Raw genomic sequence first — 288,358 nt, forward strand, 5'->3', positions numbered from 1 at the left:
ATTAAAAATGAACAACTTGAATTACATCAATAAATATGAATCAATAGGACACCAAAAGGATTGATAAGAAACTGAATTATGATTAACACCTTGCAAAGACAATTGAGCACCTCTTCTTGTAAAAATAATCCAAGACCACCAAGCATGAACTGAAAGAGAAGTAGCATCTTTCCAACAAAAAGTGATTGATTTTAACGCAGCTGACACCAGGAAATTAAATAGCTTTGCTTCAGCATTATCGAGAGGGTGCGTTAAAATAATTGACTTACAAATTAACAATTTATAAGAAAGCACATCACTAATAGGTAACATTTTCAATATTATATCCCAAACTTCAGTCCAAAATTTCAGAATAACAGGGCAATCAAATAACATGTAACGTAGTATACCAGGAGATAGTTTACAGTGCCAACAGAGATCTGATGGAAGCAATTTAGCATGAAACAGTCTTGATGGAGTCCATAAGGAGTTGAACAAAATGTAAGCATTTGTTTGATAAAGAGACACTGGTAACCATCCAGAGACATTATTTGTCCAAACTGAGGACCAGGAGTCAACAGAGAGAGAAATGGAAAGTTCAGTATTCCAAAAGGTTGAAATTGCATCAATGTTAGTGCCTAATGAAGTGGTGAATTTTTTATAAAAGACAGAAACTGCTTTAGAGGATATAGAAACAACATTGAGGTAAATCATAAAATCAGTTGTTGTTATAGAAGGAATACCATTCGGAAAGGAATCTAAAATAGAGTTACATAAAAATTGGTACTTACGCAAATCAGACTCTGGTAAATTGAATTGCAATTGGAGCTGATCAAAGGGGATAAAGGCACCATCAGAAAATATATCTTTAAGATAGAAAGTGCCTTTCGTAAACCAGGAGGACCAGAAAGTGACATTCTTGTTTAATTTTAGGAGAGCACTGTGCCATAGGGATAAATGTACAGTAGAAAGTAAAGGAGTGGCAAAATTAGAATCCAAATCATTAAATAATAATCTGGATGATTTGATTATAGCTGAGCAATGTACAACCTTAGAGGAATGAGACATGGTTAATAGGGAGGGTAAAGGGAAAGGATTTACTAGTGATTGTTCAATATGAAACCAAATAGGAGGTTTAACAACATGAGAAGCAGTAAACCATATCGAACTCTGTTTTGATATGAATGCCTTATGGTACAGGTAAAAGTCAGGGAGGGCAAATCCTGCTTGACATTTAGGGATTTTCAATTTTTTGTAAGCAATACGAGGAGGTTTATTGTTCCAAAGAAATTTGGACAATATTCTATCAATATCTTTGTAAAATTTTAGCGGAAATTGAGTGGGGATCATAGCAAGGGAGTAGAAGATTTTCGGGGCAAGATTCATTTTTATAGAATCCATTCGCCCCCACCAGGAGAGATGAAGGTAAGACCATTTAGAAATTGTCTTTTTGACATACTCATATATAAAATCACAATTTAATTTTAACATTGCATGTAATGAAGATGAGAATAAAATGCCAAGGTATTTCAATTTTCTGTTTTGCCAAATAATATCAGGTGAAGGTAACATATCAGGGGTACAAAGCACATTTAAAGGGAAAAATTCCGTTTTAGTAACATTTAATTTATACCCAGAGACAGCAGAATATTTGGCAATAATATCTAATAAGGATGGAACAGAAGAAATCGGATTACTAAGAAACAATAAAACATCATCCGCATACGCTAAAGTTTTAACGGTAACATCTTTAATTGAGATACCCTGGATGTCTTTACAATGACGTATGTAATTAAGAAAAGGCTCTATTCCTAACAGGAATAGGAGAGGGGAAAGGGGACAGCCCTGTCGTGTACCTCTAAAAAGGGAGAATTGAGTAGAGATTTGACCATTAATAAACAATCGAGCAGTAGGAGCAAAATATAAGGCAGAAACCATACGAATAAAAGAGGGACCAAAATTGAATGACAATAAAGTTTTAAATAAAAACTGCCAATTAATTTTATCGAAGGCTTTTTCTGCTTCCAAAGCCATGACACCAGCAGGGACAATAAGGGTAGGGCTCTGTTCTATAACATGTAATAAAGTTCTAGTGTTGTTAGCAGAATATCTATTTTTCATAAAACCAGCTTGGTCTGGATGAATAACAGAATGAAGGACAGGAGCTAATCTAGTGGCGAGGATTTTAGCATAGAGTTTACAGTCTTGGTTTATTAGGGAAATGGGACGGTAATTAGAGACAAGGGTAGGATCTTTATCAGGCTTAGGGAGCACAATAATTAAAGCCTGAAATGGTTCCTGAGGACCCAAAATGTGAAAAAAGTTGGGATAAATAGGGTAAAAGATGAGGTTGGAATTCTTTATAAAATTCAGCAGGAATGCCATCAGGACCTGGAGATTTATTCTTTGGAAGTGATTTAATGGCATTCAGGATCTCATCATTAGTGATTGGTAAATCTAACCCAAGGCGGTCTGAAGGAGAAATGTGAGGTAAATCACAAGTGGTTAGAAAAGTATCAAGTAGGGAATCATCACAAAAATCTGGCTTGTTGTATAAGTTGGAGTAAAAATGTAAAAATTCTTGGACAATCTCATTATGGGAAAGTGCAACTTTACCATTATGACCATGAATGGAAGTTATTTGTGTTTTATCCCTCTTAATGCGCAAATATTTTGCGAGGAGTTTTCCAGACCTATTAGAGTTAAAGCGGAATTTAGCGTTGGATTTAGAGAGTTGAACCCCAGCCCTAGTACTAAGGATAGCATTAAATTCATATCTAAGTTTTTGTAGTTTAAGTTTATATTGAGGATCATTGGAAGGAATGAATAAACGCTCACATTTAGCTATTTGTTTCTCGAGGAGTTTAATAGTAGAGTTAAATTTCTTGTTCTCATGAGCCATAATAGAGATAGTAGTGCCTCTAATATAAGCCTTAAATGCGTCCCATCTGTTGACTACAGAAGTAGAATGTTCCGGATTAAATAAAAAATAATCTTGAATAGCTTGTAATAATTTAGGTTTGTGAGTATCTTTGAGGACAATGCCAGTGTTCATACGCCATCTAGTTTGTTTAGTAAAAGTGGAAGTAACATTTAAAACAAAGGATATTAAGGCATGGTGTGATACATCAATATTACCAATAACAGGGTTAGTGGCAAATTGAATAAGAGAAGGAGAAAGCAAAAAATAATCAATCCTGGAATGGGAATTATGAGGGTTGGAGAAAAAGGAAAAACATTTGTCAGTGGGAAAGTGTAACCTCCAAATATCAGCTAATTTGGTAGTATTAGTAAAAGCCTTAAAAGCATGGAAAACCTTGGGAGGTCGGAATCTGGTAGCAGATAACCTATCCAACAACGGGTCAGCAATAACATTAAAATCTCCCCCAACGATCATTGGAACATTACCCAACTTTAAACTTCAGTAGTAATAGTAGACCAAAATACTGGATCATCTGCCGTAGGGCCATAAATATTAAACAAAAAGAAAATAGAATCATGAAGTTTGATTTTGACTATAACCTATCTGCCTTCAGAATCAGAAACCTTACTGAGGATTTGACAATGTAATCTCTTCGCAAAGAAAATAGCGACCCCATTTTTCTTACCTTTAGCAGGTGAGTAAACAATAATATCAACCCATTTTTTATTCATATATTGTAGGACCTTATCTTCAACATGTGTTTCCTGTACAAAACAAATATCAGCCTTACAACTACCCAGGTAATCTAAAATTTTGGTGCGTTTAATTGGATGTCTCAAACCTTTCATGTTAAGAGAAACAATTTTGATATTATGAATATTAGCCATAAGAAATTAGAAGAAAGGAAAAGAAGGAATCAGAACAAGAAGAAGGAAGAAAGCTCCAAGTTAAGATAGTAACTCTATATATGATAGATGAAAAGGAAAAACAGAAAAGAGAGAAGAAGGAACAAACAAGAAACATAAATAAAGAAAAGGAAACGCACACCCGTACTACAAGCATGGCCAGAAACCGTTGAAGCCCGTGAATAAACGATCATGCAGATATGTGTCAACAGAAGTCAGTCAAGAAGAACTCAAGTATTAGGATCATGAGTGTCCATTGAAGGCGAGGCATGCTGATCAAGAAATAACCGTAGATCTTCAGGTCGCTGAAAAGATTTGGAAAAATTGTCTTTCCAGAGTTGCATCGTTGAAGGATCAAAAAGACCATATTTGAATCCAAGGCTCCTCAGCTGCGGGCGAAAGGTAGAAAACTCTTTACGGATAGCAACTGTTTCTTTAGCAAAGTCCTGATGAATAAATATTTTGGTACCATTCACTAATAATGATGGAATTTCCCTCGCAGCCTTCCTGATGAGTACCAGATGATGGTGACGCAGGACCTTGAATATCATTTGACTGGGTTTAGTATGTCGAGGATTTCGATGTGAGGGGACTCTATGTGCCTTATCCGCCTCAAATTTTTCTGGAAATTTGATGTTCAAAATACCAGGAAGTAGAGATTCCAGATACAAACGACAATTGGATCCCTCAACATCTTCAGGCAGATTAAAAATACGAAGGTTGTATTGCCTATTGCGATTTTCCATGTCCAACAGCTGAGTATGCATGGGGACTATTTTACAACAATAACACTACGGTAGGGTAGGACCCGGGGGAATATTTAAAGACCAAGCTCTGGGAACAGCCCCCACAGATTCAAAACAACAAAAGAGTACCAGAGGGTCTAGAGAAAGGGTAGATATACAGTGTGCGGAAAACAGGCAAACAACAAAAGACCCCTATGCTGACCTATAGAGCATCATATTCAATGACAACCCGATAGATGGTCAAAGATACCCATCAGTCACCACTCGGAACCGCCCTTCATCATTTGGGATTTTTTCAAAACCATCTATGCAGGTGTGTTTTCTTCAGACAGAAAGAGACTAAGATGTGAAAAAAAGTCTCTTTCGCTGAATAAACAAAATTATGGTTTACCACTCCTCGAGACTGGTGAGTGGTCAAGTGTAGTGTGACTGAGGGGGTGCAGTGCAGAAAAAGCTCACGTGTAAAAAAATGGCAAAAGAGTGTAGTTAAAATTGGATGAGGGAGCATAGAACAAACTTTATTCGGATGATGCTCAATCCGCCAATATTAAAAAAAATTTCAGACATTTTAAGAAATGCGCTGTCTAGAAGTGGAACTAGGCCGACATGTTTCAGCAATGAGTGGACACAATCGTCCTTGCTTTCTTCAGGACCTTACAACAAATAAACGCTACTGCATATAAAAAGGGAATATTATAAGTGACAACTAAAACACAAATTTCATAGACGAGTACAGAGATCACCTGCAGTCTCTAGGTGAGAAGTCTTGTCTTTTGCTTACAGCTTATGTCGTTCACTGAAAAGGTCAGAAACACAGGGTCAAATGTCAGACAGACTGACTACACACACAGTAAAAACTACACATAAAAGCTAGGCCTAATATAAGTAGGCCTTAGGCTGAGTCAAACTTATAGTACTGACTGAGGACACTCATATAAGTAGTGTGGTAGGTTAGCCATATCAGGATATATCAATTACATGCCATATATATGAAAGTACATCTTACCATAGCTTGTAAGAAGTGAAGACCTCACCCCACCTGGCAGTGGCTCAGGATTAAAGTGAAGCACCGCTCTATAGAACACGTAAAAAACAAAAACACGTTTTTCCAAAGTGTACAATAACCCACACAATAAAACCATCAATAGACCAAGTATATACAGAGACTATAAAAATACGGGATATAAGGGATCATCCGACCCATCTCTGCATCCGTATTGCAGGCCTCTCGAAGGAGGTTACAAATGTAGCGTTACAGAGTTACCCCTAGAAGTATGGTCCGTGTCTCAATAGCAAAATACACATTGGTAATAAGCCTGTGTATCAATACCAATGTACACACTGATAGTCAGACTGAAAAATATATCTTAATCACTCCCGCATGAGATAATAGCAGGCTTACCTAACCGTCGGTACTCCGTAGCCGGCGTCTGAACCGACTGGGGAGGCACTGACGGGTCGGTTCGTCTCTCGTTAAGAGTTGAAACCTGATTGGAGAAAGGAATCACGTGACCGACTCTTTGCGCTTTGTTATTGGCTGCCGAGCGAGGGTATTACAACGCTTCTCATTGGTGGTAATGCGTTACCCTGGTAACAGGCGATTGTATACCTGTTGTCTCGCCGATCACTTAGGATCAAACGCTCGCCTCTAAAACTGTAAACATGTATAAAAAGTGCCGCATGATTGCTGATTAAAGCACCTTTCGAGAAGAATAAAGTTTAAAAATTAAATCGTAATGCTCCTCATGGCCACGGTAACGGGAGCGAAATGGACCCACAGGTGTAAGAACCGCATCAGCACAAAAGCGGATCGGCATGTGTACAGCCGTAACACAATATCGAATAGTGAGCAGTGTTTGTGTAAAATACCACTATTATCATCGAAAAACAGGTGTTATTAATAATTAGATTATGGCGATGTATAGCCCACTCACAACCTCTTGCAAAGGCTAGAGTGACAAATAGGAATCATGGTAGTTGGTCTGCTTACAGAGTGGACCATGGAATTTCGTCGTTGAGCCCGTTGCGATGAGTATCAAGTTTTAGGACCCATTTTTTACAATAATAACACCTGTTTTTTGATGATAATAGTGGTATTTTACACAAACACTGCTCACTATTCGATATTGTGTTAAGGCTGTACACATGCCGATCCGCTTTTGTGCTGATGCGGCTCTTACACCTGTGGGTCAATTTCGCTCCTGTTACCGTGGCCATGAGGAGCATTACGATTTAATTTTTAATCTTTATTCTTCTCGAAAGGTGATTTAATCAGCAATCATGCGGCACTTTTTATACATGTTTACAGTTTTAGAGGCGAGCGTTTGATCCTAAGTGATCGGCGAGACAACAGGTATACAATCGCCTGTTACCAGAGTAACGCATTACCACCAATGAGAAGCGTTGTAATACCCTCGCTCGGCAGCCAATAACAAAGCGCAAAGAGTCGGTCACGTGATTCCTTTCTCCAATCAGGTTTCAACTCTTAACGAGAGACGAACCGACCCGTCGGTGCCTCCCCAGTCGGTTCAGACGCCGGCTACGGAGTACCGACGGTTAGGTAAGCCTGCTATTATCTCATGCGGGAGTGATTAAGATATATTTTTCAGGCTGACTATCAGTGTGCACATTGTTATTGATACACAGGCTTATTACCAATGTGTGTTTTGCTATTGAGACACGGACCATACTTCTAGGGGTAACTCTGTAACGCTACATTTGTAACCTCCTTCGAGAGGCCTGCAATACTGATGCAGAGTTAGGTCGGATGATCCCTTATATCCCGTATTTTTATAGTTTCTGTATATACTTGGTCTATTGATGGTTTTATTGTGTGGGTTATTGTACACTTTGGAAAAACGTGTTTTCGTTTTTTACGTGTTCTAACGAGCGGTGCTTCACTTTAATCCGGAGCCACTGCCAGGTGGGGTGAGGTCTTCACTTCTTACAAGCTATGGTAAGATGTACTTTCATATATGTGGCATGTAATTGATATATCCTGATATGGCTAACCTACCACACTACTTATATGAGTGTCCTCAGTCAGTACTATAAGTTTGACTCAGCCTAAGGCCTACTTATATTAGGCCTAGCTTTTATGTGTAGTTTTTACTGTGTGTGTAGTCAGTCTGTCTGACATTTGACCCTGTGTTTCTGACCTTTTCAGTGAACGACATAAGCTGTAAGCAAAAGACAAGACTTCTCACCTAGAGACTGCAGGTGATCTCTGTACTTGTCTATGAAATTTGTGTTTTAGTTGTCACTTATAATTTTCCCTTTTTATATGCAGTAGCGTTTATTTGTTGTAAGGTCCTGAAGAAAGCAAGGACGATTGTGTCCACTCATTGCTGAAACATGTCGGCCTAGTTCCACTTCTAGACAGCGCATTTCTTAAACTGTCTGAACACATTTTTAATATTGGCGGAGTGAGCATCATCCGAATAAAGTTTGTTCTATGCTCCCTCATCCAATTTTTAACTACACTATTTTGCCATTTTTTTACACGTGAGCTTTTTCTGCACTGCACCCCCTCAGTCACACTACACTTGACCACTCACCAGTCTCGAGGAGTGGTAAACCATAGTATTGTTTATTCAGCGAAAGAGACTTTTTTCACATCTTAGTCTCTTTCTGTCTGAAGAAAACACACCTGCATAGATGGTTTTGAAAAAATCCCAAATGATGAAGGGCGGTTCCGAGTGGTGACTGATGGGTATCTTTGACCATCTATCGGGTTGTCATTGAATATGATGCTCTATAGGTCAGCATAGGGGTCTTTTGTTGTTTGCCTGTTTTCCGCACACTGTATATCTACCCTTTCTCTAGACCCTCTGGTACTCTTTTGTTGTTTTGGGGACTATTTTAGCAATTAGAGGCGAGAAAGCGTCAATTTTGTTTTTGTTATCTTGGATTTTGATAGAGTTATCAGAGACCTTCATTGATATAGAGGCCATATCTTTACGAACATTTTTGACCTCTTAGGCAATAGTATCAGTATTTAGACGCAGTGCCTTAATTTCCTCCAAAATTAATGCAAGGGAAGGTTCCGAAGATTCTACCACTTTAGATTTGGTTGGAGGAGGAGAAACTTGCTGCTTCCTTTTGTTAGTAGTGAAATTCTTAGAATCCATTGTGAGGTGAAAAAATTCACAATTAAGTATGAATAATCAATAAAATCGAATGACAACCTCAAAATATGTCAAAAATTAGGTGAATACTGAAGAAATCACCAGAAATCTCTTTAAAACTACAGGTGCAGCAGCTATATTGTACTGGAGGCGTGGTTAGGCCCAAGCCAGGCCCTGTCATAAAAGTTACTCCGCCCCCTAAGCATTCAGAGTTGGCAGTACCTGTAGAGGAGACTGGGAGCAGGAACCATGGAGCCAGAGATGAAAAATTCGGCCGCACAAAATCGTCCCAAATTCACCACATAGGTAAGCAACAGCAACAGCAAGCAAGCGCTGCTATTTTCGCCGCATTATTGACACAAAATTCGTCGTCAAACGATGAAACAGGCTGAGGGGATCACGGAGCTCCGATGGTGGCGGCCATCTTGATTGACGCGCTCGCGCGTCTCCCCTGGGCCATATTTACAATGAAAGTGACTCAGGGCGCACCGCAAGCCATTTTGCTGCACCACACTGAGTCACTTTCAAAGCACAGGGATGCGACAAATTTACAACAATATAGGATGCGATGGCGCACAATCTGCTGCCATGGGCCGGCGCAGGCACCCTTGCGCCATGGTGCAATGATGCCTGCATCATGGGGTGATTGCTTTTGTGCACGAAGGGAAACTTCCCTGCACAAATACAATCAATTGAGGTGATTTCCTCTTTCCATGTGTTCTGTAGCATGCAGCACGCATTGAAAGAGGAAAATAACAAGGAGAAACGTAAACATTTCTCCTCATTGTGCCTTACCAAGCCCCCCCAACCCACTCCTGGGTGGTGTAGCATTCTGATGCATCTCCAGATTCACGGTTTCTCGTAAATCTGGAAATGCATCAGAATATATGGGTGTTGCGTGAGAATACCCACAGCAACATCCATGTCATGCCCCTTACACGCGAAGTGTTGCGTGAGAAGGGTTGATATTTACAAGCACACGTAAAGACACACAGGATGGCTTTACATGTCCTTGTAAATATCGGCAGCAGGTTGCGCTGCTGGTGCGTCATGCGTGGGGAGGGGGAGGGGCAGGGTGGGGGGTAGTAATGTATGGATTACAGACTTTAAAAGGTAAGTGAACCTAAAAATAAATAAAACGAATTTCGTTGCACACACTGCATCACCAATGCGATGCAGTGTGTGCAACGAAAATCGTTTTATTTATTTTTATGTTTACTTACCTTTTAAAGTCCGTAATCCATACATTACTACCCCCCACCCTGCCCCTCCCCATGTCACCGCCCGGCCGGTACTCCCACTACCGGCCGCGGCTGGAAATCGGGCACTGTGTTAGCTTCCACCTATCTATTCAAAGACAGCCGTGGTTAAATCTACCTACGATCACTGCTTGTGAAGTCCTCTGTGGCATGTAGGAGGCTGTGCTTTAAGTGGTAGTTGGATTTTTCTGTGACAGTGTGCGGATCTGTGAGACATTGTTTTGCTAATGGGGTTTGTTTAGTCTGTATTAGCTCCTGCACGATAGAAACAATATCAGTTCGGGAGGGTGACTGCTCCTTCACCCGTTTCTTTTTGTGTGTGCTTACTTCATTCTTCAATGTCTCTGGAGCTGCCTTCAATGCAAATCTCTTAGTCCCAGACACTATTGCCTATCTCTGGGATTTGAAGACATACCTTTGTTAATGGCCTTATCTTGCTCAATTACATTTTAACACATTATTCTGATTTATTTTCCATCTTTTTATTTTTTTTTATTTTATTTGAACTGTTATTTTCCCCTATTTATTTGTATGTATTAATGTAGTCAGTTGTTTTACTCTGTTTAAGTACATCACCCCATTCTCCTCAGGCTAGGGTAGGTTTAGTAAGTGTCTAAATAAAATAAATGACTGCTGCACTGTATTTGCCTTCTGGCATACAGTGCTCTTAAGGTTGATGCAGTAGACGTCCTCCATCACTTGATTCTTTACTTGTATATTTCGGTTTACTGATGTAATTAAGTATTTTACTTTGTTTTTCTATAGCACTCAATCACCCCAGGGCTCAGGTGTGCTGAGTACGTGTCTGTGTATATAAATGATAAAGTGTCTTTGCTTTCTTGCATACCGTTCTTATGGCTACTGCTGCAGGTGTCTTCCATTATGTGATCTTTCAACATTAGGGGTGTGGAATGTGCTGATTTACCTTAAGATCCGTTACTCCGAGCTAGATGCAGAATGACTGCAGGTGCATTCCTTATACCTCTGGTGTGTCCTTTTGATTTGTTTGTGGCTTGCAGCTGAAGATGTCGCTAGTACTGTAATTTTCTGAATGATGGATTGGTTTAATGCTGGAAATGGGCTCATGTGGCTTCCTCACTGTGCAATGGAAATCCACCCTTTCCATCTGCTGGTAGCTGTCATCTGTAAAAGGGTGGAGAGTTGCAGTCTGATGTAGAGATATCTGGGCCTATTGTACTAAGGTTTTGTGAGTCTCAAATGAGTTTGGGAGTGGATTGCGATCACAAAATCTGCCATTTATGAGAAACTGCACAGTATGCAGAATAGTGATTTTTTAAAACGTGACTGAGAATAAATTGCTATTGCCAGTCAATATTTTGCAATTACATTGTGCTAAACATTTGAGAATTGAGAAGTCACAAAAACTGGAAATTGCATGAGCAAATTACCTTTAAGTGTAACCGTGGAGTAACCAGGTGCAAACTACAAAAGGTCACCCACAATGCAGGAGAATCTTATGCAATGTCAGCACTGTATGTTAAAGCGATTAAGATATAAATCCAAGGAACAGAGCAGATGTGGTGGAGCAGAAAGGAGATAATCTTCAGACTGCGAGTGACACTGTTTGAGCAAACTGAGGATGAGAATTATACCAGGTATAATGTATGAACTGAGGATCTGCAGCCGGTTCTAGGCAGGCACACACGCTGCATCAAGGCAATCCCACACATACATCTGTTTTGTGTAGGCTCTACCTCCTCGTCTCTGGGGGTTACAGTTGAAGGGTGACTGTCACATTGTGCTGTAAAGTGCTTTCAAGAAGTTTCTGAATGTCATGGTGGGACGGATACATTCATGTGTAAATTTTACACTTGCTAAGCTGCAATTCTATGCTATTGTCCAATTCCCACACACCATTGGATGAGTGAATGGGGAAACCTTTTTGTCCTATGACTTCCCTCAATGAGCAAGTGCATCAATAGAAATATGAAGAGCCAGTACTCCCTGACATACAGATGCCACATGCCTCATTAGAGACCTACATACATGGTACCAGTGGAAACACAAAACTCCTAGAATTGTTGGCGCAACATGACCAACTAGTCTACATGTACTTACTATTTGCAATAAAATATATATCTCTTCTATTCTGTGCATCCTAGTTTTGTTTTACTAGTATCTTCGTTTTTATGAGCCCTGTATTCACAGACCAGGGAGGAGCCTTCAGAACAAGGGTTACATTTGCTTTTTCACTAGGAGACATATTAAATCTAACTGAGAGGAAGCGTGTTTGGGATTTGATTGGAATAACTGCTGATTTGACAAGACTGTCTGTGAAATATCGGCTGTTTTGTGAACCGCTCCTGTGATGTAAACAAGAATTTGGATGAATAGTGAAAGAAAACATTTTCATCACAATGTAGAGATAATGCTTTCCAGTCAGTTCGAACTGCAATTTGGCCTGTATGCAGAAGTCAACTGATGGAAGGAGACCTGTTAACTTTTAAAGTGTGTGCATGGTGTTTTAAATAGCCCCTGATTCACATCAGCTATAAACAAATGATGGGGCATATTATCAAGTGCTGGCGATAATTATCGCTGAGCGCGTGTAGCGTGCTTTTAATTATCGTTGGAATATATCGCCAAGCTAGCGCTGTATTATCAACGCTTAGCTCTATGGCGATAAATATTCCAGTGAAAGCGGTGTTTTCCATGGAACATCGCTGATTTTCCAGCGATGTTCCATGGAAAATGGCGATATCCTTGGGGCCTGCTGTCTTAGCCACACAATCCACCCCCCATGTTAGGTATGCCTTAGTCAGGAATTGAACAGACGTTAAATTCCTGCGTTAAGGGATACTTAACGCGATTTCAAATGGAGTTTTAGTAATTGCTTGGCTGCTACCCACAATTGCTTTAAATTAATATTTCCATTCAGGTTAGCAGAACCATAAGATATTTTTCTTCTCTAGCCAAAGCTTTGAGCTGACTGTCATGGCAGAAATACAGTTAATACTCCTTCAATATACAGCCATAGTTTTAAAGTTGTGCACAATTAATTAATCATCGCAAATCCACAAGGCACATTTTAGCTGCATGATCCAAACCTGTAATAATGTACAGGGTACAGGGTACATTTTAGGAAGTTTGGAAACTAGGTATGATTTGGAAGTTGTGATACTATGTGGGAATTGATATGGGCACTATGATGTTTCTTTGGGGTTTTAAATAAAATAGCACCGGGACAGACTGTACTACCTTTGTGGCAATTGTTGATACCTTGAAATACCAGCACGTGGTTCTTTGGGGTAAACCAGTGTACTAATTTGAGGACGGGCCAATGTAGGGTGTGGGACTTTGAGAAACTACTTTGTGATTGTTTGTAGAAGTGTGGCTTAGTGTGTAAACACTCAATCTTTGACATTCGTTTGGGGAATATTTTTGACTCCATACCACTTTTCTTGTTTGGTATTTTGTTGCAATATCATAAGGGATGTTATGAAACATTATGGCTCTTTGTGATAATTAGTGAAACTCTGCAGTATTTTGTGGTAGTGCTGGTTTTTGGGTATTTTTGAATTGTGGCACTTCTTTTTGATCAACTGTGTTATTTGTTGATCATTTAGCATTCTTCATGGCACTTCTTATGCGATTATGCAAATTTGTGTCATACCTTGTAGTACTTCTCGACATCACTCTGTAGTAATTTTAGTACTTTGCCACATTAGTGTGTTGTAGATTGATGTTGTTGGGTTAACGTTTGTACAAACACTTTTTGAAGTATGTTGTGGCGGTTTATTACGATTTGGAGCACTGTTTGGCATACATCGTGATACACTAATGTACATTTTTACACTTTTTAAATATGTTGTGAGAGATTGAGTTACAGACAGTATTTTACTACGTTGTGATACATTGTGGTATTTTTGGGGTCTTAGGAGTAGTTAGGAAAACTCAGATAGTATATTGAGATGAGAAAAACTATCATTCCCATGTATTCATTTGGTAAGTTATTGTTTATGTTTAATTTCAGGTAATGAAAATATCTTACAACTAGGGATGTTCGAAAATTATGTTTGAGCAAATGAGTGATATGTGTGTATTGTATCAGTCAACTGAATCGAAATATTTCTAGCCCAGCATTTAACAAAAGCAGAGATTTGTTCAAGTTAATTGATGCCCTTAGTCAGATGACGTATATGTGTAAATCAGAGATGGATTTGATCAGTATAGGCAGCTATAGATCTCTAATTAATATTAAACAAGAAAATCAACAACTGCCAGACCCTCTTCGGGGCATGGGGCAGGCATGGCTGCTGGGCCACTGCCTCTGATGTCCTGGGGTCTGTCCTGCTATAGCTCTGAAAAACTGGGCCAAGTACAAACCCTTAAGCACTTGACTCTCAGTTGTAACAATGGTGAGGAGTCGCAGGGTTCTCAGGGAAGTTAGTTCAGGGGTACAACTTGCTCAGCACTCAACACAATTCACAACAGCACAATAATGTGATTGTCCAGCCCAGGGTTTCTTACTTAGAGAAGTATGTTATTCAACTGTGAGGCACAATACTAAACAGAACACAAAAGTTATGCAATACTTGATGCTTGGATGTGAGTCCAATATGCTAGCAGGCTGACCTCCTTTGACTATACCTATCCCCCTTCTGGTAAGCTAGGGTCTCGTCTCATGGCATGGTAGCTGGTGCATGTGCAGTGCTTCCTCGCCATTATAATGCAGTTTTTTATGAGTTCAAGTGTCTAAAAAGTTTCATCGCTCCATCCATCATCTCCTTGTGTTTACTTTGTTCATCCTAAGTTGGCAGAGTATGCCCAGATGTGGATCCCTTGCTCACTTTGCCACTGGATACAAGCTAGCCTGGCTAATGAGGGGTGCTACCCCGAAACCGGTCCCAGGATGCTGGTTTCTGGTTCAGGGAAGACCTGGCTTGGCAGTTCGGGCTAGACTGTTCCTGTGAGACACAGGGTCAAGACTGATTTGCATATAGCTGGATCTGAACTGAAGTGGCGAAGTGAGCTAAAGAATGATGATGGATTCAACCCATATCTGTGACTGGGATGGAGTGTCTAAAAAGTTTCAGCGCTCCGTCCATCATCTGCTTGTGTTTATTTTTGCGATAAGGCCATCCATGCCATATATGAAGCAACCATGACATTATGCTGGCCCTGGTACAATAGGGATAATTGTTGACAGATAGGGGTAGCAAAATCGCATTTAAAAAAAACAAATGGTGTCCACTCCTGAGGAGGGGCCAGTTTCATTGGCTGACCATACTATAAAAGGACTTGAATAATTAAAGAGCGTCCTTTGAGATCCTGTGGTATTTGAGCAGACTTATGTAAAAAATTGTGTTTTACATGAATCGTATGACCCTGTTTTTTTATAAATGTTCTCGGGGTAGAACCCCCTTGAGCCTTACTAGAAGAAGTCTGGGTCACTGGCTTCACTCATTCCTACAAATCAAGGCAAGTATTACTCCCCACCATGTTCAAAGATTATGGTAGCTTTCCAATATATGTGGTATTTAAACCAGACCTTTTTCTGTATATTAATCAAGCACTTAATGTGGAACATTAGCAATGTCAATTATCGTGGTAGCATTAGGGCTAAGGTCATGCGTCATCTCTTTAGGGATAGGTTCATATGATGTCACTTCCTGTGATGTCATTAAGTTCTAAGGGTGTAGGATATCACTTCTGCTACCACTGGCATTTTAGGGAATCAACGCCCATGGTTGCTTTTGCCAGGTGGGCCTAAGCTCCATGTCCAGGCACCAGGTCAAAGTTTGGCAGAGGCTCAAAGGCAGCAGCATTTGGAAGTTTGACGGTTTCAACAGCAAGCGTCCCTTGCAGTTGCAGTGGGCTTGTTCCATCTAACCTGGTAAATCTTAATGGTAATCGCATTATGCCTGCCAGGAATGGAGCACTGATGCAGGCCTTATTCAAGATGTAGGGCTCCGGCTGCAGGTGAAGACTTTGAAGTGCTTGCGGCAAAGATGGCTATTTCTGATTGGGTGCTCAGAATTCCAGGGCAACAGAAGCCAATCATTGCTTTGGCACAGAGTCTCTTGAGGCAGCTGTTTTATCTTTGAATGGCACAATCTGCTCAACGCCCATTGGGGCAGTGCTGGGCTACCACTCAGGCAGTCAGTAGAGTATCCAGGGATCGACACCCCGGGTTTGCAGAATTTTTCTTCTTTGGCAACAGGCAATGCTTGGGCATGGGTTGGTTGTGCGACAGTCACAACAACCACAATCACGCAGGACACATCAATCCCTTCTTTGATCACGCAGGGTGATCAGGCACACTTAGGCAAGTGCCATTACTGTAACTACGGGATGGTGCTAGGAGCCACTTGTGCATGTTTCAGAAGAACTGCATTTCCCTCTATGAGTTCTTTGAGCAGCTCCCGGTCCCCAGCACCAGTCAAACTAGTTGTGAGTCTCTGGTGAACAGAACATAGAACCCACACCAGCAGTTAGTTCCTTCTGTAGTGTCAACTCCTTCCTTCCCTCTCACTCAGACAGGACTCCTCAGTGTCCCATGACATGGCAGGCAGTTCTTTCTTCGATTCAGACTCCAGATGATGCCCCCTCAACTCTGGGAAGCTGGTTGTCAGGCAGACATCAGCTTTGGCTATGCAGCAGTCCTCTGGGTATTCTGTAGACCATCCTTGCTCACCGAATAAATTTAATTGGAAGAACAAGTGGTCTGCATCTCTCATTTTTATACATCGATGACAGACAGGGGAAGTGGGATCACTTGGTGCATCACTCCAGATCCAGAACAAATTTAGGACCAGGCCTAGTCCTTTGCCTACATGCTAGGTTAGTGTAAGACTGGTGCTAGAAGCGCAAATAATGGGATACCAGATAGTCACTGCGTGGCGTGCAGGGTATGGGACGTCACTGAATCAATGCTTGATTTGCAAAAAGAAAATAAGTACCATGACCCTTGTTAGGGGGCCACTTCAGCTTGCCCCACCCATTGCACCTGCCAGTCCTGCCAATGACATTACAAGCATACCTACTAACCATCATACTCAGACTATTACAGGCCACCAAAGCTATTAGAATGACGGGTATTAGTTATTTTCAATGTACATTGAATTTATATACAACAGTTGTTGTGCTACTCTCTAAATAAGATAAACAGCACCACCATGTAATAGACTGCCACAGGTGCCTGTGCTAAATATTAAGTGCCGGTGCCAAGCACTGGAAACCACCAGCTCAAAATAAGCACTGGACTGAACACCATTCAGGGGACATTCCCTTCCTGACAACAGCCACTTGCAAGTCCTTAAAATATCATTATGAACCATGTACATTATACCATTCATCTGTACTACATGTAGTAGTGATGTAAATGCATTTTTAATGCATTTTATTACTGAAAGGAAGCATAGCAGCTCATGTTTGCTTTGGAAGCTGACTGAATTTTTCCTGAATTACCAATCACTTCTTTAGAAACAGTTTACTCCCAGTATGTGCAACTGGTCAGGTTGGCAACATGAGTCTTTTAACACCTTATAATGTTGTAAAAGATTGAAGTTGCTCCAAGATTATTACATTGTAAATCAGAGCTTTCAGTGATGTTGTGCTGTACAGCGCATCATGGATAATTGATCATCTTGCTAGCGGTCAGCATGATCATGTAAAGACCAAACACCACTCTATTGACGCCATTTACAGGTGGCTGTTACATAGACCACACAGGTGTAAAATGATAAACGCCTTTTATAATTCTAGCTAGTGAGTGTCCTGCTTCCAACTGTTTTTACTTTAAAGTTCACTCTTTTCATTCTAAAGAATAACTCAATGTCCAAAATCATCCATTGGTCCCAGAATCAATAAAAAAGCATAACAACTCTCAATCATTATCACAAAAGCAGGGCCCTCTCTAGGTGTCTCCGGGGATCTCCTAGGAGGCCTCCAGCCATTTTATTGCCTGCCAAGACAGATGAATGATATACTGGCCATAGATAAAGCAGCTTCCGCTCAGAAAGATTATAGATCTCCTGATCAATAAAAGGAACCCAATAGTGATGGTGAACCAGTTCAGATTTCTAGTAGGTTATCTCCTTTAGATGAATGTACAATGATTAACAAATCCACAACTCATTTAACTAACAAGACGAAATCAAATGCTACAATTAAATCAACATTCAGCCCATTGAGTATCTATGCAAAACAATCTGCTAACCCGCACACACCAGCATTAGCTTGTTCATGCAATCTACCGCTCATTCATGACAATGATAGAGAGCCTATACATTTTGTTGAAATCCCCAGGAAAAGACTTTCTCATAATTCAGGACTGATACCTGATTCTTTGATAAGTATCAAGAATGAAGAAGCTGAAGTGTTGTTAGTAACCACTGTTAATATTATGGGCCTCATTTATGAGGACCTTTGCGCCGTTGGAATATCACTTTTAGTGACACTCTGGTGGCTTTTTTGGATTGATGCTGCCTTGCAAATATTGTTCCCTTTAATGTAGTTTTCTGTGCTAAAGGGGCATGCAATGGATGTTGCTTCGGGCGTTTTCATCAACACCCATGGATTTTTGACACTGCCCCAGATTTACGAGAAAATGCCAATTTGATGGAGTGCCAAAAATGTATGCCTCCCCAGGGGAGGCGTAAGGGAGGTACAATGAGGAGAAATATCTTTATTTCTCTTCTATGTTTGCTGCTTTCTGCAGCACATATAGAAAGAGGAAAAATCCTCTTGTGGTTGTTTTTCTGGAGGAAGGTTTACCCCATGTCAATCCTATCCTATGGCAGTTATGTAAGAAATTTCGAAATAATAAAACCTGGATCCAAATAAAATTAGACCAGAAATGGATTTACACCTCTCTAGTAAAATGTATTCCAATAGGAGTTTCAAACAGGGATAAATCCTCCTCACAACTGTGTTATATAACCTATATACACCAGGTCTAGGTATTTTTTTATCGTTCAAGTAATGATTTCACCCTGCAGCATGATGGCCACCCTCTCTCTTGGTTACAGTATACAAATAATACTACATTATTTAGCCAAACTCCAATTTGTGTGCAATCTTCATCAGGTGTTCTGCATCACTATAAAAAAAGGAAGAGACTTGTAGTCAACAAAGCCAAATCTTCAGCAGTGATCTTCAGACATGGAATCTAAAAAAAATGAATGGAAAGTTGGTCAACTATCTAAAGAGAGGGCAACTAAATGTAAATAGTTTGGTGTGAGGAAAGAAGAAGTCTCAAAAGTTAACTACCTGAACTAGCAAATACATTTAATTCAAATGTGTATGCCCTAACACAATTGTATCACAATATAGAAGGTCCTACCATCCTGCCTGTCTTGCAGGCAGTCAATACAAAACTTAAACCTGCACTTTCTCTGGCATTCTGCTTTCCCAGGTAAAGTCTACTGTTGGTTCAATAAAATTCAGTTCAAGGCATTTTAAACATTTTCTCATCTGCCCAAATCCCTGCCACAGCAGCGAGTCAGGTTAAAATTCAATTTAGTGAACCAATCTATATAGCTGAGTTTTTATTTTGAATCCAATGTTTGAAACTATAATTGTCTGGGACAGGGTCTTTTAAATATTATATCTGGAAAAGTTAGCAAGCGTTCACCACAACGCAGTACTTTTTGGACATTCCTCTCAGACGTTTTGGAAATTTACTGTTACAACCCCCTCATGCACCCTCTCTGTAATGGGCCAAGCACACAGGGCTCATGTTGCTTTGCTCCTGTGGCATTTTATGACGCTATGATATCATGACTGATATTCCCTAAGACCCATAATTCCATTGCACTTGAATCCTTGAGAGCATCCCCTCAAACACATAATTTCATTGTGCTTGAATCCCTGCATGCCTCCCCCAGAACACATCAACCAATAGACTATCTGCACCCATATTACAATGGGCTTGGTGCAGTTTTCCATTGAATCCCTGCAAGCTTCCCCCAGAATCCCATGAGCCAATGACAAGCCTTGCTCCTGCTGGTGCTGGGGCATTGGTGTTGTTTTCCATTATGCATGTTTGAGTGAAAACAATACATTTGTTTCCTGTTATTTGGTTCTGATCATCAAGTTGCATCTGCCTATTCTGTAAGGTCAAAGTGAGTGTAGTAACACATGTTTTCTTCAAGTCTCAAGAACCTTCCAGACAGCCATGTACCCCACGTGCCACACGTAATCTAGCTACATCCGTTGAGCCTTCGAGAGGGTATATTAACCATGCCCGACCCCGAATCGTGGGTTGACCTTGTTCCCTGCAGAACAAGCTTCACCCGTCCCACTCACCTGAAGAATCCTGCCGGAACCGTGAAGAGCTCCAGTCTCCTTCAAGTCCATTTGCAACTATTGTTCCAGTGCCTCCAGCTCCCTTGATGTCTTTCTCCTTTCTCCCTCCCAAACAGCTACTCTGGAACCCCAAGACTCCCTGAGTCAAAGTCTCAAGTTCTTCTTTGAATTTCAGTCAAGTGGAAGAACTAGGCAAAGTATTTGATATCAGGTTAGTGTGCACACATCCTCCTGCTGTAGTAATCAGGACTGAGTATTCATGTCTTTATAGACTATAGACTTTTCCCCCATGCCCTCTTTGTGATTTACTCTAGCGGTTCTTGTGTGTTTATATGTTATTTTATGTTATGTTATGTTATGATGGGTTTTATAAAGCGCTCAGCTACTCAAGCAGAGTGTTCCGGCGCTATCAGACCTAGCAGGCACAGAGCACAAAAACTCGAAGAGATCATTGGCCGAACAGCCAAGTTTTGAGATCTTTCCTAAAAGGAAGCAGATTCTCTGTCTTCCTCAAAGACAAAGGCAGTGCATTCCAGAGTTGGGGCGCCAGACGTCTAAAAGAGCGACCCCCTATGCGGGCTCACCTAATTGACAGAACTGTGGCCAGCGCTAGCGACGCAGAACGTAATGCTCTAGCAGGGTGGTGGAAGCCGATTCTATTCCTAAGGTAGCGAGCACCCATACCATGGAGAGCTTTGAATGCCATGGTGAGAGTTTTAAAGGAAATACGTTTGCGTACAGGCAGCCAGTGAAGAGATTTCAGAAGTGCTGCAGTGTTGGATCTCCGGCTGAGGCCGAAAATCGCTCGTGCGGTGCAATTTTGTACCATTTGAAAGCGCGAAAGAAGATATTCGGGAAGACCCAAATGTAGCACATTTGCGTAATCCAGCCTGGAACCTATCAAGGCCTGAACCGTGGTCCTCCTGTGGGCAAGAGACAAAAGTGGGAGAAATGTCCTCAGCATTTAAAAAAAAAAAAAAACATTGTCCCACAAGGCCCAGAATCTTCGGTCCAAAAGTAAGACACTTATCCACATTTACTCCTAGATTCTTGGCCACAGAAGTGGCCACGGAGGGAGGAAACATCGCCGCCGGCCACCAGGACTTCCAGCAGGGATCCGGAGGACAACCGAAAAAGAGAACCTCCGATTTGTCTGAATTACATTTCAGATGCTTCAGTAGGAACCATGTGAAAATGGCCCCAAACAGCTCTTAATCCTCTCTCCATCGAAGTCAGTGTTCTTTTCACACCTGAAAAGAAGCTGTGTGTCGTCGGCATACGATACAATCTGGGCGCCATAGGACTCCCCCAGTGCCGCCAAAGGGGACATGTAGATATTGAAAAGAGTGGGGCTTAGGATAGACCCCTGAGGAACTCCCACCTCCAATGGCGGCACTAAGGCAGAGTACGAAGGGGCCCAGATTGTTTGTTGGCGGTCAGATAGAAAGGACTCAAACCAACTGAAAGCCGTCCTCCTTAAACCAATCTCATAGAGTCTTGAAAGGAGACGGTTGTGGGGGACGGTATCAAAAGCTGCCGAAAGATCTAACATCACCAGCATCGCCTTTCCTCCGAAATCCAAGACCTCCTTGATGGCTTCCATGACCTCCAACAGTGCTGTTTCTGTGCTCATGTTTGCACGGAACCTAGACTGGGTGTGGTGGAGGACATCATGTGTCTCTAAAAAGTCCGAAAGGGAGGACTGCACATGCTTTTCCACAACCTTGGCAAATGCTGGGAGAAGGGAAATAGGTCTATAGTTGGCATGAATGCCGGGATCAAGGTTTGGCTTTTTAGGAGAGGAAGGATAAGAGCATGTTTCCAGGCCTGAGGAACCACTCCAGTGTCAAGGGATTGATTTAAAATCGGGTTGATTATAGGGTAACGACTTGTGCTAATTTAGCAAGGAACTTAGCGGGACACGGATCCAGCGGGGAGCCCGATTTTAGTTTGGATAAGAGATCCAATGAGGCTTTTGGCAGGAGGGTCGGAAAGTTCGAAAGTAAAGGCCGCTCAGAGGCGGAACAAGGTGAGGGAAGAGTAGAATTGGAGGCCTTGACCAGGTCTGATGGTGAAAAAGACGATTGAATGATTTAAATTTTATTGGCAAAAAAACCTGCCAGTTAAATATCCCGTGGTTCAGAATGTGAACGTTTTGATGTTATGGATGAGGGCGACGTGAATTCCTTCACAATCGTAAAGATTTCCTTGCTGGTATTAGAGGCAGCATCAATTCTCCTGGCAAAATAAGACATTTTTCCACATTCATTTCATTATGATAGATCTTATACTCCAGACCCTTCCTGCAATCATGACAGCACAAGCATTGGAGACTTATCTCTTTCCAAAAGAAAGCACTTCATAGTCTTTGATATATGTAAGAACCTTTAACCCCAACCTGTGTTCCGAGTGTATCCTTGGGAGTGCAAAGAACTCCAAACTTTGTTCTGAGTTTATTCTTGAGAGTGCAAGTAATTCCAGCCTGTTTTCCGACTGTAACCTTGGGAGTGCACATAAATCAAACCTTTGTTCTGAGTTCATCCCTGGGAGTGCAATTTACTCCAATCGTTGTTCTGAGTTTATCCCTGCCAGTGACACACTCCAATCTGTGATTTTAGTTATTCTGCTCTCATGCCATGCTGCTGATGAAACCTGTAAGTGTGGCACTGACGTTAATGGATGTACATTGTATATCTAGACCTGTTAGTGCACTGATGTTCACTGCCTACTGTTATTATTCCCAATGCCTGGTGTCAATTCAAAACTAGAGGGTTTGAACCAGTGCACATCTACCTCACAAACATAGAAGGTCTCAGAAGTGATAATCCTGTTATGCATTGTTGCACAGCCTTTGATCCACTCCAATGCCACAAGTCTCTCTTTTCTTAATTTATTACAACCTTTTCCCCACAGAGGCCGTGTGTGTTCATAGGAGTTTTGTCCCTTGATCTTGGGCGGCTCTTATAAGGACAGGAGGTCCAGCATCAGCTCCAGTCTCATTTCTGCAGTACGAACTGGGTGAGTGGATGACACTTAGAAATCTAAAGATCAAAAGACAGGTGAAAGCTCAGTGATGTCTTTCGAGATAAAGCTTACGTTTAAGGTTAGGCAGCATTCTATAAACCCTGATATGTGTTCTTATATACAGGAGTGCTAAATATTCTTCATACAGATGTTGGGCGCGTGAAATTATTTAAGACTTACCCTCATGAGTAATTAGGGAAAATATTTTCGCATTCGATTCTACTTCTGAATGTGTATGATTTGAGAGCTTCTTGGAGTTTGACTTTGAATAATGAAAGGCCGAATCTATGCTGACTCAATGAGCAGAGGAATCAAACCTTGCACTTATTATGATTTGCCCGGGAAATGGGAATTAATTCCAGTCAACCTGCATGCAACTTGTCAGGTTATAACCTGAGAATCGTGGGGTGTTTTGTCAAGTTTGTGATTTTATGATAACATTTGTGAATTGAATTGTTGTTATTTTCTACAGTGTGATATTAGGGATTCTTTATTAACTTTGTTTTGTTATAGTAATGTTAGGCTACTCTACAGTTTTCAGTCTTGGTACATTCTATTTTGACGATAATTAATCAACCATAAAGATTTTATGAGTCATGGGTCACGCTAAAGGTAATTCCGCGCTGCTACAAGTAGGTTTCTGGAACCTATCACCATGATGGAAACTGCCATAGAAATAAGGGGGCATATTATCAAGGGGGTTTATCTCCGCTTTTTTGGCTTTAAAAGCCAAGAAAGCGGAGATAAAATTATCTCCCTATTACCTAGCTGTCGCTAACACCAGTTAGCGACAGCTAGTAGGAGATAGCGACCATCTTGGGCCCCACTTTGCATGTCAGTGATATTTATCACTAATGACATGCAAAGTGGGCGTGCCAAGATGTTAGCGACTGGAAACAGTCGCTAACATCACTATCCCCTATTACCAACTTTTGGAGATATTCGCGCTTAGCGCAAATATCTCTGAAAGCTAACACCTGCCCTGAGCAGTTCTTAGCCATGTTATCCAATGGGAGGTGGATAACATGGCTAAGAGCATTAGCTCGGTAATGCATGAATATCGCTGCGATATTCATGCATTGCGGCCGTTTTTTATCGCATTTGCGATAAACCTTGGTAATACCAAGGTTTATCTGCGATAAAAATCGCCGCAGCTCAGCGGTAACTTCTTGTCTCTAACCAAGCAATAGCGATAATTATCGCTATTGCTTGGTAATATGCCCCAAGATCTTTCAGTGGAGGCGATGTCATGGCTAAATGTTCTACCCAGTGTATTTCCCCTCCATTGATACACAGCACCTATATCCAGAAGCAGGAATTACCTTCAGCAGTGTGGTACCACTCAGCACATAACAAGGACCCAGATGTTTTTGAATGTCTGTAGCAACAGAGAGGTGCAAAATGATCAGAGTAGAGGGTATTCATACACGAATCCCAATGCAATCCAAAGAACAGATATTAACAGATATGAGGCAGGTTTCTTCCTCAGATATGTTATTCAAAATCTGAATGCCCTACAAAACTACCATAACGTTATATACAATCTGTAAGAGGTATGAACTAATGAGTATTTTCTGTGCTACAAATCACACCATTTATTATGCTCAACATGGACATTTTCTGTGCATAAAAGACAAACCATCTAAATATATGGATTTCAGTCATCAGAGATTGAGTCCATTTCCCCTTAAAACTTGATGATTGATTTTAGATAAAAATGTAGTCAAGATTAAGAACATGAGGAAACATGAGTATAAACCTATCTTTTCCAACCCCTCAGTTACCTTAGAGTCCTTCGTCAAAAAAAGTGTATTTAAAATCAGTGTTCAAACTGTGAGCTAACAATTATTCACTGAGAATCAATTTTGGCCTAAAACGGAACTAAACGAAAATGAAAATGAAATATCTTTTTTCCCACAAAAACCAAAAACAGCAATTTTGCATAATTTATCCTTCCATAATAAAGATGCAAACATTGAGGCAGGCAGTTGTTTATCCTGTTCCTGAAAGTAAATTCAAAAGGTGTGTGTAATCCTCTTTGATATTCTTATGTCTTTGGATCAGGTCTGCAAGTGTATTCAATCTAGCTGTATAGTAAGTCAGATGTGCATTGGATTCCATATCTAGAGGAACAGTGGGTCAGGTGTACTAAGCATTTTAATGGTCGCAAAGCTCCAATTCGATGCTTGCAACTGCTAATATGCATTCTCTTATTTAAAATCTGGTTTTAGGAATCGGAAAAAAAATTCCGTCTCCTAAAATGGGATTTCAAATTGATACCAATTCTGGATTTGGTTGCAGGCATCCCTTCTAAATACTGAATCAGTATCTAATGAATTAATCTTTTGTGACTGAAATTCAATTGGAAAACTATGATATTGCACTGACACTTCAAAGATGGTGGCAATGCATGAGCATGTGCAAAATGTAAGGGGGTCCCCCTGGGACCTGTTCCCCTTTGTGAATGTTACAAAAAACACATTTGTTAAGGAGTAGGCAGTGGTCTATGGCACAAAGAGAAAAAAAGTATTTTTCTTTTAAATGCCGTCCTGTTTCTTTTAAGAAAACAGACTTTATTTTTTTTGAAAGTTTACTTTATTTGAATGGCAATTATGGGCATGGTGGTCTGCTGGCTCCAGCAGTCCACCATCTCTTTCATGGCCTCCAATCATAGTTAGTCGCAATTTGCGATTTACCTCATTAATATCCATGTGGTAGGTCAGATTGCAGCCCAGTATGATTCAGATTTTTAGGAATTGACCTATTAGTACATAGGTCAATTAAAAAAAATCTTTATTGGCCTCAAAAATACTGGTTATCATTTGAAACTAGTATTTTGTGACCAGATATTCATACATCTTACCCATATTTCTAGATTCTGTTATATACAATATACATGGAACATATGTTTTGATTAGGAAGGTCAAACATTCATTCACATGAGATGCATCAGATCCTCATTATTCGGGTTTTTGGCACCCTGGAGTACATAAAGTGGTACTTCTGTAGCTCTCTTTTCATACTCTTTTATACCTTTATAACTTGACCATAAAACAGCTAAAACAGGAGAGAAATAGTAATATTCGCTGAATATTCATGTGCAATTAATGCACATAGAAAGAACTGTCACCTCATTCCACTTCTACTAATAAGGGGAGAGGCTGTGGCGTAATAGCAAGAGCTGCTGACTGTGAAACTGGCGAACCGGATTCAAGTCTCAGTGTCAGCTCAACATACGGTGGTTCTGGGCCAATAACTTAATCTTCCTGTGCCTACCAAAATTGAATGTATACTTGCGTAATGTAACTGGTGCTCATGTAAAGAGCTCCAATACCTTCGGTTTGAGTTTGCACTAAATGAAAACGGCAAAAAAAGGACTTGCATGTTTCTGGGCCGATTCACAAGTGGTATGTAAGAGTAACTAAAGAGTACTACACTACTGAGACTTTACATACTACCTGGCATCCTTAGTGTGTTTTCCACCTGACTTTTTGCTTCTGTTTTTGACTGTGTGCTGCATTTTGTTTTGTGGGTTTTTGAACTCTGGGCACTTTACCACTGCTGTTCAGTGCTAAAGTGCAATTGATGTATATGTAAATTGTGATTATGATTGGATCCATGATTGGCATATTTGATTTACTGCTAAGTCCCTAGTAAAGTGCACTGCATGTGCCCAGGGCCAATAAATCAAATGGTACTAATTGGCCTGCAGCACTGATTGTGCCACCCACATGAGTAACCCTGTCAACATGTCTCAGGTCTTTGAGTGCAGTTTTTAAACTGCCATGTCAACCTGGCAAGTGTACCCACTTTCCAGGCACAAACCTTCCCTTTTTCTACATGTGTGGCACCCCTAAGGTAGGCCTACGGTAGTCCCATGGGCAGGATGCAGTGTATGTGAAATGTAGGACATGTGCTTGTGTGTTTTACATGTCCTGATATTGAAATACTGTCAATTTCATGCTTCACTCTTGCAAGGACTGTCTCTCCCATAGGCTATCATTGGAGGTGCCTTGTAACATCTTACAAATGTAGCTTTCAATTGGGAAGAGATATGATTTTGAGTTTGGGTTCCGTGAACTCAGCATTTAAAATTACATATTTCTATGAAGTTGATTTTTAAATTGCGTGTTTGAAAATGCCACTTTTAGAGAGTGGGCATTTTCTTGCTTTACCATTCTGTGCCTCTTCCTGACTGTGGAAACCACATCTGGTTTAGACTGACAGTTGGGCTGTTTGTGGATTCACTCTAGACAGTCACATAAAGGGAGCTGAGGTGTGCCCTGCATATACTGCTGACCCATCTCCTGTCTGATGGGCCTTCCTGAGCTAGAGTAGTGGGAGCAGTTGTCACTGACCCCTGAAGAGGGCTGTGCCAGTCTTCCCACAAAGCTGTCTCCATTCCCCTGAAGTGTGCCTGGAGCCAGATCAGGGCAAGGCAGGATCTGTGCACTACAACAACTATGCTTTGAAGTATGCTTTCTTGAAAGGCAGAAAGGAGTATAATTATTGAAACTGTGACCCCTCATTTTTAGAACACTTCTGGACTAAGAGGAGATTCTGCCAAGAAGAAGACCTGGAGAAGCTGTAGGAGGGGAATTGCCAATCTGCTTGTTGCTGTGTTGGGCTGGCCTACTGCTTGATGTTCGTGTCCTGGAGAGTGAAAGGACTGGACTTTGTCTTCATCATCCTGCTTGCCAAAATTCTCCTAGGGCTTGTCTGTGCTTTCCTCCTGCTAAGAAGTCTCGGATCCTTCAAAGACTTCATCTGCAGGACCTGAACTCCTCTGACGGGAGTTCTGACCTGCCAAGTGGTGTCAATTACAGTTCTAGGCCGTTAGAAGTGGTTTCTGCTGCAGGAAGAGAAGAAAATCCACTCATCGACCTTCAGCACCTGTTTTTCCCACAGCAGTATTGCCATAGAGTTAAAAAACCAATGCATCACTGTGGTGCGGCAGAAGAATCGGTAAAGCGCCTGCCATGCGGCCAGAAGATTGCCGCACCCCATGTCCTGAGCACCGTATCTCTGAAAACTGATGCACCTGCTCCAACTCTGACGCAGGTCCTGCTCTGTGGCTGAAGTTTTGATGCATCACCTCTATCATGGCTGGGGTATCGATGCAGCACCTGTATCACCACCACCACGTCAACCGAGCATTACCGGATTTTCCACGCACCACACCTGTGTGCCAAATCTTCATCGACATTGCATAACAGTAAGGAACCAAGGATGCGTGTCTGAAACTGGATGCATCACCTAGCCTTACAGAAGGTAATCAATGTATTGCCTCCCCTGACAGCAAGGAATTGACGCATCACCTCCTCTGTGCCACAGCAAGGAACTGACTCATCGTCTCCTCTGGCAATAAGGAATCAACAAATCACCTCCCCTGAGCTTAAAGAAGTGACGCACTACTTTCTTTTCATCCCCTCATCTCCCTTGCGCCTCTTTTCATACTTGATTTTGACTCCTCCCGGGTAGTTTGCACTAAAAAGTGACGCATTCATAGTTTCCTATGAATGGAACTATCTGGAACCTTTTAAAAGTGATATCTTTGTATGTGTATGTTGGATTTTTGTCACTTTGGTCCATTTGTAGTGGTCTTACTGTGTTTATGTACAAATGCTTTACACATTGCCTCTGAGATAAGCCTGACTGCTCATGCCAAGCTACGAAGGGGGTGAGCAGGGGTTACCTTAGCTGTGTAATTCCCTTACCCTGACTAGAATAAGGGTCTCTACTTGGACAGGGTGCAAGCCACTGTCAACTGGAGACCACAATTTCTAACACCACGATATGTGTTTAACTCTAAATTTGACCACTATAATATGACGGTACAAGGAAATTTGCTGGGATTATTTTCTGCCCAGATGCATGACAATTTGTAGCACTTCATTTGCTAATTCTTCATGCCCAACTGCTGCTTAGCCAATTTTTATTTTGGTCAAATTTGTGGAAAAATTCCCACTTTTTCCTCCCTCTAATATCAGTCATGTACTCTAAGTTTGTGCTGCAGATTTCAGCAATATCATATCCACTTCCCATGTACTCCCCTTACTCATCTCTAAAACCTACATTCTGACATTTCTCTCCAATTTCTATTGCTATGGCTTTATTTGCAATCACCACCTGTCACATAGGATCCCCCATGATCTTTGCTCTCCCCACATCCTTGTACTGGCTAATGATTTGATAATTCTATATTTATATCACTTGTTCAATCTGTCTCTTACCTCAGCTTCTGTCACCGCTAAATGGAAGCAGGCAGGGTCGGACAGGCCGATAGGGCAATCTGGTGATGCTAGAAATGCTGAGATGAGAGGTCAGTGTATGGGATAATTGTTTGGCTACTTGTGGTCCTGTATTATTGTATAACTTGGTTGGTTTTTACTGTTGATTTCACTGATAGAACTCCAAAGATTGTCTACAGCAAAACAAATTAATGCAATCTTCCATACAATTCACAACACATTTTCAGCGTGTCTTTCCAAGTTCATACATTACCCAATTTGCAAATATTGACCTGTTTTACTGCATACCCTCTTGCTGTTTCTAATTACCAGCCTATCTCTTTCCTGACATCTGCAGCCAAATCTCCAGAAAGACTGGTGAGTTACCAACTTTCCAACATTCTATAAATCAATTCCCTCTTAGATGATTTTCTGTCAGATGTCAGACCACAGTATGTCACAGAATCAGCTCTTTAATTCAGCAAAGTGCAAATTCAGGCCTCATTGAATGCAGGGAGTTGGTTGTTCTTATCCTACTCAACCCCCTGCAGTCATTTTTATGGCCTCCCATTCCATCTTACTGTATAGCCTCCACAACCTGGGCTCCCTAACTCAGCCCTAAATTGGTTGACCTCTTTGGTGAAAAACAGAACCCAATCTATTCTGCTCTCTGTTTTTTTCAATCAGGCACATATCTGCTTAAATGCGGTGTCCCACAGGACTCACTAGTGACAATCATGCCACTAACCCGCTGAACTTCAAAGCATGCTTGTCAGAAGGTAGTTGGAGAAAGCACAAAGGCTATAAAAAATGGATAAAACCAAGCTACTTATCTTTGGCAAAGTCAATCTCATGGACAACTCAATTTGGTGGCCAATGGAACTTCGTCTTGCACACATCCAGATAAAACAGACAAGAGCATGGGCATGCAACTCGATCAGGATCTGTCTTTCAAATCTCAGATTAACAGAGTATTGGATACTTGCTTTGGACCTCTTAAATCCTACAGTAGACTTCCTTCAGTCTACTGTAGGAAAGACAATGGTGCACTCTCTTATCACATCTTGATTGGACAATGGGAATATCTTCTTCTTGGGCCTTTCCAAAAACTCTGAAAACCAGCTGCAGGCTGTTCAAAATGCTGCTGCTAGACTGGTCCTTAAAATTCCTAAATGTCTATTGGTCTTTTCACATCTTAAATCACGCCACTGGCTCCCTGTTCATGGCAGAATCAATTTCGAAGTGCACCTGTTCGCCTATTGGGTCCTAACAAAGAACAGCTCGCAAGTATGTCCAGAAACAGGTACAGTGATACATACATATCAGGGCACTTATATCAGAAAATCTGAATCTGCTAAGAGTTCAACATATTATTAGAGTAAAACTAGATTTATTTGCCAAACTCTGGAATTCTCTCCCATTTGACATTGAAAGTTCTCCGATAGATTTTCCCTTCCACAGACTGAAAACAAGGCATTTTGGGGCACATATATCAACATAAGGATTTGCGATTCCTTAATAGCGAATATTTAGGAATCTCTATTTAGGAATTGCAATTACTTATGCATGTAGGAATCGCAAAAAAATTGTGATTCTTACACATTCCCTATTAGCGAATCTCAAATTGTGATTCGCTATTAGAGAATGCCTTTCCTAAAGGCCCATAGGAACAAATGGGAAAACATTCACAATTTGCGATTACCAAAAGGTAATCGAAAATTGCACATGCAATTTCAAGCGTGCAAGGGGGCCAAAAGGCCACCCTGATGCACCCCCAAACTTGGCATGTGTGCACATGTGGCGCACACACATGCCCTAAGGGCATATGTGTGCCATATGGCACTTAGAAAGATGCAACTTTGTGAATTTTTCTAATCAATTGCAAATTACCTTTGACATGAAGTTGATGGTAATTTGCAATTCCTTAATGCAAAGTTGCATTCTGAGAATGCTTCTTGCATTGCATTTAGGGAATTGCAAATTGTGATTGTTAGATCTGGGGGTCTCTAGTTGGCACAGGAAGGTACTTGTGACAAATAGGGACCCTTGCCTCTAGTCAGGGTAAGGGGGTACACTCCTAAAATAACCCCTGCTCACCCCCTTGATAGCTTGGCACAAGCAGACAGGTTTATATCAGAGGCAGTGTGTAAAGCATTTGTGACCACATACAGTAACCCAGTGACAACACTACAATTGGACACCACACAAGGTTTATATCAAAAATATGTATTCTTTATATAGACTTAACACAAGACCACAAATGACAAACATCCACAATACTATACTTAGAAATGGTAGTTTTAGCTTAGTTCAGTTCAGTTCTTAAGCTGCAACACTTTGCCTCAATATACCTTACGATGCTTTGCGCTTCCACAGCAATCAGTGTTGCAGCGATGGAAATGCGACAAAGTTTCGGTGCAAAGGAATAAAGACGTGAAGATCTTCCAGATGTGGCACGCTTCGCCGATGTTGCGAGATGACTTGGCTCGATGCATCAACTGCAGCGGCAACACCCTTGTTCAGAGATGCGACAACAGCGGCTTTGGCGGCGACACTCTTCTCCCTCAACACGAGACGCTTCCGCTCGGTGCGGCAACTGTAGCGGCAACACCCTTGTTCAGAGATGCGACGACAGCGGCTCCGACTGCAGCACGCTTCTCCGTGGATGAGAGGCGCTTTTCTTGATGCGGTGCAATGCGTCAGCTACAGCGAAAACATCCTTGCTCAGAAATGCGATGGCAGCAGCTGCGACGGCGACATGCTTCTTCTTTGGTGCGAGGCGCTTCTCTCGATGCAGTGCAATGCGTCAGCTACAGCGGCGACATCCTTGTTCAGAAATGCGACAGCAGTGGCTGCGACAGCGACACGCTTCTTCCTCGGAGCAAGGCGCTTCTATCGATGCGGTGCAATGCATCAGCCACAGTGGTGACATCCTTGTTCAGAAATGCGACGGCAGCGGCTGCAACGGCGACATGTTTCTTCCTCTTGAGTTGAGCTTCCAGCTCCTTGCGACACGCAGTCTCTCAGAAGGCCCAAAACAGCAGCAGGCACTTCCAAAGAACTCTTGGGAAGCTGGTGGTTGAAGTCTATTGTCCCAGAGACTTAAGGAGGAGGCAAGCTCTGTTCCAAGCCCTTGGAGATTCTTACAAGTTGAAATAAAGTACACAAAGTTCCTTTCTCCTTCCTATGGCAGTCAGGCAACCACTGCAGGCCAATCCCCCAAGCAGCACTTCAGCTTAGGGATAGTCTCTCGTCAGTTTCTTCAGGTTCCTCTCCTCAGTAAAGGTTTCTTCTTGTTGTCCAAAAGTGATCTAATTTCTTGGGATCCAGGTCCTAATATTTATACCCCAAAGTCCTTTGTCCTCTGAGGGCAGAGGGGCCTTTGCCAAGTCCAAACCAGTTCTGGAGCACTCTGTTTACATGACTCCTTCTGACTCCTTCTTTCCTTTCACAGTGCAGGGCTGAAACATCAGTCGCCCCACAGGGTGGTCAGCATTAGGACGTTTTTAATTTCCACCTCTTGTGTGTGCAGAAGTCATGACTCATGACAAAGTTGTTTGTGGTTGTAACTGTAGCTTACACACCTAGATTGCCATTTTTATAAGTCCTAAGCCACACTCAACTGACTTATTTTTATAAGTCAGTTGAGTCTTGAATTACAGCAGCTAAATCAGGGGGCGGACGCCAGGCCCAATGGGTTGGTAAACTTGGCCCCTCTAAAACATGATTAGTTATTTATGGGCTTCTTCTTTTTGCAGGTCTGCAGACAAAAAATCTTTACATATTCTGGTACGGCAATCATAAGGGAAAAATGAGCCACTTACAAAAAAGGAAAACACAGAAATGAGGATAATGTGGAAAAAATGGCCAAGCGAGAGAGGGGTAAAAGAATGATTGGGCTGGAGAGAGAAAGATAAACAAGCATTTGCAAGCAATAGGTCTCGCATTAGGAAAGTGTGAGCTATTGGTATTGTAAATGACATTTTTTTAATATGTGTTGGCTTTGAAAATATATAAATAAATAGCATTGTTATTCACAAAGCCAATAGCTTACACTTTCCTAATGCGAGTCCTATTGGCTATGGCAATGCTTGTTGGTAGCAAGAAGGGACAGTGCTGGTGTGGTGCTGAGTGATGCTGTTGTGGTGCTGAATGATGATGTAGTTGGGCTGAGTGATGTGGTGGTGTATTAGAGTGATGTCATGGTGTCCCAGAGTGATGTGGTGGTCTCCCAGAGTGATGTGGTGGTGTCCCTGAGTGATGTGGTGGTGTTTCTGAGTGATGTGTTTGTGTTCCTGAGTGATGTGGTGGTGTCTGTGAGTGATGTGGTGGTGTCCCTGAGTGATGTGGTGGTGCCCCTGAGTGATGTGGTGGTGCCCTGAGTGATGTGGTGGTGCCCCTGAGTGATGTGGTGGTATCCCTGAGTGATGTGGTGGTGTCCCTGAGTGATGTGGTGGTGTACCTGAGTGATGTGGTGGTGTCCCTGAGTGATGTGGTGGTGTCCTAAAGTGATGTGGTGGTGTCCTAGTGTGATCTGGTGGTGTCCTAGTGTGATCTGGTGGTGTCCCTGAGTGATGTGGTAGTGTTGTGTGGCGTTCAGCAGTGTGAGGCATGCAGCAGTGTGAGGCGTGCAGCAGTGTGTGGCGTGCAACAGTGTGCAGCGTGCAGCAGTGGGAGGCGTGCAGCAGTGCGAGGCGTGCGGCAGTGTGAGGCATGCATCAGTGTGTCGTGCAGCAGTGTGCAGAATGCAGCAGTGTGAGGCATGCGGCAGTGTGAGGCGTGCAGCAGTGTGAGGTGTGCAGCAGTGTGAGGTGTGCAGCAGTGTGAGGTGTACAGTAGTGTGAGGCATACAGCAGTGTGCAGCGTGTAGCAGTGTGAGGCGTGCAGCAGTGTGAGGCATGCAGCAGTGTGAGGTGTGCAGCAGTGTGAGGCGTGCAGCAGTGTGTGATGTGCAGTAGTGTGTGGTGTGCAGCAGTGTGTGGCATGCAGCAGTGTGGCATTCAGCAGTCTGCAGCATGCAGCAGTGTGAGGCGTGCAGCAGTGTGAGGCGTGCGGCAGTGTGAGGCGTGCGGCAGTGTGAGGCATGCAGCAGTGTGTCGTGCAGCAGTGTGCAGCATGCAGCAGTGTGAGGCATGCGGCAGTGTGAGGCTTGCAGCAGTGTGAGGTGTGCAGCAGTGTGAGGTGTGCAGCAGTGTGAGGTGTGCAGCAGTGTGAGGCGTGCGTCAGTGTGAGGAGTGCGGCAGTGTGCAGCATGCAGCAGTGTGAGGCATGCAGCAGTGTGAGGCGTGCGGCAGTGTGAGGTGTGCAGCAGTGTGAGGCGTGCAGCAGTGTGTGGCGTGCAGCATTGTGTGGCGTGCAGCAGTGTCGTGCAGCAGTATGCAGCATGCGGCAGTGTGAGGCGTGCAGCAGTGTGAGGCGTGCATCAGTGTGTGGCGTACAGCAGTGTGTCATGCAGCAGTGTGCAGCATGCAGCAGTGTGAGGCGTGCAGCAGTGTGAGGCGTGTGGCAGTGTGCAGCATGCAGCAGTGTGAGTAATGCAGCCGTGAGCAGCAGTGTGAGTCTTGCAGCAGTGTGAGGCGTGCAGCAGTGTGAGGCGTGCAGCAGTGTGGTGTGCAGCAGTGTGAGGCGTGCTGCAGTGTAAGTCGTGCAGCAGTGTGAGGCGTGCAGCAGTGTGACGCGTGCAGCAGTGTAAGTCGTGCAGCAGTGTAAGTGCTTTGATACTACAGTATGCATGCTCTCGTATCAGTGCGCACACGCTCTGCTGCTACAGTGTGCGCGTTCCGTTCTCAGGGTGAGTGCATTTCGGGTTCTTAGTCACAAACAGTATGAATGAATGATGAAAACTAAGGTTTGCTTAGAACTTTCCGCAAGATGTGTGCTTGTGTTATTTTTTGTAAATCATATGTAATTGTTTACACCATTTGGCACCTGGTATTATTAAGAAATGTACCATAGCTCTATGCTCTTCTTTAATTTAGTTTTATTTTTCAAATGTATATAGCGCGGAGCTAGTTCTATGGGACAGTAGAGTTTTGTAGAGAACATTGAATATGCATGTGATCAAATTCTTGTTCCGTCTGCAATCTAGATATTAAAAATAGTGAGCATTGGCAGGTGTATAGTTTTATAATAATCAGACTACTTATACATTTATAACACATGGGATTCTGTAATTCCCTGTATATTCGTCCATCGCTAATTGTTTTATAATCAGCGACTAGAGACGCACCTAATAGTGTAGGTGGGCCCCAAAATATAAAACTCAGTAAGATTCAAGAACTAGGTTGCCATTATTTACAGGATTAAGCCCTATTTCCATGCTGGATTGTTCCTTCTTCCAGTGATGGACCTTTGAATATTGTATTATGAGTCAAAGAGCAACATCACAAATGTATGTTGCATTGAAAGTTTTTAATTCAGTTAATGATGAGAGTTGGAGTAGATCATAAAAACCTTCCTCCTCATTAAGAGATTAGTAAAGTTCTTTATGGTAATTTTTGTTTCAATTAGTCCACAAAGTCAAATAAGTTTACAGAAATCTCATCAACAAGAATGGTCCAATAGAAGGATCAAATAATGCATCACCCACGTTCCATAAAATGATAATTTCCCTATGCTAAAGCTCAGGGTCAGAGTATTACACTTGTGGAACACATGAAGAGTTTAAATTTAAAAGGAAACGAGTGAGATCAGAGGAGCATAAACCTCAAAGCCGAATCAAAGCAACAGAACTTCCTATGAAGAGTAGTTCATAAAACTCAGACGAGTCTCAAAAAATCCAAGTAAATCAACATACAGTTGCAGTAGCAATCTATATAATAAAGCCTCAAATAAAGTAAGGAATAAACAGAAGTAGCAAGAGCTACAGCTGTCAAGAGTCCAGCTAGGGAAAAGAGAAAAAAATTGCATCTACCTAGGAACACACACTAATATAAAAGTCAAAAAAACATGTTGAAAACATTGTATCGTGCTTCTTCATCCATGGACAATTATCAGTAGCGCCTCGTGAAGGGAGTGCTGTGGGGTGGTGGGGTGGGGCGGGGCAGGGGCAGGGTGGGGGGTAGTAAACTCTGACTCACGGCCGACCAGAGTCATGTAAATATATAAATAAGGAAAAGAATTTCATTGCGGCGCTCAAACCCCCCAATTAGCCCCCCCCCCTCCCCGCGTGGCACTCCCTCCACAAGCCGCCTACTGACAATTATAAGGCAGCATTCTTCCGTAAGCAGGTTCATATTCTCTGTTCCCGTGAACATATCTGCAGCTTGAAAAACTTTATCACATGGTTAGCTACAGACATTATCACATAGTTAGATTCTGGAAACATAAACCTTAGTTTCCAAAGGCATTTTAGCACAGGTTGACCGTCAATATCTCAATTTATTTCACTGCTAGAACAATGATCTACTAACTTAAGAAACCAAGTCACTGTTAGGTAATGCATTTCATTTAATAGGAACAAGAATTATTGTTTAAAATGCAGAAGTTATTCTATTCAAACATTATATGACACATGAGAAAAAAGAATGATCTTTTAATTTATGAATAAAAATATTCCCTGTCAAATGTAATGCATTTGTTAAACCAGAACATTCCACAGTTATGACGAGTATTGAGCATTTCTAAGCAAGTCACTTTAAGGTCAAGCTTCTAATTCATGTTGTGAATTTCAGCAATGTTAAGTTTGCTTCTAGTTAAAGGAACTTGCTCAAGAGTTTTTCTATGGACTATCCAGGTAACTATGATGGCCTACTGCAAAACAGTACATTTCAAATGCATGCATTTCAGCTTTTGCATTTTTACATATATCATTCCAAATTCGACTACTAAGCTAAGTCATTTTCGTGTAAATTAGTGGACTCTATCACTCCCAGCCACTGATTATTATTAAGATAAGACATCAGTTCTTGACTATTATAAGATATTAAAGTCGAGTTCCTACATCACAATGCCAGAGCCAGCAGCCAAGTTGAAAGGCAGGTCCGGTCATGGAGTAGAATTGAAGCAGCTGTTTAAAGCAAAACAACACATTGCTTTGCTTTCTTCTCCTCTATTTTGATAGATTTCAATAACAGAGAGAACATGTTTATTTAAGGCACACATTAGATAGAGAAACACGGGAGAAAAACTTGTTTCTACACATTCTGAGCTACAGCAACTTAAAAAAAACCTGACAAGTTGAACAGTTTCCAACAATGGGTTCTCTAGCTGGCAGGTTTGTACCCTGTCCAAGTACGAACCCTTCTGTTCGACCTGGCACTGTTGGGGTGGGTCTCCCTTCCAGTTTCTTTGCTGTTGCCTCATTTGTTTTTGCTGGTTTATATGCTTTGGGTACTGTGCCACTGCTATTCAGTGCCACAGTGCAAGTGCTCCCTATGGTAAATTGATGTACGGATTAGTGATTCCATGATTGGCTGGTTTGGTTTACTTGTCAGAACCTAGTACAGTGCACTGAGTGTGCCCAGGGTTTGTAAATTAAATGCTGCTGGTGGGCTTGCAGCACTGGTTGTGCCACCCACAGAAGCAGCCTGTAAAGTGTGTCTCAGGTCTGCCATTGCAGAGCATGTATGCAGTCTGGTACTGCCATGTTGGGCAAGTGCACCCACTTGCAAGTGCCTAAACCTTCCCTTTTCTGCATATTGGTCACCCCTATGTTAGGCCCAAGGGCAGGGTGCATTGTAGGTAAAATGGAGTCAAGCTATCCTGGCTGAAGACGGCTGATAGCCAGAAACCGGTCCTAGGATGCTTGATTCCGGTCCAGGAAAGACATGGCTTGGCAGTTCGGGCTGGACTGTTCCCATGAGGCACAAGGTCAAGGCTGATTTGCATATGGCCATGTCTGAACTGGGGTAGTGTGGAGTGCAAACAAACGATGGATTTAGGCCCAGATCTCTGTACTGGGGTGAATGTATGACATTGTTCTCCATTCTGTCCCTCAACTGTTGTTTTGCAAATGTAGGACATGCCCTGGTGTTTGTGGCATGTCCTAATAGTGAATTACAGCCATTTTCGTTTTTCACTATTGCAAGGCTACCTGTTCCCCATAGGCCTGAATGGGCAGTTTGATTATTACATCCTATAATCCTAACTGACTCAGGGAACTTGGTAGAAATTCAAGTTTAGTGTGCCTGAACTCAGAATGATAAAATACATCTTTTAGTGAAGGTGGTTTTTAACATTCTGTGTTTGAAAATACCACTTCTGAAAAGTAGGTATTTTCTTGCCTAACTGTCCTAGCTTGCCTCTGCTAGGTTGTGTAGTCCTTGTCTGGAGTTTTAGTGACAGGGGCTGGGGGATTGCAGGAGACAGGGTGAGTCAGCACAGTTTGAATAGAGCTATCTGCATGTAGATGGGTGGTAGGAGTGCACTTGGTACCTGAATAGGGCTGTGCCTGTCTTCCACAATGCTGCCTCCACCTCTTGTGGTACGTCTGATGTCTCTGGCCCACACTGCCAGAGGAAAGAAGGAGTCTTGTCATCAAAGTGCTCCAGAAAAGCACAGACTAGTTTTGACTGGGTAAATGACCCTTTGCCTTCAGAGGACAAAGGATTTGGCAGAATAAATATGGGGACCCAGACCCCAGAATTTTAGATCACTTTTGGGAAACGAGAAGAACCTTTGCTGAGGAGAGGAACCAGAGAAACTAAGGAGGAGACTATCCCTAAGCTGAGTGCTGTTGGGGGATTGGCCTGCAGTGGTTGCCTGACTACCAAATAAAGGAGAAAGGACTTTGTGCTACTTTCAATTCAACTTGTAAAGGATCTGCAAGGGCTTGAGATAGAGCTTGCCTCCTACTGAAGTCTAAGGGACAACAGACTTCACAAACCAGCTACCCTGGCTTCCTTTTCTGGGAATTGAAGTGTCTGCTGTTGAGCTGAGCCTTCTGAGAGACTGTGTGTCGCTGGGAGCACGACTCAAGACAAAGAAGAGTGTCGCCGCCGCAGCTGCTGTCATCGCATCACCGTATAAGAGTGTCGCCGTCGCATCACTGGAGAAGCGCACCGCCGCTGCCGCTGTCGCCATCGCATCACCCGAAGTGCCTCGCATCACCGGAGAAGAGTGTCGTCATCGCAGCAGATGCCATTGCATCACCCGAGAAGCTTGTTGCAGGACCTGTCACGGCTCAGAAGAATCGTTGAGTTGCCGCACCGCCTTCAGGCATGCACGCATCATTGTCGCATCAAGAAGAAGACGCCATTTTGTTTCATTGCACCGGATCTTCATCGCATCACGGCGCTGCTGGTCTCATCACCACAGAAGCACAATAAGAAACAGACGCATCACCTCCCAACACAGAGAAGAACCAATGCATCCCCTACGCAGCAGTAGGGACCCGACACATCACCGTTCTTGCGTGTAAGGAACCGAAGCATCACCTTGCCTGCAACGCTTTCGTTCTATAGCGTTACGCATACAAAGGTAAATTGAACTTAAAGTGTCGCATTTTACATCTAAAGAAAACTAAGCTATTTCTACCATTTTAAAGTACAGTATTGTGGATTTTTGTCGTTTGTCGTCTTGTGTTAAGTCTATATAAAAATATTTATTTTTATACTACAACTTGTGTGGTGTCCATCTGTAGTGTTGTCACTGGGTTACTGTATGTGTTCACAAATGCTCTACCTCTGAGATAAGCCTGTCTGCTTGTGCCAAGCTACCAAGGGGGTGAGCAGGGGTTGTTTTAGGAGTGAACCCCCTTACCCTGACTAGACACAAGGGTCCCTATTTGGTCAAAGGTACCTACCTCTGCCAACCAGAGACCCCCAAATCTAACACCTTCCTTCTAGTCAGAATAAGTGGATTACACACCCAAGGTAACCCCTGCTCACTCTCTTGGTAGCTTGGCACAAGCAGTCAGTCTTATCTCAGAGGCAATGTATAAAGTATGTGTACATAACTCATACAGTAACACAGTGGAAACACTATAAATCAACATCACAGCAGTTTAGAAAAATAAAGTGTCTTTATCAAAACCACAGAAGACCAATACAACAAAAATCCAACATACACAATATCACCTTTAGACGGTTTTAGGAATTCTGTCCATAGAATTCTATGTACACAGTGATTTTACACAAAGTACCTTCAGGTGCATCAAAATCCACAAAGAAAAACAGCCACAGAGGAGGGAAGCATCAGAAAACACAGTGATGAATCAGTTCCTGAGTCCCTGGGAAGGCATTGTGTCAATTCTGCTGCATGCAGGAGAAGTGTTGCATTGAATCTGGTCTGTAAGGGGAATCGATACGTTGAAATCCAAGATGGTTCTGTTCTACGGGTGATGCATTGGAAAACTTGTCGCACAAGCGTGATGCATCCAAATCCGAGCATTCTGAAGTTCAATGCAGGGGCCACAAACAGGTGCTATGTCGATTTCTTCAGCAGCTGCCCAACAATGCAACTATTCTTTCAGCTGCACCACGGGACATGCATCAGAGTCAATGCAGTAGTCCGGACTTTGGAGACTTGATGTGCTGAATTCGGGCTGCTTTGATATGTTCGGCCACACGGCGGCGGTAAATGGAAATTTCTCCTGCACATCGGAGCTACATTGGAAAAACAGGACAGGTGTTGGAAGGGCAGTGTGTCAATTCTAATGGTTTGAAGCAGCAAAAAAACCTTCAAGGGCACAAAACTGAAACTGGCACCACAAGGCAGAGTAATGGACAACCCAGAGTTAACCCAGAGTAATGGAGTACAGGGATGCTGCAGATGAAGTCTTTAATGGCCCTGAGACTTCTTAACAGGGCACAAGCACACACAAGCCCTTGGAAAAACTTTACAAGCAGGATACACATCAAAGTCCAGTCTTTTCCTCTCCAAAGCAGAATCAGCAACTGCAGGCCAACCCAGCAAAGCAACACACAGCAAAGGGGCAGCTCTCCTCCTCACAGCTCTTCGGTTCTTCTCCTTAGCAGATGTTCCCCATGATGCAAAAGTGCTTTAAAAATTTACGGTTTTAGGACCAATACTTAACTTATACCCCTTTTGTCCTTTAAAGTAGACATAATTCAAAGAAAAGTCTTTGTAGTCAACAAGTTCCTGCCTTGGCTCCAGACACACTCAAAGGGGTGGAGAAAGCTTTGTGAGAAGACAGACACAACCCTATTCAGGTGTTAGTGACAACTTCTCCGACCACTCTAGCTCAGGAACACCCATCAGCCTGGTGACGGGCCAACCGTATATGCAGGACACACCTCAGCACCCATTGTGTGACTGTCAAGAGTGAATGCACAAACAGACCCCTGTCAGCCTAAACCAGCATTGATTCCACAGGCAGGCAGAGGCACTGGATGTTTAAACAACAAAATGCCCACTTTCTAAAAGTGGCATTTTCAAACACACAATTTTAAAACCAACTTCACTAAAAGATGTATCTTTAAATTCCACACTCCAAATCTAGATCTCTTCCAAATTGAAAGTTTCACTTGTAAGATGTTACAAGGCAGCCCCAATTATAACCTAAGCGAGAGATAGCCTTTCAATAGTGTAAACGAAAGTGGCAGTATTTCACTATCTGGACATGTAAAACACAACAGCCCATGTCCTACCTTTCACATAAACTGCACCCTGCCCATGGCCTACCTTAGGAGTGCCTTATATGTAGTAAAAGGGAAGGTTAGGGCCTGGCAAGTGGATGCACTTTCCAGAGCAAAATGGCAGTTTAAAACTGCACTCAGAGACACTGCAATGACACTGGGACATGTTTATAGGGATACTCGTCAGTGGCACAATAAGTGCTGCAGGCCCACTGGTAGCATTTGATTTACAGGCCCTGCACACACACAGTGCACTTTATTGGGGACTTGTCAGTAAATCAAATATGCCAATGATGGATAACCAATCAGAACCCCAATTTACACAGGGGGCACTTGCACTTTAGCACTGATCAGCAGTGGTAAAGTGCCCAGAGAACATACACCAGCAAAAACGAATTTCAGCACACAGTAAAACAAGCATTAAAAATGCAACAGGTCTCGCCTTTTATTAAGTTAAAGCCATTTGCTTTGCTATACAATACCTTTAGCAAAGCAAATGACTTTAACTTAATCAAAGGCAAGACCTATTGCATTGTCAATGCTTGTTAGACAAGTAACCTCCGTTTCATTGTAGCTCCTTTTGCTCGAATTCTTTCTCTGCTCCCGTTTCTCACAAGCACTTTCTTTTTTTCACTCACACGGGCACACAAGATTGCTATGGTGTTTAAGGTACCTATTGCTAGTTAGAAGGGTGTATATTTTTTTTAAGGGAGATGTGGCATAATGGCCAGAGTTGCCAGCTCTGGCCTGGGAAAGCAGGTTTGAGTTCGATTTGGCCAGAATCGCTGGATGTTGAGTGAACACCAACCTACTCGTGCAAAACAAAAAAATAAACCCTAATTTATAAAGTAATCGGGCGCTGAGTCGAAGTGATCTATTGCTCTTGGGCCAAGTTTGTGTTAAAGAGATTTGGGGGGAGGGGGGACAATGTATTACACAGAAGTATATCAATTACCAATCGTCCGCGGAAAAGAAGCAAGCCACTCTGTAATTGTTTATATATTGAGATAGTTTTATTTATTGGCTAACAAACGATGACTTGTTTGGACTCCTCCAGGTCAGGATCACACAAAAACAAAAGAAAATGTAAAAAAAACAAAAAAACTATGTTCCACAGCCCCGGTTGTACAGGGGGGACCAGGCCCACCGAAGGACATTCAGAACTGAAAAACAAGCTTTTTTCACATTAATGTTTCTGCGGGCTCTCCCTTATTGTTTATTTTGATGATTAACCCCTTCGCTGCGGGGCGTTTTCACCTGCTGTGCGAGGAGGAGGGGGCCGCCACTGTGCTTGTGACGAGCCCGGCTCGTCATGAGGCACAGTGGAGCTGCACTCATGACGAGCGGAGCTCATCACGAGCACACCCGTTTTGGAACGTTCAGCACAGCGGGGAAATTATCCCCGCGTGTGAACATTCCAACGGCCATGACGAGCTGAGCTCGTCATGAGCACAGCTCAACCGTGCCTCATGACGAGCTGAGCTCGTCATGAGCATGGAAAGTGTTAACACCATTAACGTAGGATACTTTCAGGCCTGGGGGGGGGAGATATGTGAAGTCAGCAGAGTTTATTGGCTTCTGTGATGCAAATGACATGGATATCCTGAAAACTGAATTATTATTCTGGGTTCAATGCACTGTATTTTAAATCTTTAAAACCCGGTGGCAGTGGGTGGTCGCTAGCTGCGTGTATATGCTCCCTGCAACTTAGTATTTAAACTGTTATTTACATTTTTAAACTTTATCTGTGAAACTATTATGGTTCCTACCTTGCCCGCTTGCCTGCTCACCCCAGCCCCGGTCCGACACGGCGGTGTGCCGTTTGTTCGGAGGGCTCTCGGAGTTTCTCTACATTACCGGATCAGGTCAGCGCTCTAGACTCCCGCACTCCGACCTATTTAGTCCAGGGTTGTGCACATGTGCGGCCGACGCGACTAGCACCCGGTGGCAGTGGGTGGTCGCTAGATGCGTGTATATGCTCCCTGCAACTTTGCTTTTAAACTGTTATTTACATTTTTAAACTTTATCTGGGCAACTATTGTGGGTCCTACCTTCCCCGCTTGCCTGCTCACCCCAGCCCCGGTCCCATACGGCTGTGTGCCGTTTGTTCAGAGAGCTCTCGGGGTTTCTCTACATTACCGGATCAGGTCAGCACTCTAGACTCCCGCGCTCCGACCCATTTAACCCAGGGCCTATGCGCACGCGCAGCGGACGCACGCAGCGGGTGCGCCAAAGGCAAGCCTGTCTGCGCCGGTCCGCGACCGACTGGGGCCAGGGGCCTGTTACTATGCCCATTTACTAAACTACTCCTCCAAACAACTTCTGGCTTTCCAAGGCAATTGGCCTCTTAGTACCCGCACCCTTGTCCACATTGAGAATCTCGGCATATTACAGCCAAACCCTATTATACCCCCCTCCCAGGTGCCTGAACCGCGTAAGCCCCCTCCGCGACCTGTCACCCCGGAAGCCCTCCCCCAGCCCCCCTCTACCTCCAGCCCCCGCCTGTGGCAATAGGTTTTCTTCTCAACACCCGCTCAGCTGTTAAACACCAGCTAGAACTTTTTCACTTTCTGGACACAGTTAAGCCTGACATCTTGTTTCGTATTGAAACGTGGTTTTCAAGTGCCTCCCTGCCTGATGTCCTAGCGGCCCTTCCTGACCCATATTATGTTCTACGAGCTGACCGCCCGGAGGGCAAGGCTGGAGGAGGAGTGGCCTTGATAGCCCGTTCCAATCTTCAGTTTCAACCTCTCTCTTTTCCTTCTATTGCTGCTGTTGATTTTTTGGTTGTCCGCTCCGTTTCCTTGACGGTTCCACTTACATGTGTGCTATGCTATCGACCTCCCCAACCCATGTCCCACTTTATCCCGGCAGTGCAGGAATTGCTGGCCACTCTGGTGGTCAGCAATTCCTCCGTCCTGGTATTAGGTGATTTTAATTTTTGGCCTACTGACCCTCGTGAGGATCTTATGTCTAAAGACTTCACAGACTCACTCCGCAGCTTGAAACTTACCTCACTGATACACTCTCCCACCCATATACATGGCCACATCCTGGATCAGATCTGGGCAGTCAACCTATCCATCTCCTCCCCTATGGTCTCTCCTTGTACGTGGTCTGATCATTCTCCGATTTCTTTTTTCCTTGAACTGGGGGCTGATTCTAAGCCCCCCCCCCACCCAAAAAGGTTAGGGCGCGGAATTGGAATCGTGTCGATTTAGCCACACTCTGCTCTTCCCTTGAAGCTTCATCTCCTAGCCTGGCCAATCTTTCCCCCAATTCTCAGGTTACTGCCATTAATAGCTGGCTCTCTGCAAATTGCGATCTAGTGGCCCCTTTGCAATTAATTAGAACACGCCGCCCCCACGAGGCCAACAGATGGTTTACCATCGAGCTTAAAGCTAAAAAACTCAAACTCAGGCAGGCTGAACGCCATTGGAGGCGTGGATATTGTCCTGCATTAAAAACACAATATATGACTCGCCTTCGGGATTATAGGAAAGCCATCCTTTTAGCAAAATCAGAATACTTCTCTTCTAAGATTCTTCTTGTGGCAAATAAACCCAAGGAAATCTTTACTATTGTCCACGAGCTAGCAACTTCCGATAGAGCTACCCCCAAGCCCGTTCCCTCACAATTTCTTTGCGATTCCCTCAATGAATATTTCATTGAGAAAATTTCAACCATCAAGCGTAATATTCCTTTGCCTCCTCTTTCTTTCTTTTGTCTCCAGCCGCCACCTAAACCCTTCTTTTGAGACCAATTTCCCCTGATGTCCAAGGCAGTCTTCTTCACCCTGCTCAGGAGGGTCAAATCAGGGTCTCCATCTGACTGTTGCCCCGCTCACATTCTTAGAGAGATCTTCTTTGCTTGTCCTGAACCCCCTTTAACTCTCCTCAATAATTCCATTACTCAGGGATTGTCCCTGACTTGTTTAAAGCGGACAAAATTACTCCTATTTTGTAAAAAACAGGTGCCGATTTTACCTCTCTTTCCACTTTCCGCCCATTTCCCTACTCCCATTCCTGGGAAAGATTTTGGAGAGCCACGTCACCACCTGCCTCAGTGCCTTTATCGAGGAGAACCAACTTTTAGCCTCCCATCAGGCTGGCTTCCGTCCATCACACTCTACGGAGTCTGTTGTCCTCTCCGTTTTGGACAAACTTAGAAGAAGTGCTGACACCAACTCTTCGCAGGCTCTGGTCCTCCTCGACCTGTCCGCCGCCCCCGACACGGTCGAGAAGAATGGAATGGTCGACCGTGTCGGGGGCGCCGGCATTCGGGGGTCCGCTCTGGCCTGGCTCACCTCTTTTTAGGGAACCGCACTCAGGCCGTACAGCTGGAGGGCTTTCTTGCCCCCACCTGCTCTGTCCCCTGCGGGGTCCCCCATGGATCTTCTCTTTCCCCTCTTCTTTTCAATCTTTATATCCATCCTCTCATATCTGCTCTGCAAAAAATGGAGGTCACAGTATTTAATTATGCCGATGACCTCCAGCTCATCTTTAACCCCTCTTCTTCTCCCGACTCAGTTTTCAATTTCCAATCTATCCTGACGTTTATCAGTGATTGGATGAACTGTAATCATTTAAAGCTAAACCCTGACAAGACAGAGTTGGTCCTCACCGGCGGCTCCCTCAGCCTCTGGACTTCTGCCTTCTGGCCCTCCTCCCTCGGCCCCCCTCCCTTACCCTCTGACTCTGTGAAAACCCTAGGTATCAAAGTCAGTAAGGATCTTACTATGCACCCCCAGATCAGCTTAGTGGTCTCATCCTGTTTTTTGTCCCTCAGAATTATACGCAAAATTTCTCGTTTCTTTTCCTTTACAGCCCTTAAACTTATTCTTCTTGCCATGATCTTATCCCGCCTCGATTATGGCAATGGCCTGTACGTAGGTATCCCTGCCTACGAACTTTGGCACCTGCAATTAATTCAAAACCAGGCTGCTCGCCTAATCCATAGACTTCCTAAGTCTCATCATGTTACCTCCCTCCTAAAAACTCTCCACTGGCTTCCCATCTTGGAGTGTTCTTTATTCAAGATGGGCTGCTTGATCTTCTTGGCTCTGGCTGGTACTGCTCCAGCCTTTATCAACTCCAAGATCAGAGCTTACATCCCCAACAGAGATCTGCGTTCCTCCACACAGTTTCTACTAAGTGTTCCTCTCTTTAGGAAGAAAACATTTGGAGGTATGAGGTTTTTCACCCTTGCCCCATCCTTCTGGAATGCCCTCCCCTTCGCTATCAGGTCCATCCCTATCTACATGGATTTTCGCAAAGCTATTAAACCTCACCTCTTTTCCCAAGCATTCACACTGTAGTAGCTCTACCGCCCCCCTCTGTGCGTCCGTCTACAGCGCCAAGAAACCGCATGGTGATCGAGCGCTTTACAAAACCCTTTACTTCAACTTCAACTTCAACTTCAACTTAATGCTTTGCAAATAAAAAGCTACGAACGTTTTTTTAAGACATGAAAAGCTATAAAGTGGCTCTGTATGGCAGCAGAAACAGTCCTGCTGCCGCCGTCTTAAAGTTCTGCATCTTACAGATTTGACAAACAGCATCCCACCCCCTTCACAGAGCACATCAAAGAAAGCAGCTCTTTGTGTACAGATTGTGTTAAAAACGTCAAATGCATAGAGATGTCAATACCTCAAATATCAGATAGATTACATACTTTTTTTGGGCCAGTACCCAATATCTTCATGGCCCGCTGATGCTTGTTTATGGCCCTTCCAAAGAAAACAATTCTAGAGCCCTGCCTGAGTAGGACTCATACACTACAGATGGGAATTAATCACATTGGCCAGATAATTGCTAAAGTACATTTCCCAGAACGTTCCCATATCTTCCAAACCCAGCGATAAGAAGAGTATATGAAAAAAATGAAGAGATCGGTGCCATAGGTAGTGATGAAGTGTGGGTAAGTAAATCAAGATATGAACTGAGCTCTTAAATGTCCTACATGACCAGCACATCCAGGCCAGGTTATTTTTTGTCTTCCGGGGTTTGTAGTCCTGATCGTCCAATGACTGCAAGTCCTAGAATGCAAAGCAAAAACCTGGCCGGGATAAGCTAAGCCGGCAGGGACCATAAAACCTTGAGCACTCTACACAAAATTCTCGAGTTTTTCTTTTCAGTTAAAGCACATACAGTAATCTGTCGCAAAACTAAGCACACTCCTTCTAGAATGTGATGAGGGAGCCCTGAGACGCCTAATTAAATCAATTATACTAGCCCAGTGGGCCCTGAAGGGTACATCCACGCTGCGCCTCAGGGGCAGCGGGGACCTGCGTTACATCCCCATAAACTAGATCTTCACCAGGACCACAAAACGGTTTTACAGTAGATGTAACTCCTTCAACCACACTCGTACATGACAAACAAAACACACACAGACACCCCTTCTGTTGTACTGACTCCATTAACAGTCTGAACAATGCACGAAGATCCGCCCTGGCCTCTGTAACAAATAAACTCAACACAACACAGATTAAAAACAACTTTAACAACAAATACCTAGTGAACAGCAAAGCGATTTTTACTCACCTGACCCATTATAGAGAAAGGAAAAAAGAAAACCGCCACAGGGTCTTATACCTAACGTATTCTACCACCAGTGTAGCCCAAAAAATAACTACACAGGACATCAATACTGCGCTCTGTGTGAGAAGGAGATGCGGTGAAGAGCACGGGGGTGAGTGGAGGTGGGCAGGGGCACCGGGGCTGTTAGTGTGTGCACTTTGAGGGTGTGTGAGCTGTGCATGTTTTGTAGAGAAGCGTCACATGTATGACAACATTGTGTGGGATGTTAGTGAGCTGAGTTTGAGAAGCTTCTGTGAGAGAAACCTGAGTGAAAGCGACATGTATGCATGACCAGGGAGTATTGGTGAGTGAGCTTTGTAAGAGACTGAGTGAGAGTGCTGTGGAAATACACAGCCCTCGAGTGGTCCGCCTGTGAGAGAGAGGGGGGCAGGAGGTGAGCCTGCGAGTGGCACGCGCGCGCTTGGGAGAGCAGTCTGCTCATTTTCAAGCACTGCACTCGTGCTTGTGGCACCGCACTGCGTGCTCCCGCAAGGTGAATGCCGCCACAATCCCAAGTGCAGTGCTTGAAAATTAGCAGAGCGATGGCTAAAGGCCCTCCATGAAGCGCATGCGCGCAGTGTAGATGAGACCTAAAAATACAGGGGATAGAGGTAAAAAGACGGGGGAAACCACGCCAAGGATGGCGGGTTTAGCACATTTAATGTATTTAATAGGTTTTGGATGTATTTAATTTTTCACTAGAGCTTTTATTTGTGTTCCTCATGCTCGTAATCATGCTCACTCTTTCATGTGAAACAGCTATGCACCAAGGTTTGAGGTTTGAGCACCTGTCCCTTACTGTTCCAAACTCCTAATATAAGACAGAGTGAATGGTTGCGAAAATCCATAAAAATATATCATTTGGTCTGGCCTAGAGACAACTTTATCATACTTGCTAGTCTCATGCTTTAAAAAAACAAATCATGATTAAAACATAAACAAATATACATACAGTACTCTTCCTTGGGTAGTCTGTTCCACTGAAATTCACATTTGACTTCTTCTGACAAAAGCTTACAGCAAGGGTATTTGGGGTAATGGCTCAGCCAACTATGGCCATGTTATGTGTTCACTCTGATTGACATTTTACTTAGACACATCTGTCTACAAAATAGTAGATTTCTACATTTCAATGGCAGAGATGCCAGGCGAATGATTGCTTTTATTTCTGCCTTCATTTAATGTTTTTTATGGCTCTTTTTGTAATCTTTTTTGCAACCACATGCATGCCAACTTTAGGTAGTATAATTTTTACTTTCTTAAATACCTTATATATATGCTTGGGGGAAAAAGAAATGCATTAAAATAAAAAACATTGAAGACTTGTCGGGCTGTACCTACTGGCTTTGCTAATGCTTGCTTTTTGTAATTAAATGTCATTTTTTTTAACTTGCAAATGGGATGTTTTAAAATATCTATACACTGTTCAAATAATGGAACTCGTGGGTGGGGACTGCTCCTAGTTTCTTTGCATTTGACCTATGTCATTATTTATGTATTTGTAGGTTAGTTGAGGTTAGTTGAGGTCCTGACGTCACAGAAGTACCCCAGCTCACGTGTACTGATCTTCAGGGTAGCCATTAATGATGCTACTGAGTGCTCTGGAGCTTTCCGTTCCCTAGAGTTGTTTTTTACTATAGTGGAGTGACATTACTTTTTTTTTAAAACGCAACGTAGCCCAGACAGAAGTTTATAATTGGAAAAAACGGTTATTGCACGCGCCTACAAGATGGAATGTGATACAAACTAGCCCCTTGGTGCAAATTTGAATATGTGTAACCTGGATCCAAGTTATCCAAAGCTACGAGTAGAATTACAGAGACTTGCCGATGTCACTACTATTTAAGAGAAAAAAAACAGTAAGAATCTCTGGAAGCAGAATCTTATGTGAAAAACATATTGAAAACCTCCACAATGGTGGTCCGTTGGAGTGCAGAAGTTTCGCTGGGCAGCGTTCACGTTTCCTCGTTTTCTTACACCAAAGCATCTCCTCAAAGATGGAACAGCCCGAGTCTTGTCTATCAAGGAGTCCGGCTCACGCGCCCCGCTTGCCGCTGGCAGTTTTATACCGGGACAGATTGCTAAATCCATCACAGTCGAAATCCACTGTCTTCACACAGTCCGAACACATGGCTGTGCTGCTTCAGTGCTTCGGAGCGCCTGCTTATTGCATCTGCTCCTCAACTGTTAACTTAACCTTGATCAGCACATGGCATCTGCGAACTTAATTTCCACATTAAAAATAAAACCAGAGAGAAATAAATTATTAATACGAAGCACAGGTCATTCTCATTGGGATAACGACACGCAGATGGCCTGCCTGGGCTAACCAGTATATTGTCATTTTCCTTCTAAAGATCTTAACTGCAACAAGACATCTTTTTTTGTTAGAGCTATTTTGCATATTTCGCTTACATTGTTTGGTTTTCTTTTGTTCAAATCTGAAAATGGTCGATGCTCAAATCATAGGATTTCCAAATAACAAATATCTCGAAAAGTTGGACATGACAAACACACATCTCTGTGGTCTTTAGTGGGATTTTGTAAATGAGTGAAACTCCCTGATTAGAACATGAACGGATGTTTCAATAATTAAGTTAATATTAAAACCATGCAGCAATTTACTGCACTCAAGAACTACATTCCCTATTGGGACTAAATATTTAAACACCCAAAATGTTTGCATTTTGAATTTAACAAAGTTACCCCGGATTAAGCAGATTTGTAGACATCGAGAAAACCTATGAATATGCCGTATACGCTTTGTTCCATCAAGTTAATCGTATGTCATTTATTATGTGCGTAACACACCTCATACACTGAATTGAATCCTGACTTTCAACAGGCAAAAGTAGAGCATAAATACTCTAAAAGGCACGTACTTGAGAAATTGAATGAAAACAACATGGCTTGAGCTTTCTGAAGACGTGCTATAAGTCCAGTTTCTGAAGGAGCAGCAAAGGGAGTACAACATATTCGTACGTAGGGGTGAGCATAACCACAACATTTGTGGTAGCCTAATTCATTGAAATTACAGGAAAATTAGGTGATTTTATGAAGTATTACTGGAGGAGCGTCAAGCAGTATTTAGTGCTATTTTCTTAGCACTAAATGTATCCTTGCATCCGAAATGGATCCGAGGATGCCAGCGCTAACTGCAAAAACAACAATTGATGGACACAATGGCAAAACATTCACCCCCAGTCACAGATCTGGGTTTAATCCATCGTTATTTTTCTCACCACACCACCCCAGTTCAGACATGGCCATATGCAAATCAGTCTTGACCCTGTGCCTCATGGGAATAGTCCAGACCGAACTGCCAAGCCATGTCTTTCCTGTACCGGAATCAAGCATCCTAGGACCAGTTTCTGGCTATCAGCGGTCATCAACCAGGATAGCTTGATTCCAGTGGCATGGAGAGCACTGGACTCACATCTGAGCATACCCGTCCCACTCGGGGTGACAAAGGCAAAAACAACAATTGATGGACGGAATGTTGCTCAATGGCAAAAACATTCACCCCCAGTCACAGATCTGGGTTTAATCCATCGTTATTTTTCTCACCACACCACCCCAGTTCAGACATGGCCATATGCAAATCAGTCTTGACCCTGTGCCTCATGGGAACAGTCCAGCCCGAACTGCCAAGCCATGTCTTTCCTGGACCGGAATCAAGCATCCTAGGACCGGTTCCTGGCTAACAGCCGTCATCAGCCAGGATAGCTTGATTCCAGTGGCATGGAGAGCACGGGACTCACATCTGAGCATACCCGTCCCACTAGGGTTGACAAATGCAAAAATAACAATTGATGGACGGAATGGTGCACAATGGCAAAACATTCACCCCCAGTCACAGATCTGGGTTTAATCCATCGTTATTTTGCTCACCACACCACCCCAGTTCAGACATGGCCATATGCAAATCAGTCTTGACCCTGTGCCTCATGGGAACAGTCCAGCCCGAACTGCAAAGCAATGTCTTTCCTGGACCAGAATCAAGCATCCTAGGACTGGTTTCTGACTAACAGCCGTCATCAGCCAGGATAGCTTGATTCCAGTGGCATGGAGAGCATGGGACTCTCGTCTGAGCATACCCGTCCCACTGGGGGTGACAAATGCAAAAACAACAATTGATGGACGGAATGTTGCACAATGGCAAAACATTCACCCCCAGTCACAGATCTGGGTTTAATCCATCGTTATTTCGCTCACCACACCACCCCAGTTCAGACATGGCCATATGCAAATCAGTCTTGACCCTCGTGCCTCAAGGGAATAGTCCAGACCGAACTGCCAAGCCATGTCTTTCCTGTACCGGAATCAAGCATCCTAGGACCAGTTTCTGGCTATCAGCAGTCATCAGCCAGGATAGCTTGATTCCAGTGGCATGGAGAACACAGGACTCACGTCTGAGCATACCCGTCCCACTCGAGGTGACAAATGCAAAAACAACAATTGATGGACGGAATGTTGCACAATGGCAAAACATTCACCCCCAGTCACAGATCTGGGTTTAATCCATCATTATTTTGCTCACCACACCACCCCAGTTCAGACATGGCCATATGCAAATCAGTCTTGACCCTTTGCCTCATGGGAACAGTCCAGCCAGAACTGCAAAGCCATGGCTTTCCTGGACCGGAATGAAGCATCCTAGGACCGGTTTCTGACTTTCAGCCGTCATCAGCCAGGATAGCTTGATTCCAGTGGCATGGAGAGCACGGGACTCACGTCTGATCATTTGCGGTGGTAAATAACGAATCCTTAAATCAAAAATGCTTTACGCAAGAGTATATGTCTGACAACTGTGTTGGTGTGTACATGTGGGTATTTGTACTGGAGGTTGTACCTCTGGTACAAATCCGACACTAGACTCTGCAGGCTCACACTTGCACCATAGTGGAATTCTGAGTGTCATACTGAACAGCTATTTATAGTGGGAGCGTGTCCTTACTAAATTTGGAGCTGCACACTATTTTGTCCTTTGTGTGAAACATAGAGGTCCATTGCAATTAGGATAGTAAATGTAGGCCTCCATCTTTTAGGCATAGAGAAGGCAGGGCCTTAAGGTGCAGATATATAAGTACATTGATTTCTGGCTTAGAGTTAAACTAGCTATTGTTTTGACCACTAATTTGGTCCAGCCCCAAACATGTGCAAAGAACAATGTCCAGCCTGCAGGTGTGTAGCATGAGTTGTGTACACTCAGGGCAAATTACACAAGCACTCTTGCCCTCTGTCATTATGGATATTAGCAGTTGTGGCATTTTTTTGACTACTTTAGAACCACAAAGAAACCTCAGTTTGAAATATATCTTGCTCAAGCACCACAGACGTTTTATGAAAAGCTGGACCTTTAAACTCTCCCTTTTGTTTCATAGAGCCTTATCAGTTCTCCGTGAAACTAAGCACTAAATACTATTGATACATTCCGATCGTCACCGATATTACTTTTTTTATAAGTAAAAGAATCACAATTTAACAAATATATAAAACAATTATTATTTTTTTTAATTCAGCTCTGAAAAGTTGTATGTATATACATTTTCCAAGAAAAATGCAAAATGAAACATATTAGTGACACAAGTGAAATCTGCACTACACCAATAAAGGTCTTGGAAGGGGGCAAATAACAACCCCTGCATAAATGTGTAGACTTAAAACAATTACTGGCACGCATTCAATTCAGAACCTGCTGCAGTGCCTGCTTTGTTAATAAATCTTTAGGAATTAAACATTTTTGGAACATATTTCTTAAAGTTTTATCCTGGTATTTACCCGTGCATTTTTGTTAATTCTTGAAAAAGTTTGCTATTATTCCTGTGTCATTTTAACATCCAAATACGACTCAATTGAAACTTATTTAGCAATTTATTTACAAAAGGAGTGCAATTCAATCAGCTGATTATGTAAATTGGAATAACTCAGTAGTCAACATAATCACAATTTGTAGACAAGATAGAAATACACATTTTAGGCTTCTTCTCTTAGAGGGCTTTTGCCGAGGCATTTTTGTTACATTTGTATAGCAGGCTACATTTCTGCTTTAAGAGAAAAACATGTAAGCCCTGAGAAATTACTCTCAGTCTAACGAGTTCTTTTCCACTGACTACAGACATCATTAGGGGATGGCTATAGCCTCGGGCTGTGCATGAACTTTTTCTTCTAACCATACACCCTATGTATAATTTAGTTGTCTTGCCTAAATTATTCAAGCAAATAGTGAATGAAAATAATGGAGTTCACTGAAACCTTCCAGAGTATTAAAATAAAACAGTTTTTATGTTGATTTCAATGTTTTAGCTTTTCAGTCATGGATTTCAAATAGAATATGCATGTCTTTAGTTTCTCATAATGTGCCCGCTCCTGTGCCCTCTGCAGACCCTGTCAATATGAAAACAGGAGTCAAAAAACAGGAGCCAACACCTATCATTCATTGTTGATTAGTGAATACAAGTGAGGGCTATTTTAGGTTGCCTTTAGATGATTTTAAACAAAGCACGACTATTTAGAGGCTTTTCCTTGACAGGATGGATGACTGATTTCTGTTGTCTATGATGTTGCTGTGATTTCCTTGGGGCATGTATCATGATTTTTTTCCCTTCGTGTTTCTTTTATTTGCTAGATTTTTTCTAACTAAATGAGTCCCCGTAAGTTGAAGTTGTGCTCTTTCAGCATTGATGTGGCCTAGCAACTCGGGTTGAATTGATCCTTTTGGGATATAGGCAAAACTGATTTCCATAGGTGGTGCATTTTTAGATTTGCCCAAACTTGCTAATAAAATGTAGCGTGGAATGCTACACAGAACACTGTCCATGGCTGAAATTAATTGAAATATTTCCACCCGTGCTTTTTTCAAGTTGAAGTGGTAACCAGCATTGGAGATCTACGTTCTGAGTCTTAGCGCCGAGACGCCCACGGGCATTTGTTCGCGCTTAATAAATATACAAAATAAATAAATAAATAAATAGGCGTACAGATGGAACCAAGCTTGCTGGGGTGACAGACACAAGCTGCCCATTTCTAATATCAGTAAACAATGCCTAAGTGGGCCTCAGGTTGCTTAAGTCCCCTTTCAGGGGGTGCACAGCTAAGCGGTTACACTCCATTGGCTTTTATTGAGCCCCACCAAGATTGCTTTGGATATGGTGAGTCATAACTGTCATAAGGAAGTAGAGAGGACAGTAATTCTCTAAAAAAAATATATTACACTGTATTAGGCTTACCCACTACTGCTATTCTATGATACGTTCAAATATATTTTATGCAAGGCATCATTCCAACCCTAAAGAACCTTACTAATAAAATATATCCAATTTTTCCTGAATTTTACTTATTTAAAATAGGATGGTCCCTCCTCTGACCTCCAATTTTGGAGGATTAGAGAACGTTCAACTAAAGTGCAAATTGCAATATAAATTTCTTCTGAACTGGACAGGTCAGTTTTCTTTGTTGAGATGCCGAACAAGGCGATCTCGGCTTCGGATTCAATTACCTTGTTTATAGCCTGACTTATTGAGAAAAAGATCTTACGCCAAAAATCCTCCAATTTCGAGCATGTATAAATAATATGAAGCCAATCGCCCGCCTCGTGCAGCTGACATCTAAAGCATTTATTTTCTGCTCCCGAAAAATGTTTACTTAAAGCTTTGGGAGTAAGATAAGCCAGCCAATGGGATAAAAACGACATCCTCTTAAAATTGGCCGCTCTGAGAGCTTACTTCCTAACTGGGTGATTCCCTCCCACTCCTGCCTTGAGAAGGAGCAATTGGTTTCCTGAGAAATTTTAACCAGAATTTCATCAACTAAAGGAGATTATTCACCTTTTCTAAGAGAATTATACCAATTCCCCACTCCTGTTAATTTCACTTTATGCAGGGCAGTAGCCAGAGGCATTACACCTGCCGATAAATTATATTTATGTATAAAGTTATTGATCTGAAGAAATTCCCAAAATACCATTTTTAATTTATTATCAGACCTAACCAGAACCTCTTGCCAAGTAATAAGCTTCCGTGGTGTAAAAAAAGAAATTAAATCACCAAAACCTGAGTCTATCCATTTTTGAAGTTTACTCGTATGGATTTGAAGCCCCAAGATCTTACACTCCTCTAATTTCAAGTAGTACAAGCCACCACCCACTTCCTGTTTAAAAAATGACTGTAATCTATATGAAAAATCTCGAACAGTCTTATACCTAGTCTTCTTTGGTAATTTCACTGTTTAAAAAAAAATCGGAACTTGTGAACCTGCTTAAAGTAATATGTACGTATATTTGGTAAAGGTAGGCCCCCTTGTATAGTTCCCAGATGTAGTGTACTCAATTTCACCCTTGAAACTTTCTTGTTCCAGACAAAATCCCTGATCATAGACTCAATCTCTCTAAAATAACACAAATTAATCTTTAACGGTACATTTAAAAAAAGAAAATCCAGCAAAGGAAGGATCGACATTTTAATAAGTTCAACCCAACCAATCAAAGTTAATGGTAAAAGAGTCCATCTCTCCAGTAAAGTTTTAATTGTGTTTCGCTTTGTTAGATAATTCAAGCTAAATAATTGATCGAACAGATCGGAGACATAAATGCCGAGGTATCTGAGCAGTTCTTTTTTTAATGCTTGTGATCTTAAGTTTGGAGGTAAAAAGTTACAATCCGAATTCAGTACCAGTACCTCGGTTTTGTTCTGATTAATTTTGTATCCACCAATCCGTTCGAACTGACTAAATTCTTGTAGAGCTTTATCGAGATTTAATTCATCAGGATGAAGGTATAAAATAATATAATCGGCGAATAATTTAACATTTGACATTCCTGCTACAGGGGCTTGATTTCAGGATTTCCGCGTACTCTTATTGCTAGTGGCTCAATGAAGAAAGTAAACAGGATGGGGGACATCGGGCAGCCTTGCCTTGTACCACGATTGATGTTAATTGCCCCTACTGAATTGGCGTTGACTACCACCTTTGTCTGTGCATCCTGATAAATATTTTTCAACATACTAATTGTCTGAGCAGGAAGCCAAATTTTTGCATACCAATGAAAAGTGCATCCCAATTCACTAGGTCGAAAGCTTTTTCAGCATCAACCATTGAAATTAAAGTTGGAATTTTATTGCTAGAAACAAAATCTAAAGCCTGAATTAAAAACTCGGTATTTGAAGACATAGACCTTCCCGGGACAAAACCTGACTGATCAGAGTGAATTAACGCCTGAGCAATCGGGGAGAAATGATGGGCCCATATTTTCATTAAGATCTTAAAATCAGCGTTAAGAAGGTTGATCGGCCTGTATGAATTGACATGCTTCTCATTTTTCCCCTTTTTAACAAAACTAACAATGATGGACTCCTTAAAACTCAAAGGAACAAATCCTCCCAACCTGACAAAATTAAATAATTTAAGTAAGAAAGGACTCAATTCTTTAGCAAAAGTTTTATAAAATTCAATTGGGAGCCCATCTGCGCCACACGCTTTTGCCCCAGCAATTATTTTCACTATATCTAGAATTTCCAAAGCTGAAATTCCGCTCTCTAATTGATCAGATAATGGACCGGGTAAGACCGGAAGATGAACTTTAATGAAATATTTGTGAATGCGCTCTATCCCTACTTCATATGTCGTGGAATATAGCTGAGAGTAATGATCCAAGAATACTCGAGCTATATCATCTTTATCTCTAACAATATTTTGTGTTTTAGGATCAATGATCTCAACTATTATGGCTTTCTCCTGTTTGGTTTTAGTTTGCCCTGCTAGCATTTTTCCCACCATTTGGCTCTCCTCATAAACTCTTTGTTGATACGTTGTTGCCGAGACTCGAACCCGGTTCCCCAGCTTCGAGGTCGACCCCTCTAGCCATAAGGCTACATCCTCTCCCCTAGATCTGCGAGCATCCTCTCAAGTCAGGAGAATGAGGAATGGGTTATTCCTTTTTTTATGGCCTCTTTCCTTAAAAAAAGTCCTCAGCAACTGCAGAACAGCTGGCAATTTTTACTTTGTCGCACAGGCTTCATACCTGCAAAGGCCGCTCATCCTCAGATAGGGATACTTCTTACATTTCAAGAGAGGCATGAACTGCAGTAAAATTTACTATTTTCCTTCTGGACCTATGTTTATCATTTAATATGCGAGATACGCGATATGTCTGTAGTAAAAAATGTGACAGTAATCATAATTCATTTGTTTTCTCCCTGAGCGGTCCTCCAATTAGAGATTTGAAAGTCCCTAATAAAATGTATAGTAATACTACTTTCACTTTGTTAGTGAGATTAAATAATAAAAGTAGCTGACATGTCAGTGGCTACGGTGCAGTTTTCTTTCCCGCTGTCAGAGGAGGCACAGGGAGATTGGTTTGAATAATCCAATATTCTACAAAAATAATAGAAGATCAGTTAAATGGCTCTCCATTGTGGAGAAATCGTTGGCCCTTGCAACAATATATAGTTTGGTAGTCACTGCACTTGACCCTGATGAATCCAGCTTCTGAGGTTCCAATAAAAGATAGAGGAACTGATTTTACAAGGATATCCTGCAGGCCATCAAAATAAAAGGAAACACTTTGGTTCGATAAAAACTGCAAGAGAGCAAAAACAGAACTGAAAAAAAGCCATTAAGAAAAGTGACAAAGTAGCCACAGTGGAGTGCAGAAAGAAATATACGTGTATGCAAGATGCCAGTAAACGAAACTGGGATGCAACTTATTGGTGGATTTACTAGCTGCCTCTAGGATCAACAACAGTAGGTTATTCTTGCATATCTTAACACTTGGTACCACACTGATGGTCCAGAATGACGATCATTTCATGCAACCACATGTATAGTTTAAGCATTTTACAGAGCATTGTTCAGTATAGGGAGAGGAGAAATCAACTGAAACTGACAGTTTGAGAGAATTCCCAGCAACAACCATAAGCCAGCCCTCACAATTGATGCTACATTAGATGAAACATTACAAGTTATTGATTCAATAAAGTGGGACAACGCACCAGGGCCAGACAAAATTCCAGGGGACCTATATTGCTTGGAGTCTGAGGTTCGGGACATATATACATTTCTTGTCTAATGCATTTGCTAGAGGAGAAAATATTCCTGACTCATTTAAAGGGGCAGAAATCATGCAATATTCAAGGAAGGGGAAAGGAACATCCCAGGGAAACCTAGGCGAATCTGTCTGATAGATAATGTGCAGAAAACCTTTGTAGGCAAGAACTCGAGAGGGGTCCAGGAATGGCTGCAAGAGTCTTAGATGCTAACACACCTTCAGGGTGGTTTCAGGGATAGGACAAGTCCTCTAGACCATGTCTTTTGATTTGTCCAATTGATGTGGAAATTTGTCACCCTGAAAGGAGACCATCTGCACGTGGCACTTGTCAGTCTTAATGCAGCATTCCATCTTGTCCCACAAGCTAATCTATGGGAGATCTTGAGTACCATGAATATTCCTTTCAATCTATTCCAGGTGATCATTCATCTTTACAATGACAACTTTGCCCAAGTTTGATGGGAGGGATGGGGACATCTGACAGATCGGATAAAGGTAGAGAGAGGATTCTGCCAAGGTTGTGTGTTGTCCCCAACCTTGTTTACCCTTCATATTAACAAGGGTATTGAATCTTTATACTACTGCCACAATGATTCTCTTAAACGGTTGGGTGAATACATTCCTGCTCTACTCTTTCAGACAACACTTTGTTAATATAACAGATGCCAATTGGCCTACAAAGCCTTCTCAATTTGTTTGCAGCTTCATGAAACGACCTCGGTCTGGTGAAAAATGCAAACAAGACCACAGTTATGACATTCAATCCCCACAAGACATCAAGACGCAGGCTGAGATTAGGAGAGATTATTTTGGAAAGACTGTGTGACTTTGATTACCTGGGGGTCAGGCTACCCAGCTCACTTTCTTGATCTCAGCAGATTGCAGAGAGTCAGATGATTCTGCACCAAAGAGCTTCTTCCATTAAAAAAATGGCAGAAAACGTCATCCTTTCATCTGGTATCTTAGGCAGTAGAAATATATTGAGCTCAAGGATTGTGCGCTGCTTTATCTGGTACAGAATTGTGGGTGCATTGTAATTTATTAAGTCTGGTTAGAAAAAAAAAATAGATTGAAACAATTGCTATTAAATATGCTTAAAAGTCCTCCTCTGCCCTTAAGTTTAGATCTAGGGCTGAAGAATATAGCACGTGTTGCCAATTTGCACCCACTATTGTAATGGATGAGACTATAGACAAATAGTCAACTTGAGCCATGTAGGATGTCTTGCATAGAATTGAAGGCAGTGGACAGCAATTGTAAACTTCCTTTGATTACCTATGTAAAATCTTGGTTTTACCAACTGAATGTCCAGAAGTTTGGGAAATCTCTTAATTCTATTACTAAACTAAGATTTCAATAGCACTGGTGAAATAAAGATAATGGTTCTTTGTGCATGACAAAAGGATAATGGAGTTTTCAAAGGGTAATTTGGTAGTGACGTTTGAACCCTTCCTCAACAGAATCGAGGCTGCAAAGGCAAGAACCTTATATATAAAATTTAGGTTGGGGACCTTGCCTATAAACAGTGTTTGAAGCGGGAAACTCCTCCTAATGAATTGAGTGTGTGACCTACTTGCTATTCTCCTGCATAGCATATCATTTCATCAGGAGGAAGTGGCTTTTACAAATTTGCTGTAATCTGGCTATAAGGCCCACATGAAACAGTATTTCGAATTTTAAAAACAGATAATAATGGTTTGATTGCTTTTGCTGTGTTGAAATACCTGCATTCAGCATGGTGGTTAAGATACTTCCTACATAGTCAAATATGAGGGCAGCCTGTAGCATACTTCTCTAATAAACATAAAGATTTAACTTAATTGGTGTCATATGAAGTTTGCAGCATGACAAGGGTCTTGATTTAAAAATATTTTTAATGTCTTTTGATTTTATCATAAAGTTTTGATTTTAATGTGATGGAATATATGTATATTTATATTGTAATCTTTGTTTTTACTTGTAATAATGTATATATGGGATGATTTTTTGTTTATGTTTTTTTTTACATAGAAATAAACATTTACTACTACTACCACTACTTTATCACTGTCTCAGCAAGGACAGTTATGCAAATATATTTTTCGGAAAGTGCTGTGCTAGCAGTTAAACTGTTTAGTCAAGTTGTAGTAAGGTCCGGTTTTTGCTTTTATTTTGTGGGATCACATTCAACCCAACAACACAGAACTTTATCTGAACCTTATTAGACAATATGTTCATCTTGAATTTATAGTAACATGGCTTATGGGTTAATTATCTTATCCTTTATTCTGGGCAGATGTAAGCTCTCTAAATAGTAAGTATTAATCTAGGAAAGAGCAATTATAAAGCACTCTAAAGCCACTACAAAACAAACCATAAAGTTAATAGTTTTCTTTCTTTGTGCAAAATATCTTAATTACTTTTTAGATGGACAGAAGTGAATAATCAAAACAGAATACAACCACGATTTATACTTTGCAGACAAGTCCTAGGTGCTTGGCAGAAACACAGCTGCACCTACATTGTGGATAAACAACATAGTGCGAACAACTATCGCCTTTGCCAGACAGTACCTCTTCTCACTGGGAGCAAATGGGAGCATCGGTATCCTGCTGAAACGAGACAACAGTATACTGTTCCCTCAATAGACAATATCTTTCAGTTTCACCTGTCTTCCCACCCTCCAACCCTTCTTCTCTCCCCCCTATTGTTCAGTTGGCATCACCAGAGTATGCAACCTAATTCATAAACATTTCCATTGTTTATAGTAAAGAAAGTACCTGTGAACCATATAACAATTCTGAGAATGGAGGTTGGATCAGCATGCAGTATATCCTACTACACATGGCCTCCCTGTTTCTCACTCCAAGTTTCGAGCACTCGCTTTTAATTCCTGATCCAGCACCCATATAAGCAAAGATCTGTTAAGCAGTAGCCCCCAGGACGATAGCCATCGCCTCGTCTAGTTGCCTAATCCTCAAGGCCCCCCTAAGAATGTTCCCCAGATCGCCTGAAGGGTTAGCAGGTCGCATAATAGTGTTGCATCTGGTTGTTCATTTTATATATTATACGTCCACAGTCTGCTACTTTTGCCACTCCGCAAACCATGGGAAGGGATGGTTGCCACCATTATTGCAAGATATACACCTTAGCCATTGGCAGCATTTCCTATGTTTAGAGGGTAAAGCATTCCCGGACATGTCATGCAGAAAGGTGAGGTGCACGGACCGTCAAAGCCCAGCAACCTCTTGCCTGGCCAAAACAGACCACCCTTTCTCCCAGCACCCAGATAGCCAAGAGCAACCCGAGAAGTAATGCACAATATCTCAGCCAGCTTCCGTGCATCACCATCAAATATTATGAGGGAGTATTATTACCTTATGTAGCTTAGCCGGAGCCCAGTACTGGTTGTGCAACACTTTAAAGTATGTGAATTTCACTGAGTTGAGTATCACAGTCACCGATTAGCCATGCCCAGTCCTTTGTTGAATATGTATGTCCCACAGCTGTCTGCCAGTACAGCATAGTGCCATCAAGGATGTGTGAAGAGCAGACACCGTCCAGCAGCAATCTATACATCCCCACTAGCTTCCCGCTTGAGGTACCCCACTTTTCAATATATGTACGAATCAGTGAGGGTTCAAATGGTGATGAGCCCACTTTCAATTTGTCCTTGAGACAGTTTCACAGTTGGATATATTGCCATTTGTGAACATGCCCAAGAGAGTATTCCAAATACAGGTCCTCTAAAGCTATAATAGCATCCAATGATACTAACTGGTGTACCTTATGAATACCTCCGTGCCTTCAATCCAAGTCTGTTAATGGTCCTCCCACCCACCTGGATTCCCGCACTGAGCCATAAAGGGGAGACAAAAAGGGGCAGACGCATGGAGCCTTGGGTGGTTTTTTAATATGATATGTGGTTTCTTCCATATGTGTAACATGTATTTGACTATCAGGTTATCCGTGGACTGAAGTGAAGACTGTGGGGTATAGAGAACCATCAAAGTGTTCCCCAGCCCGCAATGTGTTTTTCTATCCTTATCCATAGCAGGGTTTTTTTACATCCTTAGACCAATAACCATCTGGGAGATGGCTAGATAATACTTTCCATATGGGCAAATGGTAACCTCCTACCTTGGTAAAGGCATTCAATTTTGACATGTGAAGGCTGTGTTTAACTCCACCCCAAACCAATCATTTGATCTCTGAATCAATTTCCCCAAGCAATGAGCGGTGGATAGGGAGAGGTAACATCCTGACTTTATAGTTGAATCGATGCCCTGTCACCATTTTCACTGATGGAACTCTACCCCAGAGCGAGAACTGCAAAGGTGCCCATTTGGCCAAGTCAAGATTAATCTTGTGCAACAAAGACTTAATATTATTCTCAACCATGAACTGCAGTTCTCTGTTCAATAGCACCCATAGCTATTTTGCCTCTCCTGAGACCAATGTCTAGCCCGTATCCTCGAGGCAGTCCCTCGTCATAACTCTAGGAATGGGCAATACCTAATTTCTTCCTCAATTTACCTTGTAGCCAGAGAAGTAAGACAAGCCATCCAATAAGGTAATCAATGCAGACATAGAGGTTCAAGGATATACCACTGTCAACAAGATGCTGTCTGCATAAAGAAAGGAGTTAAACAGACCCACATTTTTCTGGACCCTCTGAATAAGAGTTTGCAATCTAATGGCCCCAGCCAGAGGTTTAAGGGCTAGGGGGAAGAGTAATTGTAAAAGGAGACATCCCGGCTGAGTGCCTTTACAGATTTGTATAGGATGAGAGAGATGTCTCCTCTAGTTATTTTTGCTGTCAGGCTACGTATAGCCAACTCACCTTGCATATTAAGTCCGGGCCCAGTCCAAACTGGCACATGACCCCGAAGAGATAATGTCACTAAACCTGGTTGAAGGCCGTCTCCATGCCCAATGATATGGCAAGAGTTTCCACCTCTGCATTCCTGGGGTCCCATGGGACAAAATTTGAATATGATTCCCCAAGTAGCTGCCAGGTAGAAACCACATCTGGGAGTCATGGTACAGAGAAGGGATAACCTTACAAATCCTATTCACAAGGATCTTCACCAGGATCTTAAAGTCCACGTTTATCATTGAAATTGTGCAATAGTTCCCACATTCCAAAGGAACTCCCGGTTCTTTAGTTAAACCAGTTATCAAGGCCTCATTAAATATTGGGTCTAGAGAGCCTTTATCCTCTGCTTCTCTTGCAGGTCTTATAAATATCACCAGGGAAACCATCCACCACCATCGTCTTGCAAGTTGGTAGGCTGGAAATAGCTTCAGATATTTCATCTAAAGAGATTTCCTCCTCCAGCAGGGCCCTACCTGTATCAGTCAAACTCAGGAAGAGAATAGAGTCAAGGAACCTATCTGCTTCAGGCAGAGCTTCACCACCTGTGGGGCTATCTAAAACATCAAAGTAGGTAGCAAATATTTCCGATATGTCTCAAGGTGTGTAGCAACCCTCGTAGATGGTGATCATATCCTGGTATAGTCAGTTGTGCCTCCCTTTGTTGAAGCTGGAAGGATAACATGCACCCCTCTTTCTGCACGCTTGTAATACCACTTGTTATATTTAAGTTTCACTGCCTTTATACAGTGCCTACTATGGAGTATGCTATTTGCATTATATGCCTTCTCCAGGGTAGCTATAGAGTGCAAAAAGCTTTAAAAATTTTCCTTATATTGTTTTACCCTGAGCGTTGAATCTCACATTAAAAGACCCGATCAGGTTGCTCTCCCAGCTGCCCATACCATCTGCTGTGAAGCTATAGAGTGCTCATTCTCAGCTCTATAGGTTTCGACAAGTGCTGTCAGAACCCTTTTTTCCTTTGGCAGATGCCTGCCTCCATAAGCCTGTGGAGGTAAGTCTACAGCCTACACAGATGCTAGGTAGTATGGGAGAGTAGTCCCACAGCCCTACCGGAACTATGTTGTATCGATAAGAGAGGTGCTATATGGAATGGCATAGTAAATAGAAATCAATGCACAAAGAGGTATTGTGTACGGGAGACATAAAAGTGTAGTCCTAGTCTGTAGGGTGGATAAGGCTCTAAACAGTACCAAGTCATGATCCTCCATAATGTCCAGCAAATGTGCCCTGTCAGCTGCCATCTATCAGGTGGGGGAGTCCAGTGAGAGACCGAATCTGGGGTGCTCCAATGGCCCCGCACAACCAGTCTGGAATAAACACATTCAGTAATGATTCTATTAGGGTGCCCAGAGATCCTGGTCTTACTTCCATTTAGCACATAAATTGACCTCACAACCAAAAAGTGTTCCTCAATCATCAGCATTGCAAAGAAAATATGCCTTTCAGGTCTGTGCATGGGTGCTTTAGGCAGTAAGAAAGCGATATGCAGCTCAAGATGGCCACCCGCATTTCCTGATGAGTTCGAAGGCGGTGCAGAGCTGTGTATGCCTGTGAATGGGTCAGTCATGTAGCTGCTACCTACAACCATCCCAACTCAGTGCCTCTTTCAATATAGTGTTGGAAGGTTAATGCAATAGCAAGTGCTTCAGTACTGTTCTTTCTTTACATGATAGTCCTGCAGGCATTTTCCATTAGAGCGGAACATCCTACTCCAATGTTCTTCAAATAGAAGCTCAGTGAAACTTTCATCCAGTCAGGGGGATTTTCCTTTACTATTCTAATATTTGGCTACACATATAGCAACGTTTGCAACTGAATTCTTAATGGTCGGCCATTCTATGGTCTAAATCATCTATAATTTCTTGATCAGCTCCATCATAAATAACTTCTTCCATACTAATCACTCCCCTACTCTCCTTCATTCTTACTGACACTGAACCTTAAAGCATGACTGAATCTTAGGAACATAAAAAAGCATCAATACTGTTTGAACAAACAAATCAGTGATTTATTATAAGCTGGTCATGGACCTTTTGCCAAAAAATGATGAGACTTATGCTCACCTTTCCAGAATTCCAGCACCCTCCTATAAGGGCGGCAAAGGGGACCTTCCTGTTGGCATGACCTCCATGGCTTTCCAGTCAGTAATGTTACTTAGATGCTGTAGATGCCACCCAAAATGGTGCTGGGCCATTTTTCTGATTTAAGATTGCTAACCCACCACCACTATTAGTATCACCACCCCTGAAAGACCACTGTGTAAACTATGGAAAACCCATGAAGTGTACCAGCATTTCAGCAACACTTAATAATGGAGTAGGTTCAATATATGATATGTATGTTATGAGTGTATAAATGCATTTATCTAGGCATGCATTGTTTCTATATTGTAAACCTAGTCAAATGGTAACAGGGGTCTGTACAGGGCCAAAAGCAAGGATATCGTTAATGATTAATTTAAGAGGTGTCTGGTTTATGGGAGCAGCAGTATACTGGTACTGTATCATGATTCATCATGTAGTGTTTTTTAAAGAGGTGAATTTTCAACTCTTTCCAAAATTGGGGGCAGGTTTGGTGTGGTCATGATACATACTGGAATGTTATTCCAGATCCTGCATGCATAGACAGAAAATGCATGTTGCTTTGTTTTTTTAATTTTAGGTTTGGCAATTGAGAGGATCTTTAGCTGTCTCCCTGGACTATTGTTCTTCCAAATAAAATCATGATACACATACTGAGAGAGACCTTTGGTCAGTAAGCTTCACTCTTTGGTCTGTTAAATTGTCATTCAGATTTTGTGTCCTTCCCAGTTGCAGTATACTGCCTGGGCTGGTGGGAAAAGGCACTTTAACCACTGCCTCACTCTCTTTGAATGATAGCAAAACGCCCTTGCTCATTGTTCACATTCGCCTACAAATAGTTCCTTTATCTTCATTTTTTTGTTTGAATATATTTTATTGTTTTTTTGACATTTATAACCAATACGCAAGTATGCGATGCTTAATAGGAAATAACACACATATGTTGCATGGTAACATAGCGACAATACAGTACAATGATAACGCATAGCAAAGATAATCATTATGCATTACAGGTCAGTAGAATTGACAGTACAATATGGATAGTTATTGGGGCTGTAATGGGTGTGATGTCACTCTGTATCCAGAGTAATGCAGCCTGGAAATTTGTGAGGTGAGATTTGGCGGGTGGCGGCATGCCCCAGTAATTCCGCATCTACCCTGTGTCATTCCCAATAGGCAGTGTGTGGTGTGTCACCCGATGTGGTGTGTAATCAGGAGTACTGAGTGTCAGATGGAGACCATCAACCAATGCAATATATACAGTTTTACAACAGGCGTGTCAGTGGAGAGAACCACCGTAACATCTTAACGAAACCGTTAGGGGAGAAAACGGAACGGGACAAAATAGGGAGGAGGGATAGTGTCCACAACACTATGAAGTGATGAGGGGGAAGATTGAAAATAAAAGGAATGGTATGAGGAAAAACAGGATGAGTTAAGAGTTCTGTAGTGTTGTGAGGGGTGTCAATGTGCGGCCGTGAAGGCAAGTGTTCGGGTCCAAGATCAAGCCAATGGGTGTCAGGTGCTCCGCGGGGCGCATGCCCCGCTCAGGGGAGGGGGGGAGATCTGCCCAGTGGCATCCGGCAGGCACCAGGGTGTTAACGTTAGGAGTGCGTGGGTGTCAGGTAGGTGGCACAACTTGCCTCCGCAACGGTGTCACCCTGCATAGACACATGACGCTTCTAGTGTGTTATCCAGAGTGAAGCAGCGACAGGGCGGGAACGAGGCATTCCGTCGCGTCTGCCGTTCAGGGCTGGCTCAGAGGGGGCCACAGCTAGGTGACTCCCTGATCCAAACTTGCCTGTTGGAAAGATTGCAGGGTATCATCCCAGAGTTGCGCAATGGGGAACTTCCTCAAGCCCGCTGTTTCCTCCCGGTGTAATGTGATGCTTTCTGCTCTCGCCCAGTTAGTGAAGGAAGTGTACCAGTATTTAGTGTGGGGGGCTTCACTATTTATCCAGCGCTTGGTGAGCAGGCGCTTGGCCGTGATAAGTCCTAGGTCCCAGAACCTAGCTGGCACTTTATTCAATTTAGTCCTCTTATACAACCCTAGGATGCAGGCTTCCCACGTGTGGTAGACCCTCGCCAGCGCTTTGTGTCAGTAGGGTCGTTACTGTATTCCAGTATGTTAGGATAGCGGGGCATTCCCAGAGCAGATGTAAAAGGTCCGTGCCGACCAGGGAGCATCGGGGGCACCCAGCAGTGGTGGTCGAGAAATATTTATTGATCTTGTCTGGCGATGGATATGCGTGGTGTAAAAAATAAAATTGTATAATTTTGAAATGGGAGTTGCCTGGGATATGAACAGGGCTAGCCAACACCATCGCCCACTCCTTGTCCTTCAATTCCTTCCCCCGGGACATCGCCCACTTGTCTCGCAATGGCTGTGTGGAGCGTTGCGTGTGCATCAGGAGGGCCTGTGCTAGCCAGTGAATGACATGGGTGCTGTTACCCATGACATGGAGGTATTGTATGAGATGATGTGTTTGTAGCTCCTCAGATATGTCACCCTAGGGGTCCGTGAACGTGCGTAATATTGACGGGTGGAGGAGAAATTGTCCGGCCGGTAGGCCAGTGCCCTAAGCCAGCCCCCCAAAAGGAAGCAGGGCCCCATCCGCATAAAGATCTCCCATCGTTTCCACTCCGGCTTCCGTTCATCTCTCCAGCATAGCCGACGTCACCACTCCACCCATCCTGGGGGTGCCCAATAGGGGGTGCGCCGGAGCATAGGGTTTCACCTCTCGGGTTAGTTTCAGACCACGCAGGAAGCATCTGCGATCCACCTCCAAGTGTAATTGCAACAGGCATGGCACCTTGGTCAGGGGGTGGAACAAAGTGCAGATTTGTGTGTGGGTCCAAATGGTGGCATCTGTGGCAGTATCATCCAAGTTCTTCCCACTCAGCCAGCTCGACACCCACTGCAGCTGTGCTGCCAGATAATAGAGGGTCTTCCAGAAGGCTATCTGCACGTGCAGCGAAGAGATGGTGCGCATCAGGTTCCCCTCCATTATGTCAGGTGGATTCCTGTAAATGTGGATCCCGAGATATTTAAATGTAGTGGGGTACCAGGCGAGCCTCCCTCCATTGATACGGATGTCGCATTCTTGTGTGTCTGAGCTGAAGGAGTACGCACCTAACTTAGCCCAGTTGACTTTTAGCCCCGACATGTCTTCAAAGGTCCAAAATATATCTGATAGGGACTGTGACATACAGGTCAGGTCTCTTATGTATAGAAGTAGGTCGTCCGCATATAGTGAGACCACATGCAAGCCGTCCGCCAATGGGATCCCCCATTCCTCTCCCAGCGTTCTCAATAACGCCGCGAGAGGCTCTATGGCTAAGGAAAAAAGTAGCGGTGACAGGGGGCAGCCCTGTCTAGTCCCCCTTTGCACTCTAATTGCATCAGAGAGCAACTTGCCTATACGTACCCGCACAGTGGGCTTTTGATACAGCAAGCCAACCATGTCGATGTATTCATCCCCCAGGTCATATTTCTCTAGCACTGCCCTGAGTTATGGCCATTCCACGGAATCAAATGCCTTCTCAAGGTCCACAACAAGGCACCCCGACCTTGGCCATCGATGGACGGCATATTCCTGCACTCTGAAAAGTCGGCGGATATTATAAGAGGTGCTGCGCATGGGCACGAAACCATTCTGGTCAGGGTGGACGAGAGTGGAGACCAGGGGGGCCAGGCGTTGAGCTAGGGTGGTAGTAAATATTTTGTAATCAGTATTTAGCAGGGCAAGTGGCCAGTATGAGCCCATGCGCATGCCATCTCTGCCAGGCTTTAGGATGGAGATGACGTTGGCTTTGTTCAGTGTGGGAGGGAGTGAGGAGTCTTCAGCAGCAGCTATGTACATTTTTAGAAACTCAGGGACCAGGATATCAGAGCACGCTTTGAAAAATTCAGCAGACAGCCCATCCGGGCCAGGGGACTTGCCATTAGAGAGAGCAAAAATGGCAGTGCGCAGCTCCTCTGGTTTGAGCGGCGCCCCAAGGTCTCCCCGCTGTATGGCTGTGAGGTCCGGTAGCTGTATTTCTGAAAGATAGTCCGTGATAGCCGCAGCGGGGACTCTCAGTTGAGAGCGGTACAAGGCCTGGTAGTGGCTCACAAAAGCCAGGTGTATTTTACTCTGTGTGTATACCACCCCCTCCTCGGCAGTGTAGATTGCAGATACCGGCTCTGCGCGACCCTCCTGTTTAACAAGCCAGGCCAGCAGCTTCCCGGGTTTGTCACTAAGGTGGTGTGTGCACGCTGAGTGGGCCGCATAATTAATGTGACAGAGCCGTTCCAGCAACCGCGCATGCTTTGCGCGAGCCGTAAGCAGTGGTTCATCAGCCCCTTCCATCGCCTCCTGTTCTCGTCGGAGCAGGTCAGCCTCTATTTGTAGCAAGTCCCTTTCCAATTGTTTCTGCATGTGTCCCTGCATGCCCAGGCAGTGCCCTCTGATCACAACCTTGAAGGCGTCCCATTCGATTTGCGGGGAGGACGCCTTGCCAGAATTGTCTGCAAAGTATTGCACTATGCGTGCCAGTAAGGAATCCCGGAAAGGGGCATCTAGTAGTGAGGCGGGTTGTATCCGCCAAGTAGGGATGGGCGGGTGCGGGCACTCCCATGCTATATCCAGTACGTGTGGGTTATGGTCAGAGTGGGTGCGACCCATATAGTGCGTGTCTATAATAACGGGTAGAAGTTCTGAGGATACCATGTATCTGTCCAGCCGCACATGTAGGGTGTGTGCTCCAGAGTAATAGGAATACACTTTAGAAGTAGGATTGCGGGCGCGCCAGGCGTCATGGAGGTCCCATTGCGCCACCCAACCGATGAGCGCTTTCATAGCTCCGCATGTCGGTGCGCCGGCCTGGGGCGGGGAGGAGCGGTCCAGTGTCGCGTCAAGTATGCAATTATAATCTCCCCCTAGTATCCAAGGGACTCCGTGCCAGGGTGCTAGTCGCACCGATAGTTGTGCAAAACCCCCCCCCCGGTCTGTGTTTGGGGAGTATAAGGAGACCAGAACTACGGGCCGCCTATCCAGCCGGCCATGAACAATTTCAAATCTACCCTCCGGGTCAATATGGGAGTGTGTCACCGCAAAAGGAGTCCCAGGTCTCACCCACAGCAGTGTTCCGCGGGCATAGGAGGAGTATTCTGTGGCGTAGAGTTGTCCGCGCCATCTACGGCGTAGCGTTAGCACTTCCGTCTTATTTAAATGTGTCTCCTGTAAGAGTGCGATGTGGACCTGGTGGCGCTTAAGGTAGGAGTATATTTGATACCAGTGTGATGGCGTGTGCATGCCCCTGATGTTCCAGGTACAGATTTTAATCGCAGTCATTGTATTAATTTAGGCAACCCCCCCCTCCCTCACCGCACCAGCCCCCCCCCCCTGGACCCCCCCTGCACAGTCCCAGCGTCCATACCTAAAGACATCCTCACGACACTAGGATAAAATCCTCAAAAACTCTGAAGGAACTTAAGTTAAAAAACATAACTGACGAGAAGAGGCCAAACCAGTAAGGAATACCAAAAGGGCGGTTGACGAACATGCCACTGTCCAAACTCCCAATCGAGATAAGTAACCTTTCAGTTCTAGGAGGTGTTACATGCTAGGCACAGTCACAGCGTTATAACAATTTGGTCAGGTAAGGAGGCTTCATCCCTCCCTAGGCCTAACGGAGCAGGCGTTGCCTGGCTAGAGTCATACTGGGCTATCGTGTCCTGACCTGCTGTTCAAAAAAGCCCCAACATGGCGAGTCACTGAGAATTCACTCAGATAAGGCCACATGCCACGTGCCATGTGCGTGACCAGATACCAATAGTCAAAGCCCAGCAGGCAGGGGGCTGCAGGGAGGCCTCAGCAGTGCAGCGCTGTATCAGTGTTCGAGCTACAAGGGTAGTACTCACTGTGTCTCGTCCCCGCCGTCTCCCTGCGGGGTGGGGCCTCACCCCAAATGCCGCGAGGTCGCAGTCTCACAGTGGTGTGTGTCCGCGCTCTGACCAAGATGTCGCTGTCCAGTCATAACTTGATGTAACCCAACAGATTACTTCAGTGGAGCAAGTCCGCTGTCTGTGGTGTGACATCCGGTTGGTCCATGGACATCTGAGAATCCGGTAGCCCATAGATAGCTTCATCATCGCTTGGAAACGTCCAGGGGAAGGCGTCCTGGGCGGCGTTCGATGTTGGGGAACTGCTAATTTCTGTGACTATGGGGAGTGCGTCTTGTTGTTCCAGGATAACTAGGTCTGCGGGCTGGGAGTGGTCCATCGCTCCTTTCGACTGGTGGGCCAATGGCGACCTGTTTCTGCGGCGTCGCCGCGATCCGCGAGTGCGTGTCATCGCAGTGGAGCCTTGTGTCCGCTTGGGTGCGGTGTCGATACCGCTATCCAGCCAAGTCTCGGTTTCTTCGGGGCTGGTAAAAAAGTATGTTTTGTCCTGTGCCACCCCCCTCAGCTTGGCAGGGAATAGGAGGGAGTATTTGAGGCCCACGCTGCGGAGTCGCCGCTTTACCTCGAGGAAGGAGTGTCGCTGGCGCTGCACTTGGACCATGTAATCGGGGAAGAACATTATTTTGGCGTTGTCGATTTGAATCTCTCCAAGCTTTCTGGTTTCTTGCAGGATTGAGTCGCGGTCACGGTAATTCAAAATCCGGAGGAGCAGCGGTCTCGGGCTGGATCCCGTGGGGAGTGGCCTCGTCGGCACCCGGTGCGCACGTTCCACCACAAAGTGCGGTGACAACGCGCCCTCCGGCAGTATGGTACTCAGCCAGTCTTCCACGTGCTGGGTAGGATCTTTCCCCTCCCATCTTTCCGGCACTCCTACGATTCTGATGTTGTTTCTCCATGCCCGTCCTTCCGCATCCTCAGCACGGTTTTCTAAAAACTCAACTTTGTTCAGGAGGTCCTTTACCTGTTTATCTGTCTGACAGACTCGGGGTTCAAGGTCTGCCACTGTTCCCTCCAGAGACTTAGTGCGGTCCGCCAGTTTCTTGTGGTCGTCTCTCAGATGGGTGAGGTCAATTGCAACACTGTCTATTTTGGTTTCTAGAGAAGTGCGGGTTAGCTGGAGCGATTCTTCTAGGCACTCCATGGCTGCGAGCACAGAGTCCAGCTTTGTCGCCACGTGGTTGGCGTCCATTGGTTTCGGTCGCTTGTCGGTTTTCCCTTTCTGTGAGGTACCCCTAGTGCCAGAGCGCATTTTCACTCCTCCAGACATGGGCAGAGCGATGGGCTAAGGGGCATGCGGCGTCCGCGAGTGGCCACAGCAGCAGGGCACGCAAGCTCCAGGAGGTGTATTAGTCTCTGGGGTCACCAGGGCAGGCAGCGTTCTTGTTGTGGCCGTTGTGGCATCGCCTTAGTGTCAGGCAGCGGCAGGCACTGTGATTGAAGATATCAGGCGATTCCGTTCGCTATTCAGAAGCGTTCTTCCGCGAGATATAGCCTTTTGGCGTTGTGATAGATCTCGCAACCGGTGTGGTGGTGGCAGCTTTCGGCTGTGTTGCTTCGCATTGTGATATGCAGCTGTCGGCCCCCTCCACCGTCGGAGCCTCAGTAAAGATGGTTGTCGGCGAGGGGTCCCCAGCCTCATAGGTCCCAGAGAAGCTCCAGCAGATGTGAGGATAGTGGAGGGGGGGGCCCAGAGAGGAGCCGAGAGTGGGCCGTCCCAGCGTCGTGGTTCAGTGGTAGGCCGTGGGGATGAGACGTTCACACCGTGTGGTTGTCGGCAGAAGAGCTGGAGTTGTGGCCTGCTTTCACCAACGCGGGGCCCCGTCTCACCCACCAGCATAGGGGCCGTGTCCGCCAGGGGACGTACCTCCGGTAGCCGTGGCTCTCCGCTGGCGTCCGGTGGGAGTCTGTCCTCCAAGCTCCCCCCGGCTGATGGTTCGCAGGGGGTCCGGAGGGTCTGGGCGGCAGTGTTCTCCGAAGGTGCCCCGGGCTTCTAAGGCATGTGAGCGTGTGTTCCGCTCCGGACTCAAGTCCCCAAGAGGCCTCCGGTGTCACTCGGTACCGGCCATGTTGCCAAGTCCAGCTTTTTGGTGAGTGCACCAGCCGCTCGTGCCCCGCCCGTCAGCTAGGCAGCGTGCAGAGGCTCCGGGAGGTGGTGTGAAGGGTCTGGGGTGGCCTGGTGGGCCCCCTGAGCGCTAGGATGGGTGAGTAGGTTGGGGATCTCAGCCAAGCGTTCGACCCCCAGTTTTTAATGATGTGCGTAGCACGGGGCACTTCTCGTCATTGGCCCCGCTCAGGCGTCTACGCGGGTCAGGTACACTATCACGGAACTCCAGCCCTGTTGGTAGAGTAGGTACCCTCTCCGGGGGGGGGTCGTGTCGCCTCCAGCCGTGATTCCTGTCGGTTGTCCGGCAGGGCCTCTCGCCCCGGGCCTTCGCCGGAGCGCCACGCAGTTGGAAATGGGGGAGTCGTCAGCGCCAGCAGAGTCGATCCCCCAGCAGATCTCCGGGGGCACGGGTGCACACGTTCAGGCTCTGCCACGGGTGGTCGGGAGGTCTCCGGCACTTCGGTTAGTAGGCCGTTTGTTGAGACCTAATGTTCAGGCTGAGACCCGGCCTCGCGTAGCTGCGTCTGCCGGCCAGGCGGTGCGGGACGCCGCAGGGAGCTTCCGGAGAGTGTCGGAGCAGCCATGGTTGAGCTATCGGCATCTAATTCGGCTGATAGGTGGGTGATGTTGCCGCAGTGCTCCGCCTGTTCTTATAGCCGGTTGCAGGGACGTTTCACGGAGAATTGGCCTAGGGAAGGGGAGCTCAGATCGGAGCTCTACCCGAGTGCGTCTGCCACCATTGCGTGCCTAGCCACGCCCCCCATAGTTCCTTTATCTTCATGTGACAAACCTGGTTTGCCTTCACTTTGGTTGCCCAATAAGATGGTGATTTATTTTTCATCTCTTTTTTAAAACTGCTATAGTAAACGCTTTGACACTCTAACATTGTTGCTGACTGCAACTTGAATGCTTGGTTTAGTTGTGATACAATTTGTCTCCTACACTATTAATAATAAAGCAAATGCATTACACAACTGAAGGGCTTGGTATTAAAACAATCTGTAGTGCAGCAGCCACCTCAGTGAATGTTTTTTAAATTTTTTTATTTTGTTTTGTGAGCATATGACACCCATGTTTATCTGGCTGCATTTTGTATTCATTTTATTTTGTGGCCCATGTTTGCATTTAGGAAATTAATCATAACACTAGTGAAGGCTAGACCTATTGTGTTAACCAATGAATGTTTACACTTGTTTGTCCCCCTCCAAGTACCCACATAGGACATAGCAGCAAAAGCCACATCAGGATAAAAACACTGTGCCCTGGCAGTCATTCTTGAATTGTGTGCACCTTCTTTTGCCGATGAGGCACTCTGGTGGACTGAATATCAATCGACAAAAACTTAAATGAGGCCCATGGTTGTAAATCAACACATGAATAGTTGTGTTAACTAGTGTTCTTAAATGGCCACCAAGTATCATGTCAGTCAGTGTTCTACCAAAAGCCATGAAATAAATCAATAAATGAATAAAGAAAATTTAACTTATTTGCCTATGTATCTGTGAGGAAGATCCCGGGGTAGAACCCCCATAAAGCCTGACCCGATGTACAACCCTCATGGACCCCTTACCGGCTAAAGGACGAAGAGGCTGGTCCGGAAATAAACAAAAGTTTCTCCCTCCTACAGGACGTGTCCCGTAACCTGGAAGAGGATGTCCTGAGAGGAGGCGGACCGAACCCCTCCCTCAACCAATCCACGTTGGAGTCCAGAGGTCAGGAGGTGCAGAAAAGCGGGACAAGGAATGTCATCAATGTGTTAGGCTGGAAGGAGCAACCAGAAGCTGAAAACTTCAGGATGGATGCTGAGACGCAACCCAACACCGCGGGAACCAGCAACGGAGGAATCGCTGACAAGCAAGACTGCGAAGACCACGAGACCTGGACGAAGGACTGGTGGATCCCGGAGGACAAAAAGGCTGCCACAATTTGAGAGTTGTGGCTTTTAGCGGTACGTGACGGGGCAAGGGGAGGGAAGGGGGTTGGCCTTACGGGGAGAACCAAGGCACGGAAAACATATTATTTTGGTGAAGGACACCCCTGTGCAATTCCGCCCTACTCGTCGCCCCACTATAAAGTCTCTTGAGCACATGACTTGCTGCCTCTCCTTACTAAATATCCCTACTTCCTAATGCACTGTTGTTACATTCCAGACCAGAAAAGAGGTCGGCCCGTGACTGGTTAACTGGTCCCATAAGCTTGCTTTATTCATTATTCTTTTGCACAAGTGGTGTGGTGACGGTAAAATGCTTCTGAAAACACCCTGCTGACCGCTTCTTTTGTTATTTTTTCTCTTTTGAGCATTCCGGGATCCCATCCACGTCCCAAGGTACACCTGGACGCCGAATCCATTACCCGGAGAAGAACATCCACGAACTTTGTCCTGGACTGGTTATTACCTACTTCATCTGCCCAAGTTATACTTCCTGAACTCTTTCTTTAATAAAACATATTATTCACCCTATACGGCCTCCTCACTTCTATTTCCGACCATCCCTCCGACAGTATCCTAATTATTATCCCCAAGGAGAGATTGTATTAAATTTTGACAATAATATTTGTGTTGTATTTTAATGGAAGCAGCTTTCTACAAGATGGGCCTCCTAGGGTAACCCCTGCCTGCCTTTTCAATGACAAAAATGCCATTCTGCCTCTATCATAGGAGATCTTAATCAAGCCGAAACTTAATAAGGCCACCTTATTGGCAGAGGTGAACTGGAAACCAAAAGTAGTCCGGGTAAAAAAAAATCATTGAAACTAGCCCAGTTCCCTTCCTTCTCTCTCTATCTCTCTCTCTCTCCCTCTCTCTCTCTTTACTTCTATTCATCCGTTCTCTGCCTCTCTCCTTCTCTCTTTACCCTCTTTCTCAAATCTCACTCCATCCTCCTGCTGTTTCCTTCTGCTCTATTTCCCTCACTTCTGTCTTTGCTTATGCTCCTGCTGTGCTTGCTGTAATAAACTCTGGATATCTGGAGAAAACGACAGAATTGCGTACAGCAGCTGTGAGCTTTTGAAAACCAGTCTCCACTTGCTCCAACCCCGGAAAATGCCCAAAGAGATAACTGGCCAGTCCAGCCCCCAAAAATAGGTTCCTTCTTCAAAACTGGCTCCAACATGGCTAACACCAGCAAGATAGCAAGAGAGTGTAGCAATTCTGGCTAAGGTCTAAGTATAATCTGACAGTCACATTTTCAATTCCTGACACTGCAGAAATCATCATTTTTAAACAAGATTGCATACCAGTTCCAAACAAGACAGGTCTACCTCAGCCAAAAAGTGATCTTGAAATACTAAAGTGAGATTTGACTTTAAATCATCTAATCAAGAACATTCAAGGATTATCAGATCGGAGCAAGGAGCTTGGCAAAAGATGATTGCACGCATGGCAAATGCTGATAAAGTAGCTGTATGTGCCAAGGATAAGGATTTGATAACCAAAAAAACAAGGCAGTTGTGTTACACAACACACTAAGGCACTGGCGTCTCCCCGACCCAGGAACTCTGCAACAAACTCAGCTCCTACTTCCACCTGAAGATCAAGGCCCTCTACGACAATTTCAGCAAACCAACGATCAGCACCACCCCCTACCCTTCACCGCCGATAAGCCAACCATCATGTACTGGGAGTCCGCTTCCATAGAACTCCTCATAGCAGCCATGAAGAAAACCTACTCAGGAACCCCTACGGATCCCTGACCACTGCACATATTCCAACAAGCCGCCACTGTCATCGCACCCGAACTAGGATGCATCATCAAAGCCTCCCTCACTACAGGCATCTGCCCAGACGATTGGAAACGGGCAGAGGTAAAACCCCTCCTCAAAAAACCTTCGGCCGACCCAACGGACCTGAAAAACTACTGGCCCATCTCTCTCCTCCCCTTCGCAGCCAAAGTCACTGAGAGAGTCGTAAACACCCAGCTTCCTGCCTTCATAGAAGAACACTCTATCCAGGACGCCTCCCAGTCTGGATTCCGGAGCAACCACTGCACTGAGACCGCCCTCCTCGTCGCCACTGATGACATCCGCATGCTACTCGACCAGGGACACACCACGGCCCTCATCCTTCCAGACCTCTCCGCAGCCTTCGACACCATCTCTCACCGCACTTTTGCGGCTGGACTTCACCACGCAGGGATACAAGGAGCCTACCTCGACTGGATCTAATCCTTCCTCTCTGGCAGAACCCAGAGGGTTCGACTTCCTCCCTTCCTTTCCAAGCCCACATAAATCAACTGCGGAGTACCCCAGGGATCATCAATCAGCACCACGCTCTTCAACATCCACATGGCCCTCCTCGCCACCATCGACAGACAACATGGGCTCAGCATCACATCTTACGCTGACAACACCCAGCTCATCCTCTCACTCACTAAGAATCCCAAGGACACCAGACTATGTTTCCAGGAACTTATGAAGAATGTGGCAGGCCGGATCAAGGACAGCTGCCTGAAGCTAAACTCAGAAAACTCCGAGGTCCTCATCCTTGGACCCTGCACCTCCGCTGGAACAACACCTGGTGGCCCTCCACCCTTGGGAACCCACCCACCCCAACAGACCATGCCCAGAACCTCTGCATTATCTTCGACTCCTCCTTCTCCATGAACCGCCAGATCAACGCTGTCGCCTCCACTAGCTTCAACTGCCTGCGGACCCTCCATAAAACCTTCAAGTGGATCCCCCAGACTGCAAAAAGATCATCACCCGTGCACTCATCACCAGCAGACTGGACTACGGAAATGCCCTCTATGCCGGAATCAAAAAGTCTCTTCTGCACAGGCTCCAGACCATCCAGAACGCGCAGCCAGACTCGTCCTCGGGACACGTTGCCAGGAGCACATGACCCAACACCTACAAGGCCTGCACTGGCTCCCAATCGAGAAGAGGGTCACTTTCAAACTCCTCACCCATGCCTACAAATCCCTCCACAACATCGGACCCAAATACCTCAATGAGAGAGTATCCTTCCACGTACTCAAGAGGAACCTCGGCTGCGCCAAACTCACCCTGGCAGAGGTCCCTCGCATCCGCAGAAACAGAACAGGCGGGAGAGCCTTCTCCTACATCGCGGCCACTACCTGGAACGAGCTCCCGGTGAACATCAGGTGCTCCCCGCCCCTGCACATGTTCAGGAAGGACCACAAGCCCTGGCTCTTCAACTGATCCGGAGCCGCTCCCCCCCCCCAGCGCCCTGAGACCCTCACGGGTGAGTAGCACGCTTTACAAACCCCTGATTGATTGATGGTTTCAAACATAGGCCAAGAATAACAATCAGTAGTTTTTATTTATTTTTATTTAAGCAGTGTTCTATATTTAATACCAGACCCTGGTTTTAGAGATAGCAGTTTAATAGGATAATAGCAACCATGGGAGGCCACTACAATCAAAATTCACTTTGGCCGAGGCACGGTAAGGAAACAAAGGTAGGAACAAAAGTAAGTATACAAATATATTTCGGAGGGTGATTTCAGAAATTCTCATTGTTCGCCACAGACATAAAACCTTATATTGATAAGTCACATGATCACATGATATTGTTTGTTTCGTGATCCTATGGGCTCCCTGGAACATGGATCAGGGTGACTTCTTTTTGCGGTGTTGAAGTTTTAAGACAGATACAGCAGGATAGCAAGGTGCATCTTGTGTATTTATTTAGGCATTTTGAATATGCCTATTGCTTCTGTGGGAAGCCAGTGGAATGGTGGTGGATTTGTATGCCATTGGTGGGTTTGTAGATACACTATTTGCATACATATTGACAATGATAGCTTCATAGGGAGCTAGTCTCACCCAAGGCCACCTCCAGGCACCACGGCAGATGGTGTAACATGGTGAAACAAAAGTAAACATATCTGTGCATTGGTGGCTAATGATACCCACTCATGTCATGGTTGATGACTTCTTCTAACAACACCAGCCAGAGGATACAGAGTACGAGGCACATCCAGATGTGATTTACTCTTGGATGGGGAACTAAGGGGCATATTATCAAGGACAGGCGATACATTATCGCCGCTTTTATCGGCAGAAAAATGCCGATAAAGCGGCGATAATGGCCTTGATAATATGCTCTATGAATTCCAATCGAAGCCCATGTTAGATGTGTTCACATCTAACATGGGTTTCAATTGGAATTCATAGAGCATATTATCAAGGCCATTATCGCCGCTTTATCGGCAGTTTCCTGCCGATAAAAGCGGTGATAATGTATCGCCTGTCCTTGATAATATGCCCCTGACATCCTCATACCATGACTAAAATGCCTTTCTCCCAGAATAATTCGTTGCTAAGCGCTTCAGTAAAGGTAGAATACCACTCACTGATTCACCTGTGCAGTACATGGCATGTGGACATAAAACGTCTGATCAAAGAAGAACTTGTACATACCAGATTAGAGTAACACGTTCAAATGGAGACACTGTTCTGTAAAATAACCATAGAATTACACCTTCCTGGGCTAGGTAAGGAAAAACTAAAAGAAACATTAGCAACCAGAATGGATAGCTGAGACAACCACAGGTTTCTCCCATAATAGGACAAGTTGCGTATAATTTGCTCGAAATGTGATAGTTCTTTATTTTCAAATGAGCATACATGGAACCCTACTTATTTTCCAGTTATTTTCCTGGACTCTAAACGTATTATATTATCAGTAGTCTGGTACAGGCCTAGGGGAATGAGTTTTTTATTTTTTAAATATCTTTATTCAGTTTTTTTAACAACAATTTTCACCCTTCTTCCCACCCCCCAGTCAGACAAGTATGCATACAGTTACATGTATTAAATCATAACATTCGAAGCATTGCCATTCCTAACTTCAGCCTAAACTAAGAATACATTTAATTAGCCTTGAGACTGGCACCATTCTATTAGAGGAGTCCATATTTTTAACCCTCTTTTACGTCGCTTTCTGCCCTTCCGTGAGTTATGAAGAATCTGTTAACACAAAGTTATGAATACAACTGTGTGACCTTACATAGTGTAAAAAGGAATTTATTTGCACACTATTATGATTTACCCGCAAGAATGCAGTTCTTCTTGATCAAGTGTAAATTCTTTACTTCACTGGCGCTGTGAGTATACAGAACCTCAACCTACACTTAAAAAACAATACCTTTCTACATGACACACTCTTCACTCTCACTATGTTTAATCCTTGTTTTTGTTCCATGTGATTTTACTTTCATATGAAGGAAAATATGCCTTGTTTGCTTGGTATTACATTCAAATTATTTCCAATACGGGAATTTTCTTCAATCACAGATGGAGTTATGCCTAAGGGTTTGTGCGTTACTTTGCTTGTTTTGAACTGGTACTAATTCAGATTGTAGCAATATAGTGGAGGCACTCTCACACACTCTAATATAACATTACTAATTTTTTCAAAGTGGGAAAGAGATGAGTGGGGAATCAGTGTGAACTCAAGAGCTTCAGTGTCTTAGTTTCTGTGAGTCTGATTTAGAATGTGGCGGGCGGCAGTGCTTAATTTGAGCCAGTGGTTTCCGGTGCTCAGCACCTGCACTTAATCATCAACACCTGTGCTTTTCATGAGCTCCAGTTAAGGACACATTCACTTACGGGGAGATTAAGGGATTTGCCCAGAATCACAGGATATTGAGCCAACACTGAGACTCGAAACTCGTTCCCCACCTCTGAAGTCGCCAGCTTTGGGCATTACGCCACGTCCTCTCACAGCTTTTATGATTAGTAGTTGATTCGGTTTTAGTCTGCGCTAACAGTGGTAATGGACTGGTGCAAGCTGCCTCTTGACGAGAGCCCAGCACTCGTTTTTTTACAAATTACCTACTGGCGGACGGGTTACTCTGTCACAAACATGACAGTTATTATGTTCCCTGTATTACAAGTGCCCTAGGATATAATGAACTTATATTACAGCGGAACAGGATATCCGTAACATTTGTGATAGAGTAACGAGGTCCCCCGAACTATAAACCATGCACTATATTTTAAAATCAAAGGATTTCCCTTTGAGATCATCAGGGTCATAGTGGAAGTTTTCACCCTAAAAATCATCTTGTTAGCCCTACCTATACTCATACCAGAATCCTTTAACCATATTCTCTGAAGTCTATTCTTGAAAAACATTTGGAAAGGGGGAAGGTCAAGCATAATCTACAAGGCCCTATGTAGACCCATAGAAAAGGAGGGCCTAGCCCTTCCCGATATTCACATCTACTGCACAGAATCTCAGCTGACGGTCCTCGAGATTGAAGTGTGAGAGAGTCGGGGAAATCTAGGGGCCATGTGGACAGAGCCTTTGCTGGTTCATCTTTGTGGGATTGGTGTGGAAGCTCAGAGGCGAAAGACAACCTAATATCTACTTAACACGCCAACAACCACTACCTCAAAAGTATGGGATGACGTCAACAAGAAGTTAGGCCTGACTTAATGCTTCTCTCAAGACACTCCAATTCATTATAACCCCACTTCTATAAATGCTCTTGCTTCGGGTGCTTTTGACACTTGGCACAGAGGTGGCTGCCTAATGGTGAGAGATATGTATGGAGGGGACATCAATAAATCTTTAATTGACTTTAAAAAGGAATTTTGCTTGGAGGAGTCAGACAGACTGAGACACACGCATTTGTAACATTGAGTGACACACCCAAGGATAAAAGAATCTGCCTTCTGCACTATGACTCTGACAATGATGCAGATTAAGGACAGGCACCAGAGGGGTTATATCCCCTCCAATTTCTATAACAACACAAATAGTCCACTGTGCTTGTGGAAATGCCGAGGGGGTGGGTGACCCCCTCCATACTTGGTGCTCTTGTCACAAGATACACCCATCCTGTAGGGGGACACTCCCAGAGAGGTTGCATACGTACATGTTTGGGTATGAACACAAAAACTGCAATACCAATCGAGAAGCAACAAAATAATCACATGACATTTGAATTTGAATTTAAAAATATTTATACAGCGCGCGTACACCAAGCAGTTTCATGGCGCTAAGCAGTGCTACAGACCCAGAGGACAAAATGACGCGGGAGAAGTGGGAGCGTTAAGATGGGAAGGCCTGAGTGAATAGGAGGGTTTTAAGGGCTTTGCGAAAAGGGGAATACTGGGGGCAAGATCGCAAGTGAATCGGGAGAGAGTTCCAGAAGGCAGGACCCAAGGTCGAGAACTTGGAACCACCCCATTTTTTGCGTTTATAACAGGGGATCACGAGAAGTTGGTGAGTGGAAGAGCGCAGTTCTCTGGATGGGGTGTAGTCATGGATAGCTGAGCTGATGAAGGCCGGGGCCAGCCCACACCGAACTTTGAACATGATACAGCCCAACTTAAACAGTGCGCATTGTTGTACAGGGAGCCAGTGTAAAGATTTAAGAAGGGGAGTGACGTGGTGGAATTTGGGTAGATTAAAAATGAGGCGGGCCGCCTGGTTCTGAACCATCTGGAGGCGCCTCACGAGGTACTGCGGCATGCCACAATGACATTGCCCGGGAGCATCAAAGACTGCTATTGAGGCATCTTGGAAAAGAGAGACCCTAAAGATATCAACGAATGGTACTCACTGCTTTGGAATCTCCTGGCAATGGAAAACTAACATACAATAAGACAAATGACACTAAAGACAGTGCGTCCCTTTGGGAGCCTCTATTGAGCTACCCCTTGGAAGGGGCCTCTCCATGGATAAATCCACCAAGCCACAAGGCATTGAACTTATTTCAATAACTCTCCTTAATGAGATATAGACTTTAACAAGCTTCGTTCAGTGGTGTTGATCTGCCTACAGTGTCAACTCAGTGTCATTGTCTTAGATACTTCTGTTTTGTAACAACTGTAGCTTACTTGGAGCTATCAAACCCTATACATGGGCAGTGGGTTCAGGCTTACTTACTGTCTATAAAAAAGTTGTACTGCTATAGCAATCAGCTATAACAGGCCTCATCAATGTACAGAGAGTCATTCACAACTGAATTAGTGACTTGATATAAGTCCACCAAAATCATGATTCTGGTAACAATAAAAATGGTTTGGTGAAAAACAAATCTCTTCTGAGTATGACCCAAACAAATACTCCACTTATGTCACATAACAATCGCCAAGCATGATGATCTGCTGGTGCTTATGCATAGGGCTGAATAAATGTAACTTAACTGGGAAAAAGAAGATTCCCCCTCTCACCAAATCCTAGGTACTCTGGCAGCAACCAAAAAGAGCAATGCTTACATAGGTGACTACGCTTCACTGATATAACTCCGATGTCACAAATATCAATGTAAAAAACGTCGATGGAATAATATAGACTACAAAAATATCGACTCCCTATACTTAAACAGGTAAATACAAAAATATTGACTAAAAAATATCGATGTAAAAAATATAGGTGTACAAATACAAAATATATATGAATTTATTTTTACTCCGATCCTCCAAGAATCGAAGGTGGGGCACTCAGGGCTGATATCCAAGTGGATTTATTGTTCACACGTCACCAACAGGATAAACAGTCTCTCAGGACGCATTTCAACTTCTCGCCTTTATCAACTGTATATATATATATATATATATATATATATATATATATATATATATATATATTATGCTCCAAGATCGCCCAGCTGGCGAAGGTGCACTCCGGGCTCAACAATTCCTCAAGATCCCTTCTCCGCACGCAGACAGCAGCCTGACGCGTTTCGCCGTGATGGCTTTATCAAAGGCTGTATCCCTCAGTGTCACGGCAGCGTTCGCAGTACTTCATTAGTCAATATGCCGCCTTTTGATAGGTTAAGCTCGGAGGAGCCTCCCCCAGCATACTCCTACAGGATTGTGGTCAATGAAGTACAGCATATCTACCCTGGATGGGTGTCGTTAAACCAAGGTTACTGATGCACGCCCTGGATGGGCTCAGCGCGCTGAGAGGAATGAAATGCCGGCGCTGGTCCTTTTCTGCTACTTCCTTGCAGCGGTGCACCTTCCGTGGCAGGGCTTGCCACGTATAAATTATGCTCCAAGATCGCCCAGCTGGCGAAGGTGCACTCCGGGCTCAACAATTCCTCAAGATCCCTTCTCCGCACGCAGACAGCAGCCTGACGCGTTTCGCCGTGATGGCTTTATCAAAGGCTGTATCCCTCAGTGTCACGGCAGCGTTCGCAGTACTTCATTAGTCAATATGCCGCCTTTTGATAGGTTAAGCTCGGAGGAGCCTCCCCCAGCATACTCCTACACGATTGTGGTCAATGAAGTACAGCATATCTACCCTGGATGGGTGTCGTTAAACCAAGGTTACTGATGCACGCCCTGGATGGGCTCAGCGCGCTGAGAGGAATGAAATGCCGGCGCTGGTCCTTTTCTGCTACTTCCTTGCAGCGGTGCACCTTCCGTGGCAGGGCTTGCCTACGCACCTTCGCCAGCTGGGCGATCTTGGAGCATAATTTATACGTGGCAAGCCCTGCCACGGAAGGTGCACCGCTGCAAGGAAGTAGCAGAAAAGGACCAGCGCCGGCATTTCATTCCTCTCAGCGCGCTGAGCCCATCCAGGGCGTGCATCAGTAACCTTGGTTTAACGACACCCATCCAGGGTAGATATGCTGTACTTCATTGACCACAATCCTGTAGGAGTATGCTGGGGGAGGCTCCTCCGAGCTTAACCTATCAAAAGGCGGCATATTGACTAATGAAGTACTGCGAACGCTGCCGTGACACTGAGGGATACAGCCTTTGATAAAGCCATCATGGCGAAACGCGTCAGGCTGCTGTCTGCGTGCGGAGAAGGGATCTTGAGGAATTGTTGAGCCCGGAGTGCACCTTCGCCAGCTGGGCGATCTTGGAGCATAATTTATACGTGGCAAGCCCTGCCACGGAAGGTGCACCGCTGCAAGGAAGTAGCAGAAAAGGACCAGCGCCGGCATTTCATTCCTCTCAGCGCGCTGAGCCCATCCAGGGCGTGCATCAGTAACCTTGGTTTAACGACACCCATCCAGGGTAGATATGCTGTACTTCATTGACCACAATCCTGTAGGAGTATGCTGGGGGAGGCTCCTCCGAGCTTAACCTATCAAAAGGCGGCATATTGACTAATGAAGTACTGCGAACGCTGCCGTGACACTGAGGGATACAGCCTTTGATAAAGCCATCACGGCGAAACGCGTCAGGCTGCTGTCTGCGTGCGGAGAAGGGATCTTGAGGAACTGTTGAGCCCGGAGTGCACCTTCGCCAGCTGGGCGATCTTGGAGCATAATTTATACGTGGCAAGCCCTGCCACGGAAGGTGCACCGCTGCAAGGAAGTAGCAGAAAAGGACCAGCGCCGGCATTTCATTCCTCTCAGCGCGCTGAGCCCATCCAGGGCGTGCATCAGTAACCTTGGTTTAACGACACCCATCCAGGGTAGATATGCTGTACTTCATTGACCACAATCCTGTAGGAGTATGCTGTGGGAGGCTCCTCCGAGCTTAACCTATCAAAAGGCGGCATATTGACTAATGAAGTACTGCGAACGCTGCCGTGACACTGAGGGATACAGCCTTTGATAAAGCCATCACGGCGAAACGCGTCAGGCTGCTGTCTGCGTGCGGAGAAGGGATCTTGAGGAATTGTTGAGCCCGGAGTGCACCTTCGCCAGCTGGGCGATCTTGGAGCATAATATATATATATATATATATATATATATATATATATATATATAATATATATATATATATATATAAAATATATTAAAAATGAAAATTAATTTTAACAAAATTAAATTTATTTAATATACATTTTAAAAAACATTACAAATTAACTTAATTAAAGATAAGATAAACACGCAAGAATAACAGTTTATACATATATATATATTTTTGTACAATTAATAAACAATTATTTTTAATTCATTCTAAACGTTTAAAATCATATAAAATTCAAAAATGTATATATCAACATTTTAAAATAGAAGAACAAAATCATTATATATATAAATTAAAACATCAAACTATTAAAAAAGATTTAAACTTACATTTCCCAATACATTCGGTGCAACAGTCAAGAAAGTGTTGGATAGCGGAGAGGTAAAAAATATTATTCCCACTCCAATAAGTACAACAGTGGGGAAAGTTTTGGACAGGGAAAGGGCAAAAAATGCTAGTCCAACTCCATTGAGTGCAACAGTAGAGTAAGTGTTGGTTAGCGCAGGGTTAAGAATTACTATTCCCACTCCAATAAGTGCAACAGTAGGGAAAGTGTTGGATAGCGGAGGAGAAAATATTACTATTTCCACTCCAATGAGTACAACAATAGGGAAAGTGTTGGATAGCGGATGGATCCAATTTACTATTCCAATTCCAGTGAGTGCAACAGCTTGGAAAGTGTTGGATAGCAGAGGGGTAAAAATTACTATTCCCACTACAGTGAGTGTAACAGTAGGGAAAGTGTTGGATAGCAGAGGGATTAAAATTACTATTCCCACTCCACTAAATACAACAGTAGGGAAAGTGTTGGATAGCGGAGGGATAAAATGTATTATTCACACTCCAGTCAGTTATAAAATAAAAACAAAACAAATATTGAAAACAAAACAAAAAATATAAAAATAAATAAATATACAAACATGTTAAAAATTACAATACCAATATATTTAACATATAAAAAACATATTATAATATTAATTACATATAACAAATACCTACAAATATTATATAAAATAAAAAAATATATATTTTTTTAAACTAGCAAATATTTACAAACAAATACATTAATTATTACATACATGTATTTATTTTATTTCCTACCCTATAAGACTGTACTTCCACAATTAGCAATATTAATTATCAATAAAAAAAATATTAATAAGAAAAATACAACTAATAAAAATGAATTACTCCCCATATTTTAACACTATAATCCCCACAACACACACCTAAATTAAACTGTAAAATAATAAAACACAATTAATACTTATTTTAAAGTAAAATTTTATTACTATTAACAACTAATCATAAAGTAATTAAAATGTATTTAATACCCACCCTTTACCGCTTTAGGTTTAAATCTTTTTACTAGTATAAAACATGAATGCAACAAAACGTTACAATGCCCTCAGCGAAGAGCCAAGCAAGTCATACGAGTGCATAAGGCGAAAGACAAAAGCAAAACCAGAACTCCCCCCTTCCCATTTCCTCCCACCGCCCTCCGGAGACACCCCCAGAATCCCACTCCACTCCCAGCTTGTAATTCTCCCCTATACCAGTCCAAGCGGGAAACCGACAAGAAAGATCTGAGTTACCGAGATATTTGTCCTGTTGATAAGGGTTGGCCTGGATCTTGCAGCAGCGTGGGGAGGTGTAGAAGGCACAATTATCTGGAGCAGGTAAGCTCCCGCATTTCTGAACTCAGCAAGGCTAGGAATGGGTTCCACAGTTCCGCAAAGGATTCACTGTCCCCTTGGTGCTAAAGGGATATAGGTCCATGCCCAGTACATGCCATAGACTGTGCAACCACCCTAGAAGCATGGGTCTGTGCCCCAATGAGACAGTATGTTTTGCAGGGCCACGCCTAAAGCAATTCCCATTTGTCTGCCTCTCCGTGATCTGAGGGGAAATGTAAACGTGTTGGACAAATCCCAAAAAATCCATAGGCCGGGAAACGCGGTATTAGTGCTTATCTATTCCATTAAGGATCAGTTACCAGTAGGAAGTGAGTGCTGGGCAGTCCCGTAAAAAGTGTGTCAGCATGCAATCGGTCCTGCAATTTCTCCTGCAGCTTGAGATGTGGCTGGGGTTGCTCCTATGTTGTCTGGGAGGGGTGAGGTATCAATATGATACAATCTTGTTAGCTGTTTCTATGCTGGAGATGTTTTGGGCTGAATGCTGTGCCATATAGAAAATGTCCCCCTATTCCTTCTGTGACAGCGTGTGCCCAAGTTCCACTTCCCAACTCCTCTGCCCTGCAGATTTGGCCGACTGTTCCGGAAGCTGCAGGAAATTATAAAGCGCAGTGATAAGGTGCCTGCTTGACTGTTTAGTATGTAACCACTTCTCGTATTGGGTAAGTGGCCTTTGCGCCCCCTGGTATATTGAGGGATGCAGGACCCATGGCGTATCTGGTGAAAATGATAGCACTCGGTCTCTGGCATTGCGAGATCAGCATGGACGTCCTCGAAAGTCAAGAGACGCTCTGCCTCGAAGAGGTGGCCAATCGATCTGCACCCCTCTCCATCCCAGTGCCTGAAGACCACCAGATCAAGGCCAGTAGTGAAGTTGGGATTGTTGGTTACAGGGGTAATGGGCGATGGGAAGGAGGTAAGGTCGTAATGTACAGAGGTCATGTCCCAAGTCCTCAAGGTTGTCCGCGTGACTAGCGATTTGTAGAGCCCTGCAGGGCACAAAGATGTATGGAGAAAGGGAATTTTCCACAAGGACTGGCCAGCCAGGGGTCTTTCCATAAATAGCCAGTGCTTTTCGGTCTTGCTATGGGACCATTCCAGCAGTCTGTATCCAAAACTTGGATAGATGGACGCACTCCAAGGTAAATAATAAAAGTAAAAACGTTCAATACCATACATATATATGATCCCCAAGATTCACAAAAATACTACAAAACCACCATTCAGACCAATTGTATCAACTGTGAACTCAATACATAAACCAATAGGCAACTATCTGGACAAATATCTTCAGCTGCTTGTACAAAGCATGACGACCTACAGAAAAGATATCACCGACTTTCTGAACATACTGGAATCCATCAAATCTGAAGTAACGACGGATACTATTTGTGCACGAGCGATATCAAATCATTATATACTTCTATCCCGCACATTTTAGGAGTGTCTGTAGTCGAATAATTTCTTGTGAACTGTGGTAAGGATGAACAACTCAAAATAAATGATGAAACTATTACATTTCACGCTTTTCCACAGTTACTTCAGATGGCAAGAAGATTTCTACATTGAATGCTCCAGAACGTCTATGGGCAATTGTGCAGCGCCAACGTATGCCAACCTGTTCATCCACAGATTTGAACTACATTACATTCTGAACCAGGAAACGTGGTTGAAATATCTCAAGAGATATATTGATCATATATTTGTATTATGGAGGGGACCAAAAGCGGAGTTAGTGGAAGGCTTCAAGACCCTAAATAAGGTAAACAAATGAATAGTATTCACGTCCTCTATCAGTACTGAAGAAATACACTTTTTAGAGACATGTATCACTAACCACTATGGACAACCAACTACCAGGGTATACACAAAACCCACTGATCGAAATGATTTTCTACACTTTTACAGTTCTCATCAGACATCCCTAAAAAAACATCTTCCCTATTCACAGTTACTCCGGTTGAAAATGATTTCATCTAATGAGGAGTCATATGAAGACATTATGATGACATGTATTAAGAAATGTTAAGATCGTGGCTACCTCAACACCATACTACAAGGAGCAATCATCAAAGCAGAGCAAAGAACACCGTAAAAATTACTGGGAAGCACTAATCCTAAAGAAGATGCGAATAGATGTGTATTTGTATCCAAATTTTCCATTTCTAGTTATCAAATCAAAAAAACAGTATTGAAGTATTGGCCTATGCTAAGCACGGAAATTGATTTCAGAGGAATATTCGACTTACTACCCATATTTGCCTATTCAAGGACTAAAAACTTGAAACAGATAATAAACAAGCTCATAGAGTTGATGGATCACAATTTTAAAGGAACAGTACCCTGTTTATACTGTGGGAGCTGCAACTCGATGATTAAAGGCAATTCAATCAGATACCCCAACAGAGTGACCTTAATTTAACTGAGGGCGACAGCCACTTTTAACAGCCAAAACGTCATTTACATCTTAAAATGCCCATGTTGCTTAGTATACGTGGGCAACACGGAAAGCAAAACAAGAATACGTTTGAACGAACATAAGAGCAATATACGTGCAAGGAACTTAAAATCCACGTTCGCTGGACACTTCCATACCATGCATCACAACATCACCCAATTACAATTGCTGATTTTAGAACAAGTCCCTATACAACAGTCCCAATTTTTGGGACTCTGTCAACCCAAATGGGCTAAATGAACGTATGGATTTCAGCTGTTTTCATTACAATTTAATGTACTTATTATGTGTTTATTTTAAGGTGTGAATAACTGTGTGACAGTGATGGTATACTTTGGAATGGTAAATGTATTTAGTATAGTTTATTTCATATTAGTTAGTGGAATGTCATTGATATATAGACAGATCATTTTACACACTATATGCGTTTTTTGCATACTTAGTTCAGTCCCATGATAGTATGTCCTATTGAATTTTTATCACATTGAAGTCCAGAGTGGCATCAACTCGGCTTCTTTAATTTAGCATGTTTAGAATTTGTTCACAATATATTTTTTTGGGCACCCTTTGACACGGCACGTATATCATTGTGTATACACACATAATTCTCGCTTTATCACGGTACCTTAAAAGATACTAGGTTGGTTGACCATTTTTAACATTAATGCAGTTCGGGACTACTGGCTCTTCCGGTTTCTACAAACCAGATTCCGGCTTCCTTACCAGTATTTAGGTATAGTCTTCCACTTTACAAAAGTCCTTTCCGCTACCCATTTATTTGTACCCATTATATATTTTTCATAAATAATGGTTACACCCATCATTTCGAGACTTTGACAAGTCTGTTGTTCATTTCTATCACTATGGTAGTTCAAGATCACTGGCACTTCCGGCTTCACAAACGCATTTGTACCTCCCACGAATTCACCGGTCGGCACGCAAACCTGCAGGAGACATGCTGACACTTTTTAGAACAGTTAAGCTCCATTTAGCTGTCATTTATGGGTTTTTTTTGCAGAGTTTTATATAGCGCGAACTAGACCCGAACCGAATCAGGTATCAGAGCGCTTTACATATTTTTCCAGTTACGTTACATTTTACGTTTCCAGTTACTTTCATTTTAGGCACGGGGAGATTAAGTGATTTGCCCAGAATCACAGGAGGTTTTGGCGTTGAAATCATGATTTCAATTTAGTTGAGCATTTGCTTACAAGAAATATTTGTTGCGCATACAGAGATGTCTACAATGCTCAACATACCGTTGTAGAATCCAACTACGCTGCATTGAGTAAGTGCACCCGTAATTTAATGCATGCGTACCGGCACAGTAAGAGTATTTGCACTGCTTAGAGCTCTTGGTCACGAATTTCATGGAACCTTACATGTTTGAAACCTTCACTATGAGTGAGCAGTTTCCTTCATCTTTTTCTTCGTTTCCTCGTTTTGGTTTTTTCACCCAGTGTTTAATTTCCCACTTTCTTTCAACACAGCACGTTCATGATTCGGCTTGTTGCACAAAACTTCTTGTTTAGTGTTGTTTGCACTTGGTTTTCACCTTTACAATTTACATGCATCAGTGTTGGCATCTCAAACCTTGGCATTCTTTTATTGGATTTTAGGCTTGATCGCCGTTTCAGTACAGATCCGAAGTTTCCTCTATTTTCAGAAGTATGCCCCTGACGAAGGGCAAATTGCTTGAAATGCATTGGGCAGATGTAATTGTCAATTACACTATTTAATGAAGACTATTGTTATGAAGTAATAACGAATGAACACATTAAAGAACAATTTACCTTTTCAATAAAGTTTATTGAGACCAATCTATTTGAATGTGATCGAATTCATTACCTACTGATATTGGAGTGCAATGGGAAACACCCCTCGTGGAGTGAGGTCAGTGCTTTTTGGACCATTCCAGCAGGACCCGCAGCTGGGTAGCCCGGTAGGAGCGGTCAATATTGGAGATACAGAGGATGCCCTCCTCTGGGGGTCTGTAGCTCAGGTCCCTGTTCATCCTCCCTTTACCCCTTTCAAAGTAAAAACAACACACACAAAAATACACAATTTCCCAAACTAAATATCAAATAATTAACATTAATTAACAACTATATATTAATTAAACACAATTTGATTCTCACACTTTACCCCCCTAAACACACTCAACACACTCCTAAAATTAATTACTCAAGTGCTATAATACATTTTTAATGAAATGTATTAATATCAATTAACAAATAATCTATATATATAAAAACGAATGTCTGTCTCTCTGTCTGTTTGTCCTTTATGCATTACTATACTATTCATCCGATCGCCATGAAACTTTGGGAAGTTGTTGAGTACACTCCCGCAAAGGTTTCTGGCATAATGTTTGTTTAAATATCGGCCCCCCAGGGCCCTCATAATCTTTTGAATACTGATGTACCCACCAGACGGAAAAACAACAAATTGTGTATCCACAAGCACTCGAATAAATAAATAGAATTAAAACACCATTCATCCGATCGCCATGAAACTTTGGGACGTTTTTGAGTACACTCCCGCAAAGGTTTCTGGCATAAACTTTTTTAAAATATCGGCCCCCCAGGGCCTTCATAATCTTTCGAATACTGATGTACGCACAAGACGGAAACACAAAACATCGTGTATCCACAAGCACTCGAATAAATAAAGAGAATTAAAACAGCATTCATCCGATCGCCAGGAAACTTTGGGAAGTTGTTGAGTACACTCCTGTGAAGGTTTCTGGCATAATTTTTTTAAAATATCGGCCCCCCAGGCCCCTCATAATCTTTCGAATACTGATGTACGCACAAGACAGAAAAACAAAAAATCGTGTATCCACAAGCACCCGAATGAATAATAGAATTAAAACAGCATTCATTTGATCGCCAGGAAACTTTGGTAAGTTGTTGAGTACACTCCCGCGAAGGTTTCTGGCATACATTTTTTAAAATATCGGCCCCCCAGGGCCCTCATAATCTTTTGAATACTGATGTACGCACCAGACGGAAAAACAATAAATCGTGTATCCACAAGCACTCGAATAAATAAATAGAATTAAAACGACACTTTGAAATGTTTTCCGTATTAAAATGAATAAGTTTCAATAGAAATGACACAATGTAAATTGAATGTTATCATAAAGAGTTTCCTTGAATTTCCTTTCTTCGTAGATCGCAGCATCGCGCGACGAGTAAGTTAGTTATTAATAAAAAATAAATAAATTACTTGCCATCCTTTACCCCTCTAAACCCCAAAACCCACACCTAAAATTAATTACACAATTACCATAAGTAATTACCAATTAATTAATTAATATTAATTAACAACCAATTATGAATTATTAATAATAAATTACTTTACACATTTAACACTATAACATCTCAATTAAATAAATATTCATTAATAAAAAATAAAAAGTTAATTTAATATAATTAAATTACTTCCCACCCTATTCCCCTATAAACCTACAATTCGCAACGGAACTAAAAATGGCAAATTAAAATTTAATAACTACTAAATATTTAACAAATATATTAAAAATATAACCAATTCTTATACAAAAAATATACATAACATACATTTAAAATATATACTAAAATACATAACATTAATTACAAAATCAATATTTTAAACAACTATAATTTTGCAAACTACATTAAACACTTCAATAATTTTTAAAATCGATATTACTCACCTTACGTTGATATTCTTGACCACGATATTCTTGCTCTACATATTTCTGACTCACGATACTTATAAGTCAATATTAAAAACTCGATATTATGTCTGAACACCAGTGACTACATCGAAGATTGCTGTTACAGTGATCTACTGGGAAATGTATCTCTCTTGTTTCCATATTGATCTTCATAGTAGTCCATACAATGCATCATTAGAATAAAAAAAGATAGCACTTTTTCAAACTTAAGGTTAGCTTTACCCAATTTTGTTTACCAGGCAAACCGTTGAGCAATATCTATTTAACCATTTAATAATGTAACCTGTTTTATTCAGAAGATGAACATTTCCTCAAAGGTCTGTGAAATCCAGGGTAAAGTTCACACTTGGTTGCATTTCTGATACTTTTTTTAATTGTTCTTGATCTCATCTAAACAACAGTCAGGGTTTGACAGGACGTTCTACCGTCTGTAATACTGAATCATAAAAGAGGCAAGGTGTGTGAGAATATTGCACAAGTTTCCTAAAAGCTCATAACAGTTTGGTAACAGCATTTATCCACTCTGATACGTTAACTCCCACCTAACCTTTCAGTTGAGTTGAAATGGATGAAATCATGGCTATGAAAAATAAAGAACACACTTGTTGCACGTATCGCATTACAACCTCCAGCACGGGTGACATACAACGCGTTGGTTGGTCGGTAAACAGGGCAGAACATGTTTGTGTGGGCTTGAATAAACATAATGGGGCCAGATCACCAAGGCATTTATGAGTATGTGAATGAGTACTTCATGGGTACTTTTCTCGTACTTGTGAATGCTAAAATGAATTGGCCTGAAATATCAAAGTCCCTATTAGTAAAAGATCAAACAGGACACAGTCCTTTCTATTAGTGCTAATTGTCTAAGAATATTTCGTGAATGTTCACATTTGAAGTGTTTTGGGGACAACTCACAAAGACATTTAAGAATATGATAAGTAGTACTACATGAATGCCTCTGTGAATTGGCCTCAATGTGCATGTACGAATGTATGACGTTACAACGCATGCTTTTACCACGCATGCTGTTACAACGCAGGTTTTACTACGCATACCATTACAACGCATTACACTTGGGGGTGTTGGATAGTGAATAGTTTAATTTACTATTCCAACTCCAGTCCCCGTGGACACTAGGGAAGGTGTTGGATAGTAAATTAAACTTATTCCCTATCCTAGAGCGCCCCCCAGCGCAATGCGTTGTAATGGTATGCATAGTAAAACCTGCGTTGTAACAGCACTGCATGGTAAAAGTTGCGTTGTAAAGGATGTATACCGCATGTACTAAGCAACCAATAACTATTTGGGTCATCTCGTTGGTGAATAACAGATGTTTATTGTTACAAGGCTCAAAGATACTTATTGCATCAACATTAGAAAGGCAAAATGCTGAGTGGACCTGCGGGAATTCAAACTGGTGACCACGAGTCAAACAGATACCAGACATCAATGTATAGAGCTGCCTGATCCACTGTCTACAAGCATGAGTGCACAAAGAAGTGAGTGGGGATGCTGCCTGATAAGGGGAAATGCCACACGCACAAAGTCAAAGAGATGGATGATGCCTAGGGCAATTTAATGAGTGCTTCAGAGGAGAAGAGGAGCATATTTGCCTGTGTACATGCATAGAATATGACTAAGAAGGAGGCTGTAAGAGTTTCATCTACCTGTATGAAAAATAAGTAGGTTAGCCCCCTACACATGTGATGATGTGAACTCATACATTGGTCCCTCTTAGACACAAGACTAGGAAGCAAAATGTGTTGAGGCATCACTAGCTCTGGTGACGCTTTAGCCTTTTCTCTTTCAACACTGGTAGAGAGCTCCTTTGTAAATTCAGCATCACAGCCTTAATGTGTTAGTCAGCATATAGACGATGCTGTATCATAAAATTCTTTCTCGTAAGGCCTGTAGTGCCCTCACTTCACCTGCGTTCTCCCTATTGCAAGCTCAGTTTGTCTCCCTATTAATTGAGCCTGTTTTTTTCACGACCCACTTAAATTTGATATGAACCCTGGATAGCTCAAAGCAGAGTCACAAACAACTGTGCGACATAATAGCATAATAGTGTAGAGTGTTATCAGCAGAGGGGCAGCAAAACGTCAAACACTGAGGCATCGAAATAGAAATGGTTAAAAAGGAAAATAAAAAGTGGGACGTAAATTGAGTAAGAAGTAAATTAAGTTTAGTTACAGAAGAGAATGAAGATGGGTGATAAATAGCAAGTTAAAAGAACTATGGAAAGACCTGGAGAATAAAAGATAAATAATAGAAGTAATGGAACGAAATAAAGAGAAGGGAGAATGAAATTGAGAATAAACGGCAAAAGAGGGCCGGATAATAGATAAGAGGTAAATGAAGAGCAAGAGGGACAAAGAAAGAACAATCAACAATGATACATTAATGAGATGGAAATGAAACAAAAGAAAGCAAAATGGAAACCAATGAGAAGAGTTGAGGTATAATAATGGCAGAATGGTAGATGGGGGAGCATGAAAGAAAGAAGAAACATAAATGAGAGGAAGCAGAGAAAATGCATGTCAGAAAATAAGAGATGCAGGTAAGAGGAAAACAGCGGAAGGTCTGTTTTGGAAGGAGGGCTATAGATGAACGTGAGAGAAGAAGCTAGCGAACCTGAAGGTGCAAGAGAAACTGAGAGATCAAGATGAGAGAACGAATCACAAGAATACCGATATCTAAGCAATAAAAGTGACATAATGAAAAAGATACACGTCGAAGTGAGAGTAGAAGCAAGTATAGGAGCAAGTAATAGAGGTTAAGGGCATTGGGACTAAAAGAAACATGATGGTTAGGAAAGATGATAGGAACGAGGTGGTAATATGGAAAATGTGTGAGCTGGAGGTGGGATAATTAATGCTGTTGTGACAACTGAGGTGGATGGAGGTGAAACCTAGCTTGAAGTGCAAGTGAGGGGAAAACAGTAGCACAGAGGTAGTAGAGCTGAAAGAACTGTAGCAGTAGAGGTAATTAAATGAGAGATAAGATAACGGTACTAGGGGAGAAAGACGAATAGAGGCTACAAGGAGACTGGAAACAAAAAGATGAGAGGTAATGATGACTTCTTAAGGGTATTGGTATTTCAAAAATATTTTTGCACTATAAAAAGCGAGCACATTCAAGCAGTGCCGCCCCTGAACTGACATGTATTTCTTCACCATTGTATGTTTGTGTTCCAAACTTCCTAGAATACTAAGGCTGCCTCGACATCTGCGTGGTCAATTTCAATTTCACGCTTCCACAACTACCTAATTGTTGCAATTCAATAGTAAGTCATTCCAAAGGGAGCCCCCTTTTGTGATCCGAATGTTAGAGTTTTCGTGTGCGCACATTACTATTAGTGCTATGCCTGAGAGAAACAATGTTCCTGGAGTCCAAGATTCATCTGCCTTTCAGGATTTTCATTCTAGCTGTAGCACTCGGCCTGTTCCTATGATGTGTCCAACTGTTCTGAACTTCATTTAGTAGCTATATACTTCCTCTTGCAACACTGGAGGAGAAGTGTGGCTCAATGGTTAGAGCGGCAGACCCTGATGCAGAGGTCTGGCCCGGGACCAGGGTTCAAGTCCCGCCTTAGCGGCTCTTGGACTCAATTTCCCTGGACCTGATAATTCTCGCCTCGGTGCCTAGTCTAATCATGGGTCCCACTCTGTGACTCAGGGCAATAGCTTGCTTAATCTCCACAACGGCCCCAGCAGCGCTTGGATGCCTGGCTTCACCTTGGGGGTGCCCAGGAGTGGACATTTCACAGGAAAGCCAGGATGGGTTTCACAGCGGTATGAATACAGCACTACGAGGCCTCCGGGTAGAAGTGCGCTATATAAATACAATACATTTACATTTACACTGGAAGGGATCCGCCATTAACACCACAGTTAACTAAAAAATACCTAGCCTCTTTCATTAGCTCATTCCAATGAGAATGTATAGTGAATTAAACATCAGACGGAGGGCTTCGATTATTGTTTGGCAGAATGGGAACCCAATAAACAGGCGAGGCTAACACCACCCAAACAATAGGAGCTACAGGGGGAAAAAATGTGGACAGGCCGCCCCCCACTCAACGTATTACCAAACAACAATGGACCTGTTCACTAGTCAATCCACCCAACTTTTCCTGTATAGCCTGAAAGGGGATATCCTAAACTTTGTACCTCCCTCACGGACCTAACTGCGTCCTAGGCTGTGGTGTATACAAATTCTAAAATGTTCATACCATCATTCTCCACCCCCTGTGTAAGAAAAAGTGTGGAAAGGAAAGGAGGCACCTCACGGTCGTAACACCAAGGGGACTGCTAGCTGGTACTCGTCAGCAAGTCAACTTATCACCATTGGTTACCACCTTTCCTGTTAAAAGAAACGTGTGTGTCTGTTATTTAACAAAAAACCTTAACCCATGAAACCAAGGGAAAATTCAAAACCTACGTGTCATAACAAGCTAATATCATATATGCACAGTGGACCCCATGAGGATCTAAGCAGATAATCCTCACACTTAAAACTTGGTGAAGCTACCTAGCTACAACTGACTTTATTTGGTGCGGCTAGCTTCCCACATTAAAATGGTTCTAATAAAACCATAATCAATTATACTGCCGACATGCTTCATTGCCCATATAGAGTTTCAGGCAACTTCTTCAGGGCTATTGGGGTTCTAGATTAAACTTTCATGGTAGGTTCACTTCAAACCTATGATTATAAAAAGAAAAGGAAAAACCAAATGTGAAGACACTCTGCTTAACACTCACCCAAAATAAGCTCACTGTTAAGCTTTTAAAATCAACTACTACCCACCATCTGTTTGTGACCATTATGTATACCTGCAACCATCAGTGCCAGGGGCGGGGAGGACTGTTATGCGTCAATTGATCTTGCTGACGAGTACCAGCTAGCAGTCCCCTTGGTGTTATGACCGTGAGGTGCCTCCTTTCCTTTCCACACTTTTTCTTACACAGGGGGTGGAGAATGATGGTATGAACATTTTAGAATTTGTATGCACCACAGCCTAGGGACGCAGTTAGGTCCATGAGGGAGGTACAAAGTTTAGGATATGCCCTTTTAGGCTATACAGGAAAAGTGAGGCTAACACCAAGCCACCAAACTTATGATTGTTCCACCATATTTAAAGGTGCGTGGATTACCAGCTTTCGAGCGGCTGAGCCTTTTACGGGATTCTCATCGACTAAGCAGTCACCAGTGAATGTGAATGTATGTCTGAATGGCTTCCTGACCCATTTGGGTTGCTCTACTGACATACTTTTTCCTGGTCGGGCAGGATAAGCCTGGTAGTCTAGAAGAGGAAACGATGTAAATAATGCCAAATACTCATGGTCAAAAGTACCAGAGCATTAGGACAATTTATTTTTAGTTTTTTCAGAAAAATTAAATGTATGCAGGTCATTTCCAAAATCACACCATGCAAACTTCTCTGCCTTCTGTGCAACCATTACACCAGGATACACAGAGAACACAGTGCTCTCCTCACCAATGAAATCAGACTCTAAATATATTACAGGTGGTCTTTCCGCCAGGGAAATTAGAACCATGGACTCCACTGACGTGAGAATCTAAATGGTCTCACAGCAAGGCATAAATAGCCTCCTTAGTATATGATGGTAGTGAACTCTAATGACGTCATTAAGCATCCCACAACACGGTTTGGTCAATTACCTCTACCCATGGTGGATGGTATTACAGTATGGAAACACAGATCACAAATTGATAGAGAGGTACAGATGATAGTTCACCTGTGAACACACCAACATCAAATATCTGAGGCATACAATCACATAGACTTACAGAGAGTGCACCATTGAATCTTTTAGTGCTTTTTAACTGGTCCATTGGGATTGTGTAAGTATGTGCAGAATTCTCTACTAAAATGTGCCATGGTTTATTTCAGTGCTGTTCTGTTTCCCTCAACAGGGACAAATAAATTGGCTGGGTGTAGTTTTAGGTATTGCAATCTAACTTGGCCATCTCTCAGGAAATTCGTATTGCAAAAATGGTACGCAATGCCTAAAAATGTGCCATTATGCAGTCTCGCAAGAAGAGATGTCCATTCATAGAAATATCCTCTTGCATGGGTACGGAAACTATGGGGCATATTAGCAAGAACCTCATTAAAATTATCGCCTTTTTAGCGGCAGGAAACTGCCGCTAAAACTGCGATAATGGGCTTGCTAATATGCGTTATAGAATTACAATAGAAGCCCAGGTTAGATGTGCAGGACATCTAACCTGGTCTTCTATTGGAATTCTATAACGCATATTATCTTCACGCTGTGATGCATTTTATATTTTGGGGGCCTAGTCTGCTGTAGGCCATAGATGTATTTTTTTAAATGTATTTTATCACATTTGCACTGTTAGGTTTCTAGAAATATTTTTTCTAGGGGTTGTGGATGGGCTCTTATTCATGGCAAGTTTAGGTCTTTTTTGTCCACGTGTGCCTGCTGGTGCTAAACGGTTCTCGCTGCTTACATTTTGCTGTGCTGTTGAATTTATTGTAATGCTTAACTGGTGGTGTACTAGGCCCACAGATAGGTCCAGTCACATCTTGGGCATTTATTTCTGTATTCCGTTCCCTGCAATCATTCAAGTTTTTGTTAATGGAAAGGGTGGATAGAAATAATGCCACTGCCAGGTTTGTCGAATGCAAGTTATGTGGGAAGCAGCTTTCAAGGGGTGCTACGAAAAAGTACAATTAAGGCACATCGTCGATGTGGAAGCACATCAAAGGCAACCATGAACGCATATCTTAGTAAGCTGAAGGAGAAAGTAACTTGTTCAACTGATGGAGGACCGTCAACATCTACATGCAACCAACCTGCTGTGAATATCAACATTCAACCAACTTGCACAGAATTTAGGAATATGGTTGTGCATTGTTCTAAATGTCAAGAACTTGTTCTAAATGAAAATGAAGACATTAAAACCATCTTGGAAATGTGAAGGCACACCATTGTTGACTTTCTTTTGTTCATTCCCTTTTGTTCTAAAAGCAGAAGGACATGTGCTAATGTTACAGTTGTTCATTAGGTGTTCCTCAAGTGATGCAGAACCAGAAAGAAGTACAACCAGTCAACCATCTATAAAGTTTAAATAGTGGTTGTAGAAAGACGTCATTTCAAACTTTGAGGACATTATTTTCATTCTTTTTAGGTTGCAGAAAGAAGAGACTCTTCTTTGTTAATGTGTTTCCTTTTTTTCTTGTTTTAAAACAGCAGATGTTTTTAATATGAACATTTTTGCATATCATTTTACTTTTGGCACGTTTACTACAATAAATGCATTTATTTGCAAAAATAAAAATACAAACCAAACCACCACCTTTTCCATAAGGAGCTGTGTCAATGTTCTCATTGTTGTATGGCTGTATCACTTTTTTAATAACTACTTGTGAGAGTGTTAGTGTATGTCTTACTGTGTGTTTGAGTGTGTTAGTGTATTCATAAATATCTGAATCGGTATCCCAGTATATCTAACTGTGTCGCTACATGGAATAAATATATACAACAGTGTGTGCCTAGTTGTGTCACTGTATGAGTAAGTGTGTCCCCTGGTGTGTCAGTGTATCTGTATGTGTGTGACTGGGTATATCAGTGTTTAAATACGTGTGTGTAGATGTGTCAGTGTATGTCTTACTATGTGTGGATGCGTCAGTGCAGGAAAAAATGTGTATATGGGTGTGCTAGTCTATGGGTCAGTGTATGCATTAGTGTCTCAGTGTATGTGTCAGTGTGTGTTTGGGTGTCTCTCTGAATGAATAAGTGTGTCTTTGGGTGTGTTTGTTTATGTATCAGTGTCTGTTTGGGTGTGGGATGTGTACATGTGTGTGCCTGCCTTTGTCAGTCTATCAATAAGGGTATTCATAGGTGTGTCAGTCTATGTATGACTGTGTCACTGTTTGTATAGGTATGTACCTACTTGAATCAGTGTACGTGTAAGTATTCGCGTCTATGACTACAAAAAGGAGTATATGCCTGGATTTGTCATCAGTGTGCTTCTTACTGTCTCCATGGGTGTGTCAGTGTATGGGGTAGTAGTGTATGCATAATTTTTTACTGATTGCCCTATAGATTGCGACTGCATGGTGACATCTTACGCCACCTATGTGACATTGGATATCGAACCTACTCATCGGGACACTTGGACATACATGACTTATAGTTTCGCTGCCTTGAAAAAGTCTTTGTAAGACGAAACACGTGACGGCAAGCCGTGTGCTGGGAACTTTTAATGAAGTATTTTTGAATAAAAGAATATCAAGACCATCAATTTTGGTGATTGTCTCTAAATTCGGGTCTAATGTAGCTACATTGATTAATAACAGGCATTTGATATTATAACGAGAGGTGTGCTGTTCAAACCCCCATTTTCTGTGTCTATTCAAAGCACTTTAATTCATCGGGCCCTCCACGACCCAGCAAGTTCAGTGATTATTCAGCAAGTTAAAAGATATATTCACTAAAAAAAAACATAGGTGTCAGGGATATTATAGTTAGTTGGACATTTCACTCCTACAAAACCAGAGAAATTTCACCGTTATAGTTAGTTCAGCTAACTATAACTTGCGCGCCCGCAATGCACTGCTAATGACGTCACATATTACATCACTCATGACATGGTCAGTGGCATCACTCATGGCATCACTGATGACATCTCAAATGACATCACTGATGACATCACTGATGACATCATCCAGTGAATGTGTGTTTTTCTGAAAATTAAATATGTTTTATATATGTATATCTGAAGGTCGATGGAAGAATAATTGGGTATATAAGTGTCTAAATGGATGACTATTTTTGAAAAATTGATTGTATAACTGACTCATTAAGTGTATCTTAGTGAATACATGGGTTAGTGAATAATTATAAAATATAAAAATATCTGTATCAGTCTCTCACTTTGTGTATAAGTGGCTGCATGGGTTGGTGAGTAGCTACATGAGTGTCTATATAAGTTATTATTATTTTTTTAGTATTACTATGAGTGTCTGAGTGTCTGTATGGTTCAGTGGGGGATATTACGTAGTGCATAAATGCATGAATGAGTGACTCACTGTTTGTATGTGTTGAAGACAGCATGTGTGCAGGACTGCATGATTGGATGAGTGTGTGTATGGGTGTGTTAGTGAGTGAATGGCTGTCTCAATAGTGTCTTTAGGAGTAACTACATATGTTTTAAACTAGTATATGCGAGTATTGGTATATATAATTGAGTGTATGTGATAGTGAGAGATTGGAAGAGTTCCTGTATAAATTAGTATGTGTTTCTATAAGGGATTGCTTAAGAGAGTAAGTATATGTAAGTTTCTGTAGCAGTAAGTGTGGTGGTGTGTGCATGACTGTATATGCAATTTAATGGATGTTTGATACTTTGTTTGCATGTGTGACTATGTGTGTGAGTGACTCCATGGATGAGTTTGACCGTCCAACGGGATGTATAGGTGTATAAGTACATATGATGAGTGAGTACATGTATGAGTGACTGTATAGGACTCTTGGTGAATGAGTGGATGTGTGTGTAGATCTTGGAATTACTGAATATGTGTGTTGTAAGTGGTATTGGTATGTCCATTGTTTTGAAAAAGTTAGTTTCTATTTTTGAGTGTGTGTATCAAAGGTTATATTAGGGTGAGAGGAGGTCTGCCACTCTATCACAATGATGATGTCATCGGTGATGTCATCAGTGATATCATTTGAGATGTCATCAGTGATGTCATGAGTGATGTCACTGACCATGTCATGAGTGATGTAATATGTGACATCATCAGCAGTGCATTGCTGGCGCGCAAGTTTTAGTTAGCTGAACTAACTATAACAGGGGAATTTCGTACGAGTGAAATGTCCAACTAACTATAACGCCCCTGAAACCTATGGTTTTTTCAGTAAATTTCTAAGGTTTTTTAAAATGCTAATTCCTAACTATAACATGCCTGAAACCTATGGTTTTTTCAGTGAATTTCAATGTTTTTTTAATGCTAATTTGAAGCTATAACATGCCTGAAACCTATGTTTTTTTGGTTCATTTCTAATGTGTTTTAAATGCTAGTTTCTAAATATGCCTACAGATATAGGACATGTGAAGAAAGAAGAAAAAACACAGAAAGAAGAAAAAGAAATGCAGAAAGAAGCAACAGAAGTCCTCAAATATGAAGAAAAGTGCAGGAAGAAGGAAGACGTGCAGAAAGAACAAACAGAGGAGCAGAAAGAGGCCTTGTCGAAAAATCATCCTGTACCCTCAACTTTTTCAGATGGGTACTGGTGGTAACTGACTCTGACTAACCAGTCCTAGAGCCAGTGCTATGCTAAAAGACAATTAGAATACAGTCAAAACACCTACATACACAAGGGAACACTATGCGTTGGGGTACCCCTGTGATTACCATGGCCTCCTCTGTAAGACCCTAGTACATAATAGGGCAGGGGGATTAAAACTACCTTTTAAAATGCGCCACAGGACACATTTGCACACTGGTGAAGGGAGAGGGGGCTGAGTTGACATGTGCAAGCACACCCTGTGGCCGTTTTAATTTGGTGGATAAAGTCCCCTTGAATCCTGAGTGTCCCTTGGGTAAAACTAGCCCACCAGGTATCTCTAGTTAGTGCCACAGAGCTGCATTGCAGAGAGGTGTAAAAAGGGGCACGGCCTGGACCACCTGTACCACCTCTCTGCAACGCAGCGCAGTGGTGCTTACTGGAAGCACCTGGTGGGCTAGTTGGCCCCCAGGGGCCCTCAGGATTGAATGGGAATTATTTCTCCAACTTAAAATATGCCACAGGCGTGTTTGCACACGTCACCTCAGGCCCCCTTCCCTCCCTTCAACACTGTGTGAACGCGCCCTGTGGCCGTTTTAATTTGGGAGATTAAGTCCCCTTGAATCCTGAGGGTTCCTAGGGTCCAGCTCGTCCACTAGGTACCTCCAGTAAGCATCAAAGACTTGCGTTGCAGAGAGGCATAATAAGGGGTACGGCCTGGACCACTTCTCTGCAACGCAGCGCAGTGGCGCTTACTGGTAGCACCTGGTGGGCTAGTTAGCCCCCAGGGGCCCTCAGGATTGAAGGGGAATTATTTCCCCAACTTAAAATGTGCCACAGGGCATGTTTGCACATGTCACCTCAGGCCCCTTCCCCTCATTTCCCCACTGTGTAAACACACCCTGTGTCCATTTTGAGTTGGGAGATTAGGTCCCCTTAAACCCTGAAGGTCCCTAGGGTCAAACTAGCCCACCAGGTACCTCCAGTAAGCACCACAGAGCTGTGTTGCAGAGAGGTGTAAAAAGGGGCGTGGCCTCTGAACACCTCTCTGCAGCACAGCTCCCTGGCGCATAATGGGGGTACCTGGTGGGCTAGTTGGTCCTCAGGGACCCTCAGTTTTGAAGAGGAATTAATTCCCCAACTTACAACTCTACAGGGACACGTTTGCCACATGGTGAAGAAAGGGGCGGGGCCTGAGGTGAAATGTGTGCAAACACGCCCTGTGGCGCGTTTTAAGTTGAGGAACTTATTCCTCTTCAATCCTGATATTTTTCAATAGTGATCCTGCCTCCAGTCCAGTCCAGTCACTTGAATTCAGTCTGAGTGCCTTCTGAAATCACAGTCAGTGGTTGTTCTTGCAATCTCATTCAAGGGACCTCCATCTATCACATGCAGTCTTCTGACTATACCACACTGAGAGATCGATGAACTTCGAAATTACCTGCCCTCCCATGTGATCCCTCTTTTTTGGAAGCAATGCTCTCACCCACTTATCGTGGCATGCTTCATCACTGGGCATATTTCTACACCCCCTGTACTGTGATGTATAATGGTGGACCTCTGGGTGGAAAAAGGGATCCTGTGCATTTGAGATTAAAACTATCTAGTAGAATCCCAAATCATTGTATTTGATTCTGTAGGTTCCTCTGTCAGGATTAAAATAGTGGATTTGGATGGTCTCAGAGCAGTTATTGCCCTATCATCTCTCTACTTTCATCAACATGCTTCAGCTCATACTTATTCACCTACATGGTCGACAGACTTCACCGGGACTAATAGATCCCTATGTGTCTAGTCCTTTATAAATTCATGTACCTTGTCATCAAACCACAGAACATGTTAGTTATACATAATAATACAAAAAAGCTTTGCCTGCGCTCCTCATTGATGGATGATTTCTCCCTGGAGTGATAGGGTGTTCTATACCGGGGGTAGGAATTGGAGAGTCATCCTGTAGTCACACATTTCTCAAGGGTTCAACGCCATTATGTGACCGTCCTTTGGATAGTATGGAGTCAGAGGTCCTATATGTGGTTCACAATTTAAGATGAGATGACAATCAAGGTCTAACTATTGCCCGGGTCCTGCTAGAATTGATGCCCATCTTTGACATGGTCAACCATTTGATCCTTGTCAACTGTGCAAAAATGGCAGGCAATAAACCTTGCTCTAAGATGGTTAAACTCATTACTCTCCTAGGGAACTCAGGCCATACAACTAGCAGGTCTTACTGCAACAGCAGCTATATTGGAATGTGGAGTTCCCCAGCATTCAGCCTTATCCCCTCACCTGTTTGATCTTTACATCAACCCTCTGATCCACGAACTGAAGATGACTCTTAACTGTTAATTTGATTAGATGGAATATCGCTTTACACCTGCATCTCCAAAATCGAATGTAGGTTGATTCCATCTGGATGAGAGCAAATCAACTAAAATTAGACAGCAAGAAACTGAGCTAGTAATCCAGAAAACAAGATCACTCTATAGATTCAAGATAACGGGCCTCTGGAAACAGGACCCCTTCCAACGCCTAAACGCACAGCTAAATGTTTAAGGATGATTATCAACTGCAACCTCACTTTGAATCAGCAGATAAGCACAGTGATCTATAAATACATTTTCATGCTGAAACTACTGAAGGAATCCCCCATTCCTTTCACTTGAAGCTTGGCAAACTATCCTGATGGCATTAGTCATATCTATCAATTCAAGGTCGGGTCTAGGAGCTGATTATAAGGTCCAGCACCCACACTTCTCAACTAGTCAACGTTAAACACAGGAGGAATGCAGTTACTCCAGAAGAGATAGAAAAGAAAGAGAAAGTGAAGCTGTGGGAGAGACTGGGGAGATGATCAACTGGAAACAGGTATTCAAGTGATCAGAAGTGATTGCCCTCTCACACCCTGATGGGTATCATGCTTCATCATTGGACTGCTCCTCAATGGGCCGGAGCTGCAAAGCCTACTGGGCCCCTAGAGGCCTATAGAGTAGGGTCAGACTTCTGTAAATCACTGCGTTGGTCTACTTTGACTCCTCAGCTGGTGTAGTCATCTCCCCTACCTAAGGTGCCCAGTTAGTTCTCGAATAGGTTTGGATCTACAATGTACTGTACTGCAGCAGGTACAGTTAACATTTGTGATTAGGCACATTCACGTCATACACCTTTGCTCCCAATCATGTGTAGTGTAGACATCAACAACCTAGTCCTGAAGAAATGCCTAAGATCCTGTAGGAGCTACAGCAACAAATGGGGGACAGAATGCTGAATGAATTAACCATTCACACCCAGTCAAGAGATCTGGGTTAAATTCATCATTCTTTTGCTCACTACACCGCCCCAGTTTGGACCCAGCCATTTGCAAATCAGTCTTGACTCTGTTCCTCATGGGAACAGTCCAGCCCAAACTGTCAAGCTGTGTCCACCCTGGCGAGAAACAAGCATCCTGGGACAGGATTTGGGGTATCACACCTCATCAGCCAGGCTAACTTGAATCCAGTGGCATAGCGAGCAAGGGATGCACGTCTTGGCATACCCATCCCACTTAGGGTGAAAATTGATGCAGCAACAAATGCTGGACAGATTGCTGAATGAATCAAACCTTCACCCCCAGTCAAGAGATCTGCATTAACTCAATTTTCCTTTTGCTCACTACGCCACCACAGTTTGGACCCAGCCATATGCAAATCAGTCTTGACCCTCTTCCTCATGGGAACAGTCCAGTTCCAACTTCCGTGCCGGGTCTTCCATGGAACGGAAACAGGCATCCTGGCACTGGTTTCGGTGTAACACCCCTCAACAGCCAGACTAGCTTGAATTCAATGGCACAGTGAGCAAAGTACCCACAACAGGGCATACCCAATGCACTTAGGGTGAAAAGTGCTGCAGACAACAAATGATGGACAGAATGCCGCTTACCTTCACAAGCGCGAGCAGGGAAAAAACTCCACTGCACTACGCGGAGTGGAGTTTTCTGCACTCCGCAAGCTCCATGGAGCACTGAGTGCAGAAAATGCCACAAACTCCACGAACGGAGTGGAATTCACCACCCAGACCTACACTGTTCCTCATGTGAACAGTCCAGCCCAAACTGCAAAGCGGGGTCCTCCCTGGACCAGAAAAAAGCATCCTGGAACTAGTTTTGGACTAACGCCCTTCATCAGCCAATCTAGCTTGAATCCGGTGGCACAGCAAGCAAGGGACCCATGTCTGGGCATGCCTATCACACTTAGGGCAAAAAGTACTGCAGCAACAAATGATGGACAGAATGCTGAACGAATCAAACATTCACCACCAGTCAAGAGATTTGGGTTAAATTGCTCATTCTTTTGATCACTACACCACCCAGTTTTGACCCAGTCATAGGCAAATCAGTCTTTACCCTGCTCCTCATGGGAAGAGTCCAGCCCGAACTGCAAAGATGGGTCCTCCCTGGACAACAAAAAAGCATCCTGGGACTAGTTTCAGAATAACACCCCTCATAATCCAGTCCCGCTTGAATCTAGTGGCACAGCGAGCAAGGGACCCACGTCTGGGCATACCCATCCCACTTATCGCAAAAATTGCTTCAGCAACAAAAGATGGATGGAATGCTGAATGAATCAAACATTCACCCCTAGTCAAGAGATCTGGGTAAAATCCATTGTTCTTTTGCTCACTACGCCACCCCAGTTTGGACTCAGCCATATGCAAATCAGTCTTGACCCTGTGCCTCATGGTAAGAATCCAACCCGTACTGCCAAGCTGGGTTCTCCCTGGACTGGAAACAAGCATCCTGGTACTGGTTTTGGGGTAACACCCCTCATAAGCCGGGCTACCTTGAATTCAATGGCACAACAAGCACGGGACCCACATCTGAACATACCCTTTCCACTTAGGGTGAAAAGTGCTGCAGGAAACAAATGATGGAAGGAATGCTGAATGAATCAGTCATTCACCCCAATCAAGAGATCTGGGTTAAATTAATTGTTCTTTTTCTCACTACACTTCCCCAGTTTGGAGCAAGCTATATGCAAATCAGACTTGACTCTGTTACACATGGGAACATTCCAGCATGAAGGATTCCATGATTGATGCCAAGCTGGATTCTCCCTGGAGTGAAAACAAGCATCCTGGGACCAATGTTGGGGTAACACTCCTAATCATCCAGGCTTGCTTGAATCTGGTGGCACAGCGAGCAAAGGACCCATGTGTGGAAATACCTATCCCACCTAGGGTGAAAAGTGCTGTAGAAACAAATGATGGACGGAATGCTGAATGAATCAAACATTCACCTCCAGTTATGAGATCTGGGTTAAATCAATTGTTCTTTTGCTCACTACACCACCCCAGTTTGGACCAGCCATATGGAAATCAGGCTTGACCATGTTCTACATGGGAACAGCCCAGCCCGGACTGTCAAGCTGGATCCTCTCTGAACTGCAAACAAACATCTTGGGAACAGTTTTAGGGTGATCCCCATCATCAGCCAGGCAAGCATAAATCCAATGGCACAGCGAGCAAGGAACCCATGTCTGGGCATACACATCCTACGTAGGGCGAAAAGTGCTGCAGCAACAAATGATGGACACTTTTGTTAGAGCTGCCTAGGTACAGTGCCTCCTGTGACAGATCCTGCATTTTTACTCTTGTCAAGGGGATCACCTTATTAAAGCTGCTCCTGGTACCCCTTAGACTATTTTAAATCACCTACTACACCATCCAAAACTTACATCCTTACTTGCTTACATAATTAAAGCAAAATTCAGAAGATCTCTGACAAAAAGCTCCCTCGAGGGGCCAGTTGGACATTGCAGTGCCGGCCGAATGATTAGCAGCCCTATGAAGAAGCATGACACCCATCTGGACTTGTGACGGCAATAACGTCGGATCACTCGGATACCTTAATCCAGTTGATCAGCTCCCCAGTCCCAACCGACAGTCTTACTTTTCCGTTTTTTTACTGTCTCTCCAACAGGAACAGCATCCCTCTTGTGAATAACTATGATTAGTCATATCTACACTGGACGTTGCCAACTCTGTGTATCTAGGGCTTCCCAATATCAACATTCATTGACTGCAGGTTATCCAAAATGAGGTTGTGTTAAAAGCAACCACATATTTTTCAATCTGCGATGCAACCGATCTTTCCAGTACATAGATAAAAAGTTCAGGTATGCATGCTGCCTTGTAGAATGCACTTGCCACAGGGATATTGAGTAAACAGATTTCTGTGAAAGCACTTTGTGGATGAAAATATTTGCTGTGGGCTGCCTTACTAGAGATCACAACTGCACCCAGCCACAGTGGAGTATCATAGTGAACTTGTGCAGAAGTACCGGTCAATGCTCCTCACAGAAAGGTAGTCTCCAGCCTAGTGTGCCCACAACGGAGACACAAAGAGGGGTGAACCGCCTAATCTTGGCTAGGAACAGTCAGAAAGACAGTGATCAGGAAAGAGACAAAAGAGCTGGACCGTTCTCACTCTGAACAACAGACATGCAGTCCTCCTTACCTCCACAATCTACCAAGTGGCAGTGCTAGAGAAAGGAAATAATCGAATTTCCATAGCAAGTTGTCTCCTTTGTCCTCACTTCACTGCCTAGGTCTCATCACTCCTGCATCCTGATACACTTAAACTGTCTGTCTGGCAAAACTACATCACCCTCAACTTGTGCACAGGAACAGGCCTGAGATGTCACAAAAAGAACCCACAGACCTTCATCACTCTGCTTCGCTTATACATACAATGCATTTACTTCAATAGCCACATACTCAAACATGCACAGCATACACTTGGATGGGATTAACAAAAAGGCTATGAATCTTATTGCACATTGGTGAGACCTCTCAACCAATGCTAAATAACTGATTTTTAGGAACATTAATTTACAGAATAGTGAGGGAAGATCTTGAAATGAGACCTATTCTTTTTTCTGACCAACTCCCCTTGTGCATGCTATAGACCATGTACAATGGTTGGGGTAGTCCAGACTATGTTTAAATGACTGTCCCAGGCTTGGGACACAACAGTGTAGGTTTTTTAATGTTTGAATGATGTGTGCACTCATAACCACATTTGTAAGGTGTTTGCCCCAGAAATGGAGCACTACGTATAATGTTCTTTCTTTGTACAACTTACATTCTCTGATTGCTCTCTAACTCAGGAAGCCTCTCCCAATATACTCCTAAAACCCTGCATGAAAAATTGACCATGACTTACTCCATCTTGAATCCTTCCTCTCCTTTCTTTCTTCAGAGTAATGCTCTTCTTACCTCCCATCCTCTGCATCCCATCTATTTCTGAGACTAGCTTCTTCTCAGTCTCATGCATGCCTGCCTGCCTGTCTCATTCCTAACTATAATTCTGTAACTAGCTGATACTTCATTTCATAGATCACAACCTCTCCACTTTAAAACCCTATCTCTGTAATCTAACATTAACTAATCATCAAAAGCCTATCTATTTCACCAACCATTCACCTGAAACCACATAGCCCCACTAATGATCACACCTACCTATTAGTATTAACTAATAACCCTAACCAGCCCTCTGCTTCTACCAATCAATTTACCCTCAAATTAACCCTTCTTAATGTATCTTCAGTTGTCTTCTGAGAATCCCTCATCTAGGTCTGCTTCTCAAAAAAAAACTTGACTGCGTCTTTCTTATAGAAATTTGTTTCAAAATGTATCATTTATTTATTTATTTAGGGGCAGGTGCATGAAGCATTTTTGTCTTCGCAAACAGACCGATTCTGTGAATCGACCCATTTGCGAACATGAAAAATGCTCTTCAGATGCAGCAAACCCTATTTAGTGATTCAGTAACCTGTTCGCTATTAGGAAGGGGCGTGTTTAGGGCATCCCTTCCTAATACCGAATCGCATCAGGATGTAGGGATGTTTTGTGACCGAAATATGGTCACAAAACATTTGCATTTTAACACCTAATCTAAGTACGTGGTAATCCATTTTCAAATAGGAAGGCATCCTCAAGGGACCCCTTCCCATTTGTGAATGTTTGTTACAGTGTTTTTAAGAGAAGACAGTGGTCCCACGGACTGGCCGGTGTCGGAGCTGCGTTCAATGCCTGACCGGTCTTTGCATGGTTAGGACATTTTAAATTACTGATTTTAAAATTAATACAGAGGATACACTTTTAAACTGCCTGATTTTAAAACTATTATTGTTGATTATGAGATTGCGGGGTTTCTTTACTGAATTTGCACACTGCCCCTCATTTCAAGAGGACGGCCATCTTGGGGATTGTAAGGTTAGCGGTCCAGTCGTCACACGCTGCCTATTTAAGATGCATGCTGCGCGTCTGTGTCAGCATGCATCTTAAATAGGCAGCGTGACACAGACGCGCAGCGGGCACGCCGCTCGCACACCAAAAGCGCACCTAAGGCAAGCCCGTCTGCGCCCGTCCGTGCTCGGACCGCACTCAGGGCCAGTTCCCCTAAATGTGTGACCCCCAAAACCCATGATATACACAAAACAGGAGCTCCTGGGGTTAATGCCAGGAGGGGGATCATTAAGATGCCCAAGGCTTTCCTGAGAGTCAGTATGTAAACGCCCACCAGGGGTATGTTGCAACTGTGGCTCTCAGCTACCTATTATACTTGATCAACCTGCTTGTGGCCCTTATAAAAAGCCCTACAGGGAAATCTCCAAGTAAAACAGACCCACAATCAAGTGTGTACTCATTAAATGGCAGGTCCTTGATCAAACATAGCACAGAATGTGCGCTATTCCTAGAAGAACATAACATTAAAATAGCCTTCATTACGGAATCCTGGGCAGATCAAGCCTCAGGTCCTGATTCAGTGAAGGCCACTCCCCCAGGTTTTGTTTGCCATACTCTGGACAGACCTTTGAGGAGAGGAGGGGGTTTAGCGGTCATTTATCACGACTCACTGAATCCCATTTTTCACTCTGCCTTCAATACTTTGTGCGAGGCACTCTCCTTTAACCTTAACATTGAGCATTATAAAATCTTCAAAGGGATACTACTCTATCGCCCTCCAGGTCTTAGATATGGGGTTTTAGAGACAATAGGTACCCTACTCGAAGATGGAATGTGCTCAGAATCATTCACAGTACTAGGGGATTTCACCTTTTATCTTGAGGACGTTACTGACCCAGATACCACTAGCCTGGATAGAATAATGGAGGCTGGGGAACTCAAGCAGTTGGTGGCAGGTCCAACGCATCCTAAAGGGCACACATTAGACAGGATATACTCTAACAACCCAGATTTGTCTTGTTAAGATGTACTCCCTCTGGCTTGGTCAGATCATAGTGCCATTATATTTGAGCTGAAGGAATCAATAGCCCCCAAATCTAAATCTGTGCTTATAAAGATGCTGGAAAAAAGAACATGGAAGGACTTAGATGGGTTACAACTAGAGGAGGAACTGAAGAGAGCCCTACTCCCACCTCCTCTCGAGGTGGACAAAGCTGTTATAGCCTACACCGACTGGTTAGATAAAGCTTGCAAAAAATTGGTTCCAACAAAAAAATGGACCCCCAAGCGGGCCAAACCCTCGGCCGCTTGATATTCAGACAAGCTAAAAATTCAGAAACTGGCCTGTAAAAGACTTGAACGGGCATGGAGGAAAGGGTATAAAAGTAATGACAAATAAATCTATAAGCACAGTCTTAAACTTTATAAAGAACTACTGCTGGAAACTAAATAGAATTTCTTTTCAAATGAAATACTCCAAGCTAAGTCCAACCCTAAAGAACTTTTTAAAAAACGTGAAAAAACTTGCCTCACCTAATCCCCCTAAGAGTCCAAGTAGTCCAGAATTGTGCGAAAATCTGGCTACTTTCTTCCAACAAAAAGTGGAATGTATTTTTTCCACATTGACCCCTGCTCAGAAGGGAGAAGAAATATACCTACTGGAAATAGTCCAGTTAGAACCCAATCCTGGGCCAGTCTTTTGATCATTTTACACTGCTAGGAATAGCAGAAACCACTAAACTCTTGAACTCCATGCGATCAGGATCTTGCCCTTGCCCGGTTTTGATTCTGAAATCCACTCTGGAAGTTATAGGATCTGCTTTAAATCCCCTGATTAGTAACATATTTGCCACCGGGATTTTTCCAAAGGATTGAAAGAAGACCTCTATCCTCCCTCTACTAGTAAAACCAACTTTGGACCCCACAGACCCTTGTAGCTATCAGCCAATTATGCAGCTGCCACTGCCTGCAAAAATCACAGAAAAGGCTATGAACACCCAGCTTAGTACTTTTTTCCAAACCAACAATATATTTGACCCTACTCAATATGGTTTCAGAGCAGAACACAGCATGGAATTAGCCCTAATCAAATCTTCAGAAGAGGTAAGGGAGGCATTGGATTGTGGAGGGAAGGCTATACTGATTATGCTAGATCTGTCAGCACCCTTAGACACGGTCCATCACAATGTTCTGATGGACCGTTTGTCTGATGTAGGGGTACAAGGTGTTGCCTGGAAACTCCTGCAATCCTTTCTATCTGAAAGAACACAAACAGTCAACTTGGATAATAAGAAATCCCAGCCGTTCTGCCTTCCTTGTGGGGGCCCCCAGGGGTCATCACTAAGGCAAACGCTTTTTAATATTTACTCGATATCCTTGGCAGGCCTGATAAGATCTTTCGTTTTCCAATTGACCTCTTATGCGGATGATACTCAAATAGTGTTATCCCTCAAAGATGGAGAGGAAAAACAAACAGGAGTATGCTTTTCATGATTGCATGAAGGCCTTAGCAGGATGGATGTCGATTAATTGTTTAAAATTAAATTCCAGCAATAGCGAGGTTATTGTATTCTGAAATAATCCTCATGTATGGACACCTGACTGGTGGCCAGCAGACTTGGGCAACTGCCCTACCCCTACTCTGAAAGCAAAAAATGTAGATAATAGATTGACGTTTAGTGATCATGTACGTGGTATCTGCATGTTTCCTGATACTGCGAATCCTAAGGAAAATAAAACCCTGTCTCTCAGAAGGAAATCTCAGGACAGTGGTCACGGTACTTGTAATAGCACGACTGGATTACTGCAACAGCATCCATCTGAATGCCCAAAGACAGCCCATCAATAGGCTTCAGATAGCCCAAAATGCAGCAGGCAGGCTGTTGTCAGGCACACCCAAATTTGTCTCTGTGAAAAAAGAATTAACTCAGCTACACTGGCCTCCTGTGAAACAAATGGTACGCTTTAAGGCCCTCTGCACAGGCTTCAAGGACCTTAACGGGATAGGCCCTGACCATTTGAGGCAAAGGTTCAAATGGTATGTTCCCGTTAGGACCCTTCAGTACACAGGAGCAAAAAATGTCCAAATGCCTACTTTAAAAAAACTGTTGGGGAGGTAGGAGTTTTATTACATGCACATCCAAGGCTTTGACCAACTTGCTGTTCCACCTGAGGAATGCTGCAGATCTCCACTCCTTTAGAAAGGGGCTAAAGGCATGGCCGTTTACTCATTGACCTTCTCCCTGCTAACGTACAGGCATTGCATAGTGCAAGGACACCTCAAGGTAACCGCTGCGCTCTAGAAATCCAACATAACATAACATTATAATTGTGCAACATCAGCCGATTTGTTACGTTCCAGATTTAGGAAGATTGCTGTCACATTTGTTTGTCGGGGGGATCAGGGTGAGATGGCGGACAAGGGGCTGGTGGCGGGGGGTGTCGGGGCACTCTTGGGTGTCCAAGCTGCATGATCGTTGGCTTCATTGTATCTGTTGTTGTTCAAGTGGGGCTGTGGGCTGGGCTCCCTTTCATGTTGCAGATTGTAGTCCAACTTTACACCAGGTCAGAGCAGGTGTAAACTTCCTGGTGCTAACGCACCTTATCACCTGTTTTGATTTCTCTTCGCCAATCTTACTAGTGGTTGAGAAAGTTGCGAAGTGGTGTATTCGCTGCTTTTTGCAGGGGACCGCCTACTCTGCATCTCATTAGCGCTATTTGCCAGGGTCATCCGTGACAATGCCTTTTGAGGCTGCTATCGCTAGTAAACTGGTGATATGGGCTGTTTGCACCAGCTTGTGAATGATGTGTTAAATTTATCACCATTTTGTCTGTGATAAAGTGCCTTTAAATCGGCGATGTGTCCTTGAGAATATGTCCGTTGGTGTTTTAAATACCTGAGAACTACTCGAATGCCATGCTGCGAGCCGTGCACTCTTTGTATTCACACTAGGAACCCGCGCTGAGAGCCGCACGCCCTTCGTGTTCACACTAGAGAGCCGTGCACCCATCGCGTTCACACTAGGGAGCCGTGCTGAGAGCCATGCACCCTTCGTATTCACAACAGGGGGCCGCGCTGAGAGCCGCTCACCCTTCATGTTCACACTAGGGGGCCGCTCTAGGGTCATGACTCCAAAGTTTAAAAAAAAATAAAAAGCGTTCACTTTCATTAATTTACATTCGCCTCGGGGACGCCATCCCCCGAGGCATGCCCACATCTACATATATATATATTTATTTTTCCAAAGTGTGGGGGCCGTGTGGCCCCCCTCCCAAGCCACTTCTGGCCCCAGAGACCCCATCCCCCCGGGCTTGGCCTCTCTGTTAAGGACTGTTGGGGGAGCCCCAATGCCCCCGCGGTCCCACCGGCTGCCCGCCTCCTGCGGGAGCCGGCATTCCTTTTGGGCAACGGGACCTGCTAACATGCAGCTTCCCTTGCCCAAAAGCAATTCTCCTTTCCTTTATTGAAGCGACAGGAGGTTTTCCTCACCTCGCTTCAACAAAGCAAACCAGGGTTTGCTATCACAAGGTGGAAGCAATGCTCCCACCATGTCATAGCAAACGGCAATGTCCTGGGGGTGGACACATTGGCACATTGCAGGACCTGGCCTTGCATGGTGACAGTCCCCAGGGCCATCAAGCACTCCAGGAGGGGGCCGCGTGGCCCCCTTCCCTCTATTTTCAAAGCCCCGGGGTGGTGGTGGTCCCCGGGGCTGCGGAGTGCCGTGTGCCCTCTCGCACCTAATTTACAGAGTCCCAAGGAGCTGGTGGTATAATGATACGATTGCCCCCGGGACCTAGCCCACCTGGGAGCTCATTTAAATGATATGGGGGAGCCCCTGCTTAATTTAAAAAATATATTTTTGTCCGGATTCACACACCCAGCGTGCATTCTGATGTTTTTCAAGGGGGTGAGGGTGTTTCTACCCTGCCCCTTTTTCTTCGTTTTTCACTTTCTTTTACTGTTTTCTTGTGACTCGGTTCTATCGAGTCACAAGATGGCTGCCAGCATTCCTGGTTTGGAGTGTTGGCAGCCAATTACAATGAAGTGCGTGGTCGGGAAGGTTCGCGAACCCACTGTGCCCCGAGATATCTATATTTTTATTTTTTTATTTTCTGAACCAAGAACTACCTTTTTGCCTATTTCTGTGTAATTCCATTCAGCAGTTTGGGCTGTAGCCTTGGATAGTTTCCTATGGGAAATAGATTTTTTTACTTTAATTTTTCAAATTTCTCAGCAACTACTGAATGGATTTACACCATTTAAAAAAAGGTCACATTCTAAAACAAGCTCTACCTTTTTGCCAAATTTGGTGTAATTCCGTTCAGCAGTTCGGGCTGTAGCCTTGGCTAAATTTCGTATGGAAATTAACATGAAGAAAACACTTTTTGTGACCCCCTTTTTTCTCAGCCCCTGCTTGACGAACCACCCCCAAACTTTCAGGAAAGGAGCTGACCTGGATATACCTTTTCTTTGGAGAATTTCACGAAGATTCGTGAAGGATGCCAAAGTTATTAGCAAATCAAAAAATGCTTTTCCTATGAAAACTAGGTTCGAACTATAACTACCTACTGGCGACCACCAGTAGGTAATATATATATATATATATATATATCACTGAAAAAACCATAGGTTTCACACCAGTTATAGTTAGCTGGAAATTTTACTCGCATAAAACCAATGAAATTCCCACGTTATAGTTAGTTGGACTCACTATAACTTGCGCGTGCAATGCACTGCTGATGACGTCACATATTACATCACTCATGACATGGTCAGTGACATCACTCATGACATCACTGATGACACCATCCAGTGAATGTGTGTATTTTTTAAAAATAATTATGTGTTATATATGTATATGTAAAAGTTGATGGAAGAATAAATGTTTAAATAAGTGTTTACATGGATGTTTTTAAAAAACAAAATTGATTGGTTAACTCCCTTATTAAGTGTATCTTAGTGAATACATATATTAGTGAGTAATGTTTAAATACTTAAATATATGTATTAGTGTTTCACTTTTTGTATAAGTGGCTGCATGGGTTGGTGAGTAGCTACATGTGTAGGTATATGGGTTATTAGATGTTTTTCTTAGTATCAGTATAAGTGTTTGTATGGTTTGGTGGGGATATTACTTAGCACATAGATGCATGAATGACTGACTCTCTCTTTGTATGTGTTTTGAAGACAGCATATGTGCAGGACAGTATGGGTGCATGAGTGTGTATATGTGTGTGTTAGTGAATAAATGACTGTCTCACTAGTGTCTTTATCAGTAACTACATATGATTTAATCTAATATATGTGAATATTGATGTATGTAAGTGAGTATATGTGAGAGTGAGGGATTGTAAGAGTTCCTGTTTAAATAAGTATGTGTTTCTATAAGTGATTGTTTAAGAGAGTAAGTATGTGTAAGTTTCCTTAGAAGTAAGGTGGTAGTGTGTGTATACCTGTATACGCAAATAAATGGATGTTCAATAGTTTATTTGCATGTGTGAGTATGTGTGAGAATATCTTTTGGATGACTGTCGGTGTGTAACAGGATGTATAGGTGTATCACTACATATGATGAGTGAGTATATGTATGAGTGACTATATAGAACTGTTGGTCAATGAGTGGATGTGTATATAGATGGTGGAATTATTGAATTGGTTGTTGTAACTGGTATGGGTATCTGCATTTTTTTGAAAATTTTAGTTTCTATTTTTGAATATGTGTTTCCAGGGTTACATTACAGTGAAAGGAGGTCTGTCACTCTGTCACAAGGATGGTGTCATCAGTGATATCATGAGTGATGTCACTGACCATGTCATGAGTGATGTAATATGTGACGTCATCAGCAGTGCATTGCACGCGCAAGATATAGTGAGTCCAACTAACTATAACGTGGGAATTTCATTGGTTTTATGCAAGTAACATTTCCAGCTAACTATAACTGGTATGAAACCTATGGTTTTTTCAGTGAATTTAATAGGTTTTTTAAATGCTAATTCCTAACTATAACTGGTGTGAAACCTATGGTTTTTTCAGTGAATTTCATAGGTTTTTTAATAGCAAATCTCTGTAGGTATGAAATGTAATATTTTTTATAATGAATTTTATATTGCATAATTATGTAATACTATTTTTTTAATGTTTATTTTTATTTTTAATTTTTTGCCCTGGAGCGCTCCCGGGGCGCGTACCATGCGCTCACCGGTGAGCGCATTGTTACGGCGCGCCCCGGGGCGCGTACCGGTGTGCGTCCCGTTAGCGCTATTGCCGTGAACGAAAACAACATCGTGACGTTTCGCGTAGCCGCGTGATGCGTCTTATGACGCACGGCGTAAGCGCACCCGGAAGCGCCCTAGCGCATACGATCGCGCAACGTAAGCGCCACCAGGCGCGCCCCGGGGCGCGCACCCGGGCACGCACCGGGGCGCGTAGCGTAAGCGCGTCGGGTCAAGTGATCTGAAAATAACACTTTTCATTGGTTCAGATCAGTTTTGGTTTCCAAATGATGAAAGCCTGGATCATGTGACTTGAAAATAACACTTTTCATTGGTTCAGAACAGTTTTGTTTTCCAAATGATGAAAGCCCCCACCTTTTTTCCTCATTCTCACTTTTTTATTTGAGTGAGGAAGACCTGCTTTTTCCTTACAGAGATGGCTACAGTCATATCAGCAGCTGGAGCATCTGCCCCACCACCACCACCACCACCACCATCAAAAGGACCACATGAAGATTACATTGGTGGTCAAGAAGAAGAGGAGGAGGAGGATGAAGAGGAGGGAGAGAGAAGGCAGTTCCTGCCTGAAGATAATCCCCCATATAAACCAAAAGAGCACTTCGTATGGGAGTTTTACAAAATCCCAAGGGGTTTCAAAAAAGTCAATGCTGCGAAGGTGACTTGTCTCATCTGTGGTGCTGTGCTATCCAGGGGGAACTCTAAAAAAAATATTCCTTTGGGAATCATACTATGATTTGGCACATGATGCGTTTGCACCCTAACAACTATTCTTCAGCAGAGGTAAGGGACCTCTGCAGAAACCTACCCCAATCATCATCCAGACCCTCAACATCCAAAGAACCACTCCATCGGGTCCAGAGGCAAGGGAGACGGTCCCAAATATACAAACAAAGTTTGGGGGATACAAACTTGTTTGTATATATTGCAACAAAACAATTAGTTATGGTGGGCAAAGCATTACACTAATCAATGTTGCTATGGATAACCACAAATGCCCGAGGAAACCATAATTTTTCCTGATTTTTTTTGTGCTCCAGTTGAGCCGTTTTCAATTCCCTGTTTTTTGTTTCTCCCCATAAAAAATAAAAAATAAATATAAAACTGTTCAGAAAAGCCCAAAAAAGTAAAAAATGTTCAAAAAAACAATAAAAAATATAAAACAACAAAAAGAATAAAAAAACAGTTCTTTTTAGAACTACCTCTAATTTATAAAAAAAAAAACATTTTTAAAAAACTCTGTCATTCTTTTTTCTCCAGGGTACGCGTAACGGTACGCTCCCCGGTGAGGTTCCGTAATCATTTTTGCTCGTGTTTGTAACATTGTCGTAAATACATAATTTTGGTATCAGTGAACCGCAAATGGTCCATTTAGTATATCCTGGTATTTTCGCTATGCTACGAGCAAGAGCACTCCTGTTACCAACACATTTGTGATTTACCCATGGCATCCATCTTAGATCACGGAAGCCATTTTGTATTCCTTGCCCTCACATAGTCAATGGACACACACTGACCTCTTTTTCATTAAGGACACGTAGGCTTTAACCGGCAATTCACCTTGCTAGTGACACGTGCACCTTAGGCCAGCAACGCTGTGGCAGCATGACTCGGCAAGAACTGCCTCCCCAGCCTGAGGCCAGTCCTGCTATACTGGTTCTTGTGTTTGTTGGCCTGATCATGATTAAGCGGCCGAAGCTGGTAACCGTGCCCATTTACGACCCACAAACATTTCTTATCCTGTCTTTCTATCTCCCACACCTGGCTCTACTCCTTTCCTTCTGGGCCTTTATTAGGGGGAGGTAACGAAATTTACGATGAGGCGGTCCGGGTCTTGAATGAAGAATTGACATGGGATTATGATGGACTAGTGGGAACCCCTCATTCGTAATGTTTTGACATCAGATACTGTTGACGATTCCTGTGCAACGCCAAATATTTATTGTTTAAGACACGAATGTTTAGAACTGTGGTAACATGTAAAGAATTTGCCTGAAGCCCAATATTTAGTATATAAGGAGCAATCCTCTTTGTACAAATCGAACAGGCTCCTAGATACTGCCCATGTGTAGTTTCTGTGACTTCTGTGTCCCTGCAGTAATAAACCTTTGGTCTTTGACGCCACCATCGAGAAGCCCGTGTTTCTGTTTGTTTGTGTACCAAGACAGGTTGAACTCCGGGGTCTTCGGGTGTTGTCCCTGACACCTCTGGACGAGAGAAAAAGTCCGGAACTCCAATTGGCGCCCAACTCGGGGCGACGTCATTCGGTACCGGTCCAAAAGCCTGAAGAATTCGAGGAGCTTCGTGTGAAGATTTCAGAGGGAGGCGCCCCACTTCATCGATCCCGGCATATCGCAAAAGTGGCCCCGACGTCCTCTTCCACGAGGGTTCCCGTTCAGACGGCTGCAGTGCTCCGTTGCCTTGACCGTCGCCCTGTCTTGGACCCGAGGTACAGTCCTCAGTACGGCGAAACGTGACGGGTTTCTCCTTGGTGACGTCTTCAGTGCCTCAGTTAAGTATTCAGTGGTTGCTAGTTAAATATTTTGTGAGGATTGCTCCCGTTTGGATAATCCTTTTAGTTCTCAGTTCAGTTCAGTTCTGTAAGATTATCACTGGTTATTCTGGTTACGATAATCATTCTGTTCAGTCCAGGTATCGATACATTTGTCAGTTCTGGTAGGCCTAAGTTCTCGGTTCAAGTGCGCATTTTTTTTTGTGTTTTGTTTGTCTTGTGTTCCGGATTATAAAATGGTAAGTCGGAAAAATTGTATGTTGTCTTGTTTTAGTTGCAACAGTGATTCCCGGTTGGAGGACTCGTGTTTGGTTCCTCCGATTGGAACTCCCCTTTATGATCTATATTGCAAATTTGGTGTGGGCCCTATCTCTTATAATGAGGTATGGATCCGCTACACAGAGAAAGACGGTGTCCTTAGTTGGCCACTACATGGTAGTTTCGAACCTGAAGTTCTCGATAATCTAGAAAGAAGGTTGTTTAAGAAGAAAGTCCGGCCGGCAATGTTTGATTCTTTCCGTTATTGGCGAAAAGAATCTAAACAGAGAGAAATTAAAAAGCTGAAGAAAGAACAGAAAGAGCAAGAGTTGACTTTAGAACAGTCTGCTAGGCAGCTGCGACTCAACGAGTCTGAGAAAGCGATGGAGGTGGCCGATAGAGAGCGTAATTTAGCGATAGACAAGTGCTATCCTGCTTTGCCATCGAGTACGGCTAAGATAGTAGAGGACCCTGAAAAGGATCCCCTGTTGTCTTACTTGTTACGATCACCCCCACCGTATGCACAAGGTGCTACGGCTCCACCTATACCGAATGTTCAATTACCGGTTGCTGGACAACCTGGTGTCCCTGTTCTCGCTCCCCTGAATCAAGTTCCTGTACCTCCTGTGGTCAATATTAATGTTCCTTCGACAACCCCTCTTCTAGGGTTGCCGACTTCTTTACCTATGCCTGTGTCGCTCACACCTGCTACTTCACAAACTAATTTTCAAGCTACTCCTACTGTTCCTGACCTATCTGTTCCAACTGCTACTCTATTCACTGCCTCTGCTAATATTATGACTCCGCTTTCTGTTCGTCGAAGAATCACTGATTCTGTCTCTAATATTCTATCTCCCTTCTATAAAACTCTGATTAAGACTCCTACCTCTGACTCTGTGCAGAGACGTAGTCAGCTTCCCAGTACTGAGGAAAGAGGAATACTAGATTCCACTGCGCTTAGATGGGTTTCGAAAGTTGGAAGATATAATGTACAAGATGTATTAGATACATTTATGCAATGGAACGAACCGACACAACGATATGTGTTCGATGAAATGTGTTTCCTTCTACGAGAGGAATTGGAAGAAGATGACCCTGAATCAAATCTAGGAGAATTAATTAATGTTCAGAAAGAGTTTGCTACAGGTATGATAGTTGGACAAAATATAAAAGAAGCGATGGAACTGGTTCTAAGTTATAGATCCGACTCATCCCTTCTTTCACCGAGAGAGTTAGAGAAACGTAGCACGAAACGAAATCGTCAATATCCAATGAGAGAGGTTCCACCAATTTGGCGTGAAGCTGTGCAAGCTAATGCACCGCTTGGTATTGCAGCCGCTCCGGCCCAGTTCCAGAGAGTCTGGATACATATTCCATGGAAGCGAGCTGAAGTATTAGCAGTAAAACAGGCTTTGCCAGATCCGCGTAAAAATCCTGCAGGGTACTACAAAGAGTTGGCTCAAACAGTTGACGCTTGTGTATTGAATCTTGCTGACATAGATCTGCTATTTGGTAATGTGGTACCGCAACCAATTTGGGCTAAAATTCGTAAAGAGAATCATCCAGTTGCCCTAGGTGGTGACTGGGCAGCTATAATTGCAGCGGATGGTCAACAAGTCGGTGGTTCCAAACCTGAACCTTTAATTGCTAATTTGCCTGGTAGAATAATCGATTTAATGAAAACCTTAATGCCTGCATTACGCGTTAACTGGGATAAATTGTCCGCGTGCAAACAAAAGAAAGACGAAAGTGTCTCCGACTTTTTCACAAGATTCGAAGAGACTTTCGTGGATCATAGTGGTCAGGATATGAGCACAGAAGGAGGCCAGAGATTATTTGTCGATAAATTTGTGCACAATCTGTTGCCAGAACTTAGTAGTAAATTAAAGAATTCTGAAAGTGCGTGGGCTGTCTCTACGACTGCGCAAATACTTGCGACTGCTCAGTACTACGAAAATAGGGATAAAGAAGAGAAGGAAAAATTAGATAAAAAGACGAAAGATTTAAAAACTAAAGTACTTTTACAGCAAGCTTATCCGCCTCGCACGAATCAAACTAATATGCAGCAAGGGTCATATCAAAGAACAGATTATAATTTTCAAAGGCCACAATACCAATGGAATCAATGTGCTTATTGCAAAAAAAAAGGTCATTACAAGAGTGATTGTCCAGTTCGGGCGCAAAATAATGATGCGGCAGCTCAGAGAGGTCGTGGTAGTTCTATGCAAAACTCTAGAGGTCGAGGACGAGGTGCTATGCCTCCACAGACAAGTGATCGCCCCTCTAATTATTTCGATCAGCGAAATGGACAATCTGCCCAACAGAATAGGTCTCCACAGTATCATGTCGAAGACTATTATGAAACTAGTGAGGAAATTCAGCAAAGTGAATACTAGGACAGCCATGGACAAAGAGAGGGAGTAGTATCAGTACCAGTAGATCAGAGTGGACCTTATGTCGCAGTAGCAACATCAGGTATAGTCGAACCGTTTCTGTTGGATACTGGTGCAGCAAAAAGTTCTATCATACATGCTAAACTCCCTGGCGCACCTTTGTCTGGCTCAACAAACGTTTCAGTAGGTTTTTCGGGCGCCCCTGTTCACAACCCTGTTTCTGGTCCTTTGTCTATTTCTGTTGGACCCCGTCAATTGAAAGCACCCCTGATTTTGACGACAGGTTGTAACGAAAATCTGCTTGGTTTAGACTTGTTAAAACGCCTGTACGCGACATTGTACTGTTCTCCAGCAGGAGTACAGCTTACGTTGGGTAAAAGAATAATCTCTCCGATGTACTTATCGATGGATGCGCTCCCACCAGAGCTGCGTTCACTCCCTGATACTCTTTGGGCGACTGGTCCTAATGATGTAGGTCTATTGGAAATTCCACCCTATGTAGTAACTTTGAAAGCAAATGTCAAACTTCCACGAATTCCACAATACAGAATCTCTAGTGAAGGTGAGCGTGCGCTCCTACTAATAGTACAAGACCTGATCAAGAAAGATGTTGTAGAAGAAACCAGAGGTAATGTCTGTAATAGTCCGGTACTGCCTATTTTGAAACGAACTGACCCTACAAAGCCTCCAGTATATAGGTTCGTAATTGATCTTAGAGAGGTTAATAAAATTGTGATCCCACAGTTTCCTGTGGTTCCAGACATTACTGCATTGTTAACGTTGATTCCTGCTACAGCAGCATGGTTTTCGGTTGTCGACTTGAAAAATGCCTTTTTCAGCATTCCGATAGCCGAGGAAAGCAGAGATATCTTCGGTTTCTCTCTAGGAGGACGAAGTTTTAGATTTAAACGCGCTCCACAAGGTTATTGTGAAAGCCCATCCATTTACAGTCAAGCATTAAAAAGTCAGTTAGATTCCTTCGTACTTCCTCGTGGTTCTGCTCTAGTACAGTATGTCGATGATCTTCTAGTGGCTGCCGATGACAAGGAAACTTGCAAAACAGCTACGATTTCTTTATTGCATCACTTGTCGGATTTGAATCACAAGGTGTCACCTTCAAAAATGCAATACTGCTGCCAAGAAGTGACCTACCTAGGTCATCTCTTGTCAAAGGAGGGAAGGAAGCTGACCCCAGAGAGAATAAAAGCAATTACACAGATGAACGTTCCTAGCACACAGAGAGAAGTACGTGCCTTTTTAGGTATTACCTCATATTGTAGGCAATGGATCCCAAATTTTTCTCTTTTAGCAAAACCATTGGTAGCCTTGACTGGGAAAGGTGTTCCAAGTCCGGTACCATGGTCTGCTGAATGTCAGCAGAGTTTTTCTGAGTTACGAAATGCACTGTGTTCAGCACCTGTATTGGGTACACCCGACTACAGTAAGCCATTTACGCTCTATGTCCACGAGAGAGAAGGTTGTGCATTGAGTGTTTTGACGCAGAAATTTGGTGATAAACAACGCCCTTGTGCGTATTTTTCATCAACATTAGATCCAGTAGCTAGAGCATTGCCTAGTTGCTTGAGAGCTACAGCCGCAGCTGCAGCTTCCATTCGACAATCTGCTGGTTTAGTAATGAACAACATGCTAGTAGTCATGGTTCCTCATGCCGTGGATACACTCATGAACCGAACCAAGACACAACACCTTACCAGTGCTAGATTATCAGGCTATGAACTGACACTATTAGCTAGTCATATTCAGATCAAAAGATGCAATGTATTGAATCCAGCAACATTGTTGCCGACTAGTCAAGAGTCGAGTGATTCCGAACCACACGACTGTTGTTTCAGAACTGAGGAAGAAACAAAAGGACGAATCGACCTAAAAGACACTCCATTGTCAGAACCAGATGGCACGTTGTATGTTGACGGGTCTTGCTTCAAATTGGAGAATGGTGATGTGACTGCTGCTTATGCAGTAACGACTTTGAGTACGATTGTGGAGACTGCAAGAGTGAGTCAGAATTCTGCCCAGGCTGCAGAATTGATCGCGCTAACAAGAGCGTGCGTTTTAGCTAAGGGAAAGAGAGTGAATGTGTTCACAGATAGTCAGTACGCGTTCGGCGTGGCCCATAGTTTTGGCCGTTTGTGGAAAGAGAGAGGTTTCATTACGTCCCATGGGACTAAGATTCAACATGGTCAGCTAGTTAATGACTTGTTGGAATCTCTAACCTTACCGACTGAAGTTGCGATTGTGAAATGCAGTGCTCATAAAGCAATCACGGATGATGTTGGTCGTGGGAATGCTTTTGCTGATGAGATTGCAAAACAGACAGCTAGAAATATGATGAGTAGAATGTATGTTGCAACGTCTGCAAGATGGATTTCTGAGTCTGGAATGTGTGAAGACACAGTGGAAAGCGTGAAAGAAATTCAGAAAGAGGCGACTGAGGAGGAAAAACGTGCATGGAGAGAGAGCACGGGTAAATTGGACTCGAGTGGGTGTTGGATTGACTTGTCGGAACAGCAGCGTTGGATGTTGCCTGATGCGTATGTGCTTGCAGTAGTGACGATGGCACATGGAACAGCGCACATCAGTTCAAAAGGGATTTGTAAGATGTTGGCTCCGGTCTGGAAGAATGACGGGATTAGTAGGTGTGCAGAGAGAGTGGTGAGGAATTGTATGGTATGCTTGATGCATAATCCTGGCAAGGGAATCCCCACACCTGCAGGTCACTTCGCTCCTCCTTCCTGCCCTTTTGAAGTGATCCAGCTAGACTTCATTCACATGGACCGTTGTAATAACCTGAAATACGTCCTAGTGGTAGTTTGTGCTTTTTCCAGATGGATCGAAGCATACCCACTCAAGGACAATACTGCCTTATCCACTGCCAAAATTCTTCTTAAAGAATACTTCCCCAGATACGGAATGCCACGGATTGTATGGTCAGATAACGGAAGTGAGTTCGTAGGGAAAGTTATGCAGAGTGTGTGTGCCGGCCTAGGGATTAGGCAAAAATTCCATAGTGCAAATCATCCCCAGTCCGCGGGTTTAGTCGAGGGTTACAATGGCACCCTTAAACTGAAACTCGCTAAGATACAAGCATCCACGGGTTTGTCCTGGCCAGACGCATTGCCTTTGGCTTTGCTATCAACAAGAGCAACTGTACATTCTAGAGTAGGGCTTAGTCCCTACGAAATAGTTTTCGGTCGTCCTGCAAATGTTTGGGGGGTACCTAGACCGAAAGAATTTAAGCAGCTGGAATACCCAATGTTAATTGATTACCTTTTCGACTTGACTGCTAAATTGAGTCTTATTCACCAACAGGTTTTCGACGCATTGCCAAAGCCATCGGAGAGTCCAGGCCATCAGCTGAAACCGGGTGATCAGGTGGTCATCCGAAATTTTGCAAGAACGAAAAACCTTCAGCCCAGATTTATTGGCCCTTTCCAGGTCCTGCTAGCAACGAGAACTGCTATTCGTGTGGCCGGAAGAAGGAATTGGATCCATACGACTCATGCTAAACGTGTGCCTCTGCCACTTCCTTACGACAACTGGGTAAAGAAAGGAATCGGTGCCTCTGAAACTGAACAAGTCCCCAGGTTCATACCTTTCAGCGATGCAGAACTGATCACGGATTCACCAAAGTCTGACTCTCCTCCTGAAACTGCTCTTTTGAACCCTAAACATTTGTCATCCACAACCAATGAACATTTGTCATCTGCACCAAAAGAACATTTGTCATCTGCGAACGTGAACATTGCCACGTCAGCTGAAAATACATTGTTTCCAGATCAGACAGCTCCTGCAAAACTGAGATACAACTTACGTTCTCGCAATATGGACAAATAAAGCAGGAAACTGCCTATTTTCAGATTTGAATTTGCTATACATTGCCTCCAGCCAGGAAGTTTGCTAATACTGTGTAATCGTTTCTTTTTGTTTTAAAATTGCCTTGCCGTCTGGGTAGCCGTAGGGTCGTGGCTGTGTGCCTAGTTGAATCTGCGGGGGTCCGACACAAGGTCGACCTTTCTGTTAGTTCTGGGAACTCCCAGGGCTGATAGAGGCATTTTCATCTACGTACACATCATCAGTGGTCGCGAACGGTCGTAGAAGATGGAGCTTCCTGAGCTACAACGAGAAAATGTAATTTATGTTCGCAGAAATAGACTGTACAGAATACTTCACAGCAAATGCTTTCTAATACAATGTGCAGTTACATTTTTAATTGTTTTAATAACGTTGGTGGGTGGAATCATCAATTGCATACATTTGATTTTTATGCCAGTAACTACAGTGCCTCCCCTTAATCCTGTTACTTCTACAGTTTCTTCTATGCATTCTTTTCACTCATTTCCTGAACACGAACAAGCTCGACGCTCAGAATTTATGAACAATACATTTGTACAGCTCTTGCATCAACACCAACTGATAGTTAATACTACAGACTGCTGGGTGTGTGGGTTGATACCTCACACTATGGATAAAGGCATTCCCTATCTAGTCTTGCCTTTTAGCTATAATGGATCATTTCAGGCCTTTCAGACCATTTTTTTCATACGCCCTTGAGACCTATCCTCCGCGTCCACCACGGTCCACTAAATACAACTCAGCCAACAAAGCTTTAGTCCAGGGAATTATTGATATGATTAAAGACGTCAATAATACTCCATCTTATCCTAAAGATGAATTGCTGGTGTATTTGACTTGGAACTCTACAGAGTACCGCCTTAGTTTGGGAGAAAGCAAGCGTAAAGGCTCCACTTCAGTTTGGGTCGTGCCTCACCGAGGTCAGGTCTGTTTGCAAGGAAATGGGAGAAATCCGAGAGCTCAGCTAGGGAGCAGCGAGTGCGTTGAGACTTACGTATTTCCGTCTGACTCCTCCCCTGCCTTTCTGACTGCTAGGGGTACCTACTTCATTTGTCAGGACAGAGCATATACATGGCTGCCTGCTGACTTTTCAGGTTCATGTTATATTGCTCGATTGTTACCTCCGACATACACTGCTCCTTCAGATTATCACAAATCCAGAGTAGCAAGAGGTGTCTTCAGCAAGGAAGATACCGCTGGTCAAGAAGCTGGAGACTTTTTCAAAGGTTTCCTTCCGTTTTGGGGGCCTATGGCCAATAGTAGAAATCTACGCCAACTAACACGGGTAGTTGAATCTACTATTACAGAAACTGCTGGTGCCCTTAGTAACTTAACAGCTGAGCTTCAGGCGGATCGTCTCATGACGTTGCAGAACCGTATGGTTCTAGATGTAATACTTGCAGATCGAGGTGGGGTATGCAGAGTGATCCAATCGAGCTGCTGTGTCTTTATTCCTAATAACGCTCCAACAGTCTATGAAGCAATCTCTAAGTTACATAAGATTTCCGACTCTATACACATAGATAAGGGAAACTGGTCCTTCATGGAGTGGTTTTGGACTCTGGTATCAGCGTGGGGATGGAAGGTTTTAATGGTTATTGGTGTCATCCTAGTATTTCTGTTCTCGTGCTGTCTTATTATCCAGTGTGGTCCCGCTCTGTGTAGTCTCTGTGCTGCAACCTGTTTCAGAAAACCACCTGCATTTGGAGAAAGGGCACGAGGCAGGATGATGACACAACGACATGTCGCTGACCTAATGAGCATAGAAATGGACTCTGACTCTGATATAGACTGAGTAATTGCCTAAGTAAGGGCAAAAGGAGGGTCTGAGGTTCCGTAATCATTTTTGCTCGTGTTTGTAACATTGTCGTAAATACATAATTTTGGTATCAGTGAACCGCAAATGGTCCATTTAGTATATCCTGGTATTTTCGCTATGCTACGAGCAAGAGCACTCCTGTTACCAACACATTTGTGATTTACCCATGGCATCCATCTTAGATCACGGAAGCCATTTTGTATTCCTTGCCCTCACATAGTCAATGGACACACACTGACCTCTTTTTCATTAAGGACACGTAGGCTTTAACCGGCAATTCACCTTGCTAGTGACACGTGCACCTTAGGCCAGCAACGCTGTGGCAGCATGACTCGGCAAGAACTGCCTCCCCAGCCTGAGGCCAGTCCTGCTATACTGGTTCTTGTGTTCGTTGGCCTGATCATGATTAAGCGGCCGAAGCTGGTAACCGTGCCCATTTACGACCCACAAACATTTCTTATCCTGTCTTTCTATCTCCCACACCTGGCTCTACTCCTTTCCTTCTGGGCCTTTATTAGGGGGAGGTAACGAAATTTACGATGAGGCGGTCCGGGTCTTGAATGAAGAATTGACATGGGATTATGATGGACTAGTGGGAACCCCTCATTCGTAATGTTTTGACATCAGATACTGTTGACGATTCCTGTGCAACGCCAAATATTTATTGTTTAAGACACGAATGTTTAGAACTGTGGTAACATGTAAAGAATTTGCCTGAAGCCCAATATTTAGTATATAAGGAGCAATCCTCTTTGTACAAATCGAACAGGCTCCTAGATACTGCCCATGTGTAGTTTCTGTGACTTCTGTGTCCCTGCAGTAATAAACCTTTGGTCTTTGACGCCACCATCGAGAAGCCCGTGTTTCTGTTTGTTTGTGTACCAAGACAGGTTGAACTCCGGGGTCTTCGGGTGTTGTCCCTGACACCTCTGGACGAGAGAAAAAGTCCGGAACTCCACCGGTACGCGTACCGGGGAGCGTACCAAAAAAAAAGAAAAAAAAAAGAATGAAAGAGTGAGCATGAGGGAAAGGGACAGAGAGAGTGATGTTAAGAGAAAGAGAGCTAGAGGGAGCAACACAAAGGGACTGTGTATTAGATAGTAAAACAGTGAGGGAGGATTAGAAAAGAGCAGTGACTCTAAGTAAAGAGGGGTGAAAGAGGGTGGATAAAAGTGAATAAGGGTAAGAAATAGTGAGTGACAGAGAGAAAGGAGAGAGAGAGTAAAGGAAGGAGTGACTGAAAGGGAGTGAGTGAAGCAGCAAACAAAGGTAAGTGAGGGAGTGTGGGTGAGTTGTACGGAGTGAGCATGACAAACGAGTATTGACAGAATGAGAGGAGAGAGACAGCGACAATAAGAGAGACAGAGTGACGGAACGGAAGTGAGGAACTGTGAGGACAGACGGACTGAGAGAAGGAGTGACAGGAGTGAAGTAAATGATTAAGGGAAAGGGAATGAGTGAGGGAGCAAAGGAAGGGAACAGAGGGTAAGGGAAGTAAAGCAGGGGGACTGAAAGAAGTTGAATGTGGGAGGGGAGTTAGGGAAAGGGGAGTAAACATGGAGGATAAGAATAAGTGAGGGAAGCAGAGTAAGGAAACAGGAGTGAGGTAGGGTGAGAGAATAATAGTGAGGTTAAAGGAAAGGGTGATGACAAACTACATTTTTTTAGTCACACTTACCATATAATTAATGTAACTTTAATTACATTTTTTTCCTACACTTTGTATCTGTGAAAGAGAGAAGAAAAAATAAGTTATAATTAGTAAAATATATATTTTAAAAAAAAGATACAAATGAAGAGGTTAAAAATCATAACAGTGTATTAAGAAATAAAGTACGAGTGAAAGACACAGAAAGGGAAATAAAGTGATGTAAAAGGACAAAAAGAGGGTAAAAGAAATAGAAGGAGAGCAAATTACTAAGAGTAAGGCATATAGATTCACTAACAGAGAGGAAGATAAGAACAGAGAAATGAACTGAAGGTAAGAAATATACTAAAAGAATGTGAGTTAGCAAAACTAAATCAGGAAACAGGAGTAAATAAAAAGACAATGATTAAAGGGGAAAAAAGTCTAATTAAGGATGCATTTAGAAGAATGAGGAATGGAAGATAACTGAGAGTAAGTGAAGCAGTGGCATGGAGTGAAGGGATGAAGGGAGAGAGGATAATATAGAAGGATTGAGAGAAAAGGAGTGAGGAATTTAGTACACAGAGAGACTAAGGGAAGGACTGAGTGAAGTGGAGTACAATGAGTGAAGAAAGGAAAATGAGTAAGGGAGCAAAAGAAAGAAAGAGAGGAGAAGAGGACTAAAGCAGTGGTACTTAGAGAAAGTGATTCGATGATGAAAGTAAAGAGAAGAACATTGAAAGATAGGAAATGAGGGGTAGTAATGGAACCGGACTAAAAGAAATGGGGTGAAGAACGATGAGAGAGGAGCAGTGAAGTTGTTCTAAGAGAAATGATAGAAGGTAGATAAACACAAGTGAACATAACACAAGGAGAGTGAGGGACTGAGGACATAGAGGTAGTGAACGGAAAATAGAGAGAAGAGGTCAAAAAAAGGAGCAAAGAAAGATAGGCGAGGGAGTGTGGGTGAGTTATAGTGACAGAGTGTGACAATACTGTTGAGTGAGTAAAGAGGAATTACTAAAAGAGCAAAAGAGGAAAAGACGGAAAAGGGAAGTAAAACAGAGAGACTGAAAGCTGAAAAGTGGTGCAAGGGAGAGAGGGGATGCAGACAGTTGAAATGGAAATGAGGGGTTGTGAAAGAAGTTGAGTAAACGAATGGGTGTGAAACAGAATGAAAGAAAGTCAGTGTGAGTGAGTAAAGAGAGCTGAAAGAGAGAGAAAAAAGGAAAATGAGTGTGAGACAATGGGAATACAATATAAATTACACAATACAAACTATAGAATAATTTGTACAACATGTTAGATAGTTTAGTTTTGCTGTTCTCAGAACATATTGAATTTCACTAAAAACAGTGAGTTCAAACTATTCATCATATAACAGCGGGAAAAAAACACAATCAAAAAGATTGTGTTTAAAAAAAACATATAAACTTACAAATCACATATGTACACTAATCTTTGATTCACTTACTTTTCCTTTAGGCTAAATAGTACATCATGAAGGTCCTTTTCGTTGTAAGGTACTCTACTGTTCTCTAAAAATTCCATTTCATCGACTCTCTAGAAGAAAAGCTCCAAGAACATCTGAAATATGTTTCAATGTTTTCATATACTCCTTGTGTTCAGTCATGACTCTTTGCTCATTCCTTCACCTTTCCTTAAGGCCAAATAGTGTCAGATGTAGCAGTATATTTTCAAATTACTTAAAACAAACTCTAAAATTACAGTTTTCCCGACGTTCTGAAAGAAAGGCTCAAACAACATTTTCACAATATTTAAATATTCATAATTCCATATCTGTCTCTCTCATGTTGAACATTTCCTATAATACTGATATCACTTAGTATGCGTTCCACTTACCATACCTATATGAGAACTATAATTTTTATATTATCTTCATCACTTTTACTCACAGTATAATTTTAAACAGCAGACTAACTTTTATTAACTGCTCCCGTCTTCATAAGCCAATTACCTTTACTTAAATTTTGGTTGTAAAAACACTAGGTATGATTTTTTTAAGTCAAAAGGCAAACGTTGTTTGAAAGTCAAATAAGTATTATTACAGTTAGTCCAACCTTTTCGACATTTTCAATAGCATGTGTAATGCCCTGATGTTGTTGAAGGACCATCATGATAAATAATAGCTACAGTTGCAAAAGTTCTTCCTGAAATTGATAACTGAGAAGCCACGAAATTTTTAATAGAAGTTGTCAATTTAGTTCCATCAGGTCTACATCGTTGGAACATTAAAATGACATACTGACCATAATTTTGTATAAATAATGTTTACAGCATTGCAGACTTACATTGGGTACACACCATATTGTGATCCGCTGCTTTAACTAGATTATTAAAAGGCACTGATTTGCAGTCTGGTAAAGTCAAATATATAAATCTTTCGGTGTCTATTGTAGTACTACTTGATAAAGTACAGTTGTCACAGTCATGCTGCCATTGATAAGAAAGGCTAAAAGATTTTTTATATCTACACCTTCATCTTCCAATACATCAAACATATACAATAAAAATTCCTGACAATCCTGCTGAATATTCTGTGAAAATTGATTTTGACCAGAACATATGTCTAGAAGATTTCGAATTTCTGAAACAGTTTCTATTTTTCCTCCATCAATGCTACATTTCTCAAACACAGAATTCAATAAACAGCAGAATGTTTGATCCCGATTTTCAACAATCTGTTCTTGTAAATTTTGAAGAAAAAAAACAACATTAACCACTACATTAGCAAAGCAGTTGACACCAGAACTGTTTTCAAACTGAAATACAACAACATCTTCAACAGAATCCTTTTTCTTTCTGCTTACAATTACATTTTCATCTACTTTTTGTCTTTTTGCTACTACCTCACTGCAATTATTCTCATTTCTTCTTTTTCGGCCTACCACACGTTGCAAAGCTACCCTACCTCTAAGCACTTTAAATTATTATTTTACTGTTTCACTGGGTTTTCCCCTTGATACGCTCCCTGGTACGCTCCCTGGTGCGCGTACCGGGCGCTCCCCCCGCGAAAATCGAATTTTTTGCCCCGCGGGGCCCTTTTATGGCCCCCACATCAAACCTAGGGGGTAAGGGGGGTCTACCCTGCCCCCTTATGGTAATTCCCCCCATTTGGTATTGCCACCTCTTGTCTCTCGATCCTACCGAGAAACAAGATGGCGGCCGCTCCGGACTGTTTGGAATGTTGACAGACACCCGAGAGCCAATCAGCTTTCCGCGCGTGAACTCGCGTTACTCGCCGGGTGCGCTACCCGGTGCGCGTACCGGGGCGCGCTTATAGATATATATATTTTTTTAACCTAAATTACTCAAAATCCTCTGGAGCACATATCTTGAGACATAGCAAAGGCACATCAGGCAACCAGTCCCTACAATTTTGCCAAGTTTCGTAGGAATCCATTCAGCCGTTCGGGCTAAAAGTGAGTCTAACCGCCCTAAGGAAATTAACATGGAGAAAACACGTTTTGGGACCCCCAAATATCTCGGCCCCCGCTTAACGAATCCCCCCCCAAACTTTCAGGGAAGGAGCGGAGCGGAGCGGGCCATCTTCTTTGAGGAATTCGTGAAGATTCGTCCACCGGTGCCAAAGTTATTCCCAATAGAATGTTGCGGATTTCCTATGGAAAACAATCCTAACTATAACTACCTACTGGCGACCGCCAGTAGGTAATATATATATATATATATATATATATATATATATATATATATATATATATATATATATATATATTGTTTTCTCATTAAAAAACAAAGGTTATAGGGACGTTATTGTTAGGGTCGGATTTCACTTGTGCAATATCAGTGAAATATGTCAGTTATGTCCGTTTCTGAGCTAACTATAACTTATGTCCCTGCAATGCACTGCTTATGACATCACATATTACATGACTCATGACATGGTCAGTGACATCACTGATGATATCTAAAATGACAACACTGATGACACATTCCAGTGAGTGTAAGTTTAAGATTGTATACTAGGTGTACTACTCATGAGTGATACTACTTTTAATATATATCATATGAGTGGCTGTGTGACTGTATGTATCATTGTGAGTATGGGGGTGTGAGTGGCTGTCTAACAGTTTGTGTAAGCGGCTGTGTGGGTGAGAGAGATGCTGTGTGAGTGGCTGTATTAGTGAGTGATTAGGTATGTCAGTGGATGCATGGGTGGGTGAGTGATGGTGTAAGTGGCTCTATCAGTGTGTAGGTGGGTGTGTAGTGACTATATGGCTGAGTGGGTGTATGAATAAGTGACTGGGTGTGTTCGTGGTTGTATGGGCGAGTGAGTGGCTGTTTGAGTAGATGTTTCATTTACTGACTTCATGTGTGAGTGATTGTATTAGACAGTGAGCGTCTGTGTGAATGGCTGTATGGGTGAGTACTGGAATGTGTGAGTGCTTGTATGGATGTGCCAATGGGTATGTAAGTAGTTGTATGAGTGAGTGTATGATTGCCTTTTGTGGGTGAGTAAGTGGCTGTGTTGAGAGGCTGATTAGGTGAGTGAGTGGGTGTGGGACTGTATAAAAATAATCCCTGTTGTCTAGTGGGATTTCTGCCCCCTGGGGGCAGATTGGAAGTAATAACAGTCATCCGCCACACGATGGGCAGAAAGACTGTCCCATTTGTGTTTGGGGGAGTGAGCCCATTTTGAGCTGCCCCCACCCCTACATATTCCAAAAAATATTCCATGGTGCCTAGTGGCCTTTTTGCCCCTCCGGGGGTAGATCTGGGGCTAGGGCCCCATCTTCCCCCACAGGGGTGCAGAAAGACTTATATTTTAATTTATTTTAGATGCAGGCATGGTCTTGCCCATTTTAAGCAGCCCCACCACTCTTTTATAAAAAAAACTCCTTGGTGTCTAGTTGGCTTTCTCATTTGCACCCCAAGGAGAGAGGAAAGACTGTCCTTTTGTTTTTGGGGTATTGGGGCATTGGCATGCCCATTTGGGCAACCACCACCACTTTGTTTTTTAAAACAAATAGTCCCTGGTGCCTAGAGTGCTTTTTGTCATGGGGGTCAGAAAGACTGAATATTTACATTAAAATATGGGGGGAGCAAATGCCCTAGCCCAAGGGGCCCCTCCTCCCTCCCTGGTGTCCAATGGTAGATTCCTGCTTGTGGATCGCCCTCCTGTTGGGATCCCCGACTAGGGAAGGATGCCATTGGAAAGATGAGATTCTGCCCTTTCCAACAAAACCTCTCCTGTATTTTTCGGTGCTCAGAGGTTGAGACAGCCCCCGAGAACCAAAGCAGTGAAAATTAAATGAGGCAATTGGCTCATTTCAGTTTCACTTTCAATGTAATGACACCATGCTCTCCGGTCATCAATACATTGAAATAAATGCTTCCCCAGGGCTTGAGGCTAAAAAATTTAATCTGTAAATTGCAGAGGGATTATCAGGTTTTGTCTGGCGAATAGAATGGTTCCGCCCGCAGGACACAACCACCATGGCTGAGTATGTAACCGTTCCATCCTCAGCATGCAATGAGTTAAGATGTATTGCATTTTACAGTGTCTGCATTTTTATGGTTTGAAAAAAAACTGTTAGATTAACCATCTCATCTGTTTCATGGTGCTGTATTGCTTACTTAAAAATCAGCATTTTTACAAAAATGTGCAAATAAAATCTGTTGTTTAAACCAAGGGTTTGCTAGAGGTAAATGTCAGCAGCATGCTTTGAAAGCGTTTACAAAAGTCCTGAGCAAAAGGATCATTGGCAGGAGGGGAGGAGGTGAAAAAGAAAACTATAACACCCACATGCATCAATATAAATTTTTGCGATTCCTTATTTGCGAAAAATAGGCGAAGGTCCCGTCCTGCAAACCAAAGAACATCCTCACAAGATGACAGGAATGCCAGTGTGGTGGAAAAGAAGCTGCTCAAAGTCCAACGGCTGCAAGGGAAAGATATAAGGGTAATGAAGGGCACACTCTATCATATCAGTAAAGACATCAGTGCCATGAGTAGCAGTGTAAGTCAATTCACAAAGGTTTTTGAAAGTGCTCACATGGCGTCAAATAGTAAACTGGACCGCATGGCAACAGCCATGGAAACCATGTGTGAAGCAATACCGGCTCAAAATATTGCCAATTGCAATAGGCACTTGAGATTAATGTCAAGCTTGCACACTTACACCAGGGCATTACTTCGTTTGACCAATAGCAATGCACACATCATTAAACATATAATGTGCATGCAGAAGGAGTTAAGTAAATGTTGCAGTCAGCTTTCATTGGGAATGATGGCCATCAAAAGTGCTGAGGATGTCATGCAACCTGACATTAGTGCAGTCATTGCAAGAGGGCAAAAGTGATCATTGTGCTAAAACCAGTGGTATTGAAAAACCTAATCAAGTTGGAGAACGTCGCAGCTCAAGACATCTTGAACAGAAAACAAGCACATCTAAGGGTGTAGGTAAATTAAAAACCAAAGCATTAGGTGTGCGTGGAAGAAAATAATGTTTAGTCAAAACAATTGACTGCATTCTGAAGGATTCTCAACATTAAAATACTGTGTATTGATTGGAGAATGTCCCAATTTTTTTTTATTTGTTTGCACTATACATGCCTTAATGTGTCCTAAGTTGCTTCATACTTGCTTTGAAGTTTGCAAATAAATATAAGTTACATTTGAACAAAATTGACATGGTTCTTACCTCTTTTAAAAGTAATGTTCTGTAATTTCCGCTCATCTTCTTTCTTCTGCTGCATCTGGGCCGTGAAGTCTTGCATGGGGTTGTTGTGGCTGGTAGTCAATGTTTGGTAGTATATCATCAAATTCAAGTTCTAAGCCTCTCCTAGTTGCTATGTTGTGCAGCATGGCACATGTTGCAACTATTTTACAGCACACCTCTGGCCGATATTCCAATGCTCCGCCAGTCTTATGCAGGATGCGAAACCTAGACTTCATGACACCAAAAGTCCTCTCTATCACATTGCGGGTGGATATGTGGGCATGGTTGTAGTGCTGTTCTTTGCGGGTTGATGTTGTAAGATATGGTGTGAGTATATATGACCTCACAGCATAAGCACTATCACCTAGGGGGTGGTGAAATGGTAGACATGAAGTTAAAATATCAAGCCACTCCTTGATACAAAATGAAAAAAATGCAAAACTTGACTATATTTACCAAGCAAATAACCATCTCCAAATTCTCCAGAAAGCAGTCGAGCATGGATGGCACTATGTTTGAAAATGTAGGAGTCATGGGCACTCCCAGGATAACTTGCAACTACATCTGTGATGATTGTTTTTGAATTACAAATTACTTGAATGTTTAAAGAATGGTAATTTTTTCTATTTCTAAAAATATACTCATTCACAGATGGGGGACAAATGGGAACATGTGTGCCATCTACACAGCCTATTACATGAGGAAAATTAGCTATGTTTTAGAAGTCTAACTTTGTTTCTAACAATTCCTGCTGTGTCTTTGGAAAAAAATATGATGTCTTATCCTCTGCAGCATTGCCTTGAGGAAATCATTGAAAAATCTAGATAGTGCGCTCTGTGAAACACCCCCAGCAACAGCAATGACTCCCTGAAAGGACCCGAGGCTAGAAGGTGAAGAGAACATAGCACCTGCACATGGGTAGGTATGGCTAGGGTCCTACGTGTTTCTCTATGCAAAATTGGGTCTAATTCAGCTATGAGGTCTAAAATGGAGTCAGCATTAAGCCTATACTTGTCATAGATTTCAGCCTGTGTCTGGCCAAACAAAGTTATACGCAATCTGAATATTGTTTCATTCAGCATCCTTCTTCTCCTTCCTGCTGCTCTCAAACTCCACCTATGTGCCAGGACAATGACTGCTGCCATCCTCAAAGAGATCTGGAACTACTGTGGAACCCCTTAAATACACTCCAAATTAGTTTCACATGTTGCCCACAAAAAAAAAATACCACCTGCTCTCAGTACTTCTACATTTAAGAACTCCTAATGCGATTTTTTTGCGAATCGCAATTTGCGATTTTTGATGCATCCACTTTTTTGAGTTAATTTTGCGATTCCTTAATTTTGCGATTTGTTAAGAAATCGCAAATCCATTTGCGATTTCTAATTTTGCGAAAAATGGATTTCTACATGATGCATCCCAAAATTAAGAATTGCATTCACAAACAGCCGAAATTTGCGATTCGCACCGTTTGCGAATGCAATTCTGCTTGATGCATGTGGGTGTATATGTTTACTTTAAGCATTGATTAGGAGTTATTTCTAATATGCTTTGAGAAAATATGTAACAAGCTTCTGTAAAAGTGTACATTTTGACAAGACAGTGCTTGAAGGCATTCAGTTATTAAGAAAATGTGTAAAATAGGGATGTCAGAGGGAAGGCTATCGAGGACTTCAGGCATGGATGAGTGAACAACAGCTGGACCATGTCATATGTTTCACTGTGTTGCATTACTTACATAAAAGTCAGTATTTTTACAAACATGAACAAATAAAATCTATTGTTCAAACAAGGGTTTGCCAAGGGGATAAAGATCAGCAGCATGCTTTGAATGTGTTTTCAAAAGTCCTAAACAACAGAACCAGAGGCTGGAGGGGCAAAGGTGGAGAAAGAAAGCAGTGTGTGTTTACTGCAAGCATTTATTAGGAGTTATTTCTAATATGCTTCGAGCAATTCTGTAATATTGGAGTCAAGGATCTAGTGCTGCCCCTGTGTTTAGAAGACTGAACTGTTTAGCATGGGTTCAAAGCCCCTGCCTTAATTAGCCTTTTGTGTTACAAAGTTCAATAAGAATTCTGGTTCCAGCAACTTTACAAGATTTATTATAATGTGAAACAACACATGTCCAGAATATGTTTTTAAATGACTCAATCAACTATGATGTGTGTTGTTTGCTAGAGCTGTTTTTAAAGCAGTCTGTTGGCTAAATTTCAGCAAGGTACAGATATTTAGAGAGCTATAGTTCTGAGACCGTTGCTAACCTTATTGTCTCAACATTGCAGACTTTTTTTAATGTAATCCTACAGGTTAAGAAGTGAAAGTACAGCTAGCTATTGAAGAGCTAAAATAAATCTCAGAGTCTAAAGAAACAGCATCCAGCATAATCCTGCTATTACAAGTGAATAAAGGGAGGGCCTTGTTTCATGAAGAATGATTAGCCCGTACAGTACTAAACCCCACAAGATTCCATTGTGTCCTCAGAGAGTGTGCTAAATCTGGTGCATTATATTGGAAATGTGATTCATTTTTCTTCACAGTTCCCCTATAAGCTCACAATTATGGCAAAGCTCAGCAAAAAGTAGAACCTCAAGCAAAAGAGTGGGCCAAAGCCTTGACGATTCCTGGAAAGGTTGTGACATTGTTAAAAAAATAGAAAGTCTTCGGGTCAAAGACGGACCGGTATAATGAAAGGGGTTCCACAAAGGGTCAAAGCAGGTGTGCTTTACAAAATGTAAAGCTAAAAGAACCCTAATGTATTTTTGACTCAAGTATCATGTTCCTTCAGCATCTTGTAACAGCTATAAAAATGTAAAGCAATAGTAAGACAAGTGGTTACATTCATGAGGTTGTAAAGAACCGTTCAGGTATTTTCTTTTACTAATGTATATATTTTTTTGTTTCCATCATAGAGTCAACACAAAAGAATGGTGCTGGAGTACCACAAAAGGTTAAGAATACGTTGACTCTGCTAAAGAACATCACAAAGATCCATCAAAACGACCCTACATTAGCAACTGGTAAGAGATGCCCAGTGCATCATAACAAACCATGTGTGGACTCTGCAAACGCAGACCTTAGAGACACTTGTTACTCTATTCCCCATACTGCTTTACCAACAAAGCCCACAACCAGTGCAGCAAACACGCACAAAGAATGCCATTTTTGGCAAGTGGTGTAGATCTTAAAGGGTGCACACTTACAGCCATAGACACAATAGGCAGGGTCATGTAAAAACCAGGAAGTAGGCCTCACATTAAACAAACCCAAATGTAGCCACCTTTCCTTAAAGAAGAAGAAGAAACCCAAGGACACTGACCTACAAACCGTCCCTTTAGATCAATTCTTAAGAAACACAGTTAAAGCCCAGCCATATCCCCATAATGGCATGCATGTTCTCCATCTGAGAAGGTGAACATCAGTGTGGTTCCCAGAGGATGACCAAAACCAACTATAAATATCTCACAAAGCCTTTGGGACAAAGGGCTTCAAAATAATCATCCAAAAGTGGATACACCTATGACAATTATGTGTACTCTACTTGACGAATGGCTTGGAAGCGATCCTCCAGACCTAGACTCATATTCTGCATGTATAAGGCTTCTCAGCGGGCTAACCAGTGGGCCACAACCGTATATAAAAATCTCACGAACCCTAGTTGATGAAGGGCTTGAAAATGATTGTTCCCAAACGGACACCTCTGATGTAGGTACAGGGTTTCTCAAGGGGCTGACAGGGGTGCCATTGAGTTCTGAAACACCAGCAGGTGCCACATCTATTCACAGTGTTCCTTCTAATGTAGACCCCAGGGGGCAGTAGCCACCTGTTCCTAGCCCTAGCGATTCCTATTCCTTTATCACGCAGTGCTATAATGAACAACATTTAAATTCACCATATCCAGTGTCACCGGTTACACCTCCAGGTGTTTCCAATCCTACCAGCCCTGCGGCAAGTGTAAAACCTCCATCACCCATCTCAACATATACTGACAGCAGTACAGGATGTGGCGGATGTCATAATCAGCGCTTTGAAACGGAGTATAGTGGCGATGCGCCCTCATGAGCAGTCGGTGTATACTGCACTGGGTATTCAGATTTTTTTGATCTCCCATTCCAGTTCCTCAGAGCGGTGTTAGTGGGGGTAACCTTAGAGTGGTCTCAGGGATAATGCCCCAGAATGCAGGTGTTTTGACCAAAAAGCTGTACTAGAATCATAGGTGAAAGACATGCACCAGGTTGTCAGAAAAATAAAATCCAATCTGTACTCTTTAGGCCATAAAACTGTGGAAGACAGAAACTGAGGACTGACCCTTGAGGGGTATACAGATGGAGAATACAGAGGGTACAAATGTGTAGAAGAGAGGTGTTACAATCTTGTGAATCAGTCGTTGCTGAAGTAGAGGTTATTTTATCTTGACGAGGTCTGCTGCGCTCCTTAAATATCTGGGGTCCCAACTTTATTATTAACTCAGTCTAAACTTCCAAATATAAAAAGAAGGTACAAGCCATTCTTACTAAAGCATGACGATCCTCATTAGTCCATACAGCCAAAAAGAATCTAGAACCCCGTAGACAGGGCCTAAACGTTCCAGATACAATGACAGCGCATCCTAAAATGGCACGAATCGGACACCCAAACACAAATGCAGGAGATGGCCGCAGGCCCTCCAGATGTTTCAAGAATTCACAAGTCAAAGCTGAAAGACACACAATACACCGAACACAAATATGGTCTCAAAGTAAAGGCTGTAGCTTGGGAATCAGGGAGGGCATCTTCAGCCCTGAGCTGCCTAAAAATGGGTGAGCCAGTAAGAAACAAAAGTGGGCTAATAGTGCCAAGCAGCATAGACTTTTAAGCAGTAAAGTAAAGAAAGCCAGAATTTGTGCTACAAGTAGGCTTAAAAATATACTGCCTCAGAGTCAGCCCCCCCCCACAAAAATGATTCGCCAGAGATCTCAACATCCACTGCAAACCCCCAAAATTAGGATTCTGATTTGGTGTTTTTAGAGAGTGTCAGAATGTACCTGTGAAATGTAGAGAGATTTAATGGTACAGAGTATTACGAAGAATTCAGGTTTGTTAACTTAGAACGCATAAATTCATCTGACTATTGGTTCTTAGCTATTCACCAGGCCATACAAACGTTTGTAGAGCGGTAGTTACACGGCGTGGGGCCAAATGATTTTTTTCAACTCCGTTTCCACAGGCAGGGCTTGACAGCCCCTTATTCACCAGACGGACACCCTGTGATGTGCTTGATGTCATGGAATGTTTAGAAAGCCTCTCTATGCTTTTACAGAGTAAAGCAGAAATAGCAGCATTTGGGACCTTCAGAATAGTGGTTCTTGTTACTTGGGGTCACGAGGGGGGCATTTCCAGACCTTTAAAGAGTATCTTCTACAGTAAAGTCATTGAAAAAAACAGTGGTGGTTGCTGAACTTTAACACTGGCGTGACCAACATGTGTCTGGTGGCTAGCATCACTGGGTTACTAATGGATCGCAACACTACCTATGTGGTCATCCTGTCTAGAGCAGTTGAAGCCCTTGCTGCAGTTGAAATACCTTCCGACAGACTAGGTCTTTTTAAAAACAATTTCGCAGTCACTGTAAAAGTTCTTTACTACAGTGGATTGGGGAAGTACTTCAGAGAGTCTGTGAAAAGTAAGATGGTTTACTTTCTCCATCATGAAAATAACTTTTACTGTATCTTGAACCCAAAGGGTTTTCCAGGCGCCAAGTACGTTTGCACCATTTGCAATTATATCTACAACACACAGACAGTTTATCAGTGTGAAATGCATAATAAAACGTTTCAAAGGGACGGCTCCATCGTAGTCGTAGATCAAAAGGTGAGATGTTCTAGATTTAATCTATTCTGTCACTCGCAAAACTGACTGAGCTTACACACCGAGGTTATTCAGTGCAGCCCTAAAACCGAATGTCGCAGGATGCGGGTACTACACAGCCATTATCACAAATGCAGAAGTGTGAAATGCCCCCGGTCTAAGGTGTATTTTCCTATGGGAAAAGAACACATGTGTTTACATGGCTAAAGGCCGGACCCAGATCAAAACAGAAGACTAAATAGTGTTTGATATAGAGTTATACCTAATGGCTGTACCTTTACAAATAAGTTTCATAGAGATTTTGAATTTTCTGGCAATGGAATTGAACAAGTTGCCAAAAGCCTTTGGTTTTCCAGGTTGTAAAGGTTATTTCCCCCTCTTCTTTTAGCGCCTGGGTGAATCAGACTCATGAGTGGCCCACGCCTCCGCCTGACAGCTACAGTGTTGAATATATGACGCCTTTGATGAAGAGCTGAAACCTGCGCTACTGCAGGCTATTGCCACGTGTTGCTGTGTTTTTAAATAATCGTGTGCTTTTAAATATCGTTTTGCTTACTTGAGAAGTACTTTTACTCTGTTCTCTCTCTCGCCGCTTGCCTCCCGCTCCGGCCCCGGTCCCCCGCAGCTGCTTGCTGTTTGTGGGGAGGGCGGACCGGTGAGAGCGAGACACGCCCCCTGCCTCAAACCTACATATGGCACTCAGTTCAGGGAATCCCGATTGATGAAGAGCTGAAACCTGCGCTACTGCAGGCTATTGCCACGTGTTGCTGTGTTTTTAAATAATCCTGTGCTTTTAAATATCGTTTTGCTTAATTGAGAAGTACTTTTACTCTGTTCTCTCTCTCGCCGCTTGCCTCCTGCTCCGGCCCCGGTCCCCCGCAGCTGCTTGCTGTTTGTGGGGAGGGCGGACCGGTGAGAGCGAGACCCGCCCCCTGCCTCAAACCTACATATGGCACTCAGTTCAGGGAATCCCGATTGATGAAGAGCTGAAACCTGCGCTACTGCAGGCTATTGCCACGTGTTGCTGTGTTTTTAAATAATCGTGTGCTTTTAAATATCGTTTTGCTTACTTGAGAAGTACTTTTACTCTGTTCTCTCTCTCGCCGCTTGCCTCCCGCTCCGGTCCCCCGCAGCTGCTTGCTGTTTGTGGGGAGGGCGGACCGGTGAGAGCGAGACACGCCCCCTGCCATGCCCCCCTCGGATTTGCCTTTCCCCGTACAATGGGAACGTAAAAAGCGGCCCCTTTTCAGATCGCACAGCGGACGCACGCAGTGGATGCGCGCAGCGGGCGCGCCGGCGGCACGCCAAAGGCAAGCCCGTCTGCGCCCGACCGGGCCCTGGGGCCATAGACTCTGGTCAAGTTGTAACTTATTCTTCTGAGGCATTAAAATTACTGAGGCCTATACTGGAACCTTGCCCTCTTTTAGCGCCCACCACTTTAGATCGCATAAAAATTAATGGTATTGCTATCCCTTACACAGAGCACGATACTTCTACTGCCACCCGTTTCCCTTCTCCTGCTCACTTTCCTAGCACTGAAGTTACCGATACCTTTATTTGTCTTAACTACCTCAACACGCGATCTCTGGTAAAACACCAGTTAGACATCTTTTTGCTACTTATGTCAGAGAAACCAGATGTCCTCCTTCTTACCGAGACTTGGCTCACACATGATTCTCTGCCCGACATCTGAGCCGCTCTTCCGGCTGATTATTACATACTGACGGGCACCTGGGAAGGCGGGTGGAGGAGTGGCTGCTATTATCAATAAAACCCTCAAATTCACGACCTTACCCCCTCTGGTACTCGCCGAAACTGAGAATCTGGTTATACAACTCAACATGGAGTCGGGATCCTTGGTGCTGGTTTTGATTTACCGCCCTCCCAAGTCAGCTCCCACTTTTCCCACGAGCCTCAGTGAGCAAATGGCTACACTGGTGATTAACCACGATAAGGTGCTCTTGGTTGGGGACATGAACTATTGGTTCAATGATGCTTCTGGAGGTCCGCAGTCGGCAGAGTTGTCTGAACTCTTATCTAACCTCAATCTTGCCCAACACGTCCTCGCCCCCACTCATGAAGGGGGCCATATCTAGGACCATATATAGTCCCATAACATATCAATACCCACCCTAGTCATCCAGCCCTGCATCTGGTCAGATCATCACCTGATTCAATTTACCATCGCATCTTCCATCCGCAAAGAAGCTGCAATGCTAGCGGGCGGAGAATCTAGGAAGTGGAACTCTTTAAATAGATCTGACCTTATTGAAACTTTGGAGAACTCCATTTCCTCTTTCTGTGGCGATGTCAACTCTATGGAGGGAAAAACTGCCAATTGGCTTTTATCTGCAAGTGACACTCATGCCTCCATAGTGAAATTTGCTCGTGCCCGCCGCTCGGAGGCACACAGGTGGTTCTCTCAGGACCTTAAGCAACAAAAACTCGAACTGCGCCACACTGAAAGGAAATGGACATCCACCTACTCTACTAAAGACAGGGAACTCTTTGTTAGCTCTCATAGAGAGTACAAAACTGCTATCCTTTCAACTAAAGCAGCTTACTTTTCCTCCAAATTACTCAATGTCCCCAACAACTCTAAAATAATTTTTAAAATTGTCAACGATTTGTGCAACGACACCAGAACCTCATTGACTCAGACTCCCACTCAAGAATTTTGTAACTCTTTAAATCGCTTTTTCTGCAATAAAATCTCTGCCATTAAAGCCACTCTTCCCAACACCTCTAATTGGGAACCTCCACAAGACATTGCCAGGAACCAATTCACCCTAGATACGCTCCAACCGATCTGTCTCAAAACCTTAGTAGCACTCTTGACCCCTGTCAAATCAGGCTCCCCCGACGACTGCTGCCCCCCGTCTGTCGCCAAAGATATATTTACCACCTTGCCCCAGAGTGTGCTTTCTTTTCTTAATGAGTCTCTGTCCCAAGGTATGGTCCCAAGCGCTTTCAAAAACGCCACAGTTGTCCCCCTCCTTAAGAAGCCTGAGGCGGACCCCAGTAACCCTATTAACTACCATCCTATTTCCCTTTTACCCTTCCTTGCTAAAGTCTTGGAAGCTCATGTGACCAGCTGTGTGTCCAACTTTATTGAACGGTCAGAGTTCTTAGAACCAAATCAAGCGGGCTTTCTCCCGGCACACTCCACGGAGGCTGTGATCTTAGCGGTCATGGATACCATGAGGGCTAATGCAGACAGAGGTGAACATCAAGCGCTGGTGCTCCTGGACTTGTCGGCCGCGTTCGACGCTGTTGACCACACCATCCTTCTGAACCGTGTCGAGCAGGCCGGCTTGCGAGGAGCTGCTTTAGAATGGATCAAATCTTTCCTCACAGGCCACACCCAGGCAGTCAGGCTTGGAGGATACACTGCTCCCAAACTTCCTTCTACCTGTGGGGTCCCGCAGGGCTCCTCTTTGTCCCCGTTGCTTTTCAATATCTACCTCAGACCTCTCATTTACTCTCTCAAAACTAGAAATATCACATTATTCAACCATGCTGATGATCTTCAGATCATCTTTTCCCTTAGCTCCCCCAATGCTGTCAGTGAGTTTCAGGCCACCTTACTCCACAACCAGTGTTGGATGGACATTAATCATTTGAAACTTAACCCAGGCAAGACCAAGTTGGTCCTGCCTGGAAAAAGTTTAATCAGCTGGGGCCCGCAATTTTGGCCACCCGAACTCGGGCCCCCCCCAGTCCCCTCCTCCTCTGTGAAAAGCTTGGGGATTATCATTGAGGCCGACCTCTCGCTTCGCGGGCAGGTGGGCGCTGTGATCTCTTCCTGTGTGTACCAGCTACGAAAAATTAGGAAGATCGCTCATCTGCTTACTCACTCTGCACTGATCCAGGTGGTAATAGCACTGATACTCTCACGGCTGGACTTTTCTAACTCCATATACCTTGATCTTCCTGCTGGCCTACTAAAAAGGCTTCAAATGGTCCAAAATCAAGCAGCCAGACTGATATATAAACTCCCTAAGTGGTCCTCGGCCAGCCCTTGCCTTACTCAACTCCACTGGCTCCCGCTGACCCATAGGGTGTCTTTCAAAACTGGCTGCATGGCCTTTAAAGCCATGCACGGCAACTGCCCTAAATTTATCAGCAGTCGGCTCACTAAATACAATCCCAGCCGCTGTCTTCGCTCTGCCCACCACCTTCTGCTCACCACCTCGTCCTTAAGACGTAAACGGCTGGGTGGTTGCAGCTTCTCTCATCTTGCTCCAAAATTTTGGTACTCTCTGCCTCTGGCACTCCGAAGCTGTAAAGATCTTATCAGCTTCAGAAAATCCTTGAAAACCTGGCTATTCGTGCAAGTGGCTGGCTAAGCGCTTCTGTTTCATCTGCCTTCCTCTCTCAGCGCCATGAAACCAACGGGTGTACGTGCGCTCAATAAATGCATGCTAGCATAACATAACATAACATAACATAACGCCTGAGGAGAAAGAGAGTTTTGTACAGTGGTATAGTAAAAACCACAAAAAGACATTTCATTTTCAAACCGAGCAGATGCAATGATCTTGAGAGAAGCTTGCAATCTCTTCGAAGACGTTGTTGTAGAGATGACAAAACAAGAAAATTTAGTGAAACCCAATACCGCCAAGATGAGAAAATCCATAGAGTATAACAACCCTTTTTAACATGTCACAATTGCTTCCATGTGTATGTCTATCTACAAGCCCATGTTTTTTCAACCTGAAAGTATTCCTCTATTGTTGCCTGACCTTTATAAAGGTAAACGGAAACGTTATTCAACCCCCTCTATTCAATGGCTCATGTGCATCTATGACAGGAAAACATCTTCATCCAACATGACTTGCAGGGTGGTGAATACTGTGTGGGTCCTTATATCCTAGATGGGTATGATGTAATTAACAATGTGCCAAAAGCCTTTGAATTGAATGGTTGCTTTTACCAGGGTTATCCCCACTGTTACACACCCCACGAGTTTAATAAGGTGTTGTGTACAAAATTTGAACACATGCACAGGTGTACTCTGTTAAAGGTGCAATATGTTGAAAACTATGTTTTGTTCTGAGACCCCCTGGTAGCATAAGTGGCTAGATATATTAACATCAGATGCAAAACTCTGCTCCTTCATTAAAAGCATTGCAACCCATATATTAACTTATTTCTCAGAGGCAAGCAAGAGGTAACAGGATTTCCAGAATGGTGCATTAACGAGGCCTCAAAGCAAAAATACATTGATGATTACTATGCTCCCAAGGGTATATGCTTGAGACCCAAATTCATCGAAGTCACGTCTGCCAGACAACAGCTAGCTAAGCTCTGTCGCAAATCCTTATGGGGAAAATTCACACAGGAACAAGCTTGTCAACAAAGATCTGGAAGAACTGTTTAAAAATCTTTCTGCACTGTGTTACAAGTAGGGCTCCCAGTTTTGTGGTATTTATTTATTTGCAATTTCCGTCTGTATTTATCCATATTTCTTTTTTGCTAATTTTATCTGAATTTATCCATATTATTTTTGGGTTTTGTGGAAACATTAAGCTGAAATCAGTATATTTCCATATTTATTTTAACCGATGAATATGCGCTAATGCTTGAATGTTTGCTAGGTTTCAGTGCTGTGAACACCCGCAGAAGATAAATCAGTGCACTTATTTGAAAATATGCCAATTTCTGTATCAACCATGTGCATATTTACTCCTGTTATTTATTTATTTATTTTTCACATTTTTAAAGCGCACTGTTACCAGACGGTGTCCTGGAGCTGACTGACCACTAGTATGCATGACCGGAGCATTAGTGTGTGAAGAGCCATGTCTTCAGGGCTCTCCTAAAGGACAGGAGGTCTGGTGTCTGTCTAAGGACCAACGGCAGGGCATTCCAGGCCCTTGCTGCTCCCAGGGAGAAGCTCCTTCCCCCCCAACGAGCCTTCCTGACTCTAGGGACTACAACCAGCCCTTGATCGGCTGACCTTAAGGATCTTGCTGGCTTATACCACTGGAAGAGCTGGGTCATGCAGTGGGGGCCAGCCCTTTCAAAGCCTTGAAGATAACACAGAGCGTTTTAAAAGCTATTCTTTTGCGTACTGGTAACCAGTGTAGCTTCACCAGGTCCTGTGCCACCGAGGCAAATTTGGGTGTGCCCGTGATCAGGTGGGCTGCTGCATTCTGCAGGATTTGGAGTTTGTTTAACAGCCCCTGTTGGGCGTTCAACAGCAGGCTGTTACAGTAGTCTAACCGGGACATCACTAATCCCGTTACCACTGTCTTCCTATGCTCGTCCGAGAGAAGAGGCAGGACTTTTCGTATTGTTTTTAAGACGTAATGTGTTGCTGAGGACAGCGCGTTTACTTGAGGCCTGAAGGACAGAGTATCGTCCATCAGTACCCCCAAGTTTTTAACCTTCGTGACTGGTGATGGGGGGTCCCCATTTCCTCCGGCCACCATCTTGGGGACCAGAAGTTATCTCTGGCCCCAAACAGCAAAACTTTCGTCTTTGCTGAATTCAGCTTGAGACAGTTTTCTGCCATCCAGTTCCTGACCTCACGCATACAGTCTCTAAACCTGTCGGCCGTGCTTTCCACTCCACCCGGTAACAGCGACACCACTATCTGCGTGTCGTCTGCCTTTAATAGTTGAAGCCAAAGGATCTGATAACTGGAGCCAGGGTGGAGACATAAACGTTAAAAAGAGTCGGACTCAGGGAAGAGCCCTGGGGGACTCCGCAAGGGAACACAAAAGGGTCAGATTCAAAGTCCCCCAGAGCCACCACCTGAGTCCTGCTGGAAAGGAAGGCCTGCAGGATCTTAAGTGCCTTTACTTGAATCCCACAGCCCCCCAACCGGTCCACCAATAGCTTATGGTGGACCACATCAAAGGCCGCGGATAAATCTAACATAATCAAGGCGGCTGCCTCCTGCATCCATCACTGCTCTTATATCTTCCGCTGACTTGATATGGGCCGATTCTGTGCTGTGCCCCGCCCGGAACCCATGCTGAGATGGGTCCAGACGTTGTCCTGTCCCAAGAAAAGCGCTCAGCTGAGTGTTCATTATACCCTCTATAATTTTGGCTGGAAGGGGTAGCCTGGCAATGGGCCGATAGTTGTTCAGGTCGGCCACATCAAGATTAGGTTTTTTAAGATGGGGTTGAATGGATGCTTGTTTCCACCATAGGGGGAACTCCCCACTATCCAGCATATTGTTAAATAGTGGGGTAAGTCCTGATGCAATGATGGATGGAGCTGCTTTTACAATGGTGACTGGGCAAGGGTCCCGAGGGGAACCTAATTTTATCCTCTGCAGCCGGTTCCTGACCTCCTCCTCACTAATTGGGGAGAAGTTGAGTAACCTATCCATTTGCCTATCGGTCTCTAAGACCTCTGGGTTAATCTCTGGGGGATTAATCTTAACTTGGTTATCCAGGGAATAGAAGATCTTCTCAACCTTTCCCTGAAAGAATTTAGCCAGGTCTTCACATAATTCCCGACTTGGGGGTACCTCCACTGGTTATGGGGCTACAAGGTATGATACTGTACGAAATAGTTCCTTTGAGGAGTTACTTGCTTCCTTGATGCGTTTGGTAAAAAATGCGCGTTTGGTCATTCTAATCATCTCTTTGTACACTCTCAGCTCTGCATTGAGTATCTTTTTATCAGCCTCCCTGTCGTTTGTCCACCAGGTTCTTTCCAGTTTTTTACAGATAACTTTGTGATCCCTGATTTGTTCTGAAAACCAGGGGGCCGATGGGTTAGAGCGCGTAGAATGGTAGGTTTTAGGGGGTGCTAGTTGCATACATGCCGAATCCAACCAGTTAGTATAGGCTGTTGCCGCTTCCTCTACCTGTCCTGGCGGGGGCCTCATTGAGGATCTAAGTAGGCCCTCCAGGGCCTCACCTTCGATACTTTTCCATTTCCTGACCTTTCTGACTGAGTTCTTAACCTTACTTAGCCTGGGAGGAGGAACTAGGGAAATGTTGAAATAAACTACGGCGTGATCAGACCATGAGACCGGATATACTGCGGTAACTTCCAGGTTGGGATGGTTGGAAAAGATACCATCTAGGGTATGTCCTGCCTTATGTGTCGGTCCTGTGACCTTTTGCCTTAACTCCACCCCGTGCAACAGTTCTATCAGTTCTCGTGTGTCTGTGTCTGAAGTGCACTCCAAATGAAAGTTAAAATCCCCAAGCAGTGTAAATGTCTTAGCGCATACTGCTTCTTCTAGCAGGCATCCCAGAGCCAGAAGAAATGGGGCCTTAGCCCCAGGGGGCCTATAGAGTAGACAGCCTCTGAGTGTTTGGTGGTCCGATAGAATAAAGTTAAAAGCTAGAGCTTCATCTAGGTCGGTTGCCGCTGGCTGGAAACTCCCTCTTATTGATTTATGATAAATGATAGCCAGTCCTCCGCCTCTCTTCCCTCCTTTATTCTGAACAAAACAATCATAATCAGGGGGAGTAGCTTTAACAATATCTGGGCCTGAGGCTGCATCTGTCCAGGATTCAGTTATAAATGCTACCATAACTTTTGAATCCTGTATCAGATCCGCCAGTTCGATGCTGTGTTTCACCAAGGATCTGGCATTTAGCAGCAGACATTTCACTACAGCGTACTCTTTCCTCTCTTTTCTCTCAGCAACTCTATCTAAATCAACGATAGTCTTACTTGTCTGCCATAGCACCTTGGGGAGAACCTGCTTACAGCTTGTGCATTGATGTGGGGTAGTTTGCGAATATTTGCACATTTCCATAGCAACTCAGCCTGGTGTTCCATCTTTGCCCCCTAACACCCACAGGGTATTGCGGTTATAGGTATGACGGCTTACTGAGTTTGATTCAACTCGAACAGGGGTACTGGCACTGGGCACGGGTCCGGCGCGGACGGGCGCAGACGGGCTTGCCTTTGGCGCGCCTTCGGCGTGCCCGCTGCGCTTCCTGGGAAATGATGTCATATTATGCTAGCAAGGGCGGGAGGGGCCGATCACTAGTCTGCTCGCCCAGCTCCTGCTCCTCACTCAAGATGGCGGGACCAAATGGGCCGGTTTCAATCAGGTTTGTGCCCGTACAATGTGCAATATAGTGCAAATTAAAAGCTTTGTTCTGAAAGAGCAGTTTTTAAAATCAGGATAGCAGCAAAATGAGTTAAAAGAATAATTGAATTAGAGCCTCCTAGTCCCGGCTTTCCGCCTCAGGACCGTTCTAATTACACACCACACACACTAGCAATCAGCAGCGGCGCGTTACACAGGGGTTTTTATGCTAGCAAGGGCGGGAGGGGCCGAGCACTAGTCTGCTCGACCCAGCTCCTGCTCCTCACTCAAGATGGCGGGACCAAATGGGCCGGTTTCAATCAGGTTTGTGCCCGTACAATGTGCAATATAGTGCAAATTAAAAGCTTTGTTCTGAAAGAGCAGTTTTTAAAATCAGGATAGCAGCAAAATGAGTTAAAAGAATAAATGAGTTAAAGCCTCTTTACTAAAATTCTTTTCTTTTTTAACCCCTTATCTATCAATCCACACATCTATTGGCCTGGAAGTCATGGCAGTCAGTATTTAGAATTGCTCAAAAAGCAACCCAATTTCAATTTTTATCCACATTTAAAAATAAATACAGACAAGAAATTGAATGTTTTCTGTCTGTATTTATCTGTAAAAGTCAGTCAAAACGGAAAACAGTGAGCCTTAGTTACAAGGCGTCCAGCTGCGAGTTTATCGAAGACAAAACTGCAGCACTGTGTTGAAATGCACAAAAGAATACCTCACAACTTGTTACAATAAAAACATCTTCATATCCTGTTTCAAAATTGCTTACGCTCATTTAGAGTTTTACAATGTAATGGATAAACTTCGGGAATGGTGTCTGTATCAAAATACCAACTCTGTTATTTTTGTGAGCAAATTAGGGGATGAAGATCCCCAACTTGGTGATTAACTAGGTGATTTGACTAGTAGTTTAGAAAAGGATGAGTACATAGTCCAGTTTATCTCTATTCTTACAGAACTTCCAAAAATTCCCTATTTATGAAGGTCAAAAGCATTACCTTAAATGTAACCAACAGGGTCAACATCAATTTTGACAGTCTAAAGGATCTGGTGAATGAATACTGCACCTCAAGGGACAGTGAAAACGATAAAACAATTGTTGTGAAACAACCTAGCTTAGTCCATTCCAAAAAAACAGTGGGAAATCGAAACCCAGCCATTGCATAAATCCTTGTCCATAGTGTTTTATAAAAGGGTCCTGACTGAAGACTACAAAATCCTATTGCATGGTTATTGAAGGTGCACTAGAGTTTTGCAGCCCCTACTATGGTCACCAGGTTGCAGCACCCATTCTCCTCCATTTTAGAAGGTCCTTCACATTGTGGTAAAACCTATTTTATAAAGAAGCTATTAGATAATGCTTCCAGTCTTTTACCACAAACCCTATCAATATTGTTTGGCTTTTCCCACACATCAAATTTATAGAGGGCATACCGAATAATCTGAATGACGATGCATTGTTACCTACAGGCTTTGTAAACATGGTGATTGTAGATGACCTTATGAGCGAAGGTGGAGATCGCCCCGAGATAGAGAACGTTTTTACTCAATATTCATACTGCTGCAATCTAAGCATATGTCACATCATGAAGAACTTGTTTTAAAAGGGTAAGAGCAGTTGTTCTATAGCTCTTAACGCCTCATTCTGGTTGTATTTAAAAACGCTGAGACAAACAACAGACATCCATTACAGCTAAACAGCTGTACCCTGTAAAACCCATTTTTTTGGAAGCTTTTAGCAATGCAACAGAGAAACGCCACAGTTACTTACTGATAGACTTAAACCCAAGACTCTAGAAGACTACAGACTGCATGCTAGTAGTCTCCTTATCGATTACACACTTAAAACCAAGATGAAAGCCTATAAAAAGAATAGTTAAAGAGTTTATTGTTACATTTGCACTCTAGACCTTTGTCAGAATCCCTGGGACGCGGCTTGTCAGAATCCCCGGGACGCGGCTTGTCACCGCGGACGGCACCAGTCGGAAAGAGACGCCGATCACCGCGTCATGGGGAACAAAAAACTACGTGATCCAGCATGCCAAGCGCGATCAGCGCGCGCAACGGAAGGCGTACTTAAGACGCATTGAATGCCGGGAACACCGTCGGATATTTTGAATACTTGCCGTCCGTTTGGTGGTGTCCCGCTGTACTCTTGATTCGGGGACAACAAGCATTGCCTACGCCGAGAACGCGGTCCCGCTGATCGGGAACTGGGAACTGAGCATCGGAAGCGAGCGGCTGCTCAATCCGTTGACAAGCCGTGGAGTCTAGGTTGAGAGTTAGTTTCTACGATCCCTGGAAGGATTTGGAACAGAGACGCACACCAAGGGAGGTGCTTGCCGCGTCTCTGTTTTGGGCATAGAGTATAATACCAGACCCCTCGGTAGAGTGCCCGGCTGGGTGTTACCGAGACGAGCGTCTTACACAGCGCCAGGACGCATTACCTTAACCCCAACCCATCAGTCACAAATGAACGTCATTATCGGCCGTTACTTAGCACGGTGTCCTCTGTTGGACGAATACCGGGACCGGTGTTCATGCAGAGGACGGTTGGACCTTGGCCCTCCTAGTGGTATGGGCATGCGACTGATGGGTATCGTATAATTTACGCTTATTTCGCAAGACTGTTCATTGCATCTTCTATAGTTTCCTCTTTGCTGTGTGTACTTGTGTTCATTAAACAAACACTTATCAGCCATAACTATACCGTGTGGTTTCCGTGGTGTTCTCATTGCTTCCTCGATCCCGAGAAATAGGGAGATTACAACCTTATAATACCCAGTATTTACCATCTATGCTGTGATCTAGCCCTTCTAAAAATGCTAGTCACAGCTAGCCCATAGCAAAGAAAGGCCATACTGTTTGCGGTTTTGGACGATTTAGTGGCTGCCATTTCAGAAACTGCCCTAAACATCCTAAAAGGTAATGTCCCTATGCCAGAGCACCAGTTCCATGTTTTAAAGAAGAAGCGTCACCTTATCAAGAAGCTCAGTAATAAAAGGGCTTCCCTTATTTCGCAGAAGAAACTGGTAAAGCAGTCTGGAGGTATTATAGGTTCTTTGTTGGGCATAGCTATACTGCTAATTACGTCTACGTAGGATGCCTAGGATATCTGGAAAAATGAGACATAGCACCTTAATGCGGAGGTTAAAGACTATTTGAAACATACTCATATAAAACCCTATGACAAAGCTGATCTTTAATCCAAGGCTGTTCAAAACTTTTGAAAATAATACAGGCAGTGGAATGCTGAAAAGAACAGGTTGACTCTATATGCCCCTGACTCTGAATAGCCTCAACCACCCCATCAATGGCTCAAGAACCACCACCACCGCCAGACGTCATTGTCGAAGAACTTTTACAAAATGTAAGTCAAAGATTCAGAGGGTCACACAAAGGTTGCTAATGAAAAATTTCAGTTTCTGAAGACCTGTCCTCATGGAATGAGAGAGGCAAATTCCTCTGCAAAGGTCAACCGGTTGTTGGATTCCACAAGTATGACCTAGTCATAGGTCTCATGCACCTCAAAACACTATCGCTCCAGAAAGCGCCTAGAGGTTGGGAACAGTTTCTGCGAGTCTCTGCACGACTCAACATTCCTTTGATGATCATCGGTAATGCTGAGCACAGGCAGCTGCTTGAAAGTTTGAAAGATCTGACTTACGGCCCCCAAGTACTCCAACGCCTGTTGTTTTTAACCCCCTCCCTAAGATCCCCTTTCTATCCCCCTCTCGGAGCACCAAGGCTCTGCCTCTGGAACTTTAAAAAAAAGACATTGTCCAAAATGAACACGTGGTTAAATGTCTGATGTTTCTTTTGACTTTTGAACCTATGCATATGTGTGCCTGCGTTTGCGTGTAGAGTTTTGCCATAATTAACATTTGGCATTTTTCTTCAGTAAGTTTATCAGTTGGATGCGTGTACTATGAAATTGTTTTGTAAATAAACCTTTTTACTTTTCAAATTGTTTCTGTCATCTTTTAAAAACATTTTAAATGTGTGACCTTGCATCAGAAGAAAGATACTTTGGGACTTATTTATAAGAAAGTGCTGCAGCACAACACCACAAGCCCTCTGGCTGCACCACATTGCCACACTTTCAAAGCACAGAAATGCATCATATTTACAACAATATGATGCATCCGTGTGCATTCCCATGCGCTGGCGCACAATCAGCTTCCATGCCCCACATTGGCACCATTGTACCTTGGTGCAAGGGTGCTTGCATTGCGAGGAAATTTTCTTTGTGCAGGAAGGACACCTTCTTGTACAAAAACAATCACAAGAGGTGATTTCCTCTTCCTATGTGTGCTGCATTCTGCAGCATGCTGAGAAAGAAGAATAAACGAGGAGAAATTTACACATTTACCCTCGTTGCACCTCGCTACGTCTCCCCTGTGGTGTCATAGCATTCTGATACATTTTCAGGTTTACGAATTCTCGTAAATCTGGAAAAGCGTCAGAATACATGGATGTTGTTTGGTAACACCCCCAGCAACACCCATGTCACGGCCCTTTCAAGCAAAGTGTTGAGTGAGAATGGGCCATATTTACAAGGACACGAAAAGCCATGCAGGGTGGCTTTACGTGTCCTTGTAAATATGGGGCTGCAGGTTGCGCCTCCGGTGCATCACAAACAGTGACGCACCGTGGAGCAATGGGCTTGAAAAAAGCCCCATCGTCTTAATTCAAACCTTTTACTTTAGACAGTCACCTTTACACATACAAGGTGCTATACAGCCTTACACTTTTGACAAACTGTTTATTTCATTTTAACAGTCCTTGATGTAGACCTATATTTTTATTTCACATATTTCATAACAATATTGTTAGTGTTAACTAGGTCGAAAAATTTCAAATCGTCATACCCGCAGACATTTTACTAATAAAACATATACAATGCTCCCCACATGTGACAGCGAGAGAATCCTGTACCTGTACCCTTGCAGCAGTTTTTCTTTACATACTTGAACATTGGTTTTGTATAAGTGCTATGCTCGGGAAATGCCACTGCACTGTCAAACACTGTAACCTTGTCTATATCTAAAAACAGGGATGCCCAATGAGTTATTTTTATGTATTCTTACAGTCATGGACGAGCTCAGAGGGGGGCAGACAAGGGCATCACCCAGGCCCTGGTACTTCTTGACCTGTCAGCGGCATTTGACATGGTTGATCATGATCTTTTGATCAACCGTGTCAGTAATTCCGGGGTCCAGGGCTTGGCTCTGAAGTGGCTCTCCTCCTTTCTTAGTAACAGGTCTCAAGCGGTTCGCCTTGCCAATTATTCTTCTATCAAAATGATTATGACCTGCGGGGTTCCCAGGGTTCCTCTCTCTCATCCCTTCTCTTTAATCTGTATCTACTATCCTTGATCTGCTCTGTTAGAAAAAGAAAGGTTGGAACCTTTAATTATACTGACTATCTCCAATTGGTATTTGAGATCGATCAATCGGCATCCTCTATTTCCAACTTCCAATCCCTCATGAAATTCATCAGCGGATGGATGAACAGCAACCAGCTAAAACTAAACCCTGATAAAACCGAGCTGATCCTAACGGGTGGGCCAGCCAATCCCTGGAACACCAACTTCTGGTCACCCCAATTGGACAAACCCCCCACTCCCAGTATGTTCTACCAAAAGTTTGGGCATTGTGATCAGCAGCGACATGTCTATGAAAGCTCAGATTGGGTCAGTGGTCTCCTCCTGTTTCTTCCAATTGCAAAGGATCAGGAAGATTAGCAGATTTCTGACCACTGGTTATCTCCCTTATTGATTATGCCAACTCACTGTATTTAGGTATCCCAGCATATCAACTACATTGCTTACAGCTGGTGCAGAACCAAGCGGACAGATTAATTTACAACCAGCCTAAATGGCACCATGTCAGATATCGAATGAAAAGCCTACACTGGCTCCCAGTGGCCAAATGCTGTGCCTTCAAGCTAGGATGTATAATTTTCACAACCCTTTCTGGCAACAGTCCAGCATTCTTCTCCTCTAGGATTCAGCACTACGTTGGGACCTTTGGTCCTCCCATATGAATTTACTGGTTATTGCATTCTTCAAACGCAAGAAACATGTTGGACTAGGACTTGCCATTTTGGCCCCTCAATATTGGAACTCTCTCCCTATGGAGCTGAGGTCTGAGACCTCTTACGCACAGTTTAGGAAACAGCTAAAGACCTGGCTGTTGTCCCAGGTGTATGACTAATTTAATCCTCTCACTGTTGTAGCGGCCCCATGACTCTAGCGCCATAAAACCGCTTGGTGTACGTGCGCTATACAAATTCTTGTAAAATAACATAATGTGGTGCGGCTCTGTATTAAAGATTAGCGTGCAAGGTCTTTCTGATCCTATTTCAACAGGTGCTCCTTGGAAAAACACCTAAAAAGTTGTTCTTACCGTATTTATGATGCCTTAAGAAATCCCAAATCTGAACAGTGTCAATTTTACAATATTTTAAAGATACTCAAACAAAATCTGCCAGGCATGGTTGATCTAAATGATGTTTACTGAATACAGAGAATACAACCATGTTCACATTCGTAGTCAAGGGCTGACTAAAAGGTATTTATGTTATTGGATTTCCATTTTTGATCTAGCTGTAGTGGTCTCTGTCTTCCATGTTAAGAATAAGATCGAAAGAGAACAGCACGTAGCTTGTCCCATATCCTTCTCTTGACATTAAGACTCCCAAGTCACGCAGGTGCCTCCTGGTTATCAAAATCAAGTCCAGATATTCCCTGATAAAGTTTGTGTCTCCAAAGATGGGTGTGTACGCTTTGCCGGAATCACAGCCTCCTCATAAAACAGCACCGCGTAGTTGGGGTATGGAGTCCGCCAAAAGCCATGTTGTAGACAAAACCTATAATATTAAGTTTTGTTAGTTGCCACAAAAATACATTTTGCTGTTGGGTTAATCTGGTACCAGCTGGGATGCTACTCTTTCAATGGCATACTTCACATTTGATAGCTGTAAGGTTTCACGCGTGAGCCAGTCTGACGTTTGGGACACTTCCACTCTTTTTACAAACAAGGTAGCGGACAGTATCACGAGTTTATACTGTTCTGCATTCTCGCTGATGAGACAGAATGAGTCCTTTGTGCAGTTATGTTGGATCTTAAGATTGATACCATTGATGAGGAGTTTATCTTGAAAGGAAAGGTCTGAATGTTTAAGCCCAAGGAGGTCAAACTGTCTACTGCCGGTGGCAAATCTTGTTCTATTTGCAAAACCATGATTGTCACCATCCAGCTCCATGTCTTCAATATGGGAATAACTATCCTTGTAGAAGAGCCCTGCTGAAAGCTGTGTGTCCAGGGTGTTGTGTTTGTAATTTAGAATAGTCTTGGCTTAGGCTCTGTAGGCATACATGCTATCACTTTGCACAATGAGTCTATTGCTAAGGGTATTGTCCACCAGATTAAACATGGTATTGATGGGGTAAGGGATCGTTGGCACTTTAGCATAGGCCGGTACATTGGCACCGTCCACTTTTACGATTTTACAAAGAAGTTGCAGCAGAGTATTGTTGAGATCCAGACACAAATCAGTGGACCTTAACAAAAAAGATTCTATAGGCGCCAACACCCTCAACGTGGCTAGAGGTGATACTTCCATGAAAAATCTGTTTCCGATACTGGCCTTAGTGGGATATAGAGAAGACAAGTCTAATTCTGATTTGGCACCTTCTCCCAATGCGCCGTGTACAAAAGCCATGTTTCAGCTTATTTCATTAAAAAAAATATTTGTACTAGCTGGTGTTCTCTTGTTCTTCGTGGCTCTCTTCTGCTTTATGGATCTTTTTTTGTGAGTACTTTTTGAAGGGTGCCTCCTTTTTTATAGGGAGCCGGTGGGCTTCTAAGCCTTAAAGACCTTTGCTTCCTTTTAATACTTGTGCTTGGCCTGTACACATGTCCCGCTCCTTCTTTGGGTTGTTTGATAATGTGTTTGGCTACCGCTTTACCATGGGGTTTTGCAATTTCGTAGCCTCTTCCCAAGAAAGGCATAGGTCTTCTAAACAAACTATGGAAAAGACCTCTGAATCCCACCGTACACATAACAGGGGCCCCTTGAAAGAATGGCGGCCCTGATATCTGATCTGGTGTCTGTAATAGTCCCTGCACAGAGCGGGGTCACCGTATGTTTTCATGATCACCATGATGACTTCTTAATACTCTGTGTCACGTTGCAGTCTTAAATTAAGCTTAAAAATAACTTGCTTTTATTTAAAAGATACCGGCTTAGACTGATTATCGAAGATCGTGACAGAAATAGTGTAAAAATGTTTTTTAGAAATTGCTACCCGTCTTAACAATCATTAATAACTATCCCCGATCCTCTGTGACAATGTCACTATACACGTAGAGTGTATAGAACCCTCCATTAATATCGGGGCACATTGAGTCCGACTCTACCTGGTTTTTTATATGCTGTACTGCGCCTAAAACTCTTCTTAATTTACCTGTACAGCTAAACTCTGTATCTTGATTTGGAGCTTTAAGAAACACCATCCTCCTAACGTTATCTAATACTAGCTGACCATTCAAATATGTTTCGATGCTGGCTACAGATTTGTTGATGGCCCTGACAACTGCTTCAACCCTGGGGTAATAGCCGTGAAGAAAGTCAGCATGGATCCTAAAGTGGCCCTGATCACGCTTAATAAAAGTAATTGTAACTGTATTCCATGAACTTGGGTATTGTATTTCGGTTAGGGCTACCTCCTAGTCACCTTTTAGGTCCACAGGTTTCACTGTATAATTCGATATTTGATTGATGGGGACATGTCGTTCGAGGCATTGGATGGTAAGGTGATATAAAATGACATTGGGCCCGATTCAAAGAACTAACTTAAGACAAAATCCTAAACTTACTACTTAGGGTATTCATAGAATGCACTTATTACTTTTGGTATTCACAGAATGCATTTACTACTTTTGGTATTCACAGAATGGAACGACGACTAACTTTATGTCCCTACTCAGGCCGGAGATTCCGTCTCGATGGCGTAGATTCTGGCCCGGAGGTGGAGTTTCCGGCTCGGAGGTAGAGATTCCGGCCTGGTTGTGGAGATTTCGGCCATGGTTAAGTCTCCACCACTGGCCGAAATCTCCACCATCTTAGTAAAGGCAATTCAGCTTTTCTGATGGGCTGAAGCAGTGGTACGGCCATCAGAGTGAGGTAGATCGAACGTTGACTTTTCCCAACTGCCGAAACAGCTGTTTTCAGTCAGCCGGCAGAGCGGAAGGAGGCGCATTTGATTCATTAAAGAATATAAGTAGGAATTGAAAAAAAAGGAAAAAGTCAGACGATGTAGGTAGTTAGAAGTTAGATAACTTTTTGTTAAGAGAGTTTTTTAGAAGTTTGGGAAAAAAGGGTGGTTAGAATTAGCACAAAGAGGAAATTTAAAGAGGATATAGGAGAAATAGTTTGAGAAATATTTTTATAATAAGATCAGTTTAATTATTTATTAATATGGAAGTGAATGTAGGAACACAGTCCTCAGGTTCAAGTGATGCCAATTTGAGGAAGATAGTGCAGGAAGAGGTGAAGAGCTCAGTGAAGGAGGTTTTGAAGAGCGTGCCTAGGTAGAAAAGAAGGGCAGTGGAGTGTACTGGTCTATGGATGAGGAGGAAGGAGCTGAGGTGAAAGGTTATGAAAAGAGGTCAAAGACAACAAAAAATATTGAAGTGGGTGTCATATTTCTAGCAAAAAGTAAAGGTGAGCCTGGAGCCACAAATGAGGAGGGTGTCCTTCGCGGTACAAAAGAAGGTGTCCTCAGTGGCAAAAAATTTTGCAAAATATCACAGTAGGACCTCTCAGAGCAAGATTCTGTGGATGAGGCAGATGAGTTTGTTTTAGATTATTACTGCAATGACGGATGGGATATGGATACAGACAAGGTGGAAAAAGAAATAAAGGTGAAGGGGATTGTGAGGGATCATCAGGGTGAAGACATGTTCAGTCCTGAATTAATTAGGCACCCCGGAAGTGCAGGCTGGTGGCCGTAACCTCATACGACTGATTTCTTTGAAGCTTTGGCTTTAGAGACCTTTAGAAAAAGAGGAACAAGCAGTCATGAGAGCAGAGTGCTCTCGCCTTGTGGTTGATGGGGTATGCTGCATGACACCAGATCTGGATCCAGATTTGATACGTTTTTTGTTTAAGATGGGGCGTGATCTAAGGAAAGGTTTAGGGAGGATGCTCAAGCAGTGCCAAGATCGATTACTAGATGTACTGTGTCCAGTGTCAAGAATTTTATACATGGAGGAAGAGGCCTAAATGAAAAGTGTGCAAGTTACTAAGAGGCTGGTCGCAGAGGGTGATTAGTTTGCTAGGAAATGGAAACACAGCTTTATCGGCAGAGAAACGGAAGGCTGTTCTAATGAGGATAAGTCCTAAATTAGGGGATTTCACAAAAAGGAGCATACAGGGGACACTAAGGTGCATTTGTATGGACATGGTCTGGAGAAAGGGGATGGAAAGTATGTTTCAACTTTCACTAGCCTGGACAGGGCCCAATCTTCCTTAAGAAGGGTCATCGGATGTGGTGTTTTTGACCGGGGGGGGGGGGGGTAAGGGCCCGTTTACCTGGTCGGTCATACACGAGGGCTCATTATAAATCCCAGGGACTTGCTGCTTTCAGGGGATATCAGTCAGCAACTGGGTTTTATCCCCAAAGAGGAAGGGCAGGCAGGATGCGCCAAGTGAGAGGATGAGCTCAGTTCACTCAAAGATCTCAAGGGGAGTACGAAGACTGTTTTTGGATCTATCCCAAATGGGATAGGGGTTAGGTTAAAATGGTTTGTAAGTAATTGGGAGAATTTAACCAAGGACAGATGGGTAATACAAACAGTAAAAGGTTATGTTTTAAGGTTATGTTTTAGAGTTCGAGGAAGTGCTAAAGCAGTTCAAGGAACCAGGTCAATTTGTTTTTCAAAAAGAACTTCAAGAGGTAGTAAAGAAAAAAGTGATTGAGATGTTGCACAAAGGAGTGATAGAGAGAGTATCGGAAAAAGATCAGGGATTTGTGAGTACTTTATTTGTGGAAAAGAAAAAGGACAAGGGTTGGAGACCTGTGATAAATTAGAGAGGGCTGAATCAGTATGTTGTTTACCGGCATTTCAAGATGGAGGGTATCTATCTTTTGAGGGTTATTCTCCAAGAGAACGATTGGTTGGTGAAATTGGATCTGAAGGATGCTTATTTCATGATTCCAATACGGAAAGAGTCTCGCAGATTCCTTCAACTCAGGTGGATGGGAGAGCTGTTTCAGTTTTCATCCTTTCTGTTTGGGCTGGCTTTAGTACCATGGTGCTTTACAAGAGTCAGTTGCCAAATGTCTCAGAGAGAGAGGAATTTTTATGATAATGTATTTAGATGATTTTTTGATAATGTCTCAGAGTCTAGAAGAGTTAAAGAAGCAACCAGTTTGACCATGGATCTTTTGGAAGGATTGGGTTTTTTGATCAACAGGGAAAGGTTGATTTTGGAACCCAGTCAATCTTTAGAGTTTTGGGATTTTGTGGTGAACACAATAGAGAAGATTCAGAGCTTACCAGAGAAGAAAGTGGAAAAGATAAGGTGAAAGGAATGTTGAAGAAAGAGCAATTTACTCTAAGATCTTTGGCATGGGTGATTGGTTTGTTTTCGAGGACCGCTTCATTACAGAGCGTTGCTGAGATTGAAAGCAGAAGCATTGAGGAAAGGCTTCTGGCATAGGGATCATGTTTATCTTTCTGTAGAAACTCAGGAGGAGCTGGTTTTGTAGTTGGAGAATCCAGAGGCCTCGAATGGGAGAACAATTTTTGGAATATGTCCAGACTGTGTTAGAAACAGACACAATCCTGCTTGTCAGAGGAGCATGTTTGGAGGATCAGAAGCCAGGTGGGAAGTGGTCTTTTAAAAAGAGGTCAAGTCAAGTCAAGTCAAGTCAAGAAATTTATATAGCGCACTACATACCCAGAGGGTCTCAAGGCACTTGAGGATGGGGGGGGGGTTACTTATCAAATATCCAGGTTTTAAGCTGTTTTCTGAAGGCTAGGTGGTTTTGGGTAAGGCGGAGGTGGCTGGGGAGGGAATTCCAGGTTTTGGCCGCTAAGTAGGAGAAGGATCTTCCCCCCATGGTGGCTTTGTGGATGCGCGGGACAGCGGCGAGGGCTTGGTTGGACGAGCGCAGTTGGCGGGTGGGAGTGTAGAAGGAAAGGCGCGTGTTGAGGCAGTCATGTCCAATTTCATAGAGGGCTTTGTGTGCGTGGGTGAGGAGACGGAACGTAATCCTTTTGTTGACGGGGAGCCAGTGAAGGTCTTTCAGGTGACCGGAGATGTGGTCTGTGCGGGGGATGTCTAGTATGAGTCTGGCTGAGGTGTTTTGAATGCGTTGGATTTTATTCAGCAGTATTGCGGTGGTGCCGGCGTAAAGGGTGTTTCCGTAGTCCAGACGGCTTGTAACCAGTGCGTGGGTGACCGTTTTCCTTGTTTCGGTGGGGATCCAGCGAAATGTTTTTTTGAGCATGCGTAAGATGTTGAAGCATGATGATGATACGGCGTTGACTTGTCTGGTCATTGAAAGAGTGGAGTCCAGGATGATGCCCAGGTTTCGTGCGTGGTCCGTCGGTATGGGAGCTTTTCCTAGGGCCGTTGGCCACCAAGAGTCATCCCAGGCGGAAGGGGATGCACCTAAGATGAGGACTTCCGTTTTGTCCGAGTTCAGTTTCAGACGGCTGTGCTTCATCCACTCGGCTACTTCTTTCATCCCTTCATGAAGGTTGGTTTTGGCGGTGGTTGGGTCTTTGGTGAGTGAGAGTATCAGCTGAGTGTCATCAGCGTAGGAGATGATGTTGAGGTTGTGCTGATGTGCGATGGTTGCGAGGGGGCTCATGTAGATATTGAAGAGGGTAGGGCTGAGAGAAGATCCTTGTGGAACGCCGCAAATGACTTCGGTGGCCTCTGATTTAAAAGGGGGGAGGTGGACTCTCTGAGTTCTTCCAGCGAGGAACGAGATGATCCAGTCCAATGCTCTTCCTTGGATTCCGATGTTGTTGAGGCGTTGTATTAAGGTACTATGACAGACTGTGTCGAAGGCTGCAGAGCGGTCGAGGAGGATGAGGGCGACTGTGTCTCCGTTGTCCAGTAGTGTTCGGATGTCATCTGTTGTTGCGATGAGGGTGGTCTCGGGGCTGTGTTTGGCTCGGAAGCCAGACTGTGAGGAGTCGAGTGATTTGTTGGTTTCGAGGAAGGCGGCGAGCTGATTGTTGACGGCTTTTTCAATGACTTTTGCAGGGAATGGGAGGAGCGAAATGGGGCAGTAATTTTTGAGTTTGGTGGGGTCGGCTGTGGGTTTCTTCAGAAGGGCGCTGAGTTCGGCGTGTTTCCATTTTTCTGGGAATGTGCCGGAGTTGAGGGAGCAGTTGATGACGTCTCGGAGATGGGGTGCGATAATGGAGTCTGCTTTGTTGAAGATGTGATGGGGGCAAGGGTCTGTGGGGGATCCAGAGTGGATGGAGTTCATTAGGCGAATGGTGTCTTCTGTGGTGATTGAGTTCCAGTTGAGAAGGATTTTCGGAGGGGGTGCAGGTTCGGGGGTGAGAGGGGTTGACTGGTTTATGGGTTGGTTGTCAAAGCTGTTATGAATGTCGGTGATTTTGTCATGGAAGAAAGAGGCGAGGGAGTCGCAGAGGACTTGAGAGGGGGTGATGTCGTTGGAGCTGGCGATGGGGTTGGTGAATTCTTTGATGATGTTGAAAAGTTCCTTGCTGTTGTGGGCGTTGTAGTCTAGTCGGTCTTTGAGTGCTGATTTCTTAGCTGTCCGGATTAGTTGGTGATGTTTGCGGGTGGCGTTTTTGAAGGCGGCTTGGGTGATTGTGTTTGGGTCTTTTTTCCAAGTTTTTTCAAGGGAGCGGCAGAGTTTCTTGGATTTCTTGAGGTCATCATTAAACCATGGGGCTTTCTTGCTTCCTTGCTTGAATTGATGTTTTTTCAAGGGTGCTAGTTTGTCGGCGGTTTGGGTTAGCCAATGTGTGAGGTTGATGGCGGCTTGGTTAGGGTTCGTCGAATAGGCAGGGGGTTTTTGAAGAAGTGATGTGGAGATCTGGTCGATTGAGATTTTGTTCTAATTTCTTCGCAGAGTTGGTTGAGGGTGATTGTGAATCGTGGTCTTGTTGTAAATGAAGTGGATGCAACTGTGGTCCGTCCAGTGGAGGGTTGTGGAGTGAGTGAAGGAGATATGCTTGCTGGAGGTGAAGATGGGGTCGAGTGTGTCCTGCGTAGTGGGTGGGGGTGTTAACAAGTTTTTTGAGTCCGAGATTGTCGAGATTGTCCAGGAGGGTGGTAGTGTTCCTGTTGTTGCTCTTTTCCAGATGGAAATTGAGGTCTCCCATTAGGATGTATTCTTCTGAGGGGAGGGCGTGTGGGGTGATGAAGTCAGTGATGTCTTCGCTGAATTGTGTACGGGGTCCTGGGGGTCTGTAGAGGGTCGGGAGAGGTGTGGCGCCGCGGCCAGGGCGACTGACGCTGGAATCTGGGGACCACGGTTCGATCCCCGGCTCCGGCGGCAGGTTAGCCCAGCACCATGTGACTCTGGGCAATAGCTCGCTTAATCTTCCCGACGGCCCCCCAGCGCCTAGAGACCCTTACGGGTGATTGTGCGCTTTACAAATATGGACTTTACTTTTACTTTACTTTTGTAGAGGAGGGTGCCTCTGAGTGTGATCTTGGGGTCAGTGTGGATCTGGAAGTGGAGGTGTTCGGCGATAGCGAGGTTGTCTTCTGAGCTGGTTGAGACGCGAATGGTGTTCTTATGGATGATGGCGATGCCTCCTCCTGTTTGCTTGGTGCGGTCTTTACGGATGATCTTGTAGCAGTCCGGGATGGCTATGGCGATGTCTGGAGCAGATGAGGCATTCATCCAGGTTTCTGTTAGGAAGGCGACGTCCGGGGGAGAAGGTGTCGAGTAGGTTCCAGAGGTCGATGGCGTGTTTGTGGACCGAGCGGGTGTTGAGAAGAATGCAATTAAGCTGGTTGTTGTCGGATCTCTGTTTGGTGTTAGTGGATTTGGTGTGGGTCTCGAGGGAGTCGTACTTGCAGGAGTCGGATCACATAAATGAATTGGAGATAAGAGCAGGTCTTTATGCTCTACAGAGTTTTGGAAAGACGTTATTTCAGGAGAGGACTGCAGTGTAGAGGACTTTCGGAGCAGGCTCAGGAGTTACTCAGGGAGTCTTGGGCAACAGGAACTAGAAAGAGATATGTGGGAGCATAGAAGAAATGGGTTTGTTGGTGCGTAAAAAGCAGTTTGGATCCCGTGGAAGCATCTGCCATTGAGTTTTCTAATTTTTTATCTTCTTTGGTTAAGAAGGGTTTCAGCTACAGAACTATAATTGTTATAGGTCTGCAATTGCTGAAGGCCTTGGTTTCGTAGGGGGCTGCTCTATTGGTAGAGAGCTGTTAATTTGTAGGGTTATGAAAGGAGTTAAGTTGCTGAGACAACCAAAGCCTAGATACACTTGCTTGTGGGATGTCAACAAGCTTCTTCATTTGTTTGAGAGATAGCCAGTAAATACATTTTTGAGTTTGAAATAGATGTCCGGTAAGTTGGCAAGTTATTGTGTCTGGTTTCCTTCAGGAGAGTTTCTGATATTAAGGCGTTGGATGTTATTAACAGAAGTTAAAATCCAGACAGGGTAATTTTTAGGATTACTAAGAGAACTAAGTGCATGGCTACATCGATATTCTATCCAATATTTGAAGAACATACTAAGTTGTGTGTGGGGCATTGTTTGAGGGAGTATGAGAGCAAGTTGTGCGAGTTCAGAAGGCATGGTGACAATTAGCTGATAATATATGTGAAGCCTTTTAGGCCTGTTACTTCAGCAATGATTGCTAGATGGGTGAGTTATTGTATGTTTGAGGCAGGTGTAAATCTGCAGGAGTATGGTGCTCATTCAGTGAGAGGAGTAATGGCAATAAGGTTTTTATGTCAGGGGATGTTTGGAGGAAATTTTGCATGCAGTTGATTGGTAAAATGCTGATGTGTTAGCAAAATTTTATTTGAAGCCTACGGATCATGTGTAGTCTGTGGTTTTGTCAAAGCTTTGAACATGCATAATGCAAGCCTCCGGTCTTGTCATGAAATGTAGTTTCTCCTAGTTTGTGTAGAGAGAATCTGGATTTCATTAAAAACATGGAGGCTAGAATTATCCATCCCTCCCTCCCAGGTTGGAGTTGGAGGGGGGGTAGGTATATCGTGATATGTCTTATATTGTTTTTGTTAAGATTAATTGAGGATCATTTTAATTAGGGTTTCTTTATTTGTTTCATATATCCAATTAAGGAGAGCATGTGGATTGTGTTCTACATTCAAATATGCTAAAGGTTGCGAGTCATGGTTCCGGAGCAGCTTAAAAGAGGAAGGTGGCTGCTCAGACAGAGTTTATATATGTTATAGGGGACATTCTAAGTTCTGAAATTTTTGTGTTGGTGATGTAATACTTTGTAGTGCTGCAAGCAGCTGCCATTAAAAGTTAATGCATAATGCTAGCCTCTTTATCTTTAATGAAATCCAGATTTTCTCTACACAAACTTGGAGAATCTACATTCTTGGTTGTTACCTCTACAGGAGATGTTTTGTTTGTTCTGTGATAATTGGCATTATAAGCATCTATAAATGCTTGTAGAACATCCACATATCGGTAGTTGTTGTAGACTGTGAAATATCTCCACATCTTAGATTTTAAATTTCTGTTTAAACACTCTATAACAACAGCTTCTCCCTCTGCGTGCATTACAAAATGATGAATAGCATGCTGTGTTAATAATTTCTGAAACCATTGTTTAACAATTCTGTTTGCAGTTTTTGAGGGGTTCACCCATTCCTGAATATAGTTTTAAAGGCTTTGGTGATGCTAGTAACACTTTTATCGCTAAGTGCTTTACTTGGACAATACATCTATTACCTTTAATATATATTGAGCTCTGTTATTAAGCTTGACTAGATCTTGAAGACTGATTATGTCCGCCTGTCATTGAAAATCTAGCTGCACATTAATGATGGTCAGTCTCCTCTTAAACATCTTCCTAGTTGGCTGGTGAAGTGAAAACGTCTCTTCCCAAGATCACCAGTTCTTCAACAATGCTCTGTTTATTGGCTCTTTTCAACTAGCACCCTTCGAAACAGAGCTTTGGTGCTTTCGAAGCTTCTGTTCCCACTTGTATCATAATAAAGCTTCCTTAACCCAACCTGACAAGTTATCAGCCCCTATATCCCACAAAATGAAAGACAATGGTTTTGTGTACAGGATTTTTATTAAAAATAAAGAAGTTGACAACACATAAAAAAGGCATACTTTTTAGTTTCATGGTACACGTCTTGTCGTTGTTGTTGGGCAGTTTGCTGACTTTTCACTACGTATACATAATATGACACATGCTACATACATTACTAGGGGCCTGGCAGATAATTTGCCTCAGCGTCACAAGTTATGATATAAAACCACTGGGGTATATTATCAACAACTAGCGATAATTTTTGTCTCTAACTTGTTTAGAGACAAAAATTATCGCCGCACATCGGCGATTTTTATCGCAGATAAACCTTGCTATTAGCAAGGTTTATCGCAAATGCGATAAAAAACGCCTGCAATGCATGAATATCGCTGAAAAGTCAGCGATATTCATGCATTATCGAGCAAATGCTCTTAGCCATGTTATCCACCTCCCATTGGATAACATGGCTAAGACCTGCTCAGGGCAGGTGTTAGCTTTTGGAGATATTCGCCCTTAGCGCAAATATCTCCAAAAGTTGGTAATAGGAGATAGCGATGTTAGCGACTGTTTCCAGTCGCTAACATCTTGGCACGCCCACTTTGCATATCATTAGTGATAAATATCACTGACATGCAAAGTGGGGCCCATGATGGTCGCTATCTCCTATTAGCTGTCGCTAACTGGTGTTAGCGACAGCTTGGTAATAGGGAGATAATTTTATCTCCGCTTTCTTGGCTTTTAAAGCCAAAAAAGCGGAGATAAAACCCCTTGATAATATACCCCACTATTTCTTAAATAATCTTCAGTCAGAAGCTCCAAGGTGATATGCAAGCAGGTCTTTGGTGATAGTATTAACTTCCTCATACAGCATTTGTACACGCTTCAGTATTCATCCAATGTAAGTAGCCACTCATTGATACACCAGTTGGCTATGCAACAAGGACTGCTACACTGCATCGCTGTGGGCGGCTCACCAAGCTTCAGATTGCACAGAGTTAGAGGTTGTATTTCAGCTTTCATTTCTTTAAGCAACACATATACCAATCTGGCAATACATATGTATCCTGAAGGGCACTCAGAAGCATCTTGCTCACTGACATTCTGTTACTTTGCCCAAAAGTAAGTAAGTATGCAACTTTAAATTATCCAATAATGACATGATACCGGGGGACTCATCATCATTGTTTTTTAAACAGTTTTCGTGGGGTGAACGATCCAACTCATCTATTTTTAAAATAAATATCGCACATGCATCTTCCTATACCCCTTTCGGCCATCTTACTTTTTTGAGTTCAAAATATTTTATTGAATTTTGTTTAGAAACAACTAATAAAGACAATACAGAAAACATTATTAATTAATAATAAAAACACCTAAATAACAAATCGGAAATGAATCAGAAAGATTACAAAATTATAGTAGGTATTAAGAGAATACATATTGAAAAGATAACTAAAAGGGGGGAGGGAAGGGCAGGGGACGAAGGGAACAAATATAACAATTAGTGTATAAAATGGATACAGAGCTACAATATTGTATAATAAGAATAGCTTATTTGAACTAAAATCACCATTAAAGTTATAAATACAACATTATGAGGACAAATATATATCAACAGGAGTCCAGAAAGATTGATAAGCGATTGAATTATGAGCAATCCCTTGCATGGATAATTGAGTGCCTCTTCTAGCAAAGATAACCCATGACCAGATAATATAGAAACATCTGTCCAACAAAAAGTAATGGATTTAACGCTGCTGAGATTAGGAAATTGAAACGTTTACTTTCCAAATCATGTAGGTCTTGAGATAAAATAGCAGATTTGCATATTATTAATTGATAGGAAACATCTGTATGAAGCTTGAGATTCTTTGTTAAGATATCCCAAACTGCAGACCAAAATTTAAAAAGCAAAGGACAATCAAACAGCATATGATGTAATGTACCAGGATGTAATTTACAATGCCAACAATCGGCAGAGGGAAGAAGTTTAGCCTTAAATAAACGTGATGGAGTCCATAAACGATTGTATAGGATATAAGAATTGGTTTAGTAAATTGAAACTGGTAACCAACCAGATATATTACTGAGCCAAATATCCTTCCACATGTCGATCAATAAAGAAAGTGAAAGTTCATTGTTCCAAAAAGTGGAGGTCATCTTTAAATTACTACCTAAAGTACCTGATAATTTTTTATATAGAATGGAAACCCCATGAGATGAACTAGCGACTGTTTGAATGTAAATTGATCAATCAGCTGTAGCATGAGAAGGAATAGCATTGGGGAAGGCAAGGAATCTAAAATTGAATTGCAGAGAAATTGATATTTAATAAGGTCAGATTTACATAAACCAAATTTTGCTTGTAACTTTTCAAAAGAAATAAAGGTATTATTGGAATAAACATCTTTGAGATAAAAAATACCGGCTTTAATCCATGAAGACCAGAAAGTAATATTTCTGTTCAGTTTAATAACATTACTATACCACAGGGATAATGCATCAATGTTATTCATGGGGACGAGAAAAATTAAGTCAAGATCATTAAACAACATTTTAGTAGATTTAATATTAACTGATTTTTTAAAAAAGTAGCCTTGTTACACATAGACATCAAAGTGGGTAATGAAAATGTACTTACTATTGATTTCTTAATACATAACCATGCAGGAGGGTCATTTAAAAATGAGTGATTAAACCATAATGAACTTTGTTTTAAAATAAAAGCTTTATGGTAAAGGAAAACATCTGGGATACCAAAACCAGCATTACATTTAGGCACTTTTACGTTTTTATAACTAATACAAGGAGATTTGTTATTCCATAAAAAATGTGATAAAAATGTATCGACATCTGTATAAAACTTTATTGGAAATTGAGTAGGGAGCATGGCAAGGGTATCAAAGATTTTGGGAGCAATAGTCATTTTAATGGAATCCATTCTGCCCCACCATGAAAGATGTAATGATGCCCATTTAGACGTTTTGTTTTTAATATAATTTAGGATGAAATCACAATTTAAATTGTCATGTCAAAAACGACAAACACAAGACATAAATTTGAAATGTGAAACACGCACATCCTTTACAAGCATGACCAGAACCATTGGAGCCCTTTAACAAAGAAATTTCAGTATTGTGTCAGAAAATACTGGTGAAAATCACATAGCAGATTCATTAGTATCCAATGAATGCTGTGACTGATGATCCAAAAAATGTCTCAAATCTTCTGGACGCTGAAAAGATTTAGAAAAGTTATCCTTCCAAATGCGCATCGTTGATGGATCAAAGAGACCATATTTGTAGCCTAGACTCCGTAGTTGAGGGCGAAGAGCAGTGAATTCTTTGTGAATTGAAACAGTTTCTTTGGCGAAGTCCTGATGAATAAACATTTTATGACCATTTACCATCAATGAAGGTATTTCTATAGCTGCTTTTCTGATTAAAACCAAATGGTGATGTCGAAGAACTTTAAAAATCATTTGTCTCGGTTTTGTGTGAAGAGGATTCCTATGTGAGGGAAGCCTATGAGCCTTATCAATTTTGTACTTTGCTGAGAATTTAATTTGTAAAAGACCAGGCAATAAATTCTTCAAGTATAATCTACAGTTATTTCCCTCAACATCTTCAGGTAAATTAAATATGCGTAGATTATATTGTCTATCACGATTTTCCAAGTCCAATAATGTTGAGCATATAGGTGACATTTTTGCTACAGAGGAGTAAATGCATCAAGTTTGACCTTATTATTCTGTATTTTAATTGAATTATTCGATATTTTCATTGACAGGCTAGCCATTTCTATGTGCACATTTTTAACTTCGGAGGCAATAGTATCAGTATTAATACGAAGAGCCTGAATTTCCTCCAATATTAAGGATAATGAAGGTTCAGAAGACTCCACTTCTTTAGATTTAGCAGGAGGAGGGGAAACTTGCTGCCTCCTTTTATTATTAATAGAACCTTTGTTTTCCATTTTGATGTAAAAAGATGCAAAAATATAATTGTGGAAGCAAAATAAAGTTTTGAGAAGCAAAAGCAATGAAAATAACTAAGAAATAACTGGTGCAGCAGCTAAAATGGCCTGGGGTAGTGGCTAGGCCCAAGCCAGGCCCTTTCCTGAAAGTTCACTCCGCCCCCTTGACTGAAAGCCTGGCTGTACCTGAGTGCTGTGCAGGGAGCAGGAACCAGGCAGAAGAAAAACCTACTTCGGCTGTGCAGAAACCTTCAAAATCTCCCCACAACAAAGGTAAGCCTTCCACAAATGCAGCAACCTCTTCCAAACTATATTTCTGATGAAAATTCGGCGTTAAAAGTTCAGAAATGGTCTGAAAGCGTGGAAGACCCTCATGTGGCGGCCATCTTGGATCACGTGTCTCCTTTCTGCCATCTTTCTAATGATATACGTACACAAACCTTGCATATGACAGGTTTTTTAGCTTTGCTCGCACAAGCATCTGATCTCTTTGGGTGTGGTCGACAGGACTGTAATCTTATCAGAGTGGGCATTTTCTTTTTCTCAAACCATACACCATCCCTAACAGTTTATATACTTTGTTTGGGTCTAGCAAGCTACATATATGACGGATTGGTCTTGAAGTGTATGAGTCATATAGGCACTTGTGAGTCTCCTGCTGTGGATCATTAATTTTATGGCCGTAACAGAAGTTATAATAATCAGGTTTGACACACGCGCTCACAACAATCGCAGCAAAACCTTTAACAGGCCATATGGCATTGTAGGGTACGCCTGAGGCTTCCTTATCATAACCGGCTATATAATAGGTACAAACACATTTCCTACGTGGCTCTTTGTTTTGGATTTTGGAAATTTCAGTCTGTTTTGAACAGCATAAGTAGAGAAATTTGCGATGTCCCCTCTACCAAGGCTCTTTTTGCTCATGCTTTCTACAGTTCAAAATAGAATGAACGACAGACTATTAGTTAAACATAAAATATAGCTGTGTTTATGGTATAAGCAAGTGTACATAACAATTTTTACTAACCTTTTGTGTGGGATTTGGCAGGGGCTCTCAAATCTTGAGGGTCGTTTACGTTCATCGAGGCGTAACCGGCATCAGAGTTTGCTCGCGACTGTTGCTCGACGATATCCTTCAGACCCAATTCCTTCAGAAATACCATATTATCATAGACCTGTGAGTTAGAAGCTGTTATAGATTCTTCACCATATCTTCCATGTCGATGAAATTGTTTCCAATATTTTCACCATTACTTGAGGCTTCACTGCCGCTGCTGGAGCCCTTGATAGGGGATATCAGTTGCGACACAACCTTGAGGCTAAGCATTTCCAAATGCCGACAGAGCTCCTCGTCAAAACTGGTGACTTCGTGACCACCCTCTTTAAGGTCGCTCTGCTGCACCTTTTGCTCCATTGCTGTTTGTGTTAGGCTATGATAATGTCTATCTATAGTGTTCAAACTACCACCAGAGGGCGTCTTTTTGATGAAGTGACTGTATTTATTTATTTATTTATTTAAGAGGTTTTATATAGCACTAGCCAGACCCGAAGGTATCGGAGCGCTTTACAGCAAGTAGGGGAGAAAAACACATAAAAGAGGAAAAGGAAAGCGTAAGTGATCAAAAGTTCCAGTGTGCTGTGCGTCCGAGGAGCACATTGAGGTAGAGTGGTTCCGAGGTAGTTTTGATACGTGGGTAAAGCCCTGCGCTCCGTCTCCCTCCGGGAGTGGAGGAGAGTAGGGGGTAGAGGGGTGTGGATGAGGATGGGAATGTTGGAGCAATTGTCTGTTGGCAGCAAGGTGTCAGCTTGTGCACTTTGCACTAATGACCGAGCAGTCTCTTACCAGAGGCCAGCTCATGGGTTTGGCATAGACTGCAGAGGAGCTCCTTATATGTATTCTAATTATGAAAGAAATAGAGTGTACACCTCTACATCACATCATGGTCACCAAATCTCCAGGGGCTCTGGCTCATTGAGGGCTGCTGCATAGCCCTAACCAAATGGTAGAACCATGAGCAGGTGACCAGCATGTGACCACAACACATGCAATCCTACACGGTCACATGACCACCTGCAAGTGATGTCACTGCCGGGGAGGGCCCCCTGTCACTTTTTGCTTCATGTTGAAGGTATCCCTCCTTACTACTTTTGTCTACACTTTACGTGGCCTATTCAGAAAGGTAAACTTACATGTGAGTAATTTTATATGTTAGTAACTTTACTACTCTTGGCTATTCACCATTTCCGTGTGTAAAGTTACTCAAAAGTGTACATGTCCCCACCAATGACACAGAGGGTGAAGTCAGTAAAAGTCATATACAACTGTAAAGTTACTAGTAGTGGTAACTTTATGACCGTATTTGATATTCCACCAACTTGGGGGAGATCTCTACAATCAGAGATCTCCGCAATATAAGAGCTACCTAAAATAAAGTATAGGGACTGTTTGAAAATGTATTTCAAACTTTAAAAAATATTTGAAATATTTGCAAGTTAAATGTTAATGTAAATTAGTTTTGCATAAGCATTTTAAATGGGTATGAATTAAAAAATGGTACACCACTTTAACTAAATGTATAACTAAGAATGTATTTATTGGAAGCATATTAAGATACATTAAACTTATTTTTCTGAAGATCTATTAAAAAAATACTACCTACACAAAGTAAAATGTTTATTTATAATGTTTTAAACGTTACTAAACACCATATATAAAAAATATACATCTAGTCAATGTATTTGTTTACTAATTATACATTTAAAATATATATAAATTGTAAAAAGTTTTTACAATACTTTATTATAATGATATTTATTTATAATTTAAATGTCTTTCTAACATTAAATAACATGCACACATATATCTTTAAACAGTTTAAAAAAAAATATTTAGGGCTAGATGTAGGTGGCTTAATACTGGTCGGTAACGCCAAAATTCGGTAAATTTCAGCGTTACCGACCGGTATTTAGCCTTGTGCGATGTAGGTATTACCGAATGCCATCGGAAATAACAAATCGGTAAATTTAAGGCAAAGCAGTTACTGATTCCTTATTTACCGATCCACTGACACCGAAACACCAAAATACCAAATCGGTAAATAAGGAATCGGTAACAAATCGCTAATGCGATGTACAAAAAATCGGCAATACCGAATTTGTCAAAAATCAGTATTTAAGAATCAGTAATTACCACTGACCCAGAGCAGGTGGTAATCAGATGCAGTGCATAAAAACAGCCCCAAAATGCAACAGTGTGAACACAATGGCGTCCCTCTACATCATAGCAAGGCGGCTACGTTTGCGAGCAGCAGGACTGAGGGTTTGGAGAAGAGAAGAGCATGTGTACCGGCTGCGTGTCACTATGTTCCAATTGACTGAGGCAGAAATACATGATAGGTACAGGCTACACCCACAAACCATCCTAGACCTGATACGAGACCTGCACCCATACCTGGAGCATCAGACACCAAGGGTGCATGCCATAACAACACATGTGCTGGTGCTCTGTAGCCTGCACCTACTCGCATCAGGAAGTTACCAGGGTGTGATAGCTGCGGCAGGTGGTGTGTCACAGAGTTGCCTATCCCGTTTCTTCAACTCCTTTTTGGATGCCATGATGCAGAGAATGCATCACTGCATACGCTTCCCCAGCACACAGGCGGAACTGCAGAAGACAAAGCTGGATTTCTACCAAAAGGCACAGTTCCCACATGTAATAGGGTGCATTGATGGGAACCACATACCAATATGCCCACCTGCAGCTACAGAATACATATACCGCAACCGCAAATCCACTCAGTCCATCAACATGCAGATGATATGTAATGCAGACTACATCATTACTGACATTGTGGCCAAATTTCCATGGAGTACCCATGACTGCTACATATTCAGGAACAGTGGGATCTATACACGTCTGGCTGCTGGTGAATTCGGGGATGGATACCTACTAGGTAAATCAATGTGACACACCCTGATGTAAACCTTGGATGAATGTATTGGTGAATCAGATTAATGGCACTTTCTTTCCCATTTGGGTGACAGCGCATATGCCGTGCGGTCATTTATCCTAACTCCATGCCTCAACCCATCCATCCCAAGTGAGAGGAGATACAATATGGCACATAAAAGCATGCGCAACGTTGTGGAGTGCACCTTTGGACTACTAAAAAGCATGAGGTGCACGTCAGTACTGCACCATCATCTGCTGCAAAATAAAAGCAACATGTGCAATGCTGCATAACCTTGCCACAAAGAAAGGAACAGCAGTGGAACTAACTGACTCTGAGGACAAGGGTAAGGACTGTCCACAGCCAGAGCATAGCGCAGCAGGTGTGGCAGCAGCACCGGATGGGAGACACAGATGGGCTGAGATAACACGCAACTATTTCTGAGTGAGTAAGGAAACATAGCCAGTTACTGTATTTGAGTGATGGTGTTTAATGATCAGAGCACACCACCAAGATCAAAAGCAGTGTCCATACAAACATGGGCTACATCACCCATTTCAGTACAACCATATCATGGCTGGCTCTACTTCTTGCGCCCACGCGCTGCACTGCCATGTTCCTTTGCCCCACTGTCTGCACTGCCAGTCTGTCCAGGGTTAGCGCTGTGGCATTCGATGCACCTCCTGGTCTCTGTGGGAGGAGGCGTGATGCTACTACAGGTAGTAGCCTCCTCACTTTCCCCCCTATCAGCTGTAGTGGCCACCTTGTCTGTTTGGAGCACTTCAATTGCAGTGGTCAGTGTGACCAGCCCCCTAGCCACATCCCGACTGCAGTGTGCCATCTCCTCCTGCATGGCTATTGAGTGTCTGCACATGAGAGAGTTTGCAGTGGACAGGTGGTTCACTGCCTTGGTTTAATTATCCAGTTTCTGCCTCTCCCTGCGCCTAGACAGATGGTCCTCCTCTAACTTGCTGCAGAGCAGCCTCACAGCCTCCGCCACGTTACTCATGCCCTCAGCCATGGTGGTGTTCATGGCGCTGATGCCCTTCTCTATGCGATGCATGTGGGAATTCATGTGTGCCATCTCCCGCTGCACTGACCTGATTGCTCTCCCTTGCTGGCGCTGGACCTTCAGCATGTTACCTTCAAGCCCAGCAAACACACTGTCATCTTTGCCCTGGAAGTGAGGACTGGCTGCCCTTGCCCTGCGGCGTCTGGAAGATGTGTAGGCGTGCTCTGTTGGGGACTGTGTTCCTACCCTGTTGCCATCCTCAGCCACTGTAGATTGTTGGCCCCCTATGCTGTCTTTCTCGGACACCTCCATCTGCTGGAGGGTGGCCACTGTATGCCTCCTGCCTGACGGTGGTGGTGGCGTTGATGGTAGCTGTGGTGATGGCAGTGGTGGTGGTGGTGGGGTGGTGTGCCCTACAGGTGACTGGTCTTCCTCCTCTTGTCTCCTCTCTGGCCTGGGTGCCTTTAATCTGCACCCCTCTCCTGCACTGCAAGATAGCTCGCATGTGAAGACAGAATGTAGATATGCTCACTTATCTGGCAGCATTTGCATTGTAATAAATGTAATGCCTGCCAATCACGCTGACTGTCCTCTGCTTGCTAATTGCTATATGGTGTTACATGCCTTTGGGTTTTCTGGACTGACTGTTCTGACATGTGTTAATTCTGGCTACATCTCCCATAATGCATTGCAGGTTATGAGTAAAACATGCACTGGAATGGGAGTCCCTATGACTCTCTGGGGATTGGGGGTAGGGAGGGGAGTGCACTGCATGCTGTGCATGCATCTTACCTTGTTTGTTGGCAGCTCTGGCTGAGCTGTCGGAGTCACCAACCCCACTCACACTCTCCGGCTGGAGGGTGGCCTCAACCAGGAGCTCCAGAGCAGTTGGTGCAGGTGCTGTGTTCCTCCCTCCACCAGTTTTGCTGGCCTGCTTCTGCCTCTCTGCCATCCTTGCCTTAGCAGTCTTCCTCAGATCGTACCATCTTTTTTTAAGATCCTCAATGGAGCGCTGGGTGACTCCGATGGTATTGATTTTGTTCTGAATTGCAAGCCAGATTTGCCTTTTTTGAGACTCTGGCATGTGCAGGGACTGCTTTCCAAACAACTTATCATGTTCCTTGGGGACATCTTCAATGAGGACCACCAGCTCCCTCTTGCTCAATTTGTGTTTTCTTTTCCTTTCAGCACCCTCCTTCTCCCTCTCCTGGTTTGCCATTTTGCTTGGTTTTGGTTGCAAAATAAAGCTGTGTTGCTCCTGGATTTTCTGCTCTGCTCCCTGCCTCACAGTCAGCTCCAGCTTCAGTGCAGCTGCTTGGGTGTGGCCACTTCCTGTTTGGGAGGTAATGGGGATGCACAGGATTGGCTGATTCCACAATAACTGAATTTCTAAATTACCGAATTGGTATTTACGGATTCGGTATTGGGGATTCGATATTAACGATTCGGTAGTGCAGTTTCGGTAATTTGTTTTACCGATCCATTCCGAATGGCTATTTTTAGCGATTTATACCGATTCGTTAATTTTTACCGATGCTTTACGTACATCGGAAATACCGAGCCCTTAATAACGAATCGGTAAAATTCGCTATTAAGGACTAGGTATTTCTGGATTACCTACATCTGGCCCTTAGTCATAAAATCTATATGCAGAGGTTCCTCCTCAGCCTCTCTTATTGTTTACCTCTCTGGGGATAACCTCCCAGAATGCGGAGATTCTGCGCACAAGTATATAAACTTTAGTGGTAAATGCGGTGAGGACAGAGGGGACTGGCTAGAAAATGGGGAGTTTTTACTGCAAATTAGCAAAGGTTAAGTGAGGAGTAAACAAATGGAAGTGCACCCACCCACAAAAGGGTAAGCCTATTCCCTTTCACAAACTGCACTTCTAAATGTGAAAAGGTAAAATATTTGGTTTTGCCCAAGTTTGAAATGGAGCATGACTGCTTCTTGCCTTCATGCACAGTCTAGATCAGAATTATGTGGTTTGAGTCTATCAGTAGCCTTGCTGAAAAGTTTAGACCGGGAGACAGAGACCAAACGAGAGATATCCCAGCTGTCTCTTCTACTTAAAATTCTAGCCCAGAAGCAATAACACTTTGTGACTTTTCGTTGACAGAATATAATTCTAACCATAAAACAGTGCAAGAAAAAGTTACAAATCACTAAGTTCAAATAAAATATGACAGCAAAAGAAAATAGGACATTTCTGGAAGAAAAAAATGTTCCTTGACTTAATGGCAACTAGGTGTCTTGGAAACAGTATAAACATTGCATCAGCCATTTGGCTTTTAGAACACTTTTTAAAAAAATGAACGTATTTCTAGAAAGGCAGCAATAATACGAACTAAGAGCCAACTGGTTTGGCAACATTCATTAAATGAGAGAGAAACTTCAGGGGTTTTAAAAACGGAGGACATTTCTAAAAGGCCAGCGATCCACATAAATACGCAATATTTAAAATATATTTGCATTCTTATAAAAGTGCTTTAATCGTCAGTGCATTCCTTTTTCTAAGATGCTTATGCTCAATAACATGACAGATGCATTGTAGGGTATGGTGACGCAGTGTCCTGGTACGCATATCGATTTCTGTACAAAAGTAACCTTTTGTGCTTTTTTGTACTGCTTCGTGTCAATGCTGTAGGGGGTGCCGTAGAGGGTACAGGGTTGTTCCCATGAAACCACCCACTGATTTTGACACAAACTCCTATGTACTAAAAAAAGAAGATGGAACTTTGCACCAAAAATTAAAGCCTCCATGAGGCAAGTGGAAAGTTTGAGAAACATTTTCTTTTCTCAAAACCTTTCTAAACTGCACTGCACAGAGCAGATACAAAGATGGGGAAAGTGTTAAACTATGTCTAAGAATAAAATTATTCACTAAAAGTGTGCCCTTCCAGTACAAAACCTTAGCTTGACATCACACTCACATGCATTATGCTGCAAGAGTGTGTGCATTACCACAATGCAGCAACACATGCAACAGTGCAGGGGGAGAGAGAAACCACACCACATCTTAGTAGATGGCACTGTTCTGCTGTCTCTCTTAAAATTATATATTTCCCCCCTCACGCATCCCCACTAGAGGACAGGATCCTCGACCGATACTTAACTGAGAAAGCTATTTCCCTAGTATATAAAAAACTCATAAACAACATGGAAGATCCTCTCCGGAGTTGCGGGAAAGGTGGGTGGGAGATGGCCTTGAAATGGATGACGAGGACTGGCAGATAGCTTTTACCTCCCCCAGAATGGTCGCAATCCTAGCACGTCTCCAATTACTACAGTTGAAAGTCCTCCACAGAATATATGTCACAGGACCTCAGCTATTCCTCATGGGACGGCCAACGGACGGGACTTGTAGACGGGGCAATAACCAATTGGGCACGTTCATGCACATAATATCATTGCGACTTCATTCAAAGCTACTGGCAAAAGGTACACAATGTGATTAGTGAAGTTTTGTCTGATGCTCTCTGCCCAGAAGTGCGTAGATGCCTCCTAAATATCTGGGAGCCCACTGACCTCAACACCTACACTACTCAATGGGCCATACTCAAACTCACAGTAGCCAAAAGAAACATTACACAACTCTGGGGAGCTACACACGTACCCAAGATAGCAGACTGGAAGAAAGATCTCGACTGGTGTATGCATAGGGAAAAGACGGTTTACATTGCCTGTGGATGCCCTCGTAAATGGTCAAAAATCTGGGACCCCTGGAATCCAGATTGTGGTGATATTTGTGCCACTCCCCGCAATATTGATCTTGATGACGCCCTTTCTCCTTGACCCCCAATAGAATATCCTATTGTATTTGTAATGATGTTTGTCTCCGCTGTATTTCCACACGTCATGTCTATTGTACTGTAAGTTTATTTCGATGCATGTTAATAAAAAGATATATAAAACAAATGACATTTATTTTAAATGAAAAATGCTATAGCACTCTTGACTTAATTTCGAATTGTCTTTAATTCCTTTAAATATATTGTAGTGTAGTTCCTATATTCCCAATAGGCTCCGCGCATTGGAATTATATATCCTATAGATTAGACATAGGACTGAGGTCGACTAGGTCTCTATCGAATATATTAAACTTAATAGTGAATGCCAGCTAGCTCAGAGGTCACTAGAAACTTTCTCGAATTCACAAGAAGGGATTCGTTTCTGACAACCGCATAAACATGAGAACTTTGTTTCCCAAGAATAAGAAAAGTATCTCTAGAGTTGTGGAAACAATAGATAAGTATTTCACTCAGTCACTCGTGCATGCTTCGTTTCTAAAGAGGTGCAGAGAAATAGAGAGACGGGCGTTTTCAATAAAAAGGTTTATTGAACAGTCTTCTTTCTCATGCAAGTAAAGTGAACTGCTACAATCGTAATGCAGACTGCAAAGTATAATGTGTACAGCGAGAACAATATTATAAAATAATACTATAAGAGCGTTGTGTGGTTTCTGAACCATATATAAATACATACATAAATAACAAAGGCTAAAAGTACTCAACTGGTGCTTCTAAAATACGCCTACACCAATGTACCTAACCTAAGTCTAGTATGCGGGAAGAATTAAGTGTGCTGTAGCATAAGTTTAGTTTTTCTTTGCCAAGAATCTATCCAAGGTTTCTCTAGGTTCTACTCAGCTCCATACCTTAGTTTAGTATACAGGAGGTCTGGTATCTCAGCCTCAGGACTCGATTTACCAACACGCTGCAAGGGGAGCTTGGAAACACTGGAGCTGGATTCTCTCCGAGAGAAATGCAGCCTCTCGATCAGTGCGTCAGCTGGAGGGCCGACTTCCTTCGGCACTTGCTGTAGCGAGCTGCGTCAGGCAAGTAGATAGTCGAATTGCTCCGAACCACAGTGTCTTGCTAGAGCAAGTGAAGGCATATTTATACCTTGAAGGTGTCTAGTTTGACGTAAAGTCGGGCATAATAACGTCAGGAAAGAACCCCAAGGGAATAGTAGTTCTTTGTTAAGTACATGAGTTCTTGGACAAATCAATATTCAAGCAAGGGAAGGTCCCTGACTACTTAAGCGGATTTTCAAAAAAATCATTGTGATGTTTTGATGTGGGTGGAAGTAGCCATGCCTGTATTTGGTCTGCATGGGCTATGTCTAAATAAGGGAATGATTTCTATGCCTATATTAGGGCAGTGTCAATTATACCTATATAAGGGCATGAATCGGGAAAATTCACTCGGATCCTAAAACGCCATACAACAATATGAAATTAAATAAAAATCCTTTTCTGAAATTTAAATTTTAATATGAATTCTCAACTAAAGTACACAATTCAATTCATTGTTATTCATTACTAATTATCAAAAGTGATGTACAGAATTAATTACAAGTACTGTATTTGTTTACATTACCTTATAAATTCTAAAAAGATTGTTAAAATATTCTTCAAACAAATAATACATATGATGTATTTATGTTGTAGTAAACATGCTGCACGTTTTGTTTTTTAACATTAAACTATATTTATTTATATTTTTAACTATTTTAAGTAATTTAATTCATTGCAAACATTTTTCCTGTGGGGTTTTGTTTTAAGTCCCTAACTCCATTAGTTTGATTGCAGGGTGTTGCAGTGTCATTGGCTGGCCATATGTGGTGCTGGTCCTATCACAGTTACTTTTTAGGCAGTAGTAAGTTACACTTGTAAGTTTAGCTTCTCCTCTTTTTTTCAGGTGATGGAGACATGTAAGTCTACACTTTGTGAATAGCCAATTGTAGTAAAGTTACTGAAAAGTGTAAAAGAACATGTATAAATTACTCATCAAGTGTAAGTTACTTTGTGAATATCTCAGACAGGTTTTAGTCTGTTAATCACCACAATTTGCATGTTATGGCCCATTTTGTGGTGCAAAATCATAATAGACAATAATTATTGTGTATGATAAATTCCAAACACCTCAGTTTCAGATTTGATTGGTTGCTATAATTATCGCCTGTGACACCTTGGAAATCTTAACTGAAGCTGAATGTTTTCATACAGGCTTCTATTCAGGTTTTTGTAGAATAGAATAAAGAAATATTTATAAAGTGTAAAAATTCACCACAAAAAGCATCTTGGCACTGATGACCAATAGAAGCTACAAAGACTAACTCGCCTACGAAAATAAGCATGTTTTAGGGCTTTCTGGAACTTCAGATAAGAGCTGATTGCTTCAATTCTAATCAGAAATTAATTCCAGAATAAAGGTCCCAACCAGGTTAGAGCTCTTCCTCCCAATCCTGTCTTTTTTATCCTAAATGCAGCATATAGCAACTGAGAATTACAACGAAGAACTCTCTGTAGACGAAGGGCTGAAAGCCAATAGTAGTGTACCTTCAGGCTTTGTTTCACTATTGTACTTCGTAGTCATTGTCTGCATCACACATCCTTACACACCCAATTTGATGACTGCTGTGGTTGCATGTGATGTATTGGTCAATACACATTACATACTGAAGGTGGCCAAAGTGCTTTCTTGTCTAAATATTTATCTGGGACTAGTGGTTCCTGTTGGGAAAATAATCTAATGATTGTAGTAAGAGCTTTTGACTTTCCGTGGTACTTTCCATAATAAGCATCTCTCCAAAACAACTTCAAATATTTTTACCACAGAACATGTGGCGCATTTTAAGGGGCCGATTCTAATGCGGTTTGGAAAGCTTACCAATCGAATTGGATTTTGAATGGTTTCCGACCGAATCAGACCAGGAGAGCCCAACCGACCGAGTACGATGCATTCGTATGCTTCCAGACATGATTTGGTTGGACTCCCATTGACTTCAATGGGAGCCTTTGTTCCGACCTAATGCATAGGCTCCCATTGAAGAAAGGGGTGGCTGGGGGGAATCGGGCGCCCTGTGGAGGGTACCCCCTGGTGCCTGCTACACTGTGCAAGACTGGTAAGGGGGGGACCCATGGGTACCCCACAGGACCGATTGGGAAGGCTCTGGGTGCAGGAGGCCCACTACAGGCCCGCCAAAGTCTGATTCTGACTGCTGATTCGAGTCAAACGGCATGATTTGGAAAGGCTGTCCAAATCCAGTATAGTACTCAGTCGTTCAGAAATGCAGCCCATAGGTACGTACAATTCTGCTCCATATGGCTCGGTCATTCCAAATGCTGTCAGGTTCGGATTGGGATATTCCTAACGCCTAACTCACATCATACTCGGTTGGCCGGAAACCTTTCTGTGTCAGGCGGAAATACATGTTCCCGATCCAATTTTGATGGAGCAAATGCTGTTAGGAGCCCTTCCTAACTGCATTAGAATCAGGCCCCAAGCCTTCCTTTTACAAGAACAAGATGAATATTTATTTGTTTTCAGCTTCCTTTTGATAATGCCTTGGATAGTTTCTTTCTTTAGTTGCAGCATCGGGGATCTTTATTTGTTATGGTTGGAATTAGAGTGAACAGTAAAATTTGAACATTTAAAGTTATGTTTTGAACATGAGTTCTTTTTAATTGGTTTATTTAACTCTTGCATGCTGTTTTTATTTGAGCATGCAGCTGTCCACGAGCCAACCATTGTAAGGTTCACGCATAACCAGAACCCCAATATGCGGGTTTCACCTTTAATGGTAAAACCAATATACCAAATGTCTTTGAAGCTGATGTGAAAGATCATTCATGTATATTTTTGCTTGAGTCAAGACTCAAGAAGGAGGATCTCCCTAATTTGTTCCACTCAGAGATCTCCTAGTTGCTATAGACCCCACGTATTTGGAAACTAAAACTAATAACATGGGCCTTCATTAAGAGTGGACAGGAGTGGTACCCCAAGATGGATACTGTCACGTGATTAGGACAGGCTTGGTAAAATACATCAGCATTTACATGCTCATGTTTCTTAAATTACCTTTTCTGTTAAACACAATGACTTTTGACTTACATTTGCATGTTTGACAATGCAGGATAGCATTCTCTGAATTGGCATTGCTTACATTTCAGTTTCATACACACTATCACAACACCTTGAACATTCAGTACAAGGGATAAAATGTACTGCACAAATGTCATTGTTGTTATTGTCTGGCAGGAGACAAAGCTATCAAACTAGAATAAATAATTGGAGCCTGAGTTTAACTTTTGATATGGCCACATGGGTGTTGTTCGTAATATATATACAGGACCACTTCCTTGTTTAAGGGAGAGGAGCACTCTGCTGACACTGCAAGGTCACTGCAATCCGGAATTCCATTTCACCTGGTTCCTGTTTACCAATATGAGGGATCTCGAGCTCTACACCATGAAGGACAGCCTGATGACACTTACCCAAAAGTAATGGGGGGTAAGACCACCTGGCAAGGATTTGGCAGATTATCCACCCTAGCAAGACTAGGTTAGGAAGCGCTAAAAAGTAGTACACTATGCACAGTATTTATATGGTGAAAATAAACGATGATGCTATGGGACCAATTTAATCAAACTAACTCAGACAGGTTTATTAATTACCTATCTTGACCTATTTCATGTTATGTAGTGAATCCTTCCGTTTTCTATATGTCACTCACCAACCATTACCTCAATAACCAATGTATTCACCGGATACGTCTCCTTTTTCTTTATTTTATTTTCAAATGTTTCATATGTTCATTTTTACTTTGCTTTCTTTTAATAGAATATACACATATATACATGAATATTTACACACATATACAACAAACATATACAATTGTATCCAAACAACGAAACAGTGGAAACAACAGGTTATGATTTCACTCATTATTTCTCATAGCCCTTACTGTTTGACCGCATGCTCTACCCTATGTTATCAATGAGCATTCCTATTTAAACAGGTACACCTTATCACAGCAGTATTCCTCAGATCCTCAATTCGATCCTTATTTTTTATCCACTGCTGTTTGTAACTGTTAATGAATTTTAATTCATTGGGTGTCCTTTTTCGAAGTGTCCACGCGTTTCAGCCCATCAACTTGCGGGCCTCATCAGGACTAGGGCTTCCACTTAAACATTATATATACAATACCTATATTTTTATAAAAAATAGCGTAATTCCAAAAGTATATCCTGTGGTATTCAGGCAATCACAATGAATTAAAGTGTGCCTTTTTCAAATGTTCCTCCTACGTGAGCCGAATCACTCTCGGTGTTGTAAAACACAAGTGTGTTTGCTTTCAGCAGCAGCGAAAATCGTTAGCAGAATATCGGCAGTACCCGGGTAAATACTTGAAATTTCGGCGGTACCTGGACAAAGTGAATTATCCCGTTTGTAAACGTGGAAGGCTGTGTTACAACACCGAGAGTGATTCGGCTCAGGTAGGAGGAACATTTGAAAAAGGCTACACTTTAATTCATTGTGCTTGCCTGAATACCACAGGATATACTTTTGGAATTACGCCATTGTTAACATTGTTTAACGTTGTTTAACATGGGAATGGAGCATGTTAATGTGCCAATAAGTGTTGTAGGCGTTCCTCCGGCATATTACGCTTCTTGAAGCAGTACTTACATCTGAGAATGGGGTAAGCAACCACTCATCACTACATTTGATGTGGATTAAACACAATTCACAAAAAATAGATATAGCAGTGTAACTTCAGCAATAACAGCATTGGGGTAAGGATAGGTTGCTCTCACTTATCTAGTGTTGCATTTAATGCATATATTTTTAGTCGACCTTACTGTTTGTTCATTTCCTATATATTTTTTATTGTAAAAGACTGTATTTATATTTTAAACAGAGCCTGTTGGCAAATTGTTAAAGTCTTTTTTTAATATGTGCTTGACTTTTCACCTCTAGCCATATTCGCGGTGTGCATACTATGGGCGAGTAGATGTTTTTGCATTAATTAGTGGCTGACTCTGCTTCTCGTTAGCTTGTTGGGGTTTGCTGTCCTAATCCTACTCTGCCTATGTTTTGTTCAATTAGTCCATAGCTTCCTTTTTAAAAATTTCACCACAAAGTGAGAGACGCCCATTTCTTAGTTACATATCCAAACTGCACATGATTGACGAGTAAATATATTAAAGAGAACCTTAAAAGAAAACACTACAACATTGTAGCATTTGTAAAGTAATTTGCAGGGGAGCAATACCATTTGTATCACTTTAGAGTAAAGTGTTTTAGTAGCATGCACAGGAAAATAAAATGTAAGGTATTCAAATAACATAACACCACACCAGCTTAATACAATTTCAATGTGTTTATTGGGAGGTTTGCATTCAAAAAGGAAAAACCCAGACCATAGAACATTTTCCATCACAAGTATTCATTACATATTTGCTATAGAACTTTCACTTTCAAACAATAACACAGGAACAAATCCTCTTTTCATTATCATATCTACTGTGATCACTACCATACTAACAAGCACTGTCTGTTCACCCTCTTTCACATTCACTCATTCTCTCTTTCGCTTCCTCTGTCTCTCTCTCCACAACACAAACATCCATACAACATACATTCCCTACACACAACACATTTTCACATCTCATATTAACATAATACCATACCTCACATTTCAACTACACACACTTCCGCTCCACATCATTCCACTCCATACCAAATAATTGCAAACCAATGGAATACACTACACATAATTCACCTCCACGCCACAAAATTCCACTTCACATAATAACTCTTCTACATAATTCCACTTCACTCCAAACCATATAATTACACTACACACAACACAATTTAACTCCATTTAATTCCACTACACAGAAGTACACTCAAAGCTACATTGCATACCACATATTTACACTCCACATAGACCCACTGAAATCCAAAACACATAACTACACTACCCAAAATAAATTCTATTCCGCACAATACCACACAATTACACAACATATAATACTACTCCACACCATGACACATAATGCCAATCCAAACCATCCTACATAACTCCACACAACACCACACAATTCTCAACCACAGAATTCTGCACAGCACAACATAAATACACTTCACATAAAAACCACTCAGCACAACATAATTACATATCACAATAATTGCACACTACTCAATACAACATAAATACACCCCCACAAAATACACTCTATGCCACATACCAATAATCCACATAAATATCCTCAACCACATTTCACATGTCTAAAACGCAAAATGTCACACACTACAGAGTTCCACACCACACAATTAAATCACACATTTATAATACACACCACATTATTCCAAATTAAATATCAACTAAACAACACAATTCCACAACACACCACATACCTCCAATACACAAGACAAATTTTCACATCACGCCACAAAATTCAACAGCACACTATATACTTCAAACCCACAACTCGCTAATTCAAAACACACAATTACATCCTGCATAATGCTCTATTACTTATCGGTAATCCTCATTACTCCGGGTCCCGTTGTCCTCATCCCATTCATTGACAAAGTGGAGATAACCATCTCCCGACAGCAAAAAAGGCAAAAGGAATGCTGGGACCCAAATACTACCCCTCCCACCGGGAGTACCTAAACAGTAACTACCCAGCATCCCGCTTGAACAACCAAGCCCACACAGGAAGGCCGGCCACCCGGGAGGGGGGGAGGGGCGTATGAATGGGACAAGGACAACAGGACCCGGAGTAATGAAGATTACCGGTAAGTAATAGAGCATTACCCCCAGGTCCCTTATGTCCTTGTCCCATTCATTGACAAAGTGGAGAATAGCAAAGCAGAAAACCCGGCCTTCCAAACCCCCCAAGTGCACCCATGAAACCACACCAAACGCCGCAACCCAAGGGAGCACAGACAGAGGGAACCGCAGGAAGCAACCAGCCTGCAACCCAGAACACGACAGCAGGGTCACAAACAAGGACCGAACCAAGAAAAAAACAGAAGGCCAGAGCCACAACAAGGAGGCCGCCAACCAGAGAAAACCGGAGACAGAGCAACCAGGCCCAAAACCCAAAGAACACAGCCAAGGGAGCCCACCGGATAGTCCAGAACCACCAGGAAGGCACACAGGACCCGGCAGCCGCACAGACACCGAGCAAACCCCAGCCGCACCGGAGAAGGCCAAGAAAAGAAGCCAAGGCCAGGCAACAAGGCACAGGCACAAGCACCCTGCTAACAAGGAAGGAGCCACAGCGAGATCCCAGGAGCAGAGCAGGAGCCAGACCCCAACCAAATAGAACAGGATGTGGAACGAGCCAAAGACCAGAAACCCCAGGAGGCCAAAGCCCCACAGGGAAGAAGGCAGCAAACCAAACCAGGCCCGAACACATAACCCCAGAGCAGCAGGGGCAGAGGAGGCTAACCCCAAAGACCACAGGCCACAGAAGACCCCCAAAAGACCCAGCAGACAGCCAACCAAACAACAGAGAGGCCAGCAAAGACCTAAACCAACAAGAGGGAACCGAACAGAAACAGCAAGGGCGGGGACAGGGCCAATGGCCACAACCCCAAAACCCGCAACCCCAAAGGGAGGGGTAAAAAAACAAAGCAGGGCACAAGCCCAGGACAACCGGGAAGCCCCGGCAAACCCCAAACCAGGAACCAACCAGGCACGAACCCACGGAACCACAGAGGACAGACAAGAACAGGCGCCAACAGGATGGAGGAGAGGAACCAAAGTCAGAGCCAAAGGACTGCACAGGACCCAATCTCCAGGCCCAGCACTCAGCAAGGACAGGAGCAACGGAAAAGCCCTAGGGCACAAAGCACCCTGGCCAGAACCCCACCAGGCCCGTTCCCAGCCAACGCCAGAGAGGAGACAAGAAACAGCCCAAACCAGGGCAACATACGCAAAAGGAACCAGGAAGACAGGACCTTAGCCAAGTAACCCACCCACACAGGAGGACTCCCAGGCCCAACCATCACACGGAAGGAGCACACGCAATGCACGGGCCGAAGCAAAGTGCAGGTAGGCTGACAGAGACCCCAAGGACACCACCTCCGGACTACACAGAAGGCCGGGAAAAACAAACAGAGGCAACAGCCAAAGTAGAAACAGGAAGCAGCAGAGAAGCCAGAGGCACAAGCAGCACCAGACTCAGGACAACCAGCAGCCAGGAGACCACACACCCAGAATGGTAAGACACCACCACATGACCCCACCTCGACAGAGGAGGGGGTACACCCAAAAGGCAGCCCACACCAGAAGCAGAACCCAGGGGAGCCCACAGGGAAGACAGGAGCAAGCCAGTACCCCAACAACAGGAAAGGGACCAAGGACACCCGACCAACACACCCCAGAGCCAGCACAGAAGCCCAGGACAGCTAACCAAACCCAGGAGGCATGGCCGGAGGCCAAACCGAACGGGTCCCCATGAAGCCGACCAGGAGGAACCAGGGGCAACCCAGGACACAACAACCCAGAAGGAAAGCAAGGACACAAACCCAGCACCAACAACGCACACCGAAGGACGAGGCTGAGGCAACACACCAAGCAGAGCCAATGGGAGCCATAAAGGACCACAGAACACCAAGGCCCCACACAAGCCCGAACGAGGCCAGACTCAGCCCAGGGGCTAACAGAGCGGAAACGCCACCTGCCACAAGAAGGGCCAAACGAAGGAGGAGTGCCGGGGCAGCGGAAGAAACTAGAGCCCAACACCAGCCCAACGAACCAAACCCGGGAAGAAAACAGCAAGCAGGACGAGGCCCAAGATGGCACACCAGGGCAAGGCGGAAATACCGATGCACCAAGCCAGGACACCCAGAAAATGCCCAGGCAAGGTCGCAGGGCCAAAGAAGGCACCCAAGGAGGAAAAACGGTGGGGGAAACAAGTACAATGCCAAGCAACCCCCCAGAACCCCAGGTGGACACCCAACAGGGAGAACAACAGAGGAGCAGGGAAACCAGGCATCAACGACCAGGACAAGGCACCAGCAAAAGACAGCCCGGCCCAAACATCAGAACCACGAATCCCGGACTCCCAGGGGCCCCCGGGAAAAGGGAGCAAAATAGGTGAACCGCCACACGGAAGGCACCGCGGGGGGAACCGGAGCAACAAACAACCCCCAGCATCAGGTGCACCACCAGCCAACACGCCAGGGCAGGAGGAGCAAACACCCAGGGAGCAGGCTCCCCTGGGGGAAAGAAAACACCAACCCACAGCCAACAGACAGGCCGAGAGGGGGCCGGGGCACCAAGGACCCCAACGGACAACAAGAGGCAGACAACCAGGCGGACCGCCCAACAACCGTAAGGAAGACCAAACAGCGGGAACAGGCCTCAAGAAAACAGGGACTGAACACCAGCCGCAAAACAAGAGGGTACAGCCACCAGGCAGAAGCTCCCAGCAGAAGGTGCTGCAACAGGAGCAGCCACAGACTGGGCAGCACAGCTGGTGGAACCAGGAGACAGGCAAAGCCCATCCAAGGGAGATGGCAGAGGCCAGTGAAGCAAGACCCAGCCAACAAATGCAAGCAGGGGAACAGCGGAGGGCCCAGAACTCCAAGAAGATGAACCAGGGCAACCCCGAGAAGCAAGCAGAGCGTAGCAGAAGGGGAACACAAGTGCCAAGCTAAGGAACCCCCAGAAGCCAGGATCCCCTCAATGCAAAAGACAGCAGCCCCCAGCCCGGAAGAGACAAGCAGCCGGACACAGTGCCAGCCAGCCCAACTGCGCGAAACAGCACAAAGGCAAAGGACACACACCCCAAGCCTCAAGAAGCCAACACCAGGATGCAGGGTGCCCCAGGCACAAACCCTGGCACCCCCAGGCCACACAGGGGCCAAGAACAGGAGCACACAGAGGCCAGAGCAGCAGGAGGGGACAAAAAAAAGGAAAGCCATAGCCGCCCCCAAGAGGAGACTGACCACACCAAGGCACGCCCAGTGAGCACAGAGCCACACCTGACAGGGACTGACAGCGGAACGAACACCGGAACAAGGCAAGAGGCATCCGCACCCGAAGACCAGGCCCGGCTCCACCAGAGCACAAACAGGAGAGCCAAAGCCGAGGTAACGTGGAGCAGGGCACCAGCCCAAAACATGCGCCCCACAGCGAAGCATGAGAAACAGCGCCAGAAGAAAAAGAGTTCCAGCCAACCCACAGAGAGCAGGAACCCACCGGGTGGCAAGGCCGCAGGCCAACGGGGGAGCACAGCAGAATAAAAGTCAAGAAGACCATCACACACATATGGATGGCACCGGACGTGGGGGAGGGAGAAAGAAAGGTCCCACCCCAGCCGCAGGCAACCCCACCAGCAGCTGGCAGTAGGAAATCAGGACAGCCGAGAGAGCAGAACAGGGCATCCAGTAACCACCAGAGAAGGAAGCCTATAGCAGCTGGCAGTCGCAGACAGACACCCATCCAGGTACTAACAAGGCATGACCTGATGTAACAACTTAAAATAAATGAGATCAGGAGAGTACAGGGAGGCACGGTACCAGAAGAGCTGTGGAGGGTGATATGTGTGTAGCAGCGCACCGATACTGCATGAATGTCATGATACTGCTTGAAAGAGCAGGTAGCAATGGGGTTCTGTGCCTCCTGACCCCCTGGGCAGGTGGAGTCATGCCCACATGTAACCCATGCAACCTGACAAAGGACGCGGAACAGCCGCCAGCCCCAGAACCGCCACGGTTGACTGCCGGGCCAGACCGAGAGGCGTAGCGGACCAGCCAGGGTATAGAGTATCATACAAAACTATTGTCGATACTAAGTATTGTTAGTGACATACCACTGATGCTCAAATGATGAGACTCAATACGCAGACCTGTGTAAGAATTGAAGCATGAGTCAGCCTTGCGTCAAACCCATGACATACAGACTTAGAGCTTCAGAACACCATGTTTCAGCAGTGAGCGGTTATCTGGCTCCACCAAACCCGGGAAGACAACACCACATGTGTAAAAAAAAGACAGCTACGTGTTACTCACCCGGAGTGGGGGCCAAGACGCCACCAGGAAGACGCCCCCTCCAACAGCCCAAGTGATCCAACTTAGCGGTCCCATCAAAGCTGGGAACGCCTGGAGGCCAGCACACGCGGCTCATCTTCCACCCGGCCCGGCCACAGGAAGACGCGCATGGGACCTGGAAGCAACCGGGAGGCCACCTGCAAAGGGCCGTCCAGCAACTGAAAAAGCATAGCAGTACAGACTGAAGCGTGTTACTCTATCCTGTGAAAAGAGCAGCTTACACCAACAGACTCAACAAACTGTGGATGCCAGGGTGCCCTCTGCACCATCCCTATAACACCCGAGGAGAGGTGTGAAACGCCACAGGGGCAGAGTCGGCCACGAACACTCCTGCAACTCAGCAAGCCCGGCAGGCCAGGAGGCAGATTAGGAAGCCCACCCCCCGCACAGCCAGGCCGCCGGGCGGGGGAGGAGAGAAGAAACAGTAACACCACTTCAGCCCAGCAGGAGCAGCACCAGCTCATCCACGTCCATTCTGTCGACAACAGAAAAAAATAACAGGCGGGATGCTAGGTAAGTACTGCTTATGTACTCCTGGTGGGAGGGGCAGTATTAGGGTCCCAGCATTCCTCTTGTCTTTTTTTCTGGCGGGAGATGGTTATCTCCATTTTGTCAATGAATGGGACAAGGACATAAGGGACTTGGGGGTAATTAACTCTGTAACACACAATCTCATTCTACATAATCCCACTACATTTATTACCATTCATTTATGATCCACATAATTCTAAAACATACAATACCATATATTTCCACTATCCAACTCCACACCACACCACACCACACAATTCCACGCTACACAATTCCACAAAATACAATTCCAATACAACACATCTCTCCCTCACACTTCAACTAACATTATCATCTCTCCCCAGCACACCCACCACCTCTCTTATCTCTCGCTCTCCCTCACACACCCACTACGCCTTCTCATCCCACAATTCCACTGCCCCTCTCATCCCTCCCTCACCTGCCCTATCTCCTCTCTATAATACCTGTTCGGACATGCTACCTTCCTGTACCTCCTAAAACTGTGCACTGCTACACCTCTTGCCTCCCCACCCCCAGGTTTCCCTCTCACTCATCCCTTTCTCTCTCTCTCCCATACCATCTTCACCTGCCTCTCTCACTCTTTCATGCACTATTCCTGCCTCTCTCATCTGGTTCACTTGAGGACTTCGAGCACAATATCTTTCCTGTGCCTTTTCTCGGTTTCCATCCCACAGACCCATGCTCTTTTCCTCTTCTTTGGGTGTTCTCTGCATACACAAACACTCACTCTTTACACTTCTATAGCCTGCAATCCCCTTATTTCTCTCTTTATTTCACACTATTTCTGCTCTTCTCTCTGGAGTTAATTCATCACTTCATGCACACACTACCTATCCCTCTCGATCTTCCTTTCTATCTATTCTCTGCATCTCTTAACCTATCTATTAACCATACCATATAATTCCACTACACAAATATACTACACGTTACACAATACCACCCCACGCAATTCCACATTTAACAATTCCAGTACAACAGACATAATTCCACTACACACCACATACATGTACACAAATCGAGAAAAAAAACACATAAGTTAAAGGCGTTACCAATTACAACTCCAATAGCTCTAACCCTTGCAAATGTGAGACCCATTGCATTGCAAATGCTTGTTCATGGAGTAATAACAAGCCCTTTAGCAGAGGTTTAATACTCGAAACTAGACAGCGCCCGCCGACACGTGTTTCGTCTGAGCATACATAAACTCGGACTCTTCAGGGCGGGAGAAGAGATATTAATAAACAAAACTGACTGTTTAAGCCAGTAGTCTATACATACATCATCCCTAGGGATGTAAAACCATATAATACATCATTTACCAATGCTTAATGCTGTATAGTATGTGAGGTGAACGGAAATTTCCTCGAAGGCTTGAGGATGTGAAGTGATCATGCAAGACTTCTAAGAGCATGCATTCATGATACGTTTATTTATATCTATACATCATATTCATTACCGGATTGTGTCCATTGTAATATTCACCATATCCAAAACATATCCAATAGTTAGACTTAAGGTATATCATCATTTGTTGAAAGGTTCTAACAATCCGGTAGTCCCATTGTATGGACGCCTCATAACATCAGCATTGTCACATTAAGTAGTGATTCAACGTGAAAAAGTGCTACCAAAGTACGTAGCAAGAGGATTAATCCCTATTAAAAATAAGAACGGGGAGATGCTATAATTCTGTGTTACAACCTACAGAGTGCCATTAGTGAACCGAAAAACTCGGTAACGATATATCTGTTCACTTACCCCTTAACCGGTGATAATTCCAACCCGGTCAGGGTGTCGATAGATTGTTGCTCGCAGGTGTCAATCACAGTGACCGTCCGCTCAATTCCATCCAATACGCCACCGCCAAGATAGAACGCGATGGTGAATATAAGATATGAGAAAATATAACCCCAATTAGATGTAACCAAATGGATCTCCCATTTTGAGAGAGTAATGCACTCATAATCTATCGCCATGAGTGGTTAAAATCGCCCACACATTCCTGTTGGCCAGCCAGCCGTCCGCTATAAATATAATGCTCCACTTGTACTCCTGAATACAGTACTACGAATCCTATCTCTCAAATGTATCTATACCAGAGCCCCCGTATACTGTTATCTCGCGCCGGCCCAAGCGCCGCACATGACTATGAGTTACCGCCTGATACAAGTGGCTACTCTGTAAAGGGCCTGAGTATTGTTAATGCGCTCACCTGTTGCGGTGTGCTCATCGATAATAACGCCGTATTAGTCAAACAGGACAGACCAAAGAATTATTTCAAGTCACTAAATAAATGAAAAGACATGTGTTACAAATGGATATCGAGCCTCATACGTGGTTTCCCTCGTAAAACTAGTATCACTGATACCCCATACCCAGCACTTACAGTCTAGTGCCCAAAATGTGGTCTCGCGTATGAAAATCCCAGCAATGGGGCTGTATCATGTCGGACTGTAAAACCAATCACGAACAATATTCAATATGGGCATCTATCTACCAAATTTAGTCCATTAAAAAAAAACTAACTCAAATGAGTACCTGTCCGGCTACCTGTTTTGGTCCGCGGCGTGCTCTGCAATGGCGAAGATGTCTATTGCGACGAATATCCAAACGCACATGCGTTAAGTAGAAGGACCGATGTTTTCTTAAAAAAAACTGAGAACTTCAATGATATCAACTTGTGATTTTGTTATATGTATATGTTTTTAATGTAAAGAATTTTTTATTGTTATTGCTTCTTACTCTTTATATTTCGTATTGTTTTCATTGTTTTTATGATGAAATGATGTAATAAAATGTATTTCTAGAAATTTCAATTTTTTTTAATCTCTATTCATTATGACTAAATCTGTTTGTATTACTATCAGTTGTTGACCTAATTGTCCTGTATATACACCTGACTTGCTGAGCCTTATAATCTAAATTTTGTGCCCTTGTCTTTCACTAAAACCCAAAACATTGGGGTATTAGGGACTTTGTTTACTTTTTCATATTTACAAGCAGCAAGAGCCACCACTGGATAATTTTTTTAGATGCAGAGGCAACGTACTCAGTTCTCCACATTGCTCCACATTTATAAACTGACGCATGGGTTCAATGAATCAGTTTGTGTAGGCCTGCGTCACATTATACCTGTGCTGTATATCATTTTTGCAGGGTGGGCATTCCCTCGTTTTCACTGCGTCACTGTAAGCCTTGAATACATTAAAATTCCTAAGCCTCTTTAAACCAAGCATAGGAATTGACGCAGTGACTTTACAATAGGAATCGTCTCTGTTTTTTGACGCATTGCTGTAGTTGCGTCAGTCTTATGACCAACAACAGCAATACACCACTTTGGGCCCACATATGCATCAGTATTTCTGACCCATTGGTGGATCCTTGCACCATGGAGCCCTGGATTGTAAATACAGTTCATGCATTGAGTTATTAGGGTTTCTGAGGCAGGCACAAGAAATTTGATGCATTGCGATTGCGAGTCCCAAAAAATTGGTAAATAATCGCAGAATCCGCCGATTCCCGTGTTGAAATTGCGATCTCGCAATTACAGAAATCGCAAATTGCGATCTCGCTAACTGCGAGATCGCAAAAACAGGAAGTCGCATCCTGAGCACAGTGATGACATCACAACCAGGAAGTAGGCAGGTTACACCCTCATTCTGCAGTGAGAGGCTGAAGTACAGGCAGCAGTGTCAGAGCTCCCCTCCAGTGTTTTCCACATGAGTACAGCAGGAGACACCACAGTGGCAAGCATGTCACAGGATGCAGCAGGAGCTTCCACCAGTGGGAGAAAGCGGAAAATTAAGTTTTCTGAGAAGGAGCTCGAATACCTCATAGAAGGAGTAGCAAAGGACCACAACAGGCTATTTGGCAGTGACTCCCGAAGGGTGCCTGAGGCCGACAAAAGGCGCATATGGCTGCGCATCCGCGCCAAAGTGAACGCAGTAGGGGTGACCCAGCGCTCGGTGGACGAGCTGAAGAAGCGCTGGTACAACCTAAGAGGGCGGGCAAAGGAAAAGATTGCGGAGAGGCTGGGGGAGCATGTGGCGACAGGTGGAGGGAAGCCCACTGTCCCACAGAACACACCACTGGAGGACCGCATGGAGGAGACCATCAATCCACAGGCCTGCGTGGGTGTGACCCATCTGGACTCCTCCCGACCCACCAAAGACACAACAGGTAAGTGCCATGCGACAGGGACCCCCTGTCCCCTAACAATGTCCATGACTCCAGTGCATCCCATAGCAAACCCCAATCATGCTGCCAAAGCACACCACTATAGCGCTATTGCATTGTGGGACATGTAGTCTGACCACAATTACCATCCTGTACCATTAAGCCTGACATGCCCAGTGTGAGTCAGTCCTGCAGTGAGTCAGGGAATGGCAGTCTGCATGCATGTAGCATGCGTGTACGGAACATGTCACTAATCAACGTCCACCTTAAATCACAGGTGGCGCTGATGTCCCCATCACGGACATCGAGGCCCTGGTGATTGATGACAACTTGGAGGACACGGAGGGAGACACACAACATACCCCACAGCCCGGACCATCAGGGCAAGCTGCTGCGCCAGCGGTCATCCCACCACCTGCCCCTGTGGCCCCTACCACCCCTGTGCCAACAGGCGCTGCTGTACCACCGCGCTGCACTCAACCATCAGTGGGGCCTGCAACACCAGCAGCTGGTCGCCAACCAACCCGCCGCCCTGCGGCTGTGAGGAGCCAGACTAGTGGACTGGCGCGAGAGCAGCGCACCAACACCTCCAGCGCTGGCAGGGTCAGAAACATGCATGCAGGTGGGCTCTCCATCGAGCGCAGGATGTTACATGTGCACCAAACTCAGGCCCTTCACCTAGCCGCCATCCATCTACAACTTGACAAGACCGCACGTAATGTGGATAGGATGACTGCAGCTCTTCAGGCCAACACACAGGCCATGTCCAGACAGCGTGATCTCAATCGCCGCAGGCACCGACAACTGATGACCCGCCTGTCGGCGTACACGCGCTTAAACTATATTATGGGCAACGCCACCTCCCAGCTCTCGCGACGCTCCCTGGCCATGCAGGTCCAAATGGCCCAGTGCTGCCAGGACGTTGCGACAGCCCTGGAGCATATTTCAACAGCCATGCAGGGCATGCAGGCTACCGGCCATGGCCAGGCGGGGGGGGCAGACGACACCAGCGAGGCTACATCAAGCCACAGCAGCCAGTCCCTTCCACCGGTTGTAGCACCCCGCCGCAGCAGCAGGCCCTCTGCTGACTCACGGCAGACTCAGGAGGAGGACGTTGAGAGGAGGTCAGGGGCAACTACCCGGAGACGCCACTGAACTGTTGAACATTCACACGAGGGTACATGCTGACGCCACAAGCATGCCCTACAGACATACAGACATATGACGCAATATGTCAGTCTTGTTGAAGTTAACAGAATGACCATTTTATTGTGCAGTAACATATAAAAAAATTCTGATTAACTTAATCTGACTCATGTCATTATTAATGTTGTCATGCATGAGTTGAGTAATGGGTGTGGGGAGTGGGTGCACTAGAAATAGTTCATGCTGATTTGGTTGCGGCGCCGCTGTCCTTCAGCAGGATTCTCTCCGCGTGCGTGGCGCACATGTGCAGGTGGTTGATTGTCCCCTTCCGACTCACTACCAGAGATGTCTACAGGTATCCTGCGCTTGGTAGCAATGTTGTGGAGGATAGCACACACGGCGACGATGCGGCAGCAGACCTCTGGGTCGTATTTGAGGGCCCCCCCAGTCTTTTGCAGTATGCGGAATCTGCTCTTCAAAAGGCCAAATGTCCTCTCAATGCAATTTCTTGTGCGTATGTGTGCTGCATTGTAACGCCGTTGCTGTGGTGTTGCAGGGTTGAGGTATGGTGTGAGGAGGTACTCACGGAGGGCGTAGCCGCTGTCACCTCAATGATAGGAGCAGAGGGTGAGTGCCTGTGCTGCGCAGCATCATTATCACAAACTTATATTGTGGGGCATGTGTACTTACCCAGTAGGTGTCCTTCACCAAAGTCTCCCCTGGCCAGTCATGTGTGAATGCCACTGTGCCGGAATGTGAAGGAGAATTACACACAGTGAGCGACCCAGAATACCCTTGAGGGCTTGGGAGATAATGATAGAAGGGTAGAGGTGCCTTCAAGGGAATTTGTTTAAAGCAACTTAAATTATTTCAACCAAACTTGGAGGGATAAATAAATAAACCCTGTATGAATTAAATCTTTGTATGAATACTACAACTCACATCACATTAGACAAGTCAAAAACCACATCAAAACACAAGGACTGACAAGGTGTATAGAAAAAAGGTATTTATCACAAAATAATTAAATCAATATATACAGTAAAACAAAGGTCTGAAGGTCTATAGATAATTAAAAAATGTAACACAACAGAACCTAAGAACACCTATCCAATACAGTACAGTAAATGATACAAAAGGAAGAGGTGAAGGTCGACGTTTCGGTCTCTTTAGAAAATACTTTTTGAGACCATCTTCAGGACTGGAGTCAATAAACACTGTATAATGACCAACCGTAACCTGAAACATAAATGTTCTAAGTTACATACAGTTCATAGATCAATAAATCTTATCCATAACACCTTAAACATTCACCATTTAATATTCCAAATTAAACTAAACATAAAACATACTATTGTCACATTGCGACAAATACTATACAATACATACAGAAAACACTTAGACAAAAAATCAAATTTATCATTGGATCACATCCTACAAATGTTCACGGTCATACCGATCCAGAAAACATACATTCAGTGTGTACGATTAAAAGTTAATTCAAAACATTTTAATATTTCTCTGACAAATGACTAAACATGCCTTACAGAATCAGATTCTAACATGGTCTATACATTTATATACCTAAATAAATTCACGTGTTTACTAAAAAATGTAAACGTTTTAGAGGGCCAACTAAATGATTTTACCTTATTTTAGGTCGGGGACAATTGAATAAATTCAAGAGGGCGAACGTCAAAAAGATTCCGGATCTCAGAGTCCTAGATATAGAAATATTCAGATATTAAGCCACCACAACTGGGGATACGGAAAAGGGTCTAGTGTTGTAAATGTGTAAAAATACACTTACTCGAGTAGACTAATGAGGCTGAACAGACTAGGGTGTCCTGTCTTTATATATTTCTTGGTCCAAATCAAAATTGGAATCAATTCCGCACTTGTTATGAAGAATTAATCTTTACTGTAGCGCGTATCAGATCTAGGAAATATTTATATATCGTATCATAAATCTGTACCAAAGTCTATGTTGGTAATACCAATGAGTGATAAAAGTTTTACCTAGCTCAGTGTAATATCAGGCTAGAGAGACAACCGTCTTAGCGTAAGCACAGATCACAGTTCCAACGCGTCCCTTAGCGTTACTCAGTTCTATTCTAAAAAGGGGAAAATCACAACGTGATTCATTACCAAAAGTCAATGTATTAAATGACAGTTCTAAAAGGGTCTCGGCAAAAGCTTACCGGAGGGAAACCTCACTCCACACTTGATAGAAGTCGAGGCGCTGTGGACAGAAGGCAACATAGACCGCATATTAAAAGGCTATCGTGCCAAGTTTGTTTAGAAACTAAGGAAACTACACTCGCATTTGGCGCTTACCGTTATCAAGTCACCACAGATCCAAATCAACGTCCTCTATGGGTTAGCGAAGTAGCAGAGTTGCTTTTCGCTGCTCTTTTTATAATTCCCTCGTTTGGAGCTCAAAAGAGGACTGACAGTCGGCGCCATGTCTAAGTGGTAAACAAAACAGTTGCCACAAAAACAAGCCGACAGACGCATTTTTACCGCAATTTGGCAATTATGTATCGCGTATTTGGGAAACAATAGTTGGACCTCTAAAACGTCCAACAATAGACGCGAATTCATTTCTACTATTCATACTGATAATCAACGTCTAAATACATATCATATTCACTAACAAATCAATATTGGTCCACATGTCATTCAAAAACCACATAGGGTAGCATTATGGCATAACACCAGCATCCTCCGGTCTACTTAGTGTTCAGGTAAATAACATGTAGCAATAACATGTATAGATACACACGCCAATATATTAAATATTCATACAGATGAGCAGTATTAACCACTGAAGTCCACTGACAAACGGACTGAGATATCTATATGTGTTGACAACAAAACACAAGTTTGACATTACAATGGTAAGTGTTGATTTAAACCACAGTGTGTGTTGTTATATACAGCCTAGCAGATTGTTGGATACAGACAGTTTATATTAGACAGGCTAACGAATGCCATTCAGTGGCGGAGTTAAGACCTCTCTTCACAGTATCACTCAGGCAGATTAACTTGCCTTCTCTCAAGGACAATATTTTATCAATATTGCTTTGTCTTTTATTTGGTTTGAGCACTTCCAGCACCCACCACACCATGTCTGTTTCTTTGTGGCCAAGGTGTAAATAGTGATCAACCAGTGGGGCATTATCCTTCCTGCATCTAATTCTTGACTGGTGTTGCAGGATTCTTTTTTTAATTGGCTGAATGGTCTTGCCTATATAATGCAACAGGCACGGGCATTGAATACAATAAACCACATTTGTGGTATTACAGTTAGAGAAGTTTTTTGCCTTAAATTCCATGTCATTGATTTTACATGATTTCACAGTTTTAGTTGTAGAGCAAGCTACACAGTTATTACATCTATGATGGCCCACTAGAGGACTGATCTGTCTCATACTGTCAACTACATTAGCTATTGGAACATTTTCATAGGCATGCACTAACCTGTCGCGTAAGTTGGTCCCTCTCTTAAACGCGAACAGTGGTCTTTTCTGTAGTTCGGGGATGGATTGAAGCAGGTTCCATTGCTTACACACAATCTTTTTGATTGCGTTCGAATGAGTCCCGAACGTGGATACACAGACAATATTAGGGGTGTTCTTACGCTCTTTTACTGTTAACAGAGCCTCCCTGTCATTATACCAGGCTCTTTTAAGCGCTCTACGTAACAGTCTGGACGGATATCCACGAGATTGCAATTTGACTTTTAGTTTGTTCGCTTCGCAGAAATAGTCATCTTTGAAGGTGCAATTTCTTCGAAGACGAATAAATTGCCCAAATGGTAAACCATCTTTCAGTGCCTGCGGATGATGACTAGAAAAATGTAAAAGAGTGTTTCTCGCCGTTTCCTTGGTGTAGAGGCTCGTATACAATTTATGGTCTGTGTCAATTTTTATAGTAATGTCTAGGAACGGCATCTCCAGGACGCTATGTTCCATCGTAAATTGTAGATTGGAATTCCTAGTATTCAACCAACGGTGAAAGTCATAGAGTTGTTCAACCGTGCCATGCCAAACCATGAACACGTCATCGATATAACGTAGCCATTTTCTGATATTATCAGAATACGGATTCGATGAGTGCCAAAGATGTTGATCCTCAAAAGATGCCACATAAATGTTGGCTATGTCTGGAGCGAAAATAGCGCCCATGGCTACTCCCTTCTGTTGTTTAAAAAAGGAATTTTCAAAGAGAAAGAAGTTTTCGCATAGCGGAATTCTAATACATTCTAAAATGAATGATGTAGGTACATTATGTGGTCTTATTCTGGACTCGAGAAGTTTGCCCAGGATTTCGAGAGCTTCTATCTGCGGGATGTTTGTATATAAACTCTCTATGTCCATAGAGACTAGTATATCGCAGGATGCATCAAAGTCAAAAGTCTCAACTTCATTAATGACTGCAGTGGTGTCTCTGATATAAGTCGGACGATCCACTGCAAAAGGTCTGATAAAATAATCAGAATATTGCGCAAGCGGTTTTAAAATTGAGTTGCAGCCACTAACGATTGGACGGCCCGGAGGTGCCTCCAGGTTCTTATGCACCTTCGGGAGCATGTAAATCACCGGTATAGTGGGTGATTTATTCAATAAGAAGGAAGCCTCCTTTTCATTGAGCCACCCTCCCTCAAGGCCACTTTTGCTTAAAACTGTAATTTCATCCATCAATCTCTTAGTTGGATTGGAAGTCAGTTTCATGTAGTGATTTGGTATAGATAACTGTCTCAGCATTTCTTCGTTATATTTGGACCTTTCCCATAACACAATACCTCCACCCTTGTCTGCTGGCTTGAATAGGGCATGAGGTAGATTCTGCAGGTTTTGTAGAGCTAGATGTTGCTCTTTTGGCAGATTAGATTTATATTTGAGAGGACATTTAAATAGGTTTTCGACTTCTATTAAAGTCGCATTCTCAAATGTAACAATGTCTTTATTGACCATTGTATTAGTGGGATAAAATGAAGATGGATTTCTCAGTCCCGTAAAGCCTATAGATGAATTAGAGGGCTTGGAGGCAAAGAAATTTTTAAGTCTGACAGTACGGAAAAACCGGTACAGTTCTAACTTTGTTTGAAAAAGATCATTCCTATAAGTCGGCACAAAGCTCAGTCCATTGGCAAGTAATGCCACTTCTTGTTCAGACAAGGTATGTGTGGACAAGTTAAATATTGGAATGGTCAGATTGTTTGTTACCATTCGTAATACTGGTTCCTGGTCTGCCGGAACCCAGGTGTGTACTGCTTGCGGTACCATCCTCGCTTCTGTTGTTGGGGTCTCCCCGGTGGTCTGGAGCCCCGTGTGTCCTGAGCTAAAAAAGACGATTGGCGAGATGTTGATGGTTGTTGTTCCTGGTGTCGATAGTTGGTGTTAAAGGATTTTTCACTTCCTGATTCTGATCCTGTGTCAGAAAAAGTGGCCCGCTTAGGGGCTTGTTGGTCAGTGCCCTGTGTTGTATAAAAATCCTTTCTCAAATAAGGATAGGTTCTTTCCTTGTTGTACCTTTTTATGTCGTTTTGTAATTTCTCAGTTTTTTTATGGGAGTTGAACTCCTCAAATTCCTTCACCGTTTGTTGAATTTTTTCTAGGAGGGCCTTACTGTTGGTAATAGTACTATCTCCAGATATTTTACTTTCCAAGGATTCAATTTCCTTAGAGAGAATTTTAATTTGACGAAAGGCTGTTTCGATACTCAACACCATCCAGGTGCGAGAGCACCTGTTGGCGGAGAAACTAAACCCGATTTTAAATTCTTCGTCGTCGACGAAGATGATGGGTATGTTGCGTATTTGCAACCCTGCCGGAATGATATTAGAATTCAGGCAGTCTGTCAGAAATTTCGCGTGCAACTCAGTACGCACTAATTTCTTTTTAAGCCTTTCCAGTTGGTTCAAATCTGATTCATACGGATGGTTGATAACTGGACCTTTGTTTCCCAGCAGAGAAGGGCCAGATGCAACCTTCAGGATATATTCGTCTGAATAGACTAGTGTTTCGGCCTCAGACATTGATTTGAGGAGAACTTAACAAACAACCACTGATTAAAGCGGCTCACAACAGACTAGTGTCTGCGCAAAAAACAGAATTACACACAGTGAGCGACCCAGAATACCGGGCCGTCCAATCGTTAGTGGCTGCAACTCAATTTTAAAACCGCTTGCGCAATATTCTGATTATTTTATCAGACCTTTTGCAGTGGATCGTCCGACTTATATCAGAGACACCACTGCAGTCATTAATGAAGTTGAGACTTTTGACTTTGATGCATCCTGCGATATACTAGTCTCTATGGACATAGAGAGTTTATATACAAACATCCCGCAGATAGAAGCTCTCGAAATCCTGGGCAAACTTCTCGAGTCCAGAATAAGACCACATAATGTACCTACATCATTCATTTTAGAATGTATTAGAATTCCGCTATGCGAAAACTTCTTTCTCTTTGAAAATTCCTTTTTTAAACAACAGAAGGGAGTAGCCATGGGCGCTATTTTCGCTCCAGACATAGCCAACATTTATGTGGCATCTTTTGAGGATCAACATCTTTGGCACTCATCGAATCCGTATTCTGATAATATCAGAAAATGGCTACGTTATATCGATGACGTGTTCATGGTTTGGCATGGCACGGTTGAACAACTCTATGACTTTCACCGTTGGTTGAATACTAGGAATTCCAATCTACAATTTACGATGGAACATAGCGTCCTGGAGATGCCGTTCCTAGACATTACTATAAAAATTGACACAGACCATAAATTGTATACGAGCCTCTACACCAAGGAAACGGCGAGAAACACTCTTTTACATTTTTCTAGTCATCATCCGCAGGCACTGAAAGATGGTTTACCATTTGGGCAATTTATTCGTCTTCGAAGAAATTGCACCTTCAAAGATGACTATTTCTGCGAAGCGAACAAACTAAAAGTCAAATTGCAATCTCGTGGATATCCGTCCAGACTGTTACGTAGAGCGCTTAAAAGAGCCTGGTATAATGACAGGGAGGCTCTGTTAACAGTAAAAGAGCGTAAGAACACCCCTAATATTGTCTGTGTATCCACGTTCGGGACTCATTCGAACGCAATCAAAAAGATTGTGTGTAAGCAATGGAACCTGCTTCAATCCATCCCCGAACTACAGAAAAGACCACTGTTCGCGTTTAAGAGAGGGACCAACTTACGCGACAGGTTAGTGCATGCCTATGAAAATGTTCCAATAGCTAATGTAGTTGACAGTATGAGACAGATCAGTCCTCTAGTGGGCCATCATAGATGTAATAACTGTGTAGCTTGCTCTACAACTAAAACTGTGAAATCATGTAAAATCAATGACATGGAATTTAAGGCAAAAAACTTCTCTAACTGTAATACCACAAATGTGGTTTATTGTATTCAATGCCCGTGCCTGTTGCATTATATAGGCAAGACCATTCAGCCAATTAAAAAAAGAATCCTGCAACACCAGTCAAGAATTAGATGCAGGAAGGATAATGCCCCACTGGTTGATCACTATTTACACCTTGGCCACAAAGAAACAGACATGGTGTGGTGGGTGCTGGAAGTGCTCAAACCAAATAAAAGACAAAGCAATATTGATAAAATATTGTCCTTGAGAGAAGGCAAGTTAATCTGCCTGAGTGATACTGTGAAGAGAGGTCTTAACTCCGCCACTGAATGGCATTCGTTAGCCTGTCTAATATAAACTGTCTGTATCCAACAATCTGCTAGGCTGTATATAACAACACACACTGTGGTTTAAATCAACACTTACCATTGTAATGTCAAACTTGTGTTTTGTTGTCAACACATATAGATATCTCAGTCCGTTTGTCAGTGGACTTCAGTGGTTAATACTGCTCATCTGTATGAATATTTAATATATTGGCGTGTGTATCTATACATGTTATTGCTACATGTTATTTACCTGAACACTAAGTAGACCGGAGGATGCTGGTGTTATGCCATAATGCTACCCTATGTGGTTTTTGAATGACATGTGGACCAATATTGATTTGTTAGTGAATATGATATGTATTTAGACGTTGATTATCAGTATGAATAGTAGAAATGAATTCGCGTCTATTGTTGGACGTTTTAGAGGTCCAACTATTGTTTCCCAAATACGCGATACATAATTGCCAAATTGCGGTAAAAATGCGTCTGTCGGCTTGTTTTTGTGGCAACTGTTTTGTTTACCACTTAGACATGGCGCCGACTGTCAGTCCTCTTTTGAGCTCCAAACGAGGGAATTATAAAAAGAGCAGCGAAAAGCAACTCTGCTACTTCGCTAACCCATAGAGGACGTTGATTTGGATCTGTGGTGACTTGATAACGGTAAGCGCCAAATGCGAGTGTAGTTTCCTTAGTTTCTAAACAAACTTGGCACGATAGCCTTTTAATATGCGGTCTATGTTGCCTTCTGTCCACAGCGCCTCGACTTCTATCAAGTGTGGAGTGAGGTTTCCCTCCGGTAAGCTTTTGCCGAGACCCTTTTAGAACTGTCATTTAATACATTGACTTTTGGTAATGAATCACGTTGTGATTTTCCCCTTTTTAGAATAGAACTGAGTAACGCTAAGGGACGCGTTGGAACTGTGATCTGTGCTTACGCTAAGACGGTTGTCTCTCTAGCCTGATATTACACTGAGCTAGGTAAAACTTTTATCACTCATTGGTATTACCAACATAGACTTTGGTACAGATTTATGATACGATATATAAATATTTCCTAGATCTGATACGCGCTACAGTAAAGATTAATTCTTCATAACAAGTGCGGAATTGATTCCAATTTTGATTTGGACCAAGAAATATATAAAGACAGGACACCCTAGTCTGTTCAGCCTCATTAGTCTACTCGAGTAAGTGTATTTTTACACATTTACAACACTAGACCCTTTTCCGTATCCCCAGTTGTGGTGGCTTAATATCTGAATATTTCTATATCTAGGACTCTGAGATCCGGAATCTTTTTGACGTTCGCCCTCTTGAATTTATTCAATTGTCCCCGACCTAAAATAAGGTAAAATCATTTAGTTGGCCCTCTAAAACGTTTACATTTTTTAGTAAACACGTGAATTTATTTAGGTATATAAATGTATAGACCATGTTAGAATCTGATTCTGTAAGGCATGTTTAGTCATTTGTCAGAGAAATATTAAAATGTTTTGAATTAACTTTTAATCGTACACACTGAATGTATGTTTTCTGGATCGGTATGACCGTGAACATTTGTAGGATGTGATCCAATGATAAATTTGATTTTTTGTCTAAGTGTTTTCTGTATGTATTGTATAGTATTTGTCGCAATGTGACAATAGTATGTTTTATGTTTAGTTTAATTTGGAATATTAAATGGTGAATGTTTAAGGTGTTATGGATAAGATTTATTGATCTATGAACTGTATGTAACTTAGAACATTTATGTTTCAGGTTACGGTTGGTCATTATACAGTGTTTATTGACTCCAGTCCTGAAGATGGTCTCAAAAAGTATTTTCTAAAGAGACCGAAACGTCGACCTTCACCTCTTCCTTTTGTATCATTTACTGTACTGTATTGGATAGGTGTTCTTAGGTTCTGTTGTGTTACATTTTTTAATTATCTATAGACCTTCAGACCTTTGTTTTACTGTATATATTGATTTAATTATTTTGTGATAAATACCTTTTTTCTATACACCTTGTCAGTCCTTGTGTTTTGATGTGGTTTTTGACTTGTCTAATGTGATGTGAGTTGTAGTATTCATACAAAGATTTAATTTATACAGGGTTTATTTATTTATCCCTCCAAGTTTGGAATGTGAAGGAGTCATGTGTGCTCCCTGGGTACTGTGCCACTATGTCCGTGATGATTGTCTTTGCATTGCACACCATCTGGATATTGAGGGAGTGGTAGGACTTGCGGTTGCGATACATGTATTCCGTTTGTGCTGGTGGGCAGATGTGGATGTGGGTACAGTCAATGCATCCTATTACATGTGGGAATTGTGCTACATTGTAAAATTGCAGCTTGGTGTCATTCAAGTCCTGTTGGCTCGTGGGGAATGAGATGTAGTGGTGTAGGCGGGTCAGCATGGCCTCCAGGAAACTCCTTAGTAGCGGGACATGGTGGGCTGGGATATTCCCCCTGCAACAGCGACTATCCCCTGGAAGCTTCCGGAGGCCAGTAGGTGCAGGCTGCACAATACCTGCACATGGGTGGGAACGGCATTTGTCCTCCTTGTTGGGTGCTGCAGGAGGGGGTCTAGGTCCCGGATCAGCTTCAGGATCATTGGCCCATTCAGCCGGTACTTGGCGTAGATTTGCTCCCTGGTTTGGCCCAGTAGGGTGACCCGCTGACAGAATATCCGCTCCGGGATGCGACGTCTGTTCCGTGCTGCTCGCTGTAGCCTTCGCCGCCTGACCACCATGTAGAGTCCCGGCATTGTGAGAGTCCTCAGGCTCCAGCTGCATGTCCTTAAGTATGTTTGGTCAGGCCTGCACCTGTTGCTAATTAGGAAACGTTTTTTCAAATATTTTTTTTTTCCTTACTGGTTACCACCTGGTTTGGGTTCTCCTTAAATTGCGCGTCGCAAAATGCGAATTTTGGTTTTTCGCAATTTGCGATTTTTCATGAATAGCGATTGTGATTTATTTGCGATATTGCAGTTTCATTCGCAGAATCCGTGCTTTTCGCTATTACAGAATCGCTAATGGGCTTCTTCAAGGATTCTGCGAATTTTATTGCGATATCGCAAATAATGTTTTGCGATTTCGCTATTTCTGGATTTCAACTGTCTTGAATTCCATTTCTGGAAATTGCGATCGCAATTGCTTTTTCGCAGCTATTGCGATCGCAATTTAGCTTCATGAATCTGGCTGTTAGCCCCTTAAATTATAGTTGGGAACAAATACTTGATTGCATGACAGTACAAAAGTCATCAGGTAGAGAGTTGAGTTTTACCAACAGCGAGGGGGTATTACAGCATTAATAAGAAGACCATATTTAATAAGAGCATAAATAATATGATGTGTGTCTGTATTAACATGTCCCCTCCATAAATCTCTCCTTAAATTTCCCTTAATTCCACCCATTTCATAGTCATTAGCACCAATGTTCCCACCACACCCCATCTCCTTACCACATTTACTCCTAAATCCCAAACTTAACGTGTACTGAGGTGTTACCCAGGGGGCGCAGATCACTGCACAGAAAAGACAGGTGTGGCAGAGGTAGATATCTCCGACCATAGGCTTGTGACTTGAATTTTGTGGTATGTGACGTAGTGCTACCAGAGTATTACTTTTTGTGTGCACTTAAATCACATATGATGTGATAGAAAGAGAGGAAGAGAAATAAGATTTTGATGGGTGTTTGTTGAATTGTTTGGGGAAGGGAATGAAATAAATTAAAATATAATTCTTTTTCCTGTTCCTTCCTTCTTTTATTTTCTTTCTTTCTTTCTCTCTTTCTTTCTTGCATGCTTCCTAACGTTCCTTCTTATTGATCCTCCATCCTTCATTCATTAATTTCTTCCACCTCTTTATGTATTTAATTTTCCCTTCCTTCTACCCTCTTTTTCACTTTTTCATACTTGTCTTTGCTTCCTAACTAGCCCATCTCTTCTTTAATTACATTTTTGATCTCCTTCCTTCTGCTCTGTCTTTACTTCTTTATGTTATGCATGTTTTCTGATCTTTCTTTTTGTTTCTTTAGTTCTTCCTTTATTTTTTTTTCTCCTTATTTGTATCATATTTATTGTATCTCTTTACATACATTGACCCATGTTTCTGTCCTTGTTTCGTTTCTTCATTCTTAAACTATTTTTTCTCTACTGATGTTTTTCTTGTTAGTGGATGAATGTAAACTTTCCTTTACCTTTTTGAATGCACTCTTGCTTGTTGTGCTTCATTACCTGCCTTTAGATGTCTCTATATAGTACAACTATGCTGCAGCACCAGGTTAACACACATGCCTTTTACTATGAATAATTTGAACTTCATGAAGAAAAAATATGAAGTAAAATAGTTTTCAATTTTCAAGTTTTCTGCTTAACAATGTGTTGTATTTAGCATTCATTGTACAACTTTTACATCCAACAGCACTGTAAATGTAAAAAGTGCAAAATGAACGTAACATTTAGTCTGTGTTGTCAGATTGAACTAACAACTGCCGTATACAATATTGTTAGCTTTTCATGCACATCATAACTTCATTCTAAATGTAAAAGAACAGCAGACCAAAAGAGCAGGGCTACCCAGATGCCGCGCAGTCTGTGCAATGGTAAATCCTCAAAGTACCAGCTTTCCGTCCAGATTTCAGTGCACGCGGAACAATATGAAAATTCCAAGGCACGATGGATCATTGAAATGTCTGGAAGGAGACGTTCTGATCTGAATTGTGGAACAGATGTACATTGCTCGGCAATAAAGCTGTGATAACAGGGAACGTTTACACATCATCTCACAAAAGTACTAATCTGTAATGAGGACCAAAAGTATTTACTGGTTACGGTGATCTTTCTTTACTGTCTACTAGAAGCTGTTACCACATTCTGCTGCTGCGTGGGTGGAAATAATGTCGCGCATTTCTTTCATTTTGCTTCAATATGTTATATGGTTCGAGCTTTATCATCCGACATTTAAAATGATGGAGATAATACACGGAATGTGCAAGAAAAGGGTAGAGAAAAATTAGGGCTTCTGTAGCGGGCCTTTGGAAGTTAAAGTCTCTGCCAGTGATAGATTCACCACCACCAGCTGCAAACTTCTGGATGTTACTTCTGCACGATTAATTTTAGGAAAAAGGCGAATCATAATGAATCCCGACCCTTTAGTTCAGGTCTAACTCAAAAAATTCACATTGTTTAAATGCACTAGGCCACAAATACGGTCTCCAGCTCAAAAGCCACGGCCCGGGAATGGGATTTTTTAAAATGTCCCTGCGTAAAACAATAGAGACCGGATCATAAAATGTTTGGACTGGCGCTATTTCATATCCTTGGTAATAAGTTTATACTGCGCACGCTCAAAACAGCTTTCTGTGGGGGGTAATGCGACAAGAACGCTGGTGCGTATTTGTTGTGTGGGATTTTAATGTGAAGCTGATGTGTTCTGTTTTTTTATGTTGCCATGTCTTTTTATTGCAGTATTGCAATGTGAGTTCGTCACATGTACTGCAATGGTTGTGTTAAATTCCATTTTTACCGTTTTGCTGTGATGTGCCCTGTTATTTTTCAAATGTGTTGTTAGGTTACTTTGTGTATGGTGCTGCATTATATTCTGTTGTTTACTTTAGATATGTTAACAAATGCTCTACCCTTTCAGTCAAAAGCAGCACACTACGTTATGGACCCGATGTCAAGCAACCATTTAGCACTGTTTAAGGTGGTAAAATAGGGCTGCCTCTTTTCGTAAGCTGCTTAATACACCAGTCAGACCAAAACTGTGACAGAGTCTAAAGTAAGTAGTCACAATGTTTGCTTTATATGGTTTTGACCTAGATATTCGTTTACTAGGATACCATTACATTAGTGAGCCCTATAATGTAATCACAAATCCACTAATAATGTCTCTGTATTGCAAAGTGCTTAGAAAACTGAATACCAACTCATGAGTTTACCCATGTCTTCTTTTTTCATGTGTTTTCACAACTGTCACCAAGAGCAAAACGTGGGGTATGTCCTTCTCAAAATGATCCAGTTCCACAATATTATTAAATGACATGCTTCTTTCTAGAGCTATTGCTATTAATACACAAGGTTACTGTGGTAATTCTATACATCTGACGGAAGAAAAAAGTGAGTAAGTTAAAGGTCATAGATCCTATTATTTAAATATTTTTTAGCTTTTGCATTTTTGATTATTTCATTTAACTATATTGCACAACAATGACAGAGAGAAACCTAGCTTCTCGGCCCGCACAAACAAAACAATGCATACCTCTTAGTGTGTAGTGTAATAGATGTATAAAATAATGTGTAGTGAATTGTGTAGATGTTTGGTAAATCGATAATACAGAAACAAATATGTTGTCAGAGCAGCCCATATCTGAGAAATAGCAAGAGAATAGCAAGGGAATATGAAGTGCCAATGCCCTAATTTCTAAACTATGAACATTGTTCATGCACTCCAAGATACGTGGGCATACAGTGATACAGAAAAATGGCACATGATACACCACATGAGCTGCTGATATTAGAACAATAAAAGTGACATAGCTTGGATGGCAATGTAAAATGATGCTTGAAAGAGCATTGTAAGAAGAGATCTTTATTTTAATGTCAAAGGTACACCTCAGTCATCTTGCAACATCATGCTCCAATCCTCTCCTCTTTGAATCATAACCACCCCAACTTTCTAACTCTACCAGAGAGTTCCACGGATGCCATGATTCAATGGAACAGTAAAGGGCATACATTCCATGTTGAAGAAGATGCCATATATCTTCCTCCTGTTGACAACCATTGAAAACAACACAACTTCAACTGAAATTAGATACAGCAACAGTACATACAACCACTTAGACATTGGAAGAACGAGAGATCAAAATAACAGAATATTTCTCAAGACATAAGGTGGAAACTGCTAAAATAAGACAAGTTTACAAATCATACATATAATGAAAGACATTTTATGACCAAAGATCTCACACATAGTCCCTCAAAAACCCTGTTCTCCTGCAAGACCTTTCACTCCTCCTCCTCATACCATTGCTCCCAACAGACCTTTACCCTTCCTCAGGGTCCTTCCTATGACCCGACACTTTGGCAACTCTGTTGAGATTCCAAATTTTATGATTCTCTGACCTCACAGCATTGTTGAAAACTCAAATCACTTTCAAAGGGAGGGAGACTTTGGAATGCGATTAGGACAACCCCAAGGAAGGCTTTCTGATTTTCACCATGACCCCAACCTGCACCATAGCTTTTTTAAAAGGCTTGCGTACATCAGACCTGGCCTTTCTTTCCGTAATTTTCTCTAGTTCAACTTCTCTTTTCCATTCTGGATCATGCTCCACACTCATTCCATCTCCTGTTTTATTATTCACTCATGAGGGACACAGCAAATTGTTGGCCCTCTTTTTTCAAATCAATTAAAATGGTGTAATCCCTGTTGTGGTGTGAGGTGTCAATCTATAATTCTTTGCTTTACCAAGTACTTTTCTACCAACATACAATGCTCAACAATGCTATTTGAATGGTTTCTTTCAACACTCAGTTGAAACTTTTCACCATGCCATCGGCTTCAGGATGGTACAGCGCAGATCTTTTGTCCTCAAGAAACTTCTCCATTTCTCGGGTCACTAACTATACACAATTGTCTGCAAGGAGTGTATTGGGAAAACTTTTGCGTTTAAATACTCGTTCAAGAAAATTATTTACATCATATGTCTCCATCGAACTAGTGATTGCCACTTCTGGCCATCTCGAGTACATGCCAATTAACACAATGGAATACTTGCCAGACCTTCGGCTCTTAACGGCGATCTAGAATATCCAAAGTGATATCCTCCCATGGTTCTTTGGGTAGCTCCCTCACGCCCATCGGCTGTACTCTACATTTGAGAATTTTGTCAGGTATTACAAACTCCATGCATTCTCTAACTGACCTCTATAAATGGATGTCCATCCGGGGCCACCAGTACTGTTGTGTGAGCCATTCTTTAGTTTTGTAAATCCAAGGATGACTGTTGCGTGCAAAAGAAATTAAGCCTTCCCCAAGAATGTGGGTGGAAATTATTTGGTTCACCTTACGAACAATCCACACTGAAGGGACAGTTCGTCCGCGACCCTCCAAAATTCACACACTTGATCTTGGTCTTTGTCTCGTTCATTCCAAACATCCGTGGGATCTTTCACAACTTGTTGTAAAATATTTTCCTGACTCATTTCTAACATCCACTCGTCCTCTTTTATTATCCGCTCTCTGATCAGACACACTTCAAAACCATCCTCCTCACCATCCACATCTCCTCTTCTTGTTTGCCTGTACTAGACGAGAGCAGCAGTCATCCAAATAGGTCCTTTACTCCATGGATATTTATCCATACAAACTGAAACACCTGCAAAGAGACCACGCACCATCTTATCTGCCCTGAAATGTCATCAAGCCCTTTCTATAAAAACATTATTTCACTGTTTTATGGTCAGCCTTTATCGCAAATTTGCTGCGTCATACATTTCCTTCATTTACACACTGCCCAATATGCAGCTAGTGCTTCCTTCCCTATGACAGAGTAGTTTAATTCTGATCCTTTGAACCATCTGCAAATAAACAATATAGTGCACTCCACTCCCTCATTTTTTTGCAGAAGAACAGCTCCAAGTGCCTTAGCACTGACTTCACACATAATAATGGTAACATGTCACGGTTCAAAACTCTGCAGACTAGAGGCATTTTTTTAAACATAACTTCAGTGAAATACATTCTTTCTCACATTCAGCATTTCATTGGAACACTCCCTTTTTTGAACAAATGTCTCAGTTTTTTCATTTTCTCTGTAAATATTTTGACAGACTTACTACTTCTGCCATGCCCAAGAATTTGACAAACTCTTCCTTTGATATCAGACTAGACATGCTGTTAATCGCGTTAAACTATTAATTCCTCGGCTCAATTCCAAAAGTTGTTATTTTATGTCTTAAATAGTCAATTTCATTAAGATGAAAACTACATTTCTTGGCTTTTAGAGTAAACACACTCTCTTTCAATCTCTTGAGAACATCACGCATGCATTAGTTATGCTCTTCAACATTCTCTCCAAATACCAGACCATCATCATGATATATATTTTCTCCTTTCAAACCTCTCAAAACATTTTCCTACACCCTTTGGAATACTGCAGCTGCCAAAATGAGGCCAAATAGCAATCTCAGGAATTTAAAGGTACGCAACATTGGGACAAAAGCCGTAAAATCGTGGGACTCTTAGTGTAATCTAGCCTGGTGGCATGCTGAAGTGAGAACAATGGACGAGAAACCTTTTGCCCCCCTTAGCATGGACAACATTCATGTTGGGTAAAGGATAGTGATCAACAAAGGCACCTTTATTCAGCTCATGGAAGCCACACATAACCTCACATCACCTCACATCACCATTTGCTCTGTGTACCATGACCACCTGAGAAAGTAATTTGGTTGCTACAGCCTCCTCAGTTACGCCACTCTTGTTTCATTTCTCCAATCCATTCCTTATCCACGCTTATTGTCCCTTTTTACATTGATTTTATGACTATATCCTTTCAAACAACATAATTCCTCTTGGAAAACCTCAGGTTACTCTTGTTCATAGTTAGGTAGGCTCCCAACTATTTCATTGGTAAGTGCAAAGTGTATCAACCTTACAGCTGGGGTCCCATTTCGAACAAGATAAATCATTAGGTCTTTTGATGGAAACAGCTAATAAGAGAGTCAGCTCTCACTGAGACAAAGATCGTTCCCACTGTATATCTATCCTTGAAATGAATGCGCCCTGTAAAATAACCCAACAATTTGATAGGTTCACCACCATATCCTTTTGGACAAATGTGTGATTTTTAGAGAGTAACATTTCCCTTCAATTCTTTCTCAAATGCTTCCAAGGGTATGAAAGTTATCTTTTCTCCAGATTCAAATACAATGCACACTGGTACATTCTCAATTTATACAGACTCTATTTGACAACTTGCCCCTTCTTTCAATTCTAAAATGATTTCTTTACAACTCAAATCCTCTTCACAGGTAATTTCCTGATATCTTTTTGTACCATCACTTCTACAACATTAAGTAACATGCCCTTTTCTGCCACAATTCCTGCACATGGACTTCCAACCAGTCCTTGTAGTTCACAAAATGACCAAACTCACCACATCTGAAACAGCTACCCTGAAGTTTCTTACTTTCCTTCTCATAAGCTCTCCAGAATTTCAGATAACCACTTTACTTTTCTTTTGTGATTGAACCGGATGTATCTCACTTTAATTTCAATTACTGGCACCCTCTTTTATGTCTTCCACACAAGCCTGTCTCTGCTCACATCCTTGGCAGCATCAACCACCTCAGTCAGAGATGGGTTATTGTGGTAATGTGCAAGCCTCTGGCATGGAATCTCCTGGGTTGGAATGTGCCATGAGGTCACTGAGCTCTGCAATCCTATTGTCAGCAGTTGCTCGAGTGCCCCTTCATGGACGGTTGTATTCTCTGCGAATAAACCTGCTTTCACCACAACCAACTGCTCGGTTGCATTGTTACAGTTATCTTTGTACCAAATGGATTCCTTGGCTTTTTCTAAATTACATCCTAACTTAAATTGATGCCTCAATCATTTCTCACGACTCATACCAAAATTACACATTGATGCCGATTTCCTCAAAACGGTCATGTACTCCCTTATTGTTTCACCAGGTCTTTGCATGCCTTTGTCAAAGTGATATCTCTCCAAGACAGTAAACATTTTCAGTAAGTAGTGCCAAACTCATTTTTTAAAACAAATTTCATATTTATTCAAGTCACGAGTCTCATCAGATGTTAACTCAGGTAGGTGCTCAAAAATTCTTGACGCTCTGGTCCCAAACAGTGCACCAACAAAGATGTTTTGTGTTCAGCACTTAATAATGTACCACACGCTCTCGTGTAATGTGCAAAAAAAAAATCCACTGTACTCACTTCAATGGAGGTTCACCCGGCCTCATTAGAAAAATGGGGTGTCATGTTCCACATTGCAACAACTCCCAAAATTAATCACTAAGCTACAATGTAATACAAACACACCTGTAAATAAAATAATTAATATGAAGAATTAGAAAAAAAGAATTACATTCACAGCTCAATATCTCTTGTCCAAGTCTTCAGAAGTAAGTGTTGAGCAATTCAACAAGAATAAACCTGTAGATAGAAGTGCTGCCCAGTAAAAAGGAATGACCTCTGGGTGAAAATGTTTTCTCAAAGTACCTCAAATGCACAGAATAGATCTGCAGTTAGGATAACTGATTAAGAAAGGGTAACAGTCATTAGTAAAATTAGAGTCTGTCCTAATATGTAAAACTGGAAGAAATAAGATTTCCAAACACAGTCATGTTTTCCTTTTTTTCTCTTTTCTGCATGGACAGTGCTGCAGATCAACATGTTTAATGTGTTACCAAAGTAATGCATTGAAGAGGACACATGACGTGATGTCCAAATCCCCAAGATAACATACAATCGTTTTGCCTTTAAACAGAAATTCCAAACTTTAGTCTCACTTGACTAACACGTCGGTGTGCGAGTCCTCCTGTAATGCAGACATCGTTGCATTCAGTTATTTTACCACAGGAGAGTGCACACATCACAAGGCGTGTTTCTTGGTTACCCTCTCTCCAGCATGTTCCAAACAGAGAAAGCCTGGTGGAATGTATGCTAACCACAAGATGGTGGCTGGTGTGCGAGATGCTCAGCACAAGAGTCTGGAGCAATACTGTCCGTGAGAAACGCATGAAGTAGACTGCAGGAAAATCAATTGTGCTAGACATAAGTCACACTTGTGAGGGTAAAGGGGAAGGAATTTCCCTATGAATTGAGGGGAACATTAAATTCCTCAACTCACCATGGGGTGTCACAGAAACCTCGTGTCTGCACTGTTCTGTGTCCTATTGAGTTCTTGTAGTTATCTTCATGGATGGATGAGGGAAAGGCTTCTTCTAGCCTAGCATAGCTGGTACCAGAGTTGAAATGACATCCACTGAGTTCTTCTCATTGGTTGCCAATTAAATGATGATGCTTGGAAGAGCTTTGTAACAAGAGATCTTTATGTCAAGTACAAAGGCATACCTGAGTCATCTTGCCACATCCTGCTTCAAACTTCTCCTCCTTGAATCATAACGACCCCACATTCTAATGCTGTTCGAGAGGTCCAAGGATGTCAAGATTTCATGGAACATGAAAGGGCACACATTCCATGTTGAGGAAAATACAACACATTGTTATACAACACATTGTTAACATTTATGTTGAAAGCATCACAAAATGGCCACCTTCTGAAACTGCAATATAATTCCATGCATTGAACCTTCATGACTCCCTGAAAACTGTGAAAAATACCAGGCATGTCACTGATTTCTTGCTTTTTTTTTCTTTATGTCCGCAGATGGTTTGTGAACCCTTCCTCGTGGAGCATTCATGGATTAATGGTGTAGAGATCGCTAAGTACGGTCATTTTTGCTGCCATTAACATCACTAAAAGCTGCAAAATGGAAATGAAACCAAAACAATTTGTGCAAAACCAGTGACGTGCAATTTTTCACTAACATTTGACCCATTCAATAAGAGCAAGTACAACATTTAAACTAACCAACCAGAGCACAAATGACCTCTACACTTACTTCTCAGTGTAAACAATATACAAAGCAACCAACTTGTGCAAAAAATGCACTTTTGCACCGTTTGATGTAAATATTAGTACAAAGCTGCACTGCTAGGGTCATATTAAATCAACAGTTTGTGTCACCCATGCACCACGCAAGGTAGCAGAAGGGCGGCGCAAATCATAGTTGAGATTTACCAACCCATGCAAGGCCACCTTGCTTGGCGCTGCAGCGCTTGTTAAATCTGGAGTAACCCAAGGCAGCGCAAGTAATTGCCTTGCTTTACTCTGCCCCAGTGAGCCATTCATATGTGATGCACTTGTGTTCTCACGCATCAACCCATGGATTTTGGTGCATTCCCAGATTAACTATGATTCTGCATCATACATAGTGAGAGTAAAACGCCTCAAAGGATTGTTTTTGTGCAGGAAGTTGTCCCTTCCTGAAAAAACAATCCTGCCTTCAATGCAGGCACCCATGCACCATGTTGCAAGGGTGGCAGCAGTGGAGTCAGGTAGCACATAGTGTGGCAGGACAAGGAGAAGATAGGAATACGCTTTATAATGTTAACTATGATGCATTCCTGTCCTCTCTCTGTCATGCAATGCAGTGCAGCAAATTGTCTTGCTGGGCTGCATGGTGTGACATTTGATAAATATGACCCCTGATGTTTAGCATTTCATATTGGATTGGATTTTAAAACTTAACTTGAACATCAATGGTTTCATGTTGCAGCAGGTAATCACAAATTGTGGATGTTCTTATGACTATCATTGTTTGGAGTCCTCTTACATAGCCAGCTTATCTTCATCAATATCAAAGTCACTGCATTGCCATGAACGAAATAGCAAAACATTAAAAAAAAAATAAGATATGTATGCATCATATATTATGACCTACTATTTGTGCAGGATTCCTATTTTCTTGAGATTCTCAAACTCTCAATGATTCTGCCCCAGAAATGTGTGCAAGGCACTGCTTTCCAGGTGCTCCTGCACACCCCAATGGTGCAATGATGAAAATTCCCAAATAAGTTTAGTCACTTCCTAGAAAGAACAAGGGACACTCATTTTCTTACTGTTTTACCAAACAAGTTTGTGAAAAATTGACAACTGAGTTGTGATGTGGCTCCCTATAATTTCTGTCTTTATTTTTTTACTTTACTTTAATTCATTCATTCTTTCTCTTAGTAGATTTTTATATCCATCTTATCATGTAAATCTTCTCAATACAAATGCCTCTAAATTTCCCATATATTAGCGCTTCACCTCAAAAGCATTTCCCTCCATATGACATTCATTCAGGTGCTCAGTCAATGTCTTGGAAATTTTCTCCTTGAAAGGGAAACGCCGAAGGAGGCAGTCAACAGAAAGTCCCATACTTGCAATCCGTTACCCCTCTTCTGCTCAGTTGTGCCAAAAACTACCAGAGACGGTGCGGCAAGATAAGCAGGGGTGCTGGTAAGGAGGGCTTTGTAAATTATGCTGCTGGATTTGAAGATGGAACAAGCTGACAAGAGCAGCCAATGGATTTCTAAATAAGGACTGACTTTCTGGAAATTAATGATACTGAAACAGAAGTACTAGTAGGAAGTTCTGACTTTACCCATTGATCCTTTCCACTACCCTCATACACAACATAAGACCCCAAGCAACCAAAGGTGAGGTGGGAAACCAAATTAGCCTAATGGACACTACTCTCTCACTGGTCCTTCACATTACCCAAGTAGAGTAAGCATATGACTGTATGTGCGAAATATAACCCTTCTTTATTCTCAACCGCAAAAGTTTCCATTGCCAGGCATTATTATTTCAAAGCTGATACTTATATTACTATCACTTGGTGCTCATAAATGGTCACAATGTGTGCAAAACAGCAAGAGCAGGGTTTTGTATTTAACAATGCACAATAGGATGCTCAAAGTAGGACAGGTAATATTTGTGATCATGGTACTGATTCATAAAGAGATGCCTTCATATTTTTTTTTTTTTTTTTTTATCCTCATTTGCCGTCTTGCCGCCCCTGCTTCTCTCTAATCCACCTCTGGGCTGTTATTATCTCTTGTGCTGGAATTAGAGTAATAGGGCATAGACACCACATATTCTGGGCCTGGCATTCCTCTAAGCTATCCTTCTTCCCAGCCTGACCCAAGATGTGTGTCCTCCACCAACTCTCTTTATCGTACTGGGGTAGTTACAAATTCCAGCGAGACAGGCACGGGCTTAATCATTGGACTTTAACATGAAATTAATTTTAACCAAACTTTTGCAGGAAGGGTAACCAGAATCCTCTGTTTCTTTTAGAGGGATCTAGCATATCAAGCTTTGCCGTGTACCTCATGGCTAAAACCCAATCTAATAACGTGGGACTAAGTGGTGAGACCCACAATTTACATAACTCGCGGCGTGCTAACAACATAGCGTAAAAAATAAGTCTGACATTATTATTCAAAAAATTATTTTGTAAATCCATTCTCCCAGTAATAATTAGTTCAGGGCTTACCTCAATGGGTTGATTCAAAGTTTTGGAGAGGGAATTACTCACGTCTAACCAGAAATTCTTGATAATTGGGCAAGATACGAACATGTGTAAGTCGTCAACATTTGGAGCTTTGCATTTTGGACATCCAACAATCCCTCCATCCTTAAATTTAGAAAGCCTGTATGGAGACCAGTATGCCCTGTGGATAGTAAACAAGAGATTTCGCCTCAGATTTGCCGGTTTAACAATTTTATATAGCATGCACATAGTTACTTGCCATTGGTCTTCTGTGGCGATCCTTGGCAAGCTTTCCTTCCACAGGGTCTCTGGCAAATCAAATGTTCCATCCTCCAAGTCTAGTATTCGCCAATACCAGAAAGCTACTTCCTTCTCAAATGCCCCCGTCTCCAGCTTTGACTCAAACTCATTTTCCACTCCAATCTTTACTTCCAAGTGGCTCGCCCAGCTTTGGATCTGTAAGTACTTATATTTAGAAAAAACTGAGCCCCACTTTTGTCGGCAACTATCCCAAGGAATTAAATTGCCATCTTGAAACAAGTCCTTCCACCTTTGCAAATCAGGTTCCTTTTTCAAACTTAAAGCAAGCAGATCTCGTGTCCAAGAGGGGGCTCCAGGAGAATCCCATATCGGAGCGCTATGGCTAAAATACAAGAGATTAGATACTTTTCTAATCTTATACCATGTCTCCGCAAGGTCTCTCAGCGTCTTGAGTTTCACCTTTTTAAAAAACTTAGGGTCTCCAAACTTATACAAAAAACCAAACTCATGATAACCTGATCTCTTCAGCATCATCGCAAAAAGACCTCCAATCTGAGAGTTAACAGGGGTACCCAACAGCATCCTGCAATTTTTTAAACAGAAAGCCCATGCATACATTCGTATGTCTGAAGCCGCCAGTCCTCCTTTTTCAACTTTCCTCCTGATTTTCCTCCACGAAATTCGAGAGGATTTTGATGCCCATATAAATGATGTTATCATACTTTGTAACTTCGCCAGCCATTCCTTTTTGAAGCCCAGCGGAATAGTCTCGAATAAAAAGGTAATCTTAGGTACAATCACCATCTTAACAAGATTAGATCTTCCATATATTGACAGGGGTAAATTCATCCAACCTTTTAACGTCTCGCCAACCTCTTTCCTCACCCTATCGTAATTAGTTTTGGCCATATCTTCGACTTTCTGAGTAATCCTAACTCCCAAGTACCTCATCTCTTTTGTTGTTTTAACATCTTCAGTATCAAGGTTCCAAGTCATTATTTCAGTTTTGTCTTGATTTAACTGATATCCAGAAATCCTACCAAACTCCTTTGTCGTATTCACTAAATTTTCCAAGGTTCCAACTAAATCAGTAGAATAAACAATAATGTCATCCGCATAAAGTCCAAGTTTCTTGGACCAATCCATCACAACAAAGGGAGGTATCTCTGCTGAAGCTCTAATTTTGCATGCAAGAGGCTCTATATATATATTAAAAAGCAACGGTGACAAGGGGCATCCTTGTCGGGTGCCCCGCATTACTCTGATAGGAAGTGTGAGGGTTCCATTTACTAGTACTCTTGATGTAGGTGCATGGTACAGAGAAAAAATAGATTGTGTGAACTTATCCCCTAAATTAAGATGGTGCAAAAGGGATTTTAAATATACAAAATTGACTCGATCAAAAGCCTTGGCAGCATCTAGCGCAATGACTGCCAAGGGATAATCATATTTAGAGGCTACATCAATCATACCTATCAGTGAAAAAGTAAGATCTTTTAAGTACCTCTTCTTAATAAAACCTCTTTGATCTTCCTGAATCAATTTATGAATGACTTTGCCTAGCCTATCAGCTAAGATTTTGGAAAAAAATTTGTAGTCGCAATTCAAAAGTGAAATCGGCCTGTATGCATCCATACCTTTTGGAGATTTCCCTGGTTTTAATATTAAAACAATAGTAGCTTCGTTCCATGAACTTGGGATTGCCACTTCCCCTCTGAAGATGTTATTATACAAAAGACACAAAGTGGGTACCACCGTTTCTCCCAAAGCTTTATAAACCTCCACAGGTAGACCGTCTGGTCCAGGTGCTTTCCCTCTTTTGCCTTCCTTGATAACTTTCACCAACTCTTCCTGAGTTATTTCCCTATTTAATTCCAACATATCCTCATTTGCAAGCGGTGGGATTAGGGGCAGCCAGGAATCAATCTCAAACTGATCTGGACAGAGATCCTCTGTATATACATCTGCAAAGTATTGCTGAAATGCTTCTACAATCTGTTTATTTTCTACAATAACTTGATCTGTCCCTGGTTTCTTGATCTCCTTAATTTGATTCCGTATAGCATCTTTCTTGGCTTTCCACGCTAGTAGCTTACCACACCCCTCTCCATATGAAAAGTGTGCCAACTGACTGGCCTCCCATCTCTCCTTAACTCTTTGAGTGAGTGTTGCAGTAAGTTGAATTCTTAAATCTAAAAGTTTTTTCTCACATGACCCATCTAGGTTTCTAATAAGTTCAGCCTCTCGGATCTCTTTTTCTAGATTAGAAACTTGACTGTAATATACTCTACGTTTCTTTGCACCTAGAGCTCCCATTCTGCCTCTCATAAAAGCTTTGCATGTTTCCCACACTATGTCTTCCCTAGCCGATCCCAGGTTAATCTCCAAAAAAGTTTGTATCTCTTCTTTAAGAGTCTCTAAGATTTCAGGATCCGCTAAAATTGTGCGATCTAATCTCCAAACCGGGGTCATGTCTTCTGGTTTCATGCTTAAATTTAGACCTACAGCAGAATGATCTGATAAGTGTGCCCCTATATGTTCTACACTAATAACTTGGTCTTTGATCCTAATATCTGTCAGGAAAAAATCAATCCTTGAACTATGTTTATATTTCTTATTATAGAACGTGTATCCTGGCTGATTTGCTGCTTTAAGTCGCCAAATATCACACAGCCCTAACTGAGCCATAAGTGACTTCACTTTAGCAGTCATTTTACAGTTCACTATTGCCCTAGGATTACCAGTTCTATCCAGCTTAGCATCTAATACTGTGTTAAAATCTCCTGCCATGACAATTTTACCTGAGAAGTCCAATAGTTCAACTTCTATTTTCTCTAGGATTGTAGGATCGTCAATATTTGGGCCATAGTAACCAACTACTACTAGTATTTCTCCCGGCAATCGTAACTTGCATATCACCCATCTCCCTCTACTATCTACTAAACTGTTTTCAACTACTATATCAGAACCTCTTCTAATTAGAATAGCCACTCCCTTTGTAACCAAGTCTTGCGATGTGTAGATAGCCTTCCCAATCCATTTTTGAGTAGTGAATATATCCTTACATTCCTTTTGTGTTAAGTGTGTTTCCTGCAAGATAATAATCTGTGCTGGCGAATCTTCTAAGTATTTCAAAATTAGTATTCTCCTTGATTTAACTCGGAGCCCGTTAACATTCCAAGTGAGGAACTTTAGCTCCTTTTTATTAGCCCTGCTCATGATATTTGTCATATAGTGACAAAATTTCCCTACTGATTAGGACGCAGCAAGATAGCTCATGAGGAATATTTTCTTTTTTTCTCCCTGACCCTGTTCCCTCCCCTCCCCTCCCCACACTCTCAATTCCCTCCCCGGAAAACCCAACCATTACTCCCATGGCCCAGGCCAGTGGACGTCTCAGTGGTGATGTCACTTATTGAATATATATATTTGTTTTTCTTTCTTCTTTTTTTTTTTTGGTCAGGTTTCTGTTTCTAAGCTATTTACTATGCTACTTGGGTAACATCCAAAAAAGCATCAACTTCCTCGACTGTACGAAATGTATACATTTTGTTGTGCCACATAACTTTTAAGAAGGCGGGAAATTTTAACTGAGCTGTGGCTCCTACCTCCCTTAAGGGTGTCAGACGTTTTCCCATCTCCCATTGCCTATTAGCTGTTGCTGGAGATAGATCCGACCTAATATCCACTGCTACTCCATCTATCAAGATAGACTTTTTCTTTAAAGCAAGTTGCAAAATTTTTTCCTTCAATGAGTATGTTGCAAAGTTAATTAGAATTTTTCTTGGCTTAACCCGATCTGGATTTAGCCTGAAGGGGTCGCGATGTACTCGTTGAATGTCTCGGGCCAACCACTCCTCAGTTTCATCTAATGACAACTCTTTCTTTAACATTTGCACAACAAAAGTCTTTATATCTGTTCCCTCTTTCCCTTCTGGAAGTTTAAGAATTTTCAGATTGTTTCGCCTTTGCATATTTTCCAATCTTTCTACCCTCTCATCTAATTCTCTATCCTGAGAGTATAATGTTTCTATCTCCTTACGGTTGTCCAACACTCTTCCGTGCACCATTTTTATCTCAGATTCCATCTGGCTTGTAAGTATGGTCAATTTATCGATCTTGTCCTCTAACAAAGTGCATGTAGCGCTAATACGCTCTTGATTTTTTTTAGAGGCTTCAAACCCTAAATGAATGTCTTGCTCCAGTTTTCTTAAAAGTTCTATTACGGACAGATCTGCTGAGGCATACTTCTCATGCTGTATGGGACTGATTTCCTCCGAAGGACTTTTTTCCCCATTAACTAACAATTCATCTCTTTTTATAGATATATCAATTGCTTCATTCTCTTGGAATTCAGTAGGAACCACAGTTGGACACCCCACTGCTGATTCTGATATGTTGGTTCGAAGTATCTGTTTAGTGAGGGACTGTGCTGAGTCTGTATCAAGGCTAACAGCCATTTCTACCTCCATCTCTGTGTTTAGAACCTGAAAAGGATTAGGGGATAAGAGGGTTGACCAATCCTGATCAGCCGTCTCTACTGCCTCTTCAACCCTAAGATGGGGTTGGAGCTGGGGGGAGGAACCCGGTTTCAAAACCAAAACCTTAGGGACAGGTTTAAAGTAAGAACTAAGTGAGGGGGTTATAGAGGGGGTTATAGAGGTCTTTAATCCAGCCTTTTCTTTTTTTTGTCTCTTTCTTCTCTCTTTCCTTGAGGGTGAAAACGTAGAGTTAGACAAAATCTCTGTTTTTGCTGCCTCGTTTTTATGACCCTTCTTACACTCGACTGAAGAAGAGAATGGGCCTCCTTGTAAATTATCAGAATTATTTGAGTTGCTCCCTTCCAACAGACCACCCTGCCTCCCTGGTCTGTTACTCCTCAACTGGTATCTAGTTATTTTCCTTCCCACTTTCAGTCCCCCGCTTACTTGCTCCACGCTTAATTGCTCCACGCCAAAATCTGCTCTTTTGGTTCGATTACTGCCACACAGCTGCGAAGGGCTAGACGTAAGTGTCTCCACTCCTTGACCCCTGCCGCCACTGGTCGGTGTTCCAATTTTTGCCAGCACTCTTCTCCCTCTGCTGACTCCAGACGCTGCTCTCTGCCAGCTCCCCACCGGTAAATGTCGTGACTCCGCCCCCTCACTCTCAGCGGATTGTAGAGCTGAGCCCTCCGCCATCCGTTTTAGATCGACTGGATCGAGCCGACAGACGGCCTCCAAGATAGACCGGTAGCACGCCGTGGTGTCCGCTAAAAGTTGCACTCCACTTCAGGTATGGGTTTCTTTCTTTCTCGCGCTATGCTGCCATTAACTGCAGCTTACGGCTGCAAGCCGAGATTGCTGCTCCGCTCCGCTGCTCTCTATAGCGTAGCTTTCATATCTCAATGCCGCCGTGACCCCACAGGTCCTCACTCTCCGCTCTACGTTCTGTGTGAAAAAAAAACTGTAGAAACCGCCAAACCCACTCGGCAGCAGTACTACACAGAGCCTGACATCACCACTCCTCGGACGTCCGCGACCCGCTTCCTAGCCGGCCGCCATGTTTTCCCCATGCCTTCATATTTGTGTGAGACCAAATGCCCTAGACAAATGTGGTATGTTATTTTATGTTATATTTTATGTACAATGTTGGTGTATATAGTGTTTTTGCCTCTGTTCAATGAACTCAACAACTAACAAAACGGAGTAGGAAAAAAAGACCAAGCTGAAAGGAGTGGCGGAATGGCTCAGAGAATTTCTGATTAACAGCCAGCTTTTTAATAACTTTATAAAACACAACTAGCTTGTCTTAACTTGTATTGTAAACTAAAAGGAAGGATGCTTTAATATTGTGCGAATGAAAGGAAAATTACCTATTATCAATGGTCACTGCGTTAACTTTAGAGCCCACAAGAAGAGCTGGTTGGATGAATGTAGAAATTGATTGGAGATGTGGCACTCAAATATGGCTTCTGAAAAGTAGGGCTCTGGTAGATTTGTTTATTTGTTCATTTATCAACACATAAAAACTAGTCCTGGGTGAAATTTCAATTACGCCGTGGTAATTGGAATAATTGTGGTAATTCTGAATTAATCTTTGCTGTGAAATTACTGCTATTAGCACAATTACACCTCCTCTTATAATTAAGAGTAATTTGAGGGAAAAATATTACAGCAAGAGGACATTTAGTCCACACGAGTTCCGCTTGTGCTTGCTATTCATGTTCTGTTGTATTTAGCACTATTTCTTAGCACAAAAAGCATACTTTCATCCGTTTTTGGAAATAAGGGGGAATTTTTGCACTACAAAAATAGTGCTAAATGCAGAAGTACTCTAATTCAGCATAATTCAGGAAAATCTCATTGAATTATTTTAAATTCCATTTGATTACTCTACAAGGAATTATAACCCCTAATAAAAAGAGCTGCTGGTTGGATAGGGAGCTTGCAATGGAAACTGAAGAGCAGATAACAATCCATCCCTTTTTGCAAGCCCTATGATCAGTCAGGAAGCAGTGTTCCGCACCAGCTGAAGTTGAAGAAGAATGTTTACATGGGAAGGCTAGGTAGAATTGAATTGAGTAGCATAACCTGGAGTGGATCAGTGCATTATTTGCCGGGTTATGCAACTGTACCTCAAAGAAGGAAGTAGTTTTCTAAGAATTCTCAGTTTTGCAATGCAGATTTGACTAAATTTGGCCTTATGGGTGTTCAAGTGCAGATGAGTATCTTTTTAGATGCATAAAAATGCCACGCCAACAACCTCCTTAGCAGATTGACTCATGGCCATGGCGTGGCCCCATATTAAGTCGGGTATGGTATAATATTTCTAGAGGAAATATCTGTTGTTCTATAAGTATGTTGTATGAATGTTTATGTATGATATTTCTAAAGTGTAAGTCTATCTAAAAGGCATTGACATGCTGTACATGATTTACTTCAACTCCTTCCAAAATTTAGCAGTGTCGCGTGATCCTGATAGATACAGGAATGTTGGTCCAGACCTTGGGTGCATAGAAGTAAAAGGCCTGTTGTCTGCAGTCTGATGGTATCTTGGCTGCCAGAGACGGTGCGGCAAGATAAGCAGGGGTGCTGGTAAGGAGGGTTTTGTAAATTATGCTGCTGGATTTGAAGAGGGTACAAGCTGTCAAGAGGAGCCAATGGATTTCAATCTGAATAGTGCTGATGTGACCATATTTCTCCAGGCTCTAGATGAGACATTCTGCAGTAAATAGGATGTTCCTAAGGGGTACAAGTGTAGACTCTGGAAGACCATGGAGTAGGGTATTTCCATCATCCAGATAGGAGTGCACAAGGGCTTGAACAGCATTTCTGAAGTTGCTCTCTGGAAGAAACAGTTTGATTTTATTCAGAAAAGAGCTGCTACCCGTCCGTCTTTGTTGTTTTGGCAATGTGATTCTTGAGGGTGAGGTTGGTGTACTATTATAATACAAATGACTTGGCATTCAGTAAACATTGGGGTTTGAAGCCATCAAGGTTTATGTCATTGAGTCAGGTTTGTACTGTATCTTGTTTGCCCTTTTTAGCAAATAACATGAATTATGTCTTAGTTCAGATTAGTTTCAGTTTTGGAGCTGGACAACAAGGTCTGGATGATGTGCAAAGAGTTTTTAAGCATTGTAAGTCTGAAGCAGAAAAGACTTTCAAGCACAGTTGTGTATCATCTGCTTATTGGTGAGTGTTATCTGTGCTTAGAGCACCAGGCAGTTCTATGTAAAGCTGAAGATGTCTGGAGACAGTATGGAACCCTGGGGAACTCCACATGTTATAGGGGTCATTTGTGACTTGAAGGTGCCCCTTGTCAAAAAACAAGAGCTCCAATTTTTTCTGATTACTCTTGAGAAAGTTGGAGGACATTCACCACAATAATGGACAGACATTTGGCCAAAGCCACTGTGTCCTGGATGATATTCCCTGTGGATAAATTATGTAATAGCTCAAAAATGAGCCAGGTATCATTTGCCAGCATAAATAATCAGGCCTCTGTTTGATGAAGGTTTTCTGGAAGTTGTTATTTGTACAAAGAAGATCATTGTGGAACAACACAGCTGAGTACCCTGGCATCTGAAGAAAAAGGAAGAAGAGTAACAGATCATTCCCTTCTGGCTGAAAATGATCTGAGTCAGCCTTATGAGGTCAAGTGTGTCAAAAGCAGCAGAAAGATCTAACAGTATCAGCAATCTGACACACCAAAATCATTGTGAAGGACATCCAAAATAGGCATCCTTGTTGTTGCCGCTTGGACATAAACATTTCTGGAAGGACCCCGGAGTTCATTCTCTTCTTCAAAGTTTTGCCGATAGATAACATATTTTCCTAGTTAAGATTGTAAGAAAGCAGTGCAAAATGACTAAAGTCATCTACTGTTAAAGTAGGACCTTTAAGCACGGCATTACCACTGCTGACTTTCAGGATTTAGTTACCATTCCTTGGTTCAAAGAGCTGTTAAAAGTCACAAGGAGCTCCTTTGTTAAAACTAGAAAAGGCTGTTTCATTATTGTAGTTACTTGGGATACTTCTGGAGAGACAGAAAGCCTAATTTCTGCAATGATAACTGAGAATTCAGTTTTTCAGGTCAGAAATTAGGACCTGCTGCAGCAAGATCTACATTACAGTTATCAGGAGCTGGGATATTTTCCGTTAGAATGTGGGCTCAATGCATTGAAATCTGTGCAAATGAGTGAATGATCTTTGCAGAGTTGAAGTTAAGGTGTAAGATAGATTAATTGGTTCTGGGAGGTTGTGACTCAGCAGTTATGTTAAATGGTCCTTTGAACAGATTCTGTGTCTTACTAATGCACTCCAACATGTAGAGCTGTTTTGCTCCCATGATTTTAATATTATAGGCACTTGCTTTTGTGACATACTTGGCCTTCAATTTCAAGGTGTACACATTTCTTTGCTTTCTTTCTGCCTCATAGACCTTCATTTTAATTTGAGTAGCTCCTAGGAATTTCAACGGTTTTCCTTAGTCAAACTCAGGAAAGAAATCTTGAAGTTTTGAAACGTGACGTTTGTGTCCATTATAGTGACAAGTTTTCATTGAAGAGTCAAGAATGGTAGTAGAATCAGATTAAGGTGAAGATGAGATAAATTAAGACAAACCATCCATCTACAGTGGGGCGATGGATCAAGCTTAATCCAGTTACACCCAGGGTTGCATTAGCAAGGATCCATGAGAGCTGTGTTGACTGGGAATTTAGATGTTAAATGGCACACTGTTAGAAATTGTCTCACTTGTTGAGTGGGTTGTGAGCAATGCCCATGCAGCAACCATAATTCTAGTCAGGGTCAGGCACATGCAAACTCCAAATTAACATTTTCTCAACTGAAAAAAATTACAGGTTCATGATGAACGCGATGAAGCGTGGGCCAGCTACAGGGACCGACCAATGTCCACTGAACACACTACCTTAAATCCTGGTGTGTGGTCTGCTTGGCATTGCTTTGCAAGACCTTGCCTTGCCGCTGCCTGGCATCGATTCCAAGCAAGCATTGTGGCAAGAGTTTGAGGGGCTTGGTGTCACTTTGCGTCAGTCTGAGGAGCTGTGCAGTGAATCTTGTCATTGGCTTACGTCGCTTTGCATCAATTACGATGGGGTTGGTAGCTGTGCGGTGAGGCCTTGTGGGGCTTTGCATTGCTTTGTGTCAGTTCTGGTGAGGACTACAGCTGTCCTTGGCAGAAGCACCTTCAAGTCCACTTTCAAGTATCTAGGACTAGGGTGGTGCCGGAACTAACAGATGGCAGAGTCCGGGTCCTGGCTTCAAGTTTGTTGGAAGCCTATTATGTCCCTGAGGCTTCTAATCAAGAGGCCAGCCAACTAGCCCTTGGAGTCACTCTTGGTTTAGGATTCAAGAGCTGCAGGTGCAGTCCTCCAGTCCTTCTCATTCAGGCAAGAGGGCAGGAGGCAGCAGGTCAGCATAGCACTGCAGCAGTCCTTCAGAGCAACAGTCTTTCAGAACAGTAGCCCAGTAGAGAGGCAGTCCTTCTAGCTGCACAGCAGTTCTTCTTCTTTGCAGAGTATCCATAGGTCCATAAGTGTGCTGAAGAGCTGATGTCTGAAGTCATTCTTTTATATACTGGCAGCCTGTTTCTGGAATGCGGCAAATGCTTCTAAACAGTGGCATTGAAGTGCATGGAATCCCCTGCCTCCCCTGCTCTGGCTCCAAACTGACTGAAGTGACAATGCAGGGTTTTTAGACCCTTTGTGTGAGAAAGGACAAAGTCTATTCAAGTGTATCTGGAGCTGTGCCCAGCTTCTCCCTTCTATCTTGCCCGTGGCGCTCCATTCAGTTACACCTAAGCTACCTTGTGGTTGGCTGTCTAAGCAGAATACACAAAGCCTAACTGCCAACTACACCCACTCACGTGATCAGAGACATGCTGCAGGCACCACATGGCTGAGGCAAGAAAATGGCAACTTTCTAAAAGTATTCACAATATTACCGCAGTGCACTCCGTATTTATTGTTAGTTTCAGTATCGTTTGTTAGAATTTTTCTGTGTGCGAAACGGTATATAATGCAATGTCTGTTTTTGCACTGTACTGAAAAACTGAAAGCAAAATGTCAGAGGTGGCAGACCACCTGCTGACCTCAATCGCACTTAGCTGAGTTGCATAGTTTTTTTATACAAATGACAAAAAATTCAAACTTGAGTTCTTTATATTCAGGTGATTGAATAATCAATATTTTTTCACACCAATTTCATCACTGTCTGATGTAGTTCATTCATGTGAAGACATGGAAGATTTTCAAAAAACAGGTTAACAATTTTTCAAATCCATGATTTTTTTTTTTAAGAACTGTATTTTTCATTTTTCATTTGAAAAGAACAAAAACAAATTGGCATTGGTACAGTGTATAAGGCATACCATCGGGTCCACAATGGTACATAGAGCAGGCAGCTTCACTCGAATGCCCGTGGCTATGACAACCATGCTCACCACCTCCACCCAGAACGGTCTAACCATTGGGCAATTCCACGCCAGATGTAAAAAGCTTGCCTTCTCCTCAGTGCATCTGGGGCATCTATCCCCCTGTCACTCGAAATGCATTTAAGGGCTACCAGGGTTAGATAGGTGTGGTGTAAGAAGTTGAAATGTGTTAATTTAAACCTGGTATTGCAGGAGACCGTGCGTGTGAGGGAGCCTATGTATGCCCATTGTTTCTCTTCTTACTGGATAGCAAATTATGTCTTCCAAGTGGCCCAGCCTGGCTGTATCGGAGGAGTGGAATCCTGTTTCACTGCTTTGTAGAGTAGAGAAATCAGTTTGCGGCCTGTGCTGCATGTTAACAGGATATCTAAAGTGTGCGTAGGGGGTGGAATGTGCGGGTACTGTGGCCAAGTGACTTTTACCACATCCTGGATCCCTGATAGTGTAGGAATTGGCCTTGTCCGAGGTTGAATGTCTCTCCCGCTTGTTCATATGTGATGAAGGTCTCATTAGGAACTAGGTCGCCAAGAACTTTACACTCCCCCTCCCTCCAGGATTGAAAGGACATGTATCTATCCATATCCCTAAAGGGAGCTAGTATCCAGATTGGCAGCTCCCTATGAAAGGGGGCCTTCTGCAAAACCTTCTCAACAAACTGCTGTCATATACTGCCCGTGTTCCTCACTATGTAAGGGTACAATGTGTCCAACCCCCTGCCCTGCATTAGTGCTTCCTTGAGTTCCTGAGTATCTACCCTTCCAGAAAGAAGGTGTTTCTCCCAGCTGTCCGTGTCCATCAGTCAACGTGCTGCCGGTTGTAATTGGGCCGCATACTAATACAAATCGAATCGTGGAGCTTCAATACCTCCCTCATCATAGCTATGTAGAACAGTATGCAGAGCTACCCTACTGCGTCATCCCGCCCAGAGCAGGGAAGTGAGTAGCATGCTCAACGTTTTAAAGACTCATGAAGGGATCGGGCATAGTGAGTTCTGGATGACGTATAACGTTCTAGGTAGCATCACCATCTTTGAGATGGCCAGCTGACCCATCAGCGAGAGCGGAAGAGTATTCCAAAACGTTACCGTCTGCTGCAAGGACGTAACTATGCGGCACACATTTTGGTCCAGTACCTATGTGTCAGTCAGAGCCACTCGCATTCCTGGATAACGAAAAAAAAACTTCTCCCATCGCAGCCCCAGGTCTTGAAGTTCCCCCAGCGGCACTTCTGCCAGTCCCGCCAGTGGGAAGATCAAGGATTTAGCTTGGTTAAGACGTAACCCAGAGACCTCACCAAACCTCTCTAGCTGGTGGAGCAATAACGGCACCGCAGACTGGGGAGAAGCTAAATAGAACAAAGCGTCATCGGCATAGAGGGAAATAAGATGAGTCGTATCCCCCAGTCTAATCCCCCACCACTCCATTTTGGTATGAATTTTGACCGCAAAGGGCTCAATGGCCAGGGCGAACAATAAAGATGAAAGAGGACACCCTTGGCGAGTGACTTCCCAGTTGCCAGTTTTCCGACCACACGCCCCCAAGTTTTACCCGAGCTCAGGGTGCTGTATATAGAATGAGAAACCAACGACAGAACTTAGGACCCAGCCCCACAGCGCTCAAGACCTCGAGGAGATAGCCCCGGTCTACCATGTAAATGTAAATGAATGTAAATGTAGTATACTTGTAAAGCGCACAGCTGCCCCAGCAATGGGGCGTCCCGGCGCTGTATAACTCTGGGGAACCCGTCCTGGCTTTCCCTGTGGGATGGTCCCTTGCTGGGAGTCCCCAAGGTGGAGCCAGGCATCCCCGGAATTGGTGGGGCCGTTGTGGAGATTAGGCAAGCTAATGCCCAGAGTTGCCGAGTGGAACCCCTGATTAGAGTAAGCACCGAAGCGAGAATTATCGAGTCCGCTGACCAAGGTCCACGACCCTGCCGTGTCGGGAATTGAACCCTGGTCCCAGGCTGAACTTCTGCTCTCAGGCCTGCCGCCTCTAACCAGTGAGCCACACTACTCCTTGGCGAGGTCAATGGATACCAAGACCATCTGTTGATCCCGGTCACATACCTCATGAATGACATGATTGAGTTGGCCCAGGTTCATAGCTGTGTTACTTCCTGGTATAAACCCACACTGGTCCTCATGGACCAAACGTGACATGTATGGCACCAAACGCGTGGCCAAAATCGTGAACAGAATTTTTACATCTGTATTAAGCATAGTGATCAGCCGATATGCCGAGGGGTCATGAGCATCTCCTCCGGGTTTCAGAAGCATACATATTTCCCCCTCGTCATGCTTGGTGAGAGAGTTCCGTAATCAAATGCCTCGAGATAAAACCTGCATCAGGAGTCGGGGGAGAATACCCGCAAATGCTTGATAAAATTCCAGTGAGTACCCATTGCTACCCGGGGTCATGGCTCGTGGTAAATGCTGTAGAGTGGATTGCACCTCCCCGACTGTGAGGGGTTCATCGAGCTTTCTCTGCACTGTTTCAGGGATGGATTGTAGGGTCAGGTCCTGTAGATAGGGTTGATATGTTGCTTTACTGATCATGGGGTCCACAGTATAGACAGTCTGAAGATGGGACTTTAGGACCCGCAGTATCCCCACTTCGGAGTGCACCAAGCCACATGCTGGCTCCCTCAAAGCCACAATCGTGGGAGGCACGTTTTCCTTCCGGAGAATCCAGGCCAAGAGATGGCTCGATGTATCCCCTTCTGGATGGATGTGTTGCCTATAATGTGTGATGGTATATTTGTCAAGCCTGTCCCAAATGTTGTGGATGCGTTCCATAATGCCATGTTCCCTATTGCTGCTCTCTGTGTCTGGGGTTTCACAGGATTGTGTTTCCAAGAGGTGTCATTCCTCCTTCTGTAGCTCTCGTTGTAGCTGTCTCCACGCCGCACATGTCAGTCCCAAACAGGCCCCTCTCACCACTGCCTTCATGGCCTCCCACTGCGTGGCCTGTGTCAAGCCCGGTGCATCCCAGTTTAAATCAATGTAGTCAGTCATGACTACTTCTAATTGCTGTCTCTCTACCGGGTCTTCAAGTACCGCAGCCGAGAATCTCCAGGTCTGTGGGCGACATTGCAGTTCAAATCCATGATTATCAATTCTTCTATTAAGAACACCTGACCCCAAGTCTTGCCCAATGCATTTTGAGTCATAGACCCTTCTTAAGAGGCATCCAAGTAAAAAATCTGCAAACAAACAATATGAAGGTCAGCTCAGTTCAGTACTCGCCACATCAAATCATAACAGTATGTATAAATGGAATACTGAGTGTTTAGAACAGACTTGCATCACGCTTATAGTAAATAAAATAAAAGTAACCATCAATCAAGCTGAGTACAACATGTCATCACAAATCATGGACCTTATTCATATCCATGCATATACATGGGAACAGCTGTCTCTATGCCTACATTAAACTCTGCCGTGCAACACTTGGCTCGAGGTGAAAAGAAACGTGCTCAACAGTGAAGAGCATTCTTAAAAGTGACTCTGTAATAGAATGTGATCTGAAAAGAACCATGCTCAACGATGAAAAACATTATTAAAAGGGACTCCATGACAGAATGTAACAGATGCCTAAGAATATCGCTGTGTGTTCGTGTGATCCAAACATGTGTTTTAGTGCAAGACATACTGTAGCAAGCTAAAAATCAGTGTTTTATGACTGCTTGCAATTGTAGATGAATTACAGACCCATATGCATCACCTCATTCATGTGTACACAAGGTGTTACTTACTTAACATGCAAGTAGTTACCACGTATCTCGTCCCTTGAAATGAGGATCATGAATCTGTTTGGACCGCTTTGTGTGGGGTTGTGTCAAGCGTCAAACGTGCGCACGGTCAGCAATCAACATTTTCATTATGTGTGGTTTTGCTTATTTTTGTTTAATCATGCTTATTTGTGTAGTTGCAACCTTGAGTCATCTTGATATGTACATATATTTTACTCGGTATTCCATGGAACTCAGAATCACCCTTTATCAATTTACATTGTGAAGGACACAATCCGAACATTGGTGTTCAAATACCATAATCACCAATCTGGAGCTCATACACCTTTAAGAGAAAGCAATTTATGAGTCATGCAAGCCCAGTGAGCACGTTTGACGCTTGACGCAACCTCACACACGGTGGTCCGAACAGATTCGTAATCGGCGTTTCATGGGTCGAGATACGCAGTAACTACTTGCATGTCAAGTACAAGTGAATGAGATGATGCGTATGGGGTTGTGATTCATCTACAATTGTAAGCAGTCATAACAGACCGCTTTTTAGGTTGCTACAGCATGCTACAGCATGTCTTGCACCAGGCACGGCCCGTGCCGGGCGTTATACTGGGGCGGTGACGTCAGGGTGGGGGGTTGTAAAATGCGGGATATGGACCATTAGAGGTAAGTACCGAAAAAAAAAAATGTTGTTGCCCACGCTGCATCACATTTGGCAATGCAGCGTGGGCAACACATTTTTTTTTTTTGGTACTTACCTCTAATGGTCCATATCCAGCATTTTACAAACCCCCACCCTGACCCTTCCCTGCCTGACGTCACCGCCCCAGTATAACGCTCGGCACGGGCCGTGCCTGTCTTGCACTAACACGCATGTTTGGATCACACCAACAAAGGGCAATGTTCTCAGGCGTCCATTACATTATTTCATGGAGTGACTTTTAAGAATGTTTTTCACCATTTAGCATTATTCTTTTTGGATAACACAAATGCACAGCAATGCTCTCAGGTGCCCATTACTTCTATCACAGAGTCACTTTGAAGAATGTTTTTCACCGTGGAGCATGGCCCTTTTTAGATCATACGTATGCACAGCAATATTCTTAGGCGTCCGTTACATTCTATTATGGAGTGACTTTTAAGAATATTTTTCATCGTTGAGCATGGTTCCTTTCCTCTGGAGCCAAGTGTTGCATGGCTGTGTTTAATATGGATGTAGACACGGCTGTTCCAGTGTATATGCATGATTATGAATACGGTCCACCATTTGAGATGACATGTTGTACTCGGCTTGATTCATGTTATTCAAGACACCATTTTATTTACTGTAAGCGTGATACTCGTCCATTCTATTCACACAATATTCTGTTTATACATACTGTAATAATTTAATATGGAGATAACTGCATTAAGCTGACCCTAGTATTGTTTGTTTGAAGATTTTGTAGTTGGATGCCCCTGAAGAACGGCCTATGACCCAAAATGCATTGGGCAAGACTTGGAGTCAGGTCTTCTTAATAGAAGAATTGTTAATCATACATTTGAAAATCTGTTAACCTGTTATAATTTGAAAATCTTCAATGTCTTCACATGAATGAACTACAACAGCCAATGATGAAATTGGTGTGAATAAATATTGATTATTCAATCTACAGAATATAAAGAACTCAAGTTTGATTTTTTTGTCATTTGGATAAAAAAACTATGCGTTTTTACAGAAGTGCAACTGGAGGCAGCAGTTGGTCTGCCGCCTCTGATACATTGCTTTCAACTTTGAAAAAGTGGCATTTTCACATTTGCAATTTAAAATCCGATTTAGGCATATGTTAGGATTTTAAATTGTGATTTCAGAGACACCGAACTTGTAGGGGTTATCTTTTTCTATTTGGAAAATGTAATAAGGCAATTCAAATGGGGAGCGATAGGCTGTGAAGTAGTGAAAAACAAATTTAAGAGTTTACCACTACCAGGACATGCAAAACTTAAATGTACTAGTCCAACTTTTTAAATACACTGCACCCTGCCTTAGAAGCTATCCACGGCCTACCTTAAGGGTGTCTTACATGTATTAAAAGGAAGGTTTGTGCCTGGTAAAATATTTATTTTGCCAGGTCAAAATGGCAGTTTAAAACTGTACGCAGGGTCTACAGTGGTAAGCCTGAGACATGTTTCAATGGCTACTTAAGTGGGTGGCACAGTCAGTGCTGCAGACCCACTACTAGCATTTAATTTACACTCCCTGGGCTCATGGAATGCGCTTTACTAGGGACTTATAAGTAAATTAGTCATGCCAATTATGAATACTCCAATGTTACCATGTTTAAGGAGTGAGCATATGCACATTAGCACTGGTTGGCATGGGTAAAGTGCCTTGTGTACTAAGACCAACAAAAGTAGGGCCAACAAAATGGAGGAGAGACTAAAAGTTTGGAGGAAGGCCACCCTAAGGCTAACAGGTCTAACAGACACGAAATTGGTCTGTCCAACCGAATGAAATTTGGCTCCTATTGGTATGGGCTAAGTAGTCATCCAAATTTGGTCTAGGAGATGTCTATCCAAGCACATGAGTTAAGCAGCAGGTGATTAAAGATCACTCTGTCATTTTCAGAGTTGGCAGTTGCTCTCATGGGGCGCTCCAGGGAAAACCTCAAACCACTCTAAAGAACTACGTCTGCAGCTACAAGTACAGGTCCTGCAGGGTCCTATTCATACACAGCACCTGTAAGATGTGGCAGGTCCAGACTGTGGGGAAAGGTGAAGCACTTGCAATCTGTGGATTGTTTTCTCTGTCCTGCACCTGCTTCTCTAATATGCATTGGTTCCCAGTAGTCACATGGGTTAAAATATGTGGACAGGTGATGTCATCAGGTTACTGCCTCATTGCCCTCTTCATTCCTGAACCCTGCATTGAAATGTATTGGCACTGGAGAATTCATTTATATACAATCTCTGGACTACATGTCTACTCCTATGGAAGGTGTAGAATTTGATGTCTTATTCTACTGTTCCTTCTTCACATGAGTAGTAGAGTGCAGAGGTTATGATGTTGCAATGCCCCATTCCGTGGCAGCCCGTGCTTGTTTACAGTATGTGCGCCTAAAGGCAATCACAGGGCATCCTTCTGTGAATAATGAATGCAATGAGATATTCCTCTTCCGCATCTTCCTTCACAAATGAAGTGTACATACTGCAAAATAAGCAGATAGGTGTGTTCAAATGATTTTGTGCACACTCAGCACATTTTGTGCACAATGTCAAATTCTTTTGGAGAATTAAAGCAACAATATTTTGCCTGATCTCTTGAAGTGCTGGTTAGAAACACGTTTCAAAAACATGACCCTCCATTATCCCTCATTACACCATAGCTTTAAAAAACCTTGTAAATTCAAAAACTATGCTGAAAATATATCAGAAGGGCCCTCCTATTGCAACTAAATTTTGTTCAGCAGACTACAACCGGTTGCTTGAGTCAGTTTACAAACCTCTCCTTATAAAAGTCAGAACTATGCACACATAAGCTCACACCTACATTTTGAGTAAATATCGGGATTTTCAGCAGGTCACAAAGAACTGAGAGGTTTCCCAGATTCGCAGAAGTACTTTTAAGCTTCCCCACTTACACACAGGGAAACGTTTTAAGCACTTTACTTATGGGTTCTGCTGCCTTGAAAAAAGGCACTTTTCTGAATCTGCCTGCTTCAAGTAGCACGATCAACGGGAAACCTATACAGAGAAAATGGTCATATCCTTGAATATGTTATTTTACCACAATTCACCTAACTTATTGACATTAGTAGGCGACTCATCATTTTGAATCCAGCTTGCTTTTACATACATCTTTGTATTCAAATATTTTCAAATGTACAATGCAGTCTTTCATTTTATGTTCCCTTTTCATTCCTACGTACAGATTGATTGTATAAGCACATCAGTGAAGTGATTTTTTTCTTAGCATAAAAAGATCTTCCTGTACTGTAAATATCTCCGTTTTGATTGGCTGAATGAACATCACTGACTATGATCTAAAGAGCAGTCAAGGCTTTGATGATGTTAGCATCTTTATGCCTTCTGACATTTTTCATGTTTTCCCCCCTCTGGGACTGAAGCAATTACTGCAAATGAATGACTTAATGGGCTCAATTGAACAAAGCGTGTATATGGGTTTTTTGGATGTGATGGACCTGTTATTCATGAAATGCGTCCCAGAAGCGGCTAGGCAAATGAAATACGAGGCACTAAAACCGTTTTCGTGAATAGCACTAGGACACAAAATAGATGCCCGGCTCTGCTTTCCAAAACAAAATCCACAAAATATAGCTTTTTATGAATAAACAAAACAAAATCTCACTTCACTTTGGAAATAATACGAAACATGATTTGAATGTTTCAAGAATCTGAGCTGGCTGACAATTTCGTTCAATTAGGTTAATTTTTGTACCCTTCATGGCGAATCGTTGCATGCCTACTGAAGGGAATTCACAAGCAGAAATACAACCCACAGAGTTGCACATTGAGTCACTTCCGACTAGATATGATTTAGTAACTGCCCAGAGTTCCTTACACAGCAAGCATTGCTCAAGGATAGAGTTCTGCATTGGTTTGGTGAACTCTTGGATATGTCAGTGTGTGCTTTTTTTGTCATAAATTCTAAAAATATTTGGGGCATATTATCAAGTAAGGGCAGTTTCCTGCCGATAAAAGCGGCGATAATGTAACGTCCTTATTTGATAATATGCCCCTTTATTTTTGGGGTAGTTGTGGGGTCCTCTTCAAACTGAAAAAAAAGTAGTGACTAAGAGTAAAATGTGTTTTAGTCTCAAAACGCATACACTGCCACATATTCTCGGGTAATAAAAAGTACTACTTTGTGTGCAGAAGCTGTCAATCACACTGAAGTTATTCATAGACAGTGGCTGGAGTGGACTGACCCTTTACCCCATGCTGTAGTGAGCAAAAGAAAAATGTGTATAACACGTGCACCAATGAATGAAGCGGGCTAGAAGGACAGGCAGGCAGGCAGGCAACAGGCAGGTAGACAACATTATGGTTAAAATTAGATTTCAAAATTAGCATGCAACAATAAACCAACCCGTCGCAACTCTACACACATGTTGATAATTTACGCAAATTACCATCATTATCAGACACAAGTAAAAAAATAATACATATTTTCAACAACGATGTTTTTAGGGATATTTGTGCGATCAATTTTCCTATTGCAGAAATAAAACAATCACTGTAAAGAATTGCTCAGGTGTCATGGTTACTAAAAATTAGTAATTTCTTAATAACAACAAAGTATAGAGTTGGATACCACATTTGTCATTTTGTAGTTTTGTAATTTACAGGCCATAATCTTACCACAGCAACCTCAATGTATCAATCGGGTCACGGAGTGCTTAACTAAATGAGAGATCTATCCTGAAGTGTTATTCTCCTGTTCTGAGATTAATCGCTTTATGAGTATTATGCTCTGAAAGGAATAAAACTAAAAACTATGAATGTTATACTATGTACAATAGAATGATTGTTTGTTAAGCTACAGTAGTCATTATATTAACTGTTATTCATTCGGAGGGTCTTCAATCTAAAAATGTTGCTAGGAGAAAGCATCACACACAACCATGAAGTAATTAGGATTCTTGATGGTAATAAGTGATGGAAGGAATACTATATAGCATCATCATTACTGTGTCACACATCCCTATAATGTTGTATCAGAGCGCTTCACAGCATGTACAGTTATGAAACAACCCAAATCTTGTGCACACGTTTTGATAAGTCAATCATGAAGGTTTTCAAATGTAAAGAAGGCAGAATTGTAGGTAATGAAACAAGGTGGACTCATAGATGGTTTCTTTCAAAAGTAATGTATTAGGCCTTCCTTTCTGGAAGGGTGACTTCAAGACATAAAGCAACCAGTAGACACGTGTTTCGTCAAGCGAGCAGTTAGCTTGTGACTCTTCAGGGCTGTTGGCGGTATTGGGTGTAACAGGTTTGAGTAACCGGTGATAATTCCAACCCGGCATAAATGGGTTAATTTGCGAAGGGTTATCTGTGGAAAGTAAAAGGAAAGTAGACAATGGGCGGGTACATCCGTCGTTATGGCGATCTGAGTATCGACGCCAAAGTGGATAGACCGGGGGTGTCTCTCTTCCGTGTAGGAGACCACCGACCCGGGCCAACCTCCGATAGAAGTAGCTGGGCTGGCAAGAAACTCCGGTCATAAGGATGGGAGAGCTAGAGCGTAAACCTCACTTTCCGTGGACTGGAAGTGGGTATGCGAGTTCCCGTGTAATGGAAACTGAGGACCTTGCCAACCCCTACAGAGGTTTTTTTGGGTCTCCTCTGACCGTGTTACACCGTTCTTAACTTGTTATTCTGTTCACATTTACCGCTACTATCTCAGGCGCCATTTTTCTTGTGCACTCCAAAACCGTACACGGAACCCACATGTACAGTTATGAACAGGAAATTTTGGACGGAGACCTAGAGTAGAGGACAAAAGGAAAGTAATAATCTGCAGTTCACCAATTTAAGAGCAAAATGGGACAAAGTTCAAGAGCGCATCTTCAGGTTGTGGGGTTTCGAGAAGGGGAGATAGCTGTCCTTCCCCCAGTCAATTGTGGTTATGGTCGAGAGCGCTCTAGGAAGAGGGCTTTGAGTAGTATCTTGAATTTCGGGAAGGAGGTGGTCATTCTGATGTGGGGGGGGGCGGAGTTCCAGATCTTGGGTGCATTTCCCGCAAAGGATTTATTTGCGGTGTTGTGTTTCCTTGATTTCAGTGGGATGAGTAGAAACGTGTTGGAACTTCTGAGGTTCCTGGACTGACCGGCCCTTTTAAGTTTGGCAGCTAGATATTCTGGTTTGCCTGTGTGCAGGGCTTTGTGCGTGAGGCAGGCTGTACGGAAGCTTGCTCGTTGGTCGATAGGGAGCCACTTCAGTTCCTTGAGTGCTGGTGAAATGTGCTCATATTTCTTTGTTCCTGTGACCATTCTTGCTGGGGCGTTGAGGGCAGTGGTAAGAGGACCTAGGTGGGCTTTTGCTGTCCCGGTCAGTGCTGCAATACCATAGTCAATTCTGGAGAGCACCATTGCCTGAGTGGCCTGTCTAAGTTCTTTCGAGGGGAGGAAAGGTTTTATTTTGTAAAGCAGATTCAGATTTAGGAACGCGCTTTTGGCGGTTTTTGAGATGTGTTTATTCATGTCCAGTTTGGGGTCGAGGGTAATCCCTAGGAATTTCACAGAATCCGTTGGCGCAAGTGCACCATTGAGGGCATCTATGGCTTTGAGCCATTCTTCGATTTAAGGGTTTTCTTCTCTATTAGAGATGAGGAGCACTTCTGTTTTCTCTCGGTTGAGTTTGAGGTGGTTGGTTGAGAGCCAGTGTTAGACCTCAATGAGCATGACGTTTAGTCTGTGTATGTCTGCAATCGAGGTGGTTTCCAGATAAAGTTGTGTATCATCTGCATAGAGGTGGAAGGGGATGTTGGAGTTCCTTAGAAGTGTGGTGAGGGGTTCCATGTAGATGTTGAAAAGTTGTGGAGAGAGTACTGACCCTTGCGGCACTCCTCTGCTAACGGGAAGGGGGTCAGACTCAAAGCTATTGATTTTTATTCTTTGTGTGCGGTTGTGGAAAAAAGAGGAGAACCATTTTAGTACCGTCTTTTCAATACCCGCTCTCTCCTGGAGGACTTTGAGGAGCAGGGTGTGGTCAACTGTGTCGAATGTGTCTATCTATCTATCTATCTATCTATCTATCTATCTATCTATCTATCTATATGCGTATAGATAGAAATATGCATATATATATATATTATACCCACACACACATATACATATATATCCACAAAAAAAGGTTGCCCCTCTTGAAGACGCCACTAACGGGGAGTTTACTCCTCTATCGTTTGAAGACCACAGAGACACAGCCTCTTACCCCCGATCACCCTGCAGAGATGCCTGATGCATATCAGACGCTTGCCGTCCTTGTTCACAGGCTATGAAATAAGTGAGTATGTGTGAATAAACTATTTATGAAATATATAAGAAGTGGACCTAGAATAATACAAAAGCAGATAGGACCAGAAAGGATTTTTTTTCTCCAAAAAGATATATTATTATTATTTCTATAGTTAGAAATTAGATTGTAATAGAAAATGCATGTTTTCATAAATATTGAATCATTACAGCAAAAATATAACATACAATCCTAGTCAAACTTAGGGTACATCTACAATTCCAGATACAGCCTATGCATGATGTACGAAATACTGGTATAGTTGTTGTAAAAACGAAACATAAATTCTTATCCATTCATACATGGCCTAATTAAAATGATTAAATACATATTGAACATGATGTTGGTAATATTAAACATAGATCTGTGTACCAAAATTAAATGACAGTTAACAAAAAAGATTAATTCATCACAAGTGAGGTTAAAAGACATGGTCATAGCTAACGCAGTTCATGTCTACGCGCTTTTCGGCTGGACGTCTTCATCAGGTAGCCATGATAGTCTAGAAATATCTAAAAAGAAAATATAGATATAACGAATGATACTGGTCACTAAATGACTTGTCCTACTAAAGTTCATTGACTTTAAAGTTAAAAATGTATACAGAAATTAAAAAATGTTACAGACAAAAAACCAGTAGTACAATTTAGTAAAGTTCTAAACAAAAAATGAAAAAGGGGCTTGAAGTTAGAAATACGAAGAGTTTATTCTATTTCTAAACACACTACTTCTAAGGTTACATTTATTATATAAACCACCAAAGATTATAGTTAAAAGGATAAGAACAGAGAAAGGCGACAGACCCTTAGACTAGAATACCAATACAGTGTATGGAAACGTCATTTTATTAAGTGGTAGAACTAAAAGTCCCAATATTTCGAATGATGACTGACAGTTACTAATTCCAGGAAAAAGGTATATATTGTTACCTTGACATATGCATTAAGTCAATTCACTATATGATTTCAGTGAGAGACTGGTAGGAACACTAGTAGTGGAGAAAATACCTATAAATATTGCAAAAATACATTTGGGAATATCAGAGCAGTAGAAAAGACAATGATCATGGTACACAACTGCAGTCTGTATCTCAATATTTCTATGCTGACCAACTACTACTTTATGCCAGTGAGAAACATTTTAAAGCATAAGATAATGAAAGAAACGCTGGCCCTATACTAGTAAAATAATGACGGCCATAAATTTATAAAGTGGCTGATAAAGAATGCTGGTAGCTTAGACATTGCGACTAACTCGGCTAACTGCAATTAGTAATAATGCCTTTGTTAAAACAAAAGAGGACGGGTCCAAAGAAAGATGAAGAAAAAGAAGAAAAGAGATATGGAGGAAGGGACCCTAGAGAATATTGCACATGATGACATCGGCACTTGAAGGTATTATCTATAATAAACTTTTAGTTATGATATCATAGGTCTGAATTCTTGATCTCGTCTGATAGTGATATTAAAATGTTCCATTATTTATTCAAAAACTTTGTAATCAATATCTGCAGAGGAAATGATGAGAAAAGAAGAACTCTAAGTTGATCTCAAATTAGACTACAGCTGGTCAGTACTGAAATTAACATAATGACTAAGAGGATCCTATTGTGACTGCACAAGGGTTCTTTCATTTTTATTGTCGGCAAAATCTGAATCTTCGGGAAGCTGCAACTGATGCCAGGGTTTAGGTCTAGGTTTCATAAGAAAAAGATCCCGAATATATCGATTTTAAAGCAGTTGAAATATTCTGTATGCGAGGTGACAGTTGAAGAACTGCATATACCAGAAGGCCATTTGGCCTACGCCCATTGGGGTGGGGTTTAATTAATGAAAGCAGAAGCTTTACAATTCTGTTGTTGTCTCACTAATTTCATAGCTTGTGAATAAGGATGGCAAGTGTCTGAAACGCGTCAGGTATCTCTATAGCGTGATCGAGGTACGAGGCTGTGTCTCTGTGGTCTTCAAACAATAGAGGAGTAATCTCCCCGTGAGTGGCGTCTTCAATGAGGGGCAACCTTTCTTTGTGTATGAATAGTGACACTTCCAGCCATGAAGACCCCCCGGTGCAGGCAGTGCAGGTCCGAATTGGCTTAAGGAGTCAAACCGAAGGGAACGGGGAGCCCGTTGTTTAAATGATAAAATATAGACAGTCACGCAGCTGCTCTTGCCACAGATCAGTACTGGGGTAAGGACATTGAATTTTAATTTAGTGGGACGGCAAAACCCACTGGGAATGATCAAGTTGGAGAACTGCATATACCAGAAGGCAATTCGACCTACGCCCATTGGGGTGGGGTTTGATTAATAAAAGCAGAAGTCTTACAACTCTGTTGTTGTCTCACTAATTTCATAGCCTGTGAACAAGGACAGTATGTGTCTGAAACGCGTCAGGCATCTCTACAGAGTGATCGGGGCTATGAAGCTGTGTCTCTGTGGTCTTCAAACTATAGAGGAGCAAACTCCCCGTGAGTGGCGTCTTCAATGAGGGGCAACCTTTTTTTGTGGATATATATATATATATGGGCGGAACTGATGTTTGCGGTGTTGAAATAAATTAGTTTAAATCAATGTCCGCTAGCCTCCCTTTCTGTGCCCTTTGTATATACAGAACTAGCCTTACTGTAAAGGTTACCTTATTGTAATGTGGCGCACCTGGAATAATTGTTTCCATTAGTTACCATGTACATCTATCATATGTAGAACTTCTATGTCTATGACATGTAGCGCACTCGAGGGTACAGTTATTATAGGCATTAGGACATAGGCTACACACAATATCCTATCACTTTCTGCATATGAGTGAATACCTTAACTCATATGTACTGAAAAAGAGAGACAGACTGCTGATTATAATTTTGCCTGTTTGTTTTTTGCTACACTGAATGTATTTTCTTTCTACGTTTATTTTTTGCACTGTCATGGGTATATGGAACCTTCTATGTCTATGAGTTGTTTGGTAGCCCAGGCAACCAAAGGGAAAATGGTGGGTGTGTACATAACTGAGTCACTTACAAAACTGTACATGCAGTGATCAAGGCGGTCCTGCCGCCGAAACGCGTCTGTCTTTGTTGAAATAAATCGTCTTTTATGCCAAAACTACTCACGGAGTCGGTGCCTGCTTGTTGAAGTGACTGTCAGGATGGAAATATATATATATATATATATATATATATATATATATATATATATATATATATATATGAACAACGACTCCTGCTTCCTCATAAACACCCAACGAAGAAGGCTCGGACTCAAGGCTGTTAAGATATGGCTTATTTTAATATTTCAGGTCACCCTCCACCCGGAGACATGAGAGACGCGTTACGGCTTCACAGAAGCCTTTGTCAATCAGATTGGCGCCATCACTGAGTAAGTATATATAGTGTCCTCCCCACTTAAGGCTTTAGTAAACATAGAATCAATACTACTGTCTAGCACATTGCATCAGTCTTCACCCTCTGCAAAATACACAAATGCTATAACATGTAAAACACAACTTCATAGATGATTTGCACAGTGCTGATAATCCACGTTTGTGATTTACCGTCATTCTAAAAGCATGACTTAAACAAAATGCATATAAAAACTATGTGCAACATTTGTCTAAATGGGGATATTCTATGCATAAAACATATGGTGCCCAACACTCGTTTTTTACCGCCTGTAAATACAACATATAATATGTTGAAGTAATTAAAACAAACAACGGCACTGCTACTAGTAACGAAATGTCACATTGAGACAAACTTTAACCCAAATTGTTTTGACGCGCATGTAGCCACACCACCAAATACAGACCTCTGACCTTTACTACGGGATAAATGTTCATAGCTGCTCGCTGCGAATGCATGGATGGCACTTAAACCCATACAGGCCAAGATGATCACGGACCCGTCCCAGGACCTAACTGTAAATAGTTTGAAACTAAAAGACATAAATGTCAGCTTTCCAACGCGTGCCAGTAATCTCAACGGGACTGCCTGTCCCATAATGCACCTAGGCGGTTGCATGTCTTAGCAACAGTTCTTGGGAAAACATCCTTGAGAAAGTCAGAGGCTAAAATGTAATATAACGGACCATAGAATAAAACATGATTGTTAAGGGCAATAACATATCGTCTCTTAGGGGAGAATGTCACAATGTCCTTGATGACAAGCAACACCAAATATGAGTAGAAAATAATAAGCACAAACTCAGGGTCGAGGGGGATCGATGAAGAAAAATGTTCCGATTTGCCAAACAGTCCTCACCGCTTCGGCATCAGCGTCGGCGGTGCCGAGTCACCAGAGGGTGCCAGTCTCATGAGCAATACTAAAAAGAAATCACCAGGTGATTGTCTGGATGACCTGATGCACTGCTCAAGTCAATGCACTGCTCAAGTCACTCTTTGAGTGACTTGAGCAGTGCATCAGGTCATCCAGACAACTGCCGGGTGATTTCTTTTTAGTATTTTCAAAGGCTTGCAGGGCCTTTTTCCTGGTGCACGCGTTTGTATACCTTTGTTTAACTAAGATTAGTAATTGTTTAACTTTGATGCTTGTCTTTACTTGAGTGCAACCAGTCTGCTCTCCTTTTCTAGTCTGATGGGCAAGGCATTTCTTGCAGGGGAATTGCTAACCCTGTGCTGGCAGTCGGCAAAACTTCCCGCTGCAGGATCGTAGTCTCCCCTTGCAGTCCTCCTTCATCCTCTTCCAGGCAACCCTTCTGGGGGCTTACCCTGTAGCACTTCTGTACTCCTCCAACACATGCGGTCACAAAGGAGAGCTACAAAAATGACCAGTGTTCCGTGAACAGCGCTAAGACCGCAAAACGCTGAACTTGAATGAACAAACACTCCTGCTTCCTCAGAAACATCCAACGAAGAAGGCACAGACTCGAGGCTTCTTTTAATATTTCAGGCAATTGTCTTGCCAAGTGGTTCCAAATCTAGTTCCTTGGTGTCAAGTGGTTTGTGCTGCAACCAAAGAAAAACAACCCCACCACTGTCATCGACACCACAGCCTGCCCTGGAGCTGAGCAAAACACACAAGATGATGGACGGAATGTTGCACAATGGCAAAACATTCACCCTCAGTCACAGATCTGGGTTTAATCCATTGTTATTTTGCTCACCAAGCCACCCCAGTTCAGACATGGCCATATGCAAATCAGTCTTGACCCTGTGCCTCATGGGAACAGTCCAGCCCGAACTGCCAAGCCATGTCTTCCCTGGACCAAAATCAAGCATCCTCGGACCGGTTTCTGGCTATCAGCCGTCTTCAGCCAGGATAGCTTGACTCCAGTGGCTTAGTGAGCAAGGGACCCACGTCTGGGCATACCCTTCCCACATAGGGTGAACAGCAAAACACACAAGATGATGGACGGAATGTTGCACAATGGCAAAACATTCACCCCCAGTCACAAATCTGGGTTTAATCCATCGTTATTTTGCTCACCAAGCCACCCCAGTTCAGACATGACCATATGCAAATCAGTCTTGACCCTGTGCCTCATGGGAACACTCCAGCCCGAACTGCCAAGCCATGTCTTCCCTGGACCGAAATCAAGCATCCTAGGACCGGTTTCTGGCTATCAGCCGTATTCAGCCAGGATAGCTTGACTCCAGTGGCTTAGTGAGCACGGGACCCACGTCTGGGCATACCCTTCCCACATAGGGTGAACAGCAAAACACATAAGATGATGGATGAAATGTTGCACAATGGCAAAACATTCACCCCCAGTCACAGATCTGGGTTTAATCCATCGTAATTTTGCTCACCAAGCCACCCCAGTTCAGACATGGCCATATGCAAATCAGTCTTGACTAACCCTGGGCGTCCGAATCGGCTACGCCCACGGAGTAGGCGTAGTGTTGCCTTCTACGCATTTTGCGTAGACAGCGTAGCTGGCAACACTATGCCCACTCCGTGTGCGTAGCCGAGTCGGCCGCCACCCGCCTCCCTCCCGCCCTCCCCTACATACATTATTTAAGCAACTAACCTTAATAAAACAATTTTAAAGCACTTACCGTGTCCGGGGCTCCCTCTTGGAATAGCGTCCCTTCCTGGATACCAATGCGCATGCGCGGCCGCCCGCGCATGCGCATTGGTATCCAGGACAACGCTATTTCAAGAGGGAGCCCCGGATGAGCCCCGGACACGGTAAGTGCTTTAAAATTGTTTTATTAAGGTCAGTTGCTTAAATAACGTATGTAGGGGAGAGCGGGAGGGAGGTGCGTAGTGGGGCTACGCGGAGTGCGGGAGTGGGCGTAGCTTCTCGCCCACTCCGCGTAGCTCCGCGGAGCGCCACTATGCCCACTACGCCCAGGGTTAGTCTTGACCCTGTGCCTCATGGGAACAGTCCAGCCCGAACTGCCAAGCCATGTCTTCCCTAGACCGAAATCAAGCATCCTAGGACCGGTTTCTGGCTATCAGCCGTCTTCAGCCAGGCTAGCTTGACTCCAGTGGCTTAGTGAGCACGGGACCCACATCTGGGCATACCCTTCCCACATAGGGTGAACAGCAAAACACACAAGATGATGGACGGAATGTTGCACATTGGCAAAACATTCACCCCCAGTCACAGATCTGGGTTTAATCCATTGTTATTGTGCTCTCCAAGCCACCCCAGTTCAGACATGGCCATATGCAAATCAATCTTGACCCTGTGCCTCATGGGAACAGTCCAGCCCGAACCGCCAAGGCATGTCTTCCCTGGACCGAAATCAAGCATCCTAGGACCGGTTTCTGGCTATCAGCCATCTTCAGCCAGGATAGCTTGACTCCAGTGGGTTAGTGAGCACGGGACCCACATCTGGGCATACCCTTCCCACATAGAATGAACAGCAAAACACACAAGATGATGGACGGAATGTTGCACAATGGCAAAACATTCACCCCCAGTCACAGATCTGGGTTTAATCCATCGTTATTTTGCTCACCAAGCCACCCCAGTTCAGACATGGCCATATGCAAATCAGTCTTGACCTTTTGCTTATGGGAACAGTCCAGCCCAAACTGCCAAGCCATGTCTTCCCTGGACCGAAATCAAGCATCCTAGGACCGGTTTCTGGCTATCAGCCGTCTTCAGCCAGGATAGCTTGACTCCAGTGGCTTAGTGAGCCCGGGACCCACGTCTGGGCATACCCTTCCCACATAGGGTGAACAGCAAAACACACAAGATGATGGACGGAATGTTACACAATGGCAAAACATTCACCCCCAGTCACAGATCTAGGTTTAATCCATCTTTATTTTGCTCACCAAGCCACCCCAGTTCAGACATGGCCATATGCAAATCAGTCTTGACCCTGTGCCTAATGGGAACAGTCCAACCCGAACTGCCAAGCCATGTCTTCCCTGGACCGAAATTAAGCATCCTAGGACCGATTTCTGGCTATCAGTACGCATACCTTCCCGAGCACGTGCTGAATGCTGATTGGCTGTCAACACTCCAAACCAGGAAGTGTTGGCAGCCATCTTGTGCCTCGGTAGAACCGAGGCACAAGAAAGCAGAAAAACAAACGTGCAGAACGCAAAAAGGTTGCAGAGAGGTGTTCTGAGGCCACACCCCTTTTTACCCCTCTCTGCAACGCAGCCGCCTGGCGCATACTGGAGGTTCCTGGGGGGCTAGTTGGCCCCCAGGGACCCACAGTATGCAACGAGACTTAATCCCCAACTTAGAAAGCGTTACGGGGCATGTTTGCACATTGGTGAAGGTAGGGGGCGAGGCTTGTGGTGGCATGTGTGAAAACATGCCCTGTGGCGCGTTTTAGGTTGGGGAATATATTCCTCTTCAATCCAGAGGTCTCCTAGGGGCCAATTAGTCCAACAGGTACCTCCAGTAAGCGCCACGTAGCTGCTTTGCAGAGTGTTGTGAAAAGGGGGCGTGCCCTCTGAACACCTCTCTGCAACGCAGCTCCCCGGGGCATACTGGAGGTATGTCACTTGAGATCTCATCAGTGATGTCATGAGTGATGTCACTGACCATGTCATGAGTGATGTAATATGTGACTTCATCAGCAGTGCTTTGCGAGCGCGTGAGTTATAGTTAGCTAAACTAACTATTAAGTATGGGCGAAATTTGCAAATTCGCGGTCCGCGAATTCGTGCAAAATTGCAAAAAAAGTCAGCGAGTTCGCGAATTTTCCTGCGAACTCGCGGATTTTTGTGCCATTTGCACAAATATGTGACCACGTGTGCCTGTAACTTTGCCAGCGCGCCAAAAGGCGCCGAGGTCCCATGAGTGAGCTGGCCATTATAGTGGGGAAGGGCGGGAAGATGTTTCATACCACTAGTGTGTGGTGGACGGGGCCAAACGGGCGGGGCTTCTATGCGAGTTCATATGCATCTTGTTTATAAAGGGTCAGAGACCGAGCCGAGCAGCAGATGAGGAGAAAGCAGCCTCCTGGTCACAGGAGCTACACGGGGATGGTGCTCAGGAAACTCATGGATGCAAAAATACGTTTGGCACAGGACCCCAGAATCCTTCAGATGTCCAAGATAGCTCTGCTGCATGTGTTGGTACAAAGCCATTCTGATCCTGCTCAGTGGGTTCAGGCGCATGCAGCTGCATCTGCTGGACAATGTCCCATCTCATACTAGACTGCCCCATACAGGCACATGCTGGCGCTGGGCAGTAGGATGCAGTGGCATGTGGGTGCTCCATGCCTGGTACATGCGCATATCGGTGCCAGGGGGGACACGTGTTTATTGGTGCTGGGTAGCAAGTTATGACTTTACATTTCGACTGCACCAGATGGTGGTACCACCTACACGGATCAGGAGCATCCAGGCACCAGACTTCATGGTGCAAGAGCATAATGGTGCTGTATGGTATCGGTATATATGTACTGGGGGCAGAGGGGCACTTAGCACAATGTGTCCTCATCACCAGAGGGCTCTCAGGCAATTGAGCACAAATGATTTTCACACTGAGAGGGCTCCGGGGCAGTTCAGCAGCACGGGGGCTCACACCCACTGGGCCCCGGGGCAGTTCAGTAGCGCATGGGCTCACAACCCCAGGGCAGCTCAGCAGCGTGGGGGCTCACACCCACAGGGCTCCCGGGCAGTTTAGCAGCGCCACCTTCTGGTTCATCACTACCACCCTCTGGTTCATCACTGCCACCCTCTGGTTCACCACTGCCACCCTATGGTTCATCACTGCCACCCTCTGGTTCACCACTGCCACCCTCTGGTTCATCACTGTCACCCTCTGGTTCATCACTGCCACCCCCTAGGTCATCACAGCACCCTATGGTTCACCACTGTCACCCTCTGTTCTTCACTGCCACCCTCTGGTTCATCACTGTCACCCTCTGGTTCATCACTGCCACCCTCTGGTTCACCACTGCCACCCTCTGGTTCATCACTGCTACCCTCTGGTTCACCACTGCCACCCTCTGGTTCATCACTGTCACCCTCTGGTTCATCACTGCCACCCTCTGGTTCACCACTGCCAACCTCTGGTTCATCACTGTCACCCTCTGGTTCATCACTGCCACCCTCTGGTTCATCACAGCACCCTTTGGTTCACCACTGCCACCCTCTGGTTCATCACTGCCACCCTCTGGTTCACCTCTGCCACCCTCTGGTTGATCACTACCATCCTCTGGTTCATCACAGCACCCTCTGGTTCACCACTGCCACCATCTGGTTCATTACTGCCACCCTCTAGTTCATCACAGCTCCCTCTGGTTCACCACTGTCACCCTCTAGTTCATCATTGCCACCCTCTGGTTCATCACAGCACCCTCTGGTTCACCACTGCCACCCTCTGGTTAATCACTGCCACCCTCTAGTTCATCACTGCCACCCTCTGGTTCACCACTGCCACCCTCTGGTTCATCACTGCCACCCTCTGGATCATCACTGCCACCCTCTCGTTCATCACTGCCACCCTCTGGTTCATCACTGCCATCCTCTGGTTCATCACAGCACCCTCTGGTTCACCACTGCCACCCTCTGGTTAATCACTGCCACCCTCTGGTTCATCACTGCCACCCTCTGGTTCATCACTGCCACCCTCTGGATCGCCACTGCCACCCTCTGGATAATCACTGTCACCCTCTGGTTCTTCACTGCCACCCTCTGGTTCATCACAGCACCCTCTGGTTCACCAGTGCCAACCTCTGGTTGATCACTGCCACCCTCTGGTTCATCACTGCCACCCTCTGGTTCACCACTGCCACCCTCTGGTTGATCACTGCCATCCTCTGGTTCATCACAGCACCCTCTGGTTCACCACTGCCACCCTCTGATTCACCACTGCCACCCTCTGGATCATCACTGTCACCCTCTGGTTCATCACTGCCACCCTCTGGTTCACCACTGCCACCCTCTGGTTCATCACAGCACCCTCTGGTTTACCCCTGCCACCCTCTGGTTCATCACTGCCTCCCTCTCGTTCACAACTGCCACTCTCTGGTTCACCACTGTCACCCTCTGGTTCATCACTGTCACCCTCTGGTTCGTCACTGCCACCCTCTGGTTCATCACAGAACCCTCTGGTTCACCACTGCCACCCTCTGGTTCACCACTGACACCCTCTGGTTCACCACTGCCACCCTCTGGTTCATCACTGTCACCCTCTGGTTCATCACTGCCACCCTTTGGTTCATCACTGTCACCCTCTTGTTCAAAACAGCACCCTCTGGTTCACCACTGCCACCCTCTGGTTCACCACTGCCACCCTCTGGTTCACCACTGCCACCCTCTGGTTCACCACTGCCACCCTCTGGTTCATCACTGTCACCCTCTGGTTCATCACTGCCACCCTCTAGTTCATCACTGTCACCCTCTTGTTCAAAACAGCACCCTCTGGTTCATCACAGCACCCTCTGGTTCACAACTGCACCTTCTGGTTCATCACAGCACCCTCTGGTTCACCACTGTATATTATGGGGAGAAAGCACACCTGCCCAGCCTCAACCGGGGGCTGGTTAATGTGTTACTGAATTTGAGCTTCAAGTCCGGCACCTGCTTCCTTATCTGTAAGTGCTTCCTGTTGTGGTTTAATTTTTGTGACAGCCTGGAGCATTGTGCCATACGAGGGTCAAAGCAGGGTCAGAGAATAGTTGCAAGTAGGCAACAACTCTGGAGGCGCCGCTCAGGAAGCACTTACAGGGTTAAAGCAGGTGCCCAAGTTGAAGTTAATTTCTTTGCAACCATTTTGTAAGTGCTTCATGTACTTCAGTTTTTTAAAATCCGTCCTGCTCACGATTTCGCTGATTTTTCTGCAATTTCGCGAGATTCGCGGACCGCAAAATTGCATAAAATTCCGCATATTCCGCGAACCAACGGATTTTACGCCCATGCTTACTAACTATAACAGGGGAATTTCAAAGATGTTGTATGAGTGAAATGTCCAGCTAACTATAACATTTGTGAAACCTAGGGTTTTTTAGTGAATTTCTAAAGTTTTTTAAATGCTAATTCCTAACTATAACTTGGGTGAAACCTATGGTTTTTTCAGTGAGTACATATATATATATATACACATATATATGTATATATACACATATATACACACACATATAAACATACACACACACAAAATATATATACATATGTATGTATGTGTGAGTGTATGTGTATGTATATATATATACATATATATATACATTCACTGAAAAAAACATAGGTTTTAGGGGTGTTATAGTTAGCTTGACATTCCACTCGTATAAAACCATTGAAATTCCCCCGTTATAGTTAGTTGTACTAACTATAACTCATGCACCCGCAATCCACTGCTGATGATGTCACATATTACATCATTTATGACATGGTCAGTGACATCACTGATGACATCACTGATGACATCATCCATGTGACAAACTGATACACCTCATGATACAGTAGCATAACATTTCAACACTCATTATAACATATGAAGTACCATATTTGAAACCATTTACAAAAATATAAATAGCAATCTGCCTTGAAGACTGAGTGGATGTATAAGTGTGTGAATGGAGGATTTAGAAGCAATGTGATTGACTGTCTAAATGACGAATTAAAAGTGTCTCACTAAATATATTGGATAGTGATTAAACTGTGTGAATACCTGTATCACTCTATCTCTTGTATCATAAACTACTACATAAGTTGGTTACTAGCTATGTGAAAGTCTACATTAGTTATTAATTAGTTAAGTGAGTAATTGTATGGGATAGTGAATGAATGTGTGTGTGGTTGGGTGGGACGTGTGTGACTAACGAAAGATGTTTAAATAGTTGATTTAGTAGGTATATGAGGTTAAGACTGTATGTGGAAACAGTTGTTTGGGTGAGTGAATCTTTTTTATGTGTGTGGTAATGAGTAAATATATTTTTCGATGATATATGTCCAACAAACTAAAAATATAAAAGGCAGTGAATGTGACAGTTGTTGTATATAAATAAGTATACATAAGACTCAGTGATTGTATGATTGATGTATGCATAACTGTATACTTGTAATAGTGATTTTATAACACACTAAGGATGAGTTACTATCTATATCAATAAATAAAGTGGTGTTTGTGTAAGTGTGTAGTTAGTAAATATAAGTATGATCAATTGTCTGCATGAGTGAGTAGGATGTCTGCATAAGTGAATAGGATATGTGCTGGTGTGTAATGTTGATGTAGGTGTATAAGTATGTTTAATAGTGTTCTATTGATCTTTGTTAGCATGTATGAGTGAATCTATTGGTAAGTGTTTAGATGTGTGTGTAGATGTAGGAATCACTGAGTGGGTTTTTAGAAACTTGTATTGGTGTGTAAATGGTTTCAAATATGGTACTTCATATGTTAAAATGAGTGTTGAAATGTTATGCTACTGTATCATGAGGTGTATCAGTTTGTCACATGGATGATGTCATCAGTGATGTCATCAGTGATGTCATCAGTGATGTCACTGACCATGTCATGAATGATGTAATATGTGACATCATCAGCAGTGGATTGCAGGCGCGTGAGTTATAGTTAGTACAACTATCTATAACGGGGGAATTTAAATGGTTTTATACGAGTGAAATATCTAGCTAACTATAACACCCTTAACCTATGTTTTTTCCAATGAATTTCAATGGTTTTGTAAATGCTAATTCCTAATTATAACTTGTCTGAAACCTATGGTTTTTTCAGTGAATTTCAAAGGTTTTTTAAATTCTAATTCCTAACTATAACTTGTCTGAAACCTATGGTTTTTTCAGTGAATTTCTAAAGTTTTTGAAATGCTAATTCCTAACTATAACGTGGCTGAAACCTATGGTTTTTTCAGTGAATTTCAAAGGTTTTGTAAATGATAATTTTTGAATGTATTGTTATTTTTATTTTTTTATACTGATTTTCTACATTTTTTTAAACAATTTATTTTTAGATATTTTATTTTTTAAATTACATTATAATTACATTATATATTACATTACAAAATATACTTTCTCATACATTATAATGACATTATATATTACATTACAAAATATATTTTCTCAGAATGAATTACTTTAGTTTAAATAATTTGCAAAGAAGCAATAGTCTTTTAAGTACAGTAGTTACAGTTGTTGTAATGCGCAACACAATTTCAGTCACAATGCAACATTGTGGTCAATTTGAATTTCTATTTAAATGCAATTAGTTACTTTTTGGATTACTTATCTAACCACAGGACTGGATCCTAGATTCAGTCCTAGGACATCTCTAGTAAACAGTTGAGTAAAAGCGTTTTGGTTACAGTAGTGATTTTTAAGGAATATTATTGTGTTTTAAAAGTTGACAGAAACTTTTTCACATAGATTCACCAATGTTATCCTATGGGAAGAAATTCACTTAGCAGGTAAGTAATGTTAACGTTACTTTTTCTTACTCATTGGTGGCTTCTGGATCCAGCATGGGTGCATCTCCTGTAAATAGTTGAAAGAATGTGTTTAAGTTATACAGGCAATTTTTAAGGAATATTTTTAGTTTGTGAAAATAGACACGTAGAAACTTTTCTGGTGAAAACCAGACAATGGATTCATATGGAAGGAAATACAAGTTACTGGTAAGTACGGTTAGAATTACTTTTCAGGATCAGTACTGGGCTCAAAGAAGCAGCACTGAGGTCACTCCTGATAACAGGTGAGTAAATCGGAATTCGTAGTTCTGCTGATTTTAGAGGAACATTTGTACGTTTCAAAAATCAACACTTGAAACTTTTCTGCTGAAAACCACACAATGGATTCCTAAGGAAGGAAATACAAGTTACTGTAAGTATGCTTAGAATTACTTTTCAGAGTCATTGTTGGGCTAAAAGATGCCGCACTGGGTTCTGTCCTGATAACAGGTGAGTAAATCGGAATTCGGAGTTCAGCTGATTTTAGAGGAATATTTGTACAATTGTGAAGGAAGGGGGGCGGGGCCTGAGGTGACATGTGTTCAAACACACCCTGTGGCGCGTTTTAAGTTGCGTGATTAAGTGCTCTGTGGCGCTTATTGGAGGTAGATGGTGGGCTAGTTGGCCCCCAGGGACCCTCAGTATTGACAAGGAATTAATTCCCCAACTTAAACCGTGCCACAGGGCGTGCTTGCACACATGTGACCTCAGGCCGCCCCCTCCCTTCACCAATGTGCAAATGCACCCCATGGCACATTTTAAGTTGGGGGATTAACTCCCCTTAAATACTGAGGGTCCCTGGGGTGCAACTAGCCCACCAGCTACCTCCAGTAAGCGCCACAGAGCTGCGTTGCAGAGAGGTGTAAGAAGGGGCGTGGCCTCAGAACACCTCTCTGCAACGCAGCTCCCTGGCGCATATTGGAGGTACCTGGTGGGTTAGTTGGCCCCCAGTGACCCCCAGTATTCAAGGGGAATTTGTTCCCCCTCTGCAAACGCCCCAGGGGGCGCGTTTGCAGAATGGTGCAAGGAGGTCACGGGGCCTAGGGACGACGCAGCTTTTTTTTTATTGAAAGGGGGCTGTGTGGCCCCCTTCCATTTACTTTTCTTGGGCCCTGGGGGACCCCATCCCCCAGGGCCTGACCTCCAAATACTTACTTTTGCACATTTTTTACGGGAAGGGGGCAGCGTGGCCCCCCTCCCGTGGCCAATTCCAAACCCCGGGGACCCCATCCCCCGGGGCATGGCCAAGTCATTTTTTTTAATGCAGGGGGGCTGCATAGCCCCCCTCCTCAGGCCACTTCAAGGCCCCGGAGACCCCATCCCCCGGTGCCATCCTTTTTTTTAGAATATTTTTTTTTATTGGGGAGAGGGCCGTGTGGCGCCCCTCCCGGGCCACTGGTAGCTCCGGGGACCACATCCCCCGGGGCTGGCCCTCACCGTTATGGGCCGTGGGGGGTCCCCAATCCCCCACAGTCCCGCCGGCTCCCTGCCTCCTGCGGGAGCCGGCATTGCTTTTCCATATGGGGAGCAGTGAACATGCTGCTCCCCAGTGTCCCGGGGTAGGCACCCTGGGACACTGCAGGAGCCGGCCCTAGGGGTTGGCAGTCCCCAGGACAGTCTTTGGCTCCAGGAGGGGTCCACGCGGCCTCCCTCCCACATTTTTGAGAAGCCCCGGGGGGTTGTGGTCTCTGGTGCTGGGGGGCCTCAGATCCCCCCACCCAATTTTCTTAAGCCCCGGGGGGTGGCAGTCCCCGGGGCTGCAGGGGGGGCCATGATCCCCCTGCATATATCAAACTAAAACCCCATGGGTGGCGGTCCCTGGGGCTGGGGTGCCTCAGAGCCCCCCCACCCAATTTTCCTAAGCCCTGGTAGGTGGCGGTCCCCAGGGCTGGGGGGCCTGGGAGCCCTCCCAGCCATTTGTTTGAAGCCCCGGGGGTGGAGGTCCCTGGGCTGCGGGGGGCCCCGTGAGCCCCCTGCATACATTAAATTCTTGTCCTGGGGGTGGCAGTCCCCGGTGCTGGGGGGGCCTGAGAGCCCTCCACCCATTTCAAAATAGCTCAGGGGTGGTGGTCCCCGGGGCTGCGGGGGGGCCCAGTGAGCCCCCCGCATACATTATAATTGAGCCCCGGGGGGAGGCGGTCCCCGGGGCTGGGGGGGCCTGAGAGCCCCCCACCCATTTTGAAGAAGCCCTGGGGGGTGGCGGTCCCCGGGAATGCGGGGGGCCCGTGAGCCCCCCACATATATTAAATTATAGCCCCGGATCCCCGGGGCAGTGTGGGGGGATTGGGACCCCACACTATTTTTTCAACAATGCCCTCGGGATTTGGCCCATATTTACTGAGGGAGGCCGCATTTCTTTCTTTTTTTATATCGCTGGGATGCGTGGATCCTACGCGCATCCTTCGATTTTTACATTTTCTTTTTTTTGTTGGGCCCTGGGGGTCCTTGTGGGACCCCCTTAGCAGGCGTAGGTGGTCTGGGTGTGTCTACCCTGCCCCCTTTTTGTGTTTTGCGGCGCTTGTTTAGGTTTTTTTGTGCCTCGGTTCTACTGAAACGTGAACAAGGCGAGAGCTGAAACGCGTTGTTTCCGGCAATAAATTATCTTCACGAGCAGCGTGGTGTGTCTGAGTAATCTGTGGAGCAGCAGGGTGGTGAATTCATATGTCGGGCTGCTGGTCGCCCCAACTTGGACCGCCCGTGAGTTGGCTTGGCATATCCTACAACCGGGACTGGTGTTTATCTAATTATAATAAGGAGCCATGGCCGATTCCCCGTGTGGCTATGCCACTGGTCTTTGTGGGTACAATCTAATACCCAGGATACATCCCAGGTGTTATCAAAAATAAGGAGTGGATCGGCGGAGTACCTGTTAGATTGAGCAGGAGCGCTGCGAAAGTCGGACCAAGACCGCCGTGGTGTACCGGGTGACCGCTGTCTGTGGTCTTGGGCAACACTGGTGAGTGCGGTTCCGTTCTAAGCAGCGTGCTGCATATTTCCACAGAAGCCACAGGGTTGGGGAGCCGGTAATTCAAAGTGAGGTATATCCTCGATAATACCGGCACACGCATGCTATAAATCACTATTGGGATTTGAAGTAATGGCTGCAGCGTTGGATGCAAAAAGGAAGGCGACCGCACACAAATTATTTTTTATGCAAAGTGTTACGAGCACTGGTACAAGTAATCAAACTGCTAACATCAATGGTGAAATCAAAATACAGTCATTGTTTGGTCAATTCGAGAAATTGCACAAAAAAGAACTTGGAAAGTGGTGGGAGGCTGAATGAATCCCTTCAGCGATATATCGAGGTTGGACAAGTACCTAAGGGTCTCAGGATATTTACTATTCCAGCATTTGAAGATCCTGACCCTGAGATGCTCGAGGAGTGGTCCAACAATTCAGCGGCATGTTCTGTAACAATGATGCAGATCCTGGTCAAATATGCCCTCAGGGATAGAAGCAAGCTTTTGGCACAGATTTACACCATCATGGATGAACTGGGGCAATTGGTTTCCAAAGAAATATTGGATGAGCATAGCAAACAACTTACCAGTAAAATGGCCAAACTTGAGGTGGAAATAAGCATGAAAATACAACTAAATTTTTTGCGCGATTATAAAGAATACCAGGCAGGACACACACTCACTTTTCATCGCAAATATGATCATATGTTTGACAAGAAGACAGGAATGACTAATACTATCAATCTAATGAAACCTACGATGGTGAATTCATATATATATATATTCACTGAAAAAACCATAGGTTATAGACCATATATAGTTAGGAATTAGCATTTACAAAACCTTGAAAATTCACTGAAAAAACCATAGGTTATAGACCATATATAGTTAGGAATTAGCATTTAAAAAACCTTATTTTACTCACACAAAACCATTGAAATTCCATATATAGTTAGTTGCACTAACTATATATTGCGCACCCGCAATCCACTGCTGATGATGTCACATATTACATCATTCATGACATGGTCAGTGACATCACTGATGACATCACTGATGACATCTCAAATGACATCACTGATGACATCACTGATGACAACATCCAGTGACTATGTTTCTGTAAAGTTAAAATATGTCTTACATATTGAAGAATGAGTGGATGTATAAGTGTCTGGACGAAGGATTTAGTAGGTGCATGACTGAATGTATGAGTGAGTGATTAAATGTGTCTCACTGAGTGCATGGGTTAGTGACTAAACTGTCTTAATTTGTGCATCATTATGTCTGTTGTTCTGTAAACTGCTGCATGTGTTGATCAGTAGCTATATGAGTAACTATATGGGTTATTGATTGATTGCCCAAGTATTTGCATGGGAGACTGAGTGTGTGTGTGGCTGGATGGGAGGTGTGTGACTCTGTACAGATCAATGTGTACTTGTATCAATGATTGTATAAGAGAGTAAGTATGTGTTAGTATATGGTTGAAAACGTAAGGTGCTCTATGTTTAACTGTATAGAGTAGAAAATGGAAGTGTGATTGATTCTTTACAGGACTGACTAGGTGTGTGAGTAACTCCATGGATGAGTGGCAGAGTGTGAGTGTCTGTATAGGTGTATGAGTGCATATGATTGTGTTGTAAACATGAGTGATTGTATGTATGAATGATTGTATGGGTGAATGAGTGAATGTGTGTGTAGACGTAGGAATCAGTGAGTACGTATGTAGTAACTAGTATTGGTGTGTCAATGGTTTCAAAAATTATACTCTGTTTTTAACACTGGGTGAAACAGAGGTTATATTAAAATGTGAGGAGATGCATTGTATTGTCACATGAATGATATCATCAGTGATGTGATCATTGATGTCAAGTGAGATGTCATCAGTGATGTCATTTGAGATGTCATCAGTGATGTCATCAGTGATGTCACTGACCATGTCATGAATGATGTAATATGTGACATCATCAGCAGTGGATTGCGGGTGCGCAATATATAGTTAGTGCAACTAACTATATATGGAATTTCAATGGTTTTGTGTGAGTAAAATAAGGTTTTTTAAATGCTAATTCCTAACTATATATGGTCTATAACCTATGGTTTTTTCAGTGAATTTTCAAGGTTTTGTAAATGCTAATTCCTAACTATATATGGTCTATAACCTATGGTTTTTTCAGTGAATTTCAATGGTTTTTTAATAGCAAATATCATAAGCTGTCGAATGTCAAGTACGTGGTAAGAATTTTTTTTTTCGTGTTTATGCACACTGATCTGCTTTGATTGCTGCCCCCCACCCCTCATTTCTATTAGGAGTACTCTCTCTTTGCAGATAGTGAAGGGTAGTTAACGCAGCCCTTTCCCCCTTTGTAATCCGTCGTGCCTGCTTCTCTCTCCATTTGATTGATTGTTCTCTTTGGTTCATTCTCTATTTACAAACAAGCACAGAGTCGCAATACTCTGTTTAGTCTTTGCAGATAGCGAAAAATCGTGTAAAAAAACAAAAGGAATCGAGCAAAATCAGTAGGCCACTAATGGGATCTCTTTTGACCTCGCTAAAATAGAAACATTAGGAACAACCTGTTGAAAATAGCAATGCGTATGTATATAAGCGGCGTTCATTTGTGTTCACAGTACCCCTTGTTGATTGTTTCAATCGAGCATTGAATTGTTCGAAGTTAATTCTCTTAACGATCTTCTCTACCTGCAAACGAGGAAGAATAGGAATATTCTATCTCCCTTTGCAGATAGTGAAGGGTAGGTAACGCAAGCCTTTAACACGTCGTACCTATTTCATTCCTCATTGATTGATTGATTGTCCGAACATTGACTGTTTGGGAATTAGTTCTTTTTGGAGGTATTCCCTGTTTGCAAATAAACGTAGGAAAATCTTTGCAAGTAGTGAAAGGGTACGTAATGCGGACCGTTCTCCCCCGTTGTAATCTGTCATGCCTATCTACTCCCCACTGATTGATGCACCTTTTTCACCCGGACCATTTACTAGAGATACGTCATCTGGCCCGACCAGAGAGCACCCCTAGTGAAAAGGACATATGCAATAATAACGAAGTGATCACTGTATCCTGTTAACAGAAACTTTACCATGAAACAACCTGGAAAGAAAAAAATAGGAAAACGAAAATCAGTAGGCCACTGATGAACATGAACTTTTATTAAACAACGAACAAAGAAACGATAACATAACGTAATGATAAAACCTATTAATGTCCTAGAAACAAGAAAACGTTAAAATATGCCAGTGGTGAGAGACCAGAAAAACAGTAAGAGAAACCAAATCACCCCTCGCTGTCCCACCGCCTGCCACGCCAAAAAAATCGATAGACTAGGGAAAATGCAAGTCAGTAGAACATCCACCCCCACTCTGGAAACTTCCAAGGTGGGGCAGGGTTCCGGCTACGCCCAGCCGGGAGCAGCCCATATAAGGCAGGTCCTGCTGCCACGCCTCGGCCAGGAGATCCTAACGTAGGGTGTAGCCGGAGGAGAGGCCGAGACCAGCGGGACCCGGCCAGGGGATTGCCTTTACAACGCTGAACAGTTGCAGGGGGGGGGGAATGTCTCCTCGACCCTCCCCTCTCTCTCCCAGTCCGGCCGCGGTGGCCCTTGAGAGTTGCAGGTAGTCCCGCCACATGCTCTTCCGGTCCGACCACCAACGGTCGGGGGGCCGAGGCCGACGGGATCCGGCTGCAGCCGATAAACCAAGAAACCCGTTCATGGGGCCAGAGCCAGGGGCGTCCGGCCGACATCCACCGGAAGCCCGGCCCGAAGACGGACGGGACACTTCTTTCTTTTATAATGGCTGCGACAACACTGGAGGGGGATGTCTTGCACATGCCTCCGACCCCCCCCTCGTCCTCATCGCCTGGTCCGGCCATAACAAATCTCAAGCGAGACGCCGTGGGGTGCACTGGGAGGGAGAGACGGTGCGAACAGGCCTCTCCCGCCTCCCCAGGTGGAGGCTTCCCAGCTGCACCCTCAGCGCTCCAGGCGGTGGCATCCTAACAACTACAGTGCTGCACAGTTTCGGAACGACCTAGATAACGGTTCTTCCACTGTGGCCATGCTGCAACGTCTCGCCCGGCAGGGTGGAGCCCGTCCGCTCATGTGACCCCGCGATCGCCGGTAGCTGCCGAACTCTCAAAATGGCGGTCGACCTGGCAAGAGCGGGCCCAACATAAAGAAATGGCCCGGTCACTGGTTGACTCCACCACCGTAGTCCTCCACGACCTTGAAGATTCTAGAGGAGCCGCGGGAGTCTCCGACCCCCGATGGGGAATGACTGCCATGATCGCCCGTGGTGTGACGAAACTGTATCCGCGGGACGTCGGCGCTCCCATGCTGGCGCCAGCCTCACTTTGAATTACTACAATCCTGCAGACCTTACTTCCGGTGAAAGCACAGTGTGACCCGGTAGGAAAAATTATTGCACCCCCTCCCCTTTTTGACTGATAGTTCAAACCACCGATCCTTTCCTTTGCCCTTTTAACGGAACTTTGGACTGCCTCCCCCTCTTTTACATTTTCTAGAGAAAACAAAACATTAACCACTACATTAGCATAGCAGTTGACACCAGAACTGTTTTCAAATTGAAAACCAACAACATCTTCAACAGAATCCTTTTTGTTTCTGCTGTGACCCTGCTACAGCACAGGCATTGTCCCCAGCAGTAATTCTGCAATGCCGGTAAGAATAGCTGTGGTGCCTACTGGACTCACTCACCCCCGCGGCGCCCCACGCCGTTTTTTGCTGGGCGGCAACTTACTAGACATCACTTTCGTGCCATCTAGATTTCAGCGCGTTCTGCTGCCTTGGAACTATTCGCACAACAGACCGCTACTGACAAGAATATTTCATTATTGGTGCTGTCAATTTCAATAAATCTATTGGATAATTAAAAAGAAATTGCCACGGTCTCTTCGTTGTTTAAATGTTTTTACTGTTTTTGTTTTGTTGTATATATTTATATGTTATTAAAGTTTTATATTCCTACTACTTTGTTGGAGTGCTATATATTTTTAATGTGACACATAATTGTAAAAACTTTGATGTACAAAGAGTCATTCCTGGAATCTTCCGCTTCAGGCTCGGTCCCCTCCCCAATCACAATACAGGATGGTTTTCAGATAGTAGGAACGCGTGTGCTGTGACGGATCACATCGGGTGTGGGCCTTGATCTACTATAACTCCTTTGAAGAGGGGTGATTCTTTACAGCTGGGGCCATAAACTACATCTGCAGGGCTAGCTGATAGCCTAGGACCGGCCTGGACATTCGGACACAGAGGAAGAGGAGTGTCAGAGGGTGCGGTAGTGAATAGGGCGAAAGGGAGGTGTCGGGCGGGCACAGAGTGTGATTCTCAGGGAAGAGCAGCGCAGATGGGGGAAGGTTTATTGCCCATGCATAAGACAGAGAGCGGTGGTGACCAGTGCCTGGGGGAGATGCTTACGAGGGTGAGGAGCCATGCTACGAATCGACAGCGTGCAGAGAGTGGGTCTGGTCAAGACATCTAAAATGGCTGCCGTGCACGACAAAAGTGTGGCATTTCAAAAAAGGCAAGATGGCGCAGACAATGTTTTTCAACACTTCCTCATTTCCTTCGAATCGAACGTTAACAGACGTTGGGGCATATTACCAAAGTTAAGCGATATTTATCGCTAACGATGCTTACCAACCAATTTTTTACCACTAAGCATCGTCAGAAATTATCGAAGATAAACCTTACTATTATCAAGGTTTATCGCAAATGCGATAATAAACGGCCGCAATGCATGAATATCGCTAAAAACTCAGCGATATTCATGCATTACCGAGCTAATACTCTTAGCCATGTTATCCACCTCCCATTGGATAACATGGCTAAGAACTGCTCAGGGCAGGTGTTACTTTTTGGAGATATTCGCGCTTAGCGCGAATATCTCCAAAAGTTGGTAATAGGAGATAGATATCTTGCATGTTGTAATGCAAGTTATTGTGGTATATGGAACTCATACCATAATCTCTCAGGAAAGCAGAAACTGATCCTTTTGGGACCGCCTAAAAAGGCCTAGGGGGTGAGGAGTACTCTACTTTGCCCCCTTTTCACGTTCCGAACTATTTTATTTTACTCTCTTCTGTAATTACACAAAATACCAGCGATAAGATGCATCGGAGACACACAGTGAGAGAAAGGAGGCCGGAGATGAAGAAGACATGTCAAATACACATTGGAGATAATATAGTGGCAGAAGGGAAGTAAATATGAGTAAACTTACCATGTAACATAAAAATGTTGCACTCTATACTATAAGTCTCATTTTATACTACAATCACTTCGCTACAACCTCATAAATTAAAAATAAAAATAAATAATGTCTCAAACAATTTTTGATTTCTAAATATAAATTTATTCTTCAGAATTTTCTAAATTTGAAACAACTAGTAACATGTCCTCATCAGTAATTTCCTCTTCAATCATCTCATCTGGAATCTCCTCATTAAAAGTCTGCAATGATGATTCTTGTAACTCTATGGTCTCCAAACACTCGATAAATTCGCCATCAAGAGATTGATCAAAAAAATCATTCAAGTCATCTCCTCCTTCTGACAATATTTCATTATTGGTTCTGTCCATTTCAATCAATGTAGTGGAATCATTCAAGTCATCTCCTCGTGACAATATTTCATTATTGGTGCTCTCAATTTCAATCAATGTAGTGGAATCATTCAAGTCATCTCCTCCTTGTGACAATATTTCATTCTTGGTGCTGTCCATTTCAATCAATCTAATGGAATCATACAAGCCATCTCCTCCTTGTGACAATATTTCATTATTGGTGCTCTCAATTTCAATCAATGTAGTGGAATCATTCAAGTCATCTCCTTGTGACAATATTTCATTCTTGGTGCTGTCCATTTCAATCAATCTAATGGAATCATACAAGTCATGTCCTCCTTGTGACAATATTTCATTATTGGTGCTCTCAATTTCAATCAATGTAGTGGACAATTCAAAAGAAATTGCCACGGTCTCTTCATTGTGAGCCATTTTATTTTGAAATTGCTTGCTGTAAATTGCAGAAAAAAATAATCACTTTCATTTATCGTTTTTAGTAATACATAATATAAAACTAACTTCATCAAGTATTTAGTATAACAGAAGGACTGCAAATAAATAACAGAAAACATTTTTCAAATTATCTTCAAGTGTACAACATAGTTCCCCTTACAAATTAACAACTCACCTTTTTAAAAGTAGCAGAAGTGTTAGTACTGTGTAAATCAAACACCAGAAATTCACCACCAAAAATTCCTCACAAATGTACCTCAGACAGTAGTATCACAAAATGGCTGTGGTTTCCTCTCATTTGACATATATACATAACCAATTAACTTTCATCACACACAAATACAAAACCAAAGTAACATTTTAATTGGTTCTAAATTTCAACACTTTCAAATGTGTTTTCCCCATGCAATTTTCCATAGGACATTTACATACGTCTACAGCCTGAATGGCTGAACGGAATTACACCAAACTTGGCAAAATGGTACATCAAACCTAAGAGGTCAGGAAGGATCTACTATGCCCCCTTATGGTCATTTCCCCCTTCGCTTTGGCCTCCTCTTGTCTCTCAATCCTACCGAGGGACAAGATGGCGGCCGCTACGGACTGTTTGGAATGTTGACAGACGCCGGAGAACCAATGAGCTTCGCAAAGCTCCGTAACGCGAAAAGTACGCGAAGCGGAGCGCTGTTACAGATATATATCTTTTTTTCAACGTTAATTTCTCAAAATCCACTGGAGCACATATATTGAGACCTAGCAAAGGCACATCGGGCTACCAGTCCCTAATATTTTGCCAAGTTTCGTGCAAATCCATTCAGCCGTTCGATTATTATTATTTTGTTTTTTTTTTGCCCCGCGGGGCCCTTTTAAAACCTCCACATCAAACCTAGGGGGTCAGCGAGGATCTACTATGCCCCCTTATAGTTATTTCCCCCTTTGTTTTGACCTCCTCTTGTCTCTCGATCCTACCGAGAGACAAGATGGCGGCCGCTACGGACTGTTTGGAATGTTGACAGACGCCGGAGAACCAATCAGCTTCGCTTCACAAAGCTCCGTTGCGCGAAAAGTCCGCGAACCAGAGCGCTAACCGGTCCGCTGTTACAGATATATATCTTTTTTTAAACGTTAATTTCTCAAAATCCACTGGAGCACATATATTGAGACCTACAAAAGGCACATCGGGCTACCAGTCCCTACAATTTTGCCAAGTTTCGTGCAAATCCATTCAGCCGTTCGGGCTAAAAGTGAGGCCAACCGCCCTATGGAAAACTCAATGTTAAAAACACGTTTTGGGACCCCCCTTTTTTCTCGGCCCCCACTGGACGAACCCCCCCCAAATTTTCAAGGGCTGCTCAAAAACAAAATGTGCCATTTTCCTGAAAATTTCAGCCGATTCCGTCCACAAACGCCAAAGTTATTAGACATAGAATTTTCAAAAAACCCATAGAGAAAAAATCCTAACTATATATACCTACTGGCGACCGCCAGTAGGTAATATATATATATATATATATATATATATATATATATATATATATATGGAGTGCTGTGCAGAGGTTCTTTGTATGTGGCAGATGCAAGGCATCAATTGTAAGGAGGTCAATCTTTGGGCTGACTCAAAAATATTCAAAATTCTGAAACATGTCTCGTGTAATACTGAATATGCTGTTTATGCCCTCAGATGCCAGTGTGACAAATACTATAATGAAAGTACCATCCATAATGCCAGAAAAATGGGTTTTAGAGCATCTGAGGGCCATGACCCACAATGACAAACAGTATCCTATTGCACGTCAATTTTTCTCAGATCACAATCAGAATACCAGTCTGCTATCTTTTTTTGTCCTGGACTGTGTCCCCAGAGGGGGGGAGACAGAACTAAGGAACTCAGACATTTAGAGTCCAGGATGATCATTAAGTACCACATGATGCAACCAATGGGCCACAATAGTGATGAGTCACGAGCAGTACATTTGGGCTGAAGAAAATGAAGCTGCTGTTTTTCTTTAAAGATGCCGATTAGGAATTTTAACCAATGTTTTTGTTCCCACTGTCTCTGACTCAATGTAATTTTGTGTATATGTAAAAATACGCAACACTACATCTATTATCTATATTAGAACATTCACGATTTGTTTTTGTAATTACAGACTTTGAAATTGTCTCAGGTGCAAGTGGAAGGCAAAAAGAGCAAGAGTATCTGCAGGAATGGTGTTGCATCAAGTGTCTAACTGTGGAATGTAACTTTAATTGGAGTATTGGTTCGCCATGAATTGATTTGACACTTATGTGTACCTGGGCCTTGGCCCACTTATGGGCATATGGGATTCAGTTTATTTATATGCCCACTTGCTCGAGACGGAAACGGGTCTTAGGTTGCGGGGTCGATCTGCTTAATGTATTGGTCGATTCCCCATGCCCACTTGTGCTTGATTCTAATGTCTTGCATGCCTCGTAGATCAACCACTAACTGATCTGACATTGCGGGGATGTGATGTTGAATAGGTCCAATCCTTATGCCCACTGGGGCTTGATGCTAATGTCTATTGCTGCCCGTAGGCGAGGTGCAATTTTGACGTTTAAGGAATGACTGAGCCTCCGGCATGCCTGAATGCTTCCCGTAGCGCATCCTGAGCAAGGAGGGGTTGCCACTACACCCGGCGACCACTCGAATTACACACTTGTAAATATTGTATATAGCACAAATACTGTTACCAAAATATAGACAACTTGTATCTATGCTAATGTTTTGAATTACGGCAGATGAGCTCAATGTGCCTCGATTGTACACAGTAATGAGACAATGACATAGAAGTCTGTTTCCACTTTCTATTTTTTGAATGTCACATGATTGTATAAAACGTTATTGTTTTTCCATACACACTACTCGTGAGCAAGGAGCAGACGCTCCGAAACGTATAGGGTGATTTTTCTATAAATGAATATGATGCTTGAAGAAATTTATGGGCCAAGGCTTGTTGTCTTGAAAAGTTTGAGACAGCGCTCTTGTGTGTTTGGATTTACGAGGGTTGGTGACCCTGCCACGGCCTGCCATTGCAAGCGGCGCAGGCTTTTTCGCTAAAGAAACTGTTAGATATATATATATATTCAATCTTGCCAAACTTGTCCGATTTAAAGAAGGCGCTGACACCATGAATCTGAATCCAAACTCGATTTATTCGATCAGTATCTGCTTAAAAATATATATATTCACTGAAAAAACCATAGGTTTGACACCAGTTATAGTTAGCTGGAAATTTTACTGATATAAAACCAATGAAATTCCACGTTATAGTTAGTTGGACTCACTATAACTTGCGCGTGTAATGCACTGCTGATGACGTCACATATTACATCACTCATGACATCACTGATGACACCATCCAGTGAATGTGTGTCTTTCTAAAAAATAAATATGTGTTATATATGTATATATTATTGAATATCTTAGTGAATACATATATTACTGAGTAATACTGGAATATTTAAATATATGTATTAGTGTTTCACTTTGTGTATAAGTGGCTGCATGGGTTGATGAGTAGGTACATGTGTATGTATATAGGTTATTAGATGTTTTTCTTAGTATCAATATGAGTGTTTGCATGGTTTGGTGGGGGTATTACTAAGTACATACTCTTGATATCACGAGCCTCTACACCTGCATAAGGCACGATCTGGGGGTGAAGGCTGTTGAGTATTTTCTTGATAAGAGACCCGGCAAATACAGGGAGCATGGTATAATGCTGATTGAAATGCTGGAATTTTGTTTGCAAAATAATATATTTTTATTCCAGGATACCCTGTTTAAACAAATCTCTGGGACCGCCATGGGAACCTGCTTCGCCCCCAGCTACGCGAATCTTTTCGTGGGCTGGTGGGAGGAGCAGGTGGCCATTGCCGGGGTCAACAGTAAATGGGCGGATAACATTGTGGTGTGGCGTCGTTACATTGACGACTTGTTTGTGGTGTGGAGGGGCTCCTCCACAGAAGCCAACAATTTTATCAGGGATCTGAATAATAATGATCTGCATCTGATATTTACTGCTGATGTGAGTAGTGAGGAAGTTCACTACTTAGACCTCAGAGTTTTTGTAGAGGATGAAAAGTTACAAACTACCCTCTACAGAAAACCAACGGCAGGGAACAGTATCCTCCACGCCAAGAGTAGTCATCCACCCAGCCTAGTAAAAAGTATTCCATACGGTGAGCTACTAAGGCTGAGACGTAATTGTTCCCGTGAGGAGGACTTTACAATAGCTGCCAATGAGTGCATACGGAGATTCCGCATGAGAGGGTATGATCCGGAATTGTTAGATCTAATCTTGAATAAAGTGTCTAGGATCCCCAGACGACAACTCTTAACGTGCGAGTCTAGAAAAAAGGAAAGAAAGGGAGATAGCGAAAACATCAACAAATTTAGAATGATAACTACTTTCTCAGATGGAGCGAATGCCCTCAGAGGGATGCTCAACAAGAGTTGGCATATATTGCGAACTGATCCAGTGATTGGGAGTGATGTGCCGGAGAGACCACTGATTACTTTCCGAAAATCACGTTCTATTAAGGATATGGTGGTACAGAGTCATCTAACACCCATGAAAAGTTCTGGACAGGGTACACTGCGAGATATGGCTGGATTCTTTCCCTGTGGGAAATGCCGCGCATGTGAAAACAGCCGGAGAATTCTCTCCTATTCTGTCCCGGGCCTGAAACAACCAAAGAAGATTAAGCATTTTATAACATGTACAACACCATATGTGGTGTACTGCCTGTTGTGTCTCTGCGGGCACAAGTATATAGGGAGTACAATAAATGGGGTTAAAATGCGGGTCTTAGAACACCAACGGGCCATTATGAATAAGGACATAACATACCCGGTGGCGAGACATTTCGCCCAATCACACCAGAGCAACCGTGAACTTCTCCAATATTTTGGAATAGATCATGTCCCCCTGAACCCTAGAGGTGGGGATAGATTTACGCGTCTACGCAGATTAGAATCACGTCATATAATTGACATGCAGACGAAACAGCCTGGGGGCTTGAACATTGGAGAGGAATTAGGTGTCCATCTGGGTAAATAGCCTTAAGTCTTAGACTCTAGGCCCTCCCCCCCTTCTTATGGAGCATAGCCAGTGTATACATGCAGAAGGTCTAGGATGAAATGTGAACTTTGGAACCTGCAGTTACATTTGCTGATGATTATTTGCTCCATGTTGTCTTTCTTACACATGCATCAGACATGTGTCACCTGCAGCGCCAGTCAGATTGTTTCTTTGTGTACTTCGAACATGAATATGAATTATTTCTCAATCTCTTCTTGTGTTTCTTTTCTCCCACTTGCTTAATCTATTAATTAATTTTAATTCTTTTTCTCCCCCCACCGTTTTTATCCCTCTTCCCCCATATTTTTCTATTTTTCTAATTTCCTTTGTTCCCCTTTAAATGGCATAAAAAGTTGCAATATGTAATGATGACTACAAGGGATGAACTTGGTTATACTATATATACTGTATATATTGTACATAGTGCTAATCTGGCTTGTTTAAGATTTTCTGAAGTTTTGGCTTTGCCATAGTCGGTGACATGCCGATACACGGCGAGATTTTTGTGATTTACCACCGACTTGGGTTTGTGTTTGTAGGAAATGCAAATAATGATGATTCACAAACAACCCACGGCACAATGGGACTGTGATCATAAATTGATTTGGTATGTTGGAATTTGTAAATACTTTGTAAATAGGATCTGCTGGATTCCGTGATTTGCCGATCCACGGCAAGATTATTGTATTCACTGCCATTTAAGTGAATGTAGGAATCAGTATAAATCCGGGGTCAAATTTGCATGGTGTTAATAGAACCATGCACGAGAATTACCCACTTATAAATGGCCGCTCCATTTACACAGTATGTAATGGTGTCTGTTTTTTCCCCTCACATGTGACAGGAAGTGAGGTCTGCTTATAATGTGCTGGATAACATTGCATGCATTGACACTGACGAAGGACTTACAGTCCGAAACGCGTTTGTCTGTTTGTTGGAGAAAGCCGGTAATAAAATCAACTGAGAACTATACCCCCGTGAGTGCGTGATCGTTTCCTTGGATTCAGGGACGGTTGGAGCTGGAATATATATATATATATATATATATATATATATATATATATATATATATATATATTCACTGAAAAAACCATAGGTTTGACACCAGTTATAGTTAGCTGGAAATTTTACTGATATAAAACCAATGAAATTCCACGTTATAGTTAGTTGGACTCACTATAACTTGCGCATGTAATGCACTGCTGATGACGTCACATATTACATCACTCATGACATCACTGATGACACCATCCAGTGAATGTGTGTCTTTCTAAAAAATAAATATGTGTTATATATGTATATATTATTGAATATCTTAGTGAATACATATATTACTGAGTAATACTTAAATATTTAAATATATGTATTAGTGTTTCACTTTGTGTATAAGTGGCTGCATGGGTTGATGAGTAGGTACATGTGTATGTATATAGGTTATTAGATGTTTTTCTTAGTATCAATATGAGTGTTTGCATGGTTTGGTGGGGGTATTACTTAGTACATAGATGCAAGAATGACTGAGTCTCTGTTTGTATGTGGTTTGAAGACAGCATATGTGCAGGACTGTATGGGTGGATGAGTGTGTATATGTCTGTGTTAGTGAGTGAATGACTGTCTTATTAGTGTCTTTATCAGTAACTACATATGTTTTAATCTAGTATATGTGAATATTGATGTATATAAGTGAGTATGTGTGAGAGTGAGGGATTGTAAGAGTTCCTGTTTAAATTAGTATGTGTTTCTATAAGTGATTTTTTAAGAGAGTAAGTATGTGTAAGTTTCCTTAGAAGTAAAGTGGTAGTGTGTGTATAGCTGTTTATGCAAATAAATGGATGTTCAATAGTTTATTTGCATGTGTGAGTATGTGTGTGAATAACTTTTGGATGACTGTCGGTGTGTGACAGGATGTGTAGGTGTATCACTACATATGATTAGTGAATATATGTATGAGTGACTATATAGAACTGTTGGTGAATTAGTGCATGTGTATATAGATGGTGGAATTATTGAATTGGTTGTTGTAACTGGTATGGGTATCTCCATTTTTTTGAAAATTTTAGTTTCTATTTTTGAATATGTGTTTCAAGGGTTAGATTACAGTGAAAGGAGGTCTGTCACTGTGTCACAAGGATGGTGTCATCAGTGATGTCATGAGTGATGTAATATGTGACGTCATCAGCAGTGCATTACACGCGCAAGTTATAGTGAGTCCAACTAACTATAACGTGGAATTTCATTGGTTTTATATCAGTAAAATTTCCAGCTAACTGTAACTGGTGTCAAACCTATGGTTTTTTCAGTGAATTTCATAGGTTTTGTAAATGCTACTTCCTAACTATAACGTGTGTAAAACCTATGTTTTTTTCAGTGAATTTCATTGGTTTTTAAAATGCTAATTCAGAAATATCTCGTGTATACAACCTATACTTTTGTCAATAAAGTTCTGGAAATATTTTTTTCGGAAACAAGCCGTTTTCTTCACTGTTCAAGTTGCATAGAGACTCCTTGTAAAGTGATACAGAATTAGAAAGTCTGTACCTTGCCTTTTTTTGAACGCATTAAAATTTGTCTGTAAATAAAAATAGCCTTTCTAAACTTTCGTGCGCGACCCGGTGTGCGCACTCTCGGCAACAGTACTCAATAAAATGGATAGCGCATTTCCAGGTTTTCGTGCGCGACCGTGTGCGCGCACCCACCTATATATTTCGTGAAAACTTTGCAATCTGAACTTATTGAATTTCTTCATTGACCCATCAAAGAACTTATACTACGTCAAAGAGACTAAACCTAGGCTTCTTTTTTAATATTATGAAAATTTTCATTAAATGGAGCCGAATGTCTTTATAAACTTTCGTGCGTGACCGAATGTACACACCTTGGTATTTAACCCCTTCAGTGCTGCGTGAATTTCGCTGCAGTGCTGAAGGGTCATAAATCACATTGACTCATGACGGAAATGTTCCGTCATCAGCACCGGAGCACCGACGCTGATGACGGAACCGTTCCGTCATGAGAATGGAAGGGGTTAAAAAAAAAATATAAAAGATTTTATACTTTAACAATTGTATGCTTGAATCGAGCTCAGAAGATATATTAAATCCAGATGTGTTTGGATTTACTCCTTTTCACGTTTTGACACTTCGCTGAATTAGACCGCTACTTCCAAATGGCGTACGTGACCAGATACTATCACCGCGTACACGTCCTGAGACGCGCATGTGAAGTCATGTGACTTGAAAACAACACTTCCAATTGGTTCTTAGTAGTTTCTATTCTGCAATTTACACGGAGCACTCCACCCACTTCTCTCACTATGTTTTCTACTCTCAAAAGAGAACGACGTTGAACACCCTTCGGAAGACTTTGCTGAAATGGCTGCCGCCCCGCATTCATCTTCCGAATCTGAAGGAAATGAGCGACTACCTTTAAAAAGAAAAAAGGAATCTTTTATTTGGCAATTTTTCACTTATCCTGAAGAACAAAAGAAAGTGAATGCGCCAAAAGTTACCTGCACGATATGCAATTCGGTTCTCTCAAGAGGAAATCCAAGAAAAAAATATTCCTTTTCCATACATACTATGGTGCGGCATGTCAAACAAGTGCACCCTGTGGAATTTGCAAAAGCATTGACAAGAGCCCTGGCCACGCTATTACCATCAGAGGTGGCCAGCACATCTTCTGGTGGACGACCTGTATCTCCATCGAGTGCTGTGATGGACTTGAGACCATATCTTGCAAAGGTGCACATGAAATGCAACGAGTGTGGAGAAATTCTTCTGTACGGAGAGCAGAGCCTCATTCTTACTAAACTAAAAATTGAGAGTCATAAATGCCCCGAGAAAAGATACATTTCTTCATTTCATTTCGATCCTGTGTCACACATGAAAATGTTGTTGCAAGTTTAAAAAATCAAAAACAACATAACACTTGTTTAAAAAAAAAAAAGTTATTTTCAGAACTAACTCATTCTACCAAAAAGAGCTCCAGCAGCATATTATAAAGGGGGGTTATCTCCGCTTTTTTGGCTTTCGTTCGTGCGCGACCGTGTGCGCACCCGCCTATATATTTCGTGAAAACTTTACAATTGCAACTTATTAAATTTCTTCATAGACCCATCAAAGAACTTATACTACGTCAAAGACACTAAACCTAGGCTTCTTTTTTATTATTATGAAAATTTTCATTAAATGGAGCCGAATGTCTTTTTAAACTTTCGTGCGTGACCGAATGTACACACCTTGGTATTTTTAAAAAAATATATAAAAGGTTTTATACTTTAACAATTGTATGCTTGAATCGAGCTCAGAAGATATATTAAATCCGGATGTGTTTGGATTTACTCCTTTTCACGTTTTGAAACTTCGCTGAATTAGACCGCTACTTCCAAATGGCGTACGTGACCAGATACTATCACCGCGTACATGTCCTGAGACGCGCATGTGAAGTCATGTGACTTGAAAACAACACTTCCAATTGGTTCTTAGTAGTTTCTATGCTGCGTCAATACCTACGCCTGCTTCAAACACATGCACACTTTTGAAACAGCATGGGCCTGAAAGTCACTGAGTGAAATATCATACATTACAGTCAGCCACTTTCAAGACGCATTCCTTCAGAGGAACACTTACCGTTTATTAGAGGTAGATCGTCCGACTCCACCGGAGGAAACCCCTAATAAAAAAGACATATATATAAAATGCGAACTAGCCGCTGTATCGTACTAGCAAACTTTAACTTAAAAATCGTTAGAGAAAACAAAAGGAATCGAGCAAAATCAGTAGGCCACTGATAGGATCTCTTTTTCACCTCGCTAAAATAGAAACATTAGGAACAACCCCTCATGAGAAATATGAAACTAGTGAGAGAAACCGAGCTCGACGCCATGATGGCTGCAACATAGCTCGGCGCCGCCGCCCACCCCGCCCAAAATAACGACAAACCCTATGCAAATATTATAAATAAATACAACACACCAGCAAAGTAACAGGGTAAAACGTTTTATTAAATAACTATTTACATGGCAGCCAGCTGCAACATGAAAACAACACTTCCAATTGGTTCTTACTAGTTTCTATTCTGGAATTTACACGCAGCACTCCACCCACTTCTCTCATTATCTTTTCTACTCTCAAGAGAGAACAACATCCTACATTTTTCGGAAGACTTTGGTGAAATGGCTACCGTATCTCATTCATCTTCCGAATCTGAACAAAATGATCGACTACCTTTAAGAAGAAAAAAAGAATCTTTCATCTGGCAATTTTTCACTTATCCTAAAGATCAAAAGAAAGTAAATGCACCAAAAGTAACCTGCACGATATGTGACTCGTTTCTCTCAAGAGGAAATCCAACAAAAAAATATTCCTTTTCCATACATACCATGGTGCGGCATGTCAAACAAGTGCACCCTGTGCAATTTGCGGAGGCATCGACAAAAGCCCTGGCCACGCTATTAGAGGTGGCCAGCACATTTTCTGATCGACGACCTGTATCTCCATCGAGTGCACAGATGGACTTGAGATATTTAACTATATATGGTCTATAACCTATGGTTTTTTCAGTGATTTTTCAAGGTTTTCTAAATGCTAATTCCTAACTATATATGGTCTATAACCTATGGTTTTTTCAGTGAATTTGCTCCGCCGCCCACCCCGCCCAAAATAACGACAAACCCTATGCAAATATTATAAATATATACAACACACCAACAAAGTAACAGGGTAAAACGTTTCATTAAATAACTATTTACATGGCAGCCTGCTGCAACATCGATCCAAATGCATGACACTGTTCCTGTCAAGGTAGCATAGCTGGCGGCCTAGGGGTGGAGGACCGTTGTGCAAATACCCGGGGGAAGATTCTGGATATGCTTGGTCCCTGAGATTCTTCGATGTCACTGCCATCCACAAATGGCATAAGTCCTGGATGTTGGGTGCCATACTTGAGGGTTTGACGTAAAGACACATCCTGCGGTGCCCTGGTCCAACCATCACATATACTTGCGCCAGGAGACGGCGTAGGGTACACTGGAAGGGAGAGGCGGCGCGAACGAGCCTCCCCCACCTCCCCAGGTGGAGGTTTCTCAGCTACACCCCTAAAGACACGTCCTGCGGTGCCCTGGTCCAACCATCACATATACCTGCGCCAGGAGACGGCGTGGGGTGCACTGGAAGGGAGAGGCGGCGCGAACGAGCCTCCCCCACCTCCCCAGGTGGAGATTTCTCAGCTGCACCCCAGCACTTCACTCGACATAGGCGGCCGGCTCCCGGGGTCCGGCGGAACTTTTAGCCTTTTGGTGACTTTTCCATTCTGGACCTTGTCCCACAATCCGTTTGACCTGAAGACACGTCCTGCGGTGCCCTGGTCCAACCATCACATATACCTGCGCCAGGAGACGGCATGGGGTGCACTGGAAGGGAGAGGCGGCGCGAATGAACCTCCCCCACCTCCCCAGGTGGAGGTTTCTCAGCTGCACCCCAGCACTTCACTCAACATAGGCGGCCGGCTCCCGGGGTCCGGTGGAACTTTTAGCCTTTTGGTGACTTTTCCATTCTGGACCTTGTCCCACAATCCGTTTGTCCTGAAGACACGTCCTGCGGTGCCCTGGTCGAACCGTCACATATACCTGCGCCAGGAGACTGCGTGGGGTGCACTGGAAGGGAGAGGCGGCGCAAACGAGCCTCCCCCACCTCCCCAGGTGGAGGTTTCTCAGCTGCACCCCAGCGCATCACTCGACAAGATGAGTTGCGCCCGCTCCTGCGGCACATTGCCTTGCTCGGCCAGCTCAATTACGCCTGCTCTTGCTATTACAGCGTCTCACCCGCCATCCGGCTGAATTGCACCCACTCTTGCGGTACAGCGACAGGCAGCTGCCACGGAGCTCAGGAAATGGCGGTCGGCTCCACAGACTTGGGCCTAGCCTGCAAGGATGGCTCTGGACAACCCTGGAACTCGGACGCTTCACTGCTATGGCATGGGCCCCATTCCCAAAAGCGTCCCATCAGCCTTGAAGATTCTACAAGAGTCACCGGGGCCCCCGACTCCCGCAGAGTTCCGGTGGGGAGCTTCTGCCATGATTGCTCGCAGAATGGCCACGACGTAGCTACGGGGTGCTCTCATGCTGACGCCAGCTTCAGTCTGAAACTTCCAGAAACACTGTAGACTACCAATTCAATCAGTTCCGGTGGAGCCCCAACGACGTATCGCGTTGTTGCATAATGCGTCATATGACACGCCGCGTTAGCGCACCCGGAAGTGCTCCGAGGCGCGAAGCGCAGCTTCCAGGAAGCAATCCGGGGCGGGGCGCGGAGCGCGTAACGTAAGCATAACAGGTCATGTGACTTGTTAATAAAACTTTTCATTGGTTTAGAAATATTTTTATGAGCATATTTGACTATTTTATTAAAGAAACTACACATAACCTGTTTTTCAAGTTCTGTTTAATTTTAAATGAAACGGTTTACATATTTACTTTTTATTTCCAGTAAATTTTAAAAATAAATGTTTATAGTTCCATAGGCTGAAGCACGTCAGCTTCCCACCCTATGTCATACAATTCTGACAAATCGGCATCCTCATCATGTTCTTCATCATCCTCAGGATTTAAATCATCTAAGGGATCCACTTCCACTGACGTTTTGTTGCAGGGTTTCTGTACTCACACAGAACTGTGCACAGAGGAGTGGAACCTCGGCAAATTAGGGTGTCCCAAAACTTACCTTAGCAACCAACTCACCCCTTACCGAGCTAGCTACAGTGTCTCATTGGACATATCAAACTCCCAATGTTTAGACAAACCAGAACATGAACTTACAGTACCTCAGGGTACGTGGGACTCATGAACACTCTTTCGTTATATTATCATTACAAACCAGAACATGGAGTAAAGAAGACACATGTGCATTTGAAATGTTTATTTACTAATGCCGTCTTCTCAGGCGCAGTATCTTAGATAATACAAGTATACTTATTATCAGTAGCAAAATTATCAGCATAGTTACTAAGACATAAAAAGCGAATGGTGACAGCATGTTAACATGCTGTAATGAATAAGAGTTAACAACACTTATATCTCACCCTCCCTAACACATATATTATATTATTAGCTAAGAAGGTCTCTTTGGGTTGTTTTAGGGCGGGCCCATACCTTAGTGTCCTAGCATGAAGGAATCACATCAGCATACACCAGCTCTCTCTGCATGTGCACCGCATCAAGAGTGTTAACAATTCTCGTGCAAAGCAATATCAATCCCGCCTCAAGCCCAAGTTGGCAAAGGCTGCACTTGTGTTATGACTATGAAGGCGTGGAGATCAGACCTCATAACAATTCCATATCGTGTTGCTCCTGAAACTTCAGCACTCTCCGTGCAGACATGGTTTATTAAACAAGACTGATATCAGAGCAATAACATATTATTCTCACATACACCACGGCAAACCACTAGGTTGAAAGCTAAGTCAACAATTAAGGGTCGTGTGCAGAAGTTGCAAGAAAGGAAAAATGGCGTTTAAATCCGAAATGTACCTATGCTAACTTAACACGATATAAGGATATATAGGAGCTATACAACACCCCCCCATGATCCGAGAACGGACTAAATAAGGTAACAGAAGTGCCATCACATGAGAGCAGAATCCATTTATAAACGAGCATGAATAAAAATTCAATTATAAAAACTAATGCCAAAAAATAGCCCACAAATATAATGTGGCTCAAGCCAATAGGCAAGCAAAAATAAAATGTCTTGACCAAAAGTCAATAAAATCAAGGAAATGCTATCAATCAGCATGTCAATTTGAGGCAGTGTCTATGATAAGACTGTATATGAAAAGTAAGCTGCAACAGCCTCCAGGAGGAAGTCACTGTCCTCATCCGAAAACAGTTCAGCCATCCAATTTAAAAGATGAAAGGAACATACGTGATCTTCCAGCACCGGATCCTCTATAACCATCAGAGGACAGCTCGGTGGGTTCTCAAGAAAACTTAGTTCCAAGAAATTTTGCGCTGCCGACAACACATCCCAGGGACCCATTAGTCCATGTGCCACCGCCAAGGCCATAATCCTTTCGTCAGAACAAACCAACTCGTGAGCAATGATAGGACTCATCAGTTGATCAAAATCGACGTCAGAAGATGCTGGTCCGCAGAGACACAAATCAATGGCCCAAAGGAAATCGCAGGTCAGACAGCGAAATACAGGCTGGACACAGGTGAAATAGGAGAACCGAAAAGATAATCCAAACGCCGTGCTTAGAGTCGCCAACGGCAGTGTGCCATAGTAATCAAGCATGCGGTTGCGAAACCGCGTCAGTAGTAGCTGTTCGTGGTCTAGCACAGGAAGGGCATCCATATTTAAAAAGGCAGAAAACCACCAATGCGCCAGCCGCCAATGCAAGCAAAAACGGGAACCCTCCAAATAAGGATGAAAAAATAGAATGGAAGAAGGTAGGGATGACTCCAAATATCTTCTCAAAGGAAGTCACGAGACCACCGCTAACAACTTTAAAAAAATGTGCTAGGCCCGTTGTGGAGGATGCGTTAAAGATAGAACGGACCATGGCTCCGAAATGCAAAGGCAAATCAGTGTTTAATAGAGCCTGAACCTCCGTACGGGTGTTAGCAATGTGAAGCACGAAAGTTTCACGGGCCGAGCTCAAGGCCACCTCTTTCTGGGACAATAGAGCTCTTATTCTAGCCATGCCGCTGAATTCTGCTCCCAAGGTCGGTATCTGTGGCCAAATGGAAGACTCCCTATGTTCACGTGTGGGAGGATAAAGAACATTTCTGCAGCAAATAACTCGCTCACTAACCGTTACTATGAAAGCTATACCTTTAATTAAACCACAGCAGTTTTCATTATTGAGCATTAAATAACTACCATTCTCTAACAATTTAAACGTGGGGATGATAGCAGGAACTGGCGTGCCCTGTAAAACGCAAGCCATATTCGGTCGGTCCTTGTTACATGAACCGTGTAACTGTATGTGTCTGCACATTAAAGAATGATCTGGCGTCTCAGTACACTCATCCCCTGTTAGATAAACCTCTTGTTCATCCTTGAAACATCTGTATGTGTATGGGAGTGACCAGACTTCATGAAGAAAACCGCTACCTAAGGGTTCAAAACGACCTATTGGCACATACTTCATACAATTTGAAAACTTATATAAAGCAAAAGGCAGCGTTATTAAACCGTGGATAAGCCACGTAGCAGCAGTGGCTTCTGCCACAGAAAAAGGTAAAGATTCCAACCTTTCAATATGGAGCATAGAAAAGGAAGCATCACGCATTGAAAGCAAGCGTTGTTTGTCTGTCAAATTAAACGGTGCAAATAAAGAAGAAACATTCATGTATCCCCAGGGAACTTTACCCATTTTCAGAGTCTGAAGTGTCCATGCAAACTGCATGATTGAACGTAATTGATTTTGACCATGGTATAATACAGATACTTCATCATGTACAATATCAACAACAGACGACACAATATTATCTAATGTGTAAATTCTAGAGGAAAGCACGTTAATGCTATTGTCAACAACTGCAAGAACTTTCTCAAGATTTGCCTGATCAATAGCCCTAAGGCGTGAAGCAGCCTCAATCTGTGAGAGTTTCCAAATTTCATTGTAAACACCATATAACCAACGTTTTGACCTGCCACTAGCTGGGCCCTTAATGAAATCATTCAAATCCACGTCT

Source organism: Lissotriton helveticus, chromosome 6, assembly GCF_964261635.1.
Source record: "Lissotriton helveticus chromosome 6, aLisHel1.1, whole genome shotgun sequence".
Lineage (NCBI taxonomy): Eukaryota > Metazoa > Chordata > Amphibia > Caudata > Salamandridae > Lissotriton > Lissotriton helveticus.